The 288,358-nt window shown below is 43.9% G+C and overlaps 1 protein-coding gene across 2 annotated transcripts; it reads right to left on the reverse strand.

Annotated features, from left to right (window-relative positions):
• Positions 1 to 12,141: 12,141 nt before the first annotated feature.
• On the reverse strand, positions 12,142 to 146,910 carry NCMAP (non-compact myelin associated protein). Of its 2 annotated transcripts, none has more exons than XM_077296131.1 (4): positions 146,598 to 146,910; positions 25,693 to 25,782; positions 23,086 to 23,170; positions 12,142 to 12,795 (listed from the first exon to the last, which is right to left on the reverse strand). In XM_077296131.1, the coding sequence occupies exons 2-4, from the start codon at positions 25,775 to 25,777 to the stop codon at positions 12,654 to 12,656; spliced, it is 312 nt and encodes a 103-aa protein (XP_077152246.1). In that variant the 5' UTR covers positions 25,778 to 25,782; positions 146,598 to 146,910; the 3' UTR covers positions 12,142 to 12,653. The 2 variants fall into 2 exon arrangements, with proteins under 2 accessions (XP_077152246.1, XP_077152245.1); XM_077296130.1 differs by lacking the exon at positions 146,598 to 146,910 and adding an exon at positions 90,410 to 90,497.
• Between the last annotated feature and the right edge of the window lie 141,448 nt (positions 146,911 to 288,358).

Below are 288,358 nucleotides of genomic sequence, written 5' to 3' on the forward strand. Positions count from 1 at the left end.
ATTTATTTATTTTTTTACCAATCCAAGGTTTAAAAAATTGTGTCATTTTCCCATAGCCAGCGTGGATACTTGATTTTTATGATGGCAAGGTTAATGAAGACCAATAAATCTGGAAGAATATATGTGTACATTAGTTACCGAACAAAGATTGAAGGGCAGCAGAGGCTGTGGATTTTGCTAAAGACCGACCATAAAGCACTGCTATAGAACTCCACGCAGATAGCTATGTCTTGTGGATGAGCGTTTCAAGAAAGGTGGGACTGGCCATGGACTTTTGCGTTTATCCTGAAAATTAAATTTTGCTATAAAATCTAGTTTCTAAGGTTCGAAAGCTTGAATGTGACCATAGACCGTAAGAAATAACAAACAAGTTGTATTTATTTATTTTACTCATTTATATAGTGCCATTAATTCCACAGCGCTTTACAGACATTATCATCACTGTCCCCATTGGGGCTCACAATCTAATTTCCCTATCAGTATGTCTTGGAGTGTGGGAGGAAACTGACGCAACACAGGGAGAACTTACAAACTCCTGGCAGATGTTGTCCTTGGTGGGATTAGAACCCATGACCCCAGTGCTGCAAGGCTAACCACTGAGGTACCATGCTCCAGAGACAATTGTTAATGGTTATGTCTGTGCTGTTGTCTAGAGTTGAGCGAATATGTTTGGGTCCCTGCTTATTCGGCAAGCTATAGTGCTTACTGAAAAAGCTGCAGAGGGAACCCGGATACATGGAGGGTGCCGGCTGACCAGCTGATCAGCTCCACAGCTGCATGTGTCATGGCTGTTTCACTGTCACAGCACATGCATGGGGTGTTGGGCTCTCCATGCATGTGCTGTGATACAGCCATGACACATGCAGCTACGGCGCTGGACAGCTAGTCAGCCGGCACCCTCCATGTATCCGGGTTCCCTCTGCAGCTTATTCAGTAAGCACTATAGCTTGCCGAAAAGCAGGGACCCGATCAAATTCGCTCAACTCTACTGTTGACACGAATGGAAAAAATATCCTATTGACTAGAACAAGTTTATGTCTTGTTTCAGAATTTTAAGCCATCATTGAACATTATGATTTATCTAATTAATCAGTAATTGGACATAGAAATAGTCTTGCAGCAATAAACATCAATGATATTTCAGGACATTGAAAACCATTCACTTTACTACAAAGAATAAAAAAGATCAAAAGCTGGTAAGAACATGAAAAATTCTATCGATTTGAGCTTCCCCTGGATGGTGCTTTAAGTTCAGATGCCCACCAATGATTAGCAGTTATGCCCATAGTTAGGCGATACCATGTATTGAACACAATGTATATCATGCATTTCTTAAAACAAAAAAGGAGTGTTTCCTGAAAAAACTTTGGATTTTTTCACCTTCAAAAAACATGTAAATGTAAGAGACTATCACCAGGGTTTGCTACCCCATCTGAGACCCTGACTCCAGTGATGTATCACTTACTTTACTGATTGCTCCAATTTTGATAAAGTCACTGTTTTCTCTGCTGCAGATCTATCAGTTCTCTGAATGCTGAGCTCTGCATAACGCCACCCGCACCACCAGGTACGGACTGGGGCCAAAATTCAGCCCTGGCATTTGAAATCACACAGGCCTATGCTGTCACTGTTCCCAAGTACCAGATGGGATATATAACTAATATGACCCTGGATGGAGGAAAGCAAGATTTACTACAAGACCAATATACTAATGATACCGGTGGCCGGCTGGGGTAAGTGACGGAGTCAGCGACTTTGTGCTCCATCACAACTCTTAACAGTATGGGTATCTTGAGAACACCACTTCTGCTAACAACGTAGCAGACAAGGCAGCCCATGACCAGACAGGCCCTTCTAGCATTTGACAGAATTTCCAGATAGCCAGTCTGGCCCTGCACACCACTGATTGGTTGCTTTCGGTGTACACTGTGCATAGGCAGATAACTGCCAATCACTGGTGTGGGTGGAGTTCTACAGAGCTTATGAATATGGTGGACTACATGGCAGCAGGTTTACTAGTCTTCTAATGATAATCTTCTGTTGATAAATCAGGGATTTTATCAAAACTTCAGCAAGCAGCCCAATAAGTGACACATCCCTGGAATCAAGGTCTCTCTCTCTATATAATATTCTCAGATTAGGTGACAAAAACTTGGTGACAGATTTCCTTTAACGATTTTTTTTAAATGTCATAAAATTACAATGAAAGTCTGGGATATGCCAGCACTATATGTTTGCAAATACATTGTATTATTTCTTTTGCACTGACCTTGCGTTAGAGGCGAGCCTTCAGAGCTTAATTCACAATTCTGCTGACTATGCTTTGAAGAGATCAACTCACTTTGAACCGTTACATTTATTAAAGTAAGTAGCTTATTTTAACTGCATCATTATTTTGCAAAGGCTGCACATCCCAAATAAAAATTATAAGAGCACGCTGTGTTCAGACATTCAACCAGCTGGGAAAGTTGGAAGAGTAAGGCCGTACTGGGCCGCAGGCCTTCAAAGGGAGGACGCCATGACAGGGTTAAGTGATAATACATGAGAAAGCATTGGGTTGAGGGAATTTTGGGTGGGGAAGGGTTAATAAATTTGAATCAGGGGAATGATGTATGGCTAGGGGGAGGGGGAATGGGGAGAAGAGGCGGAGTAAGGGCGGGCAGTATAAGGGGCAACGGCCATCTCAGTGGGGCAACCATTTTAGGTCCCCCACCGTACTAGAAACAAGCTCAGAGCTGATTTTAGTTATGGAGATTGAGGCGATTTTGCAGCAATTGAGAGCGGCTGCGGGAACCAGAGGTGCGGGATGGCTGCAGGCATCCATTCAGGGCCTGCTGCCTGATGAGGGAGCCGACCAACCCCAAGGTTTAAGTGCAGGGCGTCGGACTCGGAGGTCTAGGCCTCCGGAGCGCCTCAGCCCTGAGGCTACCCCCAGGGCCCGGCGCCGTATAAGGAGCCCTTCTAGGGACCCTCCGGCCGCGGTCACGAAGTGTCGGCAGCCGGCGCGTAAACCTGCGGCTGGGAGGAATCCGCAACACCGGCGGGGCCTGCAACAGGGGGAGGTGTCGGCCTCCCCTGCAGCGATGGCGTCTGGAGGAAGCGTGGATCCAGGAGCAGGAGCGGCAGCTGCCCAACCAGGAACGGGCTCGGCTCGGCGGGGCAGAGAGGTACTGAAGAGCACACGAGGGCCTGCTAGTCAGGTGCCTTCAGCGCAGGGGGGAAGCCGGCAACGCGAGCGCTCACCAGCAGCAGAAGGAGCCAGGGATCCGGGGTCAGGAACGGCTGGGGCCCCTTCGGTTCGGCCCCAGGCTCGGCATTCATCCAGCAGCAGTGAGGAGTCGGCGGGGCGAGCATCAGCACGCAGGGCGGCTGGTGAGTGGCAGTGGGGAGTCTCCTCCTGCTCATCGGCTGCTGCTGCTGCTACAGACAGCAGAGCTGGACGTCCCTGTGCTGCAGCTGGGAGGGGGAGGGGGGGCGAAGCTGACCGCAGGCATGGAGGAGATCGCTGTGTAGTAGGAGGGAGGGAATCTCTGGCCACTGGGGAGGGGGAGAGGAGGGGGGAGCATGGATTAGGCCATTCATTTAGAAGAAGAGGATCATCAGATGGATTTGAACCAGGACATGTGGGACGTATGGACACTGGGGACGCAGCGGTCGAGTCAGGCTGGCTGCACACTGCATCAACTTCCATGGGACAGCACGAGGATGGAGGAAGCACGCGCCCAGAGAGATCGCGTCAGGACGCCGGATTGGCGGCTGCTGGGAACACAGCACCCAGGCAGCCAGGTGAGCGAGACTGCACTTCTTTTTACTTACCTGCACTAGCCTCAAATGTGAATGCAAGGGGGGAGGAATTATCTGTTGGGGGGGCTAGTGGCGGCTCTGGTGTTTTATTACAAAGTCTTAAAGATTTAGTGCGGTTATGGGAGGCGGGGAGTGCACAGGGTACGTTATCTCCCTCGGCGGCTTGGTTAGGTAATAGAAGGGGTATAGGGGATGGAGAAAGAAGTCTGGAGTCACGTCCTGTGGTACAGAGCGAGGTAACGGGGGTTACTGCGGCGGCTGGGGACGAGGCGGCTTCGGGCAACGCAATAACGGGTCAGGTATCCACGGCGGTTGATAACGGGGGCAAAGATAAAGATGAAGCAGTGCGTTTAGGGGATGCTGCAAAATGTGAAGTGTATGTCTGTTTTGAGGGGCCTCTGGGAACACATTTAAAGCAGGAAGTAAGGGATAGGATTTGGAAGGGGGAATACGTGGAGATATTCTCACTTCTCCCACTCGAACGTTTTAATTTAGACAGGGTCAGACGGGATGAGTATAAAAAGGAAGACGAGGAGAGGAGACGTTTTCGTTTGATACCCCGCACATTCAATAATTGGTTACAGGCTTTCGCTATATTGGCTAGTGTGATTGGGGAAAAAGCGCCAGAAAATTGTTCGCCCCTATTCTGCTATATGGATACCATAGGGGAGGCATATAGAGTATACGGGGGACAAGGATGGTTGAGATATGATGAACAATTCCGCCAGAGGAAAGCAGTTCGTCCAAACATTAGATGGGAACATAAAGACATAGCTCTATGGATGAGAGTGACGGCCCCTGGAAAAGGGGGTTCGGGTTCACAATCGTTTCTTGGGGGCACCGGGGGTTCAGGGCAGTCAGGGCACTCGGTGGCAGTACAGAAAGGACTGTGCTTCTCATACAATGACGGCGCATGCAGGTTCGGCGCCAAGTGCAAATTCAAACACGAGTGTTCTGCCTGCGGAGGTAATCATGGGGTGTCGAAGTGCTTCAAGGGAGGAAAACAGAAGGGATCTGAGGGTTTTGAAAAAAGGGGTGACACCGGTTCGGCTGGAAGAGATGGAGCACTTCCTAAATAAATACCCTGACAAAGAGGCTGCAAAATTGTTGCGTGATGGTTTTCGGGAGGGATTCAAGATCCCTTTTGTTGACATGGAGGTGAGGTTATCAACCAGGAATTTGAAATCAGCCAGGGAATTCCCAGAAGTGGTCACTGAAAAATTGCAAAAAGAAGTGGCTTTAGGTAGAATGGCTGGGCCGTTTGACACAGCCCCCATGGTTAACCTGAGAGTGTCGCCATTGGGGGTTGTACCAAAAAAGGAGCCTAACAAGTTCAGGTTGATTCATCACCTCTCATTTCCGAAGGGCTCTTCGGTAAACGATGGAATTGACCCCCAATTGTGTTCTGTGTTATATACTTCTTTTGATTCGGCAATGTCATGGGTTAGAAAATGTGGACAAGGGGCCATGTTGGCAAAGACGGACATTGAGGCAGCGTTTAGACTGCTACCAGTTCATCCGGACAGTATGCATTTGCTTGGTTGTTTTTGGGACGGGGGATTTTTTGTGGATCGTTGTTTACCGATGGGGTGTTCATTGTCATGCGCCTATTTCGAAGCATTTAGTACGTTTTTAGAATGGGTAGTTAAGGACGTGACAGGACTCGGTTCTTGTGTTCATTATCTGGATGATTTCTTGTTTGTTGGGTCGGCCTTTTCTTCGGATTGTTCGGTTTTACTTCACTCGATGGAAGGGGTGGCTAAAAAATTTGGCGTTCCGTTGGCAGCGGAAAAAACGGTTGGGCCTGTTACATCTTTGAGTTTTCTGGGTATTGAAATCGACACGGTGGCAATGGAGTGTAGATTGCCTGAGGACAAACTGGTGAACATGAGATTGGAGGTGAAGCGTGTGGGTAGCTTGAAGAAGGTAACACTTTGTGAGGTCCAGTCGTTGCTTGGTAAACTGAACTTCGCATGTCGGATCATGCCAATGGGAAGAGCCTTTTGTCGTAGACTTTCATTGGCCACGGTTGGGATTAGGGCGCCAAATCATTTCATACGGCTTAGAAGGGATCTGAAGGATGATTTGAAAGTTTGGGAATTTTTTCTGGATTCATACAATGGAAAGTCACTCTGGATTGCGCCGGTGGTGTCGGCGGAGTTTCTCGGCATTTTGGTCGGTTCAGCGGACGAATCGGGTTTTTCTTTGTTTTTTTCGGAACAAATGGTTAGTGGCCGAGTGGCCAAAAACGTGGAAAGAGAACGGTTTAGTGGCTGATATTACACTACGCGAAGTTTTTCCTATCGTGGTAGCTTTGACACTATGGGGAGGCAATGTTCGAGACAAGAAAATATGTTTTTGTTGCGGCTCAGTTGGGGCCATGGAGGCTATTAATTCGTTGTCATCATCAAAACACTCTCTTCTGCGAGTTTTACAACAATTGGTTTGGGCTGGTTTGAATTTTAATTTGTGGGTCACGGCGGAGCTTGGGGTTTTGAAATATAACAAAATTCTTGAAGCTCTTTCTTCTTCGCAGTGGGATCGTGTTCGGGAGTTGGCACCTCAAGTGGAACCCACGGGGAAGGTTTGTTCAGAGGAGCTTTGGAATCTTCCGCTGGGGCAGTGAGAGACTTGTTGGCCAGATCTCTGTCGGCTGGAACTTGGTCGCACTATACGAGGGCCTGGGATTCTTGGGTCCGGTGGAAAAATCAGATGGGTGCGGATTTAGAGGACGAAAGCAAATTGATTTTATTTATCGGTCATATCTGGGAGTCAGGTTGGTCAGTGTCAAAAATCAATAATTCGTTATCAGGCTTGGCTTTTGGCTTTAAACTTAGAGGGTTGCAGGATTTGACAAAATCGTTTCTGGTCCGGCAGGTGGTAAAAGGCTGTCGTAAAGGCTGGAAGGTGTCAGACGGTAGGCGGCCGGTGTCATATGAAGTTTTATTAAATCTGGAAAATCAGTTAGAGGCTGTGTGTTCGGATATGGGGGAAGTAATTTTGTTTAGATTAGCATTTTCTCTAGCATTTTTTGGTGCGTTTCGGTTAGGTGAATTGGTTAGTCCTTCCAAGTGTAAGAAAGGTAGTATACTGAGGCAGGATGTGGACATGTTTGGGGACAGGCTAGTGATAATTTTGCGTTCTTCCAAAACGGATACTGCAGGTAAAGGTTGTCGAGTGGTTCTTTTTGAGGTAAACGGCTCTCCAGTTTGCCCGGTAAAATGTTTGAGGGAGTTCCTGTCTGGTCCAGGTTCGGGGGATTGCCCATTGTTAGTGCATAAGGATGGGTCATTTCTCTCCCGTTTTCAATTTTTGACTGTATTTAGACGTTGTTTGGAAAAAGGGGGCATTTCAGCGAAGAATTTTAGTGGGCATTCATTCCGGATTGGGGCGGCAACGGAGGCTGCCAGGAGGGGTCTAGGAGATGAAATGGTTCAGAGGATCGGTCGGTGGGAATCAGTAAGATTTCGTTCTTACATTCGCCCGTCTTTGTTGTAACGGATTGATCTAATTGACCGCAGTTTTCCTTTTCAGTTATACGGTGTTGATGTTTCCTTTTCTATTTTCAGAGCCGAGGCAATTGCTTATTTGGATCATGGGTCATTCATTTGTATTCTGGGCGGCATTGAGGGCCGACGTTCGGCCGGACGGGAGACAACTGGGAGTGCCCCGATCGCGTGGAACCCTGAGGTGGATCGGAAACAGGGGTATGATGTGGAAGCAATTGCTGTCGGAATTCCACAGATTTGTTCGATTGGATCGGGTGCCAGACTTGTTGGTGGTTCATTTGCGGGGCAATGACTTGGGCAAACGTCCCTGTAGGGAACTAATTAAGGATATCAAGTTTGACATGTTACGGCTTTGGTCTATGTTTCCACGTTTGTTGGTTGTTTGGTCGGACATTGTGCCCAGGAAGGTTTGGCGCGAGGCAAGATCTGTTCATGGTGTGAACAAGGCGAGGATTAAGTTAAACAGAGCGATTTCACGTTTTATGGTGAGAAATGGGGCACTTGTGGTTCGGCATAAGGATCTGGAGTCTGGGCAAGGGGAATACTGGAGGAAAGATGGGGTCCATTTAAATGCGATAGGTCTAGATTTGTGGTGTCTGGCGATTCAAGAGGGCATTGAGAAAGGTATTTTGGTATGGCGTGACATAAATGTTTGAGGGGTCAGAACATTTATGCTGGTGGCGTGGGGGGGGAGGTCCTCGAGGTTGGTGGTGATGGAAATGGTGGATCGGAGGGGGGGGGATCTCTAAGGTCCTGGACTCCCCCGTGGGTGAACAAATTTGGAATGGAACAAAAAGATCACATGGAGGTGATAATTAGGATATATGGGTAATTTTGGAGGAAATTGGCCGGGTGAGTCTATGGGCGTCTCTGAGCTGGAGCGTAGCGGCTAGAGGCAAGACGTGACCTGGAGGCCAAGTTTTACGGTTATGGAAGACAAGTTTTTATGGTCTGGAGGCCAAGTTTATTACATTTTGGGGCTTCGAGGACCACCCTCCCCGTGGTTAATGTTTAATAAATAAACTGTTTGTTATTATGTGTTAATAAACGGCTGCTGTGGCCAACTTATCCAAATACCATTGTGGTCAGTTTTTTATTTCAGATAAAGCGGTCGGGCCGTTTGGTTGAAGGGTAAAAATGAGGAGTAAAAAAGGTGAGTAGAGAAACTCATGGGGATTCACGTATACCAACTGTCAAGTAAGGCCGTACTGGGCCGCAGGCCTTCAAAGGGAGGACGCCATGACAGGGTTAAGTGATAATACATGAGAAAGCATTGGGTTGAGGGAATTTTGGGTGGGGAAGGGTTAATAAATTTGAATCAGGGGAATGATGTATGGCTAGGGGGAGGGGGAATGGGGAGAAGAGGCGGAGTAAGGGCGGGCAGTATAAGGGGCAACGGCCATCTCAGTGGGGCAACCATTTTAGGTCCCCCACCGTACTAGAAACAAGCTCCCACCCACCCTCCCCTTTTTTGTTGGTTGCTTTGGAAACGTTCATAGGTGATGTCAAGGTCGTTAAGAAAAAGGGGTTATTATCGTTGTATTGCTCGAATTATTGCGTTATGTTTTCTGTTGTTTTGTCGCGGCAGCAAGGCGTGGGGGGGAGGTCCTCGAGGTTGGTGGTGATGGAAATGGTGGATCGGAGGGGGGGGGGGATCTCTAAGGTCCTGGACTCCCCCGTGGGTGAACAAATTTGGAATGGAACAAAAAGATCACATGGAGGTGATAATTAGGATATATGGGTAATTTTGGAGGAAATTGGCCGGGTGAGTCTATGGGCGTCTCTGAGCTGGAGCGTAGCGGCTAGAGGCAAGACGTGACCTGGAGGCCAAGTTTTACGGTTATGGAAGACAAGTTTTTATGGTCTGGAGGCCAAGTTTATTACATTTTGGGGCTTCGAGGACCACCCTCCCCGTGGTTAATGTTTAATAAATAAACTGTTTGTTATTATGTGTTAATAAACGGCTGCTGTGGCCAACTTATCCAAATACCATTGTGGTCAGTTTTTTATTTCAGATAAAGCGGTCGGGCCGTTTGGTTGAAGGGTAAAAATGAGGAGTAAAAAAGGTGGGTAGAGAAACTCATGGGGATTCACGTATACCAACTGTCATGTGAAGCCTAAAGAATTGGGGTAATGCGGTGCCGTAAATCAAGATCGATGCAAGACAAGTAATGCATTACTCAATTTGCTCAACTATTGATGTGGATTAATTCTACATGTAAACTGTAAAATGGTGTTCAAAGTATAAAATATGCTATAGAGGTTGGCCAACCGTAAACTTACCTTGTCAGAACAGTGTCGGAAAAGTACATTTTCACATTAGTGATATACATGTAAACTATAATTAATAACTTAACTCAAAATCAAGCAAAACTTGTTTCAGGTGAAGAATGCACTTGGAGTTATTAGCTACACAAAATGCAAATGTTTATATGAAAGTGATAAAGTCTCATCCTCTGCTGAATGTGAATTGGCCTGCAGTGATTAATGCAGGGTGAGATGGAGCAGCTATCCCATGTTGTAATTGCTGCTTTTTAACAGCCAGCAGTGTGCCAATCCAGCTTTTAGTAGAAAAGCTTCATCATTTTCGAAAGACTAGTTTCTAGCTATGCAACTGGAGCGCCCCCACGTGTAGGGCAATGGGGTACTCGGTACCGGGTCTATCTCTCTCGGTTCGGGGAATGTCACGGTGGCCCAACCCGGTCCGTGGCCCTTCTGAGGGGCGTCCAATTAAAAGTGAAGTAGTTTGTATGGTGTTCGTGACGCCACCTGTGGTATTCGGTCAGGGTGACCGACGCTGCTAGGGGTCCGCTGGGGTGATGGAATGGCAGCTAGATGGTGTACCTTCCCACAGGTGAAGTATGTCCCCAGGGCTTCCCAGATGTATAGGTGGTGATGGTGGACGTTGTAAGGCGCAATGAATAACGAGGACACAAAGGTTGCAGTCTCTTTACCTTTTACTGAAGACTTCAGCGTCCACAGTCCAGAGTACCGTTCACAGGGCTGGCTGAATCCGGCCGGTCCGAAGGCACATCCAGAGTTCCCTTATCCAGGTGGAAATCAGTAGCCTTCCTACTAGCGCCTGTGTGTTGTAGTACCTCCCTGCTGAGCACCACGGGATTGTCCTCACAACTTTCGTGGATGTTTCTGATGTTCTCTCTCTCTCTGTCCCCCAGATGATATGGATAGAACAACCCGTATGACGGGGTAGGCCTGGAGCTTATTTATAGGGACCCTAGAGACGCCCATCTCCCACAATTTGCCTCCGTGTCTTCATAGGTATTAAGGTCGGGCAGCCAACTTGGAATCAACTGCCCTGCCGGTCTCTGAAGTAATGCGTAGAGCCTATTACTCCCTCGGTGTTGCAGCCACCGGCTACGCGCCTCAGAAGGAGGCTGCCTATCTTGGGGCAGAACTCCTCCCGGTATTATCTCCTTGTGCTGTTACTTCGTTTCTCACTCTCCACAATACAATTCGCTTCGTGTCCTTTCTTAGGATGCTGCCGCAATGGGTGCAGGCACAGCTCCGTAACATTCTATCTCGTGCTTGGCCTCTGTCAGGATCCCACCCCTGACAGGGACCCTCTGTCTGCAGCTCAGATGTTCCTCCTTTTCCCCTGTCTGCCTGACAGGTCCTCTCTAGGTCAAACCCAGGCAGCTTCTCACTGACTTCCTATCCAACCCACCAGTTTTACCCATGTGTCAGGAGTGGCCTAGTAGATAGTACCTTTGCTCCCCCTGGTGGACTGGAGTGTGATGTGTAGTGTGTGACTGTGATACCTGGCAAGGTGAACTCTTTTAGCACCATCAGACGTAATATCACTCCCCTTGGTGGAAGAGAGACATTACTGCAACGACCAGGACTCTGGGGCGCTGCACAACTAGTTTGACAGTTAAGAAAGAAAAGCTCTTAAAAAGGTTTTCCTTTACCAAACATATGGACGTCAAAGAGAGGGGACCCATGTTTGAGCCTGAAGGAAGAGATGCTCCTGCTCTGGAACACTCAACATATTCATGTGTTATATCAGGAGTCTTTTATCATAGCTGTAACTCCCATATTCAAGGGGTTATCAGGGCCTTTTCTTTGCTATGGGGCTAAGAACTTACTGGCAGGTAGTTGGTAAATACTTGTCTGTTTTGCTATGCAGCAACCTCTCCCAGTTCAATTGGCAATTCCTTTGCTTCCTAGGACTTCACGTGGATCAAGGAGCTCTTTCTCTTTCACTCTGCTCTGTCGATTGGAGGTTACTGCCGAAGTCATGTTGATTGACAGCCAGCTCCTTGCAGATAAGCAACAAGAAGCCAGCTGTCAATCAGCATGACTTTGGAATTAATACCTGTCAACAGAGCAAAGCGGAAGAGAAAGCACTGCTCTGTCGACATAACTTCACAGGAAGCAGGATAATCGCCGGCAGAAGCAATCTGTGATTACTGTGAGCTGGAAGAAATCGTCACAGGGCAGAACTGGCATATAGTTAGCTTTTAAATTCTTAGCCCCATGGGGTAAAAATAAACCAAGAGTCATGGATAATCCTTTTAAGTAGTTGCTTGTGGTAGGATTATACTAAAATAGTCATAAGTGCTGTCAAATAAAATCAGGCCTTTTTTTGTAAACTATTATTGTTAAATATAGGACACCAGAGGAATTTTAAATCTGGGATTAAATTACTGCTATTACATACAATGAAAAAGTTCAGCAGATCATTTATGCAGTGATATTGGAGATTACCCAACATGCCCAATAACCTTGACTGATATACATATACATTATCACTTAGTGATCCATGGCTAGCCTTACTTCTCTGTACTAGACATGCATTGCACAATCGTACTTCATCATAGATTTATTTTCTGCTCAGGACAGTGATTTTAATGAATAGAAATTGGCAAAAAAGTATTCTGTGACATATATGAAAACATAGAGAAAGTCCAACAATCTACATACAACATTCTTTCATATATAAATATAAATATGTATATATAAAAGCCTTCAGAATGTCAGTCATGCTTCCAGAAATGTACCCCAAGCGTCCTGTCCAATGTCCACTCATTGGGTTAGAATCAGGATAGACTGAAGATGAAAGAGACATTGTGATGTAGTGGGGGCTTTCCCTTGCTGTAGGATTCCAATACAATGGCTTTTTTCTTTTCTCAACTGGAGGGTATGAGTTTATTCTATCCAGGATAAGCTTCTGAATGTTGGGATGTTTAGTCTTGGAAGCAAAGACCTATTATCACATTCTGAATCTCAGTGTTTCAGCGAAAATCTAAATGCTTTGTCCTAAACTAATTTTAATTGTAAATCAGACTCAACTTCGTTTTCCGTGAGCACATACTCTCTTCATCGGTTTTCGAGGTGGATGTCGGGTGGAACAGACGATACAGATGTTGGCTGGCTGATGGAACTGTGGTGGGCTCTCGTGCTTGGTGTGTTTGTGGTTTTGGTGCTCTTCAATCCCAGCTCTCTCTCTGTTCGTGTACGCCTATAAGTATAGACAGAAGAAATAAATATTCACCAATATGTAAAAACTATATAGTATATATTAAATTCCTCATCAGAAACATTACTTATTAGTGTTGAGCATTCCGATACTGCAAGTATCGGGTATCGGCCGATACTTGCTGTATCGGAATTCCGATACCGAGATCCGATATTTTTGTGATATCGGGTATCGGTATCGAAACAACATTAATGTAAAAATGTGTAAAAGAGAGAATTAAAATAAAAAATATTGCTATACTCACCTCTCCGACGCAGCCTGCACCTTACCGAGGGAAGCGGCAGCGTTCTTTGCTTAAAATTCGCGCTTTTCTTTCCTTTACGTGAGTCCCGGCTTGTGATTGGTTGCGTGCCGCCCATGTGACCGGGACACAACCAATCACAGCAAGCCGTGACGTAATTTCAGGTCCTTCAGGATTTTAAAATTACGTTCCGGCGTTGTGATTGGTTGCGTCGCAGTCACATGGGCGACGCAACCAATCACAGCAAGCCGTGACGTAATTTCAGGTCCTTAAGGATTTTAAAATTACGTCCCGGCTTTGTGATTGGTTGCGTCGCAGTCACATGGGAGACGCAACCAATCACAAGCCGTGACGTCACGGGAGGCTGGACACGCGCGCATTTTAAAATGGGCGCGTGTCCAGCCTCCCGTGACGTCCCGGCTTGTGATTGGTTGCGCCGCAATCAACCAATCACAAGCCGGGAGGCTGGACACGCGCGCATTTTAAAATTTTAAAATGCGCGCGTGTCCAGCCTCCCGGCTTGTGATTGGTTGACCGCGGCGCAACCAATCACAAGCCGGGACGTCACGGGAGGCTGGACACGCGCCCATTTTAAAAAGCGCGCGTGTCCAGCCTCCCGTGACGTCACGGCTTGTGATTGGTTAATGGCGGCCATGTTGCCGGGACGCGGACCAATCACAGCAAGCCGTGACGTAATTTCGTCACGGCTTGCTGTGATTGGTCCGCGTCCCGGCAACATGGCCGCCCTGACCAATCACAAGCCGGGACTTCACGTAACCAAGTAAAAGCGCGAATTTTAAACAAACAACGCTGCCGGTTCCCTCGCTGAGGTCCAGGCTGCGTCGGACAGGTGAGTATAGCGATATTTTTTATTTTAATTCTTTCTTTTACACATTTATATGGATCCCAGGGCCTGAAGGAGAGTTTCCTCTCCTTCAGACCCTGGGAACCATCAGGAATACCGTCCGATACTTGAGTCCCATTGACTTGTATTGGTATCGGGTATCGGTATCGGATTGGATCCGATACTTTGCCGGTATCGGCCGATACTTTCCGATACCGATACTTTCAAGTATCGGACGGTATCGCTCAACACTACTTATAACTTAACCCCTTCCCGACATTTGACGTACTATCCCGTCGAGGTGGGGTGGGCCCGTATGACCGCCGACGGGATAGTACGTCATAGCCGATCGGCCGCGCTCACGGGGGGAGCGCGGCCGATCGCGGCCGGGTGTCGGCTGCATATCGCAGCTGACATCCGGCACTATGTGCCAGGAGCGGTCACGGACCGCCCCCGGCACATTAACCCCCGGCACACCGCGATCAAACATGATCGCGATGTGCCGGCGATGCAGGGAAGCATCGCGCAGGGAGAGGGCTCCCTGCGGGCTTCCCTGAGCCCCCCGCAGCAACGCGATGTGATCGCGTTGCTGCGAGGGTCTTACCTCCCTCCCTGCCTGCTCCAGACCCGGATCCAAGATGGCCGCGGATCCGGGTCCTGCAGGGAGGGAGGTGGCTTCACAGACGCCTGCTCAGAGCAGGCACTGTGAAGCAGCCTGCACTTCTCTCAGATCGGTGATCTGTCAGAGTGCTATGCAAACTGGCAGATCACCGATCTGTATTGTCCCCCCCTGGGGCAAAGTAAAAAAGTAAAAAAAAAAATTTCCAAATGTGTAAAAAAAAATAAAAAAAAATATTCCAAAATAATGAAAAAAAAAAAAAAAATATTATTCCCATAAATACATTTCTTTATCTAAATTAAAAAAAAAAACAATAAAAGTACACATATTTAGTATCGCCACGTCCGTAACGACCCAACCTATAAAACTGCCCCACTAGTTAACCCCTTCAGTAAACACCGTAAGAAAAAAAAAAAAAAAACGAGGCAAAAAACAACGCTTTATTACCATACCGCCGAACAAAAAGTGGAATAACACGCGATCAAAAAGACTGATATAAATATCCATGGTACCGCTGAAAACGTCATCTTGTCCCGCAAAAAACAAGCCGCCATACAGCATCATCAGCAAAAAAATAAAAAAGTTATAGTCCTGAGAATAAAGCGATACCAAAATAATTATTTTTTCTATAAAATAGTTTTTATCGTATAAAAGCGCCAAAACATAAAAAAATGATATAAATGAGATATCGCTGTAATCATACTGACCCGACGAATAAAACTGCTTTATCAATTTTACCAAACCCGGAACGGTATAAACGCCTCTCCCAAAAGAAATTCATGAATAGCAGGTTTTTGGTCATTCTGCCTCACAAAAATCGGAATAAAAAGCGATCAAAAACGGTCACGTGTCCGAAAATGTTACCAATAAAAACGTCAACTCGTCCCGCAAAAAACAAGACCTCACATGACTCTGTGGAGCAAATGTGGAAAAATTATAGGTCTCAAAATGTGGAGACGCAAAAACTTTTTTGCTATAAAAAGCGTCGCTGGTTTCACACTTGCGTTTTTGTCTGCAGCGTTTTTTGCACAAAAAAAGCATGCGTTTTTTCCCTATATTTAACATTGAAAACGCATGCGGTTTTTTTGTACGCGTTTGGTCGCGTTTTCAAACGCATGCGGGTTTTTTCTGCATGCGTTCATTTTCAGAAATACAACCTGCAGTATTTTCTTGCGTTTTTAAGCACATGCGTTTGTTTGCGTTAAAAACGCATGCATTTTTATCGAAAAAAACAGAAAACACACTGAAAAGCCACCCACCACCATCAAGGTGATAAAGGGATCCAAACCCTAACCCTAACTCTACCCCTAACCTCACCCCTAACCGTTTAATGAACATTTTCTGACAGTCATAGTGCCACGTATTTCAGTGCCACGTATTTCAGTGCCACGTATTTCAGTGCCATGTATTTCAGTGCCACGTATCACGTATTTCAGTGCCACGTGTTTCAGTGCCACGTATTTCAGTGCCACGTATCACGTATTTCAGTGCCACATATTTTAGTACCACGTATTTCAGTTGCACGTATTTCAGTGCCACGTATTTCAGTGCCACGTATTTCAGTGCCACGTATCACGTATTTCAGTGCCACGTGTTTCAGTGCCACGTATTTCAGTGCCACGTATCACATATTTCAGTGCCACGTATTTCAGTGCCACGTATTTCAGTGCCACGTATTTCAGTGCCACGTATTTCAGTGCCACGTATTTAAGTGCCACATATCACATATTTCAGTGCCACTTATTTCAGTGCCACGTATTTCAGTGCCACGTATTTCAGTGCCACGTATTTCAGTGCCACGTGTTTCAGTGCCACGTATCACGTATTTCAGTGCCACGTATTTCAGTGCCACGTATTTCAGTGCCACGTATTTCAGTGCCACGTATTTCAGTGCCACGTATTTAAGTGCCACATATCACATATTTCAGTGCCACTTATTTAAGTGCCACGTATTTCAGTGCCACGTATTTCAGTGCCACGTATTTCAGTGCCACGTATTTCAGTGCCACGTATTTCAGTGCCACGTATTTAAGTGCCACATATCACATATTTCAGTGCCACTTATTTAAATGCCACGTATTTCAGTGCCACGTATTTCAGTGCCACGTATTTCAGTGCCACGTATTTAAGTGCCACGTATCACGTATTTCAGTGCCACGTATTTCAGTGCCACGTATTTCAGTGCCACGTATTTCAGTGCCACGTATTTAAGTGCCACGTATCACGTATTTCAGTGCCACGTATTTCAGTGCCACGTATTTCAGTGCCACGTATTTCAGTGCCACGTATTTCAGTCACGTTTAGGGTTAGGGTTAGGGGTAGGGTTAGGGTTAGGGCTAGGGTTGGAGGTAAAGTTAGGGTTGGGGCTAAAGTTAGGGTTGGGGCTAAAGTTAGGGTTAGGGTTTGGATTACATTTACGTTTGGATTAGGGTTGGGATTAGAATTATGGGTGTGTCAGGGTTAGAGGAGTGGTTAGGGTTACCGTTGGGATTAGGGTTAGGGGTGTGTTTGGGTTAGGGTTTCAGGTAGAATTGGGGGGTTTCCACTGTCCAGGCACATCAGGGGCTCTCCAAGCGCGACATGGCGTCCAATCTCAATTCCAGCCAATTCTGCGTTGAAAAAGTAAAACAGTGCTCCTTCCCTTCCGAGCTCTCCCGTGCGCCCAAAAAGGGGTTTACCCCAACATATGTGTTATCAGCGTACTCGGGACAAATTGAACAACAACTTCTGGGGTCCAAGTTCTCTTGTTATCCTTAGGAAAATAAAAATTTGGGGGGCTAAAAATCATTTTTGTGGGAAAAAAAGATGTTTTATTTTCACGGCTCTGCATTATAAACTGTAGTGAAACACTTGGGGGTTCAAAGTTCTCACAACACATCTAGATAAGTTCCTTGGGAGGTCTAGTTTCCAATATGGGGTCACTTGTGGGGGGTTTGTACTGTTTGGGTACATCAGGGGCTCTGCAAATGCAACGTGACGCCTGCAGACCAATCCATTTAAGGCTGCATTCCAAATGGCGCTCCTTCCCTTCCGAGCTCTGTCATGCGCCCAAACAGTGGTTCCCCCCGACATATGGGGTATCAGCGTACTCAGGACAAATTGGACAACAACTTTTGGGGTCTAATTTATCCTGTTACCCTTGTGAAAATACAAAACTGGGGGCTAAAAAATCATTTTTGTGAAAAAAAAAAAGGAATTTTTATTTTCACGGCTTTGCGCTATAAACTTTAGTGAAACACTTGGGGGTTCAAAGTTCTCAAAACACATCTAGATAAGTTCCTTGGGAGGTCTAGTTTCCAATATGGGGTCACTTGTGGGGGGTTTGTGCTGTTTGGGTACATCAGGGGCTCTGCAAATGCAACGTGACGGCTGCTGACCAATCCATTTAAGTCTGCATTCCAAATGGCGCTCCTTCCCTTCCGAGCTCTGTCATGCGCCCAAACAGTGGTTCCCCCCCACATATGGGGTATCAGCATACTCAGGACAAATTGGAAAACAAATTTTGGGGTCCAATTTATTCTGTTACCCTTGTAAAAATACAAAGCTGGGGGCTAAAAAATCATTTTTGAGAAAAAAAAAAAAATTATTTTCACGGCTCTGCGTTATAATCTGTAGTGAAACACTTGGGGGTTCAAAGCTCTCAAAACACATCTAGATAAGTTCCTTAGGGGGTCTACTTTCCAAAATGGTGTCACTTGTAGGGAGTTTCAATGTTTAGGCACATCAGGGGCTCTCCAAACGCAACATGGCGTCCCATCTCAATTCCAGTCAATTTTGCATTGAAAAGTCAAATGGCGCTCCTTCCCTTCCAAGCTCTGCCATGCGCCCAAACAATGGTTTACACCCACATATGGGGTATCAGCGTACTCAGGACAAATTGCACAACATTTTTTGGGGTCCAATTTCTTCTCTTACCCTTGGGAAAATAAAAAATTGGGGGCAAAAAGATCATTTTTGTGAAAAAATATGATTTTTTATTTTTACGGCTCTGCATTATAAACTTCTGTGAAGCACTTGGTGGGTCAAAGTGCTCACCACACATCTAGATAAGTTCCTTAGGGGGTCTACTTTCCAAAATGGTGTCACTTGTAGGGAGTTTCAATGTTTAGGCACATCAGGGGCTCTCCAAACGCAACATGGCGTCCCATCTCAATTCCAGTCAATTTTGCATTGAAAAGTCAAATGGCGCTCCTTCCCTTCCAAGCTCTGCCATGCGCCCAAACAATGGTTTACACCCACATATGGGGTATCAGCGTACTCAGGACAAATTGCACAACATTTTTTGGGGTCCAATTTCTTCTCTTACCCTTGGGAAAATAAAAAATTGGGGGCAAAAAGATCATTTTTGTGAAAAAATATGATTTTTTATTTTTACGGCTCTGCATTATAAACTTCTGTGAAGCACTTGGTGGGTCAAAGTGCTCACCACACATCTAGATAAGTTCCTTAGGGGGTCTACTTTCCAAAATGGTGTCACTTGTAGGGAGTTTCAATGTTTAGGCACATCAGGGGCTCTCCAAACGCAACATGGCGTCCCATCTCAATTCCAGTCAATTTTGCATTGAAAAGTCAATTGGCGCTCCTTCCCTTCCAAGCTCTGCCATGCGCCCAAACAATGGTTTACACCCACATATGGGGTATCAGCGTACTCAGGACAAATTGCACAACATTTTTTGGGGTCCAATTTCTTCTCTTACCCTTGGGAAAATAAAAAATTGGGGGCGAAAAGATCATTTTTGTGAAAAAATATGATTTTTTATTTTTACGGCTCTGCATTATAAACTTCTGTGAAGCACTTGGTGGGTCAAAGTGCTCACCACACATCTAGATAAGTTCCTTAGGGGGTCTACTTTCCAAAATGGTGTCACTTGTAGGGAGTTTCAATGTTTAGGCACATCAGGGGCTCTCCAAACGCAACATGGCGTCCCATCTCAATTCCAGTCAATTTTGCATTGAAAAGTCAAATGGCGCTCCTTCCCTTCCAAGCTCTGCCATGCGCCCAAACAATGGTTTACACCCACATATGGGGTATCAGCGTACTCAGGACAAATTGCACAACATTTTTTGGGGTCCAATTTCTTCTCTTACCCTTGGGAAAATAAAAAATTGGGGGCGAAAAGATCATTTTTGTGAAAAAATATGATTTTTTATTTTTACGGCTCTGCATTATAAACTTCTGTGAAGCACTTGGTGGGTCAAAGTGCTCACCACACATCTAGATAAGTTCCTTAGGGGGTCTACTTTCCAAAATGGTGTCACTTGTAGGGAGTTTCAATGTTTAGGCACATCAGGGGCTCTCCAAACGCAACATGGCGTCCCATCTCAATTCCAGTCAATTTTGCATTGAAAAGTCAAATGGCGCTCCTTCCCTTCCAAGCTCTGCCATGCGCCTAAACAATGGTTTACACCCACATATGGGGTATCATCGTACTCAGGACAAATTGTACAACAACTTTGGGGGTCCATTTTCTCCTGTTACCCTTGGTAAAATAAAACAAATTGGAGCTGAAATAAATTTTGTGTGAAAAAAAGTTAAATGTTCATTTTTATTTAAACATTCCAAAAATTCCTGTGAAACACCTGAAGGGTTAATAAACTTCTTGAATGTGGTTTTGAGCACCTTGAGGGGTGCAGTTTTTAGAATGGTGTCACACTTGAGTATTTTCTATCATATAGACCCCTCAAAATGACTTCAAATGAGATGTGGTCCCTAAAAAAAAATGGTGTTGTAAAAATGAGAAATTGCTGGTCAACTTTTAACCCTTATAACTCCGTCACAAAAAAAAAATTTTGGTTCCAAAATTGTACTGATGTAAAGTAGACATGTGGGAAATGTTACTTATTAAGTATTTTGCGTGACATATGTCTGTGATTTAAGGGCACAAAAATTCAAAGTTGGAAAATTGCAAAATTTTCAAAATTTTCGCCAAATTTCCATTTTTTTCACAAATAAACGCAAGTTATATCGAATAAATTTTACCTTTAACATGAAGTACAATATGTCACGAGAAAACAATGTCAGAATCGCCAAGATCCGTCAAAGCGTTCCAGAGTTATAGCCTCATAAAGGGACAGTGGTCAGAATTGTAAAAATTGGCCCGGTCATTAACGTGCAAACCACCCTTGGGGGTGAAGGGGTTAAGCTGGCCATACACAATAGACGGCTGTCGTCCAATCAACATTCCAATACACAGGAGCACTCCTGTGTTCTCTATGAGAAAGCCGCCAATGACAAGTCATCAGGCAGCTTATCTCAGGGAGAACAATGCGATCGGCAGTCCGAAATTAGAGATGCATGATTGACATCTCTCCCCACCATTTGTTGGCTGGCCCCCCCACACACATAAGACAATCAACCAACCCTGTCGATATCGGTGGATTCAGTTGACTTGGGGGCCCTTAAGGTAGAAGGTCCTCTTTTTCTCTGAAGAGGCAATTTGCATGTTAAGTGTATTAATTTAAAAGCTGTAACATGATGACGTAGGATGCGTCATCCACACAAAGCAGGGAAGATCTTTTTTGGGATCTGCATAGTGTGAATTGGGGACTTTTTTTTACAACATTCTAGTATGCTGTCAAAGAGGCCTTAATGGTGATGTCCGTACTTTATATGGGAAAAATCTGTAAACAGGTTCCTTTTAAAGAAGCACTTCCAATACTTTTTTATTCCCTAAACCTAAATTTAAATGTACAGTGGGTACAGAAAGTATTCAGACCCCTTTAAATTTGTCACACTTTGTTTCATTGCAGCCATTTGGTAAATTCAAAAAAGTTCATTTTTTCACATTAATGTACACTTTGCACCCCATCTTGACTGAAAAAAAAAACAGAAATGTAGAAATTTTTGCAAATTTAATAAGTACTCAGACCTTTTGCTCAGACACTCATATTTTAGTCACATGCTGTCCATTTCCTTGTGATCCCGATATCTGGTTCTATTCCTTCATTGGAGTCCACCTATGTTTAATTAAACTGATAGGACTTGATTTGGAAAGGCACACACCTGTCTATATAACACCTCACAGCTCACAGTGCATGTCAGACCAAATGAGAATCATGAGGTCAAAGGAACCAAGGCCAAGGAGCTCAGAGACAGAATTGTGGCAAGGCACAGATCTGGCCAAGATTGCAACAAATTTCTGCAGTACTCAAGGTTCCTAAGAGCACAGTGGGCTCCATAATTCTTAAATGGAAGAAGTTTGGGACCACCAGAAGTCTTCCTCGACCTGGCCGTCCAGCCAAACTGAGCAATCGTGGGAGAAGAGCCTTGGTGAGAGAGGTAAAGAAGAACTCCAAGATCACTGTGGCTGAATTCCAGAGATTTGGTAGGGAGATGGGAGAAATTTACTCAAAGTAAACTATCCCTGCAGCCCTCCACCAATCAGGCCTTTATGGCAGAGTGGCACGATGGAAACCTCCCCACAGTGCAAGACATATGACTTCCCGCATAGACTTTGCTAGAAAACACATGAAGGACTCCCAGAATAAGAGAAATAAGATTTTCTGGTCTGATGAGACGAAGATAGACCTTTTTGGTGATAATTCTAAGCGGTATGTGTGGAGTAAATCAGGCACTGCTCATCACCTGCCCAATATAATCCCAACAGTGAACATGGTGGTGGCAGCATCATGTTATGGGGGTGTTTTTCAGCTGCAGAGACACGACAACTTGTAGCCATTGAAGGAAACATGAATGTGGCCAAGTACAGAGATATCCTGGATGAGTACCTCTTCCAGAGTGCTCTGGACCTCAGACTTGGCCGAAGGTTCACCTTCCATCAAGACAATGACCCTAAGCACACAGCTAAAATAACAAAGGAGTGGCTTCAGAAAAACTCTGTGACCATTCTTGACTGGCCCAGCCAGAGCCTTGACCTAAACCCAATTGAGCCTCTCTGGAGAGACCTGAAAATGGCTGTCCACCAACGTTCAATATCCAACCTGACGAACCTGGAGAGGATCTGCAAGGAAGAATGGCAGAGGATTCCAAAATCCAGGTGTGAAAAACTTGTTGCATCATTCCCAAGCTGTACCTAGCTCAAAAGGGTGCTTCTACTCAACATTGAGCAATGGATCTGAATACTTATGACCATGTGATATTTCAGTTTTTCTTTTTTAATAAATTTGTAAAAATTACTACATTTCTGTTTTTTTTCCAGTCAAGATGGGATGCAGAGTGTACATTAATGAGAAAAAAATGAACTTTTTTGAATTTACCAAATGGCTGCAATGAAACAAAGAGTGAAAAATGTAAAGGGGTCTGAATACTTTCCGTACCCACTGTATATGTCATGTTCTGTAAGTGCAATAACATACTTACCAGCCACCATCTTTCCCGGTTTCCAGCACTGCTCTGGTCTTCTTCTCACTCAGGTGGCTCTGTCTGATTCGGCAAGTTGCAATTTAACTCACGTAAGTCACAGAGGTTCAGAGCAGTGCATGTAAACAGGGAAATGAGGCGATCAGTAAGTATTTCATTGCAATTGCACTACATTACATACACATTGGGGAAGAAAACTATTCTGTGGAGTGATTCTTTAACTCGTCTCTAATTTAAATAATATTTACCTATTATACATCTTGAGGCTAATAAGAACCAGCGAAAATATTATAATTACACCAACCACAATAGCAGCAACAATTGCACCAGCACCTGTAGAAGAAATAACAAAAACACCAATGATTTAGGTTATATTGACAACATTTCCACTGCGGACCTCTTGCAGCGGATATGCTACATTGAAATCCGATATCGCTACTACTATAGGCTAGAACCATTAGGGCTAGGGCCATCTCAACAATTACTATATAAGTCAACAGTAATCTGTAAAGCTGTAAGCATCTGTAAAGCGCTGTGGAATACAAGGGCGCAATGTAAGAGAGCAAAATAAACAGTAGAAAGTTGGAATAGTTTATCACTTACAAAAACTTCTGGAGTCATACTCTACCATTTGATAAATTAGTATCTTAGGTTTTGGCTCTCTTTGACTGCCTTGATTAAATAATATGAAATAATAATTATTGTATATGCTGTTACCCTCTGACACTTGAATTCCTCCAGTTTATACACCTTTGATATTTTGTAATAGTATTTTATATCATTACTAAAACATATGTTGCATCATTACATTTAGTAGCATATGACTCCAGTAGTTTTTGTGGGTGATATAATAAAATCTGCTATTGTTGAAAAAATAGTTAGGTTAAAATGTACATTTTAGCTTTTGCACTGCGCTGTAGATGTTCTATGTATACTACCATACTGACAAAATCTGCCCTTGGTTTGGGTTGTACTGCCAATGTCCTTGTGTTGTTACCACACGATTTTGAATTCCTGTATTGTAATTTCTCAGGTTTGAGTAGTTTTGGTGTGATACATTGCAAAATGCATTGTAATTATGCATTGTAGTTATGCGTCAACACCCATTGTGTTGTGCAGTTCAGGTATAGACAGAGGTGTAACTTAAAGCTCATTGGTCCCTATAGACAATGTATGCCAAACATTTAGTGCTATCTCCCTCAGGCACCAAGGACTTGGTGAGACTTAAAGCTGCAGTGTTTAAGAAGTGGGCAGAGGATGGTATAGTCCACACTTCCTCTGTGAAGGCAGGGACAACACTGGTTGAGAATTTCTCTACTTGGGTGGAGGAGTATCCACACAAGGTAGAGTCTTTTTCAAGCCAAGTTTAGTTTGTCGCTTTGGGCCAAGTACCTGAACTTAACATAGCTTTAGAAGTATAAACTGTCCCAGTCCATTCATACTCTCTCTTTTGACTGTAGGCCACACTGAGCCGCCGTCATTGAACTTGCAGTCGTATGGTCCAGTCACCTCAGCATTGATCTCCCTCTTATTCTCACCAAGATAGTGGTGGTCTTGGAGTCTGGTGGTTCTCACTCGCATCGGCTCTCTTGTGTCACAGACAGACAGTCTATATCAACAACCTTCTGTTCTCAGCGCCCCCTCACTTTGCATCATCCCTGTCAGGTTCTCACTTCTGTATTGTGGCTCTAATCACACTATTCAAGTGGTCAAAGGTTGCCCTTTCCCACCTTCTCATTCAAGGGCAGAACACCTTGAAGATATGAGGGTGGACCTCACTCATCCGAGTTGTGGGACAGTCTGTAAGCTCTAAATGAATAGCAGTAGTGGTTTGCATATTGTCTTCCCCTTACATGTATCTTATCTTATAGATTGTAAGCTTGGGAGCAGGGCCCTCACTCCTTTTGGTATCTGAGTTGTGTGTTATTCTGTAATGTCTTTTATTGTCTGTACAAGTCTCCTGTAAATTGTAAAGTGCTGCGGAATATGTTGGTGCTATGGAAATAGAAATTATTATTATTATTATTATGCAAATATCACATAATCTCTGCTTGTCTCTTGTCCCTTAGGTCTCATAGTGTGACCTTGGAAACTTCCCTTTTTTAAGAGGGTTGCACATGATGGACCTCCCTTTTAGGACTCATGTACAGGAGATGTCTATGAAACTTGGTCCAAGCACAGACTGCAATACACGGACAGTCTGCAGGAATCCTGACCTAAACTTAAATCTCATATATGCCAATTTGGCTGTTGAGATCGGGTGGGGAGACCTGCAGACAGTCTGTGCACTGTGGTCTGTGCTTGGATCGAGTTTCATTGATGTCTGCATGAGCCCTAACAGCCCTTGCGGAATTTGAAATCCACAGCATGTACATTTCTGTTGTTGATTTCTACCACAAACTTCACGTCTTTCAATGCCGATTGAATTTGTGAATTCCAGCCACAAATCCACAGCAAAGTTTATATTTTATACATATGGATTCAGAGGCGGATTTTCAGCAAATTTATCCAACTTTGAGTGGGCATACCCTTCTAGCTAGATTTTTTGTTTTATATAAAGTAGAGCTATATACACATTTAATAATAATCATAACTACTCGTTACATTATGGAAAAAAGAAATGCACCTAGGACTTTACAAATTCCAATTGATGTGTTTCTTATGTTGTACATGTATACATCATGGAGGCAGAAGGTGTATTATATGTATTTGTATACAGTATTATTACTTGCTGTCCCCTGAAATGTATTACAATGTGTTTATGAGCTTTCGTACATCACTTTGATTGTAAAATGTAATATATTAAATAATAACCTATGAAGCATTCCAAACTGGAAAGTAATAATTCTACTTACTCTGATAAAGAATCTGTTCCTGTGACTTTGCAGTCGTATTTACTGGAGATAGCGTTGTGTTCATTAATTGAGGTGTTGTTGCCATGACAACTATAGAAAAAAGAAGTTCAGATAACAGTGAAATACTGTATTTGTTGTAGACAATGGCACATAACCAGCATGCACTTTATGGGAATGAGATTTCAGGGATGATTTATTTATACCATATATTTATTCCTCTAAAATTTGTCAAGCCACACAATATTGCTGGGCTTTGCCACAGCTAGTACCTATTGTCGACTCAGCTCTCCTGCTTCCAGGTCTGCCAGCTCAGCCCAGCTGTTCCAATGTGTTTTTACACGCTTGACTCTGCTACTTCAGGGTGCATGTCTGCCAACTCAGCACTGCTGTTCCTGGGTGGTGTCAACAGCTCGGTTCTGACTACTTCAATGTGTTACCTGCACACTCGGCTCTGCACCAAGTGACTGTTCGCATATCTAGCTCTTCAAGTCCAGTTCTGCTGTTCCATGGGTTGTCTGGCTGATCCAACTCTGCTGCATCAATGCCTCTAGTCCATGCTGCTCACCCTCACATACAGTTTAGGGAATCAACCTCACCAAGTGAGCCCTTAGCAATTTCAGATTAGCAGCTGTGAAGCAATTGACCTCCATATATCTATAAATAATTGTTTACCAAGTTTTATGTGAGAGAACTTGACTGAGGGGCATAAGATTTGTGATGTAAACACCTGACCCAATCAAACACCTTAGGCTACTTTCACACTAGCGTCGTTTGCAAAACGTTGCAATGCATCGTTCAGGAGAAAAAACCATAGACTTACATTACCGATGCATTGCGACGTATGCCCATATGACGCAACTGTCGTGCGACAGTTGCGTCGTGTTTTGGCGGACCGTCGGCACAAAAAAACGTTACATGTAACGTTTTTTTGTGCGTCGAGTCCGCCATTTTCAGCTGCACATGCGCAGCCAAAACTCCGCCCCCTCCTCCCCGGACCTTACAATGGGGCAGAGGAAGCGTTGTAAGACTGCTTCCGCTGCCAACGTCGGGCATTTCTTTCACAGCATGCGTCAGTACGTCGGCCCGACGCACTGCGACGGGCCCGTACCGACGCTAGTGTGAAAGCAGCCTTATTGATGAATTGGCACTCAGGCTATGAGACAGCTTGCAGCTCTGTGGACACAATCCTAACCAACCAAGTTCCCAACTTCAAAAAGGTAGGCTAGTTGCAACATATACTATGTCAGTATACTCACACCAACTCTGTATAGCCAATATTGGCATGACACCAAGCATTAGCCACTTGGATTATGTGAACCTTGCCCTCAGTCCAAAGCCTCAAAGGAATTAACTGGCATTATTTGCAATCAATGGCATAGCTCACCAAAATATAGTTAGGAGACAATACTTAAAGGGGATATCCGGCACTTTAAAGAAAAAAAAAGGCACGTAATTGCTAATAGAGGCAACTACCTGTCTGTTATACCCATCGCCGGTCACTGACCGCTCCTGCCCGAGATTCAGCTACTCCTGGTCAACAGAGCAGTTGTTTGTCTTCCTGTTGGCGAGGCAGGACTACTGGTGTCATGCCCCCCAATTTGGCAGCGGGAGCTGGCTGTCAATCAGCATGACACCAGTATTCCTTTATGCATTTTCCTTCTTTAAGATTCACTTCTTGCTTTAGCTACAATAAAGTGCATCATATTTTACATCCACATGCTTCTATTTTTATATGAAGACATACATAGATTTTTCTGTCTGAATATATGAGAACTTTTTTTTATATTTTTTACAGATTTCTTGCATTATTTTCTAGGATAGATATGCTATTTATTTGCACATGTATGAAATAATAAAAATGAGGGTAACTATATTATTAGTTTAAATGGTGACTGACGTTTTTACAAATTGAGCATAAATCAATATTACAAGTGAATATAACATGTAACATCAGAAAGAAATCTGCTTCTTTCTCCACTTATGAGATACTATCTTCCTTTCCCCCTACCTCCTGAACGTATAATCCACTCATATAAATGGCTCAAATCAATATTGGGCAAAACAAGCACAGTGAGGTCTCAAGGTGCAGCTTCTATTAAACTCTATGGATAGGGAAAGGACAAGGAGGAATGAGGAGTTCTCAAGACAGTAAAAGTCAAGGCAGATTGTGCTGCAGCTTCAAGCAATTGTTTTGCTTTACTCCAGTGCTGGATTCACAACTACACAGCTCAGTACTACTCTATAATGTCTTCCATGTTGCTGCTGCTTCTATCTGTGAGCTACAGAGAAAGAGGAGCATGAATCCCTCATGTTTCAGTTTGCAGGGTATAGAAGATATAATATGAGTTCGTTTCCAAATCCATTAGTTCAAAGAGAACTGAAAATTAGTTATACAGCCTACACAGGATTCACAACCACACAGCTCAGTACTGCTCTTTATTGTATTTCATTCTGCGGCTATTTCTATCTGTGAGCTACAGAGAAAAAGGAGCAGGGATCCATCATGTCTGAGTTTGCTGGGTGTAGGAGATATAATACGAGCTAGTTTTCACCCATCAGCTCAGAGAAAACTGAACATTAGTAATACAGCCTACACAAGGAAATACTGGTGGAAAATGGAGTGTACAAGTTAAATAACAGCCAGAAATAGTGTTTTCCCTCATGTTCACACACAACAGATTATTCTGAAAAGTTATTTGAAACAGCCGACACACTTTAATAACATATAATTGCCATGGGGTATTACCCAATTATATTTGGTATTAAGCAAGAAAAACAATTTTCATGCAGTTTGTCAAACCAATTGCTTGGTATATTCTCATAGTTTATTTATTTTTGGTAGAACACTGCTGTCTTTATGGACCCACAGGGATCCTTATCCATGAAATATTTTCTCCTAACCACTGCCATGATTATGAAATATACTGCACATCTAGGGAGTCCTTCACTGGGCAAACTAATAAGCCATAGTTTTCTTAAGGAGAGAGCCCTTGAAAAAAAAAAACTGCTTCCCTAGTAGACGGTCCATAATGCATTGCTAGGCTCCATGAATGGCTCATTATATTTGCTCAATAACATACAATGAGGCTCTGTGTTAAAACACACAAGTAATGAAGCAGTGGCCATAAAACACTTCAAATCTGACTAACTCTTGTACAAATATATTAATATATAATTTGGTGGGTTTCTTCATATGCACTAAATAATGCACAATTTCCTCAATTACTCTAGCATACTAAAATTACATTTTCCCCTAGATTCATATATAGCTGTTAACTAAATACATTTACTTCCTATTAGTTCAGGTGCTTATGGTACAAGGCAAAGGAAAAAATGGTCACTATTAGTACATGAACACCTTAGAAGGGGAAGGTAATATGTAGACAAATTTTGACTTTCATAGATACGATTCGTAATAGTGTTAGCTGTCAAATGTGGATTAAAGCTCTACATTAGTTTAGAGAGTATTGACATCAGAGAGTATTGACCGCTCCATCATAAGATGATAACAGGTACAGTAACTACTATTAAAGGAGCAATGTGAAAATGCGCATCTCCAAACTCTATATATGTCAATACTCTCAAGCAGGATCAGTATATATAAAATTATGACTATCTACAAGACTAATGTACAGTATATGGACAAAGTCCAGCACTCCTTCTAAAGCCAATGACTATATTTCACACTAGAAAATGCATATATAAGAGATATCTTAAATCTAATGAGGCCGCCATTATTGAAAATCCACCTAAGAATGTCTACGTAACCCTTTGTGATGGTCCCCCCCATGTTAATAATATAATTTTAGATGGACTGCTCTTTTCAATATCAGAATTATATGGCCATGTTTTCGTAAATTTTCAAAGTATACCAGTTTATATTGTGGAATTTGGTAACAGGTATGCTTCAACACCACCTGGTGAAAGAAGGATCAGAGAAGTTGTATTTTTAACCAATCCAATACTTTGACACGAGTCGTGTCTTATAGTTGCTTATCCCATTATAGAGATAAGCAAGTATGCTCTATATAGCAATGTAGTGGGCATGCTAATGTGGAAGCATAGCTTTAAGGTAGGGGTTACATGAGCGATGATTTTCTCTTCCGAGTGAATCAACTCGATTATGGTAATGACACCAAAGTGTCAGTTTACTGTGATCCGATTCTCTCAGAGAAAAGAATCTTATCACAGGTGTGTAGAAGACCCAGAACTTAATTTCTCCATCTTCTCCATTGTCTGCATCGGTGGTAATCGGACTGCACTTGGATGATATCCCCGATGCCCGAAGATGACCCAATACGTTTGGTGCTTTTGCAATACGGAAATACATAGTATTGGATGTGGGATATGATATGGAACTACAGTTTAGAAAACCCCTTCCTATATCAGCATGACAAAGTGTACAAAGAGAATCCATAAATATTGGGTCTGGATGTGGAGGAACTCAAGTTCCCAAACCTTGACGAACACTTTTGGGATTAGATTGATAATTGCAAATTAGGCTCTGCCAGACAACTGCCCTGATTGAATCAAAACACTTAGTCCCAGTTACACAGTAATGTAATGGATTAGGAGCAAACTTATTGCGTTACCAGGCTCGGACTGCCCCACCGGAGAACCAGAGGATTCTCCAGTGGGTCCAGGCACTGACACCCGCTGGCATACTGGCCAGCAGCTGCCTAGGGCCCCCACTGCTTCAAGGGCCCCGACTGCTCCAGTGGCTCCCAGCCAGTGGCTATGGGGCCCCTGAGTCAAGGGGGCTCGCCCTGTGCCAGCCTATCATCAGCTGGAGACAGGAGCCTTTCCCCGCTGCTAAAGCAAAATGAATATTCACACTTCCCCACGCCCCTATGGGCATGGAGAGGTGTGAATACCATTTCTCTTTAATAGCAGGCAGTGTTAGCCGCAGGCTGCAGCTAACACTGCCCGCATGTAAAGCCCCACCACCGCACCACACACACAAAGCACCGCACCACATGCATACATGCAGGCCTGCAGTCACACAGGGCAGAACATCCCAGCGTCCTGCTTCCTGTCTGAGACAACCCTGCTGGAAGACGTCATCATCCAGCTCGCTGTGTCAGACAGAAAGCTGCTGGCGAGGAAGAGGCTGCCAGGATGTGCTGCTGCTGCGGGGAGGTGAGTTGTGCTGTGTGTCTGTGTGCCTACGTGTGTGTGTGTGTAAGAGAGAGTGATGCGGTGCTTTGTGTGTGAGAGAGGGGTGGTGGGGAAGGACAATGATATTGGTGGGGGGATGCAATGATGCAGGTGATGGGCAATGATGGCGATGGGGGAGACAATGATGGAGGTGATGGGCAATGATGGTGGTGGGGGGAGGCAATGATGGAGGTGATGGGCAATGATGGTGGGGGAGGCAATGATGAAGGTGATGGGCAATATGGGCAATGATGGTGGGGGGAGGCAATGATGGTGGGGGAGGCAATGGTGGCATTGATAGGCAATGATGGAGATGATAGGCAATGATGAAGGTGATAGGCAATGATGGTGGGGGAGGCAATGATGGAGGTGATGGGCAATGATGGTGGGAGGAGGCAATGACGGAAGTGATGGGCAATGATGGTGGGGGAGGCAATGATGGAGGTGATGGGCAATGATGCTGGGGGCGGCAATGATGGAAGTGATGGGCAATGATGGTGGTAGAGGCTATGATGGAGGTGATGGGCATTGATGGTGGGGGAGGCAATGATGGAAGTGATGGGCAATGATGGTGGGGGAGGCAATGATGAAGGTGATTGGCAATGATTGTGGGGGAGACAATTTTGGTGGTGATAAGCAATGATGGTGGGGGGAGGCAATGATGGAGGTGATAGGCAATGATGGTGGGGGAGGCAATGATGGAAGTGATGGGCAGTGATGGAGGATGGAGGTGATGAAATAGGCAATGATGGTGGTGGGGGAGGCAATGATGGAGGTGATGAAATGGGCAATGATGGTGGTGGGGGAGGCAATGATGGAGGTGATGATGGAGGTGATGAAATGTACAATGATGGTGGTGGGGGAGGAGGCAATTATGGAGGTGGAGAGGGGCTGCATTATACTATATGAGGGGGCTACATTATATTCTGTGGGGGATTGCATTATTCTCAAGGGACATTATATTATGGGGGCTACATCATACTATATGAGGGGGCTACAGTATATACTGTATGGGGGCTGCATTATATTCTGTGGTGGGGCTGCATTATTCTCTCAGGGAACTACATTATATTCTGGGGGCTACATCATACTATATGAGGGGGGCAGCATTATGCCCTATGAGGGGGCTACAGTATACTCTATGGGGGGGCTGCATTATATTCTGTGGTGGGCTGCATTATACTATATGAGGGGCACTGCATTATACCCTATGAGGGTGCTACATGATATTCTATGGTGGGGACTGCGTTATACTTGAGGGGGTTGCATTATAATTTGTGGGGTGCTGCATTATATTCTATGAGAGGGGGCTGCATTACATTTTATGAGGGGGCTACATTATATTCTATGTGGGGGATACCCCTCTATGATTCTACCCCAACCCCTGCTATATAATTAAGACGTGTACTACCTTACATTATACCTTGATATTAGCGTGTTTTATCGCACAATTGGTGGTCTTGTATTTATTTCTATGTAGCTACATAGTGGGCCCCAAGAATGATTTTCTCTGGTGGACCCAAGGTGCTCCAGTCCGACACTGTGCGTTACCCATCTAAAATTGGAGTAACGTTATATTTTTACCATAAATTTTATGCTTAAATCAGTTTTAGTATTTTTTGCAAATAAAAAATGAATAACAATTTTGACATAATGAGAAGCTGGATCCACTATTAACCAAATGTTTTACTATTTAAAGGAGCTATTAAGATTTTTTATTTCATTGTAAATATTTCCTTTTTTTAAGTCAAAATAATAAGTTTGCATAAAATTATTTTGGCCTCTTACTTTTTGGCTATTTGTGAGAATAAATGTTTATCCACCTGATGAAGTGAGCCATTGTTCGTGTTACGTTTAGTGCGAAACCTCCCCAGAGAATCTGAGTTTAGAAAATTTCAGTGCCGGACTATGAAAGTTATGTTTGCATATACCCACATACGATTTCACCCTGTTTATTTATCTGCAGACATGGTCATGTGATTAGCGTGGAGCCAAGCTTTGCAGAGAGATAAAATCACAACAAACAAGAATTAAAATGGACACACGGACTAGACCTAGAGTAAGAACTACAAACTATGTATTCTAAGACGCAGATATCATTTTACTTTAAAAATTTTAATCTCGAACAGAACACAATCGTCCTGCAGAATATGTTACAGAATACATTGGTGAAAGAAATGGTATTCATTAGATTCAAAAAAGCAAATTAGCAGCCATGAATCCATCCCATATTTACCAAAAAACTGAACCAATGGCACGGTGAATGGTTCAGTGGTAACCACCCCACAAGAGATATTATGCAGCAAGGACTAAGAGATGACAAAAGAGCCTACGATAGTTCACATTACATGGGGCATATAAGATTGTTGGTTTCTCATCCAAAGAGGTAAATTAAGTATATTGGTTCTCATGAAACGGCAAGAGTTTTTAAATAGTTTTCTTGGCAAGAATACAGACCTCTGTATGGTGATTTCTGATTCGAGACATCTACAGTTACTGGTGTATTAATTTTGGCTATAAAGTTCTTCAGTAGGCCTCATGCTCAACATAGAGGAGAGTTAGGTCATCAATTGGGTTGTCTCAACTCGACTTATCAAGGATGAGAACAAAGACCAACAAGAACTCCGGCACCAGCTAATCCTACATCAGGACTTTAATTATGGCATCAATTCTTAATAGATATCATTAAAGATCCATACCTTCAGACTGCCTTTTTGAATATATTCCTATAAAGTAACTGATAATTATTTTACAGAATCTACATGCAAACCATACAGAACATAAGCCATCTATGTAGTAAGAGAAGTATTTCTTCACTTTGCTTGCTTTTGCTTCACTTGTTGTCATGCTCTACTAAATGAAAGCATAGATATTAGATTTAGGTGTGACCCACATGACACAGGAGTGGTACATACTTCAGATTTGCTTAACAGTGTTTGCTGCAGGGAAAATTAATGGCTGTCCATAAAGTCCAGAAGCCAGACTGGTAAGTACAGAGTCTTTTGATGGCTAACATTATCTAATGTAATGATGGGGCCAAGTATCTTTGTATCAAAATTTCCAACTGCAACTTAATGATCATTAAAGGGAACCTGTCAGCAGGATTGTGCACAGTAACCTACAGACAGTGTCAGGTCGGCGCCATTATACTGATTAAAATGATATCTGGGTGATGAAATCCGTCTTGTGGTTGTTTTTTAATCTTTATTTTCAGCTTTTAGTTAATGATATGAACGTGCCCCAGGGCGGCCTGGAGGGGGTCTTTATGTGGTGCTCTGATTAGGTATTCATAATGCAGACTGGTGACAGGTCACTGATCCCTCACTGACCTGCCCCCTAGTTTACATAATGAACAGCTGACACTATCAGTAGGTTACTGTGCACAATCCTGCTGACAGGTTCCCTTTAAAACGTGTTATTGCAAGATGCTGGGCAACATGTTAGTAAATTGCAGTCACATTCCCCTATGAGGTATTATAAGGATTTACATGCGTTATGGCCTTCATATTTTATACTCTTGTGACTTAGCCCTGGCTTCGATACATATAGGAACACCTAAGGTTCTCCATTGCATAAGACATCATTAGAAATATAAATGAATATTATATATGCTGGGGCCGGGCGGCCGGGCGGGCCGGGCACGGTCGTGCGGGGGGGTCCAGGCGGGCGGCGGCGGCGACTCTGGACGCGCGCCGGGCCCTTCCCGTGGATCGCCCCGGCTGCGGCGGGCGCCTCTCCGCCGCCCCCCTTCCCGTAATGGGATAAGCAACTATAAGACACGACTCGTGTCAAAGTATTGGATTGGTTAAAAATACAACTTCTCTGATCCTTCTTTCACCAGGTGGTGTTGAAGCATACCTGTCACTAGATTCCACAATATAAACTGGTAGACTTAGAAAATTTATGAAAACATGGCCATATAATCCTGATATTGAAAAGAGCAGTCCATCTAAAATTATATTATTAACAAAGATGTGGTGGCAGATAAAAGTACAATGTGGTGCAAACAGAAAAGGTTGCTTTACCAGATACCAATGACTCCCTCACCTTTTGGCTAAAACAGTTCACATGACATTTGGAAAACCTAGAAGAGAATTTAATTTGCTGCTCCCGAACCCATCACCTAGGTTCCCAGAATTATACCTATACCATTGACTAAACCGGTGTTAATCGAATTCACAAACGTGATAATTTTCTGGTTGGGGGCTGTAAAAATTAAAATTCAGTAAGACCTTATAAATGTCATTGAACATCAAACACTGAGTGTTTCAGGTACAATATGAACTAGCTGACTCACATGTATTATTTAAATACTATGAGGAAAGAACCAGTGACACGTCACCCTTAGGGTGAAAATGACTTGTCTCCACCGTTTAGGTGACGCTAACTAAATTTAACATGCTTAAAATACTTAGGTTGGACATTCTGTTAGGGATATGTCATCTGCATTTCATAATGCATGACATATTAGATGCCTAAAATCTAAAATAAATTGCTCTATATTGAAGACTCCTAAAATCTATATATTGGAAATTCTTAAAGATGAAATTCAGTAGTCTAATAATAAAATAAACATAATATGATTAACAAGAAAATTTTGGAAAATCTGGAGAAGATTAAAAGAAAACACTGGAGAACCAATATGGTAGGAAAATAATAAAATGACCCTTATCAGAATAGCTTTCATCCTGTGGATCTACTGCTATTTTACCTTCTCTGTGTACAGTATTTGAAGAGCAGTCAGTATAGATAACAAAGGCAGACCATGTGTCACCTGCAGGCTGTGGCCATTGTAAAGCACTATAATAATAGTAATAATAATAATTTTATTTATATAGCGGCAACATATTCCGCCGCGCTTTACAAATTATAGAGGGGACTTGTACAGACAAAAGACATTACAGCATAACAATAATCACAGTTCAAAACAGATACCAGGAGGAATGAGGGCCCTGCTCGCAAGCTTACACACTATAGGAAAAAGGGAGACACGAGAGGTGGATGGTGACAATTGCTTTCGTTGTTCAGACCAGCCATAGTGTAAGGATCAGGTGATCATGTAAAGCTGCATGAACCAGTTAACTGCCTAAGTATGTAACAGTACAGACACAGAGGCTATTAACTGCATAAAGTGTATGAGAACATGATGTGAGGAACCTGATTATGGTTTAAGTTTTTTTTTTTTTTAATAGGCCACACAGGGAAAGTTAGGTTAATGCGTTGAGGCGGTAGGCCAGTCTGAACAAATTAGTTTTTAGGGTACACTTAAAACTGTGGGGATTGGGGATTAATCATATTAACCTGGGTAGTGCATTCCAAAGAATTGGCGAAGCACGTGAAAAGTCTTGGAGACGGGAGTGGGAGGTTCTGATTATTGAGGATGCTAACCTCAGGTCATTAGCAGAAGGGAGAGCACGGGTAGGGTGGTAGACTGAGACCAGAGAGGAGATGTAGAGTGGTGCTGAGCCATGGAGTGCTTTGTGGATGAGGGTAGTAGTTTTGTGCTGGATTCTGGAGTGGATGGGTAACCAGTGTAATGACTGGCACAAGGTACAGGCATCGGTGTAACTGTTGGTGAGGAATATAATCCTGGCAGCAGCATTCAGGACAGATTGGAGCGGGGAGAGTTTGGTAAGAGGGAGGCAGATTAAGAGAGAGTTACAATTGTCCAGACGAGAATGAATGAGTGAAACAGTAAGAGTTTTTGCAGTTTTGCACTATAGTTTATAAAGAAGTATATAAAGGCATGTTTAGGTAATTTGCCCTTTAAATAATCTTTTGCACATGGTAGCCCTAATGGTATAGTGGTAGCACTCTCTTTGTCAGTGCTTCACTTAATCACTCTCCTGAGAGCAGTGTGGGATGGAGCACCTTGCTCTGCAGTCTTTTCTACAGTTTTGGGGTAGTGCACTATCTATAACAAGTGCTACTCACCCCTACTACTAGCTAGCTATGACACTGAGATGTGGAGCTCCACAGTGTCTGCCAGGCTGTCTGTCTGTATGTGTCTGACCAAACCTTTTGGTAGACAGGAACCTATCATGATCTTTGTTACATTTTCAGATGTGTGGGCTTGCACTCTAATGTCATCTCTGAACTGCTCTCTGATCTAGACGTGTCACTGGTAACATAGTGCATTCATTTCTTAAAGGACACCCTCACTTCTAATGAATTCCTAACTACTATCTTTGTGCATGAATGTTTTTCAAAGGACATCTTCATTCCTAATGAATTCCTAACTTCAACCAGTAATGGAATATTTGGAAGTTGTGGGTAACCCGCTCTGCTGGTATTATAGCCAATAAAGGAGTGCAATCGAGAAGGATTATCTGTGCGGTATATTCTCTATGCTTTTCAAAGTATTCTTACTTTTTCAGGAGAACCACAGAGATCTACTTTAAAAGAACCACAGTCACTAAACATGTCACTTGCATCATTCATGCACAGTTCCTTAATTTGTAACACATTTGTCGCACCTTGTCACACTTCAGTCGCAGCAGCACACTTCACATGATAGCAAAGAAACATGTTATACTTACAGTGAAAAGCAAAGGGGTAGCAATGTTTTGAACTTTTGACTTTCTATCTCCATATCTCATTATCCACTTCCGCTTTTAACTTGAGACTGCCATCATTTTATAGACAATCATCTTGGATATCTCATACTTAAATTTGACTTGCAACTATTTATTATATGATTAGTTATGCAGATTTTTGTCATTCTTTTAATTTTTATTATTTCATTAGTATTTTGTAAATCCACCTTTGGATTTCAACACTGTCTGAATCCTTCTGGGCATGCTCTTGGTCAGATTCAAACATGTGTCGACCAAAATTTGATCTCAGGTCTCTTCTACATGTTCCCAAAGTTGGTGCATACTGGTCTTCTCACTTGGATATGTGTACAGTTTCTTCTTCAATTCTACCCATAAGTGTTTGGTTGGGTTGAGGTCTGGTGACTGTGGGGGCCATTCCAGCACCTCTACTTCATAGTCATTGAACCATTTCTTAGCCAATCTCAACGTATGTTTTGTGTTGTTGTCCTGTTGAAACACTATGTCATCCTTTTCGTACCCATAGTACCTGAGTGTACGAAGTAACTAATCTTGTAGTCTGCTCACATATAGCTCAGCATTGAGACCACCAGTGATCCTGGTCAAGGATCCAATCTCTTTGGCTGTGAAACAAACCCATATCAGGCTTCCTCCACCGAACCTGACATTTCCTTCAATTTCTCAATCCATTAGCCCCTATTCCACTTATTTCTTTCAGACACATTTGCACCTATCAGAGTCTAGTCTATTGACTTTCATGTCATCGCTCCAAATCACTAATTTCAAGTCTTTAAATGTCCACTTTTCATACTTGTTTGCAAACTTGAACCAACGCTTCTTATGACAATATTGAAGTTGAGGATTCTTCACCTTTTTTGGGGTCACAATTCCAGACTTGTGTAATGTGTGGCACACGGTGCTTGCATTGACGTCTGTGATCTCACTATTATAAAACATATGAGCCACCTCTGCTGCTGTGTTTGTCACGCCAGAACTGATGGACCTTGGGATGAGCCAACTTGACTCTGATATTTTGCCTGGATGTCCACCTTTAGGCTTCTGAATGGATGGACGGACTTCATTTTGTATTCTTCCAACTGTCATTGCACTCACATCATGCAGTTTGGCAATTTTCTTGGCCAATAGACTGCTATCGATGAGCTGGATTATGCGGTTTCTCTTTTCTTGGGAAATTGTCTTCATGGCTGCTCTTCAATTCGAATCAATGACCTTTCACTTGGGAATCAACCTAATAATACACTGAGCTATGACAGAATGTGAGAACAGTTGTATTTTGTAGTATTCAGGAAGAAAAATATTTTTCCGCCACCAGGAGCAAAACAGTAACAATGCAGTGACATGACAAGAATCTGCATTACTAATCACATACTAAATAGTTGCAAGTCAAATTTATGTATGAGATAGCAAAGATGATTGTCTGAAAAAATGATAGTAGTCTCAGATTTAAAGCAGAAGTGGATAATGAAATATAAAGCCTGAAAGTCAAGAATTCAAAACATTGTTACCCTTTTGCTTTTCACTGTATGATAGCATACCTATGTAAGTGCTGTAGCATAGCTGAGAAGGACATGGTTAAATCCCAGCTTTGCAGGATTTGATTAGAAGCCCTTTCAGTGTTTTACTAAGAAGCAGGAAATAGGTTCATTGTGGGACAGTCTCCTGATAGAGGTCCATCTGCTGGATAGAGTAGAGTCGAATGTGATAGCTGGTGAATGACCAGTCAAAGTATATGTCTACTGGGGAAACAGGCCAGACTGGATATGTTTTGGAACTGTAGTGAGAAACAGGACAGAATCCCTCTCTGAGAAGACTGCACAGAGAACCACAAGTATCAGTGGTTGCTATGAACAATGGCTGTTTTGTTTGACTAAGCTGGGGTTAGCTTAGCCGTGTATGAGTAGCCAAGGTCTGATCTGTTTAGTTATTGCCTGGACGAGGCTAGGAATTTATGTTTAAGATTTTGTTTTGGTGCTGTACAACCTGTTGAGAGCAATAAAAACTACACGTTTGGACAAAAACCACGTTGCCTGTGTAAATGCTGCCTAATACCTACCTACAGTACTTAGCAACAATTCTTGGTTAATAATTTCATTATATATGTGCCATTTGCACGGGAATACAGATACTTAGGTAAACAGGTGATATCTTGACTTCAACAGGGTCAATGGTAAATCAAAGCATCAGCAAGGTATATAGGAGTTGTAGACAACCAAGAAAATTGTGTTCTATTTTTTTGGGGTGCATTAGTCCATCATTTTTGTAACAGGGTGGCAGACTTATTTTCAAACCCATGTGTCTCAATGAACATGGCAAATACTGCAATTAAATTGTTATGTAGTAGTGACTGCTATTCCTTCTCTTTCATCTTTAGTTCAATTAGTGGGAATGGAGACATTCAAGGCCAGAAGGAAGACTCTTCATGGTTAGGGGAACTTTACACAGTGCGATCACTGAAAAGCATCATCATATTTTTGCATCTGAATTCTCATCCAACAAAAATGCCACAAATGCTTTATTTATAGATACACGGTGATTACAATCATGCATAAATTTTATGGGGGTGGAAATTCTCTTTAATGAATGCCTGGTCCATTTTACGGAAAGATACAATGCAACAGCTGATAATCATTCACAGGATTATTTCAGAAATCTTTCGGGTAAAAGTGCTGTTTTTAGTTTCCCTTATTGCTAGATGTCGGTGGCATGCAAGGCAAGGAAAGGGTTGATTTAGTTGCTGTCTAGCTCAATTACTCAAGAGGATGCAAATGTTTGATTAAACTTCCGGCCCTCTGATGCGCGCTCCTGCAAATACTGTATATCTGTTAGTCATTTCACGCAAGTTGGATTCATCTGAAGCACAATGGAAAAACAATACTGATGTAATGTCAAGTCTGTTTGAGACCCCCGGTAACTGCCTTACATCATTGGCCACGGTCGCTGAGCATTGTCTTTATATATATATATATATATATATATATATATATATATATATATACATACATATGTATATACAAACACACACATATATAGTCAAGTTTGTATCTCTGATGTTTATGGGAACAACAGATTCAAGTGCATTAATTCCTATTGGCTACTATTGAAGATCAGTAGAGTAATAACTGTGAACAATGGAAGTGTAACAATATGTTTTATTTTCAATTCACTCAATTAACATACATCTATAATCAAGAACCATCAAAACCTCATGATCCACATATATGGCAAAAATTAGTTGGCAAAAGTAACTGTGAAGATCATGACTAAACCACTTGCCTGCGTGCACTGGCTTGTACAGTAGAGAAAAACATGGCTGCTTTCTTCCAAAAACAACACCTATGGGTAGTGTCTGGTATTTCAGCTCAGCACCTTTGAAATGAATATGCAGCGCCCCAGAGTCCTGGTCGTTGCAGTACTGTAGCTCCGCCACTAAGGGGGGCTATGGTACGTCTGATGGCACTGAAGGAGTTCATCTGACCAGGTATCACAGACACCAATACATTTCACAGTCTGGCTTCCAGGGGGAGCTAAGGGTTCTATTCATTAGGCCACTCCTCACAATCTGGTAAAACTGGGGGTTAGGCAGGAAGTTAGAAAAGAAAGCTGACTGGGTTGGAACCAGGCAACACCTTGTGGCAGAGGGTGTTGTAGGGGAAGATTCAGAGGGGTCCCTGTCAGGGGTGGGATCCTGACAGAGGCCTAGCAACCAGAGAGAACGTTACGGGACCGCGCCTGCACGATATAGCGGCAGTACCCTAAGAAAGGACAAGAAGCGAGGTATATTGTGCTGAGTGAGAAACGAGATCAACGCAACAAGGAGAATACCAGTAGGAGTCGTGCTGTAAGACGAGGCAACATCCTACTGAGGCGCACAACCGGTGGCCGGAACGCCGAGGAAGTATAGAGCTCCAAGCCAAACTTCAAACCTACGGCAGGACAGTCAGTTATAGGCGGGCTGTCTCACCCAATTGACCTAGGAAGACACAGGGGGGTAACAACAGGAGTGGGGCGACGCTAGAGTCCCGGAAGAGCTCCGAGCCTCCCCGTCATACGGGTGCGTCCTAACCATAAGATCTGGGGGACGTGGAAGAACATCAGAATCGAGTTGTGAGGGAACACGAGAAACAGACACAACAGTTGTGAGGACTATCCCGTGGTGCTCAGCAGGGAAGGACTACAACACACAAGCGCTAGCAGGTAGGCACAGATTTCCACCTGCAAAGGGAACTCTGGATGTGCCATCGGACCGACCAGGCTTGCACAGCCCGGTTAACCGTATTCCGGATTGAGGATCCTGAAGCCTTCAGTAAAGAGGGAAAGAGACTGCAACCTGGTGTCCTCATTATTTACTGCAACCTGTACCGCACCACTACAACATCATCACCATCCCGCACACCTATCATTGGGCGCCCCTCAGCAGGGTCACGGACCGGGTCTAGCCACCGTGACAACCCCAGAACAGAGACTCAGAGGCCCGGTACCGGGTACCCCTCGGCCCTGCGGCAGTGGGGGCGCTGCAAATAGGCCTGTGCTGCAATACTTCAAACAACTTGAGAACAGCCATGGCACTTTTCTTATAGTTAAGATGTTCAACCAATTTAACTCTACCAGGTAAACTAGTTTAACAGGAAGGACTATTCCCTTTATTGACCCTTTAACCCCCAGTGCTTTTTTCGTTTTTTCGTTTTTGTTTTCCGCTCCCCTTCTTTCCAGAGCCATAACTTTTTTATTTTTTCTTCAATATGGCCATGTGAAGGCTTATTTTTTGAGAGATGAGTTGTACTTTTGAGTGATACCATTGGTTTTACCCAGGGCCGGACTGGGACCAAAAAGCAGCCCTGGCACAAAAAAAATTCACCAGCCCACATACAATGAATTACATACACTTCATATATGATGTACACCGCACACATGCTCGACAACACAACCTCATTATATACAAATCAAATAGTCACACAGACACACACATACATGTACACAGCACACATGCTGGACAACACAGGCTCATTACATACACATTACTCATTATTACACACACACAAGTATTACACACACGCAAACACTACAGATACCTCACACACATTACCCACACTACAGGTACCGCACACACATTAAACACACACACTACAGATAATGCACACACAAGTATTACACACACACTACAGATAACTCACACACATTACACACACTACAGATACCGCACACACTACAGATACCGCACACACTACAGATACCGCACACACATTACACACACTACAGATACCGCACACACTACAGATACCGCACACACATTACAGATAACGCACACACACATTACCCACACTACAGATACCGCACACACATTAAACACACACACTACAGATAACGCACACACAAGTATTACACACACACTACAGGTACCGCACATATTAAACACACACACTACAGATAACGCACACACAAGTATTACACACACACTGCAGATAACGCACACACAAGTATTACACACACACTACAGATACCGCACACACATTACACACACTACAGATACCGCACACACTACAGATACCGCACACACATTACACACACACACACACACTACAGATAACGCACACACAAGTATTACACTACAGATACCGCACACACATTACACACACACTACAGATACCATACACTCATGTTTTACACACTCACAGACTACACACACACACACTTCTGTGGTGCAGAGCAGGCTGATGTCCATGCGCAGCTCTTCAGGTTCTCCTGCTCACAGCAGCTCAGTCCCGGCACCTCCCCGGTCTCTCCTTCTCTGCCGGGAATGAAAGCAGAGAGATCAGAGCAGGAGATAATGTTACCGCGCTGACTGTGTGCTTCCAGTGAGAGCTAGCGAAGCAGTTTCGCAGGCAGTTATTACCTTTCAGCTCGCATGCTGCTGTTCTCTTCCACTGTTCTCTGGCGCTGGTACTTGCCACTCAGCCAGCATGCGCCGATCGAGCGGCCCACTACAAGCAGCGGCCCTTCTGGCATTTGCCCGAAGTGCCCGATGCTCAGTCCGGCCCTGGTTTTACCATGTCTTGTACTAGAAACCGGGAAAAAATTCCAAGTGCGATGAAATTGCAAAAAAAGTGCAATCCCACACTTGTTTTTTGTTTGGCTTTTTTGCTAGGTTCACTAAATGCTAAAACTGACCTGTCATTATGATTCTCCAGGTCATTACGAGTTCATACATGTAGAAAAGCCGCGGAGACACCATCACGTGTTTCTCAACGCAAGCAATGAATGGCCAGGTCTTTCACTGGGAAGGAACAACCACGGGAAGGGCAGCATCCAATAAAGGAAAAAATATAGGAAACTGGCTATTATTGCTTGCGTTGAGAAACACGTGATGGTGTCTCCGCGGCTTTTCTACATGCATTTGCGTATTTCCCATAAGGGATGGGGGCAGTGTTCTGGATCACTGCGTTGAGAAACACGTGATGGTGTCTCCGCGGTGTTGGATGTTTTGATCTACCCGAGGTCATTCATCCTTATGTTTATATTACGAGTTCATAGACACCAAACATGTCTAGGTTCTCAACAGAAAATAATGTAAAAGAATACACCAGCGCTACCTCCCAGAGGCACTGAGCCGCAGGAACCAAGACAGAACAGAGGCTTCAACTGTCAGAAAGAGAATACAATGTAAAAGAAAACTGGATCCGCGCTACAGTGCTGCAAAGACAACTCGAAATATGCACTAAATATACGCTTAGATAATGCACAGTAGATAAATCCCCAGAGGGATGATTGCTTCAATGCCCAGTAATACACAGGACACCTAATATGTACAAATACCACGACCCACTAGTCAGAGTTGCGACCTGAACCAGCATCAGAGATGTACCTGGAGAGCCAGTGAAAAAGATGCCGCACTAACCGTTATGATCCAGTACCCGGTAAATGATGATGGAGGTGGGTCCGGTAGAAGGTGGTGTCCTGTCGGGCTGGTGTGCGGGCAGATGGACGAAGGAGCAGGGTGCCGTGCGGAAGAGCTACGCAGAGCCAGGGACAACTCCGGCCGGTAGCGTCCCTGGATACGAGCGGGAGCTGACCAAGGGAGGAGCTCGCTGGCACAAGGCTCAGCGTGTGACGTCACTGAGCTTGGAGAAAGTACGGGGTACCGCAGGAATCAAACCGACGCGTTTCGAAGGAGCGGCGTCCTTCTTCATCAGGGTTACTGATCCCTGAGAATGCCCCGCTATTTAACCCCCCAAGGTGTCACTCAAACTGCCCGGCCCGCCCTATACGCCCGCTACTATAATAGTGTCCAATGGAAGTACAAATAATATAGGATGTAATAAAAGATATATATATATGGGAAGAATGGTCTGCAAAACCATGTAATAAAGAAAGTGATATAGACCTCATAGAAGTTACAGCTCGTGTAGGGACAACCTATATGCGAGACACATATAGTGCAGGTGTAAGACAGTACTACTGCAATAAATTAAGTGAAATTTGGTAAAATGGATAAAAACAAATCTTTAATAAATACTAAGTTAAAATTAGAATTAATGTTAGATAAACACTGATTAAAACCAATAAAATAAGTCAAATAAAAAGGGAAAAAACGGGAGAGGATACGAAATAAAACCAATCAAGGACCAGGGAGATGATACGCTACCCCAAGTGCGCTAGGACCCCAAAGGAAAAAGAAACAAAAAGTATTGGCCTAAAAAGCAAATATTTCAAGCCCATGATTAAGGCCTTTAGGTGCAAGGCTGTTAAGGGAAAAGATCCAATGGGATTCGGCCCTGGACATGGCTTTAATCAAATTGCCTCCTTTTAAGTTTTGTTTTACTTTTTGAATACCCCAAAATACAATGCCCCTGGTGGATTTACCATGCCTCTCACTAAAGTGACGGGAAAGTGGGTGGCCCAAGAAGCCTTTATGGATATTGGTGAAATGTTCCTTTATCCGGACCATCATGGGCCTCTTGGTGCGGCCAACGTAAAGTTTTCTGCACGGGCACTCAATGGCGTATATGACCATAGAAGAAGCACATGTAATGTTGTCTCTGATGGTATATTCATTCTTATCATCCATATCTGAAAAAGTGGAACGACGTGTCTTCTGGAAGGATGTATGCCGGCACCCGTGACAAAATCCGCATGGTGTAAACCCTGTCTTGGTGTTGGTAGAAGCCTCCGATACTTGTTTACACTTAGAGTATTGTCTTGTGGTGGGGGCTATAGTACTGCCCAGGGATTTTGCTTTCTTAAATACAAATCTTGGTAGGGGTGGCAAAAATTCCCCTATGATTTTGTCCCCCTGAAGTATAGTCCAATGTTTGTGGATAATGGACCTAAATTTGGTGTGCCCAGCATGGAATTGGGTGATGAAGGGTAGCTGATGGATCTGGTCCTGAATATTCGTTGGCTGGTTGGTAAATTATCCACAAGAAATACCAACCCCATTCCTGACACATATATTCATACTACATTGGCTAATCCCTCTTCCTTTAACCCTATACATGAGCATTCCGAGGCATTTCTAACTTTTGACAAACTAGTCACGAATGATATCAGGAAATTACAAAGAGTGAAGCCCAGATATATTCCCTGTAACCTAACCAATGCTGAGAAAAAAGCAATTAAAGACATTCAGAGTAATAACAGCATTGTTATTCGCCCTGCGGATAAGGGAGGAGGTATTGTGATCATGGATCTAGCCATGTATCACGATGAATCAATTCGTCTACTCAGTGACACTACCACCTACAGGAAACTGAAAAGTGACCCCACACTGCAGTTTATCAATAAACTTAAATCTTTGTGTCTAAAAGGCCAATCCCTGGGTATACTTAACAAAAAAGAATTTGGTTTCGTATTCAATAAAGATCCCAGCTTGGCCATCTTTTACCACATCCCCAAGATGCACAAGAATGCTACATGCCCACCAGGTAGGCCTATTATCTCGGGGATCAACAGCTTAACAGCAAATCTGTCCCGGTATGTGGACATGCACTTACAGAAGTGCATGCAACTCATACCGGCCTACCTCAAGGATACGGGCCACATTCTTCGTACCCTTGAAAAAATTAAATGGGAATCCCACTACTTTCTAGGCACCCTGGATATAAAATCACTCTATACAGTAATCGACCAAAAAATGGGTTGTCAAATTGCAGGGCAGTACCTTCAAACTCTGGATATATATCCGAGTACCCAGGTTTCCTTTATCGAAGAGTGCATCCAATTCATCTTACAGCACAACTATTTTTGGTATGAAGGTGACTTCTTCCTGCAAACCTGTGGTACTGCAATGGGTACACGGTTTGCTCCCGCGTATGCCAACCTTTTTGTAGCCAAGTGGGAGGAGTCCTGCATTTTTCCATCCGGTAACCTCCGTACAGGTCTGGTTCTTTGGCGTCGTTTCATCGACGACGTGCTCTTCATCTGGGATGGCCCCAAGGCAGAGCTGGACCTTTTTATATCTAATCTAAACAATAACACCTTTGGGTTGGAGTTCACACCCACTACTAGCACGACATGTATAAACTTTCTGGATCTCAGCATCTTCATAGAGAGCAACCAGTTATTCACCAAATGCTATCGTAAGGAGGTGGACTCCAACAGTTTTATTGGCCTGACCAGCTGCCATCTTCCAGTCTGGCTCACGAATGTGCCCAAGAGCCAGTACACAAGAATCAGACGGAACTGCACTACTTTGGAAGACTTCAAGAAGGACTCTGCCCTCCTTACCCAACAATTTTTGGATAAGGGTTACCCTCGAGGATTACTGGAACGGGCCAAGAATGACATCATGGAGACACCCAGGGATGCCATATTACATAAAGGTAAATTTACCAACCAGCCAACGAATATTCAGGACCAGATCCATCAGCTACCCTTCATCACCCAATTCCATGCTGGGCACACCAAATTTAGGTCCATTATCCACAAACATTGGACTATACTTCAGGGGGACAAAATCATAGGGGAATTTTTGCCACCCCTACCAAGATTTGTATTTAAGAAAGCAAAATCCCTGGGCAGTACTATAGCCCCCACCACAAGACAATACTCTAAGTGTAAATAAGTATCGGAGGCTTCTACCAACACCAAGACAGGGTTTACACCATGCGGATTTTGTCACGGGTGCCGGCATACATCCTTCCAGAAGACACGTCGTTCCACTTTTTCAGATATGGATGATAAGAATGAATATACCATCAGAGACAACATTACATGTGCTTCTTCTATGGTCATATACGCCATTGAGTGCCCGTGCAGAAAACTTTACGTTGGCCGCACCAAGAGGCCCATGATGGTCCGGATAAAGGAACATTTCACCAATATCCATAAAGGCTTCTTGGGCCACCCACTTTCCCGTCACTTTAGTGAGAGGCATGGTAAATCCACCAGGGGCATTGTATTTTGGGGTATTCAAAAAGTAAAACAAAACTTAAAAGGAGGCAATTTGATTGAAGCCATGTCCAGGGCCGAATCCCATTGGATCTTTTCCCTTAACAGCCTTGCACCTAAAGGCCTTAATCATGGGCTTGAAATATTTGCTTTTTAGGCCAATACTTTTTGTTTCTTTTTCCTTTGGGGTCCTAGCGCACTTGGGGTAGCGTATCATCTCCCTGGTCCTTGATTGGTTTTATTTCGTATCCTCTCCCGTTTTTTCCCTTTTTATTTGTCTTATTTTATTGGTTTTAATCAGTGTTTATCTAACATTAATTCTAATTTTAACTTAGTATTAAAGATTTGTTTTTATCCATTTTACCAAATTTCACTTAATTTATTGCAGTAGTACACCTGCACTATATGTGTCTCGCATATAGGTTGTCCCTACATGAGCTGTAACTTCTATGAGGTCTATATCACTTTCTTTATTACATGGTTTTGCAGACCATTCTTCCCATATATATATATCTTTTATTACATCCTATATTATTTGTACTTCCATTGGACACTATTATAGTAGCGGGCGTATAGGGCGGGCCGGGCAGTTTGAGTGACACCTTGGGGGGTTAAATAGCGGGGCATTCTCAGGGATCAGTAACCCTGATGAAGAAGGACGCCGCTCCTTCGAAACGCGTCGGTTTGATTCCTGCGGTACCCCGTACTTTCTCCAAGCTCAGTGACGTCACACGCTGAGCCTTGTGCCAGCGAGCTCCTCCCTTGGTCAGCTCCCGCTCGTATCCAGGGACGCTACCGGCCGGAGTTGTCCCTGGCTCTGCGTAGCTCTTCCGCACGGCACCCTGCTCCTTCGTCCATCTGCCCGCACACCAGCCCGACAGGACACCACCTTCTACCGGACCCACCTCCATCATCATTTACCGGGTACTGGATCATAACGGTTAGTGCGGCATCTTTTTCACTGGCTCTCCAGGTACATCTCTGATGCTGGTTCAGGTCGCAACTCTGACTAGTGGGTCGTGGTATTTGTACATATTAGGTGTCCTGTGTATTACTGGGCATTGAAGCAATCATCCCTCTGGGGATTTATCTACTGTGCATTATCTAAGCGTATATTTAGTGCATATTTCGAGTTGTTTTTGCAGCACTGTAGCGCGGATCCAGTTTTCTTTTACAATGTCTAGGTTCTCTTTTATCTAATTGTTTTAAAAAAAATTGCGCAATTTTCCGATACCGGTAGCGTCTCCATTTTTCGTGATCTGGGGTCGGGTGAGGTTTTATTTTTTGCGTGACAAGCTGACTTTTTTAATTATACCACTTTTGTACAGATAAATTCTTTTGATTGCCCGTTATTGCATTTTAATGCAATGTCGCGGCGACCAAAAAATATAATTTTGTCGTTTTGATTTTTTTCTCGTTATGCAGTTTAGCAATCAGGTTAATACTTTTTTTTATTGATAGATCGGGCAATTCTGAAAGTGGCGTTACCAAATATGTGTAGGTTTAATTTTTTTATTGTTTTATTTTGATTGAGATGAAAGGGGGGTGATTTGAACTTTTATATTTTTTTTATATTTTTAAACACATTTTTTTTTTTTTTAATTTTGGCATGCTTCAATAGTCTCCATGGGAGGCTAGAGGCATCCACTACTCGATCACCTCTGCTACATAGATGTGATGCACAGATCACCTCTATGCAGCAGAATTAAAGGCTTTCTATGAGCGCCAACCATAGGGTGGCGCTCATAGCAATCTGCCATCAACAACCATAGAGGTCTTGAGGAGACCTCTGGTTGTGATGGCAACGCACCGATGACCCCCGATCACGTGACGGGGGTCAGCAGTGCGCGTACTTCAGTCTGTGCGGCCGGCAGCGCTTTTTAAATACCGCTGTCAGAGTTTGACAGCAGCATTTAACTAGTTAATGGGCGTAGGTGGATCGCGAATCCGCTCGCGCCCATTGCGGGCACATGTCAGCTGTTGAAAATAGCTGACATGTCGCGGCTTAGAGGTGGGATCACCGCCGGAGCCCACCTCAAAGCGGGGGATACTGCCAGCTGACGTAATATTCCGTCAGCTGGCAGAAAGGGGTTAAATAGTCATACTGTATTCTGCTACACTTTAGATTACAGAATAATACAAATCAAAGTAATATATAGTATAATGCATACAATACATAAAGTATATTAGATTATATTCTGTGTATACCATATTAAAATTCTATTTGATTTATAAATATTCTACAGATTTGTACCAATTCTTATTTGAGAGTTGGAAGAGTATTTCATTTCCAAAGAAGAACAATGCAAGATTATTATGGGCAGCATGGTGGCTCAGTGGTTAGCACTATAGCCTTGCAGCGCTAAGGCCCTTGGTTCAAAGAACAACATCTGCAAGGTGTTTGTATGTTCTCTTCGTGTTTGCGTGGGTTTCCTCTGGGTTCTCCGGTTTCCTCCTACACTCCAAAGACATACTGATAGGGAATCTAGATTGTGAGCCTGGGATATTGATGATAATGTGGAAAATTAATGGTGTTATATGTCAGTAAAATAAATTATTAGGTTAATTACATAGTGATCAGAAATTACCACTGCATCCTGGTGCTGCAGATGTCAGAAGGGTGCCAACAAGTTTGCCTTGCCCTGGCCGGGGAATTTCTATACAGATCAGATTGTGAACCTAACGGGTGGAAGAAAACCTTGTTCTAACTAAACATAAATAATGACTCGCCTTCAATGACCACTATATTACCAGGGATGACTATTTAACCTCTCAATCAATAGAAGCAAGTTCTTACACTAAAGGCTCTATATTAATTAGAGGAAGTCAGGTGAAACCCGCTAATTTAGGTGTGATCGGCGGCCCATCTAATATGTGTGGAAGCCTCTGGGCTCTCCTCCAACAAAGTATAAGGGCATTGGAATTTCACTTCTTTTGGTTTTAGGGGACATAAGTTGATGCCATAAATATGTGGAGGAGATAAAAGTATCTGGTAGTGACTTTCGCCTATGATCCCTTTAAAAACACATTAATCCTAAAAACTGAGTGCTCATGATTGTGTGGGAGCCTGGAAAGATGGCCGATTGCCTCCAAACGAACTATTCGGCTGAGTGTTCTCTCATGTGTATGGCCAGAGTAATATAATGAGTAACCACGAGAAGAAAACTACAGCCCTAGATCAGTGGGTCATCAAGGACTTGGTATATTGCTAAGTGGTTACCGGCTAATGGGTTCTATGTTATACTACTGGACTGCTGACAACTTATAGACTATTTATTTTACTCGCTTATACTCTTTTTATACTCTATTTTATACGCTTTGCTCCCCAATAATTTTGAAGTGCTTTACAGACATCATCATGGGACTCGCAATCAAAATACCTTATCAGTATGTCTTTGGAGTGTGGGAGGAAACCAGCGAACTAATACAAAACCAACGCAACCATGGGGAGAACATACAAACTCCTTACAGATGTTGTCCTTGGTGGGATTTGAACCAGGGCCACAGCTCTGAAAAGCAACAATGCTACCCACTGAGCCACCATGCTGTCCAATTTGACAACATCATATTTAAGCTACAGTTCTTCAATACCTGTATATATTAGTCTATACATTACTATTGCATGAGTCACATATAGATAAAATGGCTTATCTGAGATTGCAAGGAAATTAGGGTATAAAGTCCACTGCCTAGAATCCTTTACACTGCTGAATATAAGTCAGTTCAACTCTACATTATAGCTTTCGTTTTAGGAATGCCTTTGCTACTGATACCTTTTAAATGTTAAATAATGCCAGCCTTACAGTGAAATGTTGGCAAAAACTTTGCTTGCCTTTGCCAAGCACATAAAAGAGCTTTTATCAATCCCACATACAGGCCCCTCTGTAATGCCTTACCCAGGGATATTAAATTCCTTTCCATAATTACACAGTGAGTCCAGATTGTAATCCCATCCCGGTAACTATTATTTTATTCTGGCTCTTCTAGTGATCTGGGAACGGGTCAACAAAGAACTGTGATGTATTTGAGCAGAAGCCAATTTGTGTAACTATTCACTTTCATAGTAGCAGACCAACGCCAAGACTTTAGTGACAGAGATGAAATATACTCTTTTTACAAATATACCCCCATCGCCCTTGAATTGGTATGTGACATGCAAGTAGGAGGTGTCCAAAATATAAGCGCATTTTCTTGGCTCATTAGAATTGTAATGACATACAGCCATGATGTTACTCAGCACTACATAGTTGTAACACAATATAGCTTACCAGGGAAACTACCAAAATGAATCATTCATGTACATCAATTAATATTTCTAGAGGCTTTCAAAAATAGACATATATGAGATAAAGTAGTATTCATGATTTTTTCCAAGAAAAATTGTTAACTCAGCTGTGTAAAAATGTAAGAAACTATATGACCTACATTTACTTATGCCTCCACTGACTTTTAAAATAGCCAAAAGGCTTTCTTCAAGTCTCTTGACCAGTTACATTATGATCATTTTTTCAGTTGCAGTTCAATTAAACTTTAAAGTGAGTCTTCAGCTCCCAATCAGTGAATAAACCAAGTATTTTGCAGGTGACCTGAGAAAAATCATATCTCTATTAGGTAGAGTTCACTAGATTGTCCTTCGTTCTAATATGCTAACTAGATGGTCAGTCCAGCTTGGGCATAGCCAAACGGTAATGAACACTTTCATGTACAGTACAGACCAAGGGTGGTGACTCGGATAAACTTATCCTCAGAAGCAGAGGTGACTCTTGGTCTTCCTTTCCTGGGGCGGTCCTCATGTGAGCCAGTTTCTTTATAGCGCTTGATGGTTTTTGCCACTGCACTTGGGGACACTTTCAAAGTTTTCGAAATTTTTCAGACTGACTGACCTTCATTTCTTAAAGTAATGATAGCCACTCGTTTTTCTTTACTTAGCTGCTTTTTTCTTGCCATAATACAAATTGTAACAGGCTATTCAGTAGGACTATCAGCTGTGTATCCACCAGACTTCTGCACAACACAACTGATGGTCCCAACCCCTGTTATAAGACAAGAAATCCCACTTATTAAACCTGACAGGGCACACCTGTGAAGTGAAAACCATTCCCGGTGACTACCTCTTGAAGCTCATCAAGAGAATGCCAAGAGTGTGCAAAGCAGTCATCAAAGCAAAAGCTGGCTACTTTGAAGAACCTAGAATATAAGACATAATTTCAGTTGTTTCACACTTTTTTGTTAAGTATATAATTCCACATGTGTTAATTCATAGTTTTGATGCGTTCAGTGTGAATTTACAATTTTCATAGTCATGAAAATACAGAAAAATCTTTAAATGAGAAGGTGTGTCCAAACTTTTGGTCTGTACTGTATATGTCTTCAGACTATCTACACTTTTATTTTGCTTGACTGCCAGCGCTGGTTTCACAAGAGCGAGAACATGCACAGATCCAGTCAGCAGAGCCCCAGCATAAGGGCTATTCTGTACAAGCTACATCCTCTTATGAACGGCACAAGATTTGGGGAGATATGGAGAAAATGATGACTCATGTGAAACCAGTGCTGTAATTCAAGCAAGACAGAAGAGGAGAAAATGTGTACACAAAAAGGTGCAACAAACTGCTCAGCCATGCCCAATGTGTGCTGAAGGCCTAATTTTCATATTGGAATAAAGGACAATTTAGTGAGAACAACCAAATGGATTTTAACAGTAAAGTTAAAATTTGTCTCACAGCGCCATCACCTACAAGATGCTGTGATTGGTTTGAACATTGACTGAGAGTTGACAGACTCCATTTAAGGCCAGGGTCACACTTACCGTATGGAAAATCGGTCCGAGTCTCCCTGCCGAGAGTCGCACAAGTGTTCTCCGTATGGTCATCCGTGTGCAATGTATTTGCAATGCGATGATGCAATTTTCTCGCACCTACTGTATGTATCCGAATGACATCCGTATGCAGTGCGATTGCTATCCGATCGCAATGCGATTTTAACAAGAGCTTTTACATACAGCAATTCTCTGTCATTTACACATCGTTTTCAAAGGAAATATTCGTCACAACACACACACATATTTTAATAGCCAATAAAGGCTAAGTATACAGCTGTGAGCTGATATTAATAGCCTGGGAAGCTCCATGGGTATTACCCCTTCCCAGGCTATAAACATCTGCCCCCAGTTGTCGGCTTCACTCTGCTGGTTACGAAAATTGCGTGGTAGCCCATGCCACTTTTTCCCAAAAAATAATCTTTTATTAATTAAATACATGTACAGTAATTTTCACACACACACTGTACTAATTGCATTTGTCACAGACATCTATATATCTGCAGATTCTATGTGCATTTACTGTATGTAATCCATCTCTTCTATCCTGTTGGCTCCTGCAGTGATTTTACAGAACACGGCAGATGATTCATCAGCTTTTCTTCTATCTATCTCTCTATGCAATATAAATACATACAGCTCTGGCAAAATTTAAGAGACCACCACATCAAAACCCTGTCATGGGCAGCCTAATCCCCAGACCTGAACCCCATTGAAAACCTCTGGAATGTAATCAAGAGGAAGATGGATAGTCACAAACCATCAAACAAAGAAGAACTGCTTACATTTTTACACCAGGAGCAGTGTGAAAGACTGGTGGAAAGCATGCCAAGACACATGAAAGCTGTGAATAAAAATCATGGTTATTCCACAAAATATTGATTTCTGAACTCTTCCTGAGTTAAAACATTAGCGTTGTTTCTAAATTATTATGAACTTGTTTTCTTTGCATTATTTGAGGTCTGAAAGCACTGGTTATTTTTTTTAATTTTGACCATTTCTCCTTTTCGGAAAAAAGTACAAAATTTATTGCTTGGAAATTCGGAGACATGTTGTCAGAAGTTTATAGAATAAAACAACAATTAACATTTACTGTATGTATGTGTCTGTCACTGACATACAGATATACATCTATTCTATGTGTATATATATCTATTCTTTCTATTCTAACCTGTCACTCTGTGATTATACTGTACGCGACAAATGATATGCAAGCTTTTCTTCTTGCATGCCTCTATGCAATATAAATACATATGTATATATATATATATATATATATATATATATATATATATACCACACATGAATTGCCGGCTTTTCAAAGGACACCGGTGCGACAGCACTCGCATGGTCATTGTGGTGTCCTATGTTTTCTCGCACCCATAGGCTTGCATTGGCGAGACTCGGCTGATATACTCGTAAAATCGCAGCATGCTGCGATTTTACATGCACGTAGAATAAATACGGTGATGTGAGCTGCCCCATAGATTAACACTGGTCCAAGTGCTATGCGATGTTTTCTCGTATAGCACTCGTCCGTATTCTACGGTAGTGTGACCCTGGCCTAAGGCTCATGCACGCTACAGTATTATCTCCAAGTTGTAAAGACCATTAATATTGCACCCATAGTCTGTGAGGCCTTTAACCCCTTAACCCCCGAACCTTTTTTTCGGTTTTGCGTTTTCGTTTTTCACTGCCCTCATTTCCAGAGCCATAACTTTTTCATTTTTCCGTCAATATGGCCATATGAGGGTTTATTTTTTGCAGAACGAGTTGTACTTTTGAACAACATGATTGGTTTTACCATGTTGTGTACTAGAAGACGGGAAAAAAATTGCAAGCGCGGTGAAATTGCAAAAAAAGTGCAATCACACACTTGTTTTTTGCTTGGCTTTTTTTGCTAGGCTCACTAAATGCCAAAGCTGACCTGCCATTATGATTCTCCAGGTCATTACGAGTTCATAGACACCAAATATGTCTAGGTTCTTTTTTATCTAAGTGATGAAAAAAAATTCCAAACTTTGCTAAAAAAAAATAATAAATTGCACAATTTTCCGATACCCGTAGCGTCTCCATTTTTCGTGATCTGGGGTTGGGTGAGGGTTTATTCTTTGTGTGCCGAGCTGACTTTTCTAATGATACCATTTTGGTGCAGATACTTTCTTTTGATCGCCCATTATTACATTTTAATGCAATGTCGCAGCGACCAAAAAAACATAATTCTGGTGTTTTGATTTTTTTTCTCACTACGCAGTTTAGCGATCAGGTTAATCCTTTTTTTTATTGAGAGATCGGGCTATTCTTAACGCGTCAACTTGATACCAAATATGTGCAGGTGTAATTTTTTTTATTGTTTTATTTTGAATGGGGCGAAAGGGGGGTGATTTGAACTTTTATGTTTTTTTTATTTTTTCATATTTTTAAAAACATTTTTTTTACTTTTGACATGCTTCAATAGCCTCCATGGGAGGCTAGAAGCTGCCCCAACTTGATCGGGTCTGCAACATAGAGGCGATGCTCAGATTGCCTCTATGAAGCAGAATTACAGCCTTGCTATGAATGCCGACCACAGAGTGGCACTCATAGCAATCCGGCTTCAACAACCATAAAGGTCTCAAGGAGACCTCTGGTTGTCATGCTGACGCACCGATGACCCTCGATCATGTGACAGGGTCACCGGTGCTCGCATTTCCGGCCAGATGGCCAGAAGTGCTTGTTAAATGCCACTGTCAAGAGTTTGACAGCAGCATTTAACTAGTTAATAGGCGTGGGTGGATTGCAATTCCACCCATGCCTATTGTGGGCACATTTTAGCTGTTCAAAACAGTTGATATGTCCCGGCTTTGATACGGGCTCACCACTGGAGCCCGCATCAAAGTGGGGGTACTGCCATCGGACATATTATTCCATCCGATGGCAGAAAGGGGTTAAAATCAGGACATTCTGCACTGAGAGCCATATTACTCTCCTTTAAGACTCATGCTGATGACTGTATTTTGGGTTTGAGTGCTATCTGACAAAACATCAAATCGCACTTGGACCAATGTTATTCTATGGAGCCAGATTTTTTTTCCTCGGACAGAGTTTCTGCGAGGAAAAAAATTGCAGCATGCCCAAGATTGATCTGATGTTCGGATCGCACTCAACCATGCAAGTCAATAAGTCTGAGGAAAAAATTGGAACTCACTTGTGTAAGGGTTAATCACAGTTTACTGTATTGTTGAAGATTTGTGATGTAATATATTATCTCGCCAGTAGAGGTCAGTGGCGAGAGGTTGGAGCGTTGGGGTTTTGGCGGTTGTGAGGAGTCAAAGGTTAGTCTGAGTGGAAGAGAAGCTGCGCATCCTTGGAGAAAGTCTTGAAAGAGCAGTGCGACTGTGGATCTGTTATTGGTGACTCTAGGAGGCGTTGTATGGCTTGACATGAGCCGACTCTTTGAGGATAACTAAGTACAAAACATCTTGGAGTGATTGGTATCCCTAAGAGCTTCAAGATGGTGTTTCTATCTCTAAGGACTTAGGAAAGCCCTGCGTTAGAGAGATTCATATTCCCTAAGAGCTAAGGCTACGTTCACATTTGCGTTGTGCGCCGCAGCGTCGGCGCCGCAGCGCACAACGCAAACAAAAACGCGGCAAAACGCACGCTAAAACGCTGCGTTTTGCGCCGCATGCGTCGTTTTTGGCCGCAAGTTGGACGCAAAAAAAATGCAACTTGATGCGTTTCTTGCGTCCAACGCTTGCTGCCATGCGGCGCTAAACGCAGCACAATGCATGTCCATGCGCCCCCATGTTAAATATAGGGGCGCATGACGCATGCGGCGCTGACCGCAAATGTGAACGTAGCCTAAGGGGTTTCTGATTATTCAGGACTCAGCGCAGCAAGAACCCTTCTACTTCAGTCTCAGGGCATACCCATAACATCTTACCTCTGAATACATTCAGCTCTGGCAAAAATTAAGAGACCACCACATCAAAACCCTGTCATGGGCAGCCCAATCTCCAGACCTGAACCCCATTGAAAACCTCTAGAATGTAATCAAGAGGATGATGGATAGTCACAAGCCATCAAACAAAGAAGAACTGCTTACATTTTTGCACCATAAGCAGTATGAAAGACTGGTGGAAAGCACGCCAAGATGCATGAAAGCTGTGATTAAAAATCATGGTTATTCCACAAAATATTGTTTTCTGAACTCTTCCTGAGTTAAAACATTAGTATTGTTGTTTCAAAATGATTATGAACTTGTTTTCTTTGCATTATTTGAGGTCTGAAAGACCTGTTTGCAAAACTTTCTACATTTTTGTGTTTTTTTTCAGTCAAGATGGGGCACAGAGTGTACATTACTGAGAAAAATATGAACGGCTGCAATGAAACAAAATGTGAACAATTTAAAGGGGTCTGAATACATTCAGAACCATCAGTTGTGTTGTGCAGAAGTCTGGTGGATACACAGCTGATAGTCCTACTGAATAGCCTGTTAGAATTTGTATTATGGCAAGGAAAAAGCAGCTCAGGCTGGTTTCACACTTGCGTTTTTGTCTGCAGCGTTTTTTGCACAAAAAACGCATGCGTTTGTTTCTCCTATATTTAACATTGAAAACGCATGCGTTTTTTGCACATGCGTTTGGTCGCGTTTTCAAACGCATGCGTTTTTTGTCTGCATGCGTTCATTTTCAAAAATGCTACCTGCAGTATTTTCTTGCGCGTTTTTTTGCCGCGAAAAAACGCATGCGTTTTTTCGCGGCAAAAAAAATACATTGCTGTCTATGTAAACGCATGCGTTTTTAAGCACATGCGTTTGTTTGCGCTAAAAACGCATGCGTTTTTATGGAAAAAAAACATAAAACACACTGAAAAGCCACCCACCACCATCAAGGTGATAAAGGGATCCAAACCCTAACCCTAACTCTACCCCTAACCTCACCCCTAACCGTTTAATGAACATTTTCTGACAGTCACATTGCCACGTATTTAAGTGCCACGTATCACGTATTTCAGTGCCACGTATGCCACGTGCCACGTATTTAAGTGCCACGTGCCACGTATTTAAGTGCCACGTGCCACGTATTTAAGTGCCACGTGCCACGTATTTAAGTGCCACGTATTTAAGTGCCACGTATTTAAGTGCCACGTGCCACGTATTTAAGTGCCACGTATTTAAGTACCACGTATTTAAGTTGCACGTATTTCAGTGCCACGTATTTCAGTGCCACGTATTTCAGTGCCACGTATTTCAGTCACGTTTAGGGTTAGGGTTAGGGGTAGGGTTAGGGTTAGGGTTTTCTTGTGTTTTCTTGTGTTTTCTTGTGTTTTCTTGTGTTTTCTTGTGTTTTTCTATAAAAACGCATGTGTCTAAAAAACGCATGCGTTTTACCGCGTTTACATGCGTTTTTCACACATGCGTTTTTTTTAAAAACGCATGCAGATAAAAACGCAAGTGTGAAACCAGCCTCAGTAAAGAAAAACGAGTGGCCATTATTACTTTAAGAAATGTAGGTCAGTCAGTCTGAAAATTGGGAAAACTTTGAAAGTGTCCCCAAGTGCAGTTGCATAAACCATCAAGCGCTACAAAGAAACTGGCTCACATGAGGACCGCCCCAGGAAAGGAAGACCAAGAGTCACCTCTGCTTCTGAGGATAAGTTTATCTGAGTCACCAGCCTCAGAAATCGCAAGTCAGCAGCAGCTCAGATTAGAGACCAGGTCAATGCCACACAGAGTTCTAGCAGCAGACACATCTCTACAACAGCGTTTAAGAGGAGACTTTGTGCAGCAGGCCTTCATGGTAAATTAGCTGCTAGGAAACCACTGCTAAGGACAGGCAACAAGCAGAAGAGACTTGTTTGGGGTAAAGAACACAAGGAATGGACATTAGACCAGTGGAAATCTGTGCTTTGGTCTGATGAGTCCAAATTTGAGATCTTTGGTTCCAACCACCATGTGGACTCTACATGCCTGGTTCCCACCGTGAAGCATGGAGGAGGAGGTGTGATGGTGTGGGGGTGTTTTGCTGGTGACACTGTTGGGCATTTATTCAAAATTGAAGGCATACTGAACCAACATGGCTACCACAGCATCTTGCAGCGGCATGCTATTCCATCCGGTTTGCGTTTAGTTGGACCATCATTTATTTTTCAACAGGACAATGACCCCAAACACACCTCCAGGCTGTGTAAGGGCTATTTGACCAAAAAGGAGAGTGATGGGGTGCTAAGCCAGACCAGAACCCAATTGAGATGGTTTGGGGTGAGCTAGGCCGCAGAGTGAAGGCAAAAGGGCCAACAAGTGCTAAGCATCTCTGGGAACTCCTTCAAGATTGTTGGAAGACCATTTCCGGTGACTACCACTTACAGCTTATCAAGAGAATGCCAAGAGTGTGCAAAGCAGTCAGCAAAGCAAAAGGTGGCTACTTTGAAGAACCTAGAACATAAGGCATACTGTATTTTCAGTTGTTTCACACTTTTTTGTTAAGTATATAATTCCAAATGTGTTAATTCATAGTTTTGATGCCTTCAGTGTGAATTTACAATTTTCATAGTCATGAAAATACAGAAAAATCTTTAAATGAGGTGTGTCCAAACTTTTGGTCTGTACAGTATATATATATATATATATATATATATATATATATATATATATATATATATTTATTTATATATATATATATATATATATATATATATATATGCCTTATAGACAACCAGTTAGTTAGGTGAAAAGGCCTCTCCTGCTCTTCTGAAGGAGCTGCTCCAAAAATTGCTCTGTGTAGGCGATTACTAAAGTACTGGCACAATACTGTCGATTGATTTATGCAAACAAAAGGTTAATCACATTGCATTTTGCTCGCATATAACTGATAATTCTGTTCTGTTCTGTGTACCTGCGTATACCCTTGCTCGGTGTTATTGAGAGTAACTGCTGTCATTGTATTTATTACTTACACACTGTTTACCTGCATCCTTTCCTTTATATTATAAACTAGTCAGTAAATATTCATATTACATTATCTAATCTTTGGGCATGTTGCTGTATCCCTCATCCTGCGGCCGTACCTCGTCCACGTTTCACTTGGATTACATGATGGACTGACAGAATAAAGAAGGTGGAGAAACTTTTTTTTCTATCTTCTCCACATCGGAGAAAAATGGATCACACTGTGATCATGCTCTGATCAGAGTGTAATTAGTAAAATTGTCCTGATTTTCCCGATTCTCTCAGATAGTAGTGGTGTGACTCTGTTATGATCCCAGTGGCAGAGGATCCGAAAACCAGACCTGCTAAGTACTAAACAATAGACCAGCTCTGGGGTGGTGGTAACTGGACTGACCGCATACCTGATCCTAACCACACACAACTATAGGTAGCCGTGGAACGTGCCTAAAATCCTAGACGTCTCGTCACGGCCTGAGAAACTGACTACTCCTAGAGAGAAAGCAAGACCTCCCTTGCCTCAGTGGAAAAGATTCCCAAAGATATAGAAAAGACCCCCCACGGATAATAACGGTGAGTTAAGGGGAAAATACAAACACAGAGATGAATCAGATTTAGCAAAGGAGGCCCGCTAATACTAGATAGCAGAAAATAGAAAGGGGTCTATGCGGTCAGTAAAAAACCCTATAAAAATCCACTCAGAGAATGCGCGAGCCCCTCACACCAGCTAACGGTGTGAGGGGAGCAAGTCTGAACCCTAGAGCTACCAGCAAGCAGGAAATCACATGTTAGCAAGCTGGATTAAACTCATCATACACAGAGCACATATTGATAACTGATGAGAGAACAAAACTGAAAAGCAAAACTTAGCTTGTCTTGGAAAGACTGAGACCAAATGTAGCCAGATGAAATCAGAATAGGTCTGAACACATTGACAGCAGGCAACAAGTGAAGTTGCAGCTGAGCTAAATAGAAAACCTCACTGGTGGATAACGAGACAGCTGATCCTGCCTCAAACCCGCAGGAAGATAAACAAACCACCAGAGGGAGCCCAAAGACAACACTCACACAGTACCAGTTGTGACCACAAGAGGGAGCCCACTAACAGAGTTCACAACATCACTCTAACCTTAGGAGCATCGCTTTTTAATACAAAGACATCTACATCAGTATAGAGATTTCCTACTGCTCCATTATGTGGAAACACAAGAATTCCTCTATTATACACATAAGTTCTTAGTTTTGCATTATGCATGTTTATTATCTCAAGTCAGTTTGATAAATGAACAATATAACTTTAGTAGAGATACCATTATTCATTAGTAGTGTTGAGCGATACCGTCCGATACTTGAAAGTATCGGTATCGGAAAGTATCGGCCGATACCGGCAAAATATCGGATCCAATCCGATACCGATACCCGATACCAATACAAGTCAATGGGACTCAAGTATCGGACGGTATTCCTGATGGTTCCCAGGGTCTGAAGGAGAGGAAACTCTCCTTCAGGCCCTGGGAACCATATAAATGTGTAAAATAAAGAATTAAAATAAAAAATATCGCTATACTCACCTGTCCGACGCAGCCGGGACCTCGGCGATTGTAAGCGGCAGCGTTGTTTCTTTAAAATTCGCGCTTTTACTTGCTTACGTGAATTCCCGGCTTCTGATTGGTCAGGGCGGCCATGTTGCCGGGACTCGGACCAATCACAGCAAGCCGTGACGAAATTACGTCACGGCTTGCTGTGATTGGTCCGCGTCCCGGCAATATGGCGCCGTGACCAATCACAAGCCGTGACGTCACGGGAGGCTGGACACGCGCGCTTTTCAAAATAAGCGCGTGTCCAGCCTCCCGTGACGTCACGGCTTGTGATTGGTTAATGGCGGCCATGTTCCTGGGACGCGGACCAATCACAGCAAGCCGTGACGTAATTTCGTCACGGCTTGCTGTGATTGGTCCGCATCCCGGCAATATGGCGCCGTGACCAATCACAAGCCGTGACGTCACGGGAGGCTGGACACGCGCGCTTTTCAAAATAAGCGCGTGTCCAGCCTCCCGTGACGTCACGGCTTGTGATTGGTTAATGGCGGCCATGTTCCTGGGACGCGGACCAATCACAGCAAGCCGTGACGTAATTTCGTCACGGCTTGCTGTGATTGGTCCGCATCCCGGCAATATGGCGCCGTGACCAATCACAAGCCGTGACGTCACGGGAGGCTGGACACGCGCGCTTTTCAAAATAAGCGCGTGTCCAGCCTCCCGTGACGTCACGGCTTGTGATTGGTTAATGGCGGCCATGTTGCCGTGACGCGGACCAATCACAGCAAGCCGTGACGTAATTTCGTCACGGCTTGCTGTGATTGGTCCGCGTCCCGGCAACATGGCCGCCCTGACCAATCAGAAGCCGGGAATTCACGTAAGCAAGTAAAAGCGCGAATTTTAAACAAACAACGCTGCCGGTTCCTTCGCTGAGGTCCCGGCTGCGTCGGAGAGGTGAGTATAGCGATTTTTTTTATTTTAATTCTTTCTTTTACACCTTTTTACATTAATGTTGTTTCGATACCGATATCCGATATTACAAAAATATCGGATCTCGGTATCGGAAATTCCGATACAGCAAGTATCGGCCGATACCCGATACTTGCAGCATCGGAATGCTCAACACTATTCATTAGTAATTAGTGTTGAGCATTCCGATGCTGCAAGTATCGGGTATCGGCCGATACTTGCTGTATCGGAATTTCCGATACCGAGATCCGATATTTTTGTAATATCGGATATCGGTATCGAAACAACATTAATGTAAAAAGGTGTAAAAGAAAGAATTAAAATAAAAAAAATCGCTATACTCACCTCTCCGACGCAGCCGGGACCTCAGCGAAGGAACCGGCAGCGTTGTTTGTTTAAAATTCGCGCTTTTACTTGCTTACGTGAATTCCCGGCTTCTGATTGGTCAGGGCGGCCATGTTGCCGGGACGCGGACCAATCACAGCAAGCCGTGACGAAATTACGTCACGGCTTGCTGTGATTGGTCCGCGTCACGGCAACATGGCCGCCATTAACCAATCACAAGCCGTGACGTCACGGGAGGCTGGACACGCGCTTATTTTGAAAAGCGCGCGTGTCCAGCCTCCCGTGACGTCACGGCTTGTGATTGGTCACGGCGCCATATTGCCGGGATGCGGACCAATCACAGCAAGCCGTGACGAAATTACGTCACGGCTTGCTGTGATTGGTCCGCGTCCCAGGAACATGGCCGCCATTAACCAATCACAAGCCGTGACGTCACGGGAGGCTGGACACGCGCTTATTTTGAAAAGCGCGCGTGTCCAGCCTCCCGTGACGTCACGGCTTGTGATTGGTCACGGCGCCATATTGCCGGGATGCGGACCAATCACAGCAAGCCGTGACGAAATTACGTCACGGCTTGCTGTGATTGGTCCGCGTCCCAGGAACATGGCCGCCATTAACCAATCACAAGCCGTGACGTCACGGGAGGCTGGACACGCGCTTATTTTGAAAAGCGCGCGTGTCCAGCCTCCCGTGACGTCACGGCTTGTGATTGGTCACGGCGCCATATTGCCGGGACGCGGACCAATCACAGCAAGCCGTGACGTAATTTCGTCACGGCTTGCTGTGATTGGTCCGAGTCCCGGCAACATGGCCGCCCTGACCAATCAGAAGCCGGGAATTCACGTAAGCAAGTAAAAGCGCGAATTTTAAAGAAACAACGCTGCCGCTTACAATCGCCGAGGTCCCGGCTGCGTCGGACAGGTGAGTATAGCGATATTTTTTATTTTAATTCTTTATTTTACACATTTATATGGTTCCCAGGGCCTGAAGGAGAGTTTCCTCTCCTTCAGACCCTGGGAACCATCAGGAATACCGTCCGATACTTGAGTCCCATTGACTTGTATTGGTATCGGGTATCGGTATCGGATTGGATCCGATATTTTGCCGGTATCGGCCGATACTTTCCGATACCGATACTTTCAAGTATCGGACGGTATCGCTCAACACTATTAGTAATATATATTGGTTTGGGTACCTAAAGTGTAATGTTGTCTTTAAACCACTTTATATTTTATATTAGGGGTCACATTATCATTAAAGCAAGCAAACTAGAGGATTGCAATACCTAGATTATCAAATTTGGGGCTGTATTCCATTTAATGAAAGGACAGTTAAAGGGAAGTCTGTTTACAAGGTAAAAATACATGAACGATCTATAGAAAGATCTATCCATACATGAACGATCAATAGAAAGATCTATCTAATGATTTCATTTAAAGGAAATCTGCAAGGTTTTACATATTAGAGTTGTATGTCTGTACAGGCAATTGTACCCTTATAAAATATGCAATTTCATAGAGATCTGAAATTAAAGGATGAGAAGATACATGTTTAAGAAAAGGGAATGCAAAGACCTTTGAGTATAGGGGGCCACAAAAGAACCCTTTGGCACATATGAAAATACATATATTATTGAAGACCAGTGGTAATGGGGGCCTTGTTGGAAATTTTGCAACAGGGCTCATAAGCTTCAAGTTACGCCAGTACACGTAAACCTTCTAAAATAGAAGTAATACTCCGCAAGTAAGGCTAGGTTCACATTAGCATTTGAGTCCACAGCGTATATTCTGCATGCGCAAACGCATGCAAAAACGCATGCAAACGCAGCGGTTTTTATCCGCATCAGCTTACGCATGACGGCAAAAAAAAAAAGCGCTGCGTGTGCATGCATTTTTTGCCTGCATTTGCTTTTTTATGTGCATGCGTTTAATATTTCCAGGAGGGCGTGCCACAATGGGCGTGTCTCAATCAGTTCCTGGACATGCGCAGTCCGAAGTGCGCAAGCGCATCGAACACATGCATACGCAAAGACATGCGTACGCAAGCGTTCCCATAGACAGTAATGCAGGTTTTTTAACGTACTCATCCGCATGAACATATTTGACGGATTTTTGATGCTTCCAAAAATGCAACATGTTGCATTCGCCGGACCCCGCCGCACACTGAGAAGTGACGCATGCGTACGCAGACGCATGCGAACTGAGACAAATGCATGCCCCTGCGTATGCCATGTTAAAGATAGGTATGCATGACGCATGCGGATTTGTGCGGATGATATGCTGCGCACAGAGACGCAAATGTGAAACCACCCTAACACGGGAGATTCAATGTAAGCAAATAAATAATGAAAAAGCACACTTAAAAGGAATCTGTCAGCTGGATTTCACCAATAAAACTATTTATATGTTCATGTAGCTCTTTCAAACACAAGTGTAGCAATAGCTTTATACCATTACATGGCCAGTCTGTTCCTCTGGAAATCTGCATTTGTAATTGATATGCAAATGAGGTTCAAGATGTATTGTAGATCTGAAGTCTATGTCGCTTCAGCTCTATTCCCCATCCAGCGCCGCCTATTACTGCTTGATAGACAGCTGTGTGACATTAAGGAAAGTTGTCAGTCAAGCGGCGCTGGGCAGGCAATAGAGCTGGAGTCACAGAGGCTTCAGATCCACATTTAAAAATCTGTTCAAATGCTGATTTCTCAGTACCAGAGGAAGGGACTTGCTATGTAAAGGTATTGCTGACTTGTCTTTCAAAGAGGTAGATGAGAAAAAAATTAGTTTGGGTTGTGAAATCCTGCTTACATATTCCCGTTAATCAAGTTACTCAACAATTCAGAATATAAATAATATGGCAAGGAAATCTCCCAAAAAGACAATGGAAGGGAAGGTAGGAGGAGGGTAAAGGTCCAGTGTATAAGTGAGTCTAAGGATCTGAAGGGAGAACATTGATAAGATCACCATAAGGCTACGTTCACATTTGCGTTGTGCGGTGCAGCGTCGGCGACGCAACGCACAACGCAAATGTAAACGCATGCACAACGCAGCGTTTTGTGACGCATGCGTCCACTTTTGCATGGTTTTTGGCGCAGAAAAAAACTGCATCATGCAGCATCCTCTGCGCCCTGAGGCATGCACCACAGTGACGCATGCGTCACAAAACGCAAGTGCAACGCATGTCCATGCGCCCCCCATGTTAAATATAGGGGCGCATGACGCATGCGTCGACGCGGCTACGCCTGACGCAATGCTAATGTGAACGTAGCCTAAGCGTTTTGTCAAATGGCTTCATCAGGTAGTATATGACAAAATGATCCCACAATCCCGCCAGTAATACAAGAGCAAAAAATTAGGAAAATAAAATGAAAAATAAGACCTGAAATGCAAAGGAATAGGTAACTGCAGAAATGTTACAATAGTTATAAAGAGACAACTGAAGCCCAAGGCTCTAAGCAATAAGCAAGCAGACTATCAATATATAATGCCAAATTCTGCTTACTCCCTGTTCCATCTGATAGTCTCCATGTGATTACAAAGCGGCGGATGTATTATGTAAGATGCACATGCTCCAAAACAGAGAGATGCGTGTACAGAAATATAACTGTGGCGTTAACATAAGGACTAAACAAGTATACAATGAGAGAAACCCGATGCATGCGTGACAAAAAACAATAGGCGCAAACGCAAGAACAATATCTGTAGCATCTATTAACAAAAGGTGTAATACAACCCCTGGCAAAAATTATGGAATCACTAATCTTGGAGGATGTTCATTCAGTTGTTTAATTTTGTAGAAAAAAAGCAGATCACAGACATGGCACAAAACTAAAGTCATTTCAAATGGCAACTTTCTGGCTTTAAGAAACACTAAAAGAAATCAAGAACAAAAAATGAGGTAGTCAGTAATGGTTACTTTTTTTAACCAAGCATAGGGGAAAAATTATGGAGTCACTCAATTCTGAGGAAAAAATTATGGAATCATGAAAAACAAGCAAAAAAACACCCCAAAACATCTCTAGTATTTTATATATAATCTTTAAAATGGTGGCGCAAAGTGTCACCGCTATTATAAATTCCTGCAGTGATACCAACAAACCTCCACAAATGGTTTGTAAATGAGTAAATCTGCAGTAATATAAACCTAGGTGTATACAGGTACGCGCTGGACAAGTAGCACAGAAAGATGAAAACTCCGAGTGTACTTTTAGACTGAATGACCACTATATATGTCCCATTAGGTTGCAGTCTAATAACTGGATAGATACACATATATCCTCGATGTACCAACTTCATAAAGCCAAGGAGTTAGGCTAGTTTCACACTAGCGTTTACCTGATCTGCGGCAGGCTGCGGACCTCCTCCGTAAAGCCCCGCCCTCGGCCGCACCTCCGCCTACTTCTGCATGCGGCCGGCTTGAGGCCTGTGTACCTATCTTTAACATTAGGTATGCAGGTCGTGCCGCTGTATGCGGATGCTTCCGCATGCGTCGTTTTGACGATGCGGCGACCAGCGTAAACGCAGCTTGTAGCAATTTCATTTTTTTGCCGCATCGTCAAAACGACGCATGCGGCAGCATATGCATACTGCGGCACGACCTGCGTACCTAATGTTAAAGATAGGTACACAGGCCGCAAGCCGGCCGCATGCAGAAGTAGGCGGAGCTAGAGGCGGAGGTGCGGCTGAGGGCGGGGCTTCACGGAGGAAGTCCGCAGCCTGCCGCAGATCAGGTAAATGCTAGTGTGAAACTAGCCTTAGTATAGTAGAAGTCTTCCTACCTTCACTGATGAATGGAAGACTGTAGCGTTACTCCTGTAGTTCCAGACTTTTCTCGGGTAGAAAGGGTATAGTGAGCAGGTGGCTGCCCCGGCTGGCAGCAAGCCACCAATAACTAACCTCCGGGTGAAGACGAGATCCTGCAGAGCCGACGCCGTGTGTGTTCTCAGCAGTGAGTACGGGCAGTGCGCAGGACCTGTGTGACGTAGTAGGTCACGTGACCGTTATTCCCGGAGAGTGAGTACGATGTGCAGCTAGGACCTAACAACCAACGCGTTTCAGAGACACCTGTCTCCTTCTTCAGAGTTAGCGGAAGCGGGTTATGGAATCACTCAATTCTGAGGAAAAAATTATGGAATCATGAAAAACAAAGAAGCCAAAAAACACCCCAAAACATCTCTAGTATTTTGTTGCACCACCTCTGGCTTTTATAACAGCTTGCAGTCTCTGAGGCATGGACTTAATGAGTGTCAAACAGTACTCTTCATCAATCTGGCTCCAACTTTCTCTGTTTGCTGTTGCCAGATCAGCTTTGCACGTTGGAGCCTTGTCATGGACCATTTTCTTCAACTTCCACCAAAGATTTCCAATTGGATTGAGATCCGGACTATTTGCAGGCCATGACATTGACCTTATGTGTCTTTTTTCAAGGAATGTTTTCACAGTTTTTGCTCTATGGCAGGATGTATTATCATCTTGAAAAATTATTTCATCATCCCTAAACATCCTTTCAATTGATGGGATAAGAAAAGTGTCCAAAATAGCAACATAAACTTGTGCATTTATTGAAGATGTAATGACAGCCATCTCCCCAGTGCCTTTACCTGGCATGCAGCCCCATATCATCAATGACTATGGAAATTTGCATGTTCTCTTCAGGCAGTCATCTTTATAAATCTCATTGGAACGGCACCAAACAAAAGTTCCAGCATCCTCACCTTGCCCAATGCAGATTCGTGATTCATCACTGAATATGACTTTTATCCAGTCATCCAAAGTCCACGATTGCTTTTCCTTAGCCCATTGTAACCTTTTTTTCTGTTTAGGTGTTAATGATGGCTTTTGTTTAACTTTTCTGTATGTAAATCCCATTTCCTTTAGGCGGTTTATTACAGTTTGGTCACAGACGTTGACTCCAGTTTCCACCCATTCATTCCTCATTTGTTTTGTTGTGCATTCCCTGTTTTGGAGATCTATTGCTTTAAGTTTCCTGGCTTGACGATTTGATGTCTTCCTTGGTCTACCAGTATGTTTGCCCTTAACAACCTTCCCATGTTGTTTGTATTTGGTCCAGATTTTAGACACAGCTGACTGTGAACAACCAACATCTTTTGCAACATTGTGTGATGATTTACCCCCTTTTAAGAGTTTGATAATCCTCTCCTTTGTTTCAATTGACATCTCTCGTGTTGGAGCCATGATTCATGTCAGTCCACTTGGTGCAACAGCTCTCCAAGGTGTGATCACTGATCACTCCTTTTTAGATGCAGACTAAAAAGCAGATCTAATTTGATGCAGGTGTTCTTTTTGGGTATGAAAAATTGCAGGGTGATCCCATAATTTTTTCCTCAGAATTGAGTGATTCCATAATTTTTTCCCTATGCTTGGTTAAAAAAAGTAACCATTACTGACTACCACAGTTTTTGTTCTTGATTTATTTTGGTGTTTCTTAAAGCCAGAAAGTTGCCATTTGAAATTACTATAGTTTTGTGCCATGTCTGTGATCTGCTTTTTGTCTACAAAATTAAACAACTCAATGAACATCCTCCAAGGCTGGTGATTCCATAATTTTTGCCAGGGGTTGTAGGTGCACCAAAACAGGAGAAATTTCAAATACATAGTACATTGATGAAGCAATCCAAGTAAATTGACCTGCCCCCGTTCCGCTACCAACCTGATTCACATGACTTTTATTCTAAATTTCTAGCTCTCTACAAAATAAAAAGCCTTCATTTTTATTAGGATACAAGCACATATACTGCTACACTATTACTTCCATACATAAAAAAGTACTGACATGTTCCTTAATGGTAACTATGAAAAGTGGGAATTTTCTGCAACTAGAGGAAAATGAAACAAAACACTCCTAAGCAAGGATTTTTTATTGTTAGGGCAGTGATACTATCGTATTGTCTTCCAAAAGATGTTCTGATGGTTAATTGGCTGAAATCAATTAAAAGGGACCTGTCTTGAAAGATAAAATTTTGCAATATATTTGTGTTAGATTGTTATTGGTGATGATCCCCAACTCAGGAGTTGCAGTATACAGCTCTGGCAATAATTAAGAGGCCACTGCAACATTTTCAGTTTATCTGATTTTTCTATTTATATGTATACTAGCTGAAGAGCCCGGCGTTGGCTGGGCATAGAAACTAACTGTGGTTATAACAAATTATCTCATTTTCCCATCACGCCTCTCATGTTCCCCCTCACATCTGTAATTTTCCTTCTCACATCTCTCATTTTCCCCCTCACACTTCTCATTTTGACCTCACACCTGACATTTTCAGATCACTCCACTATTTTCCCCTCACTCCTTTCATTTTCCACTCACACTTCCTCACTTTCACCTCACACCTCTCATTTTCACCTCACACCTCTCATTTTCCCCTCACTCCACTATTTTCCCATCATTCCAGTATTTTCCCCTCACTCCTCTCATTTTCCCCTCACTCCCCTCATTTTTCCCTCCCCTCATTTTCCCCTCACGCCTCTCTTCCCCTCACACCTGCACAGCAACTTCCTGTTATGAGCACAGTGGTGTAAGCCATGAGGCTCCTCCCTTTCCCTTGACATCATGCCTCATAGGAGCAACTCCATTTTAGACACGACGGAGCAAGATGTGGCCTGTGTCTGCCGCGCACTGATACTCTGAAGGCGGCGGCCCTGATTGTAGCTCGCAAGGGTTGAGCGAAACGGATCGGACAAATTCAAAAGTCGCCGACTTTTTGCAAAGTCGGGTTTCATGAAACCCGACCCGATCCTAGTATGGGATCGGCCATGTGGTCGGCGATCTTGGCGCCAATGTCGCGTTTTGTATGACGCGTTCAGAGCCATTTTTCAGCCAATGAAGGAGTGTGGGCAGCGTGATGACATAGGTGTCAGGGGCATGCACGCCTATCGCCATATTATCGCTTGTGCTGCGATTTGCAATGTGAAACACCGCTTTGCTGTGGGAGGAGGACTTGCATTGGGTTTCGTGTTTCGGTCGATCCCCGACTCTTTGCGATAATCGGCCGATTTCACTCGACTCGACTTTTGAGGAAGTCGGGTTTCGCGAAACCCGACTCGATCTTAAAAAAATGAAAGTCGCTCAAACCTATAGCTCGCAGTGGCTGGAACATTGCAGCCGGTGAGTTTTGCAGGGTGGCTTTCGAGGTGAATGTGTCTCCACCCTTGTGCGTGAACAACGTGGGCCGCATAGACGGGGCTTTGCGTGTGGGGTGAGTGTGGCTATGTGGAGTGGGTGGGGCTATGAGGAGTGGGCTGGGCTTGATAGACAAACGTATACATACACTCAGCTTTATATATATATATATATATATATATATATATATATATATATATATATACAAGCTTTGTTATACTGAGAATGTCCTTTGTTGCCTATATTAACCAATCAGAGCTCAGATTAATGGACTGTAGCAAAATAGAAGCTGAGCTGTGATTGGTTGCAACTGGCAGCCTGATAAATCCCCAGCCAACAGTAAGCCCACCCCCTGGCAGTATATATTAGCTCCCACATACACATAATAGACAGGTCATGTGACTGACAGCTGCCGTATTTCCTATATGGTACATTTGTTGCTCTTGTAGTTTGTCTGCTTATTAATCAGATTTTTATTTTTGAAGGATAATACCAGACTTGTGGGTGTTTTAGGGCGAGTTTCATGTGTCAAGTTGTGTGTGTTGAGTTGCTTGTGGCGACATGCATGTAGCAACTTTTGTGAGATGAGTTTTGTGTGGCGACATGCGTGTAGTAACTTTTTGTGTGTCGAGTTGCATGTGACAGGTTAGTGTAGCAAGTTGTGTGCAGCAAGTTTTGCGCATGGCGAGTTTTGCGCGTGTCGAGTTTTATGTGTGGTGCGTTTTCAGTATGTGCAAGTTTTGTGTGAGGCAACTTTTGCATGTGTTGCAACTTTTGTGCATGTGGCAATTTTTTCGCATGTGCAAGTTTTGCATGTGGCGAGTTTTCCATGAGGTGAGTTTTGCGTGAGCCTAATTTTGCATGTGGCGAGTTTTGCATGTGGCGAATCTTGCGCGTGGCGAGTTTTGAGTGGCGACTTTTGTGTTTCGACTTTTATGTGGCGAGGTTGGTGTATGTGTGGTGAAATGTGTGCTGAGGGTGGTATATGTGTTCAAGCACGTGGTAGTGTGTGGCGCATTTTGTGTGTGTGTGTTCATATCCCCGTGTGTGGTGAGTATCCCATGTCGGGGCCCCACCTTAGCAACTGTACAGTATATACTCTTTGGCGCCATCGCTCTCACTCTTTAAGTCCCCCTTGTTCACATCTGGCAGCTGTCAATTTACCTCCAACACTTTTCCTTTCACTTTTTCCCCATTATGTAGATAGCGGCAAAATTGTTTCGTGAATTGGAACGCGCGGGGTTAAAATTTCGCCTCACAACATAGCCTATGACCAGGGGCGTAACTACCGCGGTCGCAGCGGTCGCCATTGCGACCGGGCCCCGCAGGTCAGGGGCCCCGGGCCGGCAGGTCTGAGCAGGGCCAGGCTGGCCATCGGGCACTTCTGGCAAATGCCAGAAGAGCCGATGCCAGTAGTGGGCCGCTGCACTGTTCCTCCCCCGGAACCCCCCCCAGTGCCGCCGCCGCCGCCGCATTTAACTATACCGGCGTCTATGACACCGGTATAGTTCAATGCAATGATGGGAGGAGAGAGCGTCACCTGACGCTTCCTCTCCCATCATTCCCCGCTCTGCCTCTGACAGTACACTGCGGGTGCGCGATGACGTCATATCATCGCGCACCTGCAGTGTCCTGGGCAGACTGCAGCCGCCAGGAGCAGCGCGGGCAAAAGGAAAGGTGAGGAGAGTTTTTTTTTTTTTTCGTTTTAACCGGACTGTGGGGCCATTATCGGGGGGGGGGGGGGGAGATGAGATGAGATGTGGGCTGTGCTCTATATATCCCTGTGCGGGCTCTGCTGTATATACCCCTGTGGGGGCTGTGCTGTATATATCCCTGTGCGGGCTCCGCTGTATATATCCCTGTGCGGGCTCTGCTGTATATACCACTGTGCGGGCTCTGCTGTATATACCACTGTGCGGGCTCTGCTGTATATACCACTGTGCGGGCTGTGCTCTATATACCACTGTGCGGGCTCTGCTGTATATAACACTGTGCGGGCTGTGCTGTATATACCACTGTGCGGGCTCTGCTGTATATAACACTGTGCGGGCTGTGCTCTATATACCACTGTGCGGGCTGTGCTCTATATACCACTGTGCGGGCTGTGCTCTATATACCACTGCGGGCTGTGCTGTATATACCACTGTGCGGGCTGTGCTGTATATACCACTGTGCGGGCTGTGCTGTATATACCACTGTGCGGGCTGTGCTGTATATACCACTGTGCGGACTGTGCTCTATATACCACTGTGCGGGCTCTGCTGTATATACCACTGTGCGGACTCTGCTGTATATACCACTGTGCGGGCTCTGCTGTATATATCACTGTGCGGGCTCTGCTGTATATATCACTGTGTGGGCTGTGCTGGATATACCACTGTGCGGGCTGTGCTGTATATACCCCTGTGCGGGCTGTGCTGTATATACCCCTGTGCGGGCTGTGCTCTATATACCACTGTGCGGGCTGTGCTCTATATACCACTGTGCGGGCTGTGCTCTATATACCACTGCGGGCTGTGCTGTATATACCACTGTGCGGGCTGTGCTGTATATACCACTGTGCGGGCTGTGCTGTATATACCACTGTGCGGGCTGTGCTGTATATACCACTGTGCGGACTGTGCTCTATATACCACTGTGCGGGCTCTGCTGTATATACCACTGTGCGGACTCTGCTGTATATACCACTGTGCGGGCTCTGCTGTATATACCACTGTGCGGGCTCTGCTGTATATACCACTGTGCGGGCTGTGCTGGATATACCACTGTGCGGGCTGTGCTGTATATACCCCTGTGCGGGCTGTGCTGTATATACCCCTGTGCGGGCTGTGCTGTATATACCCCTGTGCGGGCTGTGCTGTATATACCCCTGTGCGGGCTGTGCTGTATATACCCCTGTGCGGGCTGTGCTGGATATACCACTGTGCGGGCTGTGCTGGATATACCACTGTGCGGTCTGTGCTGGATATACCACTGTGCGGTCTGTGCTGGATATACCACTGTGCGGTCTGTGCTGGATATACCACTGTGCGGGCTCTGCTGTATATACCACTGTGCGGACTCTGCTGTATATACCACTGTGCGGGCTCTGCTGTATATACCACTGTGCGGGCTCTGCTGTATATACCACTGTGCGGGCTGTGCTGGATATACCACTGTGCGGGCTGTGCTGTATATACCCCTGTGCGGGCTGTGCTGTATATACCCCTGTGCGGGCTGTGCTGTATATACCCCTGTGCGGGCTGTGCTGTATATACCCCTGTGAGGGCTGTGCTGGATATACCACTGTGCGGTCTGTGCTGGATATACCACTGTGCGGTCTGTGCTGGATATACCACTGTGCGGTCTGTGCTGGATATACCACTGTGCGGGCTCTGCTGTATATACCACTGTGCGGGCTGTGCTCTATATACCACTGTGCGGGCTCTGCTGTATATAACACTGTGCGGGCTGTGCTGGATATACCACTGTGCGGGCTGTGCTCTATATACCACTGTGCGGGCTGTGCTGGCACCCAACACCATGTTGCAGTGCAGGAGATTCCTGCAACAGTCCGAGGCGTATCTAGGGGAAGCGGGGCGGGGGAAGGTGGGGGGGTTGCGGAGGCGGGGGAAGGTGGGGGGGGTATGGGGGGTAGGGGGGGGTAGGGGGGGGCCCCATTTGGAAGTTCGCACCGGGGCCCATAACTTTGTAGTTACGCCACTGCCTATGACGCTCTCGGGGTTCAGATGTGTGACTGTACAAAATCTTGTGGCTGTAGCTGCGACGGTGCAGATGCCAATCCCGGACATACACACATATAGTACATACATACACACACACATTCAGCTTTATATATTACATTTTTGAGTAAAATGTAAATTGTTCTTTTATTCTATAAACTACTGTCAACATGTCTTCGAATTTCCAAGCAATACATTTTGTATTTATTTTCTGAAAATGAGAAATGATCCAAGTAACAAAAGAATGCATTGCTTTCAGACTTCAAATAATGCAAAAAAACAAGTTCATAATCATTTAGAAACAATAATACTAATGTTTTAACTCAGAAAGAGTTCAGAAATCAATATTTTGTGGAATAACCATGATTTTTATTCACAGCTTTCATGCGTCTTGGCATGCTTTCTACCAGTCTTTCACACTGCTTATGGGTGACTTTATGCCCCTCCTGTTACAAAAATTTAAGCAGTTCTTGTTTGATGGCTTGTGACTATCCATCTTCCTTTTGATTAGATTCCAGTGGTTTTTAATGGGGTTCAGGTCTGGAGATTGGGTTGGCCATTACAGGGATTTGATGTGGCGATCCTTCATTCACACCTTGACTGACCTAGGCATGGTGCATTGTCCTGCTGGAAAAACCAGTCCGCAGAGTTGGGAACATTGCCTGTGTAGAAGGAATCAACTGTTTTTGCAGGATAACCTTGTGTGCAACTTGATTCATACGTCCTTCACAAAGATTAACCTGCCCAATTCCAACCTTGATGAAGCATCCCCAGATCATTACCGAACCTCCACCAAATTTCTCAGTGGGTGCAAGACACTGTGGCTTGTATGCCTTTCCAGGTCTCCGTCTAACCATTAGATGACAAGGTGTGGGGCAAAGCTGAAAATTAAACTCATTAGAGACGATTACCTTACTCCAGTCCTCTATGGTCCAATCTTTATGGTCTTCAGCCTGGCTCTCCTTTGCTTCTCATTGATGAAAGGCTTTTTTCTAGCTTGACATGACCTGAGTGCTGCCTCTAGGAGCCTCTTACAAACTTCTTGTCGTGCACTTAATCCCAGCTGCCATTTGCCATTCCTTTTGTAGGTCACTTGATGTCATCCTGCGGTTGCTGAGTGACATTCGAATAAGATGACGGTCATCCCGGTCAGTGGAGAGTCATTTTCACCCTCTGCCGGTCTGTAGCTTTGTTGTCCCCAATGTCTGCTGCTTGCCCTTGTTGTAATGGACTGCCGTCTTAGAAATTTTAAGGATGGAGGCAATCTGATGCTCACTGTGTCCCTCTGCTAGTAAAGTCAGAATTGAGCCCTCTTTTTCACACTCAAGACTTTTCAACTCCTTTGGCATAGTTAAAAGTTATTTTTTCATTCCAATTACTTTTGGGATATTACTAGCACTTGTTTTGCCATCCAGCTTGTCCTACTCCAAGAGGATTGTGAACACCACAGCAGTGTTTTTATACTTTCCTTCATTAAATAAGATTTGGTTCAGGTGATCACCTAATCAGAAGCACATTAAGTAGAATGAGGTGTCCTCTGGTTGGAATTCAACTGACGCTGGAATGGAATTGCTGTCAGACATGTAGAGAAGCTGATTTTTATAAAACTGTGCAGTGGTCTCTTAATTTTTGCCAGAGCTGTATATAGCATCTTAGATTTAATTTTATGGATCTGTGTCTTTTTTTAAACTGCAATTAAACCTCTTCCTGCATTAAGACATGAAATAACATCATGGGAAGGGGTCCGCATGTGTGGAGGGAGCTCGGGAGCTGCGCCCTAGCCACATGCAGATAATTTATGCTATATTACATAGTCTGCATCTATCTCTAACAGCTGGAGTCGAGCTCTGGCCCGCCTGTTAACCAGTTACCTACTGCTGTCAATCTATGACAGCAGCATTTAAATGGAACAAGACCCATTACACGATTTCAGGACACTGATGAGCTTCTATTACAGCCGGAGGACCCCATCGCTGTCATCTCAATGCTACTGTGAAGCACAGTCATAGGCTGAGCTCCTTTGGAGACCAAGATTATCACTATATACCACAATAGTATGTTATTACAGTATATAGTACAAGCGACCCAATGATCACATGCTTAAGGTCTCTATGGAGACAAAAAATAATGTACAGTAAAAAAAAAAGAAAAAGTTTCTAAAAATATTATAAATAAATTAAAATAATGTCCCTTTTACTCCATTAAAAGTGAAGAAAAGAAAAGTCAGATATAAAAAAATATGGAATTAGTTATCCACTAAGATAAACACTGTAAAGAGGAAAAAACATCAAAATTCCAGAATTGTGTTTTTTTGGTCACCTCACCTATCAACGAAAAATGTAATAATAAGCAATCAAAGCATCATATGTACACAAAATTTGTGTCCATAAAAACGTAAGTTCACAGCACAAGCAAAAACTATCACAAAGCAACAGAAAAATAAAAATGTTTTGGTTCTCAGAAAAAGGTTTTGCTTGTACGACATTCATTCTGCAGTAAACATTATATGGAAATATGATTGTCGAGCTCACTCTAATTATAAAGATACTAAACATTTTTTCTATTTTAATTATGAAAACAATCTGAATAATGCCTTTTTACATTATTCAGATTTTTTTTTTCATCATTTAAATAGAAAAAAATCAATGCATGTTTAGTATTGCTGTAATTGAACTGAGCTGAACAGAGTGTCAGCCTTAAAGGCAGGCAGACCAGGCAGATGCTCCTCCAGGGGCCCCAAGCCAGTGGCCGCTATGGGGCCCCTGAGTAAGAGATGCCCGGCGCTGCCCCCTCCCTGCATTGTGCATTAAACTTATCGGCATCATAGATGCTGATAAAGTTGAAAGCAGTGATGGAGGAGAGAGTGTCATGTGACAGTCCCTCTCCCATCACTCCCCATCTGCCTCTGACTCAGCGTGTTTCAGTAGTGGAGCTGATGAGATGCTGAGACACTCTGCAGAAGTCAGAACAGCTGGGGAACGAGTAGGAGAGATAAGTATTGTGTGTCTTCTGCACGACAGTTTGTGTGTGTGTCTGCTGCACGATAGTGTGTGTGTGGGGGCTGCACTATACTGTGTGGGGGGGCTGCATTACACTGTATGTGTGTGGGGGTTGCACTATAATGTGTATGTAGGGGGAATGCATTGTACTGTATGTGGGGGCTGCACTGTGTGTGGGGGCAGCATTATACTGTGTGTGTGTATGGGGGGACTGCACTATACTGTGTGTGGGGACTGCATTATACTGTGTGTGGGGGGCTACATTATGCTGTGTGTGGGGGGCTGCACTATACTGTGTGTGTTTGTGGATGGGCTGCATTATACTGTGTTTAGGGCTGCATTATACTCTAAGCGGGCTGCTTTATACTCTGGTGGGCTGCATTATACTCTGAGGGGGCTGTTTTATACTCTGGGGGCTGCATTATACTCTGAGGGGGCTGCTTTATACTCTAGGGGCGGCATTATACTGTGTGTGGGGGGCTGCATTATGCTGTATGTGTAGGGGGCTGCATTATACTCTTAGGGAGCTGCATTATACTGTGTGAGGGGACTGCACTATACGGTGTTTGGGGGGCTGCATTATACTGTGTTTGTAGGGGGGCTGCATTATTCTGTGTGTAGGACTGCATTATACTCTGAGGGGGCTACTTTATACTCTGGGGCTGCTTTATACTCTGGGGACTGCATTATACTGTGTATGAAGGGGGCTGCATTATACTGTGTGTGGGGCTGCACTATACTGTGTGAGTTTGTGAGGGAGCTGAATAATACTGTGTGGGTGTGGGGCCTGCAATATATTGTGTGTGTGGCGCTCCATTGTACTCTGAGGGGGCTGCATTATACTCTGAGGGTGCTGCATTATACTCTATGAGGGGGATGCAGTATACTCTATGAGGGACGCTGCTTGTACTCTGAGGGGGCTGCATTATACTCTACCAAGGACCATGGGGTGTGCATTTTACTATATGTACTATATGTGACCTGCATTATACTGTATTGAGGACTATCTGTACCAATTATTCTTCCTCAGCCAGTGTAAGGGTAGGTGCACACAGTCTGTAAACAATGCGGGTTGGACGTTGAGTACTTGAGCAGCGTTCAGATGTTACAGCATAGAGGATAGGATTTCAAGAAATCCCATGCCCACTATGCGTGCACAGATGCTCGCAGTTCACCCATGGAGACAGACATGCGGCACGTCTTTCCAGACTGCAGCATGTCAATTTATTTTTATTTGTCTCCTCAAGATAAATGTCACCCGTACAATGTATTGGATGCAGTGAATCCGCACGGTTCAATGAACACATGCGGATTCACCTGCATTCAATAGCCAGCAGCACATTGGACGCAGAGGACATGTGCTGCATACAAAGCGCTGCCAATTACTGAACATGTGCACATACCCTAAAGAGGCCGGGAAACAAGCATTGAACAACTTCAATATTGTCGATCGCGCTTGTTTAGTGGCTTGAATTTACCGCTTGTAAATACAACAGAAATGTTTCTGTGAGATGGTGGGATATGTTAGCATTTGGAGCCCCAATTTAAACTTTTGCCCAGGGGCTCACTTTGTCTAAAACCGGCCCTGGCTGGACAATCGTATTTACAAGTTATTTTTCATGCAGAATTAACGTTGTAAAAGCAATATCTAATAAACTATGGTGAAATTGCATTTATCCCTCTAGGATTTAATTCTTCAATTTTTCAGTACATTGTATGGAAAAATGAGTGTAATTGAAAACTACAACTCTTCTCAAAACAAAAAAAAAACAAGCTTCCATATGTCAACAATAGTTATGGCTCTTGGAAAAAAGTGAGGAAAAACAAAGGTCAAAAATGAAACATTCTTTGGTCCTTAAAGGGTTTATTATCATTAACCTTATCTATATACTGTATATATAATTGTCTAAGGTCCACTTCCGTCTGTTTGTCTGTTTGTCTGTTAAGGAAATCCCGCGTCACTGATTGGTCGTGGCCGGCTGGGCCCCTCCCTACTCCCCTCCAGTCAGTGCCCCCTCCATACTCCCCTCCAGTCAGCGCCCACATAGCGTTTTAGCAGACTGCGTTACACCGTGGCATAACGCGGTGTAACGCAGTCCATTAGCGCTGCCATTAACCCTGTAAGTGTGACCAACTTTTTACTATTGATGCTGCCTATGCAGAATCAATAGTAAAAACATGTAATGTTAAAAATAATTTAAAAAAATCATTATATTCTCACCTTCCAGCGTCCGCGGCAGCCTTTCCTGCTCTGTTGTGGATTCTGTTTGTGGGCTCCCTCTGGTGGTTACTGCTGGTACTGGGTGACTTTGGTGGGTTGCGGCCTTTGGTTTCCACCTGTCCATCAGAGGCTGGGTGGTTCCTATTTTACCTGGCCTTTCTGTCATTCCCTTGCCGGCTATCAATGTATTCAGATGTGCTCTGTTTGGTTCCTGCCTACCTGCTCCCAGATCTTTCAGGATAAGCTAAGTGCTGATTTTTCAGTTGTTTGGTTTTTTGTCCAGCTTGCTTATTATGTCTCTATGCTAGCTGGTAGCTCTAGTGGACTGAGGTTCTCCCCATGTGCCATGAGTTGGCACATGGGTTCTTGTAATCTCAGGATGGTTTTTTTGATTAGGGTTTTTTGCTGACCGCTCAGTCCCCTTTTGTATCGTTCTGCTTTCTAGTTTACAGCGGGCCTCAATTTGCTAAATCTATATATATCATCTCTATGTGTGTGCCTTCCTCTCATTTCACCGTCAATACATGTGAGGGGGCAACTATATCTTTTGGGGTTCATTCCTCTGGAGGCAAGTGAGGTCTTTATTTTCTCTGCAGTACTAGTTAGCTCTTAGGCTGGTGCGTGGCGTCTAGAACCAACGTAGGCACGCTCCCTGGCTATCTCTAGTTGCGTTTGTCAGGCGTAGGGCAGCGGTCAGCCCAGGTTCCATCACCCTAGAGCTCGTCCGTTATTTATTTGTACTTTGCTTGTCCTGTGCTATCCCTAGCCATTGGGGATTCATGACAGTATAGCCGGCCCACAAAGTGTTAATTGTTTGGGCTGAAGCAGGAGAAAAAGAAGTGTTTAAGGGAATTTTTTTTTTTTTTTCCCTTCAGAGTTTTGCTGCCTAGCCCTTAATTGCTGTCTAGCTGCTTCTTACCTCCTCTTAACCCTTGAATGGCTCTGATCTTAGCTGTTTAACATGGATGTCCAGAGTTTGGCTTCCAGCCTGAGTAATCTCGCGGCAAAAGTTCAAAACATACAGGATTTTGTTGTTCACACTCCCATGTCTGAACCTAGAATTCCTATTCCAGAGTTCTTCTCTGGAGATAGATCTACCTTCCTGAATTTCAGGAACAATTGTAAATTGTTTCTTTCTTTAAAATCTCGCTCCTCTGGAGACCCTGCTCAACAGGTCAGGATTGTAATATCTTTCCTGCGGGGCGACCCTCAGAATTGGGCATTTGCATTGGCACCAGGGGATCCTGCATTGCTCAGTGTGGATGCGTTTTTTCTGGCATTGGCATTGCTCTATGAGGAACCCAACCTGGAGATTCAGGCTGAAAAGGCTTTATTAGCCCTCTCTCAGGGGCATGATGAAGCGGAAATATATTGTCAAAAATTTCGGAAATGGTCGGTGCTTACTCAGTGGAATGAGTGCGCCCTGGCTGCAAACTTCAGAAATGGTCTTTCTGAGGCCATTAAGGATATTATGGTGGGTTTCCCTACGCCTACAGGTCTGAATGAGTCTATGGCTATGGCCATTCAGATTGATCGGCGTTTGCGGGAGCGCAAACCCGTGCACCAGTTGGCGGTGTCTTCTGAACAGGCACCTGAGACTATGCAATGTGATAGAATTCAGTCCAGAAGTGAACGGCAAAATTATAGGCGGAAAAATGGATTGTGTTTTTATTGTGGTGATTCAGCTCATGTTATATCAGCATGCTCTAAACGCACAAAAAAGCTTGATAAATCTTTTGCCATTGGTACTCTGCAGCCTAAGTTCATTTTGTCTGTGACTCTGATTTTTTCACTGTCTTCCATTTCCGTTGATGCCTATGTGGATTCGGGCGCTGCCCTGAGTCTTATGGATTGGTCATTTGCTAAACGCTGCGGTTTTAGTCTGGAGCCTCTGGAAGTCCCTATTCCTCTGAAGGGAATTGACTCTACACCATTGGCTATGAATAAACCGCAGTATTGGACACAAGTGACCATGCGCATGACTCCCGTTCATCAGGAGGTGATTCGCTTCCTTGTACTGTATAATTTACATTATGTACTAGTGCTGGGTCTGCCATGGTTACAAACTCATAATCCTGTCCTGGACTGGAAAACAATGTCTGTGTTAAGCTGGGGATGTCAGGGGGTTCATGATGATGCACCTCCGATTTCTATCGCTTCATCTACTCCTTCTGAGATCCCTGAGTTTTTGTCTGACTATAGGGATGTTTTTGAGGAGCCTAAGCTCAATTCGCTCCCTCCTCATAGAGATTGTGACTGTGCTATAGAATTGATTCCTGGCAGTAAGTTCCCTAAGTGTCGTTTATTTAATCTGTCACTGCCAGAGCATACTGCTATGCGGAATTATATTAAGGAGTCCTTGGAAAAGGGACATATTCGTCCATCTTCGTCCCCTCTGGGAGCAGGTTTTTTTTTCGTGGCAAAAAAAGATGGTTCCCTGAGGCCTTGTATAGATTATCGCCTTCTGAATAAGATTACAGTCAAATATCAGTATCCATTGCCATTATTGACTGACTTGTTTGCTCGCATTAAGGGGGCTAGGTGGTTCACTAAGATAGATCTTCGCGGTGCGTATAATCTGGTGCGGATAAAACAAGGTGATGAGTGGAAAACCGCATTTAATACGCCTGAGGGCCATTTTGAGTATTTGGTAATGCCTTTTGGACTCTCCAATGCTCCGTCAGTCTTTCAGTCCTTTATGCACAATATTTTCCGTGAATATCTGGATAAGTTTATGATTGTGTATTTGGATGATATTTTGGTGTTTTCTGATGACTGGGAGTCTCATGTTCTACAGGTCAGGAAGGTGTTTCAGGTTCTGCGGGCCAATTCTCTGTTTGTGAAGGGCTCAAAGTGTCTCTTCGGAGTCCAGAAGATTTCTTTTTTGGGGTACATTTTTTCTCCTTCTACTATTGAGATGGATCCCGTTAAGGTTCAGGCAATTTGTGACTGGACACAACCTACAACTGTTAAGAGCCTACAGAAGTTCTTGGGGTTTGCTAATTTTTATCGTCGGTTCATTGCAAATTTTTCCAGTATTGTTAAACCTTTGACTGATTTAACTAAAAAGGGTGCTGATGTTGCTAATTGGTCTCCTGCGGCGGTGGGGGCCTTTCAGGAACTTAAGCGCCGGTTTTCTTCTGCTCCTGTGTTGTGTCAACCAGATGTTTCACTTCCTTTTCAGGTTGAGGTTGATGCTTCCGAGATTGGAGCGGGGGCGGTTTTGTCACAGAGAAGTTCTGATGGCTCGGTGATGAAGCCATGTGCATTCTTCTCTAGAAAATTCTCGCCCGCCGAGCGCAATTATGATGTGGGTAATCGGGAGCTTTTGGCCATGAAGTGGGCATTTGAGGAGTGGCGTCATTGGCTTGAGGGTGCTAAACATCGTGTGGTGGTCTTGACTGATCACAAGAATCTCATTTACCTTGAGTCTGCCAGGCGTTTGAATCCTAGACAGGCTCGTTGGTCATTGTTTTTTTCTCGTTTCAATTTCATGGTTTCATACCTGCCAGGTTCAAAGAATGTGAAGGCAGATGCTCTTTCCAGGAGTTTTGTGCCTGACTCTCCTGGAGACTCTGGGCCTACTAGTATCCTTAGGGATGGGGTAATATTGTCCGCCGTATCCCCAGACTTGCGACGTGCATTGCAGGAGTTTCAGGTGGATAAACCGGATCGTTGTCCACCAGAAAGACTGTTTGTTCCGGATGATTGGACCAGTAGAGTCATCTCCGAGGTCCATTCTTCTGTGTTGGCTGGTCATCCTGGAATATTTGGTACTAGAGACTTGGTGGCCAGGTCTTTTTGGTGGCCTTCCTTGTCTAGGGATGTGCGTACCTTTGTGCAGTCTTGTGAAGTGTGTGCTCGAGCTAAGCCTTGCTGTTCTCGGGCCAGTGGGTTGTTGTTATCCTTGCCCATCCCGAAGAGGCCTTGGACGCACATTTCCATGGATTTTATTTCTGATCTCCCGGTTTCACAGAAAATGTCCGTTATCTGGGTTGTGTGTGACCGCTTTTCTAAGATGGTTCATTTGGTGCCCTTGCCTAAGTTGCCTTCCTCCTCTGAGTTGGTCCCTTTATTTTTTCAGAACGTGGTTCGTTTGCATGGGATTCCGGAGAATATCGTTTCTGACAGGGGATCCCAGTTTGTGTCTAGATTTTGGCGGACGTTTTGTGCCAAGATGGGCATTGATTTGTCTTTCTCGTCTGCATTCCATCCTCAGACGAATGGCCAGACGGAGCGAACTAATCAGACCTTGGAAACTTATTTGAGGTGTTTTGTTTCTGCTGACCAAGATGACTGGGTTGCTTTTTTGCCACTGGCCGAATTTGCTCTTAATAATCGGGCTAGTTCTGCCACGTTGGTCTCTCCTTTTTTTTGTAATTCGGGGTTTCATCCTCGTTTTTCCTCTGGTCAGGTGGAGTCTTCGGATTGTCCTGGAGTGGACATGGTGGTGGACAGGCTACATCAGATTTGGAATCAGGTGGTGGACAATTTGAAGTTATCTCAGGAGAAGACTCAGCAGTTTGCTAATCGCCGTCGCCGCGTGGGTCCCCGACTTCTTGTTGGGGATTTGGTGTGGTTGTCTTCTCGTTTTGTCCCTATGAAGGTCTCTTCTCCTAAGTTCAAGCCTCGGTTCATCGGTCCTTATAGGATCTCGGAGATTCTTAACCCTGTATCTTTTCGTTTGGATCTCCCAGCATCGTTTGCTATTCATAATGTGTTCCATCGGTCGTTGTTGCGGAGGTATGAGGTGCCCGTTGTTCCTTCGGTTGAGCCTCCTGCTCCGGTGCTGGTGGAGGGAGAATTGGAGTATGTTGTTGAGAAGATCTTGGATTCTCGTGTTTCCAGACGCAAACTCCAGTATTTGGTTAAGTGGAAGGGTTATGGTCAGGAGGATAATTCCTGGGTGGTCGCCTCCGATGTTCATGCGACTGATTTAGTCCGCGCCTTCCATAGAGCTCACCCTGATCGCCCTGGGGGTTCTCGTGAGGGTTCGGTGACCCCTCCTCAAGGGGGGGGTACTGTTGTGGATTCTGTTTGTGGGCTCCCTCTGGTGGTTACTGCTGGTACTGGGTGACTTTGGTGGGTTGCGGCCTTTGGTATCCACCTGTCCATCAGAGGCTGGGTGTTTCCTATTTTACCTGGCCTTTCTGTCATTCCCTTGCCGGCTATCAATGTATTCAGATGTGCTGCCTACCTGCTCCCAGATCTTTCAGGATAAGCTAAGTGCTGATTTTTCAGTTGTTTGGTTTTTTGTCCAGCTTGCTTATTATGTCTCTATGCTAGCTGGTAGCTCTAGTGGACTGAGGTTCTCACCATGTGCCATGAGTTGGCACATGGGTTCTTGTAATCTCAGGATGGTTTTTTTGATTAGGGTTTTTTGCTGACCGCTCAGTCCCCTTTTGTATCGTTCTGCTTTATAGTTTACAGCGGGCCTCAATTTGCTAAATCTATATATATCATCTCTATGTGTGTGCCTTCCTCTCATTTCACCGTCAATACATGTGAGGGGGCAACTATATCTTTTGGGGTTCATTCCTCTGGAGGCAAGTGAGGTCTTTATTTTCTCTGCAGTACTAGTTAGCTCTTAGGCTGGTGCGTGGCGTCTAGAACCAACGTAGGCACGCTCCCTGGCTATCTCTAGTTGCGTTTGTCAGGCGTAGGGCAGCGGTCAGCCCAGGTTCCATCACCCTAGAGCTCGTCCGTTATTTATTTGTACTTTGCTTGTCCTGTGCTATCCCTAGCCATTGGGGATTCATGACACTGCTCCTCGCGACGCTCCGGTCCCAAGAATGCATTGCGGCAATGACCCCAGATGACATAGCAGTCTCGCGAGACCGCTACATCATCACAGGTTATTGCCGCAAGGCAAGCAGATAAAGGGGGCAATGTTGTCATCTGGCCAACAAACCTTTATGAGAAGGAAGACTTTCGTCAGTTGAAAGATGTAGAGAATTATAAAAAGCTGACATTTAATACCTCTTCTGCTTTTCAAGCGGAACTTGGGGATATATATTAGAGGATGCATGTTTGGATGGTTTGATCATCAAAGATTTGAAAGAAATTTTAATGCCTGTATCCCCTAGAACACCTTTTTTATACCTCTTGCCTAAAGTCACAAAAATCTTTCCTGCCCACCTGGCCGACCAATTATTTTGGGAAATGGAGGACTTTCTGAAGGAATAGGTAAGATGTTGGACTATTATCTCAAACCAGTTGTCGAAACTCTCCCTTCATTTCTGAAAGGTACTGGGGATGTTTTATCAAAAATCACCAATATTTCTTTGGAGCCTGATATGTGGCTAGTGACTTTTGACATCGAGTCACTTTACACCTCTATCAGGCATACTGATGGGTTGGAGGCAATTAGTTTTTCCTGGGAACCACGGATATGGATGATCGCCCTTATTAGTTTTTATTGTCTCTTTTGGAATTTGCACTCACGCACAACTATTTCATTTTTAAGGAAGCACTCTACCTGCAGCTCCAGGGCACAGCCATGGGGGTGGCCATTGCACCATCCTATGCCTGTCTTTTTCTGGGGCTGTGGGAGAGGAGAATTTTTGTGACCGATCCAACATATGTTGCATCTCAGATTCTACTATGGATGAGATATATCAACGATGTCTTTGCTATATGGCAGGGTACTGAGAGTGATCTTCTTGAATTTGTGGAGCAATTGAATAACAACTATAACAACATCAAACTTACCTGTTATTACAGCCATGAAAGCATTGATTTTCTGGATATACGGATCTCCAAAGGGAAAGATGGATTCTTACAGAGTGATCTTTTTCAGAAGAAGACCTCAGTTAATGGTATACTTCATGCCTCTTCAGCTCACCATGCACATCTGAAAAGGACTATAACTTATGGTCAGTTCCTTAGGGCAAAATGTATTTGCTCTGAGTAGACCGCATATCAGAAACAAGCCGCTGATCTACAAGAACGCTTTGAGGAACGCGGGTACTCTAGACGTATTATTAGGAGCTGCAAGAAGAAGGCGTCATTCGTCAAGAGAGAAGATCTTCTAAAGACCAAGATGAAATTTCATTCTGATCATCAGGTGAAATTTATTTCTACCTTTTCTAGCAATTATTCTGTCGTTAGAACAGCTCTGGGGAAATATTGGCCACTAAGCAAACAGGACCGGACTTTGGCTGAGTGTACTTCTTTCCTACCTTCAATTACTTATTGGAGAAACCAAAACCAGAAGGGTCTTATAAGCCATAGTTATTACCAATACCAATACCATAGTTAAGTGTTTTTGAATATCCATATTGAATCAGGAGCCCCATATAATCCTGCATAAAGGTTAATAATGGCCCCATAAGATGCTCCATAGACACATTTGCCCAATATAGTGCTGCAGAAACGTTGATTATGGCCCCATAAGATGCACCATAAAGATATTTGCGCCATATAGTGCTGCTGAAACGTTGATTATGGCCCCATAAGATGCACCATAAAGATATTTGCGCCATATAGTGCTGCTGAAACGTTGATTATGGCCCCATAAGATCCTCCATAGAGACATTTGCCCAATATAGTGCTGCAGAAACGTTGATTATGGCCCCATAAGATGCTCCATAGAGACATTTGCCCTTTATAGTGCTGCAGAAACGTTGATTATGGCCCAATAAGATGCTCCATAAAGATATTTGCCCCATATAGTGCTGCACAAATGTTAATTATGGCCCCATAAGATGCTCCATATAGACACTTGCCCCATATAGTGCTGCACAAACGTTAATTATGGCCGAAGACATAAGGAATGTGAAGATTGTTCCAGCTCCTTTCCGATTAAAAATTCTTTATTGATCCATATCCTTAAAAATCATCCCTGCACAAAAGGGAATGTGAACAGCTACAAAAACCTGCTAATAGCTACGCGTTTCGATCTAAAAGATCTTCATCATGGCCATAGACACTTACCCCATATAGTGCTGCACAAACGTTAACTATGGCCCCATAAGATACTCCATACAGACACTTGCCCCATATAGTGCTGCACAAACGTTATGGCCCCATAAGATGCTCTATACAGACACTTGCCCCATATTGTGCTGCACAAATGTTGATTATGGCCCCATACAGACACTTGCCCCATATAGTGCTGCACAAACGTTATGGCCCCATAAGATGCTCTATACAGACACTTGCCCTGTTATAGTGCTGCACAAATGTTATGGCCCCATAAGATGCTCTATACAGACACTTGCCCCCTTATAGTGCTGCACAAACGTTATGGCCTCATAAGATGCTCTATACAGACACTTGCCCCATATAGTGCTGCACAAACGTTATGGCCCCATAAGATGCTCTATACAGACACTTGCCCCGTTATAGTGCTGCACAAACGTTATGGCCCCATAAGATGCTCCATACAGACACTTGCCCCATATAGTGCTGCACAAACGTTATGGCCCCATAAGATGCTCCATACAGACACTTGCCCCATTTGCTGTTGCTGCGATAAAAAAAATCACATACTCACCTCTCTGTCGCTCAGGCCCCGTCACTTTCAATATTCACCTGCTCCTCGTTCCAGTTGCCGCTCCATCTTAGCACTGACGTTCAGGCAGAGGGCATGCACTAACCACGTCACCGCGCCCTCTGACCTCAGCGTCACTGCTGAAGATGGAGCGGCGCTGGAACGGGGAGCAGGTGAATATCATGCAGCGCAGCGCTCCCCTCCCCATTATACTCACCTGCTCCTGGCGCTGTGCAGTCCCTGCTTCCCCGGCGCCGGCAGCTTCTAACTGTACTGAGCGGTCACCGTTACCGCTCATTACAGTAATGAATATGCGGCCCCACCCCTATGGGAGGTGGAGACGCATATTCATTACTGTAATGAGCGGTACCATGTGACCGCTCAGTACAGGACGAGGAGCCTCCTTGGACCGCCGCATCATCAGGCTGCCCGCTGGCGCCCCCCTGTTGGCTGCGCCCGGGGCACATGCCCCAGCTGCCCCCCCTGGATACGCCACTGGTTATTACAAAGGCAAGGACTCAGGCTGTACGTTTGGCTCTAAGGGTCCCAAATGGGGAGTTTATCCCTGCAAAAGTTGTGCAGCGTGTAAAAACTTGGAACGTTCTTTTTCCTTCGGCTCTAGTGATGGCTCCAAACAATTTGAAATTACGCACCATATCACTTGTTGCGCTGAGAATGTAATCTACTATACCACATGTCATAACATTACATAAATTACAAATTTTATTAATGACTAATTGCTCTGTAGTCCAAATTTTTGCTTTTGGTTGTAATGACTGTCAGACTGTAGCCTAATGTACCATAAAAGATAAATTATGCAATAAAGATCTGCACTTTATTATTGTGTACTCAGGAGAATACACTATAATCCCATTGTCCATCTAATGTTATTAACATCCATAATTTGAATGTAGAAATGTGTACTGTATTGTAGGTGTATGTGTTTTTACAAATGCATTTTGTGTAAAGTTCAGGATTACTTGGTTATATTTTGTTTCTTTTGGGTGGAATGCAGATATGCGGACAGGTATTTCTTTCCTCTGACGTCTTTGTGCTGCATTCTTACTTTTTTGTAAGCAAACAGCTCCCACAGAGAACAAAGGTGTATTGGACTCCGTGGGCAGATGACTTCATTGTCTTTTTTTTTTTTAACTGTGGTAATCATGCATCCATCACAGAGGCGTAGCTAGGGTTTCAGCTTGGGGGGGGGGGGGAAATCTGAGTGGGCCCCTAACCAGGTACCCCTGACTACAGCTACGTGGTGCACCCTAATTGTGAGCATAGGGGAACATCAGCAGATGACCGCACTGTGACTGAAAATACATCTATATACAAACACGAACACTGATATTACTATATGAGGACCATACATTGGTAGATACCAGTCCTACAGACCATCACAGCACAGTTATAGATAATAACTTACAGATGACGTTCTTTCTGATGGAATCATTCACTTTTCTCGTCTTTTCCATCTGGCCCAGACTGAGATGACCACTTCTCCACCCAGGACTTGTCTGCAGAAATTATGACGACACATCAGACTTCTCACATTCCCAGCCCCGTCCCCATCTATCCCCAACCTGCACAAACTCCTCCTTCTGCTGATACCCTAATACTGAGCCACTGCTGCCATATGTGTCCTACAGCACCTGCTGTGTGGTACAATAATGGTGCCGCCCCACATAGTAATGCCACCACTGTGCCCCTTACATAGTAATAATGACTCCTTTGTGCTGTCTAGATAATACAATTCACCCCTAGAAAACATTAATGCCCTGTGCTAGTGCCCTCCACATTTTGTCCCTAAAGAGTAATGCTACCACATATTAAATTTTGATGGTCTCAGTACTCTCAGTGCCCCTTTAACAATAATGCTTAAGTGCCCACTTAACATTTAATAATGTCCCATAAGTAGCCTCCATGTACAGCTTGACTATACACAGTATGGTGGACCCACAGCTTTCCTATACACAGTATAATGCCCCCACAGCTCCACTATACACAATATGATGATCCCACAGCTCCCCTATACACAGTATGATGTCCCCACTGCTCCCCTATACACAGTATGATGTCACCACTGCTCCCCAATACACAGTATGATGAGCCCACAGCTCCCCTCTACACAGTATGAGCCCACAGCTCCCCTCTACACAGTATGATGTCCCCACTCCTCCCCTATACACAGTATGATGTCACCACTGCTCCACTATACACAATTTGATGATCCCACAGCTTCCCTGTAGACAGTATAATGCCCCCACAGCTTCCCTATACACAGTGTAATTCCTCCACAGCTCCCCTATACACAGTGTAATTCCTCCACAGCTCCCCTATACACAATATGATGATCTCACAGCTCCCCTATACACAATATGATGATCCCACAGCTCCCCTATACACCGTATGATGTCACCACTGTTCCCCTATACACAGTATGATGAGCCCACAGCTCCCCTCTACACAGTATGATGAGCCCACAGTTCCCCTATACACAGTATGATGAGCACACAGCTCCTCTATACAGTTTCATGCCGACAGAGCTCCACTATAGAAAGTGTAATGCCGCCCAGAGCTCCCCTATGTATAGTATAATGGGCCAACAGCTCGCCTATCCATTAAAAAAAGCCACAAATAATCTCTATGGCACAAGGAATGTAAAATAAACCAATTTTATTCACAAAAATACATATAAAATAATAACACCTGGATACCTCAAAGACAACTGTAGGTCATCAAGACTGGGACACAATAAACATCTAATGCTGCACTGCACACATAATGACCAAGGTTTATGCAGAGTAATCAATAGTCAACGTGAACCTCAAATACAGCATCAAATAAACCTTGGTCATTATATGTGCAGTGCAGCATTAGATGTTTATTGTGTCCCAGTCTTGATGACCTACAGTTGTCTTTGAGGTATCCAGGTGTTATTATTTTATATGTATTTTTGTGAATAAAATTGGTTTATTTTACATTCCTTGTGCCATAGAGATTATTTGTGGCTTTTTTGAATGGATATAGTTTACGGAATGTGACCAAGCTGTTTCTAGCTTAGGTCTAATTGGATTAATATGTATGCAACAGCTCGCCTATGCACGGTATAATGCCTTCATTCTGCCCGATACATAGTATGATGGGCCCACAGCTCTCGTATATACAGTATGATGTCCCCACAATTCCCCTGTACACAGTATAATGGGCTAACTGCTCCCTTATACACCGTATAATGCCCCCACAGCTCCCCTATACACAGTATGGTATGCTCACAGCTCCCTTACACACAGTATGATGGGCCCACAGCTCCCGAACATACAGTATGATGTCCATTAGAGTTCCCCTATACATAGAATGATGTCCCCATTGATCCCCCAAAACACAGTATAGTATATAGTTAATAGTGTTCTGACACCGTGCGTCACCTGCACTGAGAGTCACACTGCCAGGAGGGAATTAGCTTTATTCCTCACTGCAGCCTCGGGGGCGGTGCCGGCACGGTTTCAGTCACCGCTCTGTGTATGGAGAGCAGCACCTGTAACTGCGCCTCTTAGGGTATGTGCACACTTTGCGGATTCCTCGCGGATTTACTGTGGATTTTGTGCAGTTTTTGTGCGGATTTTGCCTGCGTATTTACACCTGCTGATTCCCATTAAAGAATAGGTGTAAAACGCTGCGGAATCCACACAAAGAATTGACATGCTAAGGAAAATAAACCGCAGCATTTCCGCGTGGAATTTTCCGCAGCATGTGCACAGCGGATTTCGTTTTCCATAGGTTTACATGGTACTGTACACCGCATGGAAAACTGCTGCAGATCCGCAGCCAAATCCGCAACGTGTCCACATACTCTTACTGCGACTGACAGCCGGCTCAGCAGCGTCTATCACCCAGTAGATGCGCACTGATGCCCCTATAAATAATAATGCTTCTTAAGTGCCCACTTGACATATAATAATGTCCCTTGAATCCCCCCGTGTACAGTAACAATGGCCCCAGCATCGCTGATGTCAGCAGGCGGTCATGTGACAACTCTTTCGGCTTCTCTCAATGTTCTTCTATAGAAAGAAACCAAACTTTTCTATTCGACATAAGCACACAGTAAACATGTGGTCGCATGATCGCCTGATGACACCAGTGATATTGGGGGCTCATGACAGCAGGTGCACCATGTCCTGATTTGGCAGTCTGCTTATTATTAAATTATTAAAACACCACTATCAGGTTTTTTTTCATTGCTGGAGTATTGCTTTAAGCATAAGTCCCCTGCCCCGGTCATATACTCATCCCCTGCCGTATTCACCGCTTTTTGTCACAGCTTCAGTTCCGCGGCTCCATTTTGTGAGCCCAGCTTCTGATTGGCCAGAAGTTAGAAGCTGTGTCACAAGCGCTCAATGTAAATCTATGAGGGCCAGGAAGAGGCGAGAAAGAGGCCAGACCGAGGCTCTCATAGACTCAAATTGATTAGTGACCTTCGTACCGCTCCATGTGGACCTTCGTACCTTCGTGCCGTTGCCCCTCACCCACCTCAGCCCTCACAATACCCTTATCTTCTCACATTCACTCCCCCTGCCCTGTCCCCCTCCCCCCACCTAAGCCCCCACAATACCCCCATCCTCTGACATTTACCCCCCAGTGACTATGACATGCCTATCAATCTAATCCATTTTATCCCCACTTACCAATGAAGTTTGCAGCCGGACCCGGAAGTATCTGAGTGAGTGAAATGCAGGTGGGCACTAGGACCCAGCATGCCTGCCCTGAGCCAATCCCTACTTGCACACGGAGGGAAGAAACCTGCAGCTTGGGAGAAGCTCCTGAGATCGGTCAGCAGCACAATACAGTGCAGGAGGGAGATTTGCAAATGGCCACTGTCCGACCAGCGTGCAGAATCTCTGTCAGGCAGCAGAGCAGGCATTTTGCTGCTCTCCTCCTGTGCTGTATTGTGCCTCATCACGGAAGTGGCAGTGCCGGCTCCCAGTGGGCCCCTTCATGTGACAGGGCCCAGGGCGAAGGCCCCTCTGGCCCTCCCAGTAGCTACGCTACTGATCCATCATCAAGAACGCATGATCATTTCATTACCTTGAACAATATATGTTCCCCTAAATGCTAACTTTTCCTTACTGAAGCAGCAACAGTTCAATGCAAGTACTATAGGAGGAGACATAATGCTGTATAAGTATATAAACTCAACTCAACCAGCCATACAATTCAGATTTCACAAAGTTAGTAGAAAAATGTGTAATAATTGCATGGTTGCAATGGTACAACCAACGGAGTAAATACAGGGTAATTCACTCACTACTTTACCAGGAAAAATAGCTGAAATTTCTAAAGGAGACAGTCGACTGTACTGAAATATGGACTGTTCATATTTTGGTTCATGAGAAGTGAGAGTGCAATGAACCTCAGTGGCAGCAAGGAAGAACATATTTGCACCTAGTGGTCTTGCCGACTTGTTGCCTCGCCAGTCATCTCCACTACGAGATAGACTTGGTGCATACCTTTCTGCGCATCGGTAGTGTGTTTGTGTGGTGCTTATATTTCACTCCTAGAGAAGTTTGGAGGTCGAAATCCGTCATCCAATCTGTGTGTTCCTGTTATTGGTGAATAAGCTGGAACTTACAGGAACATTACTGGCCAGGCATGATGGAGGACATCTGAAAATGTCTGAAGAAACAATTCAAGATGTAAAACAGCAATTTCTTGCATCTCCACGTAAATTGTTGCACAGGCTATCCCAGGAGACAGGCATGTCATATTCCACATGTCAATGAGCGGTCAAGAAAGGTAGCGTTTGCCTATACAGAGTCACTGTTGTTCAAGACTTGAAAGGGCCCAACCAAGGGAAAAGATTTCTTATTGCCGAATTTTTTCCTTTGAGAACATTGGAAAGGTTGAGTGTATAGTAACAGGCCAAAAATATTACAGGCAGACATTTTGCGGAATATATGGAATGTTATGGAACGGCGCATGCAGGCCTGCTTGGATACGAACGGTGGAGATTTTCAACACCACTCTGACAGAAAATACAGTGAGAAATTGAGGCTATCACCCCAGATGTCTTGCGCAATTCATTCCCCAAAATGGAATGGCGCATATTCCCCAATATGGAATGGCCCTTTAGGGGCCCACCTCCGAGGCCCCGATTCAGCAGCACCACAGGGCAGTGTTAGCCTCAACCTGTGGCTAACGTTGCCTGCTATTAAAGTGAAATGGTATTCACTCCTCTCCACGCCCATGGGGGCATGGGGAAGCAGAAATATTAATTTCTCTTTAGCAGCAGGGACAGGCTCCTGTCTCCAGCTGCTTATCTCTGGCCCTGGGAGGGCCCCCCTTGACTCAGGGGCCCCATAGCAGCTGGGTGTGCCATTATTAGAGACACACTACTGGATGGGGGGCCCCTGGAGCAGTGGGGGCCCTAGGCAGCTGCTGGCCAATATGCAGGTGTCAGTGCCTGGGCCCGGTGCGACCCTGCGTACGTCTCGCTCATCCTTGGGCACAATTTCAAGATACCTACAGGTGCCACATTCATCTGTACAAACAATTCCAGGTGCTTCTCACAGTTCTCAGTTCTTCAATGCAAAAAGTGAAACTCATATATTATATAGTCATTACAAACAGAGTGATCAATTTCAAGTGTTTATTTCTGTTAATATTGATGATTATGGCTTACAGCCAATGAAAACACCAAAGTCATTATCTCAGTAAATTAGAATACTTTATAACAACAGCTTGAAAAATTATTTTAAAATCTGAAATGTTGGCCTACTGAAATGTTTGTTCACTAAATGCACTAAATAATTGGTTGGGGCTCCTTTTGCCCTTTTGCATTGATTACTGCATCAATGTGGCGTGGCATGGAGGCAATCAGCCTGTGGCACTGCTGTCTTGCTTTGGAAGTCCAGGGTTGTTTTGATTGCAGCCTTCAGCTTATCTGCATTGTCTGGTGTCTCTCATCTTCCTCTTCACAATACCCCATAGATTCTTTATGGGACTAAGGTCAGGAAGCTTGCTGGCCAATCAAGCACAGCGATACTGTTGTTTTTAAACCAAGTATTGGTACTTTTGGCAGTGTGCATAGGTGCCAAGTCCTACTGGAGAATGAAAATTTCCATCTCCAAAAAGCTTGTTGGCAGAGGGAAGCATGAAGTGCTCTAAAATTTCCTGGTAGATGGCTGCGCTGACTTTGGTCTTGATAAAACACAGTGGACCTACACCAGCAGATGACATGGCTCCCCAAACCATTACTGACTGTGGAAACTTCACACTAGACCTCAAGCAGCTTGAATTGTGTGTATCTCCACTCTTCCTCCAGACTCTGGGACCTTGATTTCCAAATGAAATGCAAAATTTACTTTAATCTGAATGCAACACCTTGGACCACTGAACAACAGTCCAGTTCTTTTTCCTCTTGGCCCAGGTAAGGCGCTTCTGGCATTGTCTATTGGTCATGAGTGGCTTGACATAAGAAATCTGACACTTGTAGCCCATATCCTGGATACATCTGTGTGTGGTGGCTCTTGAAGCAATGACCCCAGCATAAATCCACTCCTTGTGAACTTCCCCAAAATCCCCATGTCCTGGATACATCTGTGTGTGGTGGTTCTTAAAGCAATGACCCCAGCATAAGTCCATTCCTTGTTAATTTCCCCAAAACTTTGGAATGTCCTTTTATAAACAATCCTTTCAAGGCTGAGGTTATCCCGGATGCTTGTGCACCCTTTTCTACCACACTTTATCCTTCCACTCAACTTTCCATTAATATTCTTGGATTACAGCACTCTGTGAACAACCAGCTTCTTTAGCAATCACATTTGTGGTTTACCCTCCTCGTGGAGTGTGTCAATGGCTGTCTTCTGGACATCTATCAAGTGAAGTCAATCCCCATGATTGTGGAGCCTACTGAAACAGACTAAGGGACCATTTTAAATGCTTAGAAAGCCTTTCCAGGTGTTTTCTACTAATTATTCTAATTTACTGAGATAATTACTTTTGGGGTTTTCATTGGCTGTAAGCAATAATCATCAACATTAACAGAAATAAACACTTCAAATAGATCACTCTGTTTGTAATGACTTTATATACCATATGAGTTTCACTCTTTGTATTGAAGAACTCAAATTAACTTTTTTAATGATTTTCTAATTTTGTGAGAAGTACCTGTATATGCAAGAACAAAAAAGATGGGAATGTCCAGCCATTATACCGGTCAGGAAGGAGATGGGTTCTGTGTCCAAGAGATGAACGTGCTTTGGTCCGAAATGTGCATATCAAGCCAAGGACAAAAGCAAAAGATCTTGTGAAGGTGATGGCAGAAGCTGGTAAGGTTGTGTCAATATCCACAGTGAAATGAGTACTGTATCAACTTGGGCTGAAAGGCCACTCTGCCACGAAGAAACCATTACTCCAAAAGAAACAAAAAAAGCCAGATTAATGTTTGCAAATCCACACAGGAACAAAGACCTTAATTTTTGCAGACATGTCCTGTGGTCTGATGAAAGTAAAATTGAACTTTTTGGGCATAATGACCATCGCTACATTTGGCGGAAAAAGGGAGAAGCTTGGAAGACCAAGAACACCATCCCAACTTTGAAACACGGGGGTGGCAGCATCACGTTGTGTGGTTGTTTTCCTGCAGGAGGGACTGGTGCACTTCACAAAATAGATGGCATCATGAGAAAAGAAGATTATATGGCAATACTGAAGCAACATCTCAAGACATCAGTCAGGAAGATAAAGCTGGGGCGGAAATGGGTCTTCCAAATAGACAATGACCCGAAGCATACCGCCAAAATGGTAACAAAGTGGCTTAAGGGTAGCAAAATCAATGTTTTGGAGTGGCCATCACAAAGCCCTGATCTCAATCCTATTAATAATTTATGGGTAAAGCTGAAAAGGCTGGTGCGAGCAATGCGACCTACAAACCTGGCCAGTTACACCAGTTTTGTCAGGAGGAATGTTCCCAAATTCCGACCAACTATTGTGAGAAGCTTATGGAAGGATATCCCAAACGTTTGACCCAAGTCATTCAGTTTAAGGGCAATGGTACCACATACTAATGAAATGTATGTAAACTTTTGATTTTGCAGTAAGTAATAAAAATGCCTTAAAACATTCTCTCTCATTATTCTGACATTTAGCAAATAACAATTATGGTAATCCTAACTGACCTAAATGGGAAAGGTTTATTCTGATTTCATGTCAGATATTGAGAAAAACATGCATGTGTGTATTTTTATATAGTGTATGTAAACTTCTGGTTTCAATTTTAGCTGCACCTGCTTTGCGGCATATGTTTTGCAAGCTGTTTCATTGAGTCCTTTGGTGTGAGACTATACTAAAAATATAAAAAATAAAAAATACTTTTATAGAATTGAATTTCCTTAAACTCATACAATTTTACATTGTAGGACAAACTAGAAGTGTCTTGTTGACAGATGGTTCATCCTCATCATACTGGATCTTTGATCTTAAGCACATAGAAATATTATAGTTCTATGCTGTATGGATTTGTGATATAGTGCTATAAATTTTTAAATGCCCATACTGTATGCCGTGGGTATGTTAACCCCTTTACCCCCAAGGGTGGTTTTCATGTTAAAGACCAAGCCAATCCCTTTATGAGGTTAAAACTTTGGAAAGTTTTAACAGATTCCAGTGATTCTGACATTGTTTGTTTGTGACATATTGTACTTCATGATAGTGGTAAAATTTCTTTGATATGACTTGAGTTTATTTGTGAAAAAAATGGAAATTTGGAGAAAATTTTGAAAACTTTGCAATTTTCCAACATTGAATTTTCATGCCCTTAACTCACAAAGATATGTCATACAAAATACTTAATAAGTAACATTTCCCACATGTCTACTTTACATCAGCACAATCTTGGAACCATTTTTTTTTTTTGTTAGGGAGTTATAAGGGTTAAAAGTTGAACAGCTATTTCTAATTTTTACAACACCATTTTTTTTAGGGACCACATCACATTTGAACTCACTTTGAGGGGTCTATATGATAGAAAATACCCAAAAGTGACACCATTCTAAAACCTGCACCCCTCAAGGTAAGCAAAACCACATTCAAGAAGTTTATTAACCCTTCTGGTGCTTCACAGGAATTTTTGGAATGTTTTTTAAAAAAATGAACATTTAACTTATTTTCACAAAAAAATTACTTCAGATTGTTTTTTTTTTTATTTTCCCAAGGGTAACAGGAGAAATTGGACCCCAAAAGTTATTGTTAAATTAATTTGTCCTGAGTACGCTGATACCCCATATGTAGGGGGAACCACTGTTTGGGCGCATGGCAGATCTCGGAAGGGAAGGAGCGCCGTTTGACTTTTTCAACGCAAAATTGGCTGGAATTGAGATCGGATGCCATGTCGTGTTTGGAGAGCCCCTGATGTGCCTAAACAGTGGAACCCACTCACAACTGACACCATTTTAGAAACAAGACCCCCCAAGGAACATATCTAGATGTGTGGTAAGAACTTTGAACCCCCAGGTGTTTCAATAAAGTTTATAGCACCCTGGCGTGAAAATAAAGAAATCTTTTTTTTCCACAAACAAGATATTTTAGTCCCTAATTTTATATTTTCCCAAGAGTAACAGGAGAATTTGGACCTCAAAAGTTGCTGTCCAATTTGTCCTGAGTACCCTGATACCCCATATGTGGGAGAAAACTTCTGTATGGGCACACGTCAGGGCTCGGAAGGGAAGTAGTGTCGATTTGGATTACAAACTTTGATGGAATGGTCTGCAGGTGTCAAGTCGCGTTTGGAGAGCCCCTGATGTGTCTAAACAGTAAAGAAACCCACAAGTGACCCTATTTTGGAAACTATACATCCCACGGAACTTATCTAGATGTGTGGTGAGCACTTTAAACCCCCAAGTGCTTCACAGAAGTTTATAACGTAGAACCGTAAAAATAAAAAATCATATTTTTTCCACAATGATCTTTTCGCCCCCAATTGTTTATTTTCCCAAGGGTAACAGAAGAAATTGGACCCCCAAGAGTTATTGAGCAATTTGTCCTGAGTAGGCTGAAACCCCATATGTGGGGGTAAACCACTGTTTGGGCACATGGCAGAGCTCAGAAGGGAAGGAGCGCCAGATTTTACTGTTATGGTTTGCAGGTGCCATGACCCACTGGGAGAGCCCATGAGGTGCCAAAACAGCAGAACCCCCCCATAACCCCCCATGTTTTTTGCAGGAGGAGTTGACGTATTTATTGGTACCATTTTCGGGCACATGACATTTTTTGATCGCTTTTTATTCTGATTTTTGGGAGGCAGAATGAACAAAAACCAGCAAATCATGAATTTCTTTTTTTGGGGGGAGTTTACACGGTTCTGCCATGTTTTTTGCGGGACGAGTTAACATTTTTATTGGTACCATTTTCGGGCACATGCCATTTTTTGATTGCATTTTATTCCGTTTTTTGGGAGGCAGAATGAACAAAAAACAGAAAATCATGAATTTCTGTCTGCCTGTGGTAAAATTGATAAAGCAGTTTTATTCTTCGGGTTAGTATGATTATAGCGATACCTCATTTATGTCATGTTTTGGCGCTTTCATACAGTAAAAACTATTTTATATAAAAATAATTATTTTTGCATTGCTTTATTCTGAGAGCTATAACATTTTTATTTTTCTGCTGATGGAACTGTATGGGGGCTCGCTTTTTGTGGGACAAGATGATGTTTTCAGCGGTACCATGTTTATTTATATCCGTCTTTTTGATTGCGTGTTATTCCACTTTTTGTTTGGTGGTATGATGATAAAGGATTGCTTTTCGCCTTGTTTTTTTTTATGGTGTTCACTAAAGGGGTTAACTAGTGGAACAATTTTATAGGTCTGGTCATTACAGATGCGGGGATACTAGATATGTGTATCTTTACTGTTTCGATTTTTTTTAAATTTAAATATTTATTTGATAGAATAAATATTGATTTTTTATTATTAATTTTTAAAATATTTTTACAATTATAAAAAAAAATTATTTCATGCTTACTTTTACACTGTGCCCCCTATGGGACACTTATTTTGTGCAGGCTGATCACTTCTATAGCAAGCAGATCTGCATGCTATAGAAGCTGTCAGTGCTGCAGCTTCTGTACACTGACCTTAGAGACATCCTGACATACACAGCACATGACAGGAAGTCTCTCAGCTCTGGCAACCCGGATGTTGTCATGATGACATCGGGTCTCCATGGCAGCGATCGTGACCCCGCGGTGTGCCGCAAGGTCTTCGATCCAAAGGCAGAGGGGTTGTCAGCCCCTCTGCCGGCTCTGGACCCTGTAATCATGTTTGATCGCAGTGTTCCGGGGGTTAAAGTGCCGGGAGCGGTCTGTGACCGCTCCTGGAACTTGGTGCGGGGTGTCAGCTGTGAGAATCAGTGAGCGCGGCCGATCGGCTATGACGTACTATCCCGTCCATGGTCAGACGAGCCCAGCCCACATGGACGGGATAGTACATTAGATGTCAGAAAGGGGTTAATATTCTAGAGTCCTTATCTCCCCAGACATAATGAGTGTAATTTTTTAATTAACCTGCTAAAGGCAAGGGTCGTAAATTTAGGAGCCTTTGTCCTGGGCTTTAACCCTTGCCATTGTAAATTTACAGCACGGGGTTAAAGTTCCTGCAATTTAGCAGGAGTAGGTTGACTTTGTTGGACATCTCGGGACCTTGTGGATTATTACAACTTCTGTCTTTTACTTTTCCACCTATGTAGCGCACAGAGAGGGCATGATCACCTAGATCAGCTCTGTCAGTGACTTATTTCACTATAAGGGGTTATTTTTTCTGTAGCTAGGGCTCCCTATGAATAAATTGAAAATACTTCGGCACTCAAAAGATGAAAAGAATAGGAATCTTATACTTTTCTTCTTTTGAGTGCCAAAGTATTTTCAACTTATTGATAGTATCTTTCTGTAGAGCACCAATACACTACTTTTGCAATGAGCAAGCATATTGATTTTCTCTTAGGACCCTCTATTAATTTCCAATAAAAAATATGTTTTACACAAATCTCTCATGATCTCTTAAGTGGCAAATTAATTAAAAATAAATAAATATTAATTTAACAAAAAATGTGTTTTTCCATGTTGGCTTGCAAAGAAAATTATGTTAATTATGCTGTAATTTATATGTACCGCAAAACAACGTTAAGTAATAATACAATTTGTCCTGCGTAAAACAAAGCCTCATACAGCCATGTCAGTGAAAAATAAAGAAGTTATGGCTTCTAAAAATGTGGTTATTAAAAAGAAATTGGACGGTCATTAAGGCCCTTTCAGGCCTAGTCTCACGTTATTAAACTGGCATAGTTAGTTAAACAGTGTGAAAATAAGCAAGTTTGCAATTTAATTTATTTTTCTAACTGCTGTCAGTCTTGTGCTATGAGTGCTTTAATCTTACATAGAGTACAGTTTGCTGTCAAGGAGATCGATCACCAAAGCCTGTCCGAGTATATGCAGAATCTACATTCTAGGCTGAGGAGTTAGCTCTTGACATTCCAGCCATCTCTTTCCAGGTCATTGATTTTTATACAGCAGTTAGCTATCCATCTCCCTTTCCCTCCCTCTCAGTCCTACAAAATCACCAGCCCCTGGTCTCTGCCATCAGCAGTTTCTAGAGCAGATCTCTAAACCTCTGGTCTCAATTTTATGAGCCTTGTGTTTATTCAAAGGCCCTATTTTTTCTACATGCAAATATAGCGATAACAGTGTACATTTCAGAGAAATAACAGGTCATTAATGTGTCACAATAGCAAAAGCTACTGACCAGAACTGTCACTCAAGGAGGAATCCCTGCCCACAGCATCCATGAGGTAAAAGGACTGCAAAGCTGTGTGCTGCTCTAGGCGCAACTTGAGAAAACTCTTTTAAGGGATAACAGTATTTAGGAATTTATTAATAATTGTAATAAAAAAAAATTTTCTATGCTCTTTAAGAAGCCACCTTAAACAATTCATATGAGTGGGTGACTTGCAATGCTACTTTTCTCCTTAGAAATGTGTGCTCACCTACAGCTTCATATGGGTATACTGATATCTCCAAAACATACGAAAAACTATTTAGATATATAAAATCAATAACTTTTCCAATATTTGTCTTCATGTTTTACCTATTCACCCATAGATACAAATTTTCAGCTCTATTCCAAATAATTCACAATACCTATAGTTGTAGAAAAGGATCTTTTAGCAAATTTTGTTGAGCTGAACACACCATGTAATAGTGGCTGCAGAGTGGAATAAAAAGGTTTTTTTTGTTTTAATTTCACCTCTCCATTGCGGAGAAATTAGTTATGAAATATTTGGCACCTAATGAGTAAACTTTAGTTATGTCCAAGTGAGTGTTATTAGATAGTTTTCATCGTGGGGCATGTACTTCTGCCTCCTGTATGATGCTGACCAATCATAAGCAGGCAGCAACATAAAATTGCGGAAAGACCCCCTGATGATATCAGGGTCACATAACCAGAGTCCAGAGGTCCTACCAGTCAGAGCGTGCAGCCTAAATAAGCATTGAAGAAATATTACAGCCATTAATAGCTCCACAGTTCTGTGCTGTATAATATATTTTCAGTATTCTTTTAGACTGCACACTCTGACTATCAGGACTTATTGTTCAGGTCATGTGATCCTGATGACATCACAGTTCCTTACGCACTTCTATGTTGCTACCTGCTTATGATTGGTTAGTGTCATACAGTAGGCATCAGTACAGGCCCCCAGTGAAAACTATCTAATAACACTCACTTGAACTCATTAGGTGCCAAATATTTAATTGCTAATATCTGCACAACAGTGGAAAGATGACGGCACCAGAGGTGTGTATAGGCTGTTGTTGTTTTTTTAATACGGGAGAGTATAGCAATTTCGAAGGGGTAGTTTCAGCAGTGGATAACCCCTTTAAATACCTGTCTTCACAGATTACAAATGAGTGCTGGGAGTCCAAGCAGTGGGAAATGCTGTTATCAGTTGATATTTAGTGGACCATAGGCTGATTTATTGCCCAAGTGAGTCCCAAATGACAATATAATAAGTCGATAAGAACTTAAAGGTCTTTTGCATGTGCCAATGAAATTGGATGATGTCGGCAGCTGTTTAAACATGAAGATGTGCAGTTGGAATCAGGCCCAGATCAGCAATCCATAAAGCCGACAAAAGAGTAAATGCACTTCCTACAGTGGTCATATGTTGTAGACAAAGACTGGCAGGGAACTGTAGGTAGGCAGCACTTGTGTGGCTTTAATGGGTAAATAGGGATTTTTTTTGCGGGGGTGGGGATTGTTATATACGGGTTTGGGTTTTGGGATTTGAGGAGTTTCCTGTTCATGGACCCAATTTCAATGTATTTAATGTCTACTGTAGTTTTCAATTTTGCCTTGTTCATCACCAAATTGTTTCTGAATCATTGGGAAAAGTTGGTCTTGAAGAATGTTTATTTTTTTTTGTTCATGGCAGTGTTTTTAGGTAAAATAGTTGGATAAAAAACCAAGTCCATACATGAATAGTGGGCAAAAGTGATAACTAAGTTGTTTTATGAACAAAAGATTGAAACTTTTGGTCTATGGCCATCGAATTGCGACCCTGTGAAAAAATGGATGGACAAACAAAAACACATAAATTGTGGTGGTTGTGACTTCAAGCATTGATTGGGCAATAATGGGTTGTCATCAGTCACGGTTTGGCCAATAAGCTGATATTCAGCCGGCCAGGGTACATTGCAGAAATTTAGAAAAATAATGGTCCGCACTGCAAATACTGATGTCCAAAAACTTCTAAAATGCTTATAATTGTACTTCAGTATGACACAGAAGCATCTAAAAAATCTAAGTATACTGAAGCAGCAAACGTTATGGAAACCCAAATGTGTGTGAGGCTCAAAACTTTTGGCCATCATAGGTGAGTAATACTATAAATGTACTTCAGTGACCACACTATGAAACTCTTTCATAATTTATGAAAGTCATATTGTCACAAATCCAGAAACAAAAGTAGAAATCACCAGTATAGATAAATGTAAAAATGAATGATTATTATGTGAGAATAAAATTGTCAGCAGTGGGTCTATGCTCAGGCTGCTTATCGCAGATCAGGGTATATAATAGATAAAAAGAAACTTTGGGCTGGTGAATAAGACGCTGTTAAACTTCCTAACTTAGGATGTAAAGAATTTGCTACTGAATCAAGAAGACACAAGTTTGTTCACAGGGCAGGAAAACATTTTTGTATTATGTTTATATCAAATTTCTTGGATTTTTCTACAAGTGGGTTGTGAAAGACTCACAGCAATTGAATACAGCTGTGGAGTGCTGTTCACATAATGAATACTCTCTCTGATTTGGGAAAGAATCGCTTGCCTGTAATATTCTGACAGCAAATACAGGCCTCTTTTTAGAAAGATACTCAATTTGTTTTCTATTTTCAATCCCCTCTGAGATTTTACATAAAATCATGTAATATTCTGTGTTATCCAGATTTACATCATCTGCTTAATGTCAATGGGAAAAGCACATATTGATATAGGTAAAAGCAACAATAAGTGGCTAAGATGTCATTTCACTTAGATACTTATACATGTATGCTAAATATGTAACCTGGCTCTGTAACATAATAAAAAACATCACTTAGTAGAAACAAGGAAGGAAGGAAAAAAAAGTGTAAGTGTAAAAAAAATATTTTGTTGAGAAGCGCGGTTATGTCCATTTATTTAAGGCCCTTGGGAGGATGAGATTTTTACTACACCCTTTCAGAGCTGAACTTGAGGACTTAAGGTACCTTCACACTGAACAACTTTCCAACGAGAACGACAACGATCCGTGACGTTGCAGCGTCCTGGATAGGGATCTCGTTGTGTTTGACACGTAGCAGCGATCTGGATCCCGCTGTGATATCGTTGGTCGGAGCTAGAAGGCCAGCACCTTATTTCGTCGTTAGGTCAGTGTGTATCGTCGCGTTTGACAGCAAAAGCAACGATGCCAGCAATGTTTTACAATGGTAACCAGGGTAAATATCGGGTTACTAAGTGCAGGGCCGCGCTTAGTAACCCGATATTTACCCTGGTTACCATTGTAAAAGTAAAAAAAAAAACACTACATACTCACCCTCTGATGTCTGTCACGTCCCCCGGCGTCCACACTGCTGCTCAGAGCTTCCTGCACTGAATGTGTCAGTGCCGGCCGTAAAGCCGAGCACAGCGGTGACGTCACCGCTGTGCTCTGCCGGCCCTGACACATTCAGTGAAGGAAGCTCTGAGCAGCAGCACGGACGCCGGGGGACGTGACAGACATCAGAAGGTGAGTATGTACTGGTTTTTTTTTACTTTTACATTGGTAACCAGGGTAAATATCGGGTTACTAAGCGCGGGCCTGCACTTAGTAACCCGATGTTTACCCTGGTTACCCGGGTGCTGCAGGGGGACTTCGGCATCGTTGAAGACAGTTTCAACGATGCCGAAGTCGTTCCCCTGATCGTTGGTCGCTGGAGAGAGCTGTCTGTGTGACAGCTCCCCAGTGACCTAAACAGCGACGCTGCAGCGATCGGCTCGTTGTCTATATCGCTGCAGCGTCGCTGAGTGTGACGGTACCTTTAAAGTGGTTTTCCCAAGATGGGCATTTATCACTTATACAAAAAATAGGTGATAACTATACGATTATTGGAGACCCCACTGCTGCGACCTCACTGATTACTTGAGGAGAGGTCCTAAGTCTCACTACATGATCGCAGTAAGGAGGGGTTTGAATGGAGTAGAGGTAGAGCATGCGCCATTCTGACTTCCCTCAGCCGCCATTATCACTCACTAAAATTTTAGAATTTAACCCTATTTTTAAGAAGGGGACTTGAAGCCGTTTATTTAAAAATGTACCTTTAAAGCTGATAAAGATGACATAATTTTAACCCCTTCATGACATGCCCATGTCGAGTCCCTCCCTTTGATGTGTGCTCCGGCGCTGAACGCACATCTTTCCCCGCACATGTCACCTGTTTTGAACAGCTGACATGTGCCCCTAAGGCCTGTTTCACACATCAGTGGCTCCGGTACGTGTGGTGACAGTTTTCTCACGTACCGGAGACACTGACTCACGTAGACACATTAAAATTAATGTGTCTCTGCACATGTCAGCGTGTTTTCACGGACCATGTGTCCGTTTGAAAAACACAGAGACATGTCAGTGTTCGTGGGAGCGCACGGATCACACGGACCCATTAAAGTCAATGGGTCCGTGTAAAACACGTACCGCACACGGATGCTGTCAGTGTGCAGTCCGTGTGCCGTGCAGGAGACAGCGCTACAGTAAGCGCTGTCCCCCCAGCGTGGTGCTGAAGCCGCTATTCATCCCTTCTCTCCAGCAGCGTTCGCTGGAGAGAAGGAATGAAAAATCATTGTTTTTTTCTTTTTTTGCGGTTGAAATAAAGTTCCCGGTAACCAACCCCCTCCCACCCCCTGTGCGCCCGCCCGCTGGAAATAAAATACTCACCCAGCTCCCTCAATGCTTCCTTTCAGCGCCGCAGCTTGTCCTGTATGAGCGGTCACGTGGTGCCGCTCATTACACTGATGAATATACGGCTCCACCTCCCATAGGGGTGGAGCCGCATATTCATCACTGTAATGAGTGGCACCACGTGACCGCTCATACAGGACAAGCTGCGGCGCTGAGAGGAAGCATCGAGGGAGCTGGGTGAGTATTTTATTTCCAGCTGGCGGGCGCACAGGGGTGGGAGGGGGGAGGTGACAAGGAACTTGATTTTAAAGACAAAAAAAAAGAAAAAAACAACGATTTTTCATTCCTTCTTTCCAGCGAACGCTGCTGGAGAGAAGAAATGAATGGCGGCTTCAGCACCCAAAGCAGGGGACAGCGCTTACTGTAGCGCTGTCTCCTGAACGGTCCGTGTGGTACCCAGTCGGCACACGGGCGGCACACGGCTGCCGCACGTGTGCCACACTGATGTGCCACGTGAGCACACGGACACACGGACACGGATAACTCCGGTACAGATTTTTCCGGTACCGGAATTATCTGGACGTGTAAGACTGACCTAACAGCTGCTGGTGGAATCGCAATCCACCCATGGATGTTAACCCGTTAAATGCCACTGTCAATTGCTGACAGCGGCATTTAATGTGATTTTGCCAGAACCGCACCACTAATTCCACCCATCGGTCATGTGATCGCGGGTCACCGATCGAAGGGCATGACAACCAGAGGTCTCCAGCAGACCGCTATGGTGTCATTGCCGGATTAGTTGGCACTCATAGCAAGTGAGCATTTCTGCTACATACAGGTGATCTGATCATGGTCTCCCATGGAGATAATTGAAGCATGCAAAAAGTAAAAAAAAAAAAAAAAAAAGTTTTGAAAAATATTTAAAAAATAAAAAAAAATAAAAGTTCAAATCACCCCATTCAAAATAAAACAATAAAAAAATTATATATACACATATTTGGTATTGCTGCGTTCAGAATTGCCCAATCTATCAAGCTATTAAAAGAATTAATCTGATTGGTAAAATTGATAAAAAAAATAGTGAAAAAAAAGTCAAAACATCAGAATTATGTTTTTTTTGGTCGCTGCAACATTGCATTAAAATGCAATAACGGGCAATCAAAAGATCGTATCTACACCAAAATGGTATCATTAAAAATGTCAGCTTGGCTCGCAAAAAATAAGCCCTCACCCAACCCAAGATCATGACAAATGGAGACACTACGGGTCTTGGAAAATGATGGAATTTTTTTAAACAAATTTTTGATTTTTTTTCTCCATTTAAATAAAAAACAACCTAAATATGTTTGGCATCTACAAACTCCTAATGACCTGGATAATCAAATTGGCGGGTCAGTTTTAGCCTTTGGTGACATGGTAAAACATGGTAAAACAGAAATCAAAAAAACAGTTGTGGAATTGCACTTTTTTTGCAATTTAAATGCACTTGGAGTTTTTTTCACGTTTTCGAGTGCACGATATGATAAAACCAATGGTGTCGTTCAAAAGTGAAACTCGTCCGGCAAAAGACAAGCCCTTACATGGCCGAAGGGGAGCGAAAAACAGAAACGCAAAAACGAAAAAGGACTGTGGTGTGAAGGGGTTAAAGTGCATTCTTTATAATTTCATCTCTAGTGGAGTAGTCAGAGAGCCAAGAGAAGTGAACCCTGACTTTTTAGGGATTTTCGCATTTTTTAGAAGGTAGGATACATATGCCAAACTATTTCCCAGCTCTCTCACCAGCACTTGCAGGAAGTACAAATGTGCCAACTTGTTTAAAACTGAGAGGGCTCCCATATTTAAAAGTACGAGAGGTGCCATGTTCCCTTTCATCTGAAAAGTTACTGTTAATGTGTCTTTTCTCTATTTTGGTTATCACTAGTTTTGCGATTTGCCCCAGCTTACTCCAGTTTGCAGCTCTGGTAAAATGTCGCCAACTGAGAAATATATTGTTTCCTAAATGAATAGAGCCCAGTTATATAATAGAAATTGTTCTCAGTGGGATGTATACACATTGGAAGCTATAAAAGGGCACTGACCTGGAACATTTTCCTATCATCATTGTGTCTTCTCCTGTCTCATGTGTACCTTCTCATAGACAACAGATTACTGGTAACGCAGATGGACAGCTCATGGCACAGATATCAAGGGTGTACACAAGGGAACATAAGGCACATTACTCATAAATGTTATTACAATGCTGAATGAAGGGAGAGTTCAACACAAAGATTTATTCAGGATCCAGCACAAATCATGTTCTTTAGGCCTCATTCACATATACCATTTTTACATGTATGAGAAAAACAGACCAATTATTCTAATCAGAGTTTGATCAGAGTGTGGTCCGAGTGTCCTCCAATTTTTTCATACGTGAAGAAATGTAAAAAAAAATGTCCACCTTCTCCATTCTGACAGTCCCAAAAAATTGGACCGCACTCAGTTGTCATCGGAGTATGGTCGATTTTTTCACGAACCCATTGACTTGTTTTGACAGTTTTGATCTGAACTTTGAATCAAAATCGGACATAACTCCGCAACTTTCCAAGAACATCTCAGTCCACGAAAAATCACAGACAAATGAATGGCCCCTTAGACTATCGCTATCTGTAAAGTATGAAATTAATGGAGCTATAAAAGCAAGTAAAATAATAATACTATTTACAGGTGCATGTTACAAATGATTCCCAGAAATGTAGATATGTGAGATAAGGTAGTGAGCGATCATGGACTTCCTGTTGCTCATCACAATGAACAATTCCAAGGACACAACAGTCAGCCTCTCCCTGTAACATAGAACAATTAACTAACTAACTACAGCAACTGCAGATAAGACACACTTTAGTGACCCTTTATATGATCATGTTCACTGTAGCAGGATGAAGAGATCCAAAAGAATCATTTTGTGGGGTTCTGACCCTTATATAAAATTATGATCCATGAAAAGACTAAAAAATTAAAAAATGTACATAACTCATTCATTAGTAATAACGTATCTCTTTTTCCCCCTATTAGGCCAGTTTCACACGTCAGTGGCTCCGGTACATGTAGTGACAGTTTTCTCACGTACCGGAGACACTGACACACGTAGACCCATTCAAATGAATGGGTCTATGCACATGCCTGCGTGTTTTCACGGACCGTGTGTCCGTGTGCAAAACACGGAGACATGTCCGTTTTTCTCCGGCAGCACGGTCCGCAAAGCGTCCCGCACACATGCACACAGAGAACAGTGTGCACTCTCCTCCGTGTGCACGTACCGCCGCAGGAGAAACAGCGCTACAGTTAAGCGCTGTCCCCTGCGTGTGGTGCTGAAGCCGGTATTCATCCCTTCTGTCCTGCTCGGCTGAAAGCAGCGCTTGCGGGAGAGAAGGGATGAAAGATCAAGTTTTTTTTGTTAAAAATAAAGTTTGGGGTCACCTCCCACCTCCCACCCCCCGTGCGCCCGCCCGCTTGCAGAGAAATACTCACCCAGCTCCCGCGATGCCTCCTCTCAGCTCCGGCAGCTTGTCCTGTGAGAGCGGTCACGTGGTACCTCTCATTACAGTGATGAATATGCGGCTCCACCTCCATAGGTCCTGCACAGTTCGTGTAGTCCTCAGGCGGCACACGGGCTGCACACGGCTGCCGCACGTGTGCCACACTGATGTGCCACGTGAGCACACGGACACATGGACACGGATAACTCTGGTACCGCTTTCTCTGGTACCGGAATTATCTGGACATGGGAGACTGACCTTAGATGCATTTTGTCTTGAAAATCTGTTATGCTAAGTGTAAGTGGTTTTACAAAAAGAAAGCTATTTTACTTCATAGGTACAGAAATGCTGCAGAAAACCTTCAACATCAATAGCTCATCATTGGAACGTAGCGTAAAGGGAATCTGTCACCAGGTTTTTACTATCCCATCTGAGAGCAATATTATTTAGGGACAGAGATTCTGATTCCAGTGATGTGTCACTTACTAAGATGCTTGCTGCAGTTTGTACAAAATCACACAGTTTTATCTGCTACAGATCTACCAATTCCCTGAATGCTGAGTTCTGTATAACTCCGCTCCAAGCACTTATTGGCAGCTTTCTGTGTACACTGTGTATAGGCAGAAAGCTGCGAATCAGCGATGGGGGCGGGGTTATACAGAACTCATGAATATGGAGGACTACATGGCAGTTTTACTTCTCTAATGATAATCTCCTACTAATAAAACATTAAGTTTATACAAACTACTGCAAGCAGCACACATAGCCGGAATCCGATTCTCTGTCACTACATTTTGCTGCTCTCAGATTAAGTAGCAAAAACATGGTGACAGATTCCCCATCACACACGATTTATTTATTTTTTTAAAAACTGATTTTTTTTTCTGACATTTCAGTAAAAAATATTGAAGTCAGATGGGTAGTGAAAAGTCAGTAGGACATTATGAAGCACAGTACACACAAAGTACAGCACAATTACTTTTTTGTTGAGTTTTTGTTTTTACCATGTTGACATTTTCCAATTGTAGTAGGCTTTAGATATAGCAATTGTTTCATGTGTTTTCCCATAGGCTTCCTAATTGGAAAAAAAAATACCCATAAGTATGAGGAAATGCACCATAAGCTCCTACGATGTGTATTTGGTGCATTTTTAGTGCTAATGATTTTCTGCAGCATTTCTACACCAATTACCTAATTAAGGTTACTTGAATTTTTAATGCGTTTTTAGTTTGATGTATTTAACATGCTTTTTTTTATCACATTATTTGTCTCTTTTTGGTACGTCATGTGTTACCTTGATTTGAAAATTTCCTGTTTATTCAGTAACCTAACTTTGATAAAACTTACTTGATAGGCCGGCGTCACACTTAGCGTAGGGAAATATGGTCCGTTTTTTACAGGCAGAAACTTTCCTGAACAGTGATCCGTATTCAATGCGAGGATCCGATTTTTTCTCAAAAAATTATCCGTATGGCATCCGTACGGCAAGATTTTCTCGCCGGCTTGCAAAATGGACATAGAATGGATCCATGGGCTCAAATATTCGTGAAAACATATATATAGTCTGTATATATATATATATATATATATATATATATATATATATATATATATATATATATATATGTCAGTGAGACACATATATATATAGTTATATTTAATACAGAGCCAGATAGCAGAAAAGCCGGTAATTCAATTGCCGGCTTTTGCTATCTCCTTATCAAACCCGACAGGATATGAGACATGGTTTACATACAGTAAACCATTTCATATCCCTTATTTTTTTATATATTCCTCACTACTAATGTTAGAAGTGTCTGTGTGCAAAATTTGGGAGCTCTAGGTGTTAAAGTGTTAAATAAGGAAAAAAACTGGCACGGGCTCCGCACAATTTCCTCCACCAGAGTGGGAAAGCCAGTGACTGAGGGCAGATATTAATAGCCAAGAGAGGGTCCATGGTAATTGGACCCCCCTGGCTAAAAACATCTGCCCACAGCAACCCCAGAAAAGGAACATCTGTAAAGCCCCCGTCTCACATAGCGAGATCGCTAGCGAGATCGCTGCTGAGTCACTAGTTTTGTGACGCAACAGCGACCTCCATAGCGATCTCGCTATGTGTGACACGTACCAGCGACCAGGCCCCTGCTGCGAGATCGCTGGTCGTGTCGGAATGGCCTGGACCTTTTTTTGGTCGTTGAGGCCCCGCTGACATCGCTGAATCGGTGTGTGTGACACCGATCCAGCGATGTCTTCACTGGTAACCAGGGTAAACATCGGGTTACTAAGCGCAGGGCCGCGCTTAGTAACCCGATGTTTACCCTGGTTACCAGCGTAAATGTAAAAAAAAACAAACAGTACATACTGACCATCTGATGTCTGTCAGGTCCCTTGCCGTCTGCTTCCTGCTCTCACTGACTCCCGGCCGTACAGTGAGAAGTGAGAGCACAGCAGTGACGTCACCGCTGCGCTCTGCTCTCGCTGTACGGCGGCTCAGTCAGAGAGACGGCAAGGGACCTGGACACCGAAAGGCGAGTATGTACTGTTTGTTTTTTTTGGTAACCAGGGTAAACATCGGGTTACTAAGCGCGGCCCTGCGCTTAGTAACCCGATGTTTACCCTGGTTACCGGGTGCTGCAGGGGGACTTCGGCATCGTTGAAGACAGTTTCAACGATGCCGAAGTCGTTCCCCTGATCGTTGATCGCTGGAGAGAGCTGTCTGTGTGACAGCTCCCCAGCGACCACACAGCGACTTACCAACGATCACGGCCAGGTCATATCGCTGGTCGTGATCGTTGGTAAATCGCTTAGTGAGACGGGGCCTTAAGATGCGCCTTTTCTGGCACTTAGCCACTCTCTTCCCACCTCCGAGTAGTGGTGGGATATGGGGTAATAAAGGGTTAATGTCACCTTGCTATTGTAAGGTGACATTAAGCCTGGTTAATAATGGAGAGGTGTCAATAAGACACCTATCCATTATTAATCCAATATTAATAAAGGGTTAAAAAAACACACACATTAGGAAAAAAGTATTTTAATGAAATAAATACCTATGGTCTTGTAATAGCCTTATTATACGCTCAATCCAAATGACGACCCTCGTCTTCTGAAAAAAAGTTAAGCATTTGATAAAGTATCTCATACTAACTATCCTTATTGAAAAAATGACCAAGCATGGAATTGACCATACAACTGTTAGGTGGATTCTCAGTGATCGTATTCAAATCGTGGTAATAAATGGTTTCATATCCAATTGGGGGCGTGGGGAAGTGTGAATATTCATTTCTCTTTAGCAGCGGGGACAGGCTCCTGTCTCCAGCTGCAGCTCCGCTGACTCAGGGGCTCTATAGCTGCTGGATGTGTTGCTATTAGTGACACGTCACTGGCTGGGGGCCCCTGGAGCAGTGGGGGCCTTAGGCAGCTGCTGGCCAGTATGCCAGCAGGTGTCAGTGCCTGGGCCCACCGGAGACCCTGCATATTGCTATTGTTTTCTCATGCTGAATTAGCATTTGAAAATAATTGCAGATCTGCATTGTCCCTTAGTATAACATTGGCCCACGTGCTATCTGATAAAACATCACATAGCACTCGGCCGTGTTATACAGCAGTGTGAGTGAACCCTTCATCTAATGGGTCAAACATAGAACTGGTGCATGTTAGCAGAGCTTACAGCTCCATTCCTGCAGTCAAGAAGTGGAACCTTTCCAGATACCCTGAACAACCCCATCAAAGTTCATTGCAAATAATATTACCTTGTTTTCTATATGTAATATGAAACTACTAATATATTTAATTAACCCCTTAGTGACAGAGCCAATTTGGTACTTAATGACCGAGCCAATTTTTACAATTCTGACCACTGTCACTTTATGAGGTTATAACTCTGGAACGCTTTAACGGATCCCACTGATTCTGAAAATGTTTTTTCGCGACATATTGTACTTCATGTTAGTGGTAACATTTCTTCGATATTACTTGCGATTATTTATGAAAAATATGTAAATATGGCAAAAAAAAATTAAAATTTTGCAATTTTCAAACTTTGTATTTTTATGCCCTTAAATCAGAGAGATATGTCACAAAAAAATAGTTAATAAATAACATTTCCCACATGACTACTTTACATCAGTACAATTTTTTTTTAAAAAAAATTTTTGTTAGGGAGTTATAAGGGTTAAAAGTTGACCAGCAATTTCTCATTTTTACAACACCATTTTTTTTTTAGGGACCACATCACATTTGAAGTCATTTTGAGGGGTCTATATGATAGAAAATAACCAAGTGTGACACCATTCTAAAAACTGCACCCCTCAAGGTGCTCAAAACCACATTCAAGAAGTTTATTAACCCTTTATGTGATTCACAGGAACTGAAACAATGTGGAAGGAAAAAATGAACATTTAACTTTTTTTTGCCAACATTTTAATTCAGAACCATTTTTTTTTATTTTCACAAGTGTAAAAACAGAAATGTAACCATAAATTTTGTTATGCAATTTCTCCTGAATACACCGATACCCCATATGTGGGGGTAAACCACTGTTTGGGCGCACCGCAGAGCTTGGAAGAGAAGGAGCGCCTTTTGACTTTTCAATGCAGAATTGGCTGGAATTGAGATCGGATGCCATGTCACGTTTGGAGAGCCCCTGATGTGCCTAAACAGTGGAAACGCTCCAAAAGAGACACCATTTTGGAAACTAGACCCCTTAAGGAACTTATCTAGATGTGTGGTGAGAACTTTAGCCCCCAAGTGCTTCACAGAAGTTTATAACGTAGAGCCGTGAAAATAAAAAATCGCATTTTTTCAACAAAAATGATCTTTTTGCCCCCAAATTTTTATTTTCACAAGGGTAACAGGAGAAATTAGGCCACAAAAGTTGTTGTGCAATTTCTCCTGAGTACGTCGATACCCCATATGTGGGGGTAAACCACTGTTTGGGCGCACTGCAGAGCTTGGAAGAGAAGGAGTGCCGTTTTACTTTTTCAATGTAGAATTGGCTGGAATTGAGATCGGACGCCATGTCGCGTTTGGAGAGCCCCTGATGTGCCTAAACAGTGGAAACCCCCCGCAAATGACACCATTTTGGAAACTAGACCCCTTAAGGAACTTATCTAGATGTGTGGTGAGCACTTTAAACCCCCAGGTGCTTTACGGAAGTTTATAACGTAGAGCCGTGAAAATAAAAAATTGCATTTTTTCTACAAAAATGATCTTTTTGCCCCAAAATTTTTATTTTGACAAGGGTAACAGGAAAAATTAGACCACAAAAGTTGTGGTGCAATTTCTCCCCAAGTGCTTCACAGAAATTTATAACGTAGAGCCGTGAAAATACAAAATCCTTTTTTTACCTCAAAAAAGATTTTTTAGCCTGCAATTTTTTATTTTCTCAAGGGTAACAGGAGACATTGGACCCCAAAATCTGTTGACCAGTTTGTCCTGAGTACGCTGATACCCCATATGTGGGGGGGCACTGTTTGGGCACCCATCGGGGCTCGGAAGGGAAGGAGCGCCGCTTGGAATGCAGACTTTGATGGGATGGTCTGCGGGCGTCATGTTGCATTTGCAGAGCTCCTGATGTACCTAAACAGTAGAAACCCCCCACAAGTGACCCTATTTTATCACCCCCAAATTTTTACTTTCACAAGGGTAACAGGAGAAATTGGACCCCAAAATTTATTGTGCAATTTATGCTGAGTAGGATGATACCCCATATGTGGGGGTAAACCACTGTTTGGGCGCATGGCAGAGCTCGGAAGGGAAGGAGTGCCGTTTTGGAATGCAGACTTTGATAGAATGGTCTGCGGGCGTTATGTTGCGTTTGCAGAGCCCCTGATGTACCTAAGCAGTAGAAACCCCCCACAAGAGACCCCATTTTGGAAACTAGACCCCCCAAGGAACTTATCTAGATGTGTGGTGAGAACTTTGAATGCCCAAGTGCTTCACAGAAGTTTATAATGCAGAGTCATGAAAATAAAAAATATTTTTTTTCCACAAAAAAGATTTTTTAGCCCCCAAGTTTTTGTATTTTCACAAGGGTAACAGGAGAAATTGGACCCCAAAAGTTGTTGTCCAATTTATCCCGAGTACGCTGATGCCCCATATCTGGGGGTAAACCACTGTTTGGGAGCTTGGCAGAGCTCAGAAAGGAGGGCGCAAAATTGGCTGTGGTGTTTAGAGACCCCCTGATGTACCTAAACAGTGGAAACCCCCCAATTCTAACTCCAACCCTAACCCCAGCACACCCCTAACCCTAATCCGATCCATAATCCTAATCACAACCCTAAGCCCCAAAACACCCCTAACCCTAATCCCAAAGCTAACCATAACCCTAATCAAAACCCTAAACCCAACACACCCCTAATCCTAATCTCAACCCTAACCTCAAAACCTAACCCTAATCCCAATACACCCCTAACCCTAATCCCAACCCTAACCTTAACCCTAATCCCAAACCTAACCCTAATCCCAAATGTAACCCTAATGCCAACCCTAATCCCAACTCTAACCCTAACTTTAGCCCCAACCCTAGCCCTAACCCTAACTTTAGCCCAAACCCTAACTTTAGCCCTAAACCTAGCCCCAACCCTAACACTAACTTTAGCCCCAACCCTAACCCTAGCCCTAACCCTAGCTCTAACCCTAACCCAAGCCCTAACCCTAGCCTTAACCCTAAGGCTATGTGCACACGTTGCAGATTTTGCTGCGAGTCGGCAGCGTTTCCGCAGCTGCGGGTCCGCAGCAGTTTCCCATGAGTTTACAGTACAATGTAAACCTATGGGAAACATAAAACGCTGTGCCCATGCTGCGGAAAAAACCACGCGGAAACGCAGATGTTTACATTCCGCAGCATGTCAATTCTTTCTGCGGATTCCGCAGCGGTTTTACACCTGCTCCATAATAGAAAACCGCAGGTGTAAAACCGCAGGGGAATCCGCACAAAAACCACGGTACATCCACGATAAATCCGCAAGAAAAACGCAGCGTTTTGGCCCTGCGGATTTATCAAATCCACTGCAGAAAAATCCACAGAGAACCATTCTACGTGTGCACATATCCTAACCCTACCCCTAACCCTACCCCTAACCCTACCCCTAACCCTAATTGGAAAATAGAAATACATACATTTTTTTTATTTTATTATTTTTTCCTTACTAAGGGGGTGATAAAGGGGAGGGTTATTTACTATTTTTTTATTTTGATCACTGTGATAGGATCTCACAGTGACCAAAATAAAAGAAGAGGAAGAATCTTCCTCTGCCGGCCGGCAGATCATGGCGGGCGCACTACGCATGCGCCCGCCATTTTCTCACCGGAGCAAAAAGCTGGTGGCCAGGAGAGGACACAGGAGGACCCAGGGACACCGGTAAGTATAACAGGGTCCCCGAATCCCCCTATTTCTCTGTCCTCTGATGTGCGATCACATCAGAGGACAGAGAATGACATCGTTTTGTTTTTTTTGTGGTCGCCGGTAAACAGTTAATTACCGGTGATCGCAAAACAGGGGTCGGTAAAATCCGACCCTGATCATGTTCTTTGGGGTCTCGGCTACCCCCGGCAGCCGAGACCCCAAAGATCTTCCGGGTGCCGGGCGGCGGGTGCACTGCGCATGCGCCCGCCTTTTTTTCCCGGAAAAAGATGGCGGCGCCCATCGGAAGCCACGAGGAGCACCGGGGGAGATAGGTAAGTATCGGGGGGCTATCGGGGACCCAATTTCTCTGTCCTCTGATGTGCGATCACATCGGAGGACAGAGAAATTAAATGGCAAATCGCGGGGTTTTTTTTGTTGCGACCGCCGGTACACGGTTAATTACCGGCGATCGCAACTCGGGGGTCGGTAAAAAACCCCCGAATCATGTTCTCTGAGGTCTTGGCTACCCCCGGCAACCGAGACCCCAGAGAAAATCCGACTCTGGGGGCGCTATTCACTTTTTCCACAGCGCCGTTAATTAACGGCGCTGTGGTTTAAGTACCCTTAACTGCCGCCCGGTAAAAGGCGTATCGGCGGTCGTTAAGGGGTTAATCTGTTTAACTTGTAATTCCCAACAGATCCTTTCAGGTGATTGGGGTCCATTTATGCCCATAAGTACCTGTTCAAAATCAGATCTATCAAAGCATCATGGCTTCCATTCTGAACCAAAGCCATGACTATAGACGTGAACAGAGCGTAATGTAATTGGAAACAAATAAATTAAAAACCTGAAAACTAACAACAGCTGAAACAGTCACAAATAAACATGCATATCTGTGAGATTGTTGCTTACAGAATACTGTGATTGCTGGAGGCCATATCAGATGAACAGTTATTATGGCATTTACAGTATAATGAAATATTGATAAAAAAAAAATCTCAGATCATACTGTATCTAGCTTCAAGAAAGCATCCGTAGTGTCCCACATTAGGAATTTCAAAAAAACTAAATAGTTATTTTTTAATTCCCCATGCTGGAAAGTTTGAATGGTTTCTTTTTTTTTTTCCAAACTGTTTTTATTAAACATTTTCAATTAAACATTTTCAACATTAGCATATCAATATGCAAACATAGGTACACGGGATTATTTCCCTCTTTCCGGTATTACAGAAGCCCATTATTAAAGACGGTAACTATTTTAGCGTTCCCGTTTGCAAATTAAAGGCAAAATACCTCTCAATCAAGATAAAGCATAGAATTCAACATGGAAATACAATACGAGTGGACTACCATTCTGTAACTAGATAACCCCAAATGGTGAAAGAGGGGAAGTTATAGCCAAAGAGAAAATGAAGAACAAAAAAAAAAAAAAAAAAAGGGGGGAGGGGTCAACAGACAGACTAGGGAAAGTCGAAGGGAGGGGAGGGGGTGGGGGGTGGGGGAACACACGGCTCCGCACTTCGCCCAATGTGTTATTTAAGAGACAACTCCACTCACAAGGGTGCTCGGCCCGCTACCGTCTGTTCCAGGAACCATGTAGTTGTGCAGAAGCATTGTTTGAGCCTCTGTTGTATATGCGTCGGAAGAATGGTTATAAGTGGCTGCCATAGTTCAAAAAAATTTTGGGTTTTTAGTTCTTTCTGAAGGGATGCTTCCACCCAATCCATCCTAAATAGGAAGGAGAGTTTGTCCAGGAAGATCCTCAGGGTGGGCACATTAGGTGCCAGCCAGGTTTGTAAAATCGTTTTCCGGGCCGAGGCCGAAATCATGTACAAGAATTTTCTACCATAAGTGGGGATCACAGCCCCTTCATTAGTAATGTACCCGAAAAGAGCCCAGGCTGGAGTGAGAGCCACCCTATATGGTGTATGCGTATGAGTAAATACAAGTATGCGTTGCCAAAATTGTTGGATTTGTGGGCAAGCCCACAAGCAGTGGAACATGTCTGCCTCGACCTCTCCACACCTGGAACAGATCGGACTCGGTATATTACCCATAAGAAAGTTGCGCCTTGGCGAGATATAGGATTTATGCATAATCTTCAACGTCATTTCCCAATAAGATGTAAACGGTGTAAATTTAAACGTATTCCTCAACATTTGTAGAATCAGAGTAGGTGTTAATGACGGGTCACTGAGCTGCCACTTCATTATTCCTGTGGAATGTTCTTCCCTCTCGGTCTCAGATCTTAGAAATGTATAGTAGTCTGACACAAGCCTTTTCGTCAGCTTGCATGTGGTAAGTTTGGTTATCAGCCTATCCTGCCAGTCATTATCACTGAAACCACAAGTAACACTCGTCACATAACTCTGTAATTGCATGAAGTGGAAAGGGTGTATACTAATGAAATCAAATAAGAGTGTCGCCTGGTTGAAGGTAAGGACCTTTTTGGAATGTACATCTACTATGTCTCCCACCCTGCCCAGGCCTAATGTTTGCCAACCATGAAAAATGTGGTGTGCCTTCCCTGCCTGAAACCTAGAATTAGTACAAAACGTCTGTGCCAGTGACACCCGTGGTGATAGCTTTAATCTACGACGTATGACTGCCCAAGACCGCCAGATTGTTATAAACAGAGGATTGGATCTCAGCTCCTGGGGCACCAATGTGTAAGGCTCATGTAGTACGTTTACCAGTGACCTGCCTCCCACTAATGATGTTTCAACTGCTAGAGCTGAGTATGTAGAGGTACCCTTCAACCAGTCTCGGAGAATTCGCATGTTTGCTGCAAGGTTATACAGCTTAATGTCTGGGAAATTCACTCCGCCACTGGTTCGGGTTTGTGTGAGGGTGTGGAATCCTATTCTGGGCCTCTTCCCCTGCCAAACAAATCTGTGAAACAGACGGTTAATATTATGTTCATCCACTGGTCTCAGATAAAATGGCAGGACATTGAATAGGTATAATAATCGGGGAAATGAGATCATTTTTATCAAATTTGCCCGGCCTATGAAGGACAAGGTAAACTTTTCCCATGCTGTCAACGTCAACTCGTCCTGCAATGAGGTGATGTACGTTTGCAGGTTAGTTTTGTAAAGTTTTGCCGGGTCTCTCGTGATCTGAACCCCCAGGTAAGTCAAGGAGTGAGTCTTCCAACGTAAAGAGTGTTCCTGTGTCCAGCGTGGTTCGGGAGGCCCAGAGAGCATCATTGCCTCAGATTTACCAACATTTATGGTGAAACCCACCAACGCCCCCTTCTGTTCTATTATTCTAAGGAGCGGGCCCAGAGACTCCCGTGGATTTGACAGGAAGATCAATAAGTCATCGGCAAAGGCCACAGTCTTAATTTCTGTCGCCCCACATCGTATGCCCTCAAGACCTGCCCAGCCATGGAGATACTGTAAAAGAGGGTCCAAAGCCAGGTTGAACAATAAGGGCGATATCGGGCATCCCTGTCTCGCCCCTCTTTCCAAATTAATCTGAGGGGACATCAAGTTGTTCACCCAGAGTCTAGTAGCCGCGCCACGCTGAATATTCTGCAAGAATCCCAGGAAAGTCTCCCCAAAACCCCTGTAGCGCAGTACTGTATTTAAAAATTTCCATGAGATAGAATCAAACGCTTTCTCCGCGTCAAGGCTGAGAAGCATTGTCCGGGGATAGTTTTGTTGTTTGGCCATAACCGTAGCCGCCACCGCCAATCGGACCCCTAAGGTCGAGTGTCGCCCCCTCGTAAACCCCAACTGTGAGGGTGTCAATACCTGTGGCAGAAATACCTGCATTCTATTCGCCAATATCTTAGTTAAAAGTTTGTAGTCTACATTCATTAGTGAAATAGGGCGAAAGGAACCCACATCAAGGGGATCTTTATTTGGCTTGGGTATAAGAATTGTGTGGGCCTCATGAAAGCCCTCCAGCACCTCCCCCTTAAGATAAATATCATTAAGTATATCCACTAGAATAGGGGTATTATACGGTTGCAAAAGCTTATAATATTCTATGGTCAGTCCATCAGGTCCCGGAGACTTATTATTGTGGAAAGATTTAATCGTCGATTGCACCTCCTCAATGGTTATCAGGGCAGACAAAAAATCTCTCTGCTCTGCTGTCAGCTTTGTGGGCTCCACCGAGGAAATTAAGTCCCGTGCACCCTGGGCGTCATACGGTCTCTCTTTATAAAGTGTGGTATAATATGTTATAAACGCTTGCTGTATCTCAAGTGGCGAGGTGACCAGTCGGTTACTTTTGGGTTGTTGAATCTGCAGGATTGTGCGCTTGGAGGTATGCGGCTTAGTCAGGCGGGCCAGTAAACTACCCGTCTTCCCCCCCCATCTATGGTAATGATTTTTCGTGAACTCTATATTCCTGGTTGCTTGGGCAATAGTAAAAGCATCTAGCAGTTGTTTGGCGGAGAAGTAGTTTTGTTTATTAATGTCTGTAGGGTCTCTCAAGTACGCCTGGTGTGTGGCTAGCAGGTCAGTATGAAGAAGATTATACCTAGTTCTCCTTTCCTTTTTTTGGTGTATCATGTATGAAATGACATGGCCTCTCATGACGGCCTTAGATGTGCGCCACATCAGTGAGGTATCCGAAGATGAGGACATGTTATCGTCCAAAAAGTTGTTCCAGTGGACCTGGAGGAACTGTTTGAAATCCTCCGAGTTAACCAAATAGGATGGAAACCTCCAGGGCGCCGAAGAGCCCCTCGGAGGCTCCATCCCCAGTTGCAGTCTAATTGGTGCGTGGTCCGATATCATGATAGACTCTATTGTGGTTTCTGATATCCTTTCGAATAGAGTTTCTGTTACTAGGAAGTAGTCTATCCTAGAATGGGTATCATGGACCCTCGAGTAGAATGTGGTTTGAATGGTTTCTTGTATTTAGCACTCATCTGAAAGCAGGGTGTAGTGCAAGCAAGAATTTCCAATTTTGGATAGGGATGAATCATTGCAAACTTTTCCATTTATTGGTTCTAGCTACTTGCTTTTGTGCAGTTCCAAAATTGGCAATTATTATAGTTGTGCTTTTGGATTGCTTTACATCTGCATGGACCTAAACCTATGTTTCCGACAGTTCTCAGAAGCCTTGAGGTATTTTTTTGGAACTGGTAATGGTGATGCTTTGCCTGCACTACCCCAACAGCATTCTTCTATCAGGAAAAGTAGTAAAGGTTCTCTGAGAAAACATTTTCAGGAGTTTCCTAAAAGTAAGAAAGTTGAGAATCACTGAACCAAAACATCAGCACTCAGTGAATTTGTTGATATCTGTAGACAAGACCTTCAATCCAAATACAATGGCATGTCAATGTTTGGGCACCCTTGTTCAAAATTACTGTTACTGTGAAGAGTTAAGCAAGAGTCATTCATTTTTTGTTTGAGGGATTTTCATCCATTCTTCCTTGGAAAACAGATTTTCAATTATGTTAAGTTCAGGGGACTGTGGGGAACATTGTAAAACCTTCAGCTTGACCATTTTGAGCTGGTCTATTGTGGATTTTGATATGTGTTTAGGATCATTACACATTTGTAGAAACCGTCCTCTTTAAAATTTCAGCTGTTTTGCAGATGGTGTCATGTTTGCATCAACAAATTGTTGAAATTTTATTGAATTTGTCCTTCACTCTACCTGTGATATGTTCCCCGTGCCATTGGCTGCAACACAACCCCAAAACATGATTGATCCACCCCCATACTTAATGGTTGGCGAGATGTTCTTTTCCTGAAATTCTGTGCCCTTTTTTCCATACATACCTTTGATCATTGTGGCACAAGAGTTCTATTTTGACTACATGGGTCCAAAGCAATTGTTTCCCAAATGCCACCAGTCATTTTTAGGTGTTCTTTTACCACCTTCTGACTCTGGATTTTATGGCGATGATTCAGGAGAGGTTTTCTTCTGATAACACTTCTTTGATGGCCATATTTGTGCAGTTTTCTGAACAGTAGAATAATATACCACAACTCCAGAGTCTGCTAAATCTTTTCTGAATGTCTTTTGCAGTCAAGCAGAGATTCTAATTTGCCTCTATAGTAATCCAATGAGCAGCCCTCACTGAAATTTTGCTTGGTCTTCCAGACCTTACCTTGACTTCCACAGTTCCTGTTAACTGCCATTTCTTAATTACAAAGGGCAAATTGAAAACGCTTTGCTTTCTTTTTATAGACCTTTCCTAATTTCTAGGCCTTCACCATTTTCATATTCAAAGTGCTTGGTAGCTACTTAGAAGAACCCATGGTTGCTGTTTTTGGCACAAGGTTACATGGGGCTGGGTTTTTATAAAGCTGTGAAATTTGCATCACCTGGCCTTTCCTAACGTTGATAGTGAATAAGCCATAACTCTAACAGGCTAATTAAGGTCTGAAACCTGAGCACACAAATCTTCAAGGGTGTCCAAAGTGTGTTTTCCTAATAGAAAATATTTGTTGTTCCACTAAAACTTTGCCTCTGTGATCAGGACAATGAAGAATACTCAGTATTGAATACGAATTGAGAATTTTCCCGAAAACAGACAAATTTCAAAATGTCATTGTCCTGAACTATCTGCGCTGAGATAATGTTGTAAAAGTGCCCCTGCTGTGTACTGTGTAATTGCTGTGTCTGACATACAGGGACATGGTCTGATCATACCACAGCTCCAGGGCAGGGGAAGGATGCAAAAGAGGTTATACAGACTTTATAGCATGGGATCACAGCTGATTCTTTCTTTGAGGTTAAAAAAATTGCTTAAAAACAGGCAGTAAAATGTTTTTCATCACAGAAAGAATCAGCTGCGATCCCATGCTCTCCTGTCTGTATACTGTTTTGCTTCCTCCCCTGCCCAAGAGATGTGATATGATCTGACCATGTCCCTGCATGGTCAGACACAGCCATTACATAGTACACAGCAGGGGCACATGTATAAGATTGTATTGGCACAGGAACATTTTTTTTAAATACATCCAGTTTTGGAACTTATTATTATTCCAAGATCTATTAATTAAAATGTACTTTGTTAGTTGGAAAATGCCTATTATAGGCATTTTTGCCATTGGACAAGTTTTGTCATAGCGCACTGGCCTCTGTGTGACTATTAAAGGGCATCTGTCAGTAGGATCAACCCTCCTAAGCCGTCTATATGGGCATGCAGGTAATAGAAAGCTGAAACAAATTATACCTTGATACATGCTGTCTGATGTCTTATTCCAGACAAATCCACGTTTTTCTTATATGTAAATGAGCATTCCAGGCTATGGGGCAGACATTCATGAGAATCTGGAGTCAGCATTAAATATGTTGCCATTTTTCAAAGTTGGTAAGGTTAATTTGCTTTCTCATTTGTCTTGCTTCCTAAGTAACAACTTCAAAAACTGACTATTTATGCTTCCTGATAGATAATTAATGGCTGATAAGTTTAGATTGTTACTTAGAAATTGAGGCATAGAAAAAAAATGGCCACAGTTACCAATCTAATTGCTGTTTTCATTATTCAAATATTATTTCGGATTAATATATATATATATTCATTTTTGTAAAGAAAAGAGCTGGTGTATGGCTAATGCTTTGATACTTTCTCAAACATTCTTTTCCCTGACAAAAGTTCCTAGAAGGTCAGATAAAATGGTAAAAAGACCTCTTCAATATTTTACGTAATCAATAATCAGCGTCAAACTTAAACTAAAGAGAACATTTTTTTGTTGTACTGACATTTAGTTTGCAAAAAAACAGCACAGAATCCCACTTTAAAATGATTGTAACATGTATATTGATTTGTATATTGATTTATTGATTTCATACTGTATAAATAATGGCTAAAGAAATGGTAAATGATTGTGAAATACAATTCTACTATAATTAAACTTTCATTAGCATCTACGTGCATAACTAATCTTTATGTAGTATGCAATAGGTCCAGGTGGGGCTTACATTGCAGCTTTCTCTTACCAAGGGGGAAATTCCTGCCAACTTAGGCCAGTTTAGTGACATATAAAGGTCACAAAGTTTGCGATTTTAATTTTTCATATTTTATGCCAGTATGGTCATTAATCTGAAAAGTTAGTGGAGGGTAGCGGACAGCCAGATTTACTCTAATTTATGCCAGAATGTGATGGTAATTATAGCCGAAATCTACTTCAGGTTGAAAATTAAGTAAATTTCTGATTCTGGCATATGAGCAGCCCGAACGAGTAGCCAACTTGAACAAGAGGTGCCGCTAAAAGGGTGGTCCAGTCTAAATTGCTAAGTCTGCAGTTTCTGAGCTGGGAACGGCCAGTACCTATGTGCTTTGCATACTCCTGGGCAGGATCCATCTAGTGGGTGCAGCCTCGCTCCATATACTTGAAATGAGTGTCTATTGACATGGCCATCCAGTAGGCACAGCCTCACTCAATACAAGTGCATGAAGAAAGGTCGCGACCACTTGACTGCTTCTGCCCAGGAGAATGCATATCACAGAGTGACTGCAGACTTTTCATTTTAGACTGGACAACCCCTTTAACCACTTCACAACCTTGGATGTATAGATACATCCACATATAGTTACCTCCAAGGTTGTGTCCTTGCAGTTAAGACGGGCTCCGGAGCTGAGCCCGCATCTTTCCCTACACATGACAGCTGATCTGATCAGCTGTCATGTGCCTCTAACAGCAATGGGACAAGTTAAATGCTGCTGTCAATCTCTGACAGCGGTATTTAACATGCTTATCGGTGCCCCTGTCACGTGATCGTAGGGCGCTGATGGTTTGCCATGACAGCAAGGGGCCTGAAGAAGACCCCCGTGCCTGCCATTGTAAATCTCCTATGAACGACATGCCATCCTGTGGCTGGCATTCATAGGAGATCATGATTTATGCTACATATAGCAGGGTTGAAGCCCTAATATATATAGCACAGGCGATACGATGATCGTAGCTTCTAGTCTCCCATGGAGACAATTGAAGCAAAAAAAGTTTAAAAAGTTTTAAAAATATTTAAAAATGTAAAAAACATAAAAGTTCAAATAACCCCCTTTTACCCCATTCAAACAAAAGCAATTAAAAATATAAACATATTTGGAATGTCTGCATTCAGAAATGTCCAATCTATCAAAACAGAAAAACAGCGTAACGAGAAAAAAAGTGAAACGCCAGAATTAATTTTTGCAATAAAATGGGCGATCAAAACATCGTATCAGCCCCAAAATGGTATCAACAAAAAAGTCAGCATAAAAAATAATCCCTCAAGCAGCCCCAGATTTCGAAAAATGGAGCCACATTTTTTTCTTACAGATTTTAAACTTTTTTTCACTACTTAAATAAAAAAGAACCTATGCATGTTTGGTATCTGCATACTTGTACTGACCTGGGAAATCATATTGCTAGGTCTGTTTTAGCATTTAGTGAACAAGGTAAATAAAAAAAACAAAAAACTATTGTGGAACTGGACTTTTTTTGCAATTTCACCTTGAAATTCTTTTACTTTTTGCTTTCCAGTACACTATATCGTAAAAGCAATGGTGTAATTCAAAAGTACAACTCATCCCGCCAAACAAAACGCCTTCATATTGCTATATTGATGACAAATAAAAAAGTTACGGCTCTGGGAAGAAGTGGAGAAAAAACGAAATTGCAAAAAAAAAAAACGGAAAATCCCAAGGTGGTGAAGGGGTATATGAATTTGGTGCATCTTACTCCAGACTTTTTTGCAAGACAAAAGTAAGAAATACTAGTCTTGAATGAATCAGATTGTTTTTTCCCCCTTACGTCTTTTCCATGTCTGAAGGCAATGATATGCTTACAAGGCTTTATTCATATTATGTGCGCATGCTTGCAAGTCCTAGAAATCCATGATAACAGCAGCTCCTGCCACCCATCTGGGCTAATAAACTGCTTTCATCCTATGCGCAGTAAAGGTAGAAAATTGTCATTGAGAACCTTGTGGGCAGAGTTACTCTTATCTCATGAATATTTCCAGCAATGCAAAAGATAAACAGAACCTTTATGAAAATGGGTGCAAAAAAAATGATACGGTTGGGACGTAAGGTTAGATAGATCAGCATAAATCTTGGGACAAACTTCCCTTAATATCTCCCTGTCCAGGACAAGCATCAGTGGGTCCAGTTGCAATCTCAGATCCTGACAGTGGTTTACTGCAAAACTACAAGCAATAATACGGCGGATTAAAATGGTTTTTGAATGCGTGTTTTAAGTGCTACTGATACATGAGAATAGATCTTTGTAATCTGAATTTCGGCGCTGTTCGCACTGCCATTCAGAGCCCCCATCAAGGATTTAACTGGATTTCTGTCACTCTTGACTGGATAAATGGCTAGCATACAGTGACTTCAAAATGGCAAAAATCTCTATAAAAATGAAATATGAAGAAATTCAAATAAATCTAATTTTTTAAAGAGGCAAATCAGGTTTCCATCAGAGTAATTCTATCTGATTCTTGTCAAAAAACAAAACTAATGATGGAAAAGGAAAATAGTGAACACAGTGTTATCCGCAGAAATCATGCTCTCAGCAACATTATAAAAATGTACATGCTGTTCCATATGCACGCCATGAGCATTTACAGTGGGTACGGAAAGTATTCAGACCCATTTAAATTTTTTACTCTTTGTTTCATTGCAGCCATTTGGTAAATTCAAAAAAGCCTTGTTGAGAGAGGTAAAGAAGAACCCCAAGATCACTGTGGCTGAGCTCCAGAGATGCAGTAGGGAAGTGGGAGAAAGTTCCACAAAGTCAACTATCACTGCAGCCCTCCACCAGGCGGGCCTTTATGGCAGAATGGCCCAACGGAAGTCTATCCTCAGTGCAAGACATATGAAAGCCTGCATAGAGTTTGCTAAAAAACACATGAATAACTCCCAGACTATGAGAAATAAGATTCTCTGGTCTGATGAGACAAAGATAGACCATTTTGGTGATAATTCTATGTGGTATGTGTGGAGAAAACCAGGCACTGCTCATCATCTACCAATACAATCCCGATAGTGAAACATGGTGGTGGCAGCATCATGCTATGGGGGTGTTTTTCAGCTGCAAGGACAGGACATCTGGTTGTCATTGAAGGAAACATGAATGTGGCCAAGTACAGAGATATCCTGGATGAAAACTTCTTCCAGAGTGCTCTGGACCTCTGACACAGCTAAAATAACAAAGGAGTGGCTTCAGAACAACTCTGTGACCATTCTTGACTGGCCCAGCCAGAGCCCTGACCTAAACCCAATTGAACATCTCTGGAGAGACCTGAAAATGGCTGTCCACCAACGTTCACCATCCAACCTGTTGAACTGGAGAGGATCTACAAGGAAGAATGGCAGTGGATCCCCAAATCCCAGTGTGAAAAACTTGTTGCATCATTCCCAAGAAAACTCATGGTGGTATTAGCTCAAAAGGGTGCTTCTACTCAATACTGAGCAATGGATCTGAATACTTATGACCATATGATATTTCAGTTTTTCTTTTTTAATAAATTTGCAAAAATTACTACATTTCTGTTTTTTTCAGTCAAGATGGGGTGCAGAGTGTACATTAATGAGAAAAAAAATAACTTTTTTGAATTCACAAAATGGCTGCAATGAAAGAAAGAGTGAAAAATTTAAAGGGGTATGAATACTATCCGAACCCACTGAATCTAGTGGGATAGGTAAGGGTACAAATTTAGATAGTAAAATGCTGTCCTAATCTGTTATGGAGACTTTGGTGCTGTCATTGTTAAGGAGACACTAGAGGGAATTTACCAAAAATTGTATTTCACATGTCATTCTTGAAGTGAGGAGATGGCCACTTACTAAAGACTATAGGACAAATGGACACAGAGCGGAGTCCACAGCTCTAAAGGTACCTTCACACATAACGATTTTGTTAACGATATCGTTGCACTGTCACGCTTTTGGTGACGGTGCAACGATCCCGCTTAACGATCTCGTTATGTGTGACAGCGACCAACGATCAGGCCCCTGCTGGGAGATCGTTGGTCATAGGGAATGATCAGGACCTTTTTTTAGTCGCTGATCACCCGCTGTCATCGCTGGATCGGCGTGTGTGACGCCGATCCAGCGATGTGTTCACTTGTAACCAGGGTAAATATCGGGTTACTAAGCGCAGGGCCGCGCTTAGTAACCCGATATTTACCCTGGTTACCATTGTAAAAGTTAAAAAAAAAAACAGTACATACTCACATTCCGATGTCTGTCACGTCCCCTGCCATCAGCTTCTCTGCACTGACTGTCAGCGCCGGCCGTAAAGCAGAGAACAGCGGTGACGTCACCGCTGTGCTCTGCTTTATGGCCGGCGCTGACACAGTCAGTGCGGGAAGCTGATGGCGGGGGACGTGACAGACATCGGAATGTGAGTATGTAGTGTTTTTTTTTTTAACTTTTACAATGGTAACCAGGGTAAATATCGGGTTACTAAGCACGGCCCTGCACTTAGTAACCCGATGTTTACCCTGGTTACCCGGGGACTTCGGCATCGTTGAAGACAGTTTCAACAATGCCGAAGTCGTTCCCCTGATCGTTGGTCGCTGGAGAGAGCTGTCTGTGTGACAGCTCCCTAGCGACCACACAACGACTTACCAACGATCACGGCCAGGTCGTATCGCTGGTCGTGATCGTTGGTAAGTCGTTTAGTGTAACGGTACCTTAAGAGATACAGACTTTTTCCAGCAAAGAGAACTGGTTACATCAATATTATTGTAATTTAGTAGTTCATTTGCTTGATGTGTTTTATTAGTTATTTGCTTGCTCATCAGTTCATCCTCAGGAATCAATGTTTCTATTCAGTGACAGCAAGCAGAGGAAGATGAGTAGGTTAGATCTTATGTATACCTAAGGCCAGACAGTAGATTGTTAAAGGTAAGTGTAAAACAATCCTATCAATCTCATCTGTATCAAGGTCTCACTCCCAAACCTTGGCCCATTGTGTGGTTGGGGATAGTAGACCCAGGGGAGCTGTCACCACTGTGGTCTTACATGCAGTCCCAGGTGATGGAACATGCTTAGTCCTGTGAGCTAAAGGAAAATGTTTAAGGGGGAGGGAAAAAAGACATGAGGGTTGAATCAGGCAGTTGTTGGAGGGACTTTGAAGGGACAGGATCCAAGCTGAGATGGAAGATCTATGGAGTTTTGGAGATCGGTTGCCGGCTGGAGGGGTATCCATGAGCTACGGCTGTGATATCCATCGTCTGGAGGAACATAGGCTGTGACTGCACACTCTACTGGCTACCAAAACCTGTAGGCCATCCAAAAGTTGGGAGACAGTGGTTATCACCTGGTATGGGGCCAGTGGAACTACCAATCTTGGATTGAGAAATTGTGGACTGAGGACATTGTATGTTGGCCATCTACATGGATTTTTTTGTACAATCATGGATGTATGGAATACAAAATAGTTGCATCGTTAACCTGCCTAGGTGATTTTTTTTATAACCCACAACCTCAGATCTTCACAAGTGGTGGCAGCAGTGGGATCACCTATCTCTGGACAGCATACCAGGGAAAGTTACTGATCGATGACTTGGCAGAAGAGATGGCAGACTCCATTTACAAGATGCTCAAGAAGGAGGACCTGAGAGCCCTTTGATCTGAGAGAGCGCTAGAGTGGTGGCTGAAGGACAACCAGGCAACCCTAATACAACGCTTGAATGTCTGGGGCTGTGAACAACCAGATGAGGAGGGACCACAGCTTGGGGACGTCATCCAGATGGTGGAGCATAGACTGATTGAGCTGAGGCGAATGCATGACGAGCTAGGAGAGCGGGACACGGAGATAGAGCGGGCAGCAGTGTTAAGCAAATATCTGGGTGTGCATGTAACAGTACCCCCATCAATTCCCACTCAGAGGGCAGTGGATAACAGGAAAAGTGGGCCCCCATCTTTAAGGTATCAGGCTATACCACAGTTCAGTGAGGACACCTTGAATATTGATGAACATCTCCGGTTATTCGAGAACCTCTGCCTGCTTCATGAGGTGTCAGTCAGTGACAGGCCCAGATTTTTGAGCATTGGCCTGACGGGAAAAGCAAGAGAAGCTTTTAATAACTTGTCTTCTGTGGACTAGAGATGTTACTCAACTGTTTGCAGCGCATTACTAGAGAGGTATGCCGTCACACCTGAAACCTACCGGAGGAAGTTTTGGGATACTGACAAACCTGTTGCACACATGCATCAGGATTCAGGAGTTTGCTAACACACTACATACGGCATGCACTTGGTGAGTCGAAGGACTGGGGGCTCGGGAAGCAGAACATGTCTTAGATATATTCATGCTGGAATAATTTATGTCCAAGCTCCCAGGTGACTTAAAAGAATGGGTGGTGGATAGAAAACCACTCATCCTGGATGAGGCTCCAAGATTGGCTGATTATTGTTCTGCCAATCGATCTGGGCTACGTGAAAGTACAGCCCCCCCTGAGAGTCGCATTCCAGAGCTTACATGGAGGCCAGCAAAACCCATGGACTGACAAGAGGAGGAACTGAGAGGATTTTGGACTTCACAAAGAGGTGAAGGTTTCCTAAGCCCCCAGTGCAGCCCATGTTGGAGCAAGGAGGGTTAAGCTGCCATAACTGTGGACTCATGGGACACTTTTCCAGGGAATGCCGGGAACTTTCTAGCCCACATCATCCACACCCCCAACCGGTGAACACTGTGCTACAATGGGGCTGGAATGCTGAAGGAGAGAGGATCCCACTACCCTGACCAGAAGAGAAAGAGGCATATGTGGTACAAGGACAAGTGCCCCGGACTAGATGGGGCAACTCGGCGACCATGAACCAGCATCTGCAGTCTGTCTGGGTAGAAGGTGTGGAGGCTGTGGGGCTCTGTAACTTAGGAGCTTCTGTCACATTGATCAAAAAACATCTGGCACCGGACCAGTGTATTGTTCTCGGCAGCCAGATGTTAGTCAATGTAGCCAGAGGAGAATCTCTGAACATTCAGAGGGCCCAACTACATTTATACTGGGGTCACAGTCATGGAATTGTGGATATAGGAGTAGTGTGGCACCACTGTTCCCAAGAGATGCCAAAAGCTGTGGGCCAACCAAAAGTTGGGAGACTGTGGGTATCACCTGGTACCGGGCCAGTAGAACTATCAATCTGAGATTGGGAACTTGTGGACTGAGGACATTGTATGTTGGCCATCTATCTGGATTTGTTATACAATCATGGATGTATGGAATAAAAAATAGTTGCATCGTTAACCTGCCTAGGTTATTTTTATAACCCACAACCTCAGATCTTCACACTTGACTCTTTAGTCCACTGGAGTAAGGTGTGACGAATTTATCAATAGCTCCCCCCTCTTAATAAATTCGTGGTATATTTTTGGCTATACACCAACAAATAAAAATTACGGTATGTCAGCAATGAGCTAGCGTAGATTCCAGTTAAATGGTTTTTTGGAGTACATTTCTGGTGACTTTTTCAGACAAGACAATTAGCATCAAAGGAATGATTAATTCCCCCATTTACACAGTGGAGAGACTGTTGCCTCTCATGGGTTTTTAACATAATTGTCTTAATTTATTGGGTTCTGTGACTGTCAATGTTATGTTAGCACTGTCGATTCTACTATGGACTGCTCTCAAAAGACAGATGTGAGAAATATACTGCAAAATGTGTGTAAAACAGACATGTTGATGCTTGATCTATTTTTTAAATGTAGGGACTTGGCAGGTATATACTGTTACTGGTAAATTGCATTTTACCAGAGATATTGGAGTTTCCTAAAAAGGCATGAAGGACATACCCTAAAATGAGAAGATGGAGACTTAAGTCCACCATACTTATCAGATGACTGTTTGCAGAACGATGCTTTGACTGACCATTTGGCCAACCACCATCTTAGCTGGCTCTTCCATGCACACGAGAACTTGTTTGGCAGAGCACTCCTGGGTCTTCCAAAAAAGAGCTGCCACCAGACATGTCTGACAGAGGCTTATCTCTGGGAGAACAAATAGATTGAATCGGACATGCCAAGTCAATATATCACCAGACAATAAATTGTCTGGGGCTCCCATACACAGTGTAACAGCTGAACATTATTCTAATGTGCATGGGGGCCTTTGGGCCCCAATTCGTGTAGGTATGTTCATCAGTTTTCTGGTATAAAACACTTTCAAAATTTTTGGTCAACTAAGAGTTGATGAAACATTTTTCAAACTATGGCATCCTTTCCTCAATTGCTGATAGACTTTTCAAATGGGCTGCGCATGCATGGGGCAGAGCTAAGCCCAGCCATCTAATTCATTAAAATTTATGCCACTTTAGTGGTGTAAATTTTGCCAGAAATCTACTCCAGTTACCGACTGGAGTAATATTTCTAGCGTTAGCACATGGCAGTTGTGAGATGTGCCTAATTCATTAGGTGGTGGGCACCTTTTAATGAGTTAGGAATGTCTCCATAAAGCTGTCCCAGTCAATAAGATTAACGTGCAATCCAACAGTCTTAAAGAGGTTCTGCCACGACCAAAGGTATATTTTAATCAACAGATCTTGGGATAAAAATAAACTTTACAATTGGATGTATTAAAAAAAAGTTCCTGTTCCGAGATAATCTTATAAATGTACCCCTACTGTGTATTGTTTAATGGCTGTGTCTGACTGTGCAGTAGCATAGTCAGATCATCATATCACATCTCCTGGCCAGGGGAGGAAGCAAAAGAGTATACAGACACGACAGCCAATGGGATCACAGCCAATTCTTTCTTTGAGGTAAGCTATTGTTTAAAAATAGGCAGCAAAATGTTTTACTCAGAAAAAGAAGCAGCTGTGATCCCGTGCTATCCTGTTTGTATATTCTCTATTGCTTGCCCTTCTGCCCAGGAGCTGTGGTATGTACAGCCCATGTTCCTGCATTGTGAGACACAGCCATTACACAGTACATAGCAAGGGAACATTTTGAAGATTATTTCAGCATAAGAACATTATTTTTTAACACATCCAATTGTGGAACTTATTTTTATTCCAGGACCTGTTGGTTAAAATGTACTTTTGTTCGTGGCACAAACTCTTTAATAAGGCCCTCGGGGTCTTTTTAGTACCTTTTCACCTGGCTTTAAGGCTAGGGTCATACTACCATTTTTTCTTCATTCGAGAAAATCAGTCCAATTATGTTAACCACACTCTGATCAGAGATTGATCAGAATGTGATCAGAGTGGTATCCAATTCTCTCAGAGGTGGGGAAAAAAAATGTCTCCACCTTCTACATTATGTCAGTCCGTGAACATCAGACTGCTCAAGGATATCATCCGAATGAGGTCCGAATTTTTTCACAGACACAGACATAAATGGCTGAGTGCAATACGATTCTTGGAGGCAAATTGTACATGCTGCGATTTTTTTCTTCAGACTTGTGGTTTCAAGATGTTTTTGGCTGATTCCTTACTTTTTAAAAAGTCATTAAATTTGGAGGAAATGTGCTCCAGTTTCCCCTGAAATCATTTCATGTTTGCTAATTATTTTGATGCAAACTTTGCGCCATATAGCTAAAGGTGTGTCTTTTTAACCCCTTAACAACCGCCGATACGCCTTTTAACGGCGGTAGTTAAGGGTACTTAAACCACAGTGCCGTTAATTAGTGTGGAAAAAGTGTATAGCGCCCCCCAGAGTCGGATTTTCTCTGGGATCTCAGTTGCAGGGGGTAGCCGAGACCCCAGAGAACATGATTCAGATCGGCTTTTACCGACCCCCGGGTTGCGATCGCCGGTAAATTAACAGTTTACCGGCGGCAGCAAAAAAAAATGGCGATTTGCCATTTAATTTCTCTGTCTTCTGATGTGATTGCACATCAGAGGACAAAGAAATGGGGTCCCCGATCACCCCCCGATACTTACCCGGGCCGTGTCCCCGGTGCTCCTCGTGGTTCCCCATGGGCGCCATCTTCTTCTGGCAAAAAAATGGCTGGCGCGTGTGCAGTGCGCCCGCCGGCCGGCACCCGACAGACCCCAAAGAACATGATTGGGGTAAGGTTTTACCGACTCCTGTTTTGCAATCATCGTTAATTAACCGTTTACCGCTGACCACAAAAAATAAAAAATGCGATGCCTGTCATTCTCTGTCCTCTGATGTGATCGCACATCAGAGGACAGAGAAATAGGGGGATCGGGGACCCTGTCATACCTACCAGTGTCCCTGGGTCCTCCTGCGTCCCCTGCTGGCCGCCGGCTTCTTCCTCCGGTAAGAAAATGGCGGGTGCATGCGCAGTGCGCCCGCCGTGATCTGCTGGCCGGCAGAGGAAGATTCTTCCCCCTTGTTTCATTTTGGTCACTGTGATAGATCCTATCACAGTAATCAAAATAAAAAAAATAGCAAATAACCCCTCCCTTTATCACCTCTTTAGTTAGGAAAAAATAATAAAATAAAAAAAGTATGTATTTCCATTTTCCAATTAGGGTTACAGTTGGGCTAAAGTTAGGGTTAGGGTTGGGGCTAAAGTTACGGTTATGGTTGGGGCTAAAGTTAGGGTTAGGGTTGGGGCTAAAGTTAGGGTTAGGGTTGGGGCTAAAGTTAGGGTTAGGGTTGGGGCTAAAGTTAGGGTTGGGGCTAAAGTAAGGGTTGGGCTAGGGTTGGGGCCAAAGTTAGGGTTAGAGTTGAGGTTAGGGTTAGGGTTGGGATTAGGGTTTGGATTAGGGTTAGGGTTAGCATTAGGGTTAGGTTTGAGGTTAAGGTTGAGATTAGGATGAGGGGTGTGTTGGGCTTAGGGTTTTGATTAGAGTTATGGTTAGAGTTGGGATTAGGGTTAGGGGTGTTTTGGGGTTAAGGTTGTGATTAGGGTTATGGTTAGGGTTGGGATTAGGATTATGAATCGGGTAGGGATTAGGGTTAGGGGTGTGTTGGGGTTAGGGTTGGAGTTAGAATTGGGGGGTTTCCACTGTTTAGGTACATCAGGGGGTCTCCAAACGCGACAGCCAATTTTGCACTCAAAAAGTTAAATGGTGCTCCCTCCCTTCTGAGCTCTGCCGTGCGCCCAAACAGTGGTTTACCCCCACATATGGGGCATCAGTGTACTCAGGACTAATTGGACAACAACTTTTGGGGTCCAGTTTCTCCTGTTACACTTACAAAAATACAAAAAATTTGGGGCTAAAAAATCATTTTTGTGGAAAAAAAAAAAGATTTTTTATTTTCACAGCTCTGCGTCAAACTTCTGTGAAGCACTTGGGCATTCAAAATGCTCACCACATATCTAGATAAGTTCCGTGGGGGGTCTAGTTTTCAAAATGGGGTCAATTGTGGGGGGTATCTACTGTTTAGGTACATCTGGGGCCCTGAAAATGCAACATGATACCCGCAGACCATTCCATCAAAGTCTGCATTTTAAAACATCACTACTTCCCTTCCGAGCCCCGATGTGTGCCCAAACAGTGGTCCCCCCCACACAGGGGGTATGAGCATACTCAGGACAAATTGGACAACAACTTTTGGGGTCCAATTTCTCCTGTTACCCTTGGGAAAATGAAAAGTTGGGGGCTAAAAAAATCATTTTTGTGGAAAATAAAATATTTTTTATTTTCACGACTCTGCATTATAAACTTATGTGAAGCACTTGAGGGTTCAAAGTGCTCACAACGCATCTAGATATGTTCCTTCGGGGGTCTAGTTTCCAAAATGGGGTCACTTGTGGGGGGTTTCTAATGTTTAGGTACATCAGGGGCTCTGCAAACGCAACATAACGCCCGCAGACCATTCTATCAAAGTCTGCATTCCAAAACGGCACTCCTTCCCTTCCGAGCTCTGCCATGAGCCCAAATGGTGGTTCCCCCCCCACATATGGGGTATCAGCGTACTTGATACATTGTAATTGATACATTGTCCAATAAATTTTGGGGTTTAATTTCTCCTGTTACCCTTGTGAAAGTAAAAATTTAGGGATGAAAAGATCATTTTTGTGGAAAAAATATGAATTTTTATTTTCATGGCTCTACATTATAAACTTCTGTGAAGCAGTTGGGGTTTCATAGTGCTCACCACACATCTAGATAAGCTCTTTCGGGGGTCTACTTTCCAAAATGGGGTCAATTGTGGGGGGGTTTCTACTGTTTATGCACATCATGAGCTTTGCAAATGCAACATGACGCCCGAAGACCATTCCATCAAAGACTACATTTTAAAACGTCTCTACTTCCCTTCCGAGCCCCGATGTGTGCCCAAACAGTGGTCCCCCCACATATGGGGTATCAGCCTACTCAGGACAAACTGGACAACAAATTTTGGGTGTCCAATTTCTCCTGTTACCCTTGAGAAACTTAAAAATTGTGGGCTAAAAAATCATTTTTGAGAAAAAGAAAAACGATTTTTTATTTTCACGGCTCTACGTTATAAATTTCTGTGAAGCACTTGGGGGTTCAAAGTGCTCACCACACATCTAGATAAGTTCCTTAAGGGGTCTAGTTTCCAAAATGGGGTCACTTGTGGGGGTTTCTACTGTTTAGGCACATCAGGGGCTCTCCAAACGCAACATGGCGTCCGATCTCAATTCCAGCCAATTCTGCATTGAAAAAGTCAAACAGAACTCCTTCTCTTCCAAGCTCTGCCATGCGCCCAAACTGTGGTTTACCCCCATATATGGGGTATTGGCGTACTCAGGACAAATTGCACATCGACTTTTGTGGTCTAATTTCTCCTGTTACCCTTGTGTAAATAAAAATTTGGGGGCAAAAAAATCATTTTTGTAGAAAAAATGCGATTTTATATTTTCACGGCTCTACGTTATAAACTTCTGTGAAGCACTTGGGGGTTCAAAGTGCTCACCACACATCTAGATAAGTTCCTTAAGGGGTCTAGTTTCCAAAATTGTGTGACTTGTGGGGGGTTTCCACTGTTTAGGCACATCAGGGGCTCTCCAAACGCGACATGGTGTCCGATCTCAATTCCAGCCAATTCTGCATTGAAAAAGTCAAACGGTGCTCCTTCTCTTCCAAGACCTGCCGTGCACCCAAACAGTGGTTTACTCCCACATATGGGGTATCGGCATATTCAGAAGAAATGGCACAAACATTTTTGTTGTTCACTTTCTCTTTTTACGCTTGTGAAAATAAAAAAAATTGATTCTGAAGTAAAATGTTTGCAAAAAAAGTTAAAGGGTTAATAATCTTCTTGAATGTGGTTTTGAGCACCTTGAGGGGTGTAGTTTTAGAATGGTGTCAAGTTTGGGTATTTTCTGTCATGTATACCCCTCAATGTGACTTTAAATGTGAGATGGTCCCTAAAAAAGATGGTTTTCTAAATTTTGTTGTAAAAATGAGAAATCGCTGGTCAACTTTTAACCCTTATAACTTCCTAACAAAAAAAAAGTTTCCAAAATTGTGCTGATGTAAAGTAGACATGTGGGATACTGTATGTTACTTATTAACTATTTTGTGTGACATATCTCTCTGATTTAAGGGCATAAAAATTCAAAGTTTGAAAATTGCAAAATTTTAAAAATTTTCGCCGTATTTAGTTTTTTTTTATACATAATCGCAAGTAATATCGAAGAAACTTTACCACTAACATGAAGTACAATATGTGATGAAAAAACAATCTCAGAATCAGCAGGATCCGTTGAAGCGTTCCAGAGTTATAACCTCATAAAGTGACAGTGGTCAGAATTGTAAAAACTGGCTCAGTCATTAAGTACCAAATTAGCTCTGTCACTAAGGGATTAAGCTACAATGTCACAAAACTGGTTAAAGAAAAAAATAAACACCATTATTAACTTTGTGCCCAATTTGATTATTTGGTGTAAAAAATTGCAATGAATACCACAAAAAAAGAAAAGTGACTTTAAAAAAATTGCAATTGAAGAATTGTGTCCTTAGTGCTACTGCCCATACACCATTCTTGAATGGGGGTCTTTATCGTTTGTGCCATACATGTTAAAGGTTTTGATGCCTACAAGCAAAAATTCACTAGAAAAATAAAGCCTTAAAAGTTTTAATCTTCAAGATATGAGAAAACTTGTGTTTGCTTTGCTGTGCACACATTATGGATACAGTAAACAGGTGTACTTATGAAACCTCCGTGGAACATGACCTGTGTTACAGCTATACACTTCCCATTTGTTGTTTGGACTCGGCACAAAATCCGAATAGGTTAATGATTCATAATCACCAGGTTGAATTTGCAGTGCACAGTGGTAATAGCTCCTGGCAGATATGTTGAGATATTACAATTGTATATTAACTTTTCACCTTGTTTCCAGCCTATAGAAGTCAACTGTAAATTATATTTAACATTTCAGTGACTGTGAGGAAAACCTTGGTTACACGATCTGCAACGTACCAGTTAATCTTCTAACTGCATCATTTGTTTCATCTCGAACACCTGAGTCATTTAGAAAGACATAGAGCATTACCTGCTGATGTCCAGTAACCAGTATTTCTGGATTCAGATGTGAGACACCTACGTCTCCAGAAGAATATACTGGAAGACATTAAGTACTGTATGCAGTTGTCTCTATTGCTCAACATATAGCCCAGTGCTTTTCAGATTCCTTTGAACTGTTCACATGAATTTGGAGCAAGCCAGCAGTGACAGATCAAACCCACCCCACATCATTGGGTCAAAAATTGAGAGGCAGAAGCAATGTGTGATTTTTTTTCTGTATAGTTACCCTCAAGGCTAATTGTGATGGACAGTCTCACATTATGAAAGACTTTCTACACTGAAATACAACTCTGTTTTCTTAGTATCGGCCAAGAGTCAAAATATATTAATTTCACAATGACTCATTCCCCAAGTGACTCTATAAGTAACCAAAGCTATTCACGAATTGTAAAATGGTTGCAAGCAACCCTTATTGAGGTAAATGAAGTGAGGGATGGTTCCATGAGTCATCATTGTGCAAGAGAAGAGTTTGACACCTCATACAAAGATTGCCCAATAAGTATCGCTATGATTGTGAAGTTATTACCTGGTGAGAGAATAGAGATATATCTTACTAACATTGGGATAGTGCAAGGGCATGGAGATCTAGCTTTGGCAGCTTTCCTACCCTGTTTTTATTATATTTTATCATAATCCTGGTGTAAATTATACTAAGAATAAAACTTTGATTAAGATTGATGAAGTTTTTAATATGTTCATATGTACAAGTGTCTTTTGCAGTGCATCAATATTGTGTGCCAACAGTAGAGCCATCATGGCTTTTGTTGTGAATTCTGCTCTTGGGCTCCCTCCGGTGGTTGTAAGTGGTAGCGCTGCTGTCTCTGAATCGCAGCATTTATCAGGTGTGTTCACTTTCTGCAAATCTGACTGGGCTATTTAGTCTTGCTTCACCCTTTAGTCAGTGCCAGTTGTCCATTGTTCCTGGAGGATTCACATCTCTGCCTGGTCTCTCCTGCTTTGCAGTTCTTTTCAACAAAGATAAGTTCTGGCCTTGTTTTTTTGCTGTCCATATGCTGTGGCCTGATTGTTCAGTTCTTTTCCATGTTTTTTGTCTTGTCCAGCTTGGTCTGTATAAGGATTTGTTTAGCCAAGCTGGTATCTCTGGAGATGCAGATACACCCTCCATATCTTTAGTTAGCTGTGGAGTTTTTGTATTTTCTGTGGTGGATATTTTCTAGTGTTTTTATACTGACCGCATAGTACTCTGTCCTATCCTTTCTATTTAGCGAGAAGTGGCCTCCTTTGCTAAATTCTGATTTCAGTCTGTGTATGTTTTTTCCCTCTCCTCTCACAGTCAATATTTGTGGGGGGGCTGTCTGTCCTTTGGGAATTTTCTCTGAGGCAAGATAGTTTTCCCTTTTCTATCTCTAGGGGTAATTAGTCCTCCGGCTGTGTCGAGATGTCCAGGGAGTGCTAGGTACATTCCACGGCTACTTCTAGTTGCGGTGTTAAGTTCAGGGTCTGCGGTCAGTACAGGTACCACCTTCTCCGGAGTACGTCTCATGCTGCTCTTAGGCCACCTGATCATAACAGGCTTTGATTCATCGAAGTATTCTCGCCACATTTCTGGAGTAAAATACTTTTAAAAAGTCTCAACATTTTGTGCAACTTGGAGTTACGACTTTTGGTGTTTCCATGCCAGTCCCAGTAAGATCTGGGAAGAGCATGGACTGGAAGGAGTGTGGTGATGTCTGCCCAACAAATTCTTCAAAAGTTATGACACATTAGTGGTGTAATTTACCCCACAAACGTACTAAAGCCTTTGATTGGTGAAATATTTATAGCCAGGCGCATGCAAGTGATAAGATGTACCTTACATATTAAGTAGCATGTGCCTCTTAATGAATTAGAGGCATCTTACTTCAGCATGCACATCATGAACACAGGTGTATGAAACACCAGTCATGCCGTTTGCTTAAAGAAGTCTGATGCATTTTGGACTAATCTAATCATAAAAGTTTTATAAATAATGTTACTCATTGCTCATTATGAAATTTAGAAACTCAACATTTGCCAGTATTGGTGAGCCATGCACCCTTGTAAGATCGTCTCATGGCATTTTGTGCAATGAACTTATGTGGCACATGAATAATATTTCCAACAAGATTCCATGCCAGAATGTAATTTTGTGGTGCATTTAGTAATTGTCACTGCCCTTTTTCCTACATGGGAACAAGGTTATATTTAGGAAAAGGCAAACTGAGCTTTCGACTAGTGTTTACAACAGATAGGAATCCTAGTGCCAACCTAAACTCACCATTACCCAATGCTCTATGATCAAACTATTTGGGAAACAAATTATTGTATTATTTAAGTTCTTTAAGGGTATGTTATTTGGATAGTGAACCTTTAAGGGAACCTGACAGGTCATATGTTTGAGTCTGAAACGCCACAGTGTAAAATAAATAGTATAATAGCCGCCAGGACTAAGCCGCATGGGAGACTAGTTGGACAGAAAGGTCCCTGGCAGTGTCTTTCTGTCCGCTGACCCGGAGCAACAGGAAACCGCTGGGTACCTGTTTGTCCAACGAGTCACCATTGCCGATATTAAACTGTGTTTTTCTCTGAACAAAGAGGTTATTTTCACAAGACAATACCTTGAAAGCTTGAAAGCTATTCTCATAATTTGCTGAAACTACAGAGCAATTCTTTAGAGGAGGCTTACAGTTCGATACGTAGGGTAAATAGCCATGTTACATTAGCTACAGTGTTGCTCAATAGCAGTACTCGGGATCAAAGTACATTTTGTTTTATATCCAAGAGAAATCTTGCTCATAATATATACAGCTATACTCACATCTGCATTTATGAAACCCATATACATACTATCATTTTCTGACTTATTTACTTTAAAGCTCAGTTCTGCTTAGCTTGTAAACTCAGAGTGAGGGTTAAGTTACTTTAACCGCTCTTAAGAATGCCATTTATAGACTAGAAAACTGTCAGCTGGCAATGATTTTGATTATACCCATAAGATTTCGTCTTAACCCATAAAGCCTCTCAATTCTTCTGCATATCTTTACTGGGCAACATGTTTTTCATTACGTGGGACCAATTGAGGGGGAAGTCTTATGTGGGAAAACAGCTTGTATAGCATAGAATATGAAAGTGAACAGTTTGATACTCAAACTACTTAAAAACCACTTCCCCCATAAAAAATCCTTTGAGAGACTGGGAGTTATCTCCAAGGGAATATTGACTGACCCCAAAAACATTAAATTGGCAGTGTTCAAGATTTTTCCTCGAAACCCATTTTGCTCAAATAAAAAAATATTCATAGAAGATTTTCTGTCCTGGGGGATCATCTATGGGGAACATTGAGACCTATAATCAAGGAAGTGATTCTTAGAATTGGAATCAATGTGAATACTTTTCTGCCCAATGATGAGAGAAGTATTCTTGGAGTGATACCTTTATTGGCTAACCAGAAAATAATATGTTTGCAAGCTTTCAGAGCTTTCATTGGGCAGAAAAGTATTCACATTGATTTTTCTGGCTAACACGGTACCACAATACAATTTGTTATTGTACATCATTAGAATTGGAATAGAAGACCTAAATGGGAATGCTCTAAATGTCTAAATTTGAACATCTCTTAATTGTGGTACTTTATTCTCACCCTAAATACAAGTCAAAGTCTTTCCATGGCTCATTTCAACAGTGGCAGCTAATCGTCCACTAATTTACATGTTTCCACCCATTATCCTTAAATGAGGATTGACCTTCTTTTTCACTAGGCTTGTGATTGAGGTAAATGCTGTATCTTCTGTTTAAGGAGGCTTTGCTCTCATCCACTGTACTAAAGGGCAGAGTTAAAGGGCTTTTCTGTTGCTGGTACTTAAGATAAAGATATGGACTTGGACATTTTTGACTGGTGACAGGAGTTTCAGTCAGAGCAGTTCTAAAGGCTTCACCATACATTGGTTAAAATTGTCCAAACCCATTAATTTCAGTGGAACCGGCTAACCATCAGATGTGAATGAGGGCCTCTTAACTCCTTCAGCCTTGCATATGCATATATACATTGGATTAATGATGACAGACTATAACTATTTTCACAGGTTCGGTCAATAATCTGTTTATAGGGGTACTGGCCAACTGATTATTGGGAGAGATATGCTGCTGTTTTCATCCCTCTCACCATTGAAAACATATTTTGATATGATTCAACCAAACATTTGTCAGTGAGCAACCAATATAACTAGCCAACAACAAATCGTCATTATTTGGAATGAAGTTGGCCTTGTTTGAAACGTTCGGCCAATAGTCAGACAGAATATCTTTTCTCCCTTCAATATGTATGGTCAGTCTTAACAACTGTATTGGGCAATATAGACTAATATATGTATGACTGCCTTCTTTCAACAGGTCTTCAACCATCAACCTGCTTCGATCTAATGTGTACGGTCACCAATAAGGAAGACAACCATCACTACCCCACGGCTCCTTTATGAACATGGATTTTGCTCTTAAGCACTCATTATAATGACTACAGTTGCAAGTTTTATGACAGAGGGAAAGGATTTCCCAATATTTACTTTAGGTTAGCATTATCAGTAAGATGTTAGATAATAGGTATGTATTAAAGAAAAGGAAATGTACAAATCCATTAAGGTTGGCCTGTCCTGTCTTAAGTCGATCTGTTTTTGTAAAGTCATTTTATTATATATTTTTTAGCATAGCTGGTGCAATTTAATGTAGTTGTGCTGTGGTATATGACGGGTAGCATATGGATAGCTGAAATGACATTGTATTTAATTACAGATCAAGCTTTATAGTAATCGTGACCCAATATTATTCTTGGATGGAAAAGCATTGTGGTTTTACATTGCATGCAGTGTTAGATACAAATTACTAACCATCATTTTAATTAATCATTCTGTATAGAATATTCTGCTTAATATAGTACTTCAATATTATAGCTTAAGGCTACATTCACACGCTCTGGCTATGCACCGCTCTATCCACTGTAGTAATGGGTGGGATTTTTAGTGATTCCATACGACCAATGAGGCTTGGAACGTCATCATTTCTAGGGCATAATTTATAACCCATAGTTAGAAATTTAGTAAGCATCGCTTGTAAAAGTAGTTCTAGGAACATTTCAGAATGATAATTTACAAAATTACAAGAAAACCATTTTTTACACAACTCTATGAATTAATGCACATTTTAGCCATAAATTTTAGGGAAATGATAATGAAGCAGCTCTCTGTCAGAACCTGGGCTAAGCATGCTATAAAGTCAAATTTTATTTTTGTAAACATGAATTATTATTAATAATATTATTATATTTGCAATTATATGAATTATCATAATATTTCTATAAGTATATGCATATTCTAATATTTGTAATTATATTATTATAATATTTTTCAACATTGGGATATTTTTTAGTAATAAATAATTTCATTGATTAACACAAGAAATATTTGATCACGCTACAAAAATCTGCAGCCAGTCTCATAATAGATTATTGATCATCAGAATCTTCAAAAGGCTACAGGCATGGTATGAATTTGACTAACAATAATTAATTTATAGGTGAAAAAAATATTTTCACGAGAAGTAAGAAGACTTGGGTTAGTCCCATCCTATCATTTCAACACCACAGATGCAAAAATGGATCATTGCATCTAGAAGATATCACACAGTTCTGATAAGATTTTGTGGAAACCTTATGGGCATATCCCGCTTAATGAGTTCACCCATACGGAAGACACAGCAACTATAAAAACTTTCATCAGAGATTTCAGGTGAAAACTGTTCGGAACTGTGTGGCTCTGTAACAAGGAAGTTTTGCTGTACAGTGTGGAAGTTAAGTCTAAGAGAAACAAGTATATGGTAAGATTTCGAAGAAGAAACTTATTTTTAGAATTAAACAGAGATTACTGTTAAATCCGTACAAATCTAAAATTGGCTATAAAATGTTAGATAAAAGCAGAGAAGCTTATCGCTTACCTGTGCTTACAGCTAGAAAGTGGATAGATTTCCTCACGAATTGAAATAGGTAAAATCTCTGCTTTTCTTACACTCAACACCTCTTCTTCCTTTTCACCATGATGATCCCCGGTGTTTAGTGACTGAATTTCTGTGTAAAATCAGATGTAGTTCCTATCCTCCAGAGTTAGTTCATCGCCATATTGAAACTATAACGTGATCCTGTTTTTCTGGCTCAACCACTCCTTGTTCAGGTGTACAGTGACTTTTTTTTTCTTCTTTATTAATCTCTCTCCTCCTCCTTCACTCCTGTCCACTGTGTATTCTGTAAATCAGTAGCTGCAGACAGACGACTGATTCTACTCCCACCTCCCCCTGGGTAATTGCCATGAACCACAGACCCACCCCACGCTTCTTACAGTATCATTGCTAAACTGTGATGAATTTTACAGAAAATTAGGCTGTTTACGTGCTCCGCTCAGTAGAAAACAGCACAAATAGCCCTGGTGAACTAGAATAGGTGAGTCCATAAATTGCTCCTTTGTTTCCAGAAGACTGTGATCTTTGTGGCATTTTTAATTCTGCAGAATTCCAGGCTGGAGGTCGAACAAGCAACTCTCCTGTTTCTGACTTAAAAATAGAAGCACATTTATAAGAATCGCAGAGGCAGATGGTAAAGAGAGTAGGCAAGATGTGCAGAAGATTGCGAATGAATGCGGACTTTTGGGAGACAGAATGTTCAACGTGATAAATGTCTCCCAAAAATGAGAAATACAATTTACACAGTTTTTTTTATATATTTTCTAAGAATATTCCAAGGCACCCTTCCTTTACGGCATTTAGTGCATTCATTAAAGGTTTTTAAAGCACCACTCTAGTGTTTTTTTTCAGTTTATCACTGGAGTGGGGCTTTGATTCTAAGGCCCCTTGCACCTACTCTCACACTTACCTGTCACCGTCTTTTCCTTTTATCACCACTGCTCCTGTCGGTCTCCCGCAGTTTGTGACCTACAGGATTGCTCCAGTGTTTCTGGAACAAGCCGGAGGTCACTAATCAATGTAAATCTATGAAGGTCTCGTTCTGGCTCTCATAGAGTTACTTTGAGAGATTGCTACTGTTACTTCTGACTTACGGCCAATCAGAAGTTGCGGTCAAAAGATGGCACCACGGGACAGGAGCCATGCCAAAAACAGTTGAAGACCCCTAATGGTGAGTATAAGACCGGTGGTAGGGGTAATCTCTGCTTATGATTTCTAGTCTAAAATATTGTACAATAGCGGAATAGATCTCATTACATTATCCCCAGTAACTATCAAGGCATCCAGGCACATGATACATATCAAAATATTACCTGAAAAGATTTTGTGTGAATAGTGCATTTGTTGCTTGCATGTAAACAGTGAGCAACAGGAGTGGAAATACCATACCATATATGCACATTAGGGGATCACCGCAACTTAAAGAGAATCAGTCACAAGGTTTTCGCTACCTCACTTGAGAGCAACATAATGTAGGGGCAGAAATCCTGATTCCATCATGGTATCAATTATTGGGTTGCTTGCTGCAGTTTAAAAAAAAATCAATTTGTTTTCTGCAGGTCTATCAGTTCTCTGAATGTTGAGCTCTTCATAACCCTGCCCACACTACTGTGCACACTGTGTAGAGGCAGAAAACTGCCAGTTAATGGTGGAGGTGGGGCTTTGCAGAGCTCATGAATATGGAGGACTACATGGCAGCAGGTTTGTTAACACTATACTAATAATCTCCTGCTTTCAAAAATACAGCAATCATCTCAGTACCTTAGACATCACTGAAATCAGGGTTTCTATCTCTCTGCTGCTCTCAGATTAAGTAGCAAAATCCTGCTGACAGATTCCTGTTAAGAGAAATTAGCTCCTGGAAAAGTCAGGGACTCACTGTTCTTGGTGTTCACCCCTTGATAAGCTTCTGATAAACCATACATTTTCAGTCAGTTAGGCAGTTATGACATCGCAAATTTCTTACTGTTGGGACATTATTTAACAACGGAGAGTCATTGAAATGTACTGCTGTGACATCACAAGTGCGTTTCTGTCATGAAAGATACTTTGACATGACATCCCTAGAGGGCTTAAGACTAGTTGTACTGTAACATCATCATGTTGTTTTCATCAGGTAAGCTGTTGTGACATCAGAACACTTCTCCCACCCTACACAAAATAAAGCTGATGTGACATCACAAATAGGTTTCAGTCCAAAAAGCAACGCTGACTTCACGAGATGATTTCAGTCAGGAAAGTTACTGTGATACAGCAAAAGTGTTTTTAATCCCTTCACCCCGAAGCCTGTTTTCAACTTCCTGACCAGGCCATTTTTTTCAATTCTGACCACTAGGGTTGAGCGACTTTCATTTTTTAAAGATCGAGTCGGGTTTTGTGAAACCCGACTTTGTCCAGAGTCGAGTCGAGTGCAGTCGGCCGATTATCGCTAAAAGTCGGGGATCGACCGAAACACGAAACCCAATGCAAGTCAATGGGGAAGCATAGTCGGCAGTGAGTGGAGGCCAGGAAAACACCTACAGTGCCCATTTTAATGCCAAAAACATCCATTCTTGTTTCTGAAGCTTGTCAATCTTAATTAACTTTATAATAATAGTTGTTCAATGGAACTTGGGGGTCATTTGGCAAAAGTTGTGGGGGGTAGGGCTGGTTCAAGGTTTTAGTGGGCCCAGGAATCGTGGACTACGTCACGGCAGTGGAGCAGGGAGAGGTAAGTATTTCAACGTTGCAAGTGCTGTGATCCTGAGCAAGCAGGGGGGCACACTCGTTCGCATTGGCACTGGCACAGGGCCCCTCAAAGTACAGCGGTGTGTTTGCACGGCGGGGGCGCCTCCCACCAGCAGCGACACTTTTGCGTACTCTGAGGGGCCCTGTGCCAGTGATGTCGCCAACGAGTATGCCCCCCCACCTGATGAAGGAACCTGCACTTTCATCTGCACCTTCCTCTTTGTCCCTGTGTAAGGTGGTATAACATGCGGGAAGGGGAACCTTACTTTCAGCAGGGTCAGATTCTGGCTGTGTAGAGTGCAAGGGGAATGTAGTGGTCTAGGTCAATGTACCAGCAGACTCATCTAGCAGTGGCTGGGCAATGGGCAGGATGAGGAGGAAACAGATATAGGGCCAAAGAATAAAGTAGGCTAAATGCAGTTCAAAATTGGTAACAGGACTAAACAGGCGGCATTGCTTTGTTCAGTGGAGTAGCAAACCCAGGAGCAGCAGACACTGTTTTAAGGGCCCAAACACACTAATAGGCCAAATGCAGTTTAATATCTGATACTTTAGGCCAAAAGCCTAAAGACTGAAGCTCAGCTTTATTCAGTTGAGGGCAAACACCAGGGAGGGGCAGACACCGTTAGTAGGCCCTAACCACCAATTTTTAAAAACACAGCACTTAATGAGAGCCAGAAGGTTGAAGCTCAGCTTTATTCAGTTGAGGAAAAACACCAGGCAGGGGCAGACACCGTTAGTAGGCCGTAACCAAAGTTGAAGGCCAAATGCAGTTTAATATCTGATACTATAGGCCGAAAGCCAGAAGGTAGAAGCTCAGCTTTATTCAGTTGAGGGCAAACACCAGGGAGGGGCAGACACCGTTAGTAGGCCCTAACCACCAATTTTGAAAACACAGCACTTAATGAGAGCCAGAAGGTTGAAGCTCAGCTTTATTCAGTTGAGGAAAAACACCAGGCAGGGGAAGACACCGTTAGTAGGCCGTAACCAAAGTTGAAGGCCAAATGCAGTTTAATATCTGATACTATAGGCCGAAAGCCAGAAGGTGGAAGCTCAGCTTTATTCAGTTGAGGTCAACACCAGGGAGGGGCAGACACCGTTAGTAGGCCTTAACCACCAATTTTTTAAAACACAGCACTTAATGAGAGCCAGAAGGTTGAAGCTCAGCTTTATTCAGTTGAGGAAAAACACCAGGCAGGGGCAGACACCGTTAGTAGGCCGTAACCAAAGTTGAAGGCCAAATGCAGTTTAATATCTGATACTATAGGCCGAAAGCCAGAAGGTGGAAGCTCAGCTTTATTCAGTTGAGGGCAAACACCAGGGAGGGGCAGACACCGTTAGTAGGCCCTAACCACCAATTTTTTAAAACACAGCACTTAATGAGAGCCAGAAGGTTGAAGCTCAGCTTTATTCAGTTGAGGAAAAACACCAGGCAGGGGCAGACACCGTTAGTAGGCCGTAACCAAAGTTGAAGGCCAAATGCAGTTTAATATCTGATACTATAGGCCGAAAGCCAGAAGGTGGAAGCTCAGCTTTATTCAGTTGAGGTCAACACCAGGGAGCAGCAAACAGAGGTATTATGCCCCAACCAGCACTTAAAAAAAAAAAATAAAAATTAGAGCCAGAAGGTTGAAGCTCAGCTTTATTCAGTTGAGGAAAAACACCAGGCAGGGGCAGACACCGTTAGTAGGCCGTAACCAAAGTTGAAGGCCAAATGCAGTTTAATATCTGATACTATAGGCCGAAAGCCAGAAGGTGGAAGCTCAGCTTTATTCAGTTGAGGGCAAACACCAGGCAGGGGCAGACACCGTTAGTAGGCCGTAACCAAAGTTGAAGGCCAAATGCAGTTTAATTTCTGATACTATAGGCCGAAAGCCAGAAGGTGGAAGCTCCGATTTAGACAGTGGAGGACAATTTGAATTAGGGACTGCAGACAGACTTAGTAGGCTGTCCCCTGAGGACCATGCATCCACCACATTAACCCATTGCACCGTAATGGACACGTAATCTTCCGTGGCCATGCCTACAGGTCCATGCGTCTGTTGTCAGGTGCACCTTTGTACTCACAGATTGCCAGAGTGCATGGACAATGCGGTCTTTTACATGCTGGTGGAGGGTTGGGATGGCTTTTCTCTCAAAAGAAGTGTCGACTGGTTAGCTTGTAGCGTGGTACAGCGTAGTCCATCATGGCCTTATTAATAGTAAATAAAATATATAACTAGGCTCTATGAACTTTTAAATAGGTTCCAGGGGTACACGGGCAGCATTGGTGTGGTCAGTGGAGGAGTATTGCAAGTAGGGGCCGCAGACAGGCTAACAAAGGCCTAAAATAACAAACAATAGGCAGGCATGGCAGTTTTAAATCGGTTACATGGATACACAGGCAGGCAGCATTGTGGTCAGTGGAGGAGTATTGCAAGTAGGGGCCGCAGACAGGCTATCAAAGGCCTAAAATAACAAACAATAGGCAGGCATGGCAGTTTTAAATCGGTTACATGGATACACAGGCAGGCAGCATTGTGGTCAGTGGAGGAGTATTGCAAGTAGGGGCCGCAGACAGGCTAACAAAGGCCTAAAATAACAAACAATAGGCAGGCATGGCAGTTTTAAATCGGTTACATGGATACACAGGCAGGCAGCATTGTGGTCAAAGGAGGAGTATTGCAAGTAGGGGCCGCAGACAGGCTATCAAAGGCCTAAAATAACAAACAATAGGCAGGCATGGCAGTTTTAAATCGGTTACATGGATACACAGGCAGGCACTCCAGGCAGCATTGTGGTCAGTGGAGGAGTATTGCAAGTAGGGGCCGCAGACAGGCTATCAAAGGCCTTAAATAACAAACAATAGGCAGGCATGGCAGTTTTAAATCGGTTACATGGATACACAGGCAGGCACTCCAGGCAGCATTGTGGTCAGTGGAGGAGTATTGCAAGTAGGGGCCGCAGACAGGCTATCAAAGGCCTAAAATAACAAACAATAGGCAGGCATGGCAGTTTTAAATCGGTTACATGGATACACAGGCAGGCAGCATTGTGGTCAGTGGAGGAGTATTGCAAGTAGGGGCCGCAGACAGGCTATCAAAGGCCTTAAATAACAAACAATAGGCAGGCATGGCAGTTTTAAATCGGTTACATGGATACACAGGCAGGCACTCCAGGCAGCATTGTGGTCAGTGGAGGAGTATTGCAAGTAGGGGCCGCAGACAGGCTATCAAAGGCCTAAAATAACAAACAATAGGCAGGCATGGCAGTTTTAAATCGGTTACATGGATACACAGGCAGGCACTCCAGGCAGCATTGTGGTCAGTGGAGGAGTATTGCAAGTAGGGGCCGCAGACAGGCTATCAAAGGCCTTAAATAACAAACAATAGGCAGGCATGGCAGTTTTAAATCGGTTACATGGATACACAGGCAGGCACTCCAGGCAGCATTGTGGTCAGTGGAGGAGTATTGCAAGTAGGGGCCGCAGACAGGCTATCAAAGGCCTAAAATAACAAACAATAGGCAGGCATGGCAGTTTTAAATCGGTTACATGGATACACAGGCAGGCACTCCAGGCAGCATTGTGGTCAGTGGAGGAGTATTGCAAGTAGGGGCCGCAGACAGGCTATCAAAGGCCTAAAATAACAAACAATAGGCAGGCATGGCAGTTTTAAATCGGTTACATGGATACACAGGCAGGCAGCATTGTGGTCAGTGGAGGAGTATTGCAAGTAGGGGCCGCAGACAGGCTATCAAAGGCCTTAAATAACAAACAATAGGCAGGCATGGCAGTTTTAAATCGGTTACATGGATACACAGGCAGGCACTCCAGGCAGCATTGTGGTCAGTGGAGGAGTATTGCAAGTAGGGGCCGCAGACAGGCTATCAAAGGCCTAAAATAACAAACAATAGGCAGGCATGGCAGTTTTAAATCGGTTACATGGATACACAGGCAGGCACTCCAGGCAGCATTGTGGTCAGTGGAGGAGTATTGCAAGTAGGGGCCGCAGACAGGCTATCAAAGGCCTTAAATAACAAACAATAGGCAGGCATGGCAGTTTTAAATCGGTTACATGGATACACAGGCAGGCACTCCAGGCAGCATTGTGGTCAGTGGAGGAGTATTGCAAGTAGGGGCCGCAGACAGGCTATCAAAGGCCTAAAATAACAAACAATAGGCAGGCATGGCAGTTTTAAATCGGTTACATGGATACACAGGCAGGCACTCCAGGCAGCATTGTGGTCAGTGGAGGAGTATTGCAAGTAGGGGCCGCAGACAGGCTATCAAAGGCCTAAAATAACAAACAATAGGCAGGCATGGCAGTTTTAAATCGGTTACATGGATACACAGGCAGGCAGCATTGTGGTCAGTGGAGGAGTATTGCAAGTAGGGGCCGCAGACAGGCTATCAAAGGCCTTAAATAACAAACAATAGGCAGGCATGGCAGTTTTAAATCGGTTACATGGATACACAGGCAGGCACTCCAGGCAGCATTGTGGTCAGTGGAGGAGTATTGCAAGTAGGGGCCGCAGACAGGCTATCAAAGGCCTAAAATAACAAACAATAGGCAGGCATGGCAGTTTTAAATCGGTTACATGGATACACAGGCAGGCACTCCAGGCAGCATTGTGGTCAGTGGAGGAGTATTGCAAGTAGGGGCCGCAGACAGGCTATCAAAGGCCTTAAATAACAAACAATAGGCAGGCATGGCAGTTTTAAATCGGTTACATGGATACACAGGCAGGCACTCCAGGCAGCATTGTGGTCAGTGGAGGAGTATTGCAAGTAGGGGCCGCAGACAGGCTATCAAAGGCCTAAAATAACAAACAATAGGCAGGCATGGCAGTTTTAAATCGGTTACATGGATACACAGGCAGGCAGCATTGTGGTCAGTGGAGGAGTATTGCAAGTAGGGGCCGCAGACAGGCTAACAAAGGCCTAAAATAACAAACAATAGTCAGGCATGGCAGTTTTAAATCGGTTACATGGATACACAGGCAGGCAGCATTGTGGTCAGTGGAGGAGTATTGCAAGAAGTGTCTGACACAGTTAGTACTCCCAAAAAATAAATAGATGTTAATGTCTCGCAAAACAACTATAAATAAAAAAAAGGGTGGCATGCTTAGGTACAGGGGTGGGCTCATCTGCAGAGTTTATGACAAAGTAATTTGGCAGTAAATTAGTATTTACTGGTGTCAATGTAGGACACTGACCAAGACTACTTTAACTAGCATCATAGATGTCAACAAATTGGTATTGTTTGTCAGTGCCAGGCATTGAATGATGTCAGCGCATAGACTAAACATTGGTGGAGCTGTGCGAGATAATTTTGCACGTGGTAGAGCACAGTTTGAGCTGGGGGGGGCAACTCTCTTGTGGCCGGCGGTACCACCCCAGGGCCCCTCATGTTACAATGGTGTGTCTGACGTTGGGTGCGCACCACCACCGTCAGAGACACTACATTGTACTATGAGGGACCCAGTGGCAGTGCCGTCGACCAAAAGCGAGCACACCCACCTCTTCTGACAAACAGCACTGTAACTAACGGGTGCTTGCGCCAAGTGTCGAGAGTGAGACAACGGCCCCGTGGGGGGAGTTTTCCCATTGGGGGATGTGTAAACATGTCATATGCTGGTCAAACAGCTGCTGCAAATTAAGAGATTTGAACACTCAGTAAGACCAGTCCACAAGCAAGACCTTTTTATAGGAAAGCTAGGTGTCAGCCGGGAAAGGTGGGGCAAAATAATTTGAAATCCAGGAGTGGTTCATTTTAATGAAGGTGAGATCATCCACATTTTGGGTAGCCAGACGAGTCCTTTTTTCGGTTAATATTGAACCAGCAGCACTGAATACTCTTTCTGATAGCACACTAGCTGCTGGGCAAGCAAGCTCCTGCAACGCATATTCTGCCAATTCAGGCCAGGTGTCTAATTTGGATGCCCAGTAATCAAATGGGAATGACGGTTGAGGGAGAACATCAATAAGGGCTGAAAAATAGTTAGTAACCATACTGGACAAATGTTGTCTCCTGTCACTTTGAATAGATGCTGCAGTACCTGTCCTGTCTGCGGTCATTGCGAAATCACTCCACAACCTGGTCAGAAAACCCCTCTGTCCAATGCCACTTCTGATCTGTGCACCTCTAACACCTCTGCCCTGTAGCCCCCTGCAGCTCGTGTGAGAACCATCACCGGCGCTGTGTGCTGGGAATGCCTGACTCAAACGGTCTACAAGAGTAGCTTGTTTGGTTGCTAATATTTGTTCGAGGTTCTCATGTGGCATAATATTTTGCAATTTGCCTTTATAGCGAGGGTCAAGGATGCAGGCCAACCAGTAATCGTCATCGCTCATCATTTTAATAATGCGTGGGTCCTTTTTGAGGATACGTAAGGCATAATCCGCCATGTGGGCCAAAGTTCCAGTTGGCAAATCTGCGGTTGTGCTGGTTTGAGGGGCAGTTACAGGCAAATCTACGTCACTTGTCTCCCTTACAAAAACAGAACCCGGCCTTGCAACGCCACTAATTTCTGTTGGCCCAGGAGAAGCTTCCTCATTAAAAAAGTACTCATCCCCATCATCCTCCTCGTCCTCCTCCTCCTCTTCGCCCGCTACCGCGTCCTCTACACGGCCCTGACCAGACAATGGCTGACTTTCATCAAGGCTTTCCTCTTCCTCGGCTGCAGACGCCTGCTCCTTTATGTGCGTCAAACTTTGCATCAGCAGACGCATTAGGGGGATGCTCATGCTTATTATTGCGTTGTCTGCACTAACCAGCCGTGTGTATTCCTCAAAACACTGAAGGACTTGACACAGGTCTTGTAGCTTCGACCACTGCACACCTGACAACTCCATGTCTGCCATCCAACTGCCTGCCCGTGTATCCTCCCACAAATACATAACAGCACGCCTCTGTTCGCACACTCTCTGAAGCATGTGCAGTGTGGAGTTCCACCTTGTTGCAACGTCGATGATTAGGCGATGCTGAGGAAGGTTCAAAGAACGCTGATAGTTCTGCATACGGCTGGAGTGTACAGGCGAATGGCGGATATGCGAGCAAAGTCTGCGCACTTTGAGGAGCAGGTCGGGTAACCCCGGATAACTTTTCAGGAAGCACTGCACCACCAGGTTTAAGGTGGGAGCCAGGCAAGGAATGTGTTTCAGTTGGGAAAGGGCTATGGCAGCCATGAAATTCCTTCCGTTATCACTCACTACCTTGCCTGCCTCAAGATGTACAGTGCCCAGCCATGACTGAGTTTCTTTCTGCAAGAACTCGGACAGAACTTCCGCGGTGTGTCTGTTGTCGCCCAAACACTTCATTGCCAATACAGCCTGCTGACGCTTGCCACTAGCTGTCCCATAATGGCACACCTGGTGTGCAACAGTGGCAGCTGCGGATGGAGTGGATGTGTGACTGCGGTCTGTGGACGAGCTCTCGCTTCTGCAGGAGAAGGAGGAGGAAGAGGAGGAGGGGGGGCGAACGCCTACAGCCAACTCTTTCCTTGACCATGGGCTAGGCAGAACTGTCCCAATATTGCTGTCCCCTGTGGAGCCTGCATCCACCACATTCACCCAGTGTGCCGTGATGGACACGTAACGTCCCTGGCCATGCCTACTGGTCCATTCATCTGTTGTCAGGTGCACCTTTGTAGTCACAGACTGCCTGAGTGCATGGACGATGCGGTCTTTAACATGCTGTTGGAGGGCTGGGATGGCTTTTCTAGAAAAGAAGTGCCGACTGGGTAGCTCGTAGCGTGGTACAGCGTAGTCCATCAGCGCTTTGAAAGCTTCGCTTTCAACTAACTGGTAGGGCATCATCTCTAATGAGATTAGTCTAGCAATGTGGGCGTTCAAACCCTGTGTACGCGGATGCGAGGATGAGTACTTCCTTTTCCTAACAAGAGTCTCATGTAGGGTGAGCTGGACTGGAGAGCTGGAGATCGTGGAACTAGCGGTGGTGCCGGTGGACATGGGTGAGTGAGAGAGGGTTGGAGATGGTATTCTTGCCGGTGCCCTACATGCAGTGTTTCCTACTACTAACCTGGTGATTCCCTGACTGCTTTGGCCTGGCGACGAAAGCTGCACAGATACTGCAGGTGGCGCGGGAAATGGTGGGCTTACAGGGAGGGAAGGGATGTAGCGTTGCTGACTAGCTTCATTGGCCGAGGGTGCTGCAACCTTTAGGGACGTTTGGTAGTTAGTCCAGGCTTGCAAATGCATGGTGGATAAATGTCTATGCATGCAACTTGTATTTAGACTTTTAAGATTCTGACCTCTGCTTAATGTAGTTGAACATTTTTGACAGATGACTTTGCGCTGATCATTTGGATGTTGTTTAAAAAAAATGCCAGACTGCACTCTTTCTACTATCGGATACCTTTTCAGGCATTGCAGACTGAGCTTCTTTAACCGGATGGCCACGCTGTCCTCCAACTGGTTTTATTTTGCCACGCGTTTTTGGCCAGATACGGGCCCGGTAGATGGAACCTGTTGTGATGTTGATGCCTGCTGCGGCTCCTCCTCCTCCGCTGCAGAACTACTGCCGCCTGCACCCTGTTCCCCCAATGGCTGCCAATTTGGGTCCACAACTGGGTCATCTATGACCTCCTCTTCTATGTCGTGTGCAATTTCGTCTGTGTCACCATGTAAGCCGGTGGTATAGCGTTCGTGACGGGGCACCATAGTCTCCGCTGGGTTTGATTCTGCCTCAGTACACTGCGAGGGCAATGTTCTGGTCTGAGTCAAAGGAACAGCATAGTAATCTGGCCGTGCATCTGTGCACTCCATGTCCGATTCAACTTCTAATGGGCATGGCCTGTTAACTGTTTCACTGTCTAACCCAGGATCGGTATGTGTAAAGAGCTCCACGGAGTAACCTGTTGTGTCGACTGACGCATCCTTAACTGTTGTTGTTAGTGAAGGACACAAGGAAGCGACTTGTTCCTGACCGGGAGCATCCACTGACGATGCACTGCTCTGACATTTGGCACTTTCCGAGGAGGAGGCGAAAGAGTTAGAGGCAGAGTCAGCAATGAAAGCCAATACTTGTTCCTCCTGCTCCGGCTTCAAAAGTGGTTTTCCTACTCCCAGAAAAGAGAGCGTTCGAGGCCTTGTGTAGCCAGACAACGAACCTGGCTCAACAACTCGAGACTTAGGTGCTGTACTGCTTTTACCACGACCACCTGATGCTCCACCACCACTACCATCATTACCAGCTGACAATGACCGCCCACGGCCACGACCTCTTCCACTAGACTTCCTCATTGTTTGCAAAACGTAACCAAAGTAACGCTATTTGTTACTGTAAAACAACTTATCAGGTGAACTCAAACTTCTGTAGGATTTATATATACCTTTATAGGTGCCTGACACTGAAAGGAAAATCAGGCCCAATGTTACACACTAGGTTTTCTGTGCCCCAATAATTTGAGACAGATGGCACACACAGGACCAGCACTCAAGCAGAAATGCCAATCTTAATCTCCCACTATTTTTTTTTTTTTCTGGGAGAATTTACCCTAAAAAAAAAAAAAAGGCCAAGTATTACACAGTGGTTTTCTGTGGCACACAATGAGAGACAGATGCCACACACAGCAATGGCACGGAGGCAGACTTGCCAATATTTATCTCCCACTAATTTTTTTTTGGGAAAAGGGAGAATTTAGCAAAAAAAAAAATGGCCAAGTATTACACAGTGTTTTTGGTGGCACACAATGAGAGACAGATACCACACACAGCAATGGCACGGAGGCAGACTTGCCAATATTTATCTCCCACTAATTTTTTTTGGGGAAAAGGGAGAATTTAGCAAAAAAAAAAAATGGCCAAGTACTACACAGTGTTTTCGGTGCCACACAATGAGAGACAGATGCCACACACAGCAATGGCACGGAGGCAGACTTGCCAATATTTATCTCCCACTAATTTTTTTTGGGGAAAAGGGAGAATTTAGCAAAAAAAAAAAAAATGGCCAAGTATTACACAGTGTTTTTGGTGGCACACAATGAGAGACAGATACCACACACAGCAATGGCACGGAGGCAGACTTGCCAATATTTATCTCCCACTAATTTTTTTTTTGGAAAAGGGAGAATGTACCCCCCCCAAAAAAAAAAAGGCCAAGTATTACACAGTGTTTTTGGTGCCACACAATGAGAGACAGATGCCACACACAGCAATGGCACAGAGGCAGACTTGCCAATATTTATCTCCCACTATTTTTTTTTTTGGAAAAGGGAGAATTTAGCAAAAAAAAAAAAAATGGCCAAGTATTACACAGTGTTTTCGGTGGCACACAATGAGAGACAGATACCACACACAGCAATGGCACGGAGGCAGACTTACCAATATTTATCTCCCACTAATTTTTTTTTGGAAAAGGGAGAATGTACCCAAAAAAAAAAAAAAAAATGGCCAAGTATTACACAGTGTTTTCGGTGCCACACAATGAGAGACAGATGCCACACACAGCAATGGCACGGAGGCAGACTTGCCAATATTTATCTCCCACTAATTTTTTTGGGGGAAAAGGGAGAATGTACCCAAAAAAAAAAAAAAATGGCCAAGTATTACACAGTGTTTTCGGTGCCACACAATGAGAGACAGATGCCACACACAGCAATGGCACGGAGGCAGACTTGCCAATATTTATCTCCCACTAATTTTTTTTGGGGAAAAGGGAGAATTTAGCAAAAAAAAAAAATGGCCAAGTATTACACAGTGTTTTCGGTGCCACACAATGAGAGACAGATGCCACACACAGCAATGGCACGGAGGCAGACTTGCCAATATTTATCTCCCACTAATTTTTTTTGGGGAAAAGGGAGAATTTTGCAAAAAAAAAAAAGGCCAAGTATTACACAATGTTTTTGGTGGCACACAATGAGAGACAGATACCACACACACCAATGGCACGGAGGCAGACTTGCCAATATTTATCTCCCACTAATTTTTTTTTTGGAAAAGGGAGAATGTACCCCCCCAAAAAAAAAAAAATGGCCAAGTATTACACAGTGTTTTCGGTGCCACACAATGAGAGACAGATGCCACACACAGCAATGGCACGGAGGCAGACTTACCAATATTTATCTCCCACTAATTTTTTTTTGGGAAAAGGGAGAATGTACCCCCCCCAAAAAAAAAAAATGGCCAAGTATTACACAGTGTTTTCGGTGCCACACAATGAGAGACAGATGCCACACACAGCAATGACACAGAGGCAGACTTGCCAATATTTATCTCCCACTAATTTTTTTTTGGGAAAATGGAGAATTTAGCAAAAAAAAAAATGGCCAAGTATTACACAGTGTTTTTGGTGCCACACAATGAGAGACAGATGCCACACACAGCAATGGCACAGAGGCAGACTTGCCAATATTTATCTCACACAAATTTTTTTTTTGGAAAAGGGAGAATTTAGCAAAAAAAAAAAAATAGCCAAGTATTAGGCCGGCGTCACACTGGCGAGTTTTACGGACGTAAGAGCGCAGAAACTACGTCCGTAAAACTCGCATAACATACGGCACAATTATTCTCAATGGGGCTGCTCCTATTAGCCGTATATTACGGTTCAGTATTATACGGCTTTCTACGGCCGTACAAAATCGCAGCATGCTGCGTTTGTCAGCGTACTGCGCAAAAAAATCGCCAATGAAAGTCTATGGGGGCGAGAAAAATACGGATTCCACACGGACCAGCAGTGTGACTTGCGAGAAATACGCAGCGGTGTTAGTGAAAAGTCGGTAATTCAATTGCCGGCTTTTCATTTCTCCTGCACAAACCCGACAGGATATGAGACATGGTTTACATACAGTAAACCATCTCATATCCCCCTTTTTTTTGCATATTCCACACTACTAATGTTAGTAGTGTGTATGTGCAAAATTTCAGCGCTGTAGCTGCTAAAATAAAGGGTTAAATGGCGGAAAAAATTGGCGTGGGCTCCCGCGCAATTTTCTCCGCCAGAGCGGTAAAGCCAGTGACTGAGGGCAGATATTAATAGCCAGGAGAGGGTCCATGGTTATTGGCCCCCCCGTGGCTACAAACATCTGCCCCCAGCCACCCCAGAAAAGGCACATCTGGAAGATGCGCCTATTCTGGCACTTGGCCACTCTCTTCCCACTCCCTGTAGCGGTGGGATATGGGGTAATGAAGGGTTAATGCCACCTTGCTATTGGAAGGTGACATTAAGCCAGATTAATGATGGAGAGGCGTCAATTATGACACCTATCCATTATTAATCCAATTGTAGGAAAGGGTTAAAAAACACACACACACATGATTGAAAAGTATTTTAATGAAATAAACACAGCGGTTGTTGTAATAATTTATTGTTCTCTCAAATCCATTTGCAGTCCCTCGCTTGGCAACATAATAAACGCACAAGATACATACCTTCTGATGTACTGTCAGGTCCAACGATGTAATCCATCTGAAGGGGTTAACTAATATTACAGGCAGGAGCCCTGCTATAATGCAGCTGTGCTCCGTGCTTGTAATTCCCCTGCGAATGAATGAAATGTAGGTCATTGACCTACATTTCATTCATTCGCGGTGAGGCGCCCTCTGGTGGATGTTCTCATGAACTGCAGCCTGGGAACTTTTTCCCACGCTCCAGGTCATATGAGGACATCCACCAGGGGGCGCATCACCGCGACTGAAGGAAATGACCTACATTTCATTCATTCGCAGGGGAATTACAAGCACGGAGCACAGCTGCATTATAGCAGGGCTCCTGCCTGTAATATTAGTTAACCCCTTCAGATGGATTACATCGTTGGACCTGACAGTACATCAGAAGGTATGTATCTTGTGCGTTTATTATGTTGCCAAGCGAGGGACTGCAAATGGATTTGAGAGAACAATAAATTATTACAACAACCGCTGTGTTTATTTCATTAAAATACTTTTCAATCATGTGTGTGTGTGTTTTTTAACCCTTTCCTACAATTGGATTAATAATGGATAGGTGTCATAATTGACGCCTCTCCATCATTAATCTGGCTTAATGTCACCTTCCAATAGCAAGGTGGCATTAACCCTTCATTACCCCATATCCCACCGCTACAGGGAGTGGGAAGAGAGTGGCCAAGTGCCAGAATAGGCGCATCTTCCAGATGTGCCTTTTCTGGGGTGGCTGGGGGCAGATGTTTGTAGCCACGGGGGGGCCAATAACCATGGACCCTCTCCTGGCTATTAATATCTGCCCTCAGTCACTGGCTTTACCGCTCTGGCGGAGAAAATTGCGCGGGAGCCCACGCCAATTTTGTCCGCCATTTAACCCTTTATTTTAGCAGCTACAGCGCTGAAATTTTGCACATACACACTACTAACATTAGTAGTGTGGAATATGCAAAAAAAGAGGGGATATGAGATGGTTTACTGTATGTAAACCATGTCTCATATCCTGTCGGGTTTGTGCAGGAGAAATGAAAAGCCGGCAATTGAATTACCGGCTGTTCACAGATATCGCGCTGATTGAAATCTAAATACAGAATATATATATATGTGTCACAATGACATATATATATATATATATATATATATACTGTATATATGTTTTCCCGAACATTTGAGCACATAAATCCATTAGATGTCGGTTTTGCAAGCCTGCGCGAAAATCTCGCAGTACGGATGCCATACGGATTACATACGGAGGATGCCATGCGCAAAATACGCTGACACACCCTGACTACGGATCACTATTTTGGGAACATTTCTCCGTATTACGGCCGTAGTACGGACGTATAATACGTGGCGTATTGTCTTACGCCAAGTGTGACGCCGGCCTTACACAGTGTTTTCGGTGGCACACAATGAGAGAAAGATGCCACACACAGCAATGGCACAGAGGCAGACTTGCCAATATTTATCTCACACTAATTTTTTTTTTGGAAAAGGGAGAATTTAGCAAAAAAAAAAAAAATGGCCAAGTATTACACAGTGTTTTCGGTGGCACACAATGAGAGACAGATACCACACACAGCAATGGCACGGAGGCAGACTTGCCAATATTTATCTCCCACTAATTTTTTTTTTTGAAAAGGGAGAATGTACCCCCCCAAAAAAAAAAAAAATGTCCAAGTATTACACAGTGTTTTCGGTGCCACACAATGAGAGACAGATGCCACACACAGCAATGGCACAGAGGCAGACTTGCCAATATTTATCTCCCACTAATTTTTTTTTTGGAAAAGGGAGAATTTAGCAGAAAAAAAAAAATGGCCAAGTATTACACAGTGTTTTCGGTGCCACACAATGAGAGACAGATGCCACACACAGCAATGGCACGGAGGCAGACTTGCCAATATTTATCTCCCACTAATTTTTTTTTTGGAAAAGGGAGAATGTACCCAAAAAAAAAAAAAAAAATGTCCAAGTATTACACAGTGTTTTCGGTGCCACACAATGAGAGACAGATGCCACACACAGCAATGGCACAGAGGCAGACTTGCCAATATTTATCTCCCACTAATTTTTTTTTTGGAAAAGGGAGAATGTACCCAAAAAAAAAAAAAAATGGCCAAGTATTGCACAGTGTTTTCGGTGCCACACAATGAGAGACAGATGCCACACACAGCAATGGCACGGAGGCAGACTTGCCAATATTTATCTCCCACTAATTTTTTTTTTGGAAAAGGGAGAATGTACCCAAAAAAAAAAAAAAATGGCCAAGTATTACACAGTGTTTTCGGTGCCACACAATGAGAGACAGATGCCACACACAGCAATGGCACGGAGGCAGACTTGCCAATATTTATCTCCCACTAATTTTTTTTTGGGAAAAGGGAGAATTTAGCAAAAAAAAAAAAATGGCCAAGTATTACACAGTGTTTTCGGTGGCACACAATGAGAGACAGATACCACACACAGCAATGGCACGGAGGCAGACTTGCCAATATTTATCTCCCACTAATTTTTTTTTTTGAAAAGGGAGAATGTACCCCCCAAAAAAAAAAAATGGCCAAGTATTACACAGTGTTTTCGGTGCCACACAATGCGAGACAGATGCCACACACAGCAATGGCACAGAGGCAGACTTGCCAATATTTATCTCCCACTAATTTTTTTTTTGGAAAAGGGAGAATTTAGCAGAAAAAAAAAATGGCCAAGTATTACACAGTGTATTCAGTGCCACACAATGAGAGACAGATGCCACACACAGCAATGGCACGGAGGCAGACTTGCCAATATTTATCTCCCACTAATTTTTTTTTTGGAAAAGGGAGAATGTACCCAAAAAAAAAAAAAAATGTCCAAGTATTACACAGTGTTTTCGGTGCCACACAATGAGAGACAGATGCCACACACAGCAATGGCACAGAGGCAGACTTGCCAATATTTATCTCCCACTAATTTTTTTTTTGGAAAAGGGAGAATGTACCCAAAAAAAAAAAAAAAAGGCCAAGTATTGCACAGTGTTTTCGGTGCCACACAATGAGAGACAGATGCCACACACAGCAATGGCACGGAGGCAGACTTGCCAATATTTATCTCCCACTAATTTTTTTTTTGGAAAAGGGAGAATGTACCCAAAAAAAAAAAAAATGGCCAAGTATTACACAGTGTTTTCGGTGCCACACAATGAGAGACAGATGCCACACACAGCAATGGCACAGAGGCAGACTTGCCAATATTTATCTCCCACAAATTTTTTTTTGGGGAAAAGGGAGAATTTAGCAAAAAAAAAAAAATGGCCAAGTATTACACAGTGTTTTCGGTGCCACACAATGAGAGACAGATGCCACACACAGCAATGGCACGGAGGCAGACTTGCCAATATTTATCTCCCACTAATTTTTTTTTTTGAAAAGGGAGAATGTACCCAAAAAAAAAAAAAAAAGGCCAAGTATTACACAGTGTTTTCGGTGCCACACAATGAGAGACAGATGCCACACACAGCAATGGCACGGAGGCAGACTTGCCAATATTTATCTCCCACAAATTTTTTTTTGGGAAAAGGGAGAATTTAGCAAAAAAAAAAAATGGCCAAGTATTACACAGTGTTTTCGGTGCCACACAATGAGAGACAGATGCCACACACAGCAATGGCACGGAGGCAGACTTGCCAATATTTATCTCCCACTAATTTTTTTTTGGGAAAAGGGAGAATTTAGCAAAAAAAAAAAAATGGCCAAGTATTACACAGTGTTTTCGGTGCCACACAATGAGAGACAGATGCCACACACAGCAATGGCACGGAGGCAGACTTGCCAATATTTATCTCCCACTAATTTTTTTTTTGGAAAAGGGAGAATGTACCCCCCCCCAAAAAAAAATGGCCAAGTATTACACAGTGTTTTCGGTGCCACACAATGAGAGACAGATGCCACACACAGCAATGACACAGAGGCAGACTTGCCAATATTTATCTCCCACTAATTTTTTTTTGGGAAAAGGGAGAATTTAGCAAAAAAAAAAAATGGCCAAGTATTACACAGTGTTTTCGGTGGCACACAATGAGAGACAGATACCACACACAGCAATGGCACGGAGGCAGACTTGCCAATATTTATCTCCCACTATTTTTTTTTTGGAAAAGGGAGAATGTACCCCCCCAAAAAAAAATGGCCAAGTATTACAGTGTTTTCGGTGCCACACAATGAGAGACAGATGCCACACACAGCAATGGCACGGAGGCAGACTTGCCAATATTTATCTCCCTCTAATTTTTTTTTTGGAAAAGGGAGAATTTAGCAAAAAAACAAAATGGCCAACTATTACACAGTGTTTTTGGTGCCACACAATGAGAGACAGATGCCACACACAGCAATGGCACAGAGGCAGACTTGCCAATATTTATCTCCCACTAATTTTTTTTTTGGAAAAGGGAGAATTTAGCAAAAAAAAAAATTGGCCAAGTATTACACAGTGTTTTCGGTGGCACACAATGAGAGACAGATACCACACACAGCAATGGCACGGAGGCAGACTTACCAATATTTATCTCCCACTAATTTTATTTTTGGAAAAGGGAGAATGTACCCCCCCCAAAAAAAAAAAATGGCCAAGTATTACACAGTGTTTTCGGTGCCACACAATGAGAGACAGATGCCACACACAGCAATGGCACGGAGGCAGACTTGCCAATATTTATCTCCCACTAATTTTTTTTTTGGAAAAGGGAGAATGTACCCAAAAAAAAAAAAAAATGGCCAAGTATTACACAGTGTTTTCAGTGCCACACAATGAGAGACAGATGCCACACACAGCAATGGCACGGAGGCAGACTTGCCAATATTTATCTCCCACTAATTTTTTTTGGGGAAAAGGGAGAATTTAGCAAAAAAAAAAAAATGGCCAAGTATTACACAGTGTTTTCGGTGCCACACAATGAGAGACAGATGCCACACACAGCAATGGCACGGAGGCAGACTTACCAATATTTATCTCCCACTAATTTTATTTTTGGAAAAGGGAGAATGTACCCCCCCCCAAAAAAAAAAATGGCCAAGTATTACACAGTGTTTTCGGTGCCACACAATGAGAGACAGATGCCACACACAGCAATGGCACGGAGGCAGACTTGCCAATATTTATCTCCCACTAATTTTTTTTTTGGAAAAGGGAGAATGTACCCAAAAAAAAAAAAAAATGGCCAAGTATTACACAGTGTTTTCAGTGCCACACAATGAGAGACAGATGCCACACACAGCAATGGCACGGAGGCAGACTTGCCAATATTTATCTCCCACTAATTTTTTTTGGGGAAAAGGGAGAATTTAGCAAAAAAAAAAAAATGGCCAAGTATTACACAGTGTTTTCGGTGCCACACAATGAGAGACAGATGCCACACACAGCAATGGCACAGAGGCAGACTTGCCAATATTTATCTCCCACAAATTTTTTTTTGGGAAAAGGGAGAATTTAGCAAAAAAAAAAAATGGCCAAGTATTACACAGTGTTTTCGGTGCCACACAATGAGAGACAGATGCCACACACAGCAATGGCACGGAGGCAGACTTGCCAATATTTATCTCCCACTAATTTTTTTTTGGGAAAAGGGAGAATTTAGCAAAAAAAAAAAAATGGCCAAGTATTACACAGTGTTTTCGGTGCCACACAATGAGAGACAGATGCCACACACAGCAATGGCACGGAGGCAGACTTGCCAATATTTATCTCCCACTAATTTTTTTTTTGGAAAAGGGAGAATTTAGCAAAAAAAAAAATTGGCCAAGTATTACACAGTGTTTTCGGTGGCACACAATGAGAGACAGATACCACACACAGCAATGGCACGGAGGCAGACTTACCAATATTTATCTCCCACTAATTTTATTTTTGGAAAAGGGAGAATGTACCCCCCCCCAAAAAAAAAATGGCCAAGTATTACACAGTGTTTTCGGTGCCACACAATGAGAGACAGATGCCACACACAGCAATGGCACGGAGGCAGACTTGCCAATATTTATCTCCCACTAATTTTTTTTTTGGAAAAGGGAGAATGTACCCAAAAAAAAAAAAAAATGGCCAAGTATTACACAGTGTTTTCAGTGCCACACAATGAGAGACAGATGCCACACACAGCAATGGCACGGAGGCAGACTTGCCAATATTTATCTCCCACTAATTTTTTTTGGGGAAAAGGGAGAATTTAGCAAAAAAAAAAAAATGGCCAAGTATTACACAGTGTTTTCGGTGCCACACAATGAGAGACAGATGCCACACACAGCAATGGCACGGAGGCAGACTTACCAATATTTATCTCCCACTAATTTTATTTTTGGAAAAGGGAGAATGTACCCCCCCCAAAAAAAAAAAATGGCCAAGTATTACACAGTGTTTTCGGTGCCACACAATGAGAGACAGATGCCACACACAGCAATGGCACGGAGGCAGACTTGCCAATATTTATCTCCCACTAATTTTTTTTTTGGAAAAGGGAGAATGTACCCAAAAAAAAAAAAAAATGGCCAAGTATTACACAGTGTTTTCAGTGCCACACAATGAGAGACAGATGCCACACACAGCAATGGCACGGAGGCAGACTTGCCAATATTTATCTCCCACTAATTTTTTTTGGGGAAAAGGGAGAATTTAGCAAAAAAAAAAAAATGGCCAAGTATTACACAGTGTTTTCGGTGCCACACAATGAGAGACAGATGCCACACACAGCAATGGCACAGAGGCAGACTTGCCAATATTTATCTCCCACAAATTTTTTTTTGGGAAAAGGGAGAATTTAGCAAAAAAAAAAAATGGCCAAGTATTACACAGTGTTTTCGGTGCCACACAATGAGAGACAGATGCCACACACAGCAATGGCACGGAGGCAGACTTGCCAATATTTATCTCCCACTAATTTTTTTTTGGGAAAAGGGAGAATTTAGCAAAAAAAAAAAAAATGGCCAAGTATTACACAGTGTTTTCGGTGCCACACAATGAGAGACAGATGCCACACACAGCAATGGCACGGAGGCAGACTTGCCAATATTTATCTCCCACTAATTTTTTTTTTGGAAAAGGGAGAATGTACCCCCCCCCAAAAAAAAATGGCCAAGTATTACACAGTGTTTTCGGTGCCACACAATGAGAGACAGATGCCACACACAGCAATGACACAGAGGCAGACTTGCCAATATTTATCTCCCACTAATTTTTTTTTGGGAAAAGGGAGAATTTAGCAAAAAAAAAAAATGGCCAAGTATTACACAGTGTTTTCGGTGGCACACAATGAGAGACAGATACCACACACAGCAATGGCACGGAGGCAGACTTGCCAATATTTATCTCCCACTATTTTTTTTTTGGAAAAGGGAGAATGTACCCCCCCCCAAAAAAATGGCCAAGTATTACAGTGTTTTCGGTGCCACACAATGAGAGACAGATGCCACACACAGCAATGGCACGGAGGCAGACTTGCCAATATTTATCTCCCTCTAATTTTTTTTTTGGAAAAGGGAGAATTTAGCAAAAAAACAAAATGGCCAACTATTACACAGTGTTTTTGGTGCCACACAATGAGAGACAGATGCCACACACAGCAATGGCACAGAGGCAGACTTGCCAATATTTATCTCCCACTAATTTTTTTTTTGGAAAAGGGAGAATTTAGCAAAAAAAAAAATTGGCCAAGTATTACACAGTGTTTTCGGTGGCACACAATGAGAGACAGATACCACACACAGCAATGGCACGGAGGCAGACTTACCAATATTTATCTCCCACTAATTTTATTTTTGGAAAAGGGAGAATGTACCCCCCCCAAAAAAAAAAAATGGCCAAGTATTACACAGTGTTTTCGGTGCCACACAATGAGAGACAGATGCCACACACAGCAATGGCACGGAGGCAGACTTGCCAATATTTATCTCCCACTAATTTTTTTTTTGGAAAAGGGAGAATGTACCCAAAAAAAAAAAAAAATGGCCAAGTATTACACAGTGTTTTCAGTGCCACACAATGAGAGACAGATGCCACACACAGCAATGGCACGGAGGCAGACTTGCCAATATTTATCTCCCACTAATTTTTTTTGGGGAAAAGGGAGAATTTAGCAAAAAAAAAAAAATGGCCAAGTATTACACAGTGTTTTCGGTGCCACACAATGAGAGACAGATGCCACACACAGCAATGGCACGGAGGCAGACTTGCCAATATTTATCTCCCACTAATTTTTTTTTTGGAAAAGGGAGAATGTACCCCCCCCCAAAAAAATGGCCAAGTATTACACAGTGTTTTCGGTGCCACACAATGAGAGACAGATGTCACACACAGCAATGGCACGGAAGCAGACTTGCCAATATTTATCTCCCTGCAGTTATCTCAGAAAAGTATGGCAGGCAGCTATAAAAAGGACTGCTGCACACAAAAGTGTGGACAAACACACAAGATAGCTGTGCAGAAAGGAAGGAAAAACAGGATTTGTCCTTTGAAAAAAGCAGTTGGTTTGCACAGTGGCGTACACACAGGCACAGCAACGCAGCTATCAGGGTCAGGGAGCCTTCTAGTGCAGCCCAATGAGCTACAGCGCTGAGGAAAAAAAAATGTAGCTTCCACTGTCCCTGCATCAAAAGGTGGTGTTGGACAGTGGAAATCGCTACAGCACAAGCGGTTTGTAGCTTTATGTACCCTGCCTATCACTATCCCTGCTTCCGAAGAAGCTGCAGCAACCTCTCCCTACGCTCAGATCAGCAGCAGTAAGATGGCGGTCGGCGGGAACGCCCCTTTATAGCCCCTGTGACGCCGCAGAAAGCAAGCCAATCACTGCAATGCCCTTCTCTAAGATGGTGGGGACTGAGATCTATGTCATCACGCTGCCCACACTCTGCGTCCACCTTCATTGGCTGAGAAATGGCGTTTTTAGCGTCATTGAAACGCGACTTTGGCGCGAAAGTCGCGTACCGCATGGCAGACCCCACACAGGGATCGGCTCGGTTTCATGAGACGCAGACTTTGCCAAAAGTCGGCGACTTATGAAAATGAACGATCCGTTTCGCTCAACCCTACTGACCACTGTTACTTTATGAGGTCATAACTCTGAAACACTTCAACTGATCATGGTGATTCTGAGAATGTTTTCTCGTGACATACTGTACTTTATGATAGTGGAAAATTTTCTTCGATATGACTTGCGTTTATCTGTGAAAAAAACAGAAATTTGGTGAAAATTTGGAAAATGTCACAAGTTTCAAAACCTTTAGTTTTTATGCCCTTAAATTAGAGAGTCATATCACACAAAATAGTTAATAAATGACATTTCCCACATGTCTGCTTTACATCAGCACAATTTTGGAAACATAATTTTTTTTTGTTAGGAAGTTATAAGGGTTAAAAGTTGACCAGCGATTTCTCATTTTTACAACAAAATTTGCAAAACCATTTTTTTAGGGACCACCTCGCACTGAAAGTGACTTTGAGGGGCCTATATGACAGAAAATGCCCAAAAGTGACACAATTCTAAAAACTGCACCCCCCAAGGTACTCAAAACTACATTCAAGAAGATTATTAACCCTTTAGGTGCTTCACAGGAATATTTTTTTTAAAAATGAACATTTAACTTTTATTCACAAAAATTTTACTTCAGATCCAATTTGTTTTATTTCACCAAGGGTAACAGGAGAAATTGGATGCCAAAAGTTGTTGCACAATTTGTCCTGAGTACGCCGATACCCCACATGTGGGGGTAAACCACTGTTTGGGCGCATGGCAGAGCTTGGAAGGGAAGGAGCGCCATTTGACTTTTCAATGCAAAATTTGCTGGAATTGAGATTGGACACTATGTCGCGTTTGGAGAGCCCCTGATGTGCCTAAACAGTAGAAACCGCCTACAAGTGATACCATTTTGGAAAGTAGACCCCCGAAGGAACTAATATAGATGTATGGTGAGCATTTTGAACCCCAAGTGCTTCACAGAAGTTTATGATGTAAAGCCATAAAAAAAATAATATTTTTTCATAAAAATGATCATTTCGCCCCCAAATTTTTTATTTTCCCAAGGGTAACAGGAGAAATTGGACCCACAGAGTTGTTGCACAATTTGTCCTGAGTATGCTGATATCCCATATGTGGGGGTAAACCACTGTTTGGGCACATGACAGAGCTCGGAAGGGAAGGAGCGCCGTTTGACTTTTCAATGCAAAATTGACTGGAATTGAGATTGGACACCATGTCGAATTTGAAGAGCCCCTGATGTGCCTAAACAGTAGAAACCGCCAACAAGTGACACCATTTTGGAAAGTAGACCCCCTAAGGAGCTTATCTAGATGTGTGGTGAGCACTTTGAACCCCAAAGTGCTTCACAGAAGTTTATAATGTAGAGCCGTAAAACAAAATCATATTTTTTTCACAAAAATGATCTTTTAGCCCCAAATATTTTATTTTCCCAAGGGTAACATGAGAAACTGGACCAAAAAAGTTGTTGTGCAATTTGTCCTGAGTACGCTGATGCCACATATGTGGGGGTAAACCACTGTTTGGACACATGGCAGAGAAGGGGTTAATATTACAAAACACTTACAAATTACAGAACTTAAAGGGAACCTGTCACCAGTTGCGGCCATCACCTTTAAGGCTTAATATACAACATTCTATAATGCTGTATATTTGCTTCCAATCCGATCTGCAAGACAAAAAAATACCTTTTATTATACTCTCCTACGGGCGGTCTGGTCCAAGAGGTGTCTCTGGTCTTGGTCCGGCACCTCCCTTCTTCTTGCGATGCCATCCTCATTCTCACTTCGCATGGATGACACATCTCTACGTCATCCACACAGTCTCCTCAGCATCACGCTCCTGCGAAGGCGTACTTCCCTGCCCTGACTATAGAATAAAGTACTGCAGGTGCCGGGGCTCTTTCACCTTTCCCAGCGCCTGCGCACTGCAGTACTTTACTCTGGCCTTGCCGCAGAGGGGGCCCTCAGACACGGAATATGTTGCAGCACAGGGGACCCGACAGCTTCCTGCACTGCAGTACATGCCAATCAGAAGCCGGAAGCTGACGCCAGCATGCGCATGGCAGTGACATCATGCACTATGGCATTGGCCCACACATAGACATCAGCTGCCCGTTCCTGCGCACAGTAATGAAGAGGATGCTATGCAGTGTGGGAATGGAGGGAAGGTAAGCAGAATCACTTTGTTTTATGTGTTGCAGAACAGGGCACAGTACCCCAGGAAGAGGCACAATACACCAGTAAGGGGCCCAGGAAAGGGCACCCTACCTCAGGAAGAGGTACACTAACCCTGGATGTGGCACACTACCCCACGAAGGGGCCCAGGATGAAGTACATTATCCCCAGGAAGGGGCACATTAGTCCAGGAAGGGGCCCAGGATGAGGCACATTATCTACTGGAATGGGCACACTACCCCAGGAAAGGGTCCAGGATGAGGCACACTACCCTATAGAATATATGTGTTCCTGATATTTTTAAGGCTGCAGTGATCATTGTGACAAGACGAGTTGTGGCTGGGAGATGTCGACATGAAGGTCAGACCAGATAGAGAAGAAACAACAAAAACTGGCTTAAATCAGACGAGACGTCAGTGGTAAATACCTGGATGTAATTATGTATTCTTTTACTGTGTGACTTGGAGTAATTCTGTTATTTGTAAAATGACCTCCCTCAGGCCACATTCTCACATTTGTGTGAAATGTCCATGGGCTGACAGATTTGTTTTTATTGGACGGTACACAGGCTCACAGTTTTACCGATCCATTCAGATATCCGTGAATATCATGGATCCAAGAATGAGATCTATGAGACTCAGAATATGCCAATTTCTGATCTGATTTTGAAGACCTACTCAATGGGTCTGTGCTGCCCAAGAAAAAAAAAATAAAGAAGCACACCGAAACTTCACACATATACAGGAATGTAGCCTTATTAAGTGTAGCACAGTCCCTTAGTACATAGTGTAGTGTTGTGAATTAGACTTTTTGGCTCCCTCTTGTGGTCACTAGTGGTATGACTCTGGGATTGTCTTTTTTCTGTTTGGCACTCACCTGGGTCGTTAGTCCAGGGGTGTCGCTATATTAACTTCCTGGATCCTTAGTCCAGTGCCTGGCATCGTTGTAATCAGATCCTTCTGTTGCTCCTGTCTGCTGGTCCTGGCTCTTGCAAAATTAAGCTAAGTCTTGCTTCTTTGTTTTTTGAGTTACTTGCTTTGCTACTATTTTTGTCCAGCTTGTACTAAATGTGATTTCTGACCTTGCTGGAAGCTCTAGGGGGCTGGTGTTCTCCCCCCGGCCGTTAGACGGTTCGGGGGTTCTTGAATATCCAGCGTGGATATTTTAATAGGGTTTTTGCTGACCATATAAGTCATCTTACTATATTCTGCTATTAGCTAGTGGGCCTCTCTTTGCTAAATACCTAGCTCATTCTTATGTTTGTCTTTTCCTCTTACCTCACCGTTATTATTTGTTGGGGGCTTGTATCCAACTTTTGGGGTCTTTTCTCTGGAGGCAAGAAAGGTCTTTCTTTTCCCTTCTAGGGTTAGTTAGTTCTCCGGCTGGCGCGAGACGTCTAGAACCAACGTAGGCACATTCCCCGGCTACTTCTATTTGTGGTGCTAGGATTAGATATACGGTCAGCCCAGTTACCACTGCCCTATGAGCTGGTTTTTTGTGTTTGCAGACTTGGTATTTATTCCTGAGACCCTCTGCCATTGGGGTCATAACAGTATGCCAGGCCTACATTGAATGTTTAATGCATTGCAGAAGTGGGATATAAGAAAGGAAATTCTGAATTTTTTTTTTTTTCCTCTCTTCCTCCCCTTTACCTCTGAGTGGCTTGAGCTTGCTGCAGACATGAATGTCCAGACCTTGATTACAAGTGTGGACCAGCTTGCTGCTCGTGTGCAAAGCATACAAGATTTTGTTACCAGTAGTCCTATGTCTGAACCTAAAATACCTATTCCTGAACTGTTTTCTGGAGACCGATTTAAGTTTAGGAATTTCAGGGATAATTGTAAATTGTTTCTATCCCTGAGACCCCGTTCATCTGGAGACTCAGTTCAGCAAGTTAAAATTGTTATCTCTTTTTTACGGGGCGACCCTCAGGATTGGGCCATCTCGTTAGCGCCAGGAGATCCGGCATTGGCAAATATTGATGCGTTTTTTCTGGCGCTCGGATTGCTTTACGAGGAACCCAATCTTGAGGTTCAGGCAGAAAAAGCCTTGCTGGCTATTTCTCAGGGCCAGGATGAAGCTGAAGTGTATTGCCAAAAATTTCGGAAATGGTCCGTGCTTACTCAGTGGAATGAGTGTGCTCTGGCCGCAAACTTCAGAAATGGCCTTTCTGAAGCCATTAAGAATGTGATGGTGGGTTTCTCCATTCCTACAAGTCTGAATGATTCCATGGCGCTGGCTATTCAAATTGACCGGCGTTTGCGGGAGCGCAAAACCGCTAATCCTCTGGTGGTGTTGTCTAAACAAACACCTGATTTGATGCAATGTGATAGAATTCAGACCAGAAATGAGCGGAAAAATCATAGACGTCAGAATGGGTTGTGTTTTTACTGTGGTGATTCTACACATGTTATATCAGCATGCTCTTAACGCCTAACAAGGGTTGTTAGTCCTGTCGCCATTGGTAATTTGCAACCTAAATTTATTTTGTCTGTGACTTTAATTTGCTCATTGTCCTCCTACCCTGTTATGGCGTTTGTGGATTCAGGTGCTGCCCTGAGTCTTATGGATCTGTCATTTGCCAAGCGCTGTGGTTTTGTTCTTGAGCCGTTGGTTAATCCTATCCCTCTGAGGGGTATTGATGCTACGCCATTGGCGGAAAATAAACCGCAGTTTTGGACACAGGTAACCATGTGCATGACTCCTGAACATCGGGAGGTGATTCGTTTTCTTGTTCTGCATAAAATGCATGATTTGGTCGTTTTGGGGTTGCCATGGTTACAGACTCATAATCCAGTCTTGGATTGGAAGGCAATGTCTGTGTCAAGTTGGGGCTGTCAGGGTATTCATGGTGATTCCCCGCCGGTGTCTATTGCTTCCTCTACTCCTTCGGAAGTTCCTGAGTATTTGTCTGATTATCAGGATGTGTTCAGCGAGTCCAGGTCCAGTGTTCTGCCTCCTCATAGGGACTGTGACTGTGCCATAGATTTGATTCCAGGTAGCAAATTTCCTAAGGGAAGACTATTTAATCTGTCTGTACCTGAGCATACCGCAATGCGTTCGTATATCAAGGAATCTCTGGAGAAGGGGCATATCCGTCCTTCCTCTTCCCCTCTTGGTGCGGGATTCTTTTTTGTGGCCAAGAAGGACGGATCTTTGAGACCTTGTATTGACTATCGGCTTTTGAATAAAATCACTGTTAAATTTCAGTATCCTTTACCTCTGTTGTCAGACTTGTTTGCCCGAATTAAAGGTGCCAAGTGGTTCACCAAGATAGATCTTCGTGGTGCATACAACCTTGTGCGCATTAAGCGAGGAGATGAATGGAAAACCGCGTTTAATACGCCCGAAGGTCATTTTGAGTACTTGGTGATGCCTTTTGGGCTCTCTAATGCACCTTCAGTGTTTCAGTCCTTTATGCATGATATTTTCCGGAAGTATCTGGATAAATTTATGATCGTTTATCTGGATGATATTCTGGTTTTTTCTGATGACTGGGACTCGCATGTAGAGCAGGTCAGGATGGTGTTTCAGGTTTTGCGTGAGAATGCTTTATTTGTTAAGGGCTCAAAGTGTCTCTTTGGAGTACAGAAGGTTCCCTTTTTGGGGTTTATTTTTTCCCCTTCTGCGGTGGAGATGGACCCAGTCAAGGTCTGTGCTATTCATGATTGGACTCAACCCACGTCAGTTAAGAGTCTTCAGAAGTTCTTGGGTTTTGCTAACTTCTACCGTCGTTTTATTGCTAATTTTTCTAGCATTGCTAAACCTTTGACGGATATGACCAAGAAAGGTTCTGATGTTGCTAACTGGGCTCCTGCAGCCGTGGAGGCTTTCCAGGAGTTGAAGCGCCGGTTTACTTCGGCGCCTGTTTTGTGCCAGCCTGATGTCTCACTTCCCTTTCAGGTTGAAGTGGATGCTTCTGAGATTGGGGCAGGGGCCGTTTTGTCGCAGAGAGGCCCTGGTTGCTCTGTGATGAGACCTTGTGCCTTTTTCTCTAGGAAGTTTTCGCCTGCTGAGCGGAATTATGATGTTGGCAATCGGGAGTTGTTGGCCATGAAGTGGGCATTTGAGGAGTGGCGTCATTGGCTCGAGGGTGCTAAGCATCGTGTGGTGGTCTTGACTGATCACAAAAATTTGATGTATCTCGAGTCTGCTAAACGCCTGAATCCTAGACAGGCCCGCTGGTCATTGTTTTTCTCCCGTTTTGACTTTGTGGTCTCATATTTACCAGGTTGAAAGAATGTGAAGGCTGATGCTCTTTCAAGGAGCTTTGTGCCTGACTCTCCGGGAGTCGCAGAACCAGTTGGTATTCTTAAAGAGGGAGTTATCTTGTCAGCCATTTCTCCGGATTTGCGACGTGTGTTGCAGAGATTTCAGGCTGGTAGACCTGACTCTTGTCCACCTGACAGACTGTTTGTTCCTGACAAGTGGACCAGCAGAGTCATTTCCGAGGTTCATTCCTCGGTGTTGGCAGGGCATCCGGGAATTTTTGGCACCAGAGATCTGGTGGCTAGGTCCTTTTGGTGGCCTTCCTTGTCACGGGATGTGCGGTCGTTTGTGCAGTCCTGTGGGACTTGTGCTCGAGCTAAGCCTTGCTGTTCGCGTGCCAGCGGGTTGCTCTTGCCCTTGCCTGTCCCGAAGAGGCCTTGGACACACTTTTCCATGGATTTCATTTCAGATCTCCCAGTGTCTCAGGGCATGTCTGTCATCTGGGTGGTATGTGATCGCTTTTCTAAGATGGTCCATTTGGTACCTTTGCCTAAGCTGCCTTCCTCTTCTGATCTGGTTCCTGTGTTCTTTCAGAATGTGGTTCGTTTACACGGCATTCCTGAGAATATTGTGTCTGACAGAGGATCCCAGTTTGTTTCCAGGTTCTGGTGATCCTTTTGTGCTAGGATGGGCATTGAGTTGTCGTTTTCGTCTGCCTTTCATCCTCAGACTAATGGACAAACGGAGCGAACTAATCAGACTCTGGAGGCTTATTTGAGGTGTTTTGTTTCTGCGGATCAGGATGATTGGGTGACCTTCTTGCCGTTGGCTGAGTTTGCCCTTAATAATCGGGCTAGTTCCACTACATTGGTTTCGCCATTTTTCTGCAACTCTGGTTTCCATCCTCGTTTTTCCTCGGGACATGTGGAGCCTTCTGACTGTCCTGGGGTAGATTCTGTGGTGGATAGGTTGCAGCAGATCTGGAATCATGTGGTGGACAACTTAAAGTTGTCACAAGAGAAGGCTCAGCGTTTTGCCAACCGCCGCCGCGGTGTGGGTCCCCGACTTCGTGTTGGGGATTTGGTATGGCTGTCTTCTCGATTTGTTCCTATGAAGGTCTCCTCTCCTAAATTTAAGCCTCGCTTCATCGGTCCTTACAAGATATTGGAAATCCTTAATCCTGTGTCCTTTCGCTTGGATCTTCCTGTGTCGTTTGCCATTCACAACGTGTTCCATAGGTCTTTGTTGCGGCGGTACGTTGTACCTGTGGTTCCTTCTGTTGAGCCTCCTGCTCCGGTGTTGGTTGAGGGCGAGTTGGAGTACGTGGTGGAGAAGATCTTGGATTCTCGTCTCTCCAGGCGGAGGCTTCAGTATCTGGTCAAGTGGAAGGGCTATGGTCAGGAGGATAATTCCTGGGTGGTTGCCTCTGATGTGCATGCGGCCGATTTAGTTCGTGCCTTTCACGCTGCTCATCCTGATCGCCCTGGTGGTCTTGGTGAGGGTTCGGTGACCCCTCCTTAAGGGGGGGTACTGTTGTGAATTAGACTTTTTGGCTCCCTCTTGTGGTCACTAGTGGTATGACTCTGGGATTGTCTTTTTTCTGTTTGGCACTCACCTGGGTCGTTAGTCCAGGGGTGTCGCTATATTAACTTCCTGGATCCTTAGTCCAGTGCCTGGCATCGTTGTAATCAGATCCTTCTGTTGCTCCTGTCTGCTGGTCCTGGCTCTTGCAAAATTAAGCTAAGTCTTGCTTCTTTGTTTTTTGAGTTACTTGCTTTGCTACTATTTTTGTCCAGCTTGTACTAAATGTGATTTCTGACCTTCCTGGAAGCTCTAGGGGGCTGGTGTTCTCCCCCCGGCCGTTAGACGGTTCGGGGGTTCTTGAATATCCAGCGTGGATATTTTAATAGGGTTTTTGCTGACCATATAAGTCATCTTACTATATTCTGCTATTAGCTAGTGGGCCTCTCTTTGCTAAATACCTAGCTCATTCTTATGTTTGTCTTTTCCTCTTACCTCACCGTTATTATTTGTTGGGGGCTTGTATCCAACTTTTGGGGTCTTTTCTCTGGAGGCAAGAAAGGTCTTTCTTTTCCCTTCTAGGGTTAGTTAGTTCTCCGGCTGGCGCGAGACGTCTAGAACCAACGTAGGCACGTTCCCCGGCTACTTCTATTTGTGGTGCTAGGATTAGATATACGGTCAGCCCAGTTACCACTGCCCTATGAGCTGGTTTTTTGTGTTTGCAGACTTGGTATTTATTCCTGAGACCCTCTGCCATTGGGGTCATAACAGTGTATGCTCTTGTTGTAAATAGCTAGTCCTTCATTACATAGTTTCCTCTTTTATTATATACAACCCCTGGCAAAAATTATGGAATCACCGACCTTGGAGAATGTTCAATCAGTCGTTTAATTTGGTAGAAAAAAAGCAGATTACAGACAAGGCACAAAACTAAAGTCATTTCAAATGGCAACTTTCTGGCTTTAAGAAACACTAAAAGAAATCAAGAACAAAAAATGAGGTAGTCAGTAATGGTTACTTTTTTTAACCAAGCATAGGGGAAAAATTATGGAATCACTCAATTCTGAGGAAAAAATTATGGAATCATGAAAAACAAACAAACAAAAAACACTCCAAAACATCACTAGTATTTTGTTGCACCATCTCTGGCTTTTATTACAGCTTGCAGTCTCCGAGGCATGGACTTAATGACTGTCAAACAGTACTCTTCATCAATCTGGCTCCAACTTTCTCTGATTGCTGTTGCCAGATCATCTTTGCAGGTTGGAGCCATGTCATGGACCATTTTCTTCAACTTCCACCAAAATTTTCAATTGGATTGAGATCCGGACTATTTGCAGGCCATGACATTGACCTTATGTGTCTTTTTTCAAGGAATGTTTTCACAATTTTTTCTCTATGGTAGGATGCATTATCATCTTGAAAAATGATTTAATCATCCCCAAACATCCTTTCAATTGATGGGATAAGAAAAGTGTCCAAAATATCAACATAAACTGGTGCATTTATTAAAGATGTAATGACAGCCATCTCCCCAGTGCCTTTACCTGACATGCAGCCCCATATCATCAATGAATGTGGAAATTTGCATGTTCTCTTCAGGAAGTCATCTTTATAAATCTCATTGGAACGGCACCAATTAAACAAAAGTTCCAGCATCATCACCTTGCCCAATGCAGATTCGCGATTCATCACTGAATATCACTTTCATCCAGTCATCCACAGTCCACGATTGCTTTTCCTTAGCCCATTGTAACCTTGCTTTATTCTGTATAGGTGTTAATGATGGCTTTCATTTAGCTTTTCTGTATGTAAATCCCATTTCCTTTAGGCGGTTTCTTACAGTTCGATCACAGACCTTGACTCCAGTTTCCACCCATTCTTTCCTCATTTGTTTTGTTGTGCATTTCCTGTTTTGGAGACATATTGCTTGAAGTTTCTGGTCTTGATGCTTTCATGTCTTCCTTGGTCTACCAGTATGTTTGCCTTTAACAACCTTCCCATGTAGTTGGTATTTGGTCCAGATTTTAGACACAGCTGACTGTGAACAACCAACATATTGTGCAACATTGCGTGATGATTTACCCTCTTTTACGAGTTTGATAATCCCCTCCTTTGTTTCAATTGACATCTCTCGTGTTGGAGCCATGATTCATAGCAAATAGATCAATGGCTGCACTCAACTGTACTAAAGCAAGGGAAATGTGCGATACATGAAATGTGAATAGCATAATGGCTTGTGAAACCTATGAAAAAACACATAAGATGCTTAGCACAAGATTTAGCCAAAAAATGTGAGCCCATCCACCAAACGTCAAGGTAATCTCAGATCGGATGGGTCCCTGACCTGACTGCCTAGTGTGAACACTTACCTCTGGCTAATAACATGGTAAAGCCTGCATTTATAGGAAGGTTGGAACCAACTGTGTTTGGATGTAATTAAAATCACAGCATGGTGAAGGGTGGGGCGTTCAAGTCAGAAAAAATAGTACATAGTAAATATAGGTAAACTGACTGAACAGCAATCTAGTCTGAACTGGTGCATAACCAAAAAAGACTTACATAGCAAATAGATCAATGGCTGCACTCAACTGTACTAAAGCAAGGAAATGTGCGATACATGAAATGGGAATTTACCATGTTATTAGCCAGAGGTAAGTGTTCACACAAAGCAGTCAAGTCAGGGACCCATCCGATCTGAGATTAACTTGACGTTTGGTGGATGGGCTCACATTTTTTGGCCAAATCTTGTGCTAAGCATCTTATGTGTTTTTTTCATAGGTTTCACAAGCCATTATGCTATTCACATTTCATGTATCGCACATATCCCTTGCTTTAGTGATTGATTCACCCTCATGCTTAATGCTTAGTGAGATATTCTTTTCTTTTTCTGTGCTTTTTTTTCCACAGACATAACTATGATCATTGTGGCCAGGAAGCTCTATTTTAAACCTCATTGGTCCACAGAACTTATTTCTAAAATACATCAGGCATGTTTAGATGTTCTATTGCATACATCTGACACTGAATTTTATGGTGATGACACAGCAGAGGTTTTCTTCTGATGACTCCTCCATGAAGGCCATATTTGTGCAGGTGTCTCTGAACAGTAGAACAATGCACCACAACTCCAGAGCCTGCTAAATCTTTCTGAAGGTCTTTTGCAGTCAAGCGGGGGTTCTGATTTGCTTCTCTAGCAATCCTACGAGCAGCTGTCACTGAAATTTTGCTTGGTCTTCCAGACCTTAGCTTAGTCTGCTAAATCTTTCTGAAAGTCTTTTGCAGTCAAGCGGGGGTTCTGATTTGCTTCTCTAGCAATCCTACGAGCAGCTGTCACTGAAATTTTGCTTGGTCTTCCAGACCTTAGCTTACTAGAAGAAATCCTATTTATAATATAACCTTTAATAAGTATAATAAAATAGAAATACAGAATCTAGATACCCTCTAATTAGAAATTCCTCAATACAACGGGCTGTAACCCCCGCACCTAGGTAAGCATCCAGGCAGATTGGTATCTAGGGACAGATCACTCATTTCTACACATCTGCTGAGTGAGACTGTTGCTATATGTGAGCACAATTCTATCACTTTTTGTCCATATAAGAGTAATTGATTTTGGTGCAATTCTTTCTTTAGTTTGAGGTAAGTGAATGGGCTTACAACTGCATCTGATTTATCTTAGAAGCAGAGGTGGTTATTAGCTAGATTAGTATTATACTAGTGATACAAATAGACTAAATGATTTGTATCGTCGTTTCTCTCTAGCATGTTACAGCCCGTTGAATTGAGGCATTTCTTATTAAGGGGTATCTAGATTCTGTGTTTCTATTTTATTATACTTAATAAAGGTTATATTTTAAATAGGGTTTTTTTCTAGTAAGCTGTTGTATTTACCCTTGCTATATATTCAATTTTGTAAGAGGTCTTCCAGACCTTACCTGGACCTCCACTGTTCCTGTTAACTGCCATTTTGTAAATACGTTTTGAACTGAGGAAAGGGCAACTTGAAAACGCTTTGCTATCTTCTTATAGCCTTCTCCATTTTAATTTTCAGAGTGCTAGGCACCTGCTTAGAAGAACCCATGGCTGCTGTTTTTGGCACAAGGTTAGAGAAGTTTTTTTTTTCCAAAAGCAGGGAATTTTGCATCACTTGGCATTTCCTAACGATGATAGCGAACAAGCCTTAGCCCTAACAGGCTAAATCAAGGTCTGTTATCTTAGTATACTGCTCAAAAAAATAAAGGGAACACTAAAGTCCCACATCCTAGATATCACTGAATGAAATATTCCAGCTGTAAATCTTTATTCAATACATAGTGGAATGTGATGAGAACAATAAAACCTAAAAATGATCAACGTAAATCACAACTAATATCCCACGGTGGTCTGGAGTTGGAATGATGCTCAAAATCAAAGTAGAAAATGAAGTTACAGGCTGAGCCAACTTCAGTGGACATGCCTCAAGACAAGGAAATGATGCTTAGTAGTCTGTGTGGCCTCCACGTGCCTGTATGACCTCCCTTCAACACCTGGGTATGTTCCTGATGAGGTGGCGGACGGTCTCCTGAGGGATCTCCTTCCAGACCTGGACTAAAGCATCCGCCAACTCATGGACAGTCTGTGGTGCAACTTGATGTTGGTGAATGGTGCGAGATATGATATCCCAGATGTGTTCAATCGGATTCAGGTCTGGGGAACGGGTGGGCAAGTCTATAGCTTCAATGTATTCATCTTGCAGGAACTGCTGACACACTCCAGCCACATGAGGTCTGGCATTGTCCTGCATTAGAAGTATCCCAGGGCCAATTGCACCAGCATATGGTCTCACAAGGGGTCTGAGGATCTCATCTTGGTACCCAATGGCTGTCAGGCTACCTCTGGCAAGCACATGGAGGGCTGTGCGGCCCTCCAAAGAAATGCCACCCCACACCATTACTGACCCACTGCCTAACCGGTCATGCTGAAGGATGTTGCAGGCAGCAAATCGCTCTCCACGGCATCTCCAGACTCTGTCATGTCTGTCACATGTGCTCAGTGTGAACCTGCTTTCATCTGTCAAAAGCACAGGGCGCCAGTGGCAAATTTGCTAATCCTGATGTTCTGTGGCAAATGCCAAGCGTCCTGCACGGTGTTGGGCTGTGAGCACAATCCCCATCTATGGACGTCGGGCACTCAGACTATCCTCATGGAGTCGGTTTCTAACCGTTTGTGCAGACACATGCAAATTTGTGGCCTGCTGGAGGTCATTTTGCAGGGATCTGGCAGTGTGCCTCCTGTTCCTCCTTGCACAAAGATGGAGGTAGCGGTCCTGCTGTTGGCTTGTTGCCCTCCTACGGCCCCCTTCACATCTCCTGGTGTACTGGCCTGTCTCCTGATAGCGCCTCCAGCCTCTGGTCACTATGCTGACAGACACAGCAAACCTTCTTGTTACAGCTCGCATTGATGTGCCATCCTGGATGAGCTGCACTACCTGAGCCACTTGTGTGGGTTGTAGAGCTCGTCTCATGCTACCATGAGTGTGATATCACAACCAACATTCAAAAGTGACCAAAACTTCAGTCAGAAAGCATTGGTACTGAGATGTGGTCTGTGGTCCCCAACTGCAGAACAACTCCTTTATTGAGGGTGTCTTGATAATTGCCAATAATTTCCATCTGTTGCCTATTCCATTTGCACAACAGCATGTGAAATTGATTGTCAATCAGTGTTGTTTCCTAAGTGGACAGTTTGATTTCACAGAAGTTTGATATACTTGTAGTTATATTCTGTTGTTTAAGTGTTCCCTTTATTTTTTTGAGCAGTATATATATACTAGATACTACTATACTAGATTGTGGCCCGATTCTAATGCATCGGGTATTCTAGAATATGCATGTCCCCGTAGTATATGGACAATGATGATTCCAGAATTCGCGGCAGACTGTGCCCGTCGCTGATTGGTCGAGGCAACCTTTATGACATCATCGTCGCCATGGCAACCATTATGACATCTACGTCGATACTGTGCCCGTCGCTGATTGGTCGAGGCCTGGCGGCCTCGACCAATCAGAGACGCGGGATTTCCATTATGACATCATCGTCGCCATGCTGTGCCCGTCGCTGATTGGTCGAGGCCTGGCGGCCTCTTCCAATCAGAGACGCGGTATTTCCAGGACAGACAGACAGACAGACAGAAAAACCCTTAGACATATATATATATAGATATAGATAGGTGCTACCCTAGCCAGTGGCAGCACCGGACCCACGCGGGAGCTCTGACGCCAGCATTACCACTTACCTGAGACACGGTTGTGTCAGGATCTTCACATTTTTCGGCCACACGTCAGGCTTTACCCAGAGGGCTGCAGCACTATGTCAGCAGTACACTGACATGCCATTCCGTGGACTGATATACGCAGGGACGCCGCAATCCTAGGAGTACCATTACAAGCACTGGTGACCTCGTATTCCATACCACATTTTCAATATCAAATACTTCCACAGGCTTTTGGTACGTGACCGCAATAGCCACCCACTGCACTAAGTCTAAGGAGCTATCCTTCAGCCCTAACCATTTGGGCTTCCATGGCATCTACATGGACATGACCTGTCTTCAGCACCTGTTAAATCCCCGAACGGAGTGATTATTCTGCATATTTTAGCGACGTTGTGACCAAGGCTATGTATTGGCCGAAACGTTAAATATACCAGTCGCTTGACCTCACAACCACTATAAATAAACTTCCACTTGCAAGCATATTTTTCTCCTATACGTGTGCAGTGATTTTGATATTCAAATGTTGATTATGACCCCATAAGATGCTCCATAGACACATTTGCCCCGTATAATGCTCCACAAATGTGGATTATGGCCCCATAAGATGCTCCATAGAGATACTGTATTTGCCCCATATAATGCTGCACATGGCCCCATAAGATGCTCCATAGAGATATTTGCCCCATATAATGCTGCACATGGCCCCATACAGATATTTGCCCCATATAATGCTGCACATGGCCCCATAAAGATATATGCCCCATATAATGCTGCACATAGCCCCATAAGATGCTCCATGGAGATATTTGCCCCATATAATGCTGTACATGGCCCCATACAGATATTTGCCCCATATAATGCTGCACATGGCCCCATACAGATATTTGCCCCATATAATGCTGCACACAGCCCCATAAGATGCTCCATACAGATATTTGCCCCATATAATGCTATTGCTGCAATTAAAAAAAAAAAATTGACATACTCACCTCTCAGGCCCCTGGCACTTGCTATAGTCACCTGTCCGGTGCCACCACCGACCGTCGCTGTGTCTTTCCCGTCCTCTGCACTGACGTTCAGGCAGAGGGCAGCGCGCACTAATCGCATCATCGCGCCCTCTGACCTGTGCGTCACTGCAAAGGACGAGGAAGACGCAGCGGCACCGACAGTGGAACGGGGAGCAGGTGAATATCGCACACTGCTCCCGTCATACTCACCTGCTCCTGGCGCATCCCTGCACGTCTGTTCCCCAGCACCGGCAGCTTCATCCTGTAGTGAGCGGTAACATGGTACTGCTCATTACAGTAATGAATATGTGGCTCCACCCCTATGGGAGTGGAGTCGGGTCCATATTCATTACTGGAAAGCAGCTAAGGCTTATAGTAAAACTCGCCGTGTCTAAACCCTCAGAATAAATATGGAAACATAACTTTTAATAAATATATAAAATACTCGGGTCCTAACAAAAAAAACATACATAGATAGTGAAACACAGTGCTAAAGTGAACCAGTGCTCAATATATAAAAAATTGGAATGGTCTTACCAATTTAGACGGACAAATGGAGGAAGTCTCATAGATTCTGTGGGGTAGGTGGTTCCAAGATAAATATAATGCAAAAAGAAAACCGGGCCAAGGGTAGGGAATGTAATATTACCACTGTCTTCCCTGTAAACCCTTGAAGAGCTCCTGTCCTCACAAGGACAGGCCCCAAGTGAGCCCTGCTATGGCCACCCACCAACCACAATATACCCTAATTGTCTCTTATCTCCCTACGCGTTTCAGCTCCAATAAAGGAGAATCATCAGGGGAGTTTTGTATAGAAAATACCAATGGGTCTCCTTAATGGTCCAAAAAAGACAGTCCAATAAAGTCCATACTGGTCCGTATATATCTATGCCGTCCGGGTCCCGCAGTGGCTGGGAGTCCCGCCAGAAACCAGCAAAAACAGTGGCTGTGTCCGCAATTTACAGTCCTCACATATTGACCCAGAAGCCTCCCTTTTTATACATGCGGCGCCCCCGCACCGCCGCAGGGCCGAGGGGTACCCGGAGCCGGGCCTCTAGTTCTCAGTCTCGGGGTTGTCACGGTGGCTAGACCCGGTCCGTGGCCCTGTCTGTCAGTGGGGGACGTCCGGTGCAATAAGTGGTGTTGTAACGGTGCAGGTCGCGGTAAATAATGAGGACACCAGGTTGCAGTCTCTTTACCTCTTTACTGAAGATGTTGGAGACCTCAGTCCAGAGCGCTGTTAACTGGGTTTTCAGAGACCGGCCGGTCCAACGACACATCAGGAGTTCCTCCTTACAGGTGGGAATCAGTATCTACCTTCTAGCGCTGTGTGTTGTAGTTCTTCCCTGCTGAGCTCCCGGGATAGTCCTCACAACTGTTTCTTTCTGTCTCTACTGTTCTTTCTCCGTCCTCCAGATGATATGGTAGGACGCACCCGTATGACGGGGTAGACCTGGAGTTCTTCCGGGACCCTAGAGTCGCCCCTCTCCCACAGCTGCCTCCGTTGTCTGCTTAGGTGTTAAGTGAGACAGCCAACCTGTAATTAGCTGTCCTGCCGTGGTTTGCAATGTACTTAAAGTCTCTTACTTGCTCGGCGTTCCGGCCACCGACTATTTGCGCCTCAGAAGGATGTTGCCTCGGTCTAGCAGCAGGACCCCTTCTGGTATTTCTCCTTTTCTGTATTCCCGTTGTTTACTGGTTAGTTCTGCTCTGAGGAGTCTGCCAGGATCCCATCCCTGACAGGTCCTCTCACTAGCTCTTCCCAGCTACTTCTCCCTGTCTTCCTGTCCAACCCCCAGTTTTACCAGAGTTGTGAGGAGTGGCCTACTAGATAGGACCACCCCCCCTGGTGGCCGGAGTGTGAAGTGTGGTGTGAGTGTACCTGGTCAGAGAAACTCCTTTAGTGCAATCAGACGTACCACAGCTCCCCATAGTGGCGGAGCCACAGTACTGCAACAACCAGGACTCTGGGGTGCTGCACTCCCCCCCGGTTAAATCCAGTACTCCGGGACTGGGAAAACAAGAACAATAATACATGTTAACAGGAAACACACAAACTTTTGAAATAGCATAACAATTGAACATAACAAGGCTTCCCTTTACGGGAGGTGAGGATTCTTGAACGTTGCAAAAGTTAGGTCATGCACAGTTTATGACTCTCAGTTCAGTGATTGAAACAGCGGGGACCCCGGGTAAACAAAGGGGCCCCCCTTTTTGAAAGTTTTTGAGCAATTCACCGTCCATTACTCTATTGTCCATTTAAAAACCTGTAACAAAAAGATATATATACAACATTTTCAATTAAATAGCAGCCCTTATTAATACCTCCAAAGTTTGTAGCGGAGGGGAGTTTGATTTTGAGTGCTGCGTGTGGACCTTCGCAGCGCAGGGGTTGCTATTGGCCTAACAGGGCCCGCTATGCTTGCTACCGCTGGTGTAGTGCGCTGTCTTCTAACTACACTTCTAGTGAGTCTGGGTAGCACTGGCAGGTTGGGGCTCTCAGAGCTGCTGCTATCAACAGTGGGTACGGCAGGCTCACTGATAGCAGAGGGAGGATTTGCCGGTTCAACGGTTGGCATGGCTTCTTCAGGCAAGGCTTGTTGAGGTTGCGGGGCCGGATGATCTGGTACCACCGTTGTTTCTGGTGGGTCCGGCTGTGGAAACGTTAGAACAGGTACCGCGATGGCCTGATTTATCTGAGTCCAGGACTGGGGAAAGTCACCAAGGACAGTATGGAACATCTTCTCCTTTTCTACCGGCGGGGAGATTTCTGGGGCCGTGCCCCTCTCTTTCAACTTATCGGGGCAGACCTTAAGGTGATCCCTGGATACCGCTGTCGAGGTCTCCCCTCTGTCCTTGCTGATGAGACAGACCTTAGTGTTGTCGAAGTCGGATGGCAAGATGGTATACGGTTCCGCTTCCCATTGGTCATCAAGCTTGTGTAACCTCCTCTTTCGTTTAAGCACTTGCTCACCAGGTGACAGGGGAATCGCAGGAGCGTGTTGATTGTAGTCCCTTTCTTGTTTCTGCCTAGCCTGGGCGAGACTTCTCTCCACACACTCCTGTACTTCGCGGTATCTTCGCTACCTTTCTGTATCCCAATCTGCCTCCGGCGAGGTATCTTCGGGTACTAGGACCCCCATGTCCAGATCAACGGGTAACCGACTAGACCTTCCTCGCATCAGGTACGCTGGAGTACAGTTGGTGGAACTTACTGGGATGTGGTTGTACATATCCACCAAGTCAGGCAACTTTGTCGGCCACAGGTTCCGTTCCTCCACAGGCAAGGTCTTCAATAAATCGATTACTACCTGGTTCATCTTCTCGCACATCCCGTTGGTTTGGGGGTGGTACGGTGTAGTTCTGATCTTCTTACACCCGTACAACTGGCAGAATTCTTGAAACACTTCCGCTTCGAATGCAGGCCCCTGATCGGTCAGTACTTTCTCTGGGTAGCCATGGGGTCTACAAAAGTGCTGCTGGAAGGCCCTGGCGGCAGTCCTAGCTGTTAGATCCTTGACAGGCACAACCACCAAAAACCTGGAGTAGTGGTCCACGATGGTAAGGGCGTAGATATAGCCCGACCGGCTAGGCGTCAGCTTCACATGATCCAGCGCGACCAGTTCGAGCGGCCGTTTGGTGATGATAGGCCGCAGGGGAGCCCGTTGACTGTCACGGTCCTTCCTTCGCAGACTACACGGACCACACTCTCGACACCACTTCTCAATGGTTCTCTTCATGCCAATCCAATAGAACCTCCCTCGGAGCAGCTTCTCCAGCTTCCTCCATCCGAAGTGTCCGGCTCCATCATGGTAGGCTCCCAGAACCATGGGCGCATCTCGCCTTGGCACCACTATCTGCCACACCAATTCATGAGTACGTGGGTCGATGCTCCTCCTGCACAACTTGCCATCATGGATAAACAGTTTGCTTCTCCCCTTCCACAGCTGTTGAGTTTCTTGTGGATCATCTGGGCCAGGGTGCAACCCAGCCTGCGTCAAGAGTTCCTTCACCTGACGGACCGCGGGGTCACTATCCTGGGTTTCTGCCCATCCGTGGTGGGGCAGGGGATTCAGCGTGGCATCCGGTTGGTTCTTGTGCCTGTTCTTCACATGGTGAGAGTTCTGAGTGGCTTTGGGGTGATGGAAGGCAGGCAGCTCCACCTCTTCAAGTGCCTCCGGGTCTTCTCCCACTTCTGGTAGATTGGGCATTCGGGACAGAGCATCGGCATTGGCATTCTGGTGTCCTGCCCGATATTTGATGGTGAAATCATAGTTGGACAGCCGGGCCATCCACCGCTGTTCCAAAGCCCCGAGTTTGGCAGTATCCAGATGCGTTAGCGGATTGTTGTCCGTGAAGACGGTGAATTTCGCAGAGGCCAGGTAGTGCTTAAATCTCTCTGTCACTGCCCAGACAAGGGCAAGGAATTCCAGTTTGAAGGAACTGTAGTTGTCAGGGTTCCTTTCCGTGGGACGGAGTTTCCTGCTGGCGTAAGCGATCACCCTTTCTTTGCCGTTCTGAACCTGGGACAGCACGGCTCCTAATCCCACATTACTGGCATCTGTGTACAGCACAAACGGTTGATCGTATTCGGGGTAAGCCAGTATCTCTTCTCCCGTCAGTGCCGACTTCAAACAGGTGAAGGATTCCTCCAGCTCTTCGTTCCAATCAAAGGGGGTTTTCCTCCCCTTGGTCTTCTTTGGTTGGCCCACCAGCAGATTTTGCAAGGGTGCGGCCTTCTTGGTGAAATCCTTAATGAATCTCCGATAGTAACCTACCAACCCGAGGAACTGCCGGACTTCGTGGAGGTCACTGGGCTTTGGCCAGTCCTTGATCACTGTGACCTTGTCGGAGTCTGGGGCCACTCCTTCAGCGCTCACCACATGGCCCAGGTACTGCACTTTAGGTTTCAGCAGATGACACTTGGACGGTTTCACTTTTAGGCCGAAGTTGGACAAGGCTTCGAACACCTCGGCCAGGTGCTTCAGATGGTCTTCGTAGGTTTTAGAGAAGACTATGACGTCATCCAGATATAGCAGTACGGTTTCAAAGTTCAGGTGTCCCAGGCAGCTCTCCATCATCCTCTGGAACGTTCCGGGAGCATTGCACAATCCGAAGGGCATGTAGTTGAACTCACAGAGGCCCATTGGCGTCGTGAAGGCCGTCTTCTCTTTGTCCGCCTCCGCCACAGGAACCTGCCAGTACCCACTGGTGAGATCTAAGGTAGAGAAGTAGTTAGCAGATTTTAAAGCAGCCAGAGATTCCTCTATCCTGGGCAGTGGGTATGCGTCCTTATGTGTAATGCGATTCAACTGCCTGTAATCAACACACATCCTCATTGTACCATCTTTCTTTTTAACGAGGACTAACGGAGCTGCCCAGGGGCTACAGCTGTCTCTCACCACCCCAGCCTCCTTCATTTCCCGCAACATGTCCTTGGCACACTGGTAATGAGCTGGGGGTACAGGGCGATATCTCTCTTTTATGGGTCGGTGATCTCCCGTGGGGATGTGATGTTGGATCCCTTTCACCTGCCCAAAATCTGAGGGGTGTTTGCTGAATACCTGCTCGTACTCGTGTACTACCCTGTAAGCCCCCTGTATTTGATGAGATGGGGTAGAGTCAGTGCCCACATGCAATTCCCGACACCAGTCTTTCGAGTGCTCTGCAGAACCTTTGTTCTCCGCCACGTTTGACGGGACCAAGGGTCCAGGTGTCTGTATTACACTATTATTGACAGTGAACAGTTTGGCGAGCGTGGTATACTTGGTTAGGTGGACCTCTTCCTCCCCACAATTGAGGACACGTACGGGCACTCTCCCCTGTCGGACGTCGACCACCCCCCGGGCTGTCAGAACAGTAGGCCTATTGTCTGAATATACAGGTTCTACCAAGGCCTGGTAGTCCCTACCCCTGAGGCCTATGGCTGCTCGACACCATATTAACATTTCACTCTTGGGAGGTATCGCGATGGGGTTTGAATCACTTACAGTGACACGACCAATCTCACCACCAGTCAGCTCTACCTGCTGTCTCTGCATCAGAGCTCTGATTTCCTTCTGCAGGGCACGTTGCTCACTGTGGCCAGCGTTTTCTGCCACCTGTTGCAACAAAACAATCACTTCTGCAAGACAATTTTCTATAACATTAGTACCAAGAGTCATCATGGGATTACATTCTCGACGATCAATATCTACAATCACAATCCCTTGGGCTTTCAATTCCACCCGCCCCACTTTGATGGTGACCTCCTTATACCCCACTTGTGGCAACGGCTGACCATTACTGGCGATTATGGTGAAATCATCGTCAGGGCCACGAGTAATATCAGCGTCTTCCCAATACCGTTTGTAGAGCACGTAAGGTATAGTCGTCACCTGAGAACCGGTGTCCAGCAAAGCATTCAAGGGGATTCCATCAATCACTACAGGGAGAACTGGTCGTCCTCCAATATACTTGGTTCTCCAATGCTGCGGGCCTGACCGTCCTACTCCTGGGGGTTGGCCCTTTGCCCCAGGGGTTGCTCGTTTAAAGGACAGTACCTTGCAAGATGGCCCACCTGGTGACAGCGGCGGCAGATGGGTCGTCCATCCTGGTGGAAGCGGTCGTCGGGCCGGCTCCTGGTCGGCGGAGTCCTCCTCTGTCGCATCCAAGGGACATCCTCCGGGCTGGAAGCCAACTGGATCTTCTCTTTGGGGGCCTCCTGTAGGGACTGCACCGTCCGGGCCAGGGCAGCGACGCTCTTAGTTAGCTCTTGCATCTGGAGCCGAAGTCCTGCGGGGGAGTCGTCCTCGAAGCTCTGGGCGTCGGCCTCCGCGGCAACTGGGGTATCCGATGCCACCTCCTGGTGGTAGGTGAGAGCGGGGCGCCTGGGTGTTACTGCGCGGCTGGGCTGTCGCTCCTGCAATGCCTGGATAGCTTTATCTTTAAACTGCACAAAAGTCAAGTCTGGATTTTGCATAGCCAGGAAGTGCAATTGGCCCCGCTGGTGACTGCACAGGAGCCCCTCAATGAACCGCTCCTTCAGGATTTTATCTTCATCCTGCATGCTGCCGGGGTCACTCTGCTTAATGGCCCGCATCGCTTCCTGGAGATTAAGGGCATAGTCCCGCAAGCTATCCTGTGACCTTTGTTTCCATCCATAAAAAATCAGTTTAATTTCTGTAGCAGTGCGAGTATCAAAGGTGGCTTTAAGCTTGGCAAAAATCTGTTGTGCAGTTCCTTTATCCTCAGCGGGCCAGGATTTCAATTCTCTAAGAGCTGCCCCAAAGAGTTGGCCGGTTATCATATGGACTTTCTGGGGCTCGGTTAGGGGATAGAACTCGAGCAGGCTGCAGAGCCCTTCTTTAAAGTCAGTGAATGTATGCGCCTCCCCAGAGTATCGTGGGAGCCAGGTCGCTCCGGGCAGGTAGGGCATGGAGAAGGGCATTATGGCTTTTGCGTTAGCGGCGGTGTCCGACTGGCTGATGGGGGCAGCGGGCCCTGCGGCAGCCAGTGGCGGTATTAGGGCTGCGGCTTCGCCCGCTGCGGGGACCGGAGCTGCCCCTGCGTCCGCGGCTGCGACCGCCACCTCCTCTCCTCCCGACTCAGACATGGCTGTCCCTTCCTCCCACTAACCTGCTGGGGGTCGGAGTTCCTCTTCCGGGATTGGCGCCTTACCGCGCTTTCCGTTCCGCGCTTCTTTTGGCTGATCCCGCCCACGTAGCTAAGGCGCCTCCCTCCGCGCGCGGCAATGGCGAATTTTGGCGGTAACTCTCCGCGGCAAGCAGTAGCACACAGTTCTCTCAATAAAGTACAGTCCAAGCACGATAAATCACGGTTCCAAGGCACACATGACCTGATTCTTCAGGCTTAAGTAGATCCTGTTCGTGACGCCAAGCCTGCGGCGCCCCCGCACCGCCGCAGGGCCGAGGGGTACCCGGAGCCGGGCCTCTAGTTCTCAGTCTCGGGGTTGTCACGGTGGCTAGACCCGGTCCGTGGCCCTGTCTGTCAGTGGGGGACGTCCGGTGCAATAAGTGGTGTTGTAACGGTGCAGGTCGCGGTAAATAATGAGGACACCAGGTTGCAGTCTCTTTACCTCTTTACTGAAGATGTTGGAGACCTCAGTCCAGAGCGCTGTTAACTGGGTTTTCAGAGACCGGCCGGTCCAACGACACATCAGGAGTTCCTCCTTACAGGTGGGAATCAGTATCTACCTTCTAGCGCTGTGTGTTGTAGTTCTTCCCTGCTGAGCTCCCGGGATAGTCCTCACAACTGTTTCTTTCTGTCTCTACTGTTCTTTCTCCGTCCTCCAGATGATATGGTAGGACGCACCCGTATGACGGGGTAGGCCTGGAGTTCTTCCGGGACCCTAGAGTCGCCCCTCTCCCACAGCTGCCTCCGTTGTCTGCTTAGGTGTTAAGTGAGACAGCCAACCTGTAATTAGCTGTCCTGCCGTGGTTTGCAATGTACTTAAAGTCTCTTACTTGCTCGGCGTTCCGGCCACCGACTATTTGCGCCTCAGAAGGATGTTGCCTCGGTCTAGCAGCAGGACCCCTTCTGGTATTTCTCCTTTTCTGTATTCCCGTTGTTTACTGGTTAGTTCTGCTCTGAGGAGTCTGCCAGGATCCCATCCCTGACAGGTCCTCTCACTAGCTCTTCCCAGCTACTTCTCCCTGTCTTCCTGTCCAACCCCCAGTTTTACCAGAGTTGTGAGGAGTGGCCTACTAGATAGGACCACCCCCCCTGGTGGCCGGAGTGTGAAGTGTGGTGTGAGTGTACCTGGTCAGAGAAACTCCTTTAGTGCAATCAGACGTACCACAGCTCCCCATAGTGGCGGAGCCACAGTACTGCAACAACCAGGACTCTGGGGTGCTGCATACACACATATATTCGTCAGGTGTAAATGTCCGTACCCCAATTAGAAAAGAAATGGTGCTACATACCAAGCCCTGACTGCGTCCGTTGTCTCGCCGCATGGTAAATAATTTCCGGCAACTGAGACGCATATACCGGAAGTCACGATATCATTGTGAAGAGTCACTTCCGCCCACCATGTTTTTGGAGTCTCCGCTGATCCTAACACCATTGGGGACACATATCTTCGATCTACAAATATAGTCCGCAGTCAGCGCTTAAACGGAGCGAGATCGGTGTCCGCACCATCTTACATGTGTCAATTCTAGCGGACACCATATACATAAAGTGCCAATAGTTAGTGACGCACCGCCATCTTATGTGCGCCGTAATGACCCTCTATTAGGGTACTCCTATATCATTATAAGGGAAGTATCCATTGCGTCTAGCTCCATGTTACCGGAGCTCAGCGCCCTAATGAGGGATAAATGCTAGTGTAGATATATCTCTTGTTACCACTAGATAAGTTTGTATAAAACAGTAAAATAAATTCCTATACCCCTTATTATGCGTCATTAGGATGTAATTTCATAACAGACACTATGTATATAAAGAATGATGGATTATTATGACTACATGTACTATGAACGCCCCAGCAGTCAATTATCAGAACGTTTATCTCCGAATGATCTATCTTTAAATTTACCAGATTTAGTGTGTAGTAAAAAACAAAAGAAAAAAAGAAGAGAAAAGGAAAAAAAGGGGGAAACAAGGGGGATACCTTACTTTATGGTCCCACCTAACAAACAAGGTTTCCCACCAACAGATCCCAAAATTACTGGAAAATGGATGATCCATTATGATCATGTTGACCATAATAATGGTACCAGAGACATCCCTATTCAATTTAAAAAGAGGATGTGTATAGGGAAAGATTAGACAAATATAATCGAGGAGGCCAATATGAAAGATACTGTAAAAAACATATATAGTAGGTCCCAAGAAAAAAGAAAAGAACTACTTTCAAGGCTCCAAATAGGTTTAATATCCAAAATGTGACATCCATTGGATATGGCCACTGAAAGTAACTAGAAGTAGGAGCGGTGGCTCCAGTACTACATGATGTACATCGATATGACTTATTTTGTTTTCTTTGGCTGTTTCTATAGTTAGAGGCCTATGAATCCAAACACAGAGGTAGAATGTAACTGTAAAAACCATATGAAATTACCAACAAAGACACCAACAAATAATTACTGTTAATACAGCTGGTGATCCCTATTATGATGGTGAGGTATAATAAAATCCAAGGGGGGGGGATGGAAAGGAGGGGGGGGCCAGAAGAATCATTTTATAGAAAACATCCAAAATTGATCTGATCATTCAGACCTTGGGGATGGCAAGTGTCCAAAGTAAATATCCAGCTGACCTCTCTCTGGAGCAACAATCTGTCAAGGTCACCGCCTCTGACTGGCATATCAATTTTGTCAATCCCCATAAATCGTATTGCTCTCACATCTCCCCCATGCATGCTATTCACATGTTTGGCAATTGAAGTGTCTCTTTTATTTCGTATATCACCTAGGTGCTCCCCCACCCTTCTCCTCAACTCCCTCATTGTTTTTCCAACATAGGTGATGCCACATTGACAGACGGCTCTATAAATGACACCCGTACTTTTACAGTTTATAAACTTCTTTAGTTTAAAAGTCTCTTGTGTGTTTTCATTAAAGAATTCCCTGCCAGTGCACATTGAGTCACACATCACACATCTACCACATCTAAAAAATCCCACTGGTCTCTGTGGGAGCCAAGTTGTTTCCCTAGGTGTGCTGAAATGACTATGTACAAGTCGATCCCCCAATGTCTTCGCTCTACGATATGTGATAACTGGTTCATTTCCCAAGGTATCTCTCAAGTCCTCATCCATCTTTAGGATGCCCCAGTGTTTCCGTATGATAATTTTTGACAGATGATGCCCCGTTGTCATAGGTGCAAATTAGTCTCGTCACTTTGGAGGGTTCAATTTCCTCCCTTCGGGGTGTTAAAAGACTTTCCCTCTCCTGTTGGTTAGCATACCGGAAAGCCTCCCGCAAAATCCGATCCGGATAACCTCTGGCCAAAAACCTCTGCCTAAGGTCATCGGCCATGATTTTAAAATCTCTCTGGTTAGAACAGTTGCGCCGCAATCTCAGATACTGTCCCTTCGGGATGCCCTTCTTAAGGGAATAGGGATGATTACTATCCCATCTTAAGAGAGAGTTAGTTGCAGTTGGCTTTCTGTATATGGTACTCTCCAAGCGATCTCCATCTTTAGATTTGGAGATCAAAACATCCAGAAAAGGTAATTGTGAATCCTGTATATCAAATGTAAATTTAAGTCCCACGTTATTATTGTTTAAAGACATGACAAATTCACCAAACTCATCTCTTGTCCCTTTCCATAAAACAAAAATATCATCAATATACCTGACCCACAAATCAATATGGGCCAGGTAATCACTGTGTAAGTCTGAAAAGGCAATATGATCCTCCCACCAGCCCAGGAAAAAGTTATGTTTTAATTTAGTGAACATCCTCCATAGCTATTTCCATATTCATTACTGTAATGAGTGGTACCATGTGACCGCTCACTGCAGGAAGAAGCTGCCGGCACTGGTGAACAGATGTGAAGGGACGCGCCAGGAGCAGGTGAGTATTATTACACAGCTCCGCTCCCCCTCCCCTGCCGACCCCTGGGTATGACTCAAGTATAAGCCGAGAGGGTTACTTTCAGCCCAAAAAAGTGGGCTGAAAATCTTGGCTTATACTCGAGTATATACGGTAGCAAGAATTCAACCAATAGTAAGTCTAAGTATTTAGTAATGTCTGTATTGTCATGCCGCTGTCGCTGCCGCCTCCCGCGCCTCCATAACAGTCTATAGTGAACTTCAGAGGAAAATGCAATCACGCAGAAAGTCTATGAAGCACAATTATTCTTGAGGATACTTGACACGAATAAGTCCTTGGTAGTCCAAACACAGATAGATATGCTTATAAGGCAGTTCAAATAATATCTTAGCACAACCAGGGAGGCCTGGGTAAAAGTCTCAGGTTTAAGCAGAGCAGCAACAGCTTACATGTGCAGCAAATGCAGATGGAAACAAACACAAGCAGCCAGATGGAGGATTACTGGAAACCGATGTATGCAGCAGAAACTCAGAGCTGAGTAGTAGAATCTCCACACAGGTTCACAGGAGCAGGTGCAGGTGCAAAGCCAGGGAGTCGTCAGGAGCTGGATGCAAGGCAGAATACTCTAGCACAGACTGAAGGCTGGGGTGGAGTTTTATAGCAGGAAGACACAGTGCACATGAGACCAAAGACGCCATCTTGGAAAAGGGCAGTATTACACAAAAAGTAATCAAAATGTTCAGAGTCCTGACATTACTTCCTCCTTAGAAGCGGCCTCAGGACGATCCTGCACCTGGTTTCTCAGGGAATCTTTGATGAAAACGAGAGATCTTCTGTTGGGCATTGATGTTTTCCACAAGTTCCCAAGAGTCTTCCTCAGGGGGATATCCCTGCCATCTTGTAAGATATTGGAGCTGATTCCTGTGAATCCTGGAATCAATAATTTCCTCCACCACAAATTGTTCTTGCCCATAAATCACAACAGGCTGTGGAGGTGGCACAACTTGTCCCTAGAAGGTATTAGGAGATACAGGCTTTAGTAAAGATACATGAAAGACTGAGTGTACCTTCATAGTCCTAGGCAGCTTAAGCCGGCAGGCCACAGAGCTCACAATACCGTTGATCTTGAAAGGGCCAATGAATTTCTGCCCAAGTTTTTGTGAAAGAACGTTTAACTTCAGATTCTTAGTTGATAACCACACGGAATCTCCTACCTTGAACATGGGTGCAGTTTTACGGAATCTATCAGCCGATCTCTTATAACGTTCTTGAGCCGGGGTCAGGGATTCCTTCAGAACCTCCAGATTTTGCCTCATCTTAGTCAGCCTTTCCTCAACTGCTGGACCCTGAGAATTAATCGGAGACCTAGGTAAGATACATGGATGATAACCCAGATTGGCAAAGAAAGGAGTGAACTTAGTGGAGGCGCTCTGAGAATTGTTGTATGAAAATTCGGCTAACGGCAGGAACTCCAACCAATCATCCTGGAGATGGCTGACATAGCATCTTAGATATTGTTCCAATGTCTGGTTGGTACGCTCAGTCTGACCATTTGTCTGGGGATGGTAAGCGGAAGAGAGACAGACATTAATATTGAGTGCAGAGCAAAACCCCTTCCAGAATCTTGAAGTGAACTGTACGCCACGGTCAGAGATGATCTCATCCGGGACCCCATGCAGTTGGAAGACATTCTGAATAACCAAGTTCACTGTATCCTTAGCTGAGGGGAGGCCGGTGCATGGAACAAAATGAGCGGCTTTAGTCAGGCGATCAACTACTACCATGATCGTATTCATGCCCCCCAATGTAGGCAGCTCCACAATAAAGTCCATTGATATAGACCCCCAAGGTCGGGACGGAACAGGTAATGGTTGCAAGAGACCCGCAGGTGCCAACACGAGGAGTCTTGTAACGAGCACATACCTCGCAAGAGAGAACATAATCCTTAATATCCTTCAGGCAAGTTGGCCACCAGAAAAATCAGCTTAGGAACTCTTGTGTCTTCTGTACCCCCCTGTGAACAGCCAACTTGGAGTCATGTACCAACTTGAGGATCTGCAGACGGACGGCCTCAGGGACGTAGATACGTCGATCTCTGAACCACATGCCACCCTTAAAGACAAGATTAATATCTACAGGTGGGTTGGCCAGAAATACATCACCGTCATAAGCCTCCCTGCACTTCTTCCACAAGTCCTGATCGTGGATAACTCCGATGAAATTGGCATCAGATAGAATGGTCTTGGACGGGGCTCCAGGTATGGAATCCGCAGCATGGATACGGGATAAAGCATCAGCCTTCCCATTACAAGAACCTGGACGGTACGAGATAACAAAATTAAATTGATTTAAAAATAAATTCCAACGAGCCTGACTAGGAGAAAGACATCTAGCGGATCTGAGGAACTCTAAATTGCGATGGTCAGTAAGCACTACGATCTGTTGTGCAGCTCCTTGCAGATGATGCCTCCATTCCTTGAAAGCCGCAATAATAGCCAGCAATTCCTTGTCTCCCACATCGTAATTCTTCTCTGCTGAGGTTAGTCTACGGGAAAAGAAAGCACAAGGATGTAGCAGACCCTTCTCTCCAGTTCTTTGGGAGAGAATAGCCCCCAAGGCATTATCAGAAGCGTCCACCTCCACAATGAAAGAAAGTGTTGGATCTGGGTGTATCAACACCGGTGCTGAGGTGAAACAGATCTTAAGCCGATCAAAAGCTTCTTGAGCCTGTAATGACCACTTAAAGGGCTTTTCCTTCTTTGTCAAGGAAGTAATGGGACGGACAATATCAGAAAAAGTTTGAATAAACGTCTGTAGAAATTTGCAAAACCAATAAAACGTTGCACTTCCTTAACGTTCTTGGGTACCGGCCAGTCAAGGATAGCCTGAATCTTACCAGATTCCATGTTCAGCCCCTAGGGAGAGATGATATAACCTAAGAACTGTATCTCAGAACGATGGAACTCGCATTTCTCCGGCTTGATACACTTGATATACAGATGGTTCTCTTTCAAACATCTTAAAACAGCTTTGACATGTTCTTCATGTTCCTGTAGAGAGTCAGAAAAGATTAGAATATCGTCCAAATAGATCACCACAAACTGGTCCAACAAATCTCTGAAAATGTCATTAGCAAGGTGTTGAAACGTTGCAGGGGTATTACAAAGCCCAATGGGCATCACGAGATATTCAAAGTGTCCATACCGGCATCAGAATGCTGTCTTCCACTCATCCCCTGGACAAATACGCACCAAATTATTAGCCCCACGAAGATTCAGTTTAGAGAACACCTGAGCATGGTGGACTCTTTCCAGTAATTCGGGAATCAGAGGCAAAGGGTAACGATTCCGTACGGTTACCTTATTGAGCTCTCGATAGTCTACACAGGGTCTCAGGGACCCATCCTTCTTCTTTACAAAAAATATAGGTGCCCCTGCTGGTGAAGAAGAAGGATATATGAAGGCTTTGGCCAGATTTTCATCAATATACTCCTTTAAGGCTTGAAGCTCAGGTGCCGCCAAAGGATATACATTACCAAAAGAAATAGCTGCCCCCGGAAGTAACTCAATGGGACAGTCATAAATGCCTGTGTGGAGGAAGCTGATCTGCATTCTTCTTGTCACAGATGTCAGAGAACTCTTTATATGCTGAAGGTAAAGTAAATACCTGTCCCGGTGGTTCCGTAGCTGTGGACTCGGCGACAGCTTCAGTTAATGCTGAGTTGCTCCTTGTTGGAAAGATAATCTCCTTGGTCTCCCAGTTGATAGTTGGATTCTGAGAACACAGCCAAGGGATGCCTAAAATCACAGGAAAATGAGGAGAAGATATTAACAAGAAAGAGAGTTGCTCTTGATGATTAGGCTCCAACAAAATCTCAAGGGGTGCGGTCTCCTGATCCACAGGCCCAGAGATTAAAGGTGACCCATCCACTGTTTCCATGGTAATTGGAGAGGCTCTTTGCTGAATTTCAATACCATGTTCCTTGGCAAATGCGATATCCATAAAATTGTCACCTGCACCAGAGTCAATCATAGCTGCACTGGAAATCCACTGTCCTGTACAGAGGATCTTAATTGGGAGAGAACAGTGAGAGTTCTTTTCATTTAGCTCCTTGGCTGGTGAAGTCATAAAAAGTGAATGGAATACAGCGTTTAAAGGCAGGCTACATTCAGAGATGTCAGATGATTCATCATCATAGTTGTCATACTCCCCTACTGCTGCTAGCACCTTGTTAGGCCGCTTGGGACACTTGGGACAGTTGATTAGAAAGTGGTCAGACTGGCCGCAGTAGAAACAGACTTTCTCGAAGGCGATGCTCATTACTCTCACACCTCTGTACAGAATCAATTTGCATGGGCACCTCCTCTACCTCTCGAGATGTTTTACCTGCAGGCTCTTTGGAAGGAAGGGAAAAGTTAGAAATACGGTTAGAAATACGGTTATATGCAGCAAACTTCTCCTGCCTACGCTCAGTAAGGCGAATGTCAATGTGCACACAATGCTGTATAAATGTCTCTAGCTCTTGTGGTGATTCAGAGCGAGCTAATTCATCCTTTACAATGCTAGACAGACCCTTTTTTAAAAATAGGTAATTGTGCATAACTGTCCCAATTAGTATCTACTACTGCTAATCTCCTGAATTCAGTAGCATACTCAATAGCAGAACGTTTAGCCTGGCGTAAAGACAATAAAGCAGATTCAGCGGTTGCACGGCGATAAGGATCATCAAACATTAATGCCATAGCGGCCAAAAAATCGTCCAAATTATTTAACCGCGGGTCACGAGACTCAATCATCGGATTCGCCCAGGCGAGCGCTCGTGCGGTCAGCAGCATTATTACACACAATACTTTGGATCTATCATTAGGAAAACAGTCAGCATGCACATCAAAGTATAGCATACATTGATTCACAAAGCCATGAAATTTGTCGCGATCACCATTAAATCTGAATGGGGGCAACTTAGGTGGGCTAGCTGGTGGCGTTGCCCAGATGGTTGCCCAGTCGCTTGTGCAGCCATTTGCCTGCTTATGTCCTGAAAAGCCCGTCCATACTGGGACTCTATGCCAGCAAGTTTGTTTTCCTGGGCTGCCATGCGGGTGCTTAAGTCCTGCAAAGTTTGTCCAAACACTTGTTGATTGTGTTTAAAGCTTCCAAACTTCTTTTGCAGACCTTCCACATCTTTCTGCTGTGATCTAATTATGGAGAACACCTGCTCTAGTCTGCTTTCTGCAGTCATTGTTCCAGCAGTCTCCTCTTTTGAGGCTAGAGTATCCTGTAATGATTATAAGGGATAACTCAGGAGACTCTTTGCATGGAACAAGACAACTACAGGACACAGTTTTATAAGTGGTAAAGTCTATATTATCACACGGTAATTCAAACAGGTGCAGAGAGAAACTCAAGTCCACAACACTTGGTGTAAATATTAAACGCAGCTTAACAGTCTATAGGAAACTTGAAAGGAAAATGCAATTACGCAGAAAGTCTATGAAGCACAATTATTCTTGAGGATACTTGACACGAATAAGTCCTTGGTAGTCCAAACACAGATAGATATGCTTATAAGGCAGTTCAAATAATATCTTAGCACTACCAGGGAGGCCTGGGTAAATGTCTCAGGTTTAAGCAGAGCAGCAACAGCTTACATGTCCAGTAAATGCAGATGGAAACAAACACAAGCAGCCAGATGGAGGATTACTGGAAACCGATGTATGCAGCAGAAACTCAGAGCTGAGTAGCAGGATCTCCACACAGGTTCACAGGAGCAGGTGCAGGTGCAGGTGCAAAGCCAGGGAGTCGTCAGGAGCTGGATGCAAGGCAGAATACTCTAGCACAGACTGAAGGCTGGGGTGGAGTTTTATAGCAGGAAGACACAGTGCACATGAGACCAAAGATGCCATCTTGGAAAAGGGCAGTAATGCACAAAATGTAATCAAAATGTTCAGAATCCTGAAAATAGCTAAAGAGGTAGAGAGCCAATACAGGGTGAGTGTTTCTTGTGACATAATATATGCATGCATGGGTTTCATCCACAAAAGAAGCATTTCCTAAAGCCCATGCACAAAAATGCCCACCTATAATTTGCCAGGGCCCAAGCTGAAAAATATGAAGACTAATGAGACTCTATACTCTGGAGTGATGAGACCAAGGTAAATGTTTATGGAACTGATGGCTTCAAAACAGTATGTTTTCAGAGAGATGAGAATTATAAGGAAAATGCATGGTACCTACATTTTGATACAGGAAAGATATATATCTTGGTACTGCGTTAGCCAGTAGATAGAAAAATATTAAGAATTGAGAGTCTTCAGTGGTTGATACCTTTTAATGGCTAACTGAAAAGACGATAACAAATCGCAAGCTTTCGAGACTACGCAGGTCCTTTCATCAGGCAAAGACTAAAAGAAATTCTGAAAAAACACATATTTATGCACAATACAGCCCAGCCCAGAAAAAATGCCATAGATAAGATGTCTATGTCATATCTATGGCATTTTTTTCTGGGCTGTATTGTGCATAAATATGTGTTTTTTCAGAATTTGTATTAGTCTATGCCTGATGAAGGGACCTGTGTAGTCTCGAAAGCTTGCAATTTGTTACCATCTTTTCAGATAGCCATTAAAAGGTATCAATCAACCACTGAGGACTCTCAATTCTAAATATTTTTCTTTGGTACCTACAGTGAAACATGGTAGTGGCAGTGTCTGTTGTGCTGCATGAGGGTTGCTGATATCAGGAAGCTACATTTCATTGATGCTATCATGAATTCACAGATGTACTGCTCTATAATGAAAGAGAAGGTTCTTCCATCACTTCGTGCCCATGGTAGACGTGCACGTTCAACATGAAAAGGATTAGAGATGAGTGAACCCATGGACGTCTGTTTTTGGCTGGTTCAGGTGGACTTTTTTAAAAGTGTGTTTTAGGTTGTGAACTTGACCCTGAACCCCATATACTATAAGTCAATGGGGACCCGAACTTCAGAGCTGTAAAATAGCTATAAAAGGGTCATAGTAATGGCAAGGGGGCTGCAAAAGTAATCAAATGGGGGTAAGATCAGGACAATTGCCCTGCAAAAAAATGTGGATATGAAAATGTCCCAAAGGGGTTATTTCACCATAGTAATCATAGTAAAATAGGAAGTAAATGAATAACATACAAAATTTAACAGTGCCTCCACAGAGACAGAGGTTTGCTACCACCAGTTCAGATAAACATTTCACCTACAAAGCATGGGGGTAAATATCCCCACAGAAACAGCTTACAAACCTCACCCCAGACTATGGGGCACAGTATCCCAACAGAAGCTGATTCAAATTTCACCCACAGAGCATGGGGAACAATACCCCCACATAAGATTATTACAAATTTCAGCCACAGAACATGGGGAACAGTACCCTCATATAAGATTTTTAAAAATTTCAGCCTCAAAACTTGGGGAACAATATCTCCACAAAAGATTTTTAAATATTTCAGCCTCAGAGCATGGGGAATGATACCCCCACAGAACATTTTAACAAGTTTCAGCCTCAGCGCATGGGGAACAATGCCCCCACAGAAGATTTTTAAAAACTAAATTTCAGCCTCGGAGCATGGGGAACAATACCCCCACAGACGCTGATTCAAATGTCACTCCAAGAGGAAATGGGTGCCTGAAATTTTGTGCTGGTAAATGGTGGTAGTAGCGGGTAGGGTGTTGCAAAAGGAATCAGAATGAGGGTAAGAGAAGGGAAATTGCCCTGCAAGCAAATGTGCATAGGGAAATTACTTAAAGGGGTTCTGTTGTGAGGAGTTGGACAAAGGTTCGTGCACCACTCTACAAATGGGGATAAGGCACTGACTTAAAATAAAATAAAAAAATCTTGAACCAGGAGGCCGAGGCCCAAGTGGAGGTGGAGGTGAATGTGGTGATGTACATGAAAGAGGTGAAGAAGAAGGTAGCCAAGTTTTCTTTGTTATTTTTATCTTTTTTATTTATTTTCTTTTCATTTTTAGGGGGAACAAATGGAAATAAGAGAGAATAAAATACAAAACCAAACAATTATCTTGAACCACGAGGCCAAGGTCAAAGTTGAGGATAAGGTACACATTGTGATGTGTGTGTAACAGTCCAAGTAGGAGGTAGCCAACACTTTATTATTTATTTTTCAGGGGAACTAATGAAATTAACAGAAACTAAACACAAAAACAAAGTATTATCTTGAACCACGAGGCCGAAATCCAAGTGGAGGATGAGGTAGACGTTGCCATGTAGGTTAGTCATTCGAAATAGGAGTTTTCCAAAACTATTTTTATATATATATATATATATATATATATATATATATATATATATATATATATTTAAGGGGAACTAATGAAAATAACAGAAATTAAATACAAAAACAAAGTATTATCTTGAACCAGGAGGCAGAGGTCCAAGTGAAGATGGAGGTAGCCAACACAGTGTTTTTGTTTTTTTCTGCTGTTATCTTTTTTTGGTATTTTTTTTATTTCTTTTTAATTTTTAAGGATAACTAGTGTAAATACCAAAACAAAGTATTATCTTGAATCAGGAGACCCAGGTCCAAGTGGAGGATGTGATAGACGTTGTCATATAGGTTTAACATTTGAAGTAGGGGTTATCCAACACTGTTTTTTTCGGTTATTTTTAATTTCTTTATTTACTTATTTTTAAGGGGAACTAATGAAAATAACAGAAATCACAGTATATACTCGAGTATAAGCCAACCCGAGTATAAGCTGAGACCCATAATTTTGCCACAAAAAACTGGGAAAACTTAATGACTCAAGTACAAGCCTAGGGTGGGAAATGCAGCAGCTACTGGTAAATTTCAAAAATACAAATAGATACCAATAAAAGTAAAATTAATTCAGACATCAGTAGGTTAAGTGTTTTTGAATATCCATATTGAGTCAGGAGCCCCATATAATGCTCCATAAAGTTTATGAAGGGCCCCATAAGATGCTCCATACAAAATACGCCCCATGTAATGCTCCATAAAGTTTATAATGGGCCCCCATAAGATGCTTCATACAAAAATATGCCCCAAATAATGCAGCATAAAGGTTGATTATGGCCCCATAAGATGCTCCATAGGATATTATGCCCCATATGCTGCTGCGATTTTAAAAAAAAATGACGTACTCACCTCTTGTCCTGAGCAGGCAGGGACACCGGCACTTGCGATATTCACCTGTCCCCATTCCGGCTCTCTGACTGTTCAGGCAGAGGGCGCGCACTAACCACATCATCGTGCCCGCTGACCTGAATGTCACAGCCAGAGGACACGGAAGACAGAGCCCAGAGCCATGCTAACCCTACCTTCCAAGGTGCTTGCTGTGCCCAGCTATGTTGATGACTTCCTCCTCCTCCTCTGCCTTGTTCTTCCACTGAGCCCCCACTGTCAGGTGCCTCTAACAGCATGCGCTTGTATTCACGCATTTTGAGAAACCGGTCCAAGGACAAAAGAAAGTATGGGACGTTGTTCTTGTAGTGGGGACCAAGATGGGTGTCAACCCAGTAATCAGAACTGGTAATAATATGGGCAACTCGGTGTCCGTTGCATAGGCACAGCAGCATGAATTAGCTCATGTGTACCAGGCTGCCCAGAGTCAATGACAAGCTATCCTTGTCAACAGGTGTATGGTCTGGGTCCTCTGTGTTCCCCCAGCCATGCTCGAGTGATGCCCATGAGCAGCTTGGAGTGCCACCCTGCTGGAAACACGGCTCCTCAACGTCCTCCTCATCCTCAAAAACGGTGCCTTTGCTGGACCCTTGTGTGCCAGGTTGCTGTGGGTACAGGAACCAACCCTCCAAGCCATGTGTGGATGACAAGCCTGATAAAGGTGTGAATGTTGCCTGGTCCTCCTCCTATGCCACCACCTCATCCATCATTGCCTAAAGGGTTTTTTCAAGCAGACATAGGAGTGGGATTGTAATGCTGAGATGTCATCATCAACACTGACCATGTTGGTGGAATATTTAAAGCAGCGCAACATGGTACATACGTCCCGAATGGAGGCCTACTCATTCGTGGTGAAGTGGTGTATCGCCAAGAAACTCTTCCTTGTGCGCTGCAGCTGAAACTCCAATATTGTCTGCTGCTGCTTGCAGACTGCGCAAGCAGCAGCAGACAATATTGGAGTTTCAGTTGCAGCGCACAAGGAAGAGTTTCTTGGCGATACACCACTTCACCACGAATGAGTAGGCCTCCATTCGGGACTCCAGCATATGCAAGTTGGAGTTTTGGCCTGTTGGTACATCACATATGAGGTGGTGAACTACAAGGCAGAAGTGACGCTGCAGGGTAAACACTCGAACAGCAGCAGGGTAAGAATGCTGAATACGCTGCTCGCACTTTCAGCAGCAAATCAGACATATTTTGTTAGTTCTACAGGAAGCTCTACAGCACCAAGTTCAGCACATGCGCCAGGCAGACTACCAGACTTCGCCCGTTCTCGCTAACCACCAGGCCGGGCATGAGGTTCACAGGCACCAACCACTCATCTGTCTGCTGTTTGATCTCCATCCATAGCTCCTGTATGGTGTGGGATCTGCCCCCCCTACGAGTGAACTATGCACTTTATTTAATTTACTTGTAACTCTGTTGTGATATAGATATGTGATATTACAGTTTTTTTTCTTTTTTAATAAATTTGCAAAAATTTCTGCATTTCTGTTTTTCTTCAGTCTAGTTGTGGTGCATGCAGAGTGTACATTACTGAGAAAAAAAATGAACTTTTTTGAATTTACCAAATGGCTGCAATGAAACGAAGAGTGAAAAATTTAAAGGGGTCTGAATACTTTCCGTACCCACTGTATTTAGAGATCTACATATCCCCTTTTTTTAATGTCATTCTCTCTTTATTCTCTCTATCCTGAGTCACAGAAACAGGAATTTAGTATAATATAATGAGAGTTTGCACTTTAACGTATGTTTAGGATTTACATATCCCTAATTGGAATATATTTTTTCTGCTTAATATCCAGCACTGCTTTGATCTGGTGGGTCTAATCTCATATATGTATACTGAGATATCATTTGCAATCATCTCTTTAGTGTTTATACAGTATATATGTGCCTATATCTTGTCTATATCAATTTGCTAAAAAACTCAATTTGAAAATGGCACCTGCCGCGCCTGCGCAGTAGTTGCTATCAGTGTAGCTGTGATCCGAGAGCTGCTACTGCGCATGCGCCGGCAGCGCCATCTTATTGGAACAGAAAAATGAAGTGTAGGCACAGTACATACAAACACTTTGTGCCTGCCTTTTCATTTTACTTACCTTCATTTACAGCATGATCTTTTGTCATTGTTACCTTTTGCCTTTCTTTTCCTTTCTTTTCCATTGCTGGTGCTTCTCTATTTCTTTTCATTTCATTCAATTATTCCCCTCCCCTTTATCTTTTCTAGTTATTATTTTTTCAGCATTATTCTTTTAGCTTTTTTTCTACATCTTTTTCTGCTCCCCTTTTTCTTTTTTCCTGATTTTTTTCTGTTGCATTATTTGGCTGCTTTTTCTTTTGGTATCCAGTGTCACAATAGCTTTCGGTCATCTTTTTTTTTTCTTCTAAGCGAGACGATTTTCATTTAACAACCGATTGTTTATATCTACCTAGATCACTCTATATAACGAAACATTTGCCTCATCTTTGGAGCCATTATACTATATGGACACTTTATTGCATAGGCATCAGTGACAATATGCATTTCCACTGGAGCTTTTTGTACTATATGGATCATTCAAGAACTTGATTAGGTCATTTAATATGACTCCTGATTCTTTATTCTATATATTACAGTGTACTTATTGTGCTTTGTACTTATTAGTTTTGTAATTATTATGATTATTTATAAGCATTATTCTTTATGTAAATGACTACTTCTGTTTTGTCAATTCTGTGCAAACATACCTTGAAAAAGGCCCTCTATGGCCGAAACGTTGGATTTTTGAATTTGTCTGTTTTTCACACGGGTCGACTGAATAAAATTATTCCTCTGTTCTACAAGTAGAGTGCTAAATTATTTTTTGCTTACTTGTTCACAATAACAACAATTTTGACCAGTGGTGCCCAAACTTGCCACTGTATATACCACTGAGCCCTCACTGGGATAGGTTTAGATATTGTGTTCGTTTATATTCTCCCATAATAGCCATGTCTGATATTTGTAGTCTGTACGATTTAATTCTATGTAACTTTATATTATACAGTACATTTGATAAAGAAAGTTTGGATAATTAAAGGCATCATATTACAATGTTACAATACTGCTATTGTGAGAAAGGGAGGAAGTTCTCATGGAATGAATAAAAGGCAGAAAGATTGTATTCCACACATAAGAACCCCAGTAACTTGTGGTTATTTGTACTATTGAACATAAAACTATTTGGCATAGATCATTTAAACAGTTCTGACACATTTGCATTGTGCTTTCAATAAACCATATAACATTACATTCACAGTAAACCCTTAAGGACACAGCATGGTTTGATTTTTTTCATCTCCGCTTTTCTAAAGCCACAACTTTTTTAGCTTTCTGTCAACATCTGCTTAAATAGTCTAGTGTATTATGCATGTCAGTATAAAGCTAGGTTCAGACAAGAGATCAAATTATCAATCATGTCTACAATTTACAAGCTGTTCTTTGGGGTTGTAGGTATAACCTAAGGATGGAAAACCTGTCTACTGTTGCTAAGGACTCCCCCATGAGGTGGATTCTTTAAGCTGTAGGACAGGGTGAGCAGTTCAGACTAGACGTATTGGTGCAGTGGAGTGGGCCTTAATTGTCAGCAGGTGGATCAGCGAAGACTAAGACAAGAGGATATGCAGGAGGACAGACCAGTAAAGATGAGGGAGAGACAGGTCTGTGTATACACACATTACTATAAAATTGGACAGAACACACATGCCAAATGGCACCATGTGCTCACCAAGCCAAGTCCATGTAGAGTAAAAAAAGAAAAAGAAAAAAAGCGTCACTCACCGGTCCTTTTAAAATCCAACTTTATTATTCAAGGCATCACATTTTAAAATTGGCCCCAGGGGAGAGTGAGACACATAGGATGGACAACGGCCATTTCGCACCTGCCTGCGCTTCAACTGTTTCTAGAGTGGAGGTAGGAGTGGACAACCAACTTTTCTACACACCTACTCCCCACACACACAGCTGTGTCCTAATTTCCCAAGGACCAATAATCAAACAATATAGACATCCGCAATTTAAAAGAAACATGTATACCCCCTTTACCCCCGAGGGTTGTTTGCACGTTAGTGACCAGGCCAATTTTTACAATCCTGACCACTGTCCATTTATGAGGGTATAACTCCTGAACGCTTCAACAGATCTTGGCAATTCTGAGATTGTTTTCTCATGACATATTGTACTTCACGTAAGTGGTAAAATTTGTTAAATATTACTTGCGTTTATTTGTGTAAAAAACTGAAATTTGGCGAAAATTTGGAAATTTTGCAATTTTCAAATTTTGAATTTTTATGCCCTTAAAACAGAGAAATATGTCACACTAAATAGTTAATAAACAACATTTTCCACATGTCTACGTTACATCAGCACAATTTTGGAACCATTTTTTTTTCGTTAGGAAGTTATAAGGGTTAAAAGTTAACCAGTGATTTCTCATTTTTGCAGCAGAATTTACAAAACCATATTTTTTATGGACCACTTCACATTTGAAGTCACTTTGAGGGGTCTATATGGCTCAAAATACCCAAAAGTGACACCATTCTAAAAACTGCACCCCTCAAAGTACTCAAAACCACATTTAAGAAGTTTATTAACCCTTCAGGTGTTTCATAGGAGCAGAAGCAACGTAAAAGGAAAAAATGAACATTTATCTTTTTAGTCACAAAAATAATCGGACAGCAACAATTTTTTTTATTTTCCCAAGGGTAAGAGGAGAAAATGGACCACATAAGTTGTAGTCCAATTTGTTCTGAGTATACCGATACCCCATATGTGGGGGAGAACCACTGTGGTCCACGGAGCGCCGTTTGACTTTTTCAAGCTAAAATTAGCTGGAATTGAGATCGGACGCCATGGTGCGTTTGATAAGCCCCTGATGTGCCTAAACAGTGGAAACCCCCCACAAGTGACCCCATTTTGGAAACTAGACCCCCTAAGGAACTTATCTAGATGTGTGGTGAGAACTTTTATCCCCCATGTGCTTCACAGAAGTTTATAACGCCCGGGCGTGAAAATAAAAAATCATATTTTTTCCACAAACATGATGGTTTAGTCCCCAATTTTTTATTTTCACAAGGTTAACAGAAAAAATTGGACCACAATAGTTGTAGTCCAATTTTTCCTGAGTACGCCAATACCCCATATGTGGGGGGAACCACTGTTTGGGCGCATGGCAGGGCTCAGAAGGGAAGAGCGCCGTTTGACTTTTTCAAGCTAAAATTAGCTGGAATTGAGATCGGACGCCATGGCGCGTTTGGTGAGCCCCCGATGTGCCTAAACAATGGAAACCCCCACAAGTGACCCCATTTTGGAAACTAGACCCCATAAGTAACTTTGCTAAATGTGTGGTGAGCACTTTTATACCCCAAGTGCTTCGCAGAAGTTTATAACGCCCGGGCGTGAAAATAAAAAATCATATTTTTTTCACAAACGTGATCGTTTTGTCCCAAATTTTTTATTTTCACAAGGGTAACAGAAGAAATTGGACCACAAAAGTTGTAGTCCAATTTGTCCTGAGTACGCCAATACTCCATATGTGGGGGGGAACCACTGTTTGGGAGCATGGCAGGGCTCAGAAGGGAAGAGCGCCGTTTGACTTTTTCAAGCTAAAATTAGCTGGAATTGAGATCGGACGCCATGGCGCGTTTGGTGAGCCCCTGATGTGCCTAAACAGTGGAAACCCCACACAAGTGACCCCATTTTGGAAACTAAACCCCCTAAGGAAAGTATCTAGATGTGTGGTGAGCACTTTTATCCCCCAAGTGCTTCACAGAAGTTTATAACACCCGGGTGTGAAAATAAAAAATCATATTTTTTCCACAAACATGATCGTTTAGTCCTGAGTTTTTTATTTTCCCAAGAGTAACAGAAGACATTGGATCCCAAAAGTTATTGTCCAATTTGTCCTGAGTATGCTGATACCCCATATGTGGGAAAAAAATACTGTTTGGGCACATGTCAGGGCTCAGAAGGGAAGTAGTGACGTTTTGGAAAGCAGACTTTTGATGGAATGGTCTGCGGGTGTCATGTTCCGTTTGCAGAGCCCCTGATGTGCCTAATCAGTATTAATCCCCCACAAGTGACCCCATTTTGGAAACTAGATTCACTAAGGAACTTATCTAGGTGTGTGGTGAGAATTTTGAACCCCCAAGTGTTTCACTAAAGTTTATAATGCCTGGGCGTGAAAATAAAAAATCATATTTTTTCCCACAAAAATGATGTTTTAGTCCCCAATTTTTAATTTTTCCAAGAGTAACAGGAGACATTGGACCCAAAAAGTTATTGTCCAATTTGTCCTGAGTATGCTGGTACCCCATATGTGGGAAAAAATACTGTTTGGGCACACGTCGGGGCTCGGAAGGGAAGTAGTGACGTTTTGGAAAGCAGACTTTGATGGAATGGTCTGCAGGCATCATGTTCTGTTTGCAGAGCCCCTGATGTGCCTAAAGTAAAAAAAAAAACCACAAGTGACATTTTGTAAACTAGACGCCCAATGAACTTATCTAGATGTGCCCCCTTTTTGGAACTAATCTACTGTTTCCTGTAAAGTAAATTAGTAGTGCATGGAAGTGTGGTACAATTTGAAGCAATCCTTTATACACAGGCCAGGTATTTCAGGGCAGGTGTCGCATTGATAAATGGTGTCCTTGCGTATTCCCCTTTTGTAACACACTCGGCACCTTTTTTGCGACTTACCTCTTTTTCCAGTTTGCGGGACCTCCCCCGGAAAATGCTGACCTGGTACGATACGAGCACCTTCAGTTCCGGAAGTACTGGGGCCCGCTCCTTCCCTCGTGTCAAATATCAGGGCCTTAACCACTACCTCCTGGAACTGAAGACACAAAAAAGCACAGTAAAACCAAAAACACTCTGTTGCCAAAAAATTACAGTGGACAGCAAGTGCTAGTAAAAAGATGGAAAAAACAGGGTATTTGGTTGATACGTTTTTTGCAAAAAATGTATATTAAGCCGCTCTACCAATCGCCAAGGTATACCCATATCAGAGCAGTCCTAACTAATGTATGTAATCCCTATCTGATGTATTTAAAACCTGGTCATATGTACAATACCTGTATGAGCAGGATTCAGAAAAGGAATGTCCATGTGGACACGCTGGACAGAACGGCTCCTGTGCGCACAGCTCAAAAAAAGAGAGGGTGGAGGCCTCCCCAGTCTTGTGGAAACAAGAAAACAATTATATAAAACCAGAACACATGAGCTGCGCGCACAGTGAACAAGCCAGTAGAGACATGTTCACACCACCAAGAGACTTGAAAACACAAAAAAGCACAGTAAAACCAAAAACACTCTGTTGCCAAAAATCACAGTGGACAGCAAGTGCTAGTAAAAAGATGGAAAAAACAGGGTATTTGGTTGATACGTTTTTTGCAAAAAATGTATATTAAGTCGCTCTACCAATCGCCAAGGTATACCCATATCAGAGCAGTCCTAACTAATGTATGTAATCCCTATCTGATGTATTTAAATACATCAGATAGGGATTACATACATTAGTTAGGACTGCTCTGATATGGGTATACCTTGGCGATTGGTAGAGCGGCTTAATATACATTTTTTGCAAAAAACGTATCAACCAAATACCCTGTTTTTTCCATCTTTTTACTAGCACTTGCTGTCCACTGTGATTTTTTGGCAACAGAGTGTTTTTGGTTTTACTGTGCTTTTTTGTGTTTTCAAGTCTCTTGGTGGTGTGAAGTTCTGTGAACATGTCTCTACTGGCTTGTTCAATGTGCGCGCAGCTCATGTGTTCTGGTTCTCCTGGAACTGAAGGTACGACGTATCGGTGTGGCATGCACATCGTGACAGCAGGAAAGCGTTGAGCATTGCCATTTGTACGATGTACATGGACAGCTTTTTGTACCACACCTTGGCCTTTCTCAAAGCACTGTCAGGTTTTTGTGGTACCCCAGTACACAGTCTGGTTTGCTGACCTGTGTAGAGGTACCCTGTATAGTGCCGAAGGCACTGCCATCACCGTGTATGGTGGTCAAGAGAAGGACATCCCTTTTGTCCTTGTACATGACCACCAGCAGGTGGTCGCTACATTAGGCTCTGCTGTCACCCCTTCTGAGCATCTGCCCAAGTAGCGTTTTCGGGAGGCCTCTCTGATTTTTGCGGACAGTATTGCAGGCTGTGGTACCTCGTGCAGAGAGGGATTTGAAGAGTGGGATGGTGGAATAAAAGTTATCAGTGTAGAGGTGATAACCTTTATCCAGCAGTGGGTGCACCAAATCCCACACAATTTTCCCACAAACTCCCAGGACAGGGGGACACTCAGGGGGTTCAATCCTGGTGTCCTTCCCTTCGTAGACTCTAAAGCTGTAGGTATACCCTGAGGTACTCTCACACAGCTTGTAGAGATTGATTCCGTACCTGGCCCTCTTGCTGGGCAGGTACTGACGGAATCTGAGCCGCCCCTTAAAATGAACCAAGGACTCATCCACGCAGATGTCCCTTTTGGGCACATACACTTCATCAAACTTTTTGTTGAAGTGTTCGATGACAGGCCGAACTTTGAACAGACGGTCAAAGTTGGGGTCATCTCGTGCGGGACACTGTGCATTATCAGAATAATGCAGGAACTTATGGATGGCCTCAAAACGCGTCTGGACCATGACCATTCGGAACACTGGAGTGTTGTATAAAATATCAACACTCCAATATTGCCGAATTTCTGGCTTCTTCAGGAGCCCCATATGAAGGACCAGGCCCCAAAACTGCATCATTTCAACTGCATCTACAGGAGACCAGTTAGAATATGATAAACCGGTGTTTTGCTCCAAAAATTGATGAGCATACAAATTGGTTTGCTCCACCATGAGATTAACAAAATCCTCAGTGAAAAAGACTTTGAAAAAGTCTGTTTCTGTGAGGCCAGTGGTGTCAAACTTGATTCCTGATTGTGCCACAAAATCAGGAATCAGTGGCTCATAATTTTCGGGGGGCGAGGTCCATACGGGGTCCGAAGAGGGGCGCGCTGGTTCATCTTCAGGAGTGGGCACTGCTTCATCTTCATCTTCATCTATGATGGGCGCTGCTTCTGTCCTGCTACGTCTGCGTGGCGGTTCCGCAGGACCTGAGGAGGAAGATGAGGAGGAGGAAGAGGAGGAAGAATCTGAAGAGTAAAGGAATGCGGGATCCTCTCCCTCACTATCAGTGTCGGAGGCAATGAGAGAATATGCCTCCTCCAATGAATAGCGCTGTTGGGATGAACGTGATGGGCGGGACATATTTTCGTGTGAATATGGTGCTTGAGTGTACTTTATTTATAACTGTATGTGTGTGTGTAGGGGGATAGTGATTGGTGAAAACTTGTCTGAAAAAGAAAAAGAAAAAGCTGAAAGAAAAAAAGCAAATAAGGAGAAAAAAATGCCTGTGAAAAGAAGTCTAAAACCGCAGGCCCTAGCTCTGATAAGTGAACCACGTCACTTATCAAAGTTCGGCAGCTGTTGGGTGTGTGAACGGGGATGTGGAAAAAAAAAGAAAAGGGAAGGCACGGGTTAGACGCGGCAGCTGGGTGAGCGCACAGGGATGGGAAAAAGAAAAGGGAAGACACGGGTTAGACGCGGCGGCTGTGTGAGCGCATGAGGATGGGAAAAAAATAAGAAACGGGAAGGCACGGGTTAGACGGCTGGATGCGTGCACGGGGATGTGAAAAAGAAAAGTGAGCATGAGTGTTGATCGGTGAAGTTCGTCACCAATCAACGCTTGGCGGCGCTAAGGGGGGTGAAAAAGAAAAGCGAGCACGAGTGTTGATCGGTGAACTGCATCAGAAATGAACGCTCGGCGGCTGCTAAATTTGGGCACGGAGGCTGTGCAAAGGGGGGGTGGAGGGGGGAAAGGGAATGGGGGATGGGGGGATGAAGAGAGATCGGGCCGGAATCGGTGATCAACACTTAGGCTATGTGCACACGTCAGGATTTCTAGCAGAAATTTTCCTGACAAAAACCGGACATTTCTGCCAGAAATGCGCATGCGTTTATTTCGCGTTTTTTTACACATTTTTGATGCGTTTTTTGTGCATTTTTTCATGTGTTTTTCCAAATGCATAGAATTGCGGGAAAAACGCAGAAAACCCGCAAAATTAATGAACATGCTGCTTTTTTATACTGCAATGCGTTTTTTTCACTGAAAAATATGCACCATGTGCACAAAACATGCAGAATGCATTCTAAATGATAGAATGCATAATGCATGCGTTTTTAATGAGTTTTTATAGCGTTTTTACAGCGAAAAAATGTGAAAAAACGCGAAAAATCCTGAATGTGTGCACATACCCTTACGTTTGTAGTCTCTCCTCTCTTCTGTCTTCTTTCTTCTGTGTTCTTTCTTTAGCAAGGATTGTGGTGTCACAGGCTACTGTGGCACCACAAGTCCCAGCACAGGAGGGGATCTGTCAGCGTGACCGCTCTGCAGGAATCCTCAACTAGTGTGTGGATTCCTGCAGAGCAGTCAGGCAGGTCAGGGACAGGTGACACAGGTCACAGAGCGGTCACACCGCTGTGACCTGTCATTGGTGGGATCGATGATCACATCGATCCCACTAATCAAAGGTGGCCCTGTTGATGCCGGTGTTGCTAGGCATCAGACTATGATTGGAGCTCACAGCTCCGATTCTAGGCAGGTCACCGGCAGGTGACCAGCAGGTGATCGGCAGGTCACCATCAGGACACAGCGCGGTCACACCGCTGCTGTGACCTGTGATTGGCGCGATCGACGATCACATCGATCGCGCCAAATCAGCTGCAGGCTCCGGCGTAGGATCGGTGCTACCTGGATCGGTGCTGTAATAGCACCGATCCAGGAAGTTACCGACAGGCGCGATCGATTTGATTGGCGTGATCGATGTGATCGTCGATCGCGCCAATCTGGGGGTTTTTGGCCGATGCCTGGCATTGCCAGGTACCGGCCTAGGATCAAGTACATCGGTACTCGATCCTAGCCTGGGACCTCACTGTTTCAGCCAATCTGATTGGCTGAAACAATGAGAAAGGCTGCGATTGGCTGTTCAGCATTGAACAGCCAATCACAGCGATCGGGAGGCTGAGGGGGGGTGGAGACAAGCCCTAGGATGCCGACACCATCTTCCTCTAGGTAAGATGGCGTCGGAATTTTAATACGATCACCAAGACTTAAGTCGCAGTGTCGCATTAAAGGGCATGACGTACTTTTCCGTCCATGGGAAGTAGGGCCCACCCCACATGGACGGAATAGTATGTCTAATGGCAGAAAGGGGATACATTCATAAAAAGACTGACATGTCAAACTTTTCATTAAAACCAATAGGACCCTGTGCATGGGTGCACATAATCCATTCAGACTCAGTCCTAAGGTGTAATTTGTGGTCATTTCCTTCCTTCTTGGGAGTGTGCACTCTCTCTATCCTCCTAGTGAACTTAGATGTCAAATGAAGATTACAAAAAGGGCAACCTCCACATCTGTGATTCCCCATGAACATGGTCAAAACAGAATTCATCATCTTTCCCACATCTCACTCTACCCCTCCACTAGACCGATCCATCAATGTTAATGGCTATTCACTTTCCCCAGTCCCACACGCCCGGTGCCTCGGGGTGATCCTTGACTCTGCCCTCTCTTTCAGCCACACATCCAAGCCCTTGCCTCCTCTTGCATCAAAAATATTTCCCGGATCTGCACATTCCTTGACCGCGACACCACAAAAACACTAGTGCATGCCCTTATCATCTCTCACCTTGACTACTGCAACCTCCTACTCTCTGGCCTCCCCTCTAGCACTCTGGCACCACTCCAATCAATCCTCCACTCTGCTGCCCGACTAATCTACCTGTCTCCCCGCTATTCCCCAGTCTCTCCCCTATGCCAAGCCTTTCACTGGCTTCCTATCGCCCAGAGACTCCAGTTAAAAACCCTTACTATGACATACAAAGCCATCCACAACTTGTCTCCTCCATACATCTGTGACTTGGTCTCCCGATACTTACCTACACACAACCTACGATCCTCTCAAGATCTCCTTCTCTACTCCCCTCTCATCTCTTCTTCCCATAACCGCATCCAAGACTTCTCCCGTGCTTCCCCCATACTCTGGAACTCTCTACCCCAACACATCAGACTCTCGCCTACCATAGAAACCTTCAAAAAGAACCTGAAGACTCACCTCTTCTGACAAGCCTACAGCCTGCAGTGATCCTCAACCTACTAAACCGCTGCATAACCAGCTCTACCTGTTATGAACCCAATGGCGAGGGTCTCAGAGAAACAAGTAAGTCTGCGACGTACAAAAATCCAGCTCATAGGGCAGTGGTAACTGGGTTGACCATATATCTACTCCTAACGCCAACACTAGCAGTAGCCGGGGAACATGCCTACGTTGGTCGCTAGATGTCTCGCGCCAGCCGGAGGACTAACTACCCCTAGAAGAGGAAAACAAAGACCTCTCTTGCCTCCAGAGAATAGACCCCAAAAGTAGGATAGTAGCCCCCCACAAATAATAACGGTGAGGTAAGAAGAAATGACAAACACAGAGATGAACTAGATTTTAGCAAAGAGAGGCCCACTTACTAATAGCAGAATGTAGTAAGATAACTTATATGGTCAACAAAAACCCTATCAAAATCCACGCTGGAGATTCAAGAACCCCCGAACCGTCTAACGGCCCGGGGGGAGAACACCAGCCACCCTAGAGCTTCCAGCAAGGTCAGGAAACAGATTATAAACAAGCTGGACAAAAATGCAAACCAAAACAAATAGCAAAAAGCAAGAAAGCAGACTTAGCTTAATCAAGCAGGAACCAGGATCAGTAGACAAGAGCACTACAGATTAGCTCTGATATCAACGTTGCCAGGCATTGAACTGAAGGTCCAGGGAGCTTATATAGCAACACCCCTGACCTAACGACCCAGGTGAGCATACAAGGGATGAATGACATACCCAGAGTCAAATCACTAGTAGCCACTAGAGGGAGCCAAAAGGTAAATTCACAACAGTACCCCCCCCTTAGTGAGGGGACACCGAACCCTCACCAAGACCACCAGGGCGATCAGGATGAGCGGCGTGAAAGGCACGAACTAAATCGGCCGCATGCACATCAGAGGCGACCACCCAGGAATTATCCTCCTGACCATAGCCCTTCCACTTGACCAGGTACTGAAGCCTCCGCCTGGAGAGACGAGAATCTAAGATCTTCTCCACCACGTACTCCAACTCGCCCTCAACCAACACCGGAGCAGGAGGCTCAGCAGAAGGAACCACAGGCACAACGTACCGCCGCAACAAGGACCTATGAAATACGTTGTGGATGGCAAACGACACCGGAAGATCCAGGCGAAAGGATACAGGATTAATGATTTCCAATATCTTGTAAGGACCAATGAAGCGAGGCTTAAATTTGGGAGAGGAGACCTTCATAGGAACAAATCGAGAAGACAGCCATACCAAATCCCCAACGCGAAGTCGGGGACCCACACCGCGGCGGCGGTTGGCAAAACGCTGAGCCTTCTCCTGTGACAACTTCAAGTTGTCCACCACATGCCCCCAGATCTGCTGCAACCTATCCACCACGGAATCCACCCCAGGACAGTCAGAAGGCTCCACATGTCCCGAGGAAAAATGAGGATGGAAACCAGAGTTGCAGAAAAATGGCGAAACCAAGGTGGCGGAATTAGCCCGATTATTAAGGGCAAATTCAGCCAACGGCAAGAAGGTCACCCAATCATCCTGATCAGAAGAGACAAAACACCTCAAATAAGCCTCCAGAGTCTGATTAGTTCGCTCCGTTTGTCCGTTAGTCTGGGGATGGAAAGCGGATGAAAACGACAACTCAATGCCCATCCTACCACAAAAGGATCGCCAGAACCTGGAAACAAACTGGGATCCTCTGTCCGACACAATATTCTCAGGAATGCCGTGCAAACGAACCACGTTCTGGAAGAACACAGGAACCAGATCAGAAGAGGAGGGCAGCTTAGGCAAAGGAACCAAATGGACCATCTTGGAGAAACGGTCACATATCACCCAGATGACAGACATGCCCTGAGACACCGGAAGATCAGAAATGAAATCCATAGAGATGTGTGTCCAAGGTCTCTTCGGGACAGGCAAGGGCAAGAGCAACCCGCTGGCACGAGAGCAGCAAGGCTTAGCTCGAGCACAAGTACCACAGGACTGTACAAATGACCGCACATCCCTTGACAAGGAAGGCCACCAAAAGGACCTGGCCACCAGATCTCTGGTGCCAAAAATTCCCGGGTGCCCTGCCAACACCGAGGAATGAACCTCGGAAATGACTCTGCTGGTCCATCTAGCAGGCACAAACAATCTGTCAGGTGGACAAGAGTCAGGCCTACCAGCCTGAAATCTCTGCAACACACGTCGCAGATCTGGAGAAATAGCAGACACGATAACTCCTTCCTTAAGAATACCCACAGGTTCAGCGACTCCAGGAGCATCAGGCACAAAGCTCCTAGACAGAGCATCGGCCTTCACATTCTTAGAACCTGGTAAATACGAGACCACAAAGTCAAAACGGGAGAAAAACAATGACCAGCGGGCCTGTCTAGGATTCAGGCGTTTAGCAGACTCGAGATACATCAGATTTTTGTGATCAGTCAAGACCACCACACGATGCTTAGCACCCTCGAGCCAATGACGCCACTCCTCAAATGCCCACTTCATGGCCAACAACTCCCGATTGCCCACATCATAATTTCGCTCTGCCGGCGAAAACTTCCTAGAGAAAAAGGCACAAGGTCTCATAGTAGAGCAACCAGGGCCTCTCTGCGACAAAACGGCCCCTGCCCCAATCTCCGAAGCATCCACCTCAACCTGAAAGGGAAGTGAGATGTCAGGCTGGCACAAAACAGGCGCCGAAGTAAACCGGCGTTTTAACTCCTGGAAAGCCTCCACGGCAGCAGGAGCCCAGTTAGCTACATCAGAGCCTTTCTTGGTCATATCCGTCAGCGGTTTAACAACGCTAGAGAAATTTGCGATAAAACGACGGTAGAAGTTAGCAAAACCCAAGAACTTCTGAAGACTCTTAACTGACGAGGGTTGAGTTCAATCATGAATAGCTCGGACCTTGACTGGATCCATCTCCACAGCAGAAGGGGAAAAAATGAACCCCAAAAAGGGAACCTTCTGTACACCAAAGAGACACTTTGAGCCTTTTACAAACAAAGAATTTTCACGCAGAATCTCAAAAACCATCCTGACCTGCTCCACATGCGAGTCCCAATCATCAGAAAAAAACAGAATATCATCCAGATAAACAATCAAAAATTTATCCAGATACTTCCGGAAAATGTCATGCATGAAGGACTGAAAAACTGAAGGTGCATTAGAGAGACCGAATGGCATCACCAAGTACTCAAAATGACCTTCGGGCGTATTGAATGCGGTTTTCCATTCATCGCCCTGCCTAATGCGCACAAGGTTGTACGCACCACGAAGGTCTATCTTGGTGAACCACTTGGCACCTTTAATCCGGGCAAACAAATCTGACAACAGCGGCAAAGGATACTGAAATTTGACAGTGATCTTATTTAAAAGCCGATAGTCAATACAAGGCCTCAAAGATCCGTCCTTTTTGGCCACAAAAAAGAATCCCGCACCAAGAGGGGAAGAAGAAGGACGGATATGCCCCTTCTCAAGAGACTCCTTGATATATGAACGCATCGCGGTATGTTCAGGTACCGACAGATTAAACAGTCTCCCCTTAGGAAACTTACTGCCAGGAATCAAATCTATTGCACAGTCACATTCCCTATGAGGAGGCAGTGCACTGGACTTAGACTCGCTGAAGACATCCTGATAATCAGACAAATACGCCGGAACTTCCGAAGGCGTAGAAGAAGCAATAGACAAGGGCAGGGAATCTCCATGAATTCCATGGCAGCCCCAACTTGACACTGACATAGCCTTCCAGTCCAAGACTGGATTATGGGTCTGTAACCATGGCAAACCCAAAACAACCAAATCATGCATTTTATGCAGAACAAGAAAACGTATTACCTCCCGATGTTCGGGAGTCATGCACATGGTAACCTGTGTCCAAAACTGCGGTTTATTTTTTGCCAATGGCGTAGAATCAATACCCCTAAGAGGGATAGGATTTTCCAATGGCTCAAGAACAAATCCGCAGCGCTTGGCAAATGACAGATCCATAAGGCTCAGGGCAGCACCCGAGTCCACAAACGCCATGACAGGATACGATGACAGTGAGCAAATCAAAGTTACAGATAGAATAAATTTAGGTTGCAAATTACCAATGGCGACCGGACTAACAACCTTAGTAAGACGTTTAGAGCATGCTGAGATAACATGTGTAGAATCACCACAGTAGTAACACAAGCCATTCTGGCGTCTATGAATTTTCCGCTCATTTCTAGTCAGGATTCTATCACATTGCATTAAATCAGGTGTCTGTTCAGACAACACCATGAGGGAATTAGCGGTTTTGCGCTCCCGCAACCGCCGGTCGATTTGAATAGCCAGGGCCATAGAATCATTCAGACCTGTGGGAATGGGAAAACCCACCATCACATTCTTAATGGCTTCAGAAAGGCCATTTCTAAAATTAGCAGCCAATGCACACTCGTTCCACTGGGTCAGCACGGACCATTTCCGAAATTTTTGGCAATACACTTCAGCCTCGTCCTGGCCCTGAGACATAGCCAGCAAGGCCTTTTCTGCCTGAATCTCAAGATTGGGTTCCTCATAAAGCAAACCGAGCGCCAGAAAAAACGCATCAATGTCAGCCAATGCCGGATCTCCTGGCGCCAGCGAGAAGGCCCAATCCTGAGGGTCGCCCCGTAAAAAAGAAATAACAATTTTTACTTGCTGAGCGGAGTCTCCAGATGAACAGGGTTTCAGGGACAAAAACAATTTACAATTATTCCTGAAATTTCTAAATTTAAATCGGTCTCCGGAAAACGGTTCAGGAATCGGTATCTTAGGTTCTGACATAGGACTTCTGATAACATAATCTTGTATGCCCTGCACACGAGCAGCAAGCTGGTCCACACTTGTAATCAAGGTCTGGACATTCATGTCTGCAGCAAACACAAGCCACTCAGAGGTAAAGGGGAAAAGAAAAAAAAATGAGAGAGAGAAAAAAAACCTCAGAACTTTCTTTCTTATAATCCCGCTTCTGCAATGCATTTAACATTTAATACTGGCCTGGCAAACTGTTATGACCCCAATGGCGAGGGTCTCAGAGAAACAAGTAAGTCTGCGACGTACAAAAATCCAGCTCATAGGGCAGTGGTAACTGGGTTGACCATATATCTACTCCTAACGCCAACACTAGCAGTAGCCGGGGAACATGCCTACGTTGGTCGCTAGATGTCTCGCGCCAGCCGGAGGACTAACTACCCCTAGAAGAGGAAAACAAAGACCTCTCTTGCCTCCAGAGAATAGACCCCAAAAGTAGGATAGTAGCCCCCCACAAATAATAACGGTGAGGTAAGAAGAAATGACAAACACAGAGATGAACTAGATTTTAGCAAAGAGAGGCCCACTTACTAATAGCAGAATGTAGTAAGATAACTTATATGGTCAACAAAAACCCTATCAAAATCCACGCTGGAGATTCAAGAACCCCCGAACCGTCTAACGGCCCGGGGGGAGAACACCAGCCACCCTAGAGCTTCCAGCAAGGTCAGGAAACAGATTATAAACAAGCTGGACAAAAATGCAAACCAAAACAAATAGCAAAAAGCAAGAAAGCAGACTTAGCTTAATCAAGCAGGAACCAGGATCAGTAGACAAGAGCACTACAGATTAGCTCTGATATCAACGTTGCCAGGCATTGAACTGAAGGTCCAGGGAGCTTATATAGCAACACCCCTGACCTAACGACCCAGGTGAGCATACAAGGGATGAATGACATACCCAGAGTCAAATCACTAGTAGCCACTAGAGGGAGCCAAAAGGTAAATTCACAACAGTACCCCCCCCTTAGTGAGGGGACACCGAACCCTCACCAAGACCACCAGGGCGATCAGGATGAGCGGCGTGAAAGGCACGAACTAAATCGGCCGCATGCACATCAGAGGCAACCACCCAGGAATTATCCTCCTGACCATAGCCCTTCCACTTGACCAGGTACTGAAGCCTCCGCCTGGAGAGACGAGAATCTAAGATCTTCTCCACCACGTACTCCAACTCGCCCTCAACCAACACCGGAGCAGGAGGCTCAGCAGAAGGAACCACAGGCACAACGTACCGCCGCAACAAGGACCTATGAAATACGTTGTGGATGGCAAACGACACCGGAAGATCCAGACGAAAGGATACAGGATTAATGATTTCCAATATCTTGTAAGGACCAATGAAGCGAGGCTTAAATTTGGGAGAGGAGACCTTCATAGGAACAAATCGAGAAGACAGCCATACCAAATCCCCAACGCGAAGTCGGGGACCCACACCGCGGCGGCGGTTGGCAAAACGCTGAGCCTTCTCCTGTGACAACTTCAAGTTGTCCACCACATGCCCCCAGATCCGCTGCAACCTATCCACCACGGAATCCACCCCAGGACAGTCAGAAGGCTCCACATGTCCCGAGGAAAAACGAGGATGGAAACCAGAGTTGCAGAAAAATGGCGAAACCAAGGTGGCGGAACTAGCCCGATTATTAAGGGCAAATTCAGCCAACGGCAAGAAGGTCACCCAATCATCCTGATCAGAAGAGACAAAACACCTCAAATAAGCCTCCAGAGTCTGATTAGTTCGCTCCGTTTGTCCGTTAGTCTGGGGATGGAAAGCGGATGAAAACGACAACTCAATGCCCATCCTACCACAAAAGGATCGCCAGAACCTGGAAACAAACTGGGATCCTCTGTCCGACACAATATTCTCAGGAATGCCGTGCAAACGAACCACGTTCTGGAAGAACACAGGAACCAGATCAGAAGAGGAGGGCAGCTTAGGCAAAGGAACCAAATGGACCATCTTGGAGAAACGGTCACATATCACCCAGATGACAGACATGCCCTGAGACACCGGAAGATCAGAAATGAAATCCATAGAGATGTGTGTCCAAGGTCTCTTCGGGACAGGCAAGGGCAAGAGCAACCCGCTGGCACGAGAGCAGCAAGGCTTAGCTTGAGCACAAGTACCACAGGACTGTACAAATGACCGCACATCCCTTGACAAGGAAGGCCACCAAAAGGACCTGGCCACCAGATCTCTGGTGCCAAAAATTCCCGGGTGCCCTGCCAACACCGAGGAATGAACCTCGGAAATAACTCTGCTGGTCCATCTAGCAGGCACAAACAATCTGTCAGGTGGACAAGAGTCAGGCCTACCAGCCTGAAATCTCTGCAACACACGTCGCAGATCTGGAGAAATAGCAGACACGATAACTCCTTCCTTAAGAATACCCACAGGTTCAGCGACTCCAGGAGCATCAGGCACAAAGCTCCTAGACAGAGCATCGGCCTTCACATTCTTAGAACCTGGTAAATACGAGACCACAAAGTCAAAACGGGAGAAAAACAATGACCAGCGGGCCTGTCTAGGATTCAGGCGTTTAGCAGACTCGAGATACATCAGATTTTTGTGATCAGTCAAGACCACCACACGATGCTTAGCACCCTCGAGCCAATGACGCCACTCCTCAAATGCCCACTTCATGGCCAACAACTCCCGATTGCCCACATCATAATTTCGCTCTGCCGGCGAAAACTTCCTAGAGAAAAAGGCACAAGGTCTCATAGTAGAGCAACCAGGGCCTCTCTGCGACAAAACGGCCCCTGCCCCAATCTCCGAAGCATCCACCTCAACCTGAAAGGGAAGTGAGATGTCAGGCTGGCACAAAACAGGCGCCGAAGTAAACCGGCGTTTTAACTCCTGGAAAGCCTCCACGGCAGCAGGAGCCCAGTTAGCTACATCAGAGCCTTTCTTGGTCATATCCGTCAGCGGTTTAACAACGCTAGAGAAATTTGCGATAAAACGACGGTAGAAGTTAGCAAAACCCAAGAACTTCTGAAGACTCTTAACTGACGAGGGTTGAGTCCAATCATGAATAGCTCGGACCTTGACTGGATCCATCTCCACAGCAGAAGGGGAAAAAATGAACCCCAAAAAGGGAACCTTCTGTACACCAAAGAGACACTTTGAGCCTTTTACAAACAAAGAATTTTCACGCAGAATCTCAAAAACCATCCTGACCTGCTCCACATGCGAGTCCCAATCATCAGAAAAAACCAGAATATCATCCAGATAAACAATCAAAAATTTATCCAGATACTTCCGGAAAATGTCATGCATGAAGGACTGAAAAACTGAAGGTGCATTAGAGAGACCGAATGGCATCACCAAGTACTCAAAATGACCTTCGGGCGTATTGAATGCGGTTTTCCATTCATCGCCCTGCCTAATGCGCACAAGGTTGTACGCACCACGAAGGTCTATCTTGGTGAACCACTTGGCACCTTTAATCCGGGCAAACAAATCTGACAACAGCGGCAAAGGATACTGAAATTTGACAGTGATCTTATTTAAAAGCCGATAGTCAATACAAGGCCTCAAAGATCCGTCCTTTTTGGCCACAAAAAAGAATCCCGCACCAAGAGGGGAAGAAGAAGGACGGATATGCCCCTTCTCAAGAGACTCCTTGATATATGAACGCATCGCGGTATGTTCAGGTACCGACAGATTAAACAGTCTCCCCTTAGGAAACTTACTGCCAGGAATCAAATCTATTGCACAGTCACATTCCCTATGAGGAGGCAGTGCACTGGACTTAGACTCGCTGAAGACATCCTGATAATCAGACAAATACGCCGGAACTTCCGAAGGCGTAGAAGAAGCAATAGACAAGGGCAGGGAATCTCCATGAATTCCATGGCAGCCCCAACTTGACACTGACATAGCCTTCCAGTCCAAGACTGGATTATGGGTCTGTAACCATGGCAAACCCAAAACAACCAAATCATGCATTTTATGCAGAACAAGAAAACGTATTACCTCCCGATGTTCGGGAGTCATGCACATGGTAACCTGTGTCCAAAACTGCGGTTTATTTTTTGCCAATGGCGTAGAATCAATACCCCTAAGAGGGATAGGATTTTCCAATGGCTCAAGAACAAATCCGCAGCGCTTGGCAAATGACAGATCCATAAGGCTCAGGGCAGCACCCGAGTCCACAAACGCCATGACAGGATACGATGACAGTGAGCAAATCAAAGTTACAGATAGAATAAATTTAGGTTGCAAATTACCAATGGCGACCGGACTAACAACCTTAGTAAGACGTTTAGAGCATGCTGAGATAACATGTGTAGAATCACCACAGTAGTAACACAAGCCATTCTGGCGTCTATGAATTTTCCGCTCATTTCTAGTCAGGATTCTATCACATTGCATTAAATCAGGTGTCTGTTCAGACAACACCATGAGGGAATTAGCGGTTTTGCGCTCCCGCAACCGCCGGTCGATTTGAATAGCCAGGGCCATAGAATCATTCAGACCTGTGGGAATGGGAAAACCCACCATCACATTCTTAATGGCTTCAGAAAGGCCATTTCTAAAATTAGCAGCCAATGCACACTCGTTCCACTGGGTCAGCACGGACCATTTCCGAAATTTTTGGCAATACACTTCAGCCTCGTCCTGGCCCTGAGACATAGCCAGCAAGGCCTTTTCTGCCTGAATCTCAAGATTGGGTTCCTCATAAAGCAAACCGAGCGCCAGAAAAAACGCATCAGTGTCAGCCAATGCCGGATCTCCTGGCGCCAGCGAGAAGGCCCAATCCTGAGGGTCGCCCCGTAAAAAAGAAATAACAATTTTTACTTGCTGAGCGGAGTCTCCAGATGAACAGGGTTTCAGGGACAAAAACAATTTACAATTATTCCTGAAATTTCTAAATTTAAATCGGTCTCCGGAAAACGGTTCAGGAATCGGTATCTTAGGTTCTGACATAGGACTTCTGATAACATAATCTTGTATGCCCTGCACACGAGCAGCAAGCTGGTCCACACTTGTAATCAAGGTCTGGACATTCATGTCTGCAGCAAACACAAGCCACTCAGAGGTAAAGGGGAAAAGAAAAAAAAATGAGAGAGAGAAAAAAAACCTCAGAACTTTCTTTCTTATAATCCCGCTTCTGCAATGCATTTAACATTTAATACTGGCCTGGCAAACTGTTATGACCCCAATGGCGAGGGTCTCAGAGAAACAAGTAAGTCTGCGACGTACAAAAATCCAGCTCATAGGGCAGTGGTAACTGGGTTGACCATATATCTACTCCTAACGCCAACACTAGCAGTAGCCGGGGAACATGCCTACGTTGGTCGCTAGATGTCTCGCGCCAGCCGGAGGACTAACTACCCCTAGAAGAGGAAAACAAAGACCTCTCTTGCCTCCAGAGAATAGACCCCAAAAGTAGGATAGTAGCCCCCCACAAATAATAACGGTGAGGTAAGAAGAAATGACAAACACAGAGATGAACTAGATTTTAGCAAAGAGAGGCCCACTTACTAATAGCAGAATGTAGTAAGATAACTTATATGGTCAACAAAAACCCTATCAAAATCCACGCTGGAGATTCAAGAACCCCCGAACCGTCTAACGGCCCGGGGGGAGAACACCAGCCACCCTAGAGCTTCCAGCAAGGTCAGGAAACAGATTATAAACAAGCTGGACAAAAATGCAAACCAAAACAAATAGCAAAAAGCAAGAAAGCAGACTTAGCTTAATCAAGCAGGAACCAGGATCAGTAGACAAGAGCACTACAGATTAGCTCTGATATCAACGTTGCCAGGCATTGAACTGAAGGTCCAGGGAGCTTATATAGCAACACCCCTGACCTAACGACCCAGGTGAGCATACAAGGGATGAATGACATACCCAGAGTCAAATCACTAGTAGCCACTAGAGGGAGCCAAAAGGTAAATTCACAACATCTACCCTCTCTTAGTGTATCCTCACCCATCCCCTGCAGACTGTGAGCCCTCGCGGGCAGGGTCCTCCCTCCTTATGTACCTGTGTGCCCTCTTTTTTGCTGGTTGATGAAATCCGTCTTGTGGTTGTTTAACCCCTTAACGACTGCCGATATGCCTTTTAACGGCGGCAGTTAAGGGTACTTAAACCACAGCGCCGTTAATTGTGTATAAAGTGTATAGCGCCCCCCCAGAGTCGGATTTTCTCTGGAGTCTCGGTTGGCAGGGGATAGCCGAGACCCCAGAGAACATAATTCTGATCAGTTTTTACCGACCCCCGAGTTGCAATCACCAGTAATCAACCGTTTACTGGCAGACGCAAATTTTAAAAAAAGCGATTTGCCATTTAATTTCTCTGTCCTCCGATGTGATCGCACATCAGAGGACAGAGAAATGGGGTCCCCGATACTCACCTGTCTCCCCCGGTGCTCCTTGTGGCTCCCCATGGGCGCCGCCATCTTCTTCTGGCAAAAAAATGGCGGGCGCATGCGCAGTGCGCCCACTGGCCGGCACCCGGAAGTTCATTGGGGTCTCGGCTGCCGGGGGTAGCCGAGACCCCAAAGAACATGATTGGGGTCGACACCGGTTTTGTGATCGCCGGTAAATAACCATTTACCGGCGAATGCAAAAAAAAAATGTGGTGTTTTATTCTCTGTCCTCTGATGTGCTCGCACATCAGAGGACAGAGAAATAGGGGGATCGGGGACCCTGTTATACTTACTGGGACCCTGTTATACTTACCAGCGTCCCTGGGTCCTCCTGCTTCCTCTCCTGGCCACCAGCTTCTTGCTTCGGTAAGAAAATGGCGTGCGCATGCGCAGTGCGCCCGCCGTGATCTGCCGGCCGGCAGAGGAAGATTTCTTCCTCTTGTTTTATTTTGGTCACTGTGAGATCCTATCACAGTGATCAAAATAAAAAAAAATAGTAAAGAACCCCCCCCCTTTATCACCCCCTTAGTTAGGAAAAAAATAATAAAATTAAAAAATGTATGTATTTCTATTTTCCAATTAGGGTTAGGGTTAGGGCTAGGGTTGGAGATGGGGATAAAGTTAGGGTTAGGGTTGGGGCTAAAGATAGGGTTAGGTTTGGGGCTAGGGTTTGGGTTGGGGCTAGGGTTAGGGTTGGGGCTAAAGTTAGGGTTAGGGTTGGGGCTAAAGTTAGGGCTAGGGTTGGGGCTAAAGTTAGGGTTAGAGTTGGGATTAGGGTTAGGGTTGGGATTAGGGTTTGGATTAGGGTTAGGGTTGGCATTAGGGTTAGGGTTGGCATAAGGGTTAGTGTTGGCATTAGGGTTACGTTTGGGATTAGGGTTAAGGTTAGGGTTGGGATTAGGGGTGTATTGAGATTAGAGTTAGGTTTGAGGTTAGGGTAGAGATTAGGATTAGGGGTGTGTTGTGCTTAGGGTTTTGATTAGGGTTATGGTTAGGGTTGTGATTAGGGTTAGGGGTGTTTTGGGGTTAGGGTTGTGATTAGGCTTATGGTTTGGGTTGTGATTAGGATTATGGATCGGGTTGGGATTAGGGTTAGGGGTGTGTTGGGGTTAGGGTTGGAGTTAGAATTGGGGGTTTCAACTGTTTAGGTACATCAGGGGGTCTCCAAACGAGACAGCCAATTTTGTGCTCAAAAAGTCAAATGGTGCTCCCTCCCTTCTGAGCTCTCCCGTGCGCCCAGTGGTTTACCCCCACATATGGGACATCAGCGTACTAAGTACTAGTTGGACAACAACTTTTAGGGTCCAGTTTCTCCTGTTACCCGTGCAAAAATAGAAAAAAAATTGGGGGCTAAAAAATCATTTTTGAGGAAAAAAAATGATTTTTTATTTTCACGGCTCTACATTATAAACTTCTGTGAAGCAGTTGGGGGTTCATAGTGCTCACCACACATCTAGATAAGCTCTTTGGGGGGGTCTAATTTCCAAAATGGGATCACTTCTGGGGGGTTTCTACTGATTAGGTACATCAAGGGGTCTGCAAGAGCAACATAATACCCGCAGACCATTCTATCAAAGTCTGCATTCCAAAACGACGCTCCTTCCCTTCCAAGCTCTGCCATGCGCCAGCTCTGCCATGCGCCCAAACAGTGGTTTACCCCCACATATGGGCTATCAGCGTACTCAGGATAAATTGCCCAATACATTTTTGGGTCCAATTTCTCCTGTTACCCTTGTGAAAGTAAAAATTTGAAAGTGAAAAGATCATTTTGTGGAAAAAATATGATTTTTTATTTTCATGGCTCTACATTATAAACTTCTGTGAAGCAGTTGGGGGTTCATAGTGCTCACCACACATCTAGATAAGCTCTTTGGGGGGGGTCTAGTTTCTAAAATGGGGTCATTTCTGGGGGGTTTCTACTGATTAGGTACATCAGGAGCTCTGCAAATGCAACATGACGCCCGCAGACCATTCCATCTAAGTCTGTATTTTAAAACGTCACTATTTCCCTTCCAAGCCCCGATGTGTGCCCAAACAGTGGTCCCCCCCACACATGGGGTATCAGCGTACTCAGGACAAATTGGACAACAACTACTGGGGTCCAATTTCTCCTGTTACCCTTGGGAAAATAAAAAATTGGGGGCTAAAAAAATCATCTTTGAGGAAAAAGTTGTTTTTTTTTAATTTTCACACCTCTGTATTATAAACTTCTGTGAAGCACTTGGGCGTTCAAAGTGCTCACCACACATCTAGATAAGATCCTTGGGGGTCTAGTTTCCAAAATGGGGTCTCTTGTGGGGGGTTTCTACTGTTTAGGTACATCAGGGGCTCGGCAAACGCAACATAACGCCCGCAGACCATTTTATCAAAGTCTGCATTCCAAAGCGGCGCTCCTTTCCTTCCGAGCTCTGCCATGCGCCCAAACAGTGATCCCTCCCACATATGGGGTACCAAAGTACTCAGGATAAATTGCCCAATAAATTTTGTGGTCCAATTTCTCATGTTACCCTTGAGAAAATAAAAAATTGTCAGCTAAAAAATCATTTTTGAGGAAAAAAAAAGGATTGTTTATTTTCACGGCTATACGTTATAAATTTCTGGGAAGCACTTGGGGGTATAAAGTGCTCACCACACATCTAAATAAGTTCCTTAGTGGGTCTAGTTTCCAAAATGGGGTCACTTGTGGGGGGTTTCCACTGTTTAGGCACATCAGGGGCTCTCCAAACGCGACATGGCGTCTGATCTCAATTCCAGCCAATTCTGCATGAAAAAATCAAACAGAACTCCTTCTCTTCCAAGCTCTGCCATGCGCACAAACTGTATTTTACCCCCATATGGGGTATCGGCGTACTCAGGACAAATTGCACAACAATTTTCATGGTCTAATTTCTCCTGTTACCCTTGTGAAAATAAAAATTTGGGGGCGAAATTATCGTTTTTGTAGAAAAAAATGTATTTTTATTTTCACGGCTCTACGTTATAAACTTCTGTGAAGCACCTGGGGGGTTAAAGTGCTCACCACACATCTAAAAAGGTTCCTCAAAGTGTCTAGTTTCCAAAATGGTGTCACTTGTGGGAGGTTTCTACTGTTTAGGCACATCAGGGGCTCTCCAAACGTGATATGGCGTCCGATCTCAATTCCAGCCAATTTTGCATTGAAAAAGTCAAACGGTGCTCCTTCTCTTCCAAGCTCTGCCAAACAGTGCCCCCACATATAGGGTATCATCGTATTCAGGAGAAATTGCACAACAAATTTTGTGGTTGATTTTCTCTTTTTACTCTTGTGAAAATATAAAAAATTGGTTCTGAAGTAAAATGTTTGCAAAAAAAGTTAAATGTTCAGTTTTTCCTTCCACATTGTTTCAGTTCCTGTGAAGCACGTAAAGGGTTAGTAAACTTTTTGAATGTGGTTTTGAGCACCTTGAGGGGTGTAGTTTTTAGAATGGTATCAAGTTTGGGTATTTTCTGTCATGTATACCCCTCAAAGTGACTTTAAATTTGAGATGGTCCCTAAAAAAATGGTTTTGTAAATTTTGTTGAAAAAATGAGAAATCGCTGGTCAACTTTTAACCCTTATAACTTCCTAACAAAAAAAGTTTTGTTTCCAAAATTGTGCTGATGTAAAGTAGACATGTGGGAAATGTTATTTATTAACTATTTTGTGTGACATATCTCTCTGATTTAAGGGCATAAAAATTCAAAGTTTGAAAAATGGAAAATTTGAAACATTTTCGCCATATTTCCATTTTTTTCATAAATAATCACAAGTAATATCGAAGAAATGTTACCACTAACATGAAGTACAATATGTCACAAAAAAAATCTCAGAATCAGCGAGATCCGTTAAAGCGTTTCAGAGTTATAACCTCATAAAGGGACAGTGGTCAGAATTGTAAAAATTGGCTTGGTCATTAAGTACCAAATTGGCTCTGTCACTAAGGGGTTAAGCTTTATTTTTAGTTTTGAGTTCATGATATGCTCGTGCTTCGGCGCTGGCCTGTGGGGGGTCTTCATGTGGTGCTCTGCTTATGTATTCATCAGTATGGCTTCAGACAGGTCACTGATCCCTCAGTGAACTGCCCCCTATTTTACATACTGAATATTATAAGTATTGAGAGAAAAAAAATCTGGCATCGATGCATGCGCTGCAGCATGATCACATGTATAACATGCATTTAATTATTTTATTTGTTGACATAAATTTATTCAGAAAAAATAAATATGTCCACCAAGATTGCGCCGGTGGCGCCTGCGCAGTAGCATCTATAGGATCTCCAATAGATGCTACTGCATCGGCGCTGTAGATGCCATTTTGAGACAGAATTTTTTTTTCTGCCTGCTGAATTTGATTTTTTTTCAATACCATATTTTTCAGACCATAAGACACACTTTTTTTCCTTCAAATTTGGAAGGAAAGTGTGGGGGTGCGTCTTATGGTCCAAAGGATACATGTGGGGAGGGGGGCAGCAGCGGAGTGGGATCCCACTGGGATCTCACTCACAGGAGACAGGAAAATGTCCCTGCTGCAGGAATCCAGTGCTGTTAAAACCATGTGGTCCAGATGATTTAATTGAAGTGAATATTCATTAGCCGCTTCCCCGCACACCTGTCAGCACCCAGCAGTGATCGGGGGGAGCAGCAAATGAATATTCCTTCACTTAAACAACGGACCCACACAGTTTCCCCAGCTCCGGATTCCTGCAGCGACTGGGGAGATCATGTGTCCGGTGGAGGAGGGGGCAGGAGCAGGGGGCCACAGGAGGGATCGCTGCATACCTGACAGCACAGCCCCAGCCTGGGCTGTGCTGGATTCCGAGTGCTCTGGCATAGGACCTGTGTGAGGTCTTGAAGAGGGCGGGCTGGAGCATCACATTACCGCACAAAGCCCTCCCTCTTCATTATGTAATCAGGTCCTGAAGACATGTACTAGAATCTGCAAGCTTCTTATTACATGAGCTGTGGAGAGGCAATAAGACGGAGGGCCCTGTGTGGTCATGTGATGCTGCAGCTCTTCATTACTTCACCTCAGCGTGACTGTCTGCGAGACCTGCACAAGAAAGAATTAAAATTACAATATATAAAAAAGCACTCTGCCACTCCTGTGGTGAACTATAACTCCCTTCATGCCATAGGTTCTGCAGGACATGCTGGGAGTTATAGTTCTCCCATGGGATCGTAAAGCAGCACTCCAGTGTTATTTTTCAGCGCTGGAGTGGTGCTTTAAATATAAGCCCTGTGCCCCCATTCTTATACTCACCCTCCAGCGTCTTCATATAGTACTTTACAGACACCACATCGTTCCCGCAGCACCATCTTCCACCCATAGCTTCCAAAATAATAACATACTATTATATATAATATACATTACATATAATAGTATGTTATTTATGTTATTAAATATTTTACCAAATTTTTTGGTTCAAATATTTTCTTCCCTACTTTCCACCTCTAAAACCTGGGTGCGTCTTATAGTCCGAAAAATGTGGTACATATACAGCTCTGGCAAAAATTAAGAGACCACTGCAAAATTTTCAGCTTGTCTGATTTTTCTCTTTATAGTTTTGAGTAAAATGTAAATTGTCTTTTTATTCTATAAACTACTGACAACATGTCTCCAAAGTTCCAAGCAATACATTTTGTATTTAATTCTTATCTAAAAATGAGAAATGATCAAAAGGCTAGAATTGAACAGGTTAATCTTTGCGAAGGACATATGAATCAAGCCGCATACAAGGTTATCCTGGAAAAACAGTTGGTTCCTTCTGCTCAGGCAATGTTCCTCAACTCTGAGGGCTGGTTTTTCCAGCAGGACAATGCGCCATGCCACACAGCTAGGTCAATCGAGGTGTGGATGAAGGACCATCACATCAAATCCCTGTCATAGCCAGCCCAATCTCCAGACTTGAACTCCATTGAAAACCTCTGGAATGTAATCAAGAGGAAGATGGATAGTCACAAGCCATCAAACAAAGAAGAACTGCCAGGGATTTGATATGGTGATCCTTCATCCACACCTTGATTAACCTGTCCAATTATAGCCTTTTGATCATTTCTCATTTTTAGATAACAATTAAATACAAAATGTATTGCTTGGAACTTCGGAGACATGTTGTCAGTAGTTTATAGAATAAAAGAACAATATACATTTTACTAAAAAATATACCTATAAAGAGAAAATCAGACAAACTGAAAATTTTGCAGTGGTCTCTTAATTTTTGCCAGAGCTATATATATTGTGGGGCAGGGAGGAGGATCATATGCAAGATTCAATATATATCCCCCAGGATGCGGACGGAGCCCTATTAGACCCACTGGAGTGCCTTGTGGTCACAGCAGGATGCCTGTGAGTCACAGGGCAAAATAAAACTAAGTGTGGACCTGGTCAAGCTATTTGGCCTATGTATTGTTCAGGAAAAGCCGGTTTGGACTTTTATTTTTGAAATGGACTGCAGGAAGGAAGCGGGACCAGTCTGTTTCCCCCAGGTCTTGCAAGTGGCCTATGGCCACAGATTCCAGTCTGAAAGAAAAACCCAGCAGAAAGGGTTTTGGGTGTGTCAGTTTTGTTTTGCAAGCAGGCAGAGCAGACAGCTCTGCAGGGCACTACCTGTGTGTAAGGATTCTGGACTTTCCTGGTGCCTGTTCGCCCTGATCCAAGATGGAGTCTTGGATCTCGCCCTGTCATGGAACTTCCTGTCTGTCCTGATTATTTAAGTCCGGGTCATGTGTTCTAAGGTGCCTGAGTATTTTCTGCTGCTGGCTCCTGAGCTTCTGCTGGTTTGCTGGTGAACTCCATGCTTCTTCTGCTCACTACTCAAATAGCAACTTATATAGCCAATTACCATGGTAATACTTAATATCACAGCAATCTGTACCATTAGTAAAAAAAGAGCTAAGAGACCTATCATCAAATACATGAAAACAACACAAAAAAAGGATGATACATGGTCAGACAGAGTATTATACCAAAATATATACTTTATTGATAACAATAAAACCAAGTGTAGGGAAGGAAATGACAATGGCTACACAAAGGAGACACTGTAAAAAATAGCAGGAGGCACGTACACAGGAATAGCAGTCCTCAAAGACTAAGGTATATAGCCTAATCATACACTCATAATATGTGCTGGCAAAGTACTTAAAAAATCAACAAAATGTGAAAAACAATATAAAAAAACAAACAAACCCAAAATAAATAGGAATGTAGATGAATTGACTCATCAACGGTGGGACACAAAGCTGAGAACAGCAATCAAAGGAAGTGTCCAAAGAACTAGGGTTGAGCGAAACGGGTCGGCCATTTTCAGAAGTCGCCGACTTTTGGCAAAGTCGGGTTTCATGAAACCCGACCCGACCCCTGTGTGGGGTCGGCCATGAGGTCGGCGATCTTCTGAATCTGGTATCGGAATTCCGATACCGAGTTCCGATATGTTTGCGATATCGGGAATCGGTATCGGAATCCATATTTAAGTGTAAAATAAAGAATCAAAATAAAAAATATTGATATACTCACCTCTCCGGAGGTCCCTGGACATCGCCGCTGGTAACCGGCAGCCTTCTTTGCTTAAAATGAGCGCGTTTATGGCCTTCCATGACGTCACGGCTTCTGATTGGTCGCGTGCCGCTCATGTGACCGCCACGCGACCAATCACAAGCCGTGACGTAATTCTCAGGTCCTAAATTCCTCATTCTAGGAATTTAGGACCTGAGAATTACGTCACGGCTTGTGATTGGTCGCGTGAGCGGTCACATGGGCGGCCGTGACCAATCACAAGCCGTGACGTCATCTAAGGCCCTTCACGTGCTCATTCTTAAGAAGGAAGGCTGCCGGAAAGAAGCAGGGCACGTCCGAGGGTGAGTATATATCTAATAGGAATATACTCACCCTCGGCTTCTTTCCGGCAGCCTTCCTTCCTAAGAATGAGCGCGTTCACTTAGGTGTCACTTAGGGGTCGCTGTATTGTTTTTAATAGTTTTTAACATTTTTTGTTGTCTTTTTAGTATATTCTGACCCCGTGATGTTTTGCATATATGACCCATTTCAAATCTTCGAGTCAAGCGTCCTATATTATTAGATCAACCCTATTCAAGAATGAAGACGTCTCTATTAGAAGAACAAGCATGAACTGAAGCTTCCCATCATACATTGATTGTACAATGACTAATACATATAATAACTGTATATTGCTGTAAACTCCATAATGGCAGTAATTTTGTGTGTCATCGTGGACAGTGAGTGGCTAGTTAGTGGGCTGTATGCTTAGTTGTTTTATGATATATGCATTATATCTATGCACAATGTTATATATTTGGATATAGTAGGCATATTATATTGTTCATATTGTGCATTATTTTTTTGTTATTTTTTTGTATTTTTTGTATTTTTTTTTTTGTAATTATGGACTGTTATGTAGATATTATATGCCCTTTTGCGATTCTGCTTCTGAGCAGCTTTTGTTGCTATGGCGACTGTACTAACCTCTCACATGCATTGTGTAGTTCTTTTTAGGGAAAGCCTATGCCGACTGTATAACAGTATTGCTATCTATATGTGTTGTTGTTTTGGGCGAAAATACTATTGTATTCAATCGTCTTTAGATGGGTCTGTCTTATGTGTTTTGTGTATATGTCGTCCGGTTATGGTGGTGGTGTAGGTGCCGTCAGATTCCTATGCGCCTGCGCGTTTCCATGGTGCTGGTTGGACGCCCTTGGTCACATGGGGCCCCTGTGATCTTCGGCGTCTTTCAGCTTTCCTCGGATCGTGCCGGCGCTATGGTTTCCTTGGCGCTGCGTGACCACTTCCGGTTGTTGTTCACTTACATTTCCAGTGTCGGTCTTTTTAACTCCTTGTGCACACATGTTTAATGCCCCCTGACGAAGGCGTGACCACCGAAACGCGCGTTGGGGCGGAGGCGCGTCCCCAGGATCCTCAGTCCTCATTGCGGTGGGTACTTTGCTGCGGCACCTATTTATTAATATATTGGCGATTGTTGAAACCGTAAGTTGCATATTATGATGTAGCATATCGGTAGTTTATTGGTGGCCATATTTTTATGGTTCTTTGGACACTTCCTTTGATTGCTGTTCTCAGCTTTGTGTCCCACCGTTGATGAGTCAATTCATCTACATTCCTATTTATTTTGGGTTTGTTTGGTTTTTTATATTGTTTTTCACATTTTGTTGATTTTTTAAGTACTTTGCCAGCACATATTATGAGTGTATGATTAGGCTATATACCTTAGTCTTTGAGGACTGCTATTCCTGTGTACGTGCCTCCTGCTATTTTTTACAGTGTCTCCTTTGTGTAGCCATTGTCATTTCCTTCCCTACACTTGGTTTTATTGTTATCAATAAAGTATATATTTTGGTATAATACTCTGTCTGACCATGTATCATCCTTTTTTTGTGTTGTTTTCATGTATTTGATGATAGGTCTCTTAGATCTTTTTTTACTAATGGTACAGATTGCTGTGATATTAAGTATTACCATGGTAATTGGCTATTTAAGTTGCTATTTGAGTAGTGAGCAGAAGAAGCATGGAGTTCACCAGCAAACCGGCAGAAGCTCAGGAGCCAGCAGCAGAAAATACTCAGGCACCTTAGAACACATGACCCGGACTTAAATAATCAGGACAGACAGGAAGTTCCATGACAGGGCGAGATCCAAGACTCCATCTTGGATCAGGGCAAACAGGCACCAGGAAAGTCCAGAATCCTTACACACAGGTAGTGCCCTGCAGAGCTGTCTGCTCTGCCTGCTTGCAAAACAAAACTGACACACCCAAAACCCTTTCTGCTGGGTTTTTCTTTCAGACTGGAATCTGTGGCCATAGGCCACTTGCAAGACCTGGGGGAAACAGACTGGTCCCGCTTCCTTCCTGCAGTCCGTTTCAAAAATAAAAGTCCAAACCGGCTTTTCCTGAACAATACATAGGCCAAATAGCTTGACCAGGTCCACACTTAGTTTTATTTTGCCCTGTGACTCACAGGCATCCTGCTGTGACCACAAGGCACTCCAGTGGGTCTAATAGGGCTCCGTCCGCATCCTGGGGGATATATATCGAATCTTGCATATGATCCTCCTCCCTGCCCCACAATATATATAGCTCTGGCAAGAATTAAGAGACCACTGCAAAATTTTCAGTTTGTCTGATTTTCTCTTTATAGGTATATTTTTTAGTAAAATGTATATTGTTCTTTTATTCTATAAACTACTGACAACATGTCTCCGAAGTTCCAAGCAATACATTTTGTATTTAATTGTTATCTAAAAATGAGAAATGATCAAAAGGCTATAATTGGACAGGTTAATCAAGGTGTGGATGAAGGATCACCATATCAAATCCCTGGCAGTTCTTCTTTGTTTGATGGCTTGTGACTATCCATCTTCCTCTTGATTACATTCCAGAGGTTTTCAATGGAGTTCAGGTCTGGAGATTGGGCTGGCTATGACAGGGATTTGATGTGATGGTCCTTCATCCACACCTCGATTGACCTAGCTGTGTGGCATGGCGCATTGTCCTGCTGGAAAAACCAGTCCTCAGAGTTGGGGAACATTGCCTGAGCAGAAGGAACCAACTGTTTTTCCAGGATAACCTTGTATGCGGCTTGATTCATATAAGATTAACCTGTTCAATTCTAGCCTTTTGATCATTTCTCATTTTTAGATAAGAATTAAATACAAAATGTATTGCTTGGAACTTTGGAGACATGTTGTCAGTAGTTTATAGAATAAAAGGACAATTTACATTTTACTCAAAACTATAAAGAGAAAAATCAGACAAGCTGAAAATTTTGCAGTGGTCTCTTAATTTTTGCCAGAGCTGTATATGTACCACATTTTTCAGACTATAAGACGCACCCAGGTTTTAGAGGTGGAAAGTAGGGAAGAAAATATTTGAACCAAAAAATTTGGTAAAATATTTAATAACATAAATAACATACTATTATATGTAATGTTTATTATATATAATAGTATGTTATTATGTTGGAAGCTATGGGTGGAAGATGGTGCTGCGGGACCGATGTGGTGTCTGTAAAGTACTATGTGAAGATGCTGGAGGGTGAGTATAAGAATGGGGGCACAGGGCTTATATTTAAAGCACCACTCCAGCGCTGAAAAATAACACTGGAGTGCTGCTTTACGATCCCATGGGAGATCTATAACTCCCAGCATGTCCTGCAGAACCTATGGCATGAAGGGAGTTATAGTTCACCACAGGAGTGGCAGAGTCCTTTTTTATATATTGTAATTTTAATTCTTTCTTGTGTAGGTCTCGCATACAGTCACGCTGAGGTGAAGTAATGAAGAGCTGCAGCATCACATGACCACACAGGGCCCTCCGTCTTATTGCCTCTCCACAGCTCATGTAATAAGAAGCTTGCAGATTCTAGTACATGTCTTCAGGACCTAATTACATAATGAAGAGGGAGGGCTTTGTGTGGTCATGTGATGCTCCAGCCCGCCCTCTTCAAGACCTCACACAGGTCCTATGCCAGAGCTTGGTTTTATTGTTATCAATAAAGTATATATTTTGGTATAATACTCTGTCTGACCATGTATCATCCTTTTTTTGTGTTGTTTTCTGCTCACTACTCAGTAGTCTGCCTTTCTCTATTCAGCTACCTCTCTCCTCTGGAACTTCTGCGATGGGCTGTGCACCAGTGGAAGTATCTTCTTTGTTTGCAAAACTTTCCCCAATGTTGTGCCTCTTTGCACAACCACACCAGGTGAGCAAGATTCAAGTTGTGCTTGTCTCATCCAGAAATATTTACTCATCTGCTACGCTTAGATAGTGCTCTCCCTCTTTTCCCCTCGTCCTCTCTTTCCAAGGACTGCATTCACACAACGCATCATCTATGAATTATTGGACTCCTACTAACAAATACTGGCACATGTGTGATCAAGTTTTGCTGGACTTCCTCATTTAAAGTACTGTGTGCATTCGCACTATAACCTTATTGGACTTCCTTGTTTAAATATCTGTTCGCCTCTAAGTCTGCTGTGATTTACTTTATTGTGCTGAGGACCTTGTTACTACTTCAGGAATATCTGCATTATGCTCTGTTTGCTATTTTCTATATAGAGCTGAAGACCTCTTTGCAATTGCAGAAATATCTGTGTCAATTCTGTTTACATTTCTGTTTCGAGTAAAAACATTCTTTGCTGCAACTTTGTTCTCGGACTGGCTTTATCCCATGCTATTAGATTCCATAGTACCCATATAATTATTACAGGATACTCAGGCCACAAAGGAATCTGCTGGGATAATGTCGACCGAGACAAAGATGGAGCAGTTGTTTTCTATGATCCACTCTTTACAGGGGGATATTGAGGCACTGCAAAGCAAGGTTGCTAACTGGGAGGCTCATTTTGGGCAGGCTCTTCAGGATTTAAGTAATCAGGTGGCTTGTCTGATGACTGCACGGGCACTTCCACCTCCACCCCCAGTACAGCCACAGCCAACTACTCCTCCCAAGTTACCACCATTTAGGTTCAGTGGGGACCGTTACAAGTTTTGTGGGTTTGTAAACCAATGCCTTTTGTATTTTGATGTGCATGCCGCCCATTTCCTTACTGATCGATCTAAGGTTTTATGTATTATCATGTTGCTCACTTCCTGAGCTCTCGAATGGGCAAATCCGCTTATGGAGACGCGTGACCCTCGCTTGAATAACCTTGACGATTTTCTTGCTGCTATGTCCATGATGTTCGATGATCCTAATCGATGCACTACTACTGAGACCGCTTTGTTAGCTTTACGTCAGGGTAAGCGTTCTGTCATCGAATACGCTACTGAGTTTAGACGGCTGGCGGTGGATATGATTTGGGACAGTTATGCTCAATTACCTATTTGTAGGAGAGGATTGTCTAATGTGTTGAAAGATGAACTAGCTCATGCAGATGCTCCGGAAGAGTTAGACACTTTTATTCAGCAATGTGTATGTATTGACATACGTGTTACAGAATGCAGACAGGAGAAATTTGTAGCCTCTAATCGTGTCACTAACTCTTTCCTTCCTCCTAAAGAATCTACAGGCAAGTCCTCTTGGGAGGCTGAACCAGTTCCCATGCAGGTGGATGCACTACAGCGTCGTGAGAGTAACGAGCACAGAGAGCATCGTTTCCGGGAGAGTCTGTGCTTTTACTGTGGGCAGTCAGATCACTTCCTCATCAACTGTCCCAAGCGACCTCTCAAGGTATTAGCCACAGTAGGGGAATTTGAAAACTAAATGCTGAATCTATTACGTCGGAGTCTAGTTTTTCAGTGAGTGCCATCTTCCCCTCTCAATCTATGACTGCCTCTCCTGAGACTCCGAAGGGTAAAGACACACATTGCTCCCTTCCCATGAAGATCCGGTCGGCGGGACCATGGATTCCCTGTGCAGCTATGGTGGATTCAGGGGCAGGAGGAAATTTTATATACATAGCTTTTGCCAGGGAATATGGCATACAGACTCAACAGAGAGCTGCTCCGGTAACTATGGAAACGGTGGATGGCTCACCTCTAGTTTCTGGACCTGTAGATCAGGAGACGGGACTTCTGGAACTTTTCATAGAGCCTGATCACCAGGAAAAGCTGTCATTTATGTTGATCTCTTCTTCACATTTCCCTTTAATTTTAGGAATTCCATGGTTGCAGTTACACAATCCTACTATCAACTGGGAGACTAAGGAGATCACCTTTCCATCAAAGGAGACACCGGTAACAGGCCAGACAAGTCCACAGGCTACAGTACGGGTTACTGAGGTATCGTGCTTACCACCTGTTTATGGTGAATTTTCAGACATTTGTGAGAAAAAGATGGCAGACCAGCTTCCTCCTCACAGACCGTATGACTGTCCCATTGAGCTGCTTCCCGGAGCAGCTATTCCCTTAAAGAATGTCTATCCACTAGCAGCCCCAGAGCTGCAAGCATTGAAAGAGTATATCGATGAGAATTTGACTAAGGGTTTCATTCACCCCTCCTCATCACCAGCAGGAGCACCCATTTTTTTTGTTAAAAAGAAAGATGGAACTCTTAGACCATGTATTGACTATCAAGAGCTCAATAAGTGACCGTCCAGAATCGCTACCCGTTACCGTTAATTCCAGAACTGCTGTAAGGGGTACGAAAGGCCAAGATCTTCTCCAAGTTGGATCTTCGAGGAGCATATAATTTAATTAGGATCCTTTCTGGGGATGAATGGAAGACAGCATTTAGATGTCGGTATGGACATTTCGAATATCTTGTGATGCCTTTCGGTCTCTGCAATGCTCCAGTTACTTTCCAACATCTAGCAAATGATATATTCAGAGATCTTTTTGACCATTTTGTTGTGATTTACCTGGACGACATTTTGATTTTCTCTGACTCTTTGCAGCAACATCAGGAGCATGTGAAGACCGTCCTGAGGCGTCTAAAAGAGAATCACCTCTACATTAAGCCTGAGAAATGCGAATTCCATCACACAGAGATTCAGTTCCTGGGGTATGTCATCTCGCCACAGGGGCTTAACATGGAGGCAAGTAAGATCCAGGCTATTCTTGATTGGCCTGCACCTAAAAATGTCAAGGAGGTACAGCGTTTCATCGGATTCGCAAACTTCTATAGACGACTAATTCGTAATTTCTCTGAAATTGTGTGACCCATTACACAACTAACTAAGAAGGAAAAGACTTTCTTGTGGTCCGCACTGGCTTAGAAAGCTTTTAATTGTCTTAAAAAATCCCGGTTTACGTCTGCACCTGTACTAATTCACCCAAACCCAGCACTTCCGTTCATTGTAGAAGTGGACGCTTCGGACTGTGCTCTGGGGGCCATCCTCTCACAGAGAACGGGAGAGAAAAGCTTGTTACATCCATGTGCTTTTTTTTCTCGCAGACTCCGCTGCAGAAAAGAACTATGATGTGGGAGATAAGGAGCTTCTTGCCATTATCGCTGCATTTAAGGAATGGAGACACCATCTGCAGGGGGCATCACAACAAGTTATTGTGCTCACAGATCATCGCAACCTGGAGTTCCTTAGATCTGCAAGACATCTTTCTCCACGGCAGGCTCGTTGGAGTCTAGACATCTGGGACACAGGTATTGCAGCCCAGGTCATCGGTTACATCAGGACATCAGGGACACCGGAAAGATATCTAGGACACAGGTGTGGCAATCCTGATCATCGGTTGGGACACGAATGGCACAGGATCAGGAACACTGGCATGACAGCTCAGGTCAATGGCTGAGACACAGACGGCACAAGACCAGGCAACGTTGGTCAGGCTCTGGGCACTAGGCAGTGGTCGTCTGGTTCCAAACTACGGTCCTCAGGCTCCGGCATCTGACCTAGGAAGGAACTCAAGCAGGATGGTGCAAACACCGGGGTCGAACGGAGTTAGCACCGCATAGCAGGCTGAGGACAGCATAGTAAACGCTCAGCAAAAACACCAGACTCCATCTTTAAAATCATGAACCCAGGATAGTTCACAGTCACTGGGTACAGGGTTCCAGACACAGAGGAACTTCAGGGACATAACACAAAGGACACAGTTCAGACAGGGTCAGGTACAAGAACGGATGCAGGATCAATGGTTCAGGCCTGAGAATGCAGCCCTCAGGGAGGCGGGAACACCAAAAACAACAGAAACGGGCCTGGATATGCAGCCTCCAGGAAAGGCGGATCTGGGTACTCAGCCCCCAGAGCAGGTGGAAAAACAGGACACAAAAAGAAACGGATCTGGGTACTCAAACCCCAGAGCAGGCAGAAAAACAGGCATCAGCTTTCCTAGAAATGAACGTAGGCAGAACAGGAGCTGAACACCAAAGGCAAGACTCAGAAACTTAATGCGAAACTCTGGCAACACCCAACAGGAAATAAGGAGTTTATATAGGAGCTACCCCTCAGCAATAGGCTGGGGAAAGCAACTCAGCTGCACACACAAACCCTAATAAAAGCAGGGAAGGTATGGCCGCGTGCACCCTAAGCACAAACAGAAACCATTACAGCACAGTCAGCACAGGAACTGAGGCTTAGGGCACCTGACAGCGGCTGCAAGCCTGGACACACGTGGAAAGTCATGCACCAGATGCAGAGGACCTTGCAACCCACGGAAAGCTTCCACAGCGGCAGCCAGGGACAGCACATGCAGATGGTCATGCCGTGGAGCAAAGACATCACAACACATGTACAGCGGAGCAGCGGAGCAGGGAGCAGAGCAGCATCCATATAGGTAACAGACAACAGTATCCCTGCTAGTTAGGGGGAGAGGAGCAAAGGGTTAAAGCAGAGACATGCATGGTAAAGCCAGAGTAACAAGGTACAAACCTGTTGTGAATTCCGTCTGGGCTCCCTCTGGTGGCCTTTAGCGATATTGCGGGTCTGGAGCTGGGCTCAGCTGCCTCATTTCCTGCTATGCTGGTTCCTATTTAATTCCACCTGGACCTTTACTTGTTGCCTGCTGTCGTTGTATTCAGTACTGGTTCTGACCTCTCCTGGATTTTCCTGGTGACCTGTTTATTTCTGAGAAGCTAAGTCTTGCTAGTTCTTTTTGCTCATTGTTTCCTTGAAAATGTTTCTCAGTATATGATGGGTTCAGTCCAGCTTGCTTATATTTGATTTTTTGCTTGCTGGTAGCTCTGGGGAGCAGAGTGCGCCCCTCACATCATGAGTCGGTGTGGGGGTTCTTGTACTTTCTGCGTGGATAGTTTTTGATAGTTTTTGTACCGACCGCACAGATCCCTGCTCTCTTCTGTCTATTTAGTGTTAGCGGGCCTCATTTGCTTAAACCTGTTTTTCATTCCTACATTTGTATTTTCCCCTTAACTCGCCGTTATTATTTGTGGGTGGCTGTCTAAAACTTTGGGGTTATTTCTCTGAGGCAAGTGAGGCTTTGCTTTCTCTCTAGGGGTAGCTAGTTTCTCATGCCGTGAAGAGGCGTCTAGGTTTTTAGGTAACGCTCCACGGCTGCCTTTAGTGTGTGTGGATAGGATCAGGATTGCGGTCGGTATAGCTCCCACATCCCCGGAGCTTGTCCTTCTATTCAGGTTTACCTATCAGGTCAGTTTGGTGATCCTACCACCGGATCATAACACAAACCCACCGGCGTTACAATCACCTTATGAAAAGACCTAAGAAATTTGGAGGGCTCACTAATATCCATGATTACTGTCTAGCTACCTAATTAGATCAAGTTAGGGCAGGGTTTAATGGAAATAAAACTTGTAATTGGGTTCAAATTGAATCACAATGTGCAGCCTTCAAAAATCTAAAAGCTCTATTTAGTGCATCTTTAATTGCTCCAAATAAAAAGATAGATGCTCTTCCTCTGATGGCGTCATCCATCGCCAGCTGGAAAGCACTCTATAAAAAAAGGCTCTAACGCCTCAGCCCCTGTTATAGCCATAACTCCATTGGAAACCTTAAAACTTTTAATACCAGATCTTAAAGTTAAAGATTGGTCAAAACGAGGCATTGTACTAGTGAAAGATTTGTATGAAGGTCCTAACCACCTCTCTTTTGCTTCTTTACGTAATCATTTCAAAATTCCCAATAAAGAGTTCTATAAATATCTCCAAATTTGGCACGCATTACAACACTTTCCAATATCAGAGGGAACGGTTAACTCAGGATTAATATTGACTCTTTCAAATGTTTCATCCAATAAAGTGGGTCTAATACCTATATATAATTTAATAGACATGAAAAATGTTTTTATAAAGTGGCCTTCCTTTTTTTCGTGGGAAAAAGAATTGAGTAAGACATTCTGGAGCAGTGAATGGACAAGCTCACTAGTTTTTGCAGCTCACACCTTCAAGTGTGCCTCTTCTCTTGAGTCCTATATAAAAACAGGCTTCGTCTCTGTTCCCTTCTTCTACTCAATTCTGTTGATGTAAATGTGGCCAAAAAGGTTCTTTAATCCGCACATTTTGGAGCTGTCCAGTAATTACTTCCATTTTGTTGTTTTCTTTTCATCTGATCTCTCATCTACTCCACCAAAAAATAAAACCATCTCATTCCTTAGCACTACTTTTGTTAGATATTAGTGATGAGCAAGTGTACTCATTGCTTGGGTTTTCCCGAGCACGCTCGGGTGGTCTCCGAGTATTTATGACTGCTCGGAGATTTCGTTTTCTGGATGATTTGCAAGTGTTAAGGTACCTTCACACGAAGCGACGCTGCAGCGATAGCGACAACGATGTCGATCGCTGCAGCGTCGCTGTTTGGTCGCTGGAGAGCTGTCACACAGACCGCTCTCCAGCGATCAACTATGCCGAGGTCCCCTGGTAACCAGGGTAAACATCGGGTAACTAAGCGCAGGGCCGCGCTTAGTAACCCGATGTTTACCCTGGTTACCAGCGTAAAATCTAAAAAAAAACAAACAGCACATACTTACATTCACGTCCCCCTGCGTCCACTTCCTGACTGACTGAGCGCCGTACAGTGAGAGCAGAGCGGTGACGTCACCGCTGTGCTGCTTTCACTTTCACTTTGCGGCGCTGAGTCAGAGGAGGAAGCAGACTGCAGGGGACGCAATGTGAGTATGTGCTGTTTGTTTTTTTTACATTTTACGCTAGTAACCAGGGTAAACATCGGGTAACTAAGCGCGGCCCTGCGCTTAGTAACCCGATGTTTACCCTGGTTACCAGTGTAAAATATCGCTGGTATCGTTGCTTTTGCTTTCAAACACAACGATACACAGCGATCGGACGACCAAATAAAGTTCTGGACTTTATTCAGCGACCAGCGACATCACAGCAGGATCCTGATCGCTGCTGCGTGTCAAACGAAACGATATCGCTAGCGAGGACGCTGCAACGTCACGGATTGCTAGCGATATCGTTATAATGTCGTTTCGTGTGAAGGTACCTTTAGACAGTTTGATTACATGTGGGAATTCCCTAGCAACCAGGCAACCCCCACATGTACTCAGGCTGGGTAGTAGCTGTAAAACATTCAGCTGAGCTGATGAAAACTAAATCTCCGAACACTAGCAAATACTCGGAGGTCACACGAGCATGCTCGGGAAAACCCGAGCAACGAGTACACTCGCTCATCAATATTAGATATACATTCTATTCCCTCCAATGGCAGAGTAATTGCCTCACATATTCTTCCAGCTACAAAATTAGTGATTAAAAGATATTGGAAGTCCCCAGGAATCCCTGCCAACGAAGAGATAATATAATCGATAAATAAAACTTGTGCTTTTGAAAAAATGATAGCACATAAATAATAAGTTACACGTTTTCAATGTTAATTGGAAGAGTTGGTTGAATCATCCAGAAAATATTGTTCTAAATTAATAGTAGTCATTAATGAATGTAATCCTTGAAATCTGTAGGTTTAATCCCTATGTAGACTTCAATGTTTGTCAGTCTAAAGTATTGTATACACTGTTTGTTGTTATTTGCTTAAAACCAAATAAAAAGAAATTGTTAAAAAAATTTAAAAAATTGTGGGAGATTCACAACGAGTGGACTGCTGCTGGAGTCATTGGTTCAAGAGCCACCACACACTAACATACAGTTAGGTCCATATATATTTGGACAGAGACAACATTTGTCTAATTTTGATTATAGACATTACCACAATGAACTTTAAACAAAACAATTCCGATGCAGTTGAAGTTCAGACTTTCAGCTTTCATTTGAGGGTATCCACATTAAAATTGGATGAAGATTTTAGGAGTTTCAGCTCCTTAACATGTGCCACCCTGTTATTAAAGGGACCAAAAGTAATTGGACAGATTCAATAATTAAAAATAAAATGTTCATTTTTAGTACTTGGTTGAAAACCCTTTGTTGGCAATGACTGCCTGAAGTCTTGAACTCATGGACATCACCAGACGCTGTGTTTCCTCCTATTTGATGCTCTGCCGGGCCTTCACTGCGGTGGTTTTCAGTTGATGTTTGTGTGTGGGCCTTTCTGTCTGAAGTTTAGTCTTTAACAAGTGAAATGCATGCTCAATTGGGTTGAGATCAGGTGACTGACTTGGCCATTCAAGAATATTCCACTTCTTTGCTTTAATAAACTCCTGGGTTGTTTTGGCTTTATGTTTTGGGTCATTGTCCATCTGTAGTATGAAACGACGACCAATCAGTTTGACTGCATTTGGCTGGATCTGAGCACACAGTATGGCTCTGAATACCTGAGAATTCATTCGGCTGCTTCTGTCCTGTGTCACATCATCAATAAACACTAGTGACCCAGTGCCACTGGCAGCCATGCATGCCCAAGCCATCATACTGCCTCCGCCGTGTTTTACAGATGATGTGGTACGCTTTGGATCATGAGCTGTACCACGCCTTCGCCATACTTTTCTCTTTCCATCATTCTGGTAGAGGTTGATCTTGGTTTCATCTGTCTAAAGAATGTTCTTCCAGAACTGTGCTGGCTTTTTTAGATGTTTTTAGCAAAGTCCAGTCTAGCCTTTTTATTCCTGATGCTTATGAGTGGCTTGCACCGTGCAGTGAACCCTCTGTATTTACTTTCATGCAGTCTTCTCTTTATGGTAGATTTGGATATTGATACGCCAACTTCCTGGAGAGTGTTGTTCACTTGGTTGGCTGTTGTGAAGGGGTTTCTCTTCACCATGAAGATTATTCTGCGATCATCCACCAGTGTTGTCTTCCATGGGCACCCAGGACTTTTTGCATTGATGAGTTCACCAGTGCTTTCTTTCTTTCTCAGGATGTACCAAACTGTAGATTTTGGCACTCCTAATATTGTAGCAATTTCTCGGATGGGTTTTTTCTGTTTTCGCAGCTTAAGGATGGCTTGTTTCACCTGCACGGAGAGCTCCTTTGACCGCATGTTTACTTCACAGCAAAACCTTCCAAATGCAAGCACCACACCTCAAATCAACTCCAGGCCTTTTATCTGCTTAATTGAGAATTACATAACAAAGGGATTGCCCACAGCTGTCCATGAAATAGCCTTGGAGTCAATTGTCCAATTACTTTTGGTCCCTTTAAAAACAGGGTGGCACATGTTAAAGAGCTGAAACTCCTAAACCCTTCATCCAATTTTAATGTGGATACCCTCAAATGAAAGCTGAAAGTCTGAACTTCAAATGCATCTGAATTGTTTTGCTTAAAATTCATTGTGGTAATGTCTATAACCAAAATTAGAAAAATGTTGTTTCTGTCCAAATATATATGGACCTAACTGTATCCATGACATGGGCTACAAGGGTCGCATTCCTTGTGTCAAGCTACTCATGACCAATAGACAACGCCAGAAGCATCTTACCTCTGCCAAGGAGAAAAATAACTGGACTGTTGCTCAGTGGTCCAAAGTGTTGTTTTCAGATGAAAGTAATTTTGCATTTCATTTGGAAATCAAGGTCCCAGAGTCTGGAGGAAAAGTGGAGAAGCACACAATCCAAGCTGCCTGAGGTCTAGTGTGAAGTTTCTACAATCAGTGATGGCTTGGGAGCCATGTCATCTGCTGGTATAGGTCCACTGTGTTTTATCTTGACCAAAGTCAGCGCAGCCATCTATCAGGATATTTAAGAGCACTTCATGCTTTCCTCTGCTGATAAGCATTTTGGAGTCTCCAACAGGACTTGGCACCTGTCCACATTTCGTGGGAAAAAGAATTGAGTAAGACATTCTGGAGCAGTGAATGGACAAGCTCACTAGTTTTTGCAGCTCACACCTTCAAATGTGCCTCTTCTCTTGAGTCCTATATAAAAACAGGCTTCGTCTCTGTTCCCTTCTTCTACTCAATTCTGTTGATGTAAATGTGGCCAAAAAGGTTCTTTAATCCGCACATTTTGGAGCTGTCCAGTAATTACTTCCACTTTGTTGTTTTCTTTTCATCTGATCTCTCATCTACTCCACCAAAAAATAAAACCATCTCATTCCTTAGCACTACTTTTGTTAGATATTAGTGATGAGCAAGTGTACTCATTGCTTGGGTTTTCCCGAGCACGCTCGGGTGGTCTCCGAGTATTTATGACTGCTCGGAGATTTCGTTTTCTGGATGATTTGCAAGTGTTAGACAGTTTGATTACATGTGGGAATTCCCTAGCAACCAGGCAACCCCCACATGTACTCAGGCTGGGTAGTAGCTGTAAAACATTCAGCTGAGCTGATGAAAACTAAATCTCCGAACACTAGCAAATACTCGGAGGTCACACGAGCATGCTTGGGAAAACCCGAGCAACGAGTACACTCGCTCATCAATATTAGATATACATTCTATTCCCTCCAATGGCAGAGTAATTGCCTCACATATTCTTCTAGCTACAAAATTAGTGATTAAAAGATATTGGAAGTCCCCAGGAATTCCTGCCAACGAAGAGATAATATAATCGATAAATAAAACTTGTGCTTTTGAAAAAATGATAGCACATAAATAATAAGTTACACGTTTTCAATGTTAATTGGAAGAGTTGGTTGAATCATCCAGAAAATATTGTTCTAAATTAATAGTAGTCATTAATGAATGTAATCCTTGAAATCTGTAGGTTTAATCCCTATGTAGACTTCAATGTTTGTCAGTCTAAAGTATTGTATACACTGTTTGTTGTTATTTGCTTAAAACCAAATAAAAAGATATTGTTAAAAAAATTTAAAAAATTGTGGGAGATTCACAACGAGTGGACTGCTGCTGGAGTCATTGGTTCAAGAGCCACCACACACTAACATATCCATGACATGGGCTACAAGGGTCGCATTCCTTGTGTCAAGCTACTCATGACCAATAGACAACGCCAGAAGCATCTTACCTCTGCCAAGGAGAAAAATAACTGGACTGCTGCTCAGTGGTCCAAAGTGTTGTTTTCAGATGAAAGTAATTTTGCATTTCATTTGGAAATCAAGGTCCCAGAGTCTGGAGGAAAAGTGGAGAAGCACACATTCCAAGCTGCCTGAGGTCTAGTGTGAAGTTTCTACAATCAGTGATGGCTTGGGAGCCATGTCATCTGCTGGTATAGGTCCACTGTGTTTTATCTTGACCAAAGTCAGCGCAGCCATCTACCAGGAAATTTAAGAGCACTTCATGCTTTCCTCTACTGATAAGCATTTTGGAGTCTCCAACAGGACTTGGCACCTGTCCACATTGCCAGAAGTACCAATACCTGATTTATAAACAACAGTATCACTGTACTTGATTGGCCAGCAAATTCGCCTGACTTTAACTCCATAGAGAATCTATGGGGTATTGTCAAGAGGAAGATGAGAGACACCAGACCCAACAATGCAGATGAGCTGAAGGCTGCTATCACAGCAACCAGGGCTTCCATAACACCTCAGCAGTGCCACAGGCTGATCGCCTCAATTGCACACCGCATTGATGCAGTAATTGATGCAAAAGGAGCCCCGACCAAGTATTGAGTGCATTTACTGAACATACATTTCAGTAGGCCAACATTTCGCATTTTAAAATCATTTTTCAAGCTTGTGTTATAAAGTATTCTAATTTACTGAGATAATGACTTTTGGGTTTTCATTGGCTGTAAGCCACAATCATCATTAGAAAAAATAAACACATGAAATAGATCACTCTGTTTGTAATGACTCAATATAATATATGAGTTTCACTTTTTGCATTGAAGAACTAAAATAAATTAACTTTTTAATGATATTCTAATTTTGTGAGAAGTACCTGTAAGTCTATAAGAGATAGAACGAGGCTCTCATAGACCTACATTGAGAGCTAGAGACTGTTACCTTTGACTTCCGATCAGTCAGAAGTTGTGGTCACAAGATGTTGGTGCGAGACTGAAGAGCTTAAGACAACAGCAGGTAAGTATAAGACAAGCGTCAGGGAACTTAGATTAGCGTCTCAACTCCAGCACTAAAAAGAAAAGAAAATAAATGCTGGAGTCATGGTTTAAATCTGCAGCAATGCTACTGAAATCACAAAACTTTATCACTTGGCAAGTTCCCTCTACAGATACATAAAAAGTAATTCCCGTTTCGATAAGATATTATTTTATGCAACTTATCTCTCTCTCTTAGCAAGAAGGAAGTAAACGGCAATTAAAAGATTTCCCATAATCAAAATATATGCACATAACAGGTGAAACATCTGGTCAACAGGGTCTAACCACTGGGATACCTACTGAGCACTAGAAAAAGGTCCCTGAGTGTCTGTTTCTGAGAGTATACAGTAGTGCAAGTTTGGTCACTGTTTCTGAACAGCCAGACATAGCTGAGCCCTGGACTCAGCTATCCTAGGACTATATACAGTACAGTGGTGCAGACAACTGCAGATATGACACTTATTAATTGGCCTGTCAATTAGTAATAAGTTTTGAGTATGGAAACCCCCTTTAAGTCTCCTCCTAATCTGCCCCAAACTGAAATGAATAACATGTGTAGCTTGCAAGTATTTGAAGCTAATAAACAGCCTACTCATACTAGATTAGACATTTATTTTACAACAAGCATGCAATTGCAATACTATTTAATTCTTATGTAGAGGAAGCAGACAAGAAATTGTCCACTAATAGTCAACCCCTTAATAGCACTAGCATGAAGAAAAAATGTAAAAATTAATACTTACTCCTGCAAAGGGCACAGATCCTCAATGTTGGTTTTATGTGTACAGGCAGTCAACTGACATTGTTGCAGCCTTTCAGTATTCCAAAGTATAGTTAGATTTCTGTTAAAAAACAACAAATGGAACTGACAGAATAAAAAAACTGCTGCCGACCATTGAAGTACAGTAACCTTATTGAGGTCACCGCTCGCAACTTACTACGCAGTGTGAAACCTGGCAGTAAGTTCTCATGCTGCAAGTGGTGACGTCAGTAAGGGTAAGTTCAACGGCTGTGAACTGCGATGACCTTACTGATGTCACCATTTGTCAATCGGCAATGGCAGCAACTCCAGTAAATGGAGTTCTCTGAATGGGGTTCCATTGACTGGATGAAAAAGATGGGGGTCATCGTGGGACACATGGCTCTCCATTTCTAACCCCTGCACTTGATGTCAGCCGACATTACACATCTGACATCAACCCTAAAATCAATACCCCACTTGCCCACGCATCAGGGCAAGTGGGAAGAGCTGAGACTAAGTGCCAGAATTAACTAATGGTGTTATTAGTCTGAGAGAGAGCTGTGAAGATCTCAGGTTGGGGTTGTAATAATCACCTAGGCAGGCTAACCATATAACTATTTTTTCTTCCTTACATCCCTGGTTTTACAACAACTCTATGTAGATGGTCAAAATACATTGTGTCCAGTCCAGTCCAGGAAATCCTCTCCCTGGGGCCGGTAGTCCCCCTGCCCCTGTACCAGGCGATATTCACTGTGTCCCAACTTTCGGTTGGGAAACAGATTTCGTATCTCCCGTCAATGTAGTCTTTCATCACAGTCCACGCTCCTCCCGACAACAGATAACACAACCGAAACCCATGTATTCAGCAGCAACGGTCCTTGAGAAAGTTCCTTATATCCAGACCACATATAACTCAACCTTAACAGAGGAACCAGCCCAGCTGCCAACCGATCGCCAAACTCCATAGGCCATTTATTCATGGGCTCCAGGACCTCAGCCTAGATCCTCGCCTCTCGATGTCACTCCAGTTCCCTCACTAGACATGTGACTTCTTGTTCTCCCTACCTAGGATGAGCCCCCTGGATGAGCAGAAGTGTTCACACTCTCCCCTTAAACATTCACTTTTAGCTCAGCTCAAAGAATGAAGAATGTTCCAGAAGTGATGACAGCTTCATTGGGTCTACTATCCACATCCACACAATGGGACTAGTGACAGGGAGAACAATGGAAGGATTGTGTTCCTTGATTACTAATCTTGGGTCTGGCCTTATTATAAATAACAGAAAAGTCCACTATAGATGCAGCTTAGCCTAACTAAACTCATATGATACAGTTGAAACCAGAAGTTTCCATACACTATACAAAAAGACACATATGCATGTTTTTCTCAATATTTGCCATGAAATCAGAATAAACCTTTCTCGTTTTAGGTCAATTAGGATTATCATAATTTTGTAATATTTGCCAAATGCCAGAATAATGAGAGAGAGAGGATGTTTTGAGGAATGTTTATTACTTTCTGCAAAGTGATAAGTTTAAATACACTAAGATTACTATGCCTTTAAGCAATTCTGAACTGCCGATATGATGATGTGATGTGTTTGAAAGCTTCTATTTTTTGGCAACATCTGAGTTTACTAGAGACACACCTGTGGATGTATTTTAATGCACACCTGAAACACACTGCTTCTTTGTGTAGCATCATGGGAAGGTCTAAAGAAATCAGCCAAGATATCAGGAGAATTGTGGACCTGCATAAGTTTGGCTCATCTTTGGGTACAATTTCAAGATACCTGCAGGTGCCTTGTTCATCTATACAAACAATTATACGCAAGTACAAACAAGATGGGAATGTCCACCTATCATACCACTCAGGACGGAGATGGGTTCTGTGTCTCAGAGATGAACGTGCTTTGGTCCGACATGTGCATATCAACCCAAGGACAAAAGCAAAAGACCTTGTTAAGATGATGGCGAAAGCTGGTAAGATTGTATTAATATCCACAGTGAAGCGAATATTGCATCAACATGGGCTGAAAGACCACTCTGCCAGGAAGAAGCCATTACTCCAAAAGAAACATAAAAAAGCCAGATTAATGTTTGCAAATGCACACAGGAACAAAAACCTTAATTTTTGGAAACTTGTCCTGTGGTCTGATGAAACTAAATTGAACTTTTGGGGCATAATGACAATCGCTTCATTTGGAGGAAAAAGGGAGAAGCTTGAAAGTCCAAGAACACCATCCCAACTTTGAAACACAGGGGTAGCAGCATCATGTTGTGTGGTTGATTTGCTGCAGGAGGGAATGGTGCACTTTACAAAATAGATGGCAACATGATAAAAAATGATTATGTGACAATACTGAAGCAACATCTCAAAACATCAGCCAGGAAGTTAAAGCTAGGGCAGAAATGGGTCTTCCAAATGGACAATGATCTGAAGCATACTGCCAAAATGGTAACAAAGTGGCTTAAGGATAACAATGTCAATGTTTTGTAGTGGCCATCACAAAGCCCTGATCTCAATCCATTTGAAAATTTATGGGCAAAGCTGAAAAGGCAGGTGAAAGCAAGGTGACCTGCTAACCTGGATCAGTTACACCAGTTTTGTAAGGAGGAATGGGCCCAAATTCCGACCTACTATTGTGAGACGCTTGTGGAAGGATATCCCAAACGTTTGACCAAAGTCATACAGTTTTAGGGCAATGGTACCAAATACTAATGAAATGTATGTAAACTTTTGACTTTGCAGTAAGTAATAAAAATACCTTAAAATATTCTCTCTCTCATTATTCTTCCATTTCGCAAATGTTAATAATTACGGTAAACCTAATTGACCTAAAACAGGAAAGGTTTATTCTGATTTCATGTCAGATATTGAGAAAAACATGCATACAGTGGGAAAAAAAAGTATTTAGTCAGCCACCAATTGTGCAAGTTTTCCCACTTAAAAAGATGAGAGAGGCCTGTAATTGACATCATAGGTAGACCACAACTATGAGAGTCAAAATGAGAAAACAAATCCAGAAAATCACCTTGTCTGATTTGGTAAGATTTATTTTGCAAATTATGGTGGAAAATAAGTTTTTGGTCACCTAAAAACATGCAAGATTTCTGTCTCTCACAGACCTGTAACAACTTCTTTAACAGACTCCTCTGTCCTCCACTCATTACCTGTAGTAATGGCACCTGTTTGAACTAGTTATCAGCATAAAAGACACTTGTCCACAACCTCAAACAGTCACACTCCAAACTCCACTATGGTGAAGACCACTGATAATCTCCCTTGATCTGGGGCTCCACGCAAGATGCATGCAAGACCCCGTGGGGGTCAAAATGATCACAAGAACAGTGAGCAAAAATCCCAGAACCACATGGGGGGACCTTGTGAATGACCTTCATACAGCTGGGACCACCATAACAAAGGCTACCATCACTGCTACAATCACTGCTTAAGCCAGTACATGTCCCGGCCCATCTGACGTTTGCTAGAGAGCATTTGGATTCTCAGAACAGTATTGGAGAATGTCATATGGTCTGATGAAAGTAAAGTAGAACTGTTTGGTAGAAACAAAACTCGTCGTGTTTGGAGGAGACAGAATGCTGAGTTATATCCAAAGAACACCATACCTACTGTCAAGCATGGGGGTGGCAACATCATGCTTTGGGGCTGTTTCTCCGCAAAGGGACCAGGATGACTGATCCGTGTACATGAAAGAATGAATGGGGCCATGTATCATGAGATTTTAAGTGCAAACACTTCCATCAGCAAGGGCATTGAAGATTAAATGTGGATGGGTCTTTCAGCATGATAATGATTCCAAGCACACAGTCAGGGCAATGAAGGAGTGGCTTCATAAAAAGCATATGAAGGTCCTGGAGTGGACTAGCCAGTCTCCAGATCTCAACACCATAGAAAACCTTTGGAGGGAGTTGAAAGTCCATGTTGCCGAGTGACAGGCCGAAAACATCACTGCTCTAGAGGAGATCTGCATGGAGGATTGGCCAACATACCACCAACAGTGTGTGCCAACCTTGTGAAGACTTACAGAAAATGTTTGACCTCTGTCATTGCCAACAAAGGATATATAGCAAAATATTGAGATGAACTTTTGATAATGACCAAATACTTAGTTTCCACCATAATTTGCAAAAAAATCTTGCCAAATCAGACAATGTGATTTTCTGGATTTGTTTTCTCATTTTGACTCTCATAGTTGTGGTCTACCTATGATGTCTATTACAGGTCTCTCTCATCTTTTTAAGTGGGAGAACGTACACAATTGGTGGCTGACTAAATACTTTTTTTTCCCACCGAATGTGACTTTTTACATAGTGTATGTAAACTTCTGGTTTCAGCTTTATATCTGCAAATACAAAAATGGTTAAATGAGTAACCAAGAAGCATATACCCTTAAAAAAATATTTTATTTGTATTATCAAACATGTTAAAATTAACACACAGTAAAATAAAAACAAAGGAACTGCTGAACAGAAACAGTGGGGATGCTATCAAGTACAAGTGAAAATGAGATGTATGCTTGTTATATCCAATACTGTACATAAGCAGCAGCACTAGGTGTAAAACAATCCCAACAGTTTAAGCAGAATAGATTAAAGTACTTACATATCAATAGTTTTACTTGTTAAAACGTCCTCTCCGCCTGTCACGCTGCGTGAAGCATAAGTGCACAACAATGGGGAAAGGAAGGGGGAGCCCAAACACTAGGGAAGTGGAGAGTGGAAACCCTTAGTCAGATCTAAATATCACCCTGTCTGCCCTAACTGTCCCTATATAGGTTCTGCACCTATCGCCGAGCAGGAAACCAATCCCTGCCTGACCCTAGCGATAGGCCCTGGTTAGTGAAGAGATGGGGTGCGCTAGTCAGTCCCCACTGCAACTAAAAACAGAGAGGGTATACGAACAAGGGGAACACTTAGCTTGAGAAGACAACCGAGATGTCACGCTAGCAATCCTCCAAGAGTCCTCTGAGAAGGAACTAACCGACTGTTAGTACTTGTAACTAGACAGAGACAAGTAAGAGCTAACACCGGCACCATGTTGAAGCAATTGAATGTATTATACCTACAGCACAGGTGTGTAATTAACAGTAGAACGTGCAGGTAACTGTTGGGACCTAGAAGGAGAAGGATATTGCTCCATAACAGAGATGCAAATTCAAGAAGGTGCTTGAGCTAATTGCAAAGACCTTCTACAGCCGGATCCAGGATGACTGTGTCACACCTGACGCATTCATGACACCATCTTAATGCACGTTTTGTCTAGTGCTTCACTAGGAGTCACAACAGGTCTGATTATTTACCTGTATGTTTATATCATCTGCTCTACATATGTTTCCATTTAATTTCTGCCAGAAAAAAGACTGGGTGCAGAGTGGTCTCAAAGTACCGTATATACTCGAGTATAAGCTGACCCGAGTATAAGCCGACCCCCCTAATTTTGCCACAAAAAACTGGGAAAACTTATTGACTCGAGTATAAGCCTAGGGTGGAAAATGCAGCAGCTACCGGTGAATTTCAAAAATAAAAATAGATGCTCCATACCGTTCATTATGGCCCCATAGCTGTGCCATATAGTGCTCTGCTCCATTCATTATTGCCCCATAGCTGTACCATAGAAAGCTGTACCATAGAAAGCTGTGCCATATAGTGCTCTGCACCGTTCATTATTGCCCCATAGCTGTGCCATATAGTGCTCTACACCGTTCATAATTGCCCCATAGCTGTGCCATATAGTGCTCTGCACCATTCATTATTGCCCCATAGCTGTGCCATATAGTGCTCTGCACCGTCCATAATTGCCCCATAGCTGTGCCATATAGTGCTCTGCACCGTTCATTATTTCCCCATAGCTGTGCCATATAGTGCTCTGCGCCGTTCATTATTTCCCCATAGCTGTGCCATATAGTGCTCTGCACCGTTCATTATTGCCCCATAGCTGTGCCATATAGTGCTCTGCACCGTTCATAATTGCCCCATAGCTGTGCCATATAGTGCTCTGCACCATTCATTATTGCCCCATAGCTGTGCCATATAGTGCTCTGCACCGTCCATAATTGCCCCATAGCTGTGCCATATAGTGCTCTGCACCGTTCATTATTTCCCCATAGCTGTGCCATATAGTGCTCTGCGCCGTTCATTATTGCCCCATAGCTGTGCCATATAGTGCTCTGCACCATTCATTATTGCCCCATAGCTGTGCCATATAGTGCTCTGCACCGTCCATAATTGCCCCATAGCTGTGCCATATAGTGCTCTGCACCGTTCATTATTTCCCCATAGCTGTGCCATATAGTGCTCTGCGCCGTTCATTATTTCCCCATAGCTGTGCCATATAGTGCTCTGCACCGTTCATAATTGCCCCATAGCTGTGCCATATAGTGCTCTGCACCGTTCATTATTTCCCCATAGCTGTGCCATATAGTGCTCTGCACCGTTCATTATTTCCCCATAGCTGTGCCATATAGTGCTCTACACCATTCATTATTTCCCCATAGCTGTGCCATATAGTGCTCTGCGCCGTTCATTATTTCCCCATAGCTGTGCCATATAGTGCTCTGCACCGTTTATTATTGCCCCATAGCTGTGCCATATAGTGCTCTGCACCGTTCATTATTGCCCCATAGGATGTGCCATAGAAAGCTGTGCCATATAGTGCTCGGCACCGTTCATTATTGCCCCCATAGCTGTGCCATATAGTGCTCTGCACCGTTCATTATTGCCCCATAGCTGTGCCATATAGTGCTCTGCACCGTTCATTATTGCCCCATAGCTGTGCCATATAGTGCTCTGCACCGTTCATAATTGCCCCATAGCTGTGCCATATAGTGCTCTGCACCGTTCAGAATTGCCCCATAGCTGTGCCATATAGTGCTCTGCACCGTTCATAATTGCCCCATAGCTGTGCCATATAGTGCTCTGCACCGTTCAGAATTGCCCCATAGCTGTGCCATATAGTGCTCTGCACAGTTCATTATTTCCCCATAGCTGTGCCATATAGTGCTCTGCACCGTTCAGAATTGCCCCATAGCTGTGCCATATAGTGCTCTGCGCTGTTCATTATTTCCCCGTAGCTGTGCCATATAGTGCTCTGCACCGTTCATTATTGCCCCATAGCTGTGCCATATAGTGCTCTGCACCGTTCATTATTGCCCCCATAGCTGTGCCATATAGTGCTCTGCACCGTTCAGAATTGCCCCATAGCTGTGCCATATAGTGCTCTGCACGGTTCAGAATTGCCCCATAGCTGTGCCATAGAAAGCTGTGCCATTGCTGCTGCTGCTGCAATAAAAATAATAAAACACATACTCACCTCTCTTGCTTGCAGCTCCTCAGCGTCCGGTCCCGGCGTCTCTCCGCACTGACTGATCAGGCAGAGGGCGGCGCGCACACTATATGCGTCATCGCGCCCTCTGACCTGCACAGTCAGTGCGGAGAGAGAGACGCCGGGAAGACGGAGCGGCACTCGGCGTGTGGAACGCGGACAGGTGAATATGACATACTTACCTGCTCCCGGCGTCCCGCTCCTTCCCCCGGACAGCTGGTCTTCGGTGCCGCAGCCTCTTCCTCTGTCAGCGGTCACCGGCACCGCTGATTAGAGAAATGAATAGGCGGCTCCGCCCCTATGGGAGTGGAGTCCATAGTCATTTCTCTAATGAGCGGTCCCACGTGACCGCTGAACAGGGGAAGAGCTGCGGCACCCGGAGACCGTGGGACGGGCAGGGGGAGCGTCAGGAGCCCCGGAAGCAGGTAAGTATGCCTCAGCGCCCTCTCCCCCTCACCCGCCGACCGTGACTCGAGTATAAGCCGAGAGGGGCACTTTCAGCCCAAAAATTTGGGCTGAAAATCTCGGCTTATACTCGAGTATATACGGTAGTTTTTTTCTGTGGCTACCATCACTATAGTATGTCAGGAAATAGGTATTTTACTGTAGTAAAAAAGGTAGAACTAATCTTCTTTGTCATTATCTGAATAAAACAGTCTTAAATGAAGAAAATTGTCCAATTATGATTGAGTGCTAGTGCAGCGCCCCAGAGTCCTGGTCGTTGCAGTACTGTGGCTCCGCCACTATGGGGAGCTATGGTACGTCTGATTGCACTAACGGAGTCTCTCTGACCAGGTAACACCTCACTACACTTCACACTCCGGCCACCAGGGGGGGTGGTTCTATCTACTAGGCCACTCCTCACATTCTGGTAAAACTGGGGGTTGGACAGGAAGACAGAGAGAAGTAGCTGGGAAGAGCTAGTGAGAGGACCTGTCAGGGATGGGATCCTGGCAGACTCCTCAGAGCAGGACTAACCAGTGCACAACGGGAATACAGTAAAGAGGAATTGGGACCAGAAGGAGTCGTGCTGTTAGACCGAGGCAACATCCTTCTGAGGCGCAAACAGTCGGTGGCCAGAACGCCGAGCAAGTAAGAGACTTTAAGTACACTGCAAACCACGGCCGGACAGCCAATTACAGGTTGGCTGTCTCACTTAACACCTAAGCAGACAACGGAGGCAGCTGTGGGAGAGGAGCGACTCTAGGGTCCCGGAAGAACTCCAGGCCTACCCCGTCATACGGGTGCGTCCTACCATATCACCTGGAGGACGGAGAGAACGAACATTAGAGAAAGACAGAACCAGTTGTGAGGACTATCCCGGGAGCTCAGCAGGGAAGGACTACAACACCCAGCGCTAGAAGGTAGACACTGATCCCCACCTGTAAAGAGAACTCCTGATGTGCCTTTGGACCGGCCGGTCTCTGACAACCCCGTTAACAGCGCTCTGGACTGAGGACTCTAAAACCTTCAGTAAAGAGGTAAAGAGACTACAACCTGGTGTCCTCATTATTTACCGCGACCTGCACCCCACAACCGCACCATTATCACCACTTATTGCACCGGACGTCCCCCACTGATAGACAGGGCCACGGACCGGGTCTAGCCACCGTGACCACTCCTGAACTGAGACTCAGAGGCCCGGTACCGGGTACCCCTCGGCCCTGCGGCGGTGTGGGGGCGCTCCACTACAGCAAGTACTTATTAACCCCTTCACCCCGAAGCCTGTTTTCAACTTCCTGACCTGGCCATTTTTTTCAATTCTGACCACTGTCACTTTATGAGGTCATAACTCTAAAACACTTCAACGGATCCTGGTGATTCTGAGATTGCTTTCTCGTGACATATGATAGTGGTAAAATTTCTTTAATTTGACTTTTATTTGTGGAAAAAAAACAGAAATTTGGTGAAAATTTTGAACATTTTACAATTTTTAAACTTTTAGTCTTTATGCCCTTAAGTTAGAGAGTCATATCATACAAAATAGTTAATAAATAACATTACCCACATGTCTGCTTTACATTAGCACAATTTTGGAAACATAATTTTTTTTTATAGGAAGTTATAAGGGTTAAAAGTTGACCAGCAATTTCTCATTTTTACAACAAAATTTGCAAAACCATTTTTTTTAGGGATCACCTCACACTTGAAGTGACTTTGAGGGGCCTATATGACAGGAAATGCCCAAAAGTGACATCATTCTTAAAACTGCACCCCTCAAGATACTCAAAACCACATTCAAAAAGTTTATTAACCCTTCAGGTGCTTCACAGGAATTTTTAGAATGTTTAAAAAAATATGAACATTTAACTTTTTTTCACAAATTTTTTACTTCAGATCCAATTTGTTTATTTTACCCAGGGTAACAGGACAAATTGGACCACAAAAGTTGTTGATAAATTTGTCTTGAGTACGCTGATACCCCGTGTGTGGGGGTAAACCACTGTTTGGGCGCATGGCAGAGCTCGGAAGGGAAGGAGCGCCGTTTGACTTTTCAAAGCAAAATTGGCTGGAATTGAGATCGGACACCATGTCGCGTTTGGAGAGCCCCTGATGTGCCTAAACAGCGGAAACCCCCCACAAGTGAAACCATTTTGGAAACTACACCCCCTAAGGAACTAATCTATATGTGTGGTGAGCACTATGAACCCCCAAGTGCTTCACAGAAGTTTATAATGTAGAGCCGTAAAAATAAAAATCATATTTTTGTCACAAAAATGATATTTTCGCCCCAAATTTTTTATTTTCCCAAGGGTAACAGGACAAATTGGACCACAAAAGTTGTTGTGCAATTTGTCTTGAGTACGCTGATACCCCATATGTGGGCGCACGGCAGAGCTCGGAAGGAGCACCATTTGGAATGCAGACTTAGATGGATTGGCCTGCAGGCGTCATGTTGCATTTGCAGAGCACCTGATGTACCTAAACAGTAGAAACCCCCCACAAGTGACCCCATATTGGAAACTAGACCCCACAAGGAACTTATCTAGATGTGTTGTGAGAACTTTGAATCCCCAAGTGTTTCACTACAGTTTATAACACAGAGCAGTGAAAATAAAAAATCCTTTTTTTTTCACAAAAATTATTTTTTAGCCCCGGTTTTGTATTTTCCCAAGGGTAACAGGAGAAATTGGACCCCAAAAGTTGTTGTCCAATTTGTCCTGAGTACGCTGATACCCCATATGTTGGAGTAAACCCCTGTTTGGGCGCACGGGAGACCTCGGAAGGGAAGGAGCACTGTTTTACTTTTTCAACGCAGAATTGGCTGAAATTGAGATCGAACGCCATGTCGCGTTTGGAGAGCCCCTGATGTGCCTAAACACTGGAAACCCCCCAATTCTAACTCCAGCCCTAACCCCAAGGCACCACTAAGCCTAATCCCAACAATAACCTTAACCACACCCCTAACCTAAACACACCCCTAACTCTAATCCCAACCCTAACCATAACCCTGACCACACCCCTAACCCCAACACACCCCTAACCCTAATACCAGCCCTAATCTCATCCCTAACCATAACCCTAACCACACCCCTAACCCTGACACACCCCTAACCCTAATCCCAACCCTAACCCCAACCGTAAACATAATCCAAACCCTAACTTTAGCCCCAACCCTAACCCTAACTTTAGCCCACACCCTAACCTTAACTTTAGCCCCAACCCTAACCCTAACTTTAGCTCCAGCCCTAACCCTAAATTTAGCCCCAACACTAACCCTAACTTTAGCCCCAGCCCTAATCCTAACTTTAGCCCCAACCCTAACCCTAACTTTAGCCCCAAACCTAACTTTAGCCCCAACCCTAACCCTAACTTTAGCCCTAACTCTAACTTTAGCCCCAACCCTAACCCTAACTTTAGCCCCAACCCTAACCCTAACTTTAGCCCTAACTCTAACTTTAGCCCCAACCCTAACCCTAACTTTAGCCCGATCCCTAACCGGAAAATGGAAATACATTTTTTTAATTTTATTATTTTTTCCTTACTAAGGGGGTGATAAAGGGGGGCTTGATTTACTATTTATAGCTGGTTTTTATAGCGGGTTTTTGTTTGGCAGCTGTCACTCGCTAAGAGACGCTTTTTATTGAAAAAAATAGTTTTTTGCATCAACACATTTTGAGAGCTATAATTTATCCATATTTTGGTTCACAGAGTCATCTGAGGTCTTGTTTTTTGCGGGACGAGTTGATGTTTTTATTGGTACCATTTTCGGGCACATGACATTTTTTGATCGCTTTTTATTCTGATTTTTGGGAGGCTGACTGAACAAAAACTAACAGATGAGCAATTTCTTTTAGGGGGGGCATTTATACTGTTCCACATGTGGTAAAATTGATAAAGCAGCTTTATTCTTCGGGTTAGTACGATTACAGCGATATTTTTTTATGTTTTGGCGCTTTTACACAATAAAAGCTATTTTATATAAAAAAATAATTGTTTTTGTATCGCTTTATTCTGAGAGCTATAACTTTTTTATGTTTCTGATGATGATGCTGTATGGTGGTACCATGATTATTTATATCTGTCTTTTTTATCACATTTTATTGCACTTTTTGTTCGGCAGTATGATGATAAAGCATTGTTTTTTGCCTCGTTTTTTATTTATTTTTTTACGGTGTTCACTGAAGGGGTTAACTAGTGGTACAGTTTTATAGAGCGGGTCGTTACGGATGCGGCGATACCAAATATGTGTAATTTTTTTTTTTTTTTGTATTTACAAAAATAAATGGATTTATTGGAAAATATTTTTTTTTCTCTTTATTTGGGGATTTTTTTTTTTTTTAGTTTCTAACATTGTCCATGGTGGGACATCACTATATTTCATCAGATCGCTGATCTGACACTTTGCATGGCACTGTGTCAGATCAGCAATCTGACAGACAGTGCAGGAGTGCTCTGAGCAGGCGCCGGCAAGCCACCTCAGTGAAGGACCCAGAAGGAGCCCCGCGGCCATTTTGGATCCGGGGACTCCTTCCAGAACACCGAAACAACGTAATCGCATCGCGTTGTTCTGGTGGGAGAGCGCAGGGAGCCACCGTCCCTGCGCGATGCGCCTCTATGTCGCTGTCACAATTGACAGCGGCATCAGAGGGGTTAAATGCCCACGATTGGCTGACACACAACATCCCGACATCAGCTGACACCCGCACGTGATCGCCGCGGTGCTCACTGTGAGATCGCGCGATCGTGCCGCCGTACTAGTACTGCTGTTCCCACAGAGTAGTACTAGTACGGCGCATGTCGGGAAGGGGTTAAAGTGACATTAGTAGTAGTGATGAGCAAGTGTGCTCATTACTCGAGTTTTCCAAGCATGCTCGGGTGTTCTCCGAGTATCTTGGGCATGCTCGTAGATTATGTTTGAGTCCCCGCAGGCAATCCCTGCATGTGTTCAGGTTGTCTAACAGCTGCAAGTCATGCAGCCGTGGGGACTCAAACATAATCTACAAGCATGCCCAAAATACTTGGAGAACACCTGGGCATGCTCGGAAACTCGAGTAATGAGCACATTCACTCATCATTAATTAATAGGCAATTTGCAAATATTTTAGATTTGAGTAAAAAAAATGTTTCCCCCATTTGCTTAAATCACTTAAATTGTAAAACAGCTAATTATTGAACATGATTTCAATCTCTACAATCATATACGCCTAGTCAGCATTACATGTGGTTGTGGCAAAAGTAAATGAGCCAAAAGGAAAAAGTGGAAACTACGTAAATACCCTAAACTAAACTGTTCAAACCAGCTATGTAAAACAATATTTTTCTTGTTCTGCCACATTATATAAATCTTTAGAAATACAATCATTGGTTTGGCTTATCTATGTATTTAAACAAAAGGTTATAAGTTACGGAGTGCTAATCAATAGACTAATGACTGAGTTCTATGTTTCAAACGCTTCTGCATTCCATATAGTTTCCACACAGTATTATGGGCCCCATATAGTGCTCCATACAATATGATGGGCCTCATATAATGCTCCATACAATATGATGGGCCCCATATAATGCTCCATACAATATGGTGGGCCCCATATACCGAACATACTCGAGTATAAGCCGACCCGAGTATAAGCCGACCCCCCTAATTTTGCCACAAAAAACTGGGAAAACTTAATGACTCGAGTATAAGCCTAGGGTGGAAAATGCAGCAGCTAATGGTAAATTTCAAAAGTAAAAATAGATACCAATAAAAGTAAAATTAATTGAGACATCAGTAGGTTAAGTGTTTTTGAATATCCATATTGAATCAGGAGCCCCATATAATGCTCCATAAAGTTTGATGGGCCCCATTAGATGCTCCATATTAAAATATGCCCCATATAATCCTGCATAAAGGGTAATAAGGGCCCCATAAGATGCTCCATAGAGATATTTGCCCCATATAGTGCTGCACAAACGTTATGGCCCCATAAGATGCTCCATACAGACACTTGCCCCATATAATGCTGCACAAACGTTATGGCCCCATAAGATGCTCCGTACAGTCACTTGCCCCATTATAATGCTGCACAAGCGTTATGGCCCCATAAGATGCTCCGTACAGTCACTGCCCCTTATAGTGCTGCACTATCGTTATGGCCCCATACAGATGCTCCGTACAGTCACTGCCCCTTATAGTGCTGCACAATCGTTATGGCCCCATAAGATGCTCCGTACAGTCACTGCCCCTTATAGTGCTGCACAATCGTTATGGCCCCATACAGATGCTCCGTACAGTCACTGCCCCTTATAATGCTGCACAAGCATTATGGCCCGATAAGATGCTCCGTACAGTCACTGCCCCTTATAGTGTTGCACAATCGTTATGGCCCCATAAGATGCTCCGTACAGTCACTGCCCCTTATAGTGCTGCACAAACGTTATGGCCTCATAAGATGCTCTATACAGTCATTTGCCCCATATAGTGCTGCACAATCGTTATGGCCCCATAAGATGCTCCGTACAGTCACTGCCCCATATGCTTTTGCTGCGATAAAAAATAAATAAATCACATACTCACCTCTCTTCGCTCAGGACCCCCGGAACTTTCAATATTTACCTGCTCCTCGTGCGGCTCCGTCTCTCTTCAGCACTGACGTTCAGCAGAGGGCACGCACTGACTACGTCACCACACCCTCTGACCTGAGCGTCACAGCCAGAGGATGCTGATGACGGAGCCGCACCGGAACGAGGAGCAGTAAATATCACGCAGAGCTGCACAGCGCTGTATACTCACCTACTGCTGACGCTGTGCAGTCCCTGCTTCTTCCAGCGCTGCAACTTCTTCCTGTATTGAGCGGTCACAGTTACCGTTCATTATCGAAATTAATATGCGGCTCCACCTCTATAGGAGGTGGAGCCGCATATTCATTGCTGTAATGAGCGGTAACTGTGACCGCTCAATACAGGAAGAAGATGCAGCGCTGGAAGAAGCAGGGACTGCACAGCGCCAGCAGTAGGTGAGTATAATTAGATAGCCCCCCGCCCCCCCTCCCCTGCCGACCCCGTGGGTATGACTCGAGTATAAGCCGAGAGGGGGACTTTCAGCCCAAAAAAATGGGCTGAAAATCTCGGCTTATACTCAAGTATATACGGTAATGCTCCATACAATATGATGGGACCCATATAATGCTCCATAGAGAAAAAATACTCAAATACTCACCTCTACTCGTACTCCAGTCTCCTGAGTGTCTTCTGACCTTTTGCACTTCTTAGCACAGAGGAAATGCTATAGTGACTTCAAGACACTATCTGCGCCGATATGTCACAGAGCTCAGATGCAGAGTGGGGGATGATGATGTCATGATCCAGACCAGGTTTTGAGTCCTGTCTTCCCTTTTCCTGGTCTGATCATGTCAGGGGTTAACTTTTCTCAGCCTCAGTCTGGTCTCAGGTTTGCTATTTAGCCCGTGTCCTGCAGATCATGTCAGTTATAGTTTCTACCTAGTGCTGCTGTAGCTGACTCTGACTGCTCCAATTTGTCCTGCTGCATTTGTTGTCTGAACCCGTGTCTCTGTTTTCCCCTTTTCCTGTCTTGACTCTGTGTTTCCCTTTAGTGTGCAGACTCACTGGTTTGACTTGGCGTGTATCCTGACCTGTTTCTTTCCTTTGTCTTTTGGCTTATCGGCTCCTAACCATTACTGACCCCCTGGCTTGTCTCTGACCGTGAGTTTGCTTATTCCTTTGGTACTGCGCTACAGTCTAGGAGTTGACCCGCCTTGTCTTGACTATTCTGCTGCCACCTGTGGTAGCCTCACTGTTGCACTGCAGGTTAGCTCTGTTTAGGTGCAGACCTGCTTCCTCTCTACTGCCATCTAGTGAAGCCTGCACCTACCTGCATTGCAGCAGCATGACAGATGGGAGAGGAAGTGTCAGCTAATGTTTCCCTCTCCCATCATTGCTTTCAAATGTATCGAGATCCAGGATGACAAAACAGTTGAAAGTATGAGGGGGGTTATAGCGGCATCGTGATCTACCGCCATTTGCGGTATGCCACTGGTTTAGATCAGGGTTGCACAACTCTAATCCTCAAGGGCCACTGTCACTGCATGTTTAAAGGATTTCCTTGCGCAAGGTGTTGGAATCATCACCTGTGCAGGCGATTAAATTATCAAGTGTGCAATACTAAGGAAGTCCCTACTAATACTTCTGTCATCATTGGGCAGAAAAGTATTCACATCGATAAGGAAATCCTGAAAACATGCAGTGTTGGTGGCCCTTGAGGACTGGAGTTGTGCACATCTTGTTTAGACAATGGGATGGTCTTCTTTTAGAGGGTTTCACTGTATTTGTTTACAGATGAATAATAGAAATGATCCAAAGATTAGTAGCTAAAAGATCGCTGTTACATACAGTATATATAAGGTGATGCCAGGAAGACAGTACCTTAAAAAAGTGATATGATTTCAACAAAGTGTTATCTGTAAATTCTATAATTAACTACTTCAAACCAACCATAAACAGTAAATACCCCAGCGGTCAACAGTATAATCTGCAATGTTAGCACCACTACAGAGTATAGCAGAGGAACAACATTGTACAACTGTAGTAGTAGGCACTGAATATCAGACAAAGCCAGACTATCCATATAGAAGGGAAAGACTCCCCGCTGTGTATACAGTATAGGAAACACTGTCAGAGCTTCATCTTACAGACCCAGTGGTTAGGTGATCAATCTATTTTAGTTGTCCTTGAGTTCTTTTGAGCATGTATCATGTATTTCTTTTATGTATCCACTGATATTGTAAAAAAAAGAGTATGAAATAGCACAAAAACTATGACAAAAGATGAAAACCATTTGAATGTCTGAACAAGAAAAAAAATGTACAGCTCTTTAAACCGCATAAATGAAATAACTAAAAAATGCACCTAGTCATGAACAGGAAAACATGGTCTGGTCTTGAACTGTTTAAAGAAGTCTCAGCAAATTTACAATATAATTATTAATATTTAATATTATAATGAATAATTATAATAATCATAATTATTCAGTCCTAACTATCTACGTAATGGTGTGTAATTGCATTGAAATACTTACCAATCACTATTTTCCCAGTTTCCAGCAATGCTTTGGTATTCTTCTGGCCTTCATGACCTGAAATCACAAAATCTGGCTCACACAGGGGCTTATGTGTGGACCAGAAGACACTTTCTCAATGTATGTAGTCTTGTTCTGAGTCTCATAGACTTACACTGGAAAGTAGTACTAATTACCCTAAAACAATTAAATATCCACTTTGCATCCCTTTTACACAGAGATGTAGCTAGGGGTTTGATTCAGGGGAGGGGTGGTCGAAACTTCTGAGCGGACCCCTAACCAGGTAACCCTGATTACAACTATATGGCACACGTAATAGTGGCTGTAAGAGAATCTTAGCAGGTGACTGCGCTGTGACTTAAAAAACCTACACCAACACTTATATTACCGCCACATGGTGACCATGGTAGATATCAGTCCTGAAGAACATGTAAGAGATTACAGTACAGGTACAGATAGAAACTTAAAGCTGAATTTCTTTCTGGTGGAGTCATTCACTTTTCCCATCTGGCCCAGATCAACATGAAAACTCTTTCTAGCCAGAACTCAGCTGCAGAGAATGTAACAAAGACACATTAGACTTTTCACATTTCCAGCACCATCCCTAGGTGTCCTCAACCTGCACAAACTCCTTATCCTGTTGATACACTGATACTGAACTGCTGCTGCCATATGTGTCCCTACTACTGCACCTACTGTGTGGTACTGTGTGCCCTCTAGATGGCATAATAAACCTCTAGAATATATTAAAGCCCTGTGAAAAGTTCCCTAGAAAACAGTGTCCACATTCTGCCACCTAAAAAGTAATAATGTCCTCTGTGTGCCCCTTTAACAGTCACAATAACCTGAGTACCTCTATAACAATAGGTGCCCATTTAACATCTAATAATGTCCCGAGTCTCCCCCAGTACAGCTTCCCCTATACAAAGTATGATGTTCTCCTGTACACAATATAATGCTCCCACACTGTATAGTACGCCCTCTCAGTATAATGACCCCTTCGTAGCCCCCAAACTGTTTAATGGCTCCAACACGTTACAAAGACTCTGCATTAGCTCCCGCAATGTTTAATGGATGCCTCAGTAGTCATCACACTGTATGATGGACCCTTAAGTGGAATCCATATAGTATAATGCAACCCAGAGTGCTCCATATATTCTAATGCACTTTCCATAGTCCTCCATACACTATAATGCACTCCCCATATTCCACCATATAGTATAATGCACTCCTCATAGTCCTATAATGCACTCCCCATAGTCCTCCATACAGTATAATGCACTCCCCATAGTTCTATCACCACAAAAAGAACACAAAAAAAATCAAATTTTAAAGACATTGCGGCCATGAACAGTGAATGGTCCACAAACTTTCTTGTATAAAGTTGGAACCTATTTAGGTGCTTTCTACTGGTTTTACATAAAACTCTTAAAGGGACTGTGTATCCACGCTTGCCTTAAAGTTTACAGAGACCTGTAGAAAAACCCGTTTGGTGCGTCAGGATTCCGAGTCTGGATACACACCTTGTAGCCCGCCCAAGAGCTACGTTGGGGGTTCACGATGGGTCCCTCGCATCATTGCTGTTTAATTGATTGACTTGAATGATAAATTGCACTTTTGAAAATGCTACCTCAGTTTATATAGTTGATAGGAAAATATGCAGAATGGAAAAGAAGAGTACTCCTTAAATGGAATGTTGACTTATTGCACTTTAGTAAAGTGATAATTAGTGATGAGCGAGTGTACTCGTTGCTCGGGTTTTCCTGAGCACGCTCGGGTGACCTCCGAGTATTTATGACTGTTCGGAGATTTAGTTTTCATCACGGCAGCTGAATGATTTACAGCTACTAGCCTGCTTGATTACATGTGAGGATTCCCTAGCAACCAGTCAACCCCCACATGTACTCAGCCTGGCTAGTAGCTGTAAATCATTCAGCTGCCACTATAAAAACTATAATTAGTGATGAGCGAGTGTACTCGTTGCTCGGGTTTTCCTGAGCACGCTCGGGTGACCTCCGAGTATTTATGACTGTTCGGAGATTTAGTTTTCATCACGGCAGCTGAATGATTTACAGCTACTAGCCTGCTTGATTACATGTGAGGATTCCCTAGCAACCAGTCAACCCCCACATGTACTCAGCCTGGCTAGTAGCTGTAAATCATTCAGCTGCCACTATAAAAACTAAATCTCCAACAGTCATAAATACTCGGAGGTCACCCGAGCAACGAGTACACTCGCTCATCACTAGTGATAATGTTTAATAGTATTAAAGATAGCTTTGCACTTTTAGGAAAGTGATTGATGTTGTTAGAAGAAGTGAGCTAGTATAATAGGTGCCCCCTGAAGAAGGTGGACTCGCACCGAAACGTGCGTTGGGGAGTGAGTCCCGGGACACCTGCCTAACACGCTATGGGTAAATATCACGTTTAACTGCAGTGCCACTGTTTTACTCATGTCTCTTGCATCAGTAGCTGGCATGATTTGACAAGTCTGGTATGTGCTCATGCTGAACTATCTGGGAGTAGGTGGGAGTGGTTGGAGTCCACAGGGACATATGGTATCCTTTAACTCCTCTATTGCTCTCAGCTTTTTTGGCATGCTATGCAGGCTCTATTAGGAGCTAATGGGAGTGGTTGGCATTCACAGGGATGTATAATGTGCTTCCAAAATTAACCCTTTGTGCTACCAGCATACAGATAGGCTTTAAATTTATTTCTACTGCTGTGATATTTTTATAAATTTACTATGGCACTTTGATTTGGTATGTTTACTATATTGTGCTGGCCCAATTGTGTAGGCGGGACCTACCGGCACTCACTTATTTGGAATTTTTGTCATGTACCTCATATTGTTATAAACATTACTGATTGCTCCAAGAACTGTATGCACTTGCACACTAACAGTTCTAGTTTTATGTATATGGATATTTAATAAAAGTTTTGTGTACGTTTGTATATTATGAGCTTCTGACTCGTCTTTTCTCCTGTATTATTATATATATTTGAGTCGCTCTGCTCTTTATAATATGCAATTCAGCATTAATGCTACTTCATGCATGGTATTTTTGTAGGAAGAATGTTTTTGGGATTATTTTTCAAATAGTATGATAGGTGATAGTATTATATGCAGATAGTATTGAGATACAGTATAAGTTTGAAAATTGAAAATAAAGCGAATGTTCGGTTTTGCACTTTGAATAAAGAGAAATCTAGATAGTATGCCTGTAAGGGTAGCAGCTGTTTGATAGTAAAGTTTCCTATTTCTGAACTGTTATTTATATTATTGTAAATATGTTTAGTGACGTTAAAGCATCAATTCTTCCCATAAAGGGAAGTCAACGTTTATACTTGTTTACAGCATCTAAAAATGTGTACGTCTTTTAATACCTGTCAATTTTTGTTTTCTTTTTCCCAGTCCAGGAGTACTGGATTTAACGGGGGGAGGGGGGGAGTGTGACACCCCAGGGTCCTGGTCGTCACAGTGGCATTGCTTTCCTCATGGGGAGAGTGATGTCACGCTTGGAAGCGATGAAGGATATCTTTTATCAGGTAATCACATACACACAACACGTTCATACTCCAGGCCAGGAGGTGGAGCTCTAAACCAGGTTTAGGGTGAACTCCCCTATAAATAAATTCTGGTCTGAAGGGAAAGAGAGATTTCAGTCAGACTGTCAGAGGACAGAAAAGAGAGCAGACAGACATAGAGTGTCGGAAGGTCTGAAGGGGCCATGTAGTCTGAGGTACTACAGCTTCTGGAGGAAAAGAACAGAAAGGGAAAGAACAAGCTTGTGGAAAGTGTGCAGGAAAGAGAAGGCGCAGGAGAGTGACACCAGGAGAGCAGAGCAGTGAATTAGCTACCTCCCTGGTTTGCGCAGATTCTGGTAGACGGAAGACCGAGGCCATGTCAGACTCTAAGGGGCATAGCTGAAACGGGCAGGACAGCTGAACTTTAAGTTATCTGTCCATCTTTACACCCAGGAGACACAGTGATATACACTCACTGGCCACTTTATTAGGTACACCTGTCCAACTTCTTGTTAACACTTAATTTCTAATCAGCCAATCACATGGCGGCAACTCAGTGCATTTAGGCATGTAGACATGGTCAAGACAATCTCCTGCAGTTCAAACCGAGCATCAGTATGGGGAAGAAAGGTGATTTGAGTGCCTTTGAACGTGGCATGGTTGTTGGTGCCAGAAGGGCTGGTCTGAGTATTTCAGAAACTGCTGATCTACTGGGATTTTCACGCACAACCATCTCTAGGGTTTACAGAGAATGGTCCGAAAAAGAAAAAAAATCCAGTGAGCGGCAGTTCTGTGGGCGGAAATGCCTTGTTGATGCCAGAGGTCAGAGGAGAATGGGCAGACTGGTTCGAGCTGATAGAAAGGCAACAGTGACTCAAATCGCCACCCGTTACAACCAAGGTAGGCCTAAGAGCATCTCTGAACGCACAGTGCGTCGAACTTTGAGGCAGATGGGCTACAGCAGCAGAAGACCACACCGGGTACCACTCCTTTCAGCTAAGAACAGGAAACTGAGGCTACAATTTGTACAAGCTCATCGAAATTGGACAGTAGAAGATTGGAAAAACGTTGCTTGGTCTGATGAGTCTCGATTTCTGCTGCGACATTCGGATGGTAGGGTCAGAATTTGGCGTAAACAACATGAAAGCATGGATCCATCCTGCCTTGTATGGAGCATCTTTGGGATGTGCAGCCGACAAATCTGCAGCAACTGTGTGATGCCATCATGTCAATATGGACCAAAATCTCTGAGGAATGCTTCCAGCACCTTGTTGAATCTATGCCATGAAGAATTGAGGCAGTTCTGAAGGCAAAAGGGGGTCCAACCCGTTACTAGCATGGTGTACCTAATAAAGTGGCCGGTGAGTGTATATAGGGCCTGGGTCATGATAGAGACCCTGTAAAAGGGCCTGCTTCACCTGTCATACGGGTTGTGTCCTATATGGGGGACAGAGAAGAACTGTCAGGACCTTATCAGAAGCCATAAGAAGTAAGGGACTACAACACCAACGTGCTTTGAGGAAGGTTTTCATCTCCACCAGGTAAAGGGGACTCTGGATTCGCTTCCAAGCCGGCCGGACCCTGCCTGTCCTGTGATCTGGTGCCCTGGACTGCGGTTGCCTGAAGCTTCAGTGAACCAGGTAAAGAGACTGAAAACCTGTGTCCTCGTTCTTCGCTGCACTTCTCACCATCTTCATTTACTCACCGGGAGCCCTGGGGACGTACTTCACCTGTGGGAAGTTATACCATCTAGCTGCCATACCATCACCCCAGAGGACCCCTTTAAGCAGCGTTGGTCCCTACTGACCAAATACCACAGGTGGCTTCATGAACATAAACTGTAATCAATATTCCTTTTACATGGGCGCCCAGGGCCATGGACCGGGTCGCCGCCATGACACGTCCCCTTAAGTACTGGATCCGGTACCGAGTAACTCCACGGCCCTGGCGGGCGACTCATTTCCACCCGTAATGAGTGTCCCCTGGTCCTAAGTATGGTTTTAGGAAGTAATGTCATGTACTAGTCTCTCTGTATAGCTCTATACACAGCTCTGATTGACAGCTGTTAGAATTATCAAATGGGGGAGTTGCTCGTTTAAGGCTACTTTCACACTAGCGTCGGTACGGGGTCGTCGCGCTGCGTCGGCCCGACGTACCGATGCATACTGTGAAGAAAATGGCAGCGGAAGCAGTCTTAAGACGCTTCCGCTGCTTCATTATGAGGTCCGGGGAGGAGGGGGCGGAGTTTCGGCCGCGCATGCGTGGTCGAAAATGGCGGTCCCGACGCACAAAAAAAGTTACATGAAACTTTTTTTGTGGCGGCGGTGCGTCAAAACATGACGCAATCGTCGCACGACGAATACGACATGTGGCATTGCGTCGCAATGCGTCGGTAATAGGGTTGAGCGACTTTCATTTTTTTAAGATCGAGTCGGGTTTTGCGAAACCCGACTTTGTCCAAAGTCGAGTCGAGTGAAGTCGGCCGATTATCGCAAAAAGTCGGGGATCGACCGAAACATGAAACCCAATGCAAGTCAATGGGGAAGCATAGTCGGCAGTGAGTGGAGGCCAGGAAAACACCTACAGTGCCCATTTTAATGCCAAAAACATCCATTCTTGTTTCTGAAGCTTGTCAATCTTAATTATCTTTATAATAATAGTTGGGCATTAGAAATTGGGGGTCATTTGGCAAAAGTTGTGGGGGGTAGGGCTGGTTCAAGGTTTTAGTGGGCCCAGGAAACGTGGACTACGTCACGGCGGTGGAGCAGTGAGAGGTAAGTATTTCAACTTTGCAAGTGCTGTGATCCTGAGCAAGCAGGGAGGCCCACTCGTTCGCATTGGCACTGGCACAGGGCCCCTCAAAGTATGGCGGTGTGTTTGCACGGCGGGGGCGCCTCCCACCGGCAGCGACACTTTTGCGTACTCTGAGGGGCCCTGTGCCTGTGACGTCGCCAACGAGTATGCCGCCCTACCTGTTGAAGAAACCTGCACTTTCATCTGCACCTTCCTCTTTGTCCCTGTGTAAGGTGGTATAGTATGCGGGAAGGGGAACCTGACTTTCAGCAGGGTCAGATTGTGGCTGTGTAGCGTGCAAGGGGAATGTAGTGGTCTGGGTCAAAGTACCACAAGACTCATCTAGCACCGGCTGGGCAATGGGCAGGATGAGGAGGAAACACTGATATAGGCCCAAATAATAAAGTGGGTAAAATGCAGTTCAAAATTGGTAACAGGACTAACCAGGTGGCATTGCTTAGTTCAGTGGAGTAGAAAACCCAGGAGCGGCAGACACCGTTAGTAGGGCCCAACCACACTAGTAGGTCCTATGCAGTTTAATATTACAAATGAAGGCCGAAAGCCTGAAGATTAAAGGTCAGTAAAATAACACAGGACAACACCAAGGTGCGGCACACACCGTTACTAGGCCCAACCAAAGTAGTAGGCCAACTGCAGTTTAATTATTTAAAATGTAAGCCGAAAGCCTGAACATTGAAGGTCGGGACAACAAAACAGGAGAAAACCCAGTAGCGTCAGACACCTTTTTAAGGGCCCAACCACACATTTTAAAAACAACTACTTAACGAGAGCCTTAAGATTGAAGCTCAGCTTTATACAGTGGAGGACAACACCATGGAGCGGCACACACCGTTAGTAGGCCCCAACCACCAATTTTTAAAAACAACTACTTAATGAGAGCCTGAAGGTTGAAGCTCAGACAAGGAAACCTGGAGGAGAACACCCAGGAGGAGGAGAACACCCAGGAGGAGCAGAACAGCCAGGAGGAGGAGAACACCCAGGAGCGTCAGACACCGTTAGTAGGCCCCAACCACCAGTTTTTACAAACAACTACTTAATGAGAGCCTGAAGGTTGAAGCTCAGCTTTATACAGTGGAGGACAACACCAGGGAGCGTCAGACACCGTTAGTAGGCCCCAACCACCAATTTTTAAAAACAACTACTTAATGAGAGCCTGAAGGTTGAAGCTCAGACAAGGAAACCTGGAGGAGAACACCCAGGAGGAGGAGAACACCCAGGAGGAGGAGAACAGCCAGGAGGAGGAGAACACCCAGGAGCGTCAGACACCGTTAGTAGGCCCAACCAAACTAGTAGCCCCACTGCAGTTTTCAAATTCCTATAGGCTGAAAACCTGACAATTGAAGCTCAGCTTTTTTCAAAGGAGGACAGGTTTATTGAGTGGCGCAGACAAACACAGGTAGTAGGCCTTAAACAAAAAAGTTGGCTCAATGCAGTTTAAAAAAGGTTACAGGGGTCCACAGGCAGCATTTGTGTGGTCAGCGGAGGACAATTTGAATTAGAAACTGCAGACAGACTTAGTAGGCCTAAAATTAAAAAAAGGAGGCTTTATGCACTTTAAAATAGGTTCCAGGGGTACACGGGCAGCATTGGTGTGGTCAGTGGAGGACAATTGGAATTAGGGACTGCAGACAGACTTAGTAGGCTGTCCCCTGTGGACCATGCATCCACCACATTAACCCATTGCGCCGTAATGGACACGTAACCTTCCGTGGCCATGCCTACAGGTCCATGCGTCTGTTGTCAGGTGCACCTTTGTACTCACAGATTGCCAGAGTGCATGGACAATGCGGTCTTTTACATGCTGGTGGAGGGCTGGGATGGCTTTTCTCTCAAAAGAAGTGTCGACTGGGTAGCTCGTAGCGTGGTACAGCGTAGTCCATCATGGCTTTATTAATATTAAATAAAATAAATAAATAGGCTCTATGAACTTTAAAATAGGTTCCAGGGGTACACAGGCAGCATTGGTGTGGTCAGTGGAGGACTATTGGAAGGAGGGACCACAGACAGACTTAGTACGCCTACAATTAAAAAAAGTGGCAATATGCACTTTAAAATAGGTTCCAGGGGTACACGGGCAGCATTGGTGTGGTCAGCGGAGGATGATTGCAAGGAGGGACAGCAGACAGACTTACTAGGCCTAAAATAAAAAAGCAGGCGCTATGCAGTTTTAAATAGGTTACATGGGTACACAGGCAGCATTGGTGTGGTCAGCGGAGGAGGATTGCAAGGAGGGACCGCAGACAGGCTTACTAGGCCTAAAATAAATAAAAATAGGCTCTAGGCAGTTTTAAATAGGTTACATGGGTACACAGGCAGCATTGGTGTGGTCAGCGGATGAGGATTGCAAGGAGGGACCGCAGACAGGCTTACTAGGCCTAAAATAAATAAAAATAGGCTCAAGGCACTTAGAGTTATCTCGCAGGGGTACACAGGCAGCATTGGTGTGGTCAGCAGAGGAGGATTGCAAGGAGGGACCGCAGACAGGCTTACTAGGCCTAAAATAAATAAAAATAGGCTCTAGGCAGTTTTAAATAGGTTACATGGGTACACAGGCAGCATTGGTGTGGTAAGCGGAGGAGGATTGCAAGGAGGGACCGCAGACAGGCTTACTAGGCCTAAAATAAATAAAAATAGGCTCAAGGCACTTAGAGTTATCTAGCAGGGGTACACAGGCAGTATTGGTGTGGTCAGCGGAGGAGGATTGCAAGGAGGGACCGCAGACAGGCTTACTAGGCATAAAATAAATAAAAATAGGCTCGAGGCAGTTTTAAATAGGTTACATGGGTACACAGGCAGCATTGGTGTGGTCAGGGGAAGAGGATTGCAAGGAGGGACCGCAGACAGGCTTACTAGGCCTAAAATAAATAAAAATAGGCTCTAGGCAGTTTTAAATAGGTTACATGGGTACACAGGCAGCATTGGTGTGGTCAGCGGAGGAGGATTGCAGGGAGGGACCGCAGACAGGCTTACTAGGCCTAAAATAAATAAAAATAGGCTCTAGGCAGTTTTAAATAGGTTACATGGGTACACAGGCAGCATTGGTGTGGTCAGCGGAGGAGGATTGCAAGGAGGGACCACAGACAGGCTTACTAGGCCTAAAATAAATAAAAATAGGCTCAAGGCACTTAGAGTTATCTCGCAGGGGTACACAGGCAGCATTGGAGTGGTCAGCGGAGGAGGATTGCAAGGAGGGACCGCAGACAGGCTTACTAGGCCTAAAATAAATAAAAATAGGCTCTAGGCAGTTTTAAATAGGTTACATGGGTACACAGGCAGCATTGGTGTGGTCAGCGGAGGAGGATTGCAAGGAGGGACCGCAGACAGGCTTACTAGGCCTAAAATAAATAAAAATAGGCTCTAGGCAGTTTTAAATAGGTTACATGGGTACACAGGCAGCATTGGTGTGGTCAGCGGAGGAGGATTGCAAGGAGGGACCGCAGACAGGCTTACTAGGCCTAAAATAAATAAAAATAGGCTCAAGGCACTTAGAGTTATCTCGCAGGGGTACACAGGCAGCATTGGTGTGGTCAGCGGAGGAGGATTGCAAGGAGGGACCGCAGACAGGCTTACTAGGCCTAAAATAAATAAAAATAGGCTCTAGGCAGTTTTAAATAGGTTACGTGGGTACACAGGCAGCATTGGTGTGGTCAGCGGAGGAGGATTGCAAGGAGGGACCGCAGACAGGTTTACTAGGCCTAAAATAAATAAAAATAGGCTCTAGGCAGTTTTAAATAGGTTACATGGGTACACAGGCAGCATTGGTATGGTCAGCGGAGGACAACTGCAAGGAGTGTCTGACACAGTTAGTACTCCCCAAAAATAAATACCGTATATACTCGAGTATAAGCCGACCCGAGTATAAGCCGACCCCCCTAATTTTGCCACAAAAAACTGGGAAAACTTATTGACTCGAGTATAAGCCTAGGGGGAAAAATGCAGCAGGTACCGGTGAATTTCAAAATTAAAAATAGATGCTCCATACCGTTCATTATGGCCCCATAGATGCTCCACATAAAGCTGTGCCACATATAATGCTCTGCACCGTTCATTATGGCCCCATAGATGCTCCACATAAAGCTGTGCCATATATACAATGCTCTGCACCGTTGCCCCATAGCTGTGCCACATATATAATGCTCTGCACCGTTGCCCCATAGCTGTGCCATATATATAATGCTCTGCACCATTGCCCCATAGCTGTGCCATATAGTGCTCTGCCCCATTGCTGTGCCATATAGTGCTCTGCCCCATAGCTGTGCCATATAGTGCTCTGCCCCATAGCTGTGCCATATAGTGCTCTGCCCCATAGCTGTGCCATATAGTGCTCTGCCCCATAGCTGTGCCATATAGTGCTCTGCCCCATAGCTGTGCCATATAGTGCTCTGCCCCATAGCTGTGCCATATAGTGCTCTGCCCCATAGCTGTGCCATATAGTGCTCTGCCCCATAGCTGTGCCATATAGTGCTCTGCCCCATAGCTGTGCCATATAGTGCTCTGCCCCATAGCTGTGCCATATAGTGCTCTGCCCCATAGCTGTGCCATATAGTGCTCTGCCCCATAGCTGTGCCATATAGTGCTCTGCCCCATAGCTGTGCCATATAGTGCTCTGCCCCATAGCTGTGCCATATAGTGCTCTGCCCCATAGCTGTGCCATATAGTGCTCTGCCCCATAGCTGTGCCATATAGTGCTCTGCCCCATAGCTGTGCCATATAGTGCTCTGCCCCATAGCTGTGCCATATAGTGCTCTGCCCCATAGCTGTGCCATATAGTGCTCTGCCCCATAGCTGTGCCATACAGTGCTCTGCCCCATAGCTGTGCCATACAGTGCTCTGCCCCATAGCTGTGCCATATAGTGCTCTGCACCATTATTGCCCCATAGCTGTGCCATATAGTGCTCTGCACCGTCCATTATTGCCCCATAGCTGCTGCTGCAATAAAAAAAAATAAAACACATACTCACCTGTCTTGCAGCTCCTCGGCGCCATCTTCCCGGCGTCTCCCTGCACTGACTGATCAGGCAGAGGGCGGCGCGCACACTATATGCGTCATCGCGCCCTCTGCCTGAACAGTCAGAGCGGAGAGAGAGACGCCGGGAAGATGGCGCGACGCCCGGCGTGTGGAACCAGGATAGGTGAATATGCGATACTTACCTGCTCCCGGCGTCCCGCTCCTTCCCCCTGCCTGTCTTCGGTGCCGCAGCCTCTTCCTCTGTCAGCGGTCACCGGCACCGCTGATTAGAGAAATGAATTATGCGGCTCCGCCCCTATGGGGGGTGGAGCAGCCTATTCATTTCTCTAATGAGCGGTCCCACGTGACCGCTCAGGGGAAGAGGCTGCTGCACCCGGAGACCGTGTAACAGGCAGGGGGAGCGCCAGGATCGCCGGGACTAGGTAAGTATATGACAGTGCTCACCCGCCGACCCCACCACCGATCATGACTCGAGTATAAGCCGAGGGGGCACTTTCAGCCCAAAAATTTGGGCTGAAAATCTCGGCTTATACTCGAGTATATACGGTAGATGTTAATGTCTCGCAAAACAACAAAACAAAAAAAAAAAAGTGTGGCATACTTAGGTACAGGGGTGGGCTCCTCTGCTGAGTTCAGACATAGTAATTTGGCACTACGTATTTACTGGTGCCAATATAGGACACTGACCCTGACTATTTTAACTAGCATCATACATGTCAACAAATTGGTATTGTCAGTGCCAGGCATTGAAGGATGTCAGCGCATAGACTAAACATTGTTGGAGCTGTGAGAGATAATTTTGCACGTGGTAGAGCACAGTTTGAGCTGGGGGGGTGAACTCTCTTGTGGCCGGCGGTACCGTCCCAGGGCCCCTCATGTTACAACGGTGTGTCTGACGTTGGGTGCGCGCCACCACCGCCAGAGACACTTTATTGTACTATGAGGGACCCAGTGGCAGTGCCGTCGACCAAAAGCGGGCACACCCACCTTTTCAGACAAACGGCACTCTAATGGGTGCTTGCGCCAAGTGGCGAGACCACGGCCCCGTGGGGGGAGTTTTCCCATTTAGGGAGGTGTAAACATGTCGTATGCTGGACAAACAGCTGCTGCAAATTAAGAGATTGGAACACTCAGTGAGACCAGTCCACAAGCAAGACCTTTTTATAGGAAAGCTAGGTGTCAGCCGGGAAAGGTGGGGCAAAATAATTTGAAATCCAGGAGTGGTTCATTTTAATGAAGGTTAGATCATCAACATTTTGGGTAGCCAGACGAGTCCTTTTTTCGGTTAATATTGAACCAGCAGCACTGAATACTCTTTCTGATAGCACACTAGCTGCTGGGCAAGCAAGCTCCTGCAATGCATATTCTGCCAATTCAGGCCAGGTGTCTAATTTGGATGCCCAGTAATCAAATGGGAATGACGGTTGAGGGAGAACATCGATAAGGGATGAAAAATAGTTAGTAACCATACTGGACAAATGTTGTCTCCTGTCACTTTGAATAGATGCTGCAGTACCTGTCCTGTCTGCGGTCATTGCGAAATCACTCCACAACCTGGTCAGAAAACCCCTCTGTCCAATGCCACTTCTGATTTGTGCACCTCTAACACCTCTGCCCTGTAGCCCCCTGCAGCTCGTGTGAGAACCATCACCGGCACTGTGTGCTGGGAATGCCTGAATCAAACGGTCTACAAGAGTTGCTTGTATGGTTGCTAATGTTTGTTCGAGGTTCTCATGTGGCATAATATTTTGCAATTTGCCTTTATAGCAAGGGTCAAGGATGCAGGCCAACCAGTAATCGTCATCGGTCATCATTTTAATAATGCGTGGATCCCTTTTGAGGATACGTAAGGCATAATCCGCCATGTGGGCCAAAGTTCCAGTTGTCAAATCTGCGGTTGTGCTGGGTTGAGGGGCAGTTACAGGCAAATCTACGTCACTTGTCTCCCTCCAAAAACCAGAACCCGGCCTTACAACGCCACTATTTTCTGTTGGCCCAGGAGAAGCTTTCTCATTAAAAAAATACTCATCCCCATCATCCTCCTCGTCCTCCTCTTCGCCCGCTACCGCGTCCTCTACACAGCCCTGACCAGACAATGGCTGACTGTCATCAAGGCTTTCCTCTTCCTCGGCTGCAGACGCCTGCTCCTTTATGTGCGTCAAACTTTGCATCAGCAGACGCATTAGGGGGATGCTCATGCTTATTATGGCGTTGTCTGCACTAACCAGCCGTGTGCATTCCTCAAAACACTGAAGGACTTGACACAGGTCTTGTAGCTTCGACCACTGCCCACCTGACAACTCCATGTCTGCCATCCAACTGCCTGCCCGTGTATGTGTATCCTACCACAAATACATAACAGCACGCCTCTGTTCGCACAGTCTCTGAAGCATGTGCAGTGTGGAGTTCCACCTTGTTGCAACGTCGATGATTAGGCGATGCTGGGGAAGGTTCAAAGACCGCTGATAGTTCTGCATACGGCTGGAGTGTACGGGCGAACGGCGGATATGTGAGCAAAGTCTGCGCACTTTGAGGAGCAGGTCGGGTAACCCCGGATAACTTTTCAGGAAGCACTGCACCACCAGGTTTAAGGTGAGAGCCAGGCAAGGAATGTGTTTCAGTTGGGAAAGGGCTATGGCAGCCATGAAATTCCTTCCGTTGTCACTCACTACCTTGCCTGCCTCAAGATGTACAGTGCCCAGCCATGACTGAGTTTCTTTCTGCAAGAACTCGGACAGAACTTCCGTGGTGTGTCTGTTGTCGCCCAAACACTTCATTGCCAATACAGCCTGCTGACGCTTGCCACTAGCTGTCCCATAATGGGACACCTGGTGTGCAACAGGGGCAGCTGCGGATGGACTGATTGTGCGACTGCGGTTTGTGGATGAGCTATCGCTTCTGCAGGAGGACGAAGAGGAGGATGAGGAGGGGGGGCGAACGCCAACAGCCAACTGTTTCCTAGACCGTGGGCTAGGCAGAAGTGTCCCAATATTGCTGTCCCCTGTGGACCCTGCATCCACCACATTAACCCAGTGTGCCGTGATGGACACGTAACGTCCCTGGCCATGCCTACTGGTCCATGCATATGTTGTCAGGTGCACCTTTGTACTCACAGATTGCCTGAGTGCATGGATGATGCGGTCTTTAACATGCTGTTGGAGGGCTGGGATGGCTTTTCTAGAAAAGAAGTGTCGACTGGGTAGCTCGTAGCGTGGTACAGTGTAGTCCATGAGCGCTTTGAAAGCTTCGCTTTCAACTAACCGGTAGGGCATCATCTCTAATGAGATTAGTCTAGCAATGTGGGCATTCAAACCCTGTGTACGCGGATGCGAGGATGAGTACTTCCTTTTCCTAACAAGAGTCTCATGTAGGGTGAGCTGGACTGGAGAGCTGGAGTGTTTCCTACTACGAACCTGGTGATTCCCTGACTGCTTTGGCCTGGCGACGAAAGCTGCACAGATACTGCAGGTGGTGCGGGAAATGGTGGGCTTACAGTGAGGGAAGGGATGTAACGTTGCTGACTAGCTTCATTGGCCGAGGGTGCTGCAACCTTTAGGGACATTTGGTAGTTAGTCCAGGCTTGCAAATGCATGGTGGTTAAATGTCTATGCATGCAACTTGTATTTAGACTTTTAAGATTCTGACCTCTGCTTAAGGTAGTTGAACATTTTTGACAGATGACTTTGCGCTGATCATTTGGATGTTGTTTAAAAAAAATGCCAGACTGCACTCTTTCTACTATCGGATACCTTTTCAGGCATTGCAGACTGAGCTTCTTTAACCGGATGGCCACGCTGTCCTCCAACTGGTTTTGGTTTTGCCACGCGTTTTTGGCCAGATACGGGCCCGGCAGATGGAACCTGTTGTGATGTTGATGCCTGCTGCGGCTCCTCCTCCTCCGCTTCAGAACTACTGCTGCCTGCACCCTGTTCCCCCAATGGCTGCCAATCGGGGTCAACAACTGGGTCATCTATGACCTCCTCTTGTGCAACTTCGTCTGTGTCACCGTGTAAGCCGGTGGTATAGCGTTCGTGACGGGGCACCATAGTCTCAGCTGGGTTTGATTCTGGCTCAGTACACTGCGAGGGCAATGTTCTGGTCTGAGTCAAAGGAACAGCATAGTAATCTGGCTGTGGCTGTGCATCAGTGCACTCCATGTCCGATTCAACTTCTAATGGGCATGGCCTGTTAACTGTTTCACTGTCTAACCCAGGAACAGTATGTGTAAAGAGCTCCATGGAGTAACCCGTTGTGTCGCCTGACGCATCCTTCTCTCTTGTTCTGGGTGAAGAAGACAAGGAAGCGACTTGTCCCTGACCGTGAACATCCACTAACGACGCGCTGCTTTTACATTTAGCACTTTCAGAAGAGGAGGCAAAAGAGCTAGAGGCTGAGTCAGCAAGGAAAGCCAAAATCAAAACTTGTTCTTGCTGCTCCGGGTTTAAAAGCAGTTTTCCTACTCCCAGAAAAGGGAGCGTTCGAGGCCTTGTGTAGCCAGACGACGAACCTGGCTCAACAACTCGAGACTTAGGTGCTGTATTGCTTTTACCACGACCACCTGATGCTCCACCACCACTACCATCATTACCAGCTGACAATGACTGCCCACGGCCACGACCTCTTCCACCAGACTTCCTCATTGTTTGCAAAACGTAACCAAAGTAACGGTATCTGTTACTGTAAAACAACTTATAAGGTGAACTCAAACTTCTGTAGGATTTATATATACCTTTATAGGTGGCTGACAAAGAAAGGAAAATCAGGCCCAATGTTACACACTAGGTTTTCTGTGCCCCAATAATTGGAGACAGATGGCACACACAGGACCGACACTCAAGCAGAAATGGCAATCTTAATCTCCCACTATTTTTTTTTCAGGGAGAATTTAAACAAAAAAAAAATTTCCCAGTATGACACACTAGGTTTTATGTGCCCCAATAATTTGAGACAGATGGCACACACAGGACCGGCACTCAAGCAGAAATGCCAATCTTAATCTCCCACTATGTTTTTTTTTTCAGGGAGAATTTAAACAAAAAAATAAAACATTTCCCAGTATGACACACTAGGTTTTCTGTGCCCCAATAATTTGAGACAGATGGCACACACATGACCGGCACTCAAGCAGAAATGCCAATCTTAATCTCCCACTATGTTTTTGTTTTTCAGGGAGAATTAAAAAAAAAAAAAAAATTTCCAGTATGACACACTAGGTTTTCTGTGCCCCAATAATTGGAGACAGATGGCACACACAGGACCGGCACTCAAGCAGAAATGCCAATCTTAATCTCCCACTTTGTTTTTTTTTTTCAGGGAGAATTTAAACAAAAAAATAAAAAATTTCCCAGTATGACACACTAGGTTTTCTGTGCCCCAATAATTTGAGACAGATGGCACACACAGGACCGGCACTCAAGCAGAAATGCCAATCTTAATCTCCCACTATGTTTTTGTTTTTCAGGGAGAATTAAAAAAAAAAAAAAAAATTTCCCAGTATGACACACTAGGTTTTCTGTGCCCCAATAATTTGAGACAGATGGCACACACAGGACCGGCACTCAAGCAGAAATGCCAATCTTAATCTCCCACTATGTTTTTGTTTTTCAGGGAGAATTAAAAAAAAATAAATAAATTTCCCAGTATGACACACTAGGTTTTCTGTGCCCCAATAATTTGAGACAGATGGCACACACAGGACCGGCACTCAAGCAGAAATGCCAATCTTAA

Source organism: Ranitomeya variabilis, chromosome 3 (assembly GCF_051348905.1).
Source record: "Ranitomeya variabilis isolate aRanVar5 chromosome 3, aRanVar5.hap1, whole genome shotgun sequence".
NCBI classification, from domain to species: Eukaryota; Metazoa; Chordata; class Amphibia; order Anura; family Dendrobatidae; genus Ranitomeya; species Ranitomeya variabilis.

Coding starts and splice junctions, on each gene's coding strand:
- NCMAP (XM_077296130.1), bottom strand. CDS start 90,458: ATGGAAAAGACGAGAAAAGTGAATGATTCCATCAGAAAGAACGTCATC. Junction 23,171..25,692: donor GGAACAGATTCTTTATCAGA/GTAAGTAGAATT, acceptor TTTCTTCTACAG/GTGCTGGTGCAATTGTTGCT. Junction 12,796..23,085: donor AGCCTCAAGATGTATAATAG/GTAAATATTATT, acceptor CTATACTTATAG/GCGTACACGAACAGAGAGAG.